Source organism: Grus americana, chromosome 12 (genome assembly GCF_028858705.1).
Source record: "Grus americana isolate bGruAme1 chromosome 12, bGruAme1.mat, whole genome shotgun sequence".
Lineage (NCBI taxonomy): Eukaryota > Metazoa > Chordata > Aves > Gruiformes > Gruidae > Grus > Grus americana.
The window spans coordinates 7,216,655-7,462,965 of NC_072863.1; the positions used below are offsets into that span (position 1 = coordinate 7,216,655).

Sequence of the window (246,311 nt, forward strand, 5' to 3'; positions counted from 1 at the left end):
ATGAGCAATGGCAGGTTCGTCAGGCTGTGGCATCGGCTCCCAGCTTCCCTTCAACAAACCCTAAGGAATCTGAGGCACAAGAAGAGAAAGGAAAAGCTAGTGTCTAATCCTGGCTTTACCCACAGTAGCGAAGGCAGAAGCGCTGGCAGGAGGTACCAGTGGCAGGCTCCAACTTCTCCCCTGTCCAGCCACCAAAGGTGGGGACACATGGCAGTGTGCATCATGGCAGCAGGGAGCGATCCCAAATCTCCTACAGCCCAGTTTCAGGTGTCCTACTGGGTTTTGTACTGCCCTAGAGCAAAAAACCATCCACCCTGTGTAACCCTGTACTCTGCAGCTGCCCAAAGCCATGGATGACGTTAAGTTCCTCACAGGCAACGGCACTGAAGGACCAGGTTGTGAGGGGACCCTCGGAATTAGACTCGCTGAAGTGCAGGCAGGATGCCCAGGGGCTGACCCCTCTGCTGTGGCTTCAGGGGCACGATGGAGCCCGGCTCCCCCCGGGCAGGGCTCGGGCACGGGAGCTAACCGAGACGGCTCCTCTCTGGGAAGAGCGGCGGAAGACGCGGCTCCCACCACCCTCGCTCTCCCTGTTGCAATCCAGATGTGCAATTTAAAGCTCTTCTTTGCAGACTCTCCTCTGCAGACTCTGCCGGGAGTAGCACCTCACAGGGATGCTCTGAAGGCACCCAGATTTTCCCCGTCTCCCTTCCCATGGCCATTCCGTCCAGGGATCACGTTGCTTCTCATCCTGTGCACACAGAAAATGAAAGAGAAAGGAAAGGGAAAAATATATGGCTCACTGTATACTCCAAGTAGAAAAACCTATGTACACAGAGCACACAAATCATCTAATTCAGGGCTTTGTTTGGAGGAGTTTAATATTCATAATGCACCTATTTTTATTTTAGTCCTACCCATGAATATAACTGAATAATTGCAGCTGATTAAAGACAAAAAAGAAAGGAAATGTTAACACTGAGACAAACAAACACTGACTGTGTGGTAAATAGAAACACTCAAGGATTTAATTCCCTGAATAAGAGAAGGGAGGGGGCAGTGAGAGCAGAGAGCTCCTGCCATTGAATTCCTCAGAACCGACCGCAGCTTGTGTTCCTGGTTGTACTTTCCTACAAATAATTTACAGTGCTAATGTAGTTTTTGCCGTACAAATGGTTGTAGCCCCAGTGTAATACTGGAAGTTTTTCTTTTCCTATCACATACAAGACTGAATTCATGTCTTCCCTCCCATGCAGGGTATCACTGCCTCCTCCTCAGCTTCCACTGGCGGCTCATGTCCATGAGCTGGGCAGGCTGGGACCACTTCAGCAGGGCAAGGGGAAAGCAGTGTCCAGGGGATGTGAGAATAGCACTGGGAACAAAAAACTCCTTCTCCCTCCACCTTTCCATGCACTTGGTCCTGGTCCTCGCACCTCGGCATAGGGAGGTGCCACCAGCACCGGGAGATGCGCTGTGCCCTGCTGCATCCCTGGTCCCGTGCAGGGAGCATCCTTGGGGCCTCCTTCTCTCTGGCCTCTTTGTCAGGCAGCAGTCTTGAAAAAATTGCAATTGATTTTCTGACTGCTGGTCAGATTTTTCCACCAAATTTAACACCCTACATGTCGTGCTCAAAATACAGGCTCTAAGAGCATAAGGCATTTATTGTTAAGGTTTATTTTATTATAATATTACAGCCATTCAAGATAGATTGTATCCCCTGGCAGTTTCAGGAAAGTTTTTTTTCCTTGTATTCATTAGAAGCAAAATAAAGTGCTTGCAAAAACTGGGAAATCCCCAATTTCAGCTAAATCGAGATCATTTCAGGGACTTCACCTTCAAGAAAGCAGCAAGATAATTTACATTCTGACCTAGATTTCTAACCCAAATGTATTTTCCTGAATGTAAAATGACATTTCCTTTGCTCAAGGGTTCTATTTATTTATTTAATTATCAGAGAAAAGGGGGCAGGAGAAAGGCCCTCTTTCTCAGATCCTGCCAAGAGTCGGGAAGAAAAGAGACTAATTCTCTGCTCACACATAAGTGGGGGAAGAGTGGTCCCTGAGTGGTCCCTGTGTCCGCACATCTGCTCCATGTGCTATGCAAGTCCAAAAGCTACGCTGAAGCTCAAACCTAGCTTCAGCAAGTGGTTTTGCCCAGTGGGACCTCAGCCCACGGTCACCTTGTGCTCTGGTCCATGTGGCACCAGCAGTTAAGATGACAATGGGAAAGCTCAAAGCTATTTGGGATCATGCAAGACACTTCCCAAATGTTTCCAGAAAGCTGGAGTCCCAAGCAATGTGAAATTGAGGTTTTTGCATGTAGGAAAAATACTATCTCCATCTATGGGAGAGTCCATGAAATAGCTCTGAAAGACCTTCAACCACTGCACAGTTTACCTTCACAGTCTGGAAGCTTCTGGGTCTCTTCCCCAGCTAATTCAGCACTTCAGTACTGAGAAGGGCCCACAGTTGAAGTTTTGCAGGACAGAGGAGAGCAGCAGAGAAGAGGCAGGGAGGGGAGTCCTGGTGACCCCATGCCTGCTACAGACACCTCCACGTCTCCTGAACCCTTGCTTACATACTCCTCTAACTCGGGGCATTCCCGCTGCCCATATACTTGTCAAATCTCACCAAGAACAGCACTGCGCAGTCTGTGGCACCTACTTCCACGTGATAATCTTTCCCTGCACCTCTTCTCCCTCTGCACATTTATGGTGGTCACACTGTACTGGAGGGTTTCCTGCTCCAGGAGGAACAAGGGCAGCAGCAGATCCAACTCAGACATCGGCAGGACCCTCCAGCAGGCCCTTTGAAGCTCCCCACCTAAAAGATGCTGTAAAAGGCACATAAGGAGGAAGAAAGAGCCTTAATATTGCACCACAGAGCTAATCATCATAGAGAAAAGCCTTTGTGCATTGTGAAGTGCAGGTCAAAGCAGCTCAGCTCGAGTGCAGTCAACAACCCCTTGTTCTGACACAAACAGATGCTCATCACAGAGAGACAGATGAATGGAAAAAGCTGGAGAAAATGACATAATCACAGAGTAGCACCTTTGAATATGAGTGTGCTAAGATAAAACTTGCCCCTGCCCTCCATCCGCTTACCGGCAGGTCCCTGGAACCGTTATGCCTGGTACATGACAAGAATGCAGTCATTAGCTCTGTATTTGCTGGCAGCCAATGCCTGACCTGCTGAATTCATCTGGCTAAGAGGTTTATTTTCCTCTCCTTTGTTCCTGACAGTGTCATCTTTCAAAAGGCACACATTTCTCCATCCTAGAAGCAGCTTAGCATGGTCCTTCTGAGGACAGGGGACGCTCAGAAAGATTTCCAAGTAAAATGCCTGAAGTGCACCTTGACTCCTCTCGCTGGGGACCTGTCCCCCAGGCTGCATGCATCCACCAACACCATTTAAGAGCCATTGGGAGCTAGAAACTCCCTTCTGGAAACCACAGGAGCCCCTTCCTTAGCTCTTGGCTTTGCTGCTGAGCTTCTGACCATCAGGGTTAGCCCCATCCTTGCAGCCTGCAGCTTTCTGTGGCTGTCACTGGAGATGGCCCCAGCACTGACGTGGCTGCTGGGCTGAGGCTGTCCCTCTGCATTTGTCTGCAGCCCAGAGGAGCCCTGTCCCTTGGCACCGGATCATAGAATCATTGAATCATTGAATCATTGAATCATAGAATGGTTTGGATTGGAAGGGACCTTAAAGCCCATCTAGCCATGGGCAGGGACACCCTCCACTAGCCCAGGTTGCCCAAAGCCCCATCCAACCTGGCCTTGAACACCTCCAGGGATGGGACATCCACAACTTCTCTGGGCAACCTGTGCCAGTGCCTCACCACCCTCACAGGGAAGAATTTCTTCCTAATATCTAATCTAAATCTCCCCTCCTTCAGTTTGAAGCCATTCCCCCTTGTCCTGCCACTCCATGCCCTTGTAAACAGTCCCTCTCTCCAACTTTCAAAAGGTCACCCTGAGGTTCTGTGCTCCAAGAGCCCAGTTCTTTACCTCCAGCCATTCCTCCCCTGTTCTGACTCTGGAGATGCAGAGTTCAGCCCCTGCGTGTGACTCATCTGGGTGATGGGTGGATAATGAGAGGGGCGAGTGTTTGTGCTCCACGGAGCTCTCATTGTTCCTGGCTCTTTGTCTTCCTGCCCAACGCTCACTGGCCACCTGCTTTCCTCCCCGGCCTTTTGAAGAGAGATTCTTTGCTTCCCTTTGTTGTTCTCCCTGCCCCAAGCTGCCCGCGCGGCGACGAGGCGGGCTCTGACCTCCGAAAGAAGCCAACAAAGAGGCAGGGACACATCCTGCCTGGGACAGGGAGCACTGGGGCACGGGGCGGGGGAAGAGCAAGACTAGGTAGCAGGCAAAGAGTGGATCTCCAGTGATAAAAGAAAATAAAACAAACAGAGCGGAGGAAAAGTGTGAAAGTGAGCTCGCTGCTCATTATGGGAAATATTCATACAGCAGAGGCTCCTTGTAAATTATACAGGAGCTTCTTGATGAGAAAGCGGTGAGCGTGGCCAGCGCCTTTCCCCATCGGTCCCAGCCGCCGTGCCCAGGCACCAGGCAGTGGCAGGACCACGCATGGCAGCCGTGCTCGCCGCCCTCCCCATGCCCTCGCGAGCGGCACAGGGCCCTGCTGCGAGCGGCAGAGGCTGCAGCCGGGAGATGGCTCAGACCTGAGTGGGCAGCGAGACAGGGGTTGCACGTCGGAGCTCAGAGTGGGCTCACAGCATCCCTCAGCAATGGCCAAGCCCAAGCACAACCTGCTATAAGTACAACTGCCATCATGGGTCTGTCGGGGGATGCAGTTTCTATATTACTCTTGCATCATCTGGAGCCATTAGTGTCTGTGCAAAACTCAGTGCTACCTCTTTCTGCCATAACGGTGGCTCCATGAGGCTGCGGGGACTCCAGCCTTGCTGCTGGCAGGGATAATCCTTCGCTCTAAGCAAGTGTCTCGTGCCCACGTGCCCCAGCAGGACCCTGACCAGCTGTGGCCAGCTGTCTGGCATACACCCTGCTCCCCATCAGAGCCCCCTCTGCAGCCCCAGCTCGCATTGCCTTCCTCGATCCACCGCCCACACTGCAGAGCCTCACAGCTCTCCTGCCAAGGGAGGGGAGCAGCCGCTTGGGCATCACTGGGGAGAGGCTCAGCTGGCACCAGCCATGATGAGCAGAGCCACGGGAAGACGAGGTTTTGCAGCACAGGTCTGTTCTCACGCCCAGGAGCCTCCTCCAGCCTGTCCTGGGAGACGGGGTGACTCTGCTCGGCACAAGCCACGTATTCCTGCACTGATCTGTCTTCAGGACAGAAGACAAGTCTCTCCATGGGCATAAAACCAGCACACTAAAATAAATAACTATCCATTCAAGCCTGCAGACTCTGAATGTAGTTAAGGGAATAAATTGCTCCCAGCTACCCTGAGCCCTCCTGGCTCCAGCCCACTAACTTGTTTGTGCGAATGCCTGCAGGTCACAGCCTGGCTCACCATGCCTCACCTGATGTATCCCGAAATACCAATCCCCTCAGGCGAAAATCACAGAGCTGAATTAACTATGGTAATCAGCTCCACACACTTCTCCTACCGAACCCAGGCAGCACAGCTCCTGTCGCCTGCAGAGCCAAGCTCTGTGCCGAGATAGCCCTGTCTGGCAGGCTGCTCCTGCCCAGGCTGAGCTGGCTCTGCAGCGCGACCCTTCCAGCCCCTTCCCACCCCGGGAAAGTCTGTGTAGATGCTGTACTGCTGCAGGAGGTAACTGCTGCTGGGGAGCTGCTTTACACTACCAGGAGCACTTGCATACAAAAAGGCTTACAAAAAGCTGCTATAAGGAAGCTACTTATAGCTATCGCTCCAACCTAGTAGAGACGTAATGTGTACCATAGCACACCTCTGGTAAGACCTGGCAGCGTAAGGTTTATTTTTTACCTAAGTTATTTTTTACCTCCCTCTGGTCCTTGATTTACCCTGCATGGGAGGATCTGTGCACTCCAAGGCGCCTGCAAAATCATTTGCAGAATAGTGCAAAAGAAGGGCAAAACATTTAGCAACGATGAAACACACGTGCATTCACTGCACCCACATTTGCTGCTCCCACATGCTCGAGGGCTGGAGGCGGCTGGCCAGGGGTGCAGGAAAGGCTGCAGGGAGCACCAGAGAAGTGAAGGAGGCTGCTGGGGTGGCCACACGAGCAGCTCCAAGCCCAGTCCCCCTCCCTCCTCTGCAGTGCCTGGGCAGGGGACTGCAGGCAGGACCGGCAAGGGACCACGGGATGGGCAGCAGGAAGCCTGGCCAAAGCATCACCTCATCTTGCTCAGCCTGCCGCTGTGACCTGCCCGGCATGGGGGCATCGCCCTGTTTGCCCCCCGCAGCCCAGGGACCCGGCAGGGAGATGCAGCTCGTCCCTGGCCTTGGCCGTGATGGGAACTGGTGGCCTTGGCCAGTGCAGAGGCTGCCCGCCGGGGAGGGGAGGGACAGCAGGGCCAACCACCCTTGAGGATTTTGGCGCGCGCTTCCCACCATCGCTAGCAGGGACACAGCTGTGGCGGTGGGAATGTGTCTGAACTCCCCCGGTGTCAGCAAGGCTGCATGAAGGGGAGGGCAGGGGAAGCCTCTCCCTCAGCCCAAACCCCGTCCCGTCAGCACATCCTGGTTCCCGTTCCCACACTGTTCACACGTTATCCCCTGCATCACACCCCAGGGCCTCGGGAAGCAGCTCTCACCCTATTCAAACCAGGGAGCTGCCACACACAAAAAAAGGGGAGCAAAACCCAAACCCTCTTTCACCTCCTGCCCAGACACTTGGCTCTGGGTGATCGAGGCCTTGCCGAGGAGCTGCTCTCTGTGAGAGCGTATCCGGGAAGGTCTGACGGGACGGAAAACACGCACGGGGGGTTTAGCCCAGTTTCCTCAGGAAATGAGGCTGGTTGAGTCACAACTATTAGTCACAGTGCCTAATGAATTCTGAGCCCTTTGGCCAATTTCAGGCAAAATTGACCAAAAGGGCAGTCCTCAAGGTATCACGTTCCCAGGAGCTTTGGGCAGACCCTGCTCCGGAGGGGGCTGCAGGAACTAACCCCACCGCTCGCAGGACTCCTGGCTCCAGCCCAGCTGAAGCGACCTGAACTGGGAACCCCAAAGGGGAGGCTCAGCTGAGTGAAACACCCACAGCCTAAATTTCCTCCGCGGCACACCCCCGGGGAGCGGGGACACCAGGATGGGCCACGTCTCACCGGAGGGGCAGTCAGAAGGAGCAGCCTGCCGTGCCCAGCGAGGAGTTTGCTCTGCTGCAGCCCGCAGTTTGCTGATTTATGTTTAAAACACAGACAATTAAATTACATGGGAGCTGATGCTGCTTAATGCGTAAAGGCACAGAAATGCCAGGCCTCATCGGGTTGCCATGTAAATCACCATGGTTAAGTGGGTAACTGAGAGCACAAAGAGAAGGGGCTGAGCGTGCGTCACCCAAAACTCCCTGCCAGCAGCAGAGCCCAGAGGCATTTCGTGAGGATGAGCAGGGCTGAAGGGGAGCAGTCCCAGCGGGGCATAGCCAGCGGCAGGTGGGCCGGCACGGGGAGGATTTTGTTTGGGGGATTATGCCCCAAATCAGACAGAGCCACACGCGACGGAGAACCAGGCTCCAGTGATTTACACACCAAGCAGTTCAGGTTCCAGTGAACTAAAATCAATACAAATAAAGGAATAATAAGAAGAGACGCTGAGAGGATGGATGGGAAAGAAATAGCTAAGCATCCTGCTAGGAAAACAGCACAAATCCTGCTCAGCTTCAGGCAGTTCCCTTTGGAGCAGGGTTAGGGTGCTGTCCTGCTTCCCCCCTCGCCCCAGCCAAGTAGTCCTGCCCTGGTCCCAACACTGGTGCTTGGCTGGTAGGGTGCTGAGCCAGACTGAGCAGTTGAACCAGCAGAAAAACTAAACCTGCATAATACAGCCCGGTGCAGGTGATGGAGCACAGGAGGAGAGGTGATGGAGGGCAGGAGGAGAGGTGACGGCTGGCTGGGCTGCTCTGGAGGCAGCAAGCCCCGGTCCCCACACTGAGCGGTGCAGCTGGATCAGCCGCAAGGCTGAGAAGCAATGGAGCAGAGCGCTGTCCCGGCTGCCAGTCACATCAGGATCCTTTGCAAATCACCATCCAAGCCATGCCAGGATTTTCTCCTGCAGGGAAGTGTTTGCTCCTCTCCAGGATGCAGCCCAGCCCAGGAAGCATCTGCAGATGTGCCAGTGCCCTGAATGCTGCCTCAGAAACAGGCCAGAAGCCACCAAAAGAGCTGATGCTTTGCTTCACTTGCCCTTTCTTAACAACTCTGAGCACCAGACTTTTGCTGCTCATTAATTAACCCGTTGTGATGAAGCAGCTTTCCTGTCACGTGTCCTGGAAGAGGACCCGAGTACAGGGTGGGGGAAGGCACGGAGGCCAGGGGAGCAGCTCCTCTCAGCAGGAGCAAAGGAACGTATGGAGCTTTGGGGATTTCATGGGAAACATTAGCACTGCCAAAGGTCACCCATTTCTGTGAGAGCTCCACAATTCAAACAAGCAGCCCTTGCAAGCTAATTAGCAGCAAGTGTGACAGATCTGGATTTTATTTATGTAGCATCTAGCAAACAAAACCAGATTTCAGCCCCATCTAACAGGGACACAGAGGCTGGCAGAGCCATGCACCGGGTTACCTCGGCCCGCTCGGCGCATTCAGCATGTCCTCATGGGCATCGGGTCTTTTACAGCACCGCAGGCTGTGGCAAGAGGAACACCCTGCAAATTACCGCCAGTGCCACAATGACATTCCCAGCCCATCCTTGGGCATATGAAATTATTAGGTAGTAAATTTAAGCCGGAAAAAAAAAGGAAACCCTATTCCACGCAGAACGTAATTACATGGTACAGTTTATTACCACCAGATGTTGTGGTAGCCAAGAGCACAAGCTGCTTCAAAAGAGAGCAGACATATAAATGGGGGAGCAGATTGGCTGGCTACTGAGCCCGGCAGCCTGGCTGCCATCCCTGGCTTGGGGCATCCCTGTGCCCCCTTGCTGCTGGAAGCCAGCAGGCTCTGCCACGGGAAAGCTCAGCCCTCGTTTCTGAGACCTTCTCCCCAGCATCTGCTGCTGGCCGGTGTGGGGGGCTGACCATGGAGCTCAGTCCTGAGCTGGACTGGGCTGCAGCAGCCACCCTCGTGCTCTGCTCGCGGGTGGGAAGGTGCTAAAGACAAACCTGGAGTCAATGGCTCCCTGGCAGGAGCCTGCAAGTAATCCAGCTGTGCACTGCAAGGCAGGCATTTGAATGATGGTTTAGATCCAGGCATCAACCAAGCCCTCCTGGCTGGGCGGAACTACCTGCAGAGGATGTCAAGCTTTTTTTTTTTTTAGATCAGTATCACGTGCAACAAGTCAGCCCATCCTCACGGCTCAGATCGTAGGCTCATGTGGGGCGCTGCGGCAGACCCTGAGGATAAATTTTCCATGCCTTGGCCAGACTGGCACCGCTGGGCACCAAGGGCTGGAAGCTGGAAGCCCCCCTGGCAGAACAGAGCAGAGGCCCATCCCCAACAGCCCCGGGCAGGGCACCCCTCCTTGCACTGCAGGCAAAAAAGCCTGGTCGGGCATGGGATTCACACCAGTGCCCCCCCACAAACTCTTCCACACCTGAGGACAAGAAAAACTACTCCATCCCCTTTGTCACTACTTTAAATCCAACGTGCTGCTGCTTTGCCCACACTGCAAGCCGTTCAGCAGCAAAAGCACATGGTGCCGTTGGATTAATCGCTGCCACTCACTGGCATGGTTCACATACACATCAGCCCAGCAGGAGTAGTACCAAGCTTTGTCATCGCAGAAGTACTTTTCAAATATACATATAACAAACCTAACATCAAAGATCCTGAAAGAGAAACTTCTTTCAGATGATATCCCAGGCTCAGCCTCTACAGAGCACAAACAGAAGGGATGAATGATGCTGGAAACAACAAAGAGAAGTAAATTGTCTCCTCTGGATGAACTCAAGCTTAAAATCTAAAAAAGGAACTTGTCTTGCCTTTGTCTCTGCTGAAAATACACCTCCTGCCTGGACAATACGCGGCTCTTGGGGAGGGAAGAGGCAGCCGGAGAGCTGGGCTGGAGCCTGGTCAAGCTCTATTTACAACCCCCCAGATCACCAGGGAAACAACAGAACCTGACCATTTGCTTTGATCAGTCTATTCAGATCTCCATCATATTAATGTAATATGTTAATTAATAGCAAGAGGTCACACTTCTGAGGTGCCTTTTATTCAACGATCAAGACAACTCTCCCAACGCTCATCTGCACCCCCCAGCAGCGAGGTACGCAAGGGTCTTGTCTCTCCCTTCTAGATGATTAAACAGAGGAAGAGGAAATCTGGGCTGCAAACGCACCTGGGATGCCGGGCTGAAACAGGCTTTGCAGGGCAGCCCCGGGACACCTGCGGATGGTTCACACAGAGAAACGCCCAGCGCGCCTGGCATCCTGCTGGAGCCAGCCAGAGCAGCTCGGACATCAAACCCTCGCTGCAAACCACTCATGCTAGGGTGCCCTAGGGTGGCAAATGTGGCACGGCATGGTCAGGGAGCACGTCCCCAGGGAAGCAGGAGAACAGGCAACACCCCTCTCTGAAAGGCAGCGGTGAGCCAAGGCTGGGAAACGCGGAGCAACACCCAACCACTGTGTGTCACTTAAGAAGAGGCATCCCCAGCCATTATATAAATTGCTGATTCGCCATTTAACAAGTTAGCATTAATATTTATTGCAGCATGTTCACAATTGTAAAGATCTTCATTTAAAATGTTTTGTGCCTCACACCCTGTCAGCAGGGAAAGCACTATAAGGCAGAAAGCAGGCTTGCGGGCTCTAATGCAAAGTGATGGCTCCAACTTCAGAAGGAAAGCCTATTTCCAGCAGGAACATCTGCTCTCCGCATGGAAAGTGAGTACCTAGTCAAGAAAGCTGGGAGCAGATGGAGCGGGAAAGTTTCTCCTCCTCTTGTCGCAGAGCCGCAGCGAGCGAGGTTCACCACCTCACCAGATTGCCTGCTGGGTGGTGCCGCCGTCCCGGGCTGCATCCCCGCGCTTCCTTCTCCTCTTGCTCCAATGCGGGCAGGGAGAGGGAGGGGGGAGCACTGTGATTGTTGGGTGCAGCAAGAGCAAACCCGATTTAGATCTGGTGCCAGAAGCCACGCCGCTGGTGGTGACGCAGTTCCCCATCTCTCGCGTGCCTGCGGAGTCGCAGTTGGTCTGGTGAGGAGAGGTTTGCGTGGTCTGCATCGCCGACGTCAGGGAAGGCGAGAACTGTCTGCGCGTCAGGAGGAAGAAGGAGGAGAAGTTGAGCTGAACCAGGAAAAGGAAAGGTGAGAGGACTGTGAAGCAAAATAAAGATTAAGGTGGAAAAGTGAGAAGAACTTAACGCTAAGATCTGTTAAACCTCCCTCTTGCAAAGCCTTATGCAGGTGCTTAACTTTGCAGGCTGTGAGTAATCCAATTAAAGTTGTTAAATCCCGCAGAGACTTAAATTCAGGGGAATTAATGATAGCGCGCAAAGTTAAGCGCATGCTTACTGGGTGGAATAGTGAGAAAAAGCCTTAGGAGAGAAAGCTTCATGACTTAGAACTTTTAGAAGTGGAAAAAAACCACCACCAAATATATCAAGAAATAATCTTGCACTGGGTTGGAAGAAACATTCGATGTGACCTAAAAGTCTCTTCCATCTCCGACTTCTATTAGTCTGTGACAGGACTTAAAAGGTCATCTAGTCCACCCCTTTGCTAATGCAGGCTTATTCCCTACAGCACAGTGCCTGTTACTTTGTCCAGTCCAGTTTTAAATGAAAAGCCTTGCAAAATTTCCTCTTCCCAAGGACCATTATCCTCCCAATTCTAATGTGTTTCTTTTTGTCAATAGTTCTGTCAGTATAATGAAATCCTCACTGTGCTAAATTGCTAAAAAAGATCTAAAAGTCGAATCTTCTTCTAATATGACATGAAAGTGCTAGTATAAAAATAGGATTGTATTAGCGATTCTCCACTGTATTGTATTAACATCCTATTTCACTTAAGAGAGGCAGGACTGAATTATCTGCCGATTCTTCCAGCCACTACTCTTACAAAGCTGTGTGTTTGGGGTTCAGAGCCGCATGACTTCCCATTAAAGCAATACAATAAAATCCTATGGAGCATGCAAAATGCTGAGGCAGGAGTTTAGGGTGTGTGCCAAGCACAGAGCCCGACCCTGGTCTTCCTTGCACCCAAGCAAAGTCCACAGGCTCTGTGAAGCTGCTGGGGATGTGGGAAGAGGTGTGGGAAGGCAAGACTTGAGGCCTCAGGGGTAGAAAAAAGGACAGGCAAGAGTCTAAGAAAAAGCAAGACTTAAAACGTCCATTGTGGAAGCGCGGTGTGGAGGTGGGATGGGAGCCCTGTTTCTCCTGTTCTCAGGTCGGGGCTCTGGGCCAGCCCAGGTGAAAAGAGGAAAAAGCTGGTGGCAGAGCCTGTGCAACCTCAATACAATCAAAACGGGCATTTGCAGCCAATTTTGAGGGCACGCCAAGGAATTCAGCTGCCAGGAGGAAGACTGCTGCTCACAGCACACTTTGAGGAACAAAGCTCCTGGCACCCTTCCGAAGGGATGGGGAGAAGCAGCAGAGGGGTCTGGGACCGTCATCGAGCCAGGGCCTCGGCTGGGAGTTGGGACAGGTAGTGCTCGAGCCAGCCGAAAACAGAGGCGATGCTCTGAGCAATCCGAGCCCAGCTCACGGGCAGTCTGTTCAAAACCTTTGCTGCTGCATGACGGCAGGCACAGGTACGTTCCGACGGCCCCGTGGCTTCAAACAAGCATTTGAATGAGCGACTTTGCACAAACCATCCCTACCAGAAAGAATTCAAGTTTAATACATTTTTGCCAACACTAATATAGCCCCATTTTCTTCCTAAAAACAAGTCTGGACTCTTTGAAGGCCCCTGAACTGTGCAGCTGTCCGTAGCATACCATTTACCAGGAATCTGGAAAAAAACAGTTTCATCTTGTTTTGGCCCCATTCTAGTCGCCATTCCCAGCATGTTCTGCAGCCATGCCCTCCCTGGGATTTACAGGGACTTGTTTTCCCAACACATGCTCCCTCGTTGCTATTCTTTTTCTACTTTTTTTCTTTTTTTTTTTTTATTGCATAGCAGAAAGCTATTGAGTAGAAAGCCAGTGGGAAGCCACAGCTATTGTATCTCTGGTTTAGTTCCTTATCTGCTGAGGGGTCCTTTTGTGATTGTGTTGAGGAAGGACATGCAGACAGCGCCTTTTATCACCAGCACGGCATCTCCGGAATGAAAGGAGAGGCAGCGGGGATGCAGATGTGACGTTAAAGTATAAAAATCCACCATATGGTACAGATTGCTTCAGCTACAGTCTGGTCAAGATGTTGACACTTTGGTTATGAAAAGCAATATGTATCTCTCTCTTGGTGGTTTCTGTTCAAATTAAATGTTTTGTATCAGGCAGAGAACTAATAACGAGCCAGGTTTTCCCTCGACAGAGGAGTAGTAACAAATATGGAGTAATGTGAAAGCTGACTTGAAAATTACTATTCCCAAAGATGCAATAAATGCAGAGGTAAGATTTGCTTAGAGGACTTGAATGAGATAAATACTAAAGGTGCTGCTGGTGGGAAGAGAGTCCAAGGGGAACTGGCAAAAGCAAAAAAGTAGCATTTAAAAAACACAGTCTGACCTGTCAACATTTCTGTTAACACCAAATACCTCCTCAACACCAGGCACCGCTTCAGCCTCCTGCAAAACCCCCTCCTTCCCACAGCTAAGCGTAAACAACGAACCAGAAAAAAAGGGTATCCGGGTGCAAACCGCCGTGCGTTCCAGCCGAAACAGCAAGGCATGCCTTTCTCAGTGCCTCTGAAGGGGATGAGATGCCCCGACGTGTATGCATAGAGATGCGTACGGAGGCAGGGCGCGCTGCCGGGGAGCAGCTCTGTGGGCAGCGGGCAGGGCTCAGGCACAGACCCCGCGGCCGTGGGTGTGCTGGGGGACACGTGGAACCGAAATTCCAGCAGCACCAAGAGAAATCAAGGTGCAAAACCACCGCAAAACCAGCTGAGGTTGTTTCGCCGACCAGCAGCTTTCTGGAGGCGCAGCGATTCCGGTCTGGCTTAGGCTAAAATAAACTTTGCACATCAAATATTTAATACCCCAAAGTCTTTTCCCAAGGCTACGCCCCGCAGCTGCATACCCCGTGCAGGCAGGCTCCTGTCCCGGCGTGCCGAGCTGTGCACGCCTCTCCCCGCACACCCGGCATCTTCCAGCGCTTAATGCAAGTTAACAGCAGTGGCGATGACTTATTTAAGAGCAGATCAAGAAATATCCCAGCTCTCTTTGGAGACTTCAAAAGCAGCTGAATGCTACCGGTATCCTCCGATAAAGATATAGCCTTGCCGTACCGTCTGCCTCAGGGGAACCTCGTGCCGCTGGCAGTGAGAAGGGGAGACGTGGCTGCCACAGGGACGTCGCGGCAGAGGGGGGACCCTGCTGCCATCCAGCCCCAGCACTGCGGCCACCGGACACACCGCAGGCGGAGGGGAGCCAGCATGACCCTTCTTCTGCCAGGGGCCGCATCCTGCCCGTGGCCCCAACAGGCACTCAGGCTGCCCAGCCAGCCCCAGCCACCTGCTGAGAAGGTGGGATGTGGTTGCTATGACAACAGGAAGCACACAGGAAAAAAAAAGAAAAAAAAGAAGGGTTTTCCCCCAGGGAGCACATCACCAGAGTCCCCAGCATAGCTATGGGTGTCCAGTGCTGGGCACCCTCCCTGTGCCACAGGCCAGGGACAGGCACTGGGGGATGCAGAGCCACGTCGGGGTTTGGAGACTGGGACAAACGATGGAAGAGGGACGGTGCCTCTCCTCACTGAGCACATCTCCTGCCTCACCCAGCCAGCCCTCGCCACGCTACGCCTTCGTGCCTACGAGCACCTTCCCAACAGAGCGGCGAGCAAGCCAGAGGAGGGCTGGGGAGGTGACTGGCAGGTGGGTTGGAGGTTTCCACCAAGATTTAGAGCAGGGGACTTCAGCCCTTGCCTTAATCAACAAGCACAGGCAGGTGGGGCTGGAGCAAAAGGACAGCAGAAGCGATGCACTTTAATAGAGACCTTGGGAACGGCTTGCTGGCCGAGGATGAAAATGTCCTCCATCAACAGATGACATTTCCCACTGGGAACCAAAGCCCCATGGCCAAAATCTCCACCCCAAGCCGAGGTTGATAGGAGATTTGATATTGATTCACTGGGGCCAGGATTTCATCCTGTGATTTAAACCTAACTCCTCCAAAGAGAATAAGATCAATTTTACAGAGAATCAAATAGATAAAGAACAGCCTTTGAGTCGGTGTGCAGCAGCAGCAGAGAGGGGAGTTAGAGGAAAAAAAAAAAAAAAAGGTTCTTTCCTTATCAGGAAAGTTAAAAAAAAAAAAAGATAGAAAGGAACCTGGAGAATGTTGTTTGCTCATTTTTCCTTTTCCAGTCAAAACAACCCCGCCTCTGTCTGCTCTCTGCACGGGCACCGAGGGAGCAGAGCAGCAGAGGTTTCTCATAGCAGGGCCAGTGTGGAGCTGCTATGGTCCCCATCCCTGGAGCCCCCCCACCACGCACCCAGCCTTTCCCAGGTGGCCCCTGCCCCGCGAAGCTGCCTCAGCACTGCGGTGGCCAGGTGGGGCTGCAAAGCCTGCCACAAGTGATGCGGCATGACGAAACGCAGCGGTGATACAGCATCCATCTGCGCGGGCAGGAGAGCCGCCTGCAAAAGGGGCTGGGGAGCAAGGGTGAGGTGGGGAAGGCACAGATTTGGGGCTGGAAAGGGGAAATCAGCTCTGCCACAGCAGGGGAGCGGGGCCGCGTTGCAGCCCCCTGCCCCAAGGGTGCAGGGACCCTCTGCCCCAGCTACCTCCACACTGGGGGGGGATACGGGCTCCCACCAGGCAACCCGCACCCCCCCACCTGGGAAGCTGGAAACGCCAGCGCTGAGCTTCTCTCCATTGAAGGTTTTATTATCGTAATTCCTTTTTATTTTGGCCTTGGAAGACAATTCATCACCCTCAGGCAGCACAGACTGGCTCCCGCCAAGGCTGCTGCTCTGCTCCTGTGCCACCCCTCAAAGCACCGGGCCAGCTTTGAGTTTCTTCTGTTGCTTCTAAAGCTTTGCAAGGGATCAGCCTCAGGTTTGACTTTGACCCTCTGCTGCCATCCCAGCCACCTTCGCTCCCTGCAAGCAGCACAGGACCCGTGGCAGAGGCTTCTGCAGGCAGCGATCCCCCTGCCCATTATTTAACTGCAACCCAGAGACAATTTTTCTTGGGAAAAGCTTTTAAGCTTGATCAGTGATGGGGTTAATACTGTTTGCCATGTGTCTCAATTTTTTATCTGTATTAATGGAAAGTGCCACGGCAGGGTTTTCTACAGCAGTACTACAGTGGTGGGGTATTTTTTTAATTTTTTTTTTTTTAAACACTGGGTTGCAATGACTGATCACACTGCAGCAGCACAGCAGCTACCAAACACGTCCCCACAGAAGCTGCCCAGACACCCCCACCAGCGGCATGATGTTTGCCCTAAAGCCCAGAGTTTGTCAAAGAGCCATCCTTCCTGCCGCAGCCCGTTCCCTGCACGGAGGAAGGAGCTGTGCAGGGCTGAGCGCGGCAGCAGAGGTGAGCTCTATAATTGTACACCTGCCTGTGTTTGTCCTCTGATGGCTCTTTGGGGACACCCGGTTACATCACGTTCAAAAGAAAAGGACAACACCACAAAACAAAAACCAGATGCAAGTTAAACAAGTGGAAGGCCCGCTGGGGCTGCCGGGGAAGTTGGACCCTGGTTTCTGCCCAAGGCGAGCGGCGGCAGGCAGCCGGTCCCGCGCCTTTCCCCACCAGCACCACGACGTGGGAGCAGAGCCCGGATCTGGGAGCGACAGAAATGCAGGGCAGGGACCTTCACTCCTCCCTGCCCTGCCCACAATGCTCTGTTTGCAGAGCCCTGCTTCAAACAGAAATACGTTATATATATTTTTGCTCTGTGTTTTCAGGCCTTTGATCCCTCCAATTTATTTGTTCTTGTCTTTGTGGGCTTAACAGTCAAAGTGTATGATAATTCATTGCTTGTTAATCCAATTTGGCTCTACTTAGATATTCCAGTTTAACATCAAATATAAAATAACGTCCAGAAGAAACAGAAATGAGATCTGTGTCTATGAACCAGCTCTGAACCTTGCCCAGTGAGGGCTAGCTGCTTTCTTTGCTAATTTATTCTCTCTCCGGCTTCACCGAAGCCGGTCTTTGTGGCTGAGCCCCTCACCACAGCCGGGGACACAGCAAGGAGCGGGGGGGGCTCTGCACTTTGGGCTGCAGCACAGAGCCCCTAGAAGCTTTCTCCCACGGGAGAGCAGGAACACTGGCACAGCCCCAGGGAGCCTCTCCTAGGGATGCTGGGGAGCTCCGGGGAGCACAGGCTGGGTCCCCTCAGATCTGGGGCAATCTGGGGGGGGGGGCAGCAGCTCCCTGGGGACCCCAGCCCACCCGCAGCACCCAGCTCTCCAGACCAACTGCTCCTGTTTATCAGCCACGCATGGCACAGACCAAAGCCTGCAGCCCAGCTGTGCCAGGGGCAGACCTGCCTGGCCAAAGCCAGCCCAGCCCCAGGGACCCCGCCAGGGCTTGCGCCAGCTCAGGATCCGGCCCTCTGCGCAAGGAAGCCTGCTGAGCAGGAAGATTTAGCACACCCCTGCGGGCCAGCAGCATTTCCACACAGGCACGCTTGATAGAAGAATCCCTTTTTTATCTGCAGCGGACCCTCAATCACGCTCCCTCCTGCCGCTCACCTCGGCCCTTCCTGGCGCTGTTATTTATGCAAACTTCAATGCCGCTGTTACTGCTGCTGCCTCAGCAGAGGAGACGCTGCAGCTCTTTGGGGTGCGCCGGCGGGGACAGAGGACGGCGACAGCTGGCCGGGGAGCACAGCGGGGACACGTCACCGACCTGACATCTCCGAGCCCCCAGCTCGCTGTGAGCAGGAGCTCGCAGCCAGCACGGCGAGCTGACTGGCATTAGAGGAGGTTTATTAAATCAGGAGAGAGCCCAGCGCCCGTGGCATCCTGGCAGGTTCTGCCAGAGAGCCAGGCGAGAGCTGGTCTGGGGTGCCGTGAGGGGAGTCCTCCCTCTGGGGGGGTTTCAGCCCCGTTTTGACTCTCAGCCTGCAGTCAGCCCATGCCTGGCCCCCAGGCTGGGGCTCTGCATTGCCCCGCTGCCAGCCCCCCGGTGAGCCCCGCTGCAGCCCCACAGCCGCTGCCCTCCTTCCTCTGCCTCCCCCCACTGCTGTTCTAGGGCAGCTCACCAGGGCCATTCCCCCCCAAACAGGGTCAGTTCCTACCCGGGAGGTGAGCCCACGGTGCTGGCACAGCTCTGGCACTGGGTGCCCGGTGCAGGCAGGAGACATCACCTGGGGATGCTGCCACACAGCCCACCGCTGCCTCAGGCACGGGCATCGGTCTGCAGCAGCAGTACCACTGGTCCCCAAACAGGCTACAGACCAGCCCAGACAGAGCAAGGACTGGAAACCCCCGATCAACCTCCCCTCCACAGCTTGCCTTTATTACCTTAACCCCTCCTTTCACCCACCTGCCAAACAACTCACTAACGAGGGTGCAACCAGGCCCCGGGTCCCGCTGCTGGGCTGGCTGCTGACCACGGGGTCCCCGTGCCCACACATGTCTGCGCCGGAGCTGACCCCGAGGCAATCAGCCAGACCCCGCTGCATCACTGGATCCTTTATCAGGGGGTTACAGCAGTGGGGGGCTCATCCTGGCATGGTTAACCCTGGCTGCCCCCTGCTCCCTGTGTATCCCAGCCACGCAGGGTGATGCTCGGGTGCGCAGCTCGAGCATCTTCCCACCCCAGGGAAGGGGCTTCCCATGTCACTGCTTCTCATTCCAGTTCCACCTTGGTGTCACCTGGGCTGCGACACTGAACAAGCAGAGGCCATTAGGGAAGGGCATTTACCCCTGCTAGCCACAAAGCGCTTGGATGCTCCGTGCATAAGAGCGGTCCATGAACAGACCGGTAATTCAGAGGCAGTGGATGCTCCTCACCATCTCCTCACAAAGTGCCCTCCTGAAAACCTAGGGAAAGTAAAAGTGCCTCAGTGGAAAAGAAGCCTGTGTTGGAGGTGTTCCCTGCCCCTCTCGGAGCTGTGTTTCCCCCAAAGGTGAGGGGGGTGCAAAGGACCAGCACCATGCCCGGTTTCGTGAGGGCGACGAGAGGGACTGAGCCATGATGGGGCTCAGAGCCTGCCCACCCCAGTGGGTCACCCACGGGGACAGTGACAAGGACCCCCCCCCTTGGGGCTGGGAAAGCTCTGCCTGAGGTTTGCAGCCTCTCGGTTGCCGAGGTGGAGCGGTCGTGGGAGAAGCGGACGGGGAAAGGGCCGGGGTGGCCCCTGGGAGAGCACACGAGTGCCCAGCCATGCGCTGGCTTCTGCAGGACCAGCACCTGGAGCCCACCAAAGCAAACCCACTCAGGCATATTTAACCAAACACTTACTTTCCATTTTATTCAATAATTGCTTTAATACTAAAATGCATTAGATGCTCAAAGCAGAGAAAAGAAAAAAAATCACATTTAGGTGGAAAACAAAGTTCTCATCAGATGAAAAAAAAACCCATGTGGCAGATACACCATTTTGAAACAGAATCGTAATAATTTAATAAAGCTGCTTTATCATCTTCATAAAATAGACAGAATGGTGATTCTTTTTTTTTCCTTTTTCCATTTTGTTGTTTACAATGATTCAATCACTGTGAAAATGTACATAACATACATATCAGCATATACAACAATTTATTCTTCATATACTCGGCAACGGAGACACCATAACGAGACGTACCGCGCTCAGTCCCGCGGCAGCCCTGCCTGCTGCCGAGCAGCGACGGTGCCGCCGCCGGCTCTTCCCGCGTCAGGAAGGCACTGGTGTTACGGTGCGAGACCCGCGGCTCGTACCTGCCGCCCTGCAAGGCTGCAAGGAGGCGCGTGCTGCTGAGATCCAGTTCGCGTTAGGCGCGTTTGAAGGTTATATCCCGGCTTAGATCAGCTGAACATCAGCTGGTCCCATAAAGGATCCGTCTCAGCAGTGCTCGCAGCGGGGTCGGCTGGGCTTCTCCCCGACGGGAACCGCAACTCACAGGTTGGATCAGAGATTACCCAAAGCTGCGAAAGCAGCTGTAGCAACAAGATCATCAATTTTCCCCAATGACAGACAAATGTGTTTCCATTCATAATTAGATTATTTTTTTTCCCCCCAAGAATAATTTCAACATATTCATCAGACAGTGTGTTCTTTACAAAAGCAACTTGTTTCCTATTTGAAAAAAAAAAAAAAAAAAAGAAAAGGAATTCACTTCTGCACAACGTGTGATCCACAGGCCACCTCCAGCTTCACAACAAACAGGGAACGGCAACAACCTCAGCAGGACGGTGCTCGGGGGGTATTTTTCCAGCTGTCAGTCATCGTCCCCAGCCCTCCATCATCCCTCCCGGCGCAGCCCGGCAGCCTCCCGGGTGGGAAAGGCCAGGGGCTCCCCAGGGAGCGGGGAAGGGTCCCTGGGCCGGCACAGGGTGGGTTCACACGCCCCCCCGGTCCCCAGCCCCGGGGCTGCTCCAGATGGGGTCCTCATCATGCTCGGGGGAGAGTCGTAGGTGGTTGCTGCTCCCTGGATAAACAGGGGAGCAGAGCAAGCTTGCCTGGAGGAAACCAACAGATCCCAGCGATTTTTCCCAAATCAAATCTGAGGTCAGGTTTAAGTTATTAAAGAATGCAATAATTACATCTGGAACCTCCCCCAAAAAAACCCCACCTGCCCTGCAGCCTTGAACGTTTTTGCACGGCCAGTTTTGATGCAACTAGGAAAAAAACAAGACAGACTGTGATTTGCCCAGGAGCCCTGAACTCATCTTAAATGACACAGAGGGACAGTGACAGGAGGAGCAAAACATTCAGGAAAGGGACGAGGCGGTGGAGCTGAGGCCGCTCTCCGGGTCCCCCCTCGGCCCCACGCAGCGAGGACGTGCCAGGCAAGGGCCCTTCGCTCAGCATCCCTGGCTGCAGCCCGGGTCAGCCCAGAAAACTGGTGTTTAAATGATTTTCTTGGAGGCATAAGGGTTTACTGACCTCTTTAATGCCCCCTTTTAATATAGAATTATTTCACATTCCTTCTCGGCTGCGCTTTTATTCAGAGTGGCAAGGAACGTTTCCTCTGGGTAAATTAGAGAAATGTTTCTTTTTTTTTTTTTTCTTCCTTTTCAGTTAGCATCTATTTTTCATCCAAAACGCTGGGCTGGTGGTGGCGGCTCCGCAGGCAGAGGGCAACACGCTGCAGAAATTAACAGCCGGCGCTTTGCGGGCAGCTGGGGATGATGATGGGGTGCCCGGGGCTGGGGGGGGGGGTGACCCACGCTCCCCATCCCCACGATCGGCAACGGGGGGGAGCCGGGTCCCATCCTGCCGGAGATGGGGGCGGACGATGGAGCAACGTGGGGCTTTTGCCCTATGAAGCCAAGAGGATCTGACAGACGGGGCAGCTCAGCAAACGCATATGAGAAGCTTCCCCCGAAAAAAACCCACCCAGAGCTGACAAAAACAGGTAACATCAGAATAAACCCAGACTAACAGTTACAGAAAATCCAGTTACTCCAACAGCCCCAAGCCAGCCCCTTTCTTCTTTGCTTGTGTTATCATAATACACACATTTGGGGAAAAAAACCCAGAAGTAAATGACAGCAGTAACAGTACGCAGGCAGGAAACACTGCAGGAACAGAAATATCCCTGAAGAATGGGCTCAAACTCCAGAAAAGAGGGGGAACATCCCCGGGTTGCTCTCCGGAGGGATGCAGGACATCACGGTAACATGTGGGATGGGACCTGAATGAGGTAGTCATCAACACCAGCGAGGGAAGCGTCACAAATTTCATTAGATGACCGTTTTTTGTCGGTTCTTTCTCATTCCTGGCCCTAGCAAGCGGCAGGGGGAACAGACTGACTGCGGACCTGGCTCAGACCAGCTACGACTTCAGGCAGGATCAGTTTGCCCTGAATAAACAAATGGCTGGAGCTTAATTTTATTTTGAGGATAATAATGACTGGAGCTTGTTTTCTTGTTGACAATTTTAATTTAAATAAATCAATGTAACAAATATTTTATCATGATATGTAGACCTAGAAAGACTATTTCTCTAGAAAACACTAATTTCAACTTGCTGGTACAGCAAACATTGGCAAGAGCTCTATATTTTCCCTTCCATAATCCATTTTAAATTCTAGGGAACATTATTTAGGGTAGGAAAATCTGTCTGATGAAGGGTTAATAATAATAATAATAATAATAATACACTAACTGAAATCCTCCTACCTTACTCATACCTCACTGAGGAATTATCACTGCAAGAGAGCAGAGAGCTGTGAAACCCCTTCCCTCTCTCCCTTCTACAAAATGGCTATTAAAGTAGCTCAATTTTTTAATCAATTTTATATGAGTAAATTTGTACCCACACAAAAAAGTCCTTAATTATGAGAAAAAATAATGAATTGCTTTAATTTTTTCTCCATTAAGAAGGCACATTAATTGAATTAGTAGCGTTGTTACATATCACCTGTCTGCCCCTAAATTAACATCACTATTGCTCGTTCCATACTTATTTATGATGCAGGGATAGAAAGAAATCAGAACAGTCTAAAATCCATGCCATGATGACATACAAACACACACATACTTGGCATAATCACGATTGGGAAATGGTGACGGGGAAGTGTGTGTCTAATTGAGAAGGTAATTTAGATCTCTTAAATAATTCCATCGCTTTGACTTGGAAATGATTGGAGATGGGGGATATCTAAATCTGGGAACTGGAAAAAAAAAAAAAAAAAACAACCCAAACCCACCAACTTCTGGAAAAACTTTCCATGCATTGCCTTGAAATTATGCAAAAGAAATGGAGAAGGGAAAAAATTCAGCACAGTGCATCCAACAATTGCAATCCAGGCAGAATTTTCCCCAAAACGTCTTCCCGTAACGCCCTGTCGCTGCCCTGCAAGAGCCAGGGGAGGCTGCAGGCGATGGTGGGGGCCGGAAGAAGCGCTTGCTCCACCGGGTCTGAAAACTGCAGGTTCCCCAAGTTTTAATTAAGATGATTGTGATTTTTTTGTTTTTGTTTTTTAAGCTTGAAAGCCTTTTGCCATCACGAGACATACAGTAATTTGCAATATCAAATACAATAATAGTACAGATAAGCATGTGACAGCAAAAGGATTCATAAATGCAGGGGTGTCCATAGCAAAATAGCAACATCTTAAAATACAACCAACCTCGCGTCGGGTGAATATTAAAACTCACCGGACTGTCATTTTGAACAATTTGAAGAAATGGCCGCTATTTTGTCTAGACTACAAAACCGCCGGGGGGATTACTGAAGATGTCCAAATAAGGAATTTGCCATTCGATTCTTTCCAGGAATGGAAATTTATCTTCATTTTGAGCTATAAAAATATATAAATTCCAAGGAGGGGATACTGAGCACTCCTGAGGACCAGGGGAGGTCTCACATCTGTCCCCCGCCACCCACCGCCTCCCGGCAAAAGCAAAACACCAGCTACTTTGCTCCGGCTGCACACCCCTGCCGCCTGTTGAGACAAGTGGGATTGTCACATTAACGATAGCTTCATTTATAAACAATACATTTAGGGAAAGCTTTTAAATACAGCAATCTGTGAACCATTGGTAAGCGATAAAAACAATCTGCGCTGGGAGTCGTGCGGTCCCTCATCCTCCTCCTCCTCCTCCTCTCGTCGGTGCCGCTCAGAGGACGATGTCTTTTAGTCTCCGGGCGCCGGGTGAGTCCTTTTCCCGGCGTTCCTGCAGGAGCGGGTTGCCCTCCTGCCCGCCGCTCTCGCTGTCCGCCCCCCGGGGCTCTGCCTCCGTCGGCCGGGAAGGGCCACTGTTCCCAAAGGGCTCCCGTTCCCGGTTGCCGGCGCAGTGCCCGGCGCCATACGGTGCCGCTGGCTTGCCGGACAAAGGGCTCTTCAGGTGGAGGGGCGAGGTGACAGGGCTGACGGCCTCGCAGCCATTGCCCGCCTCGCGGACGGCGCCGCTCACCTTGGGGCTGCAGGCGGCCGGGTCCACCGTTCTTTTGCCTTTGGGGTTGGCGAGCCGCTCGTCGGCGAGGGGCTCGCCGCCCTCCTTGCCGAAGGTGGCGAAGGTCCTTTTTGTGCTGCAGTCTGCATAAGGCTCCGCGTCCACCGCCGTCGCCTCGATGGAGAGGGCGATGACGTTCCTCCCATGCTCGGGGGACTTGGCACGGCTGGGGACGGCACCGCGGGGCATCCAGCACCTGTCCGAGTGGCCCAGGATGCGGCACTCCTCCCTGCAATGAAATCCTTCGCTCTGATCTGCGTGAAGAAAACACAAGGGCCGGTGAAGCGGGGAGCCCCGCCGGGGATGCCCACCCTTCCCCAGCCTGCCCGGGGTGGGGGAGCCCCCGCCAAGCCAGGCGCTGCCCATCGCTCCCACCCAAGCAGCGGTCATCCTACCCCAAACAGCAATCATTTTTAAGGCAAGGCTGGGAAGAGGGATTTATTTTTTTTTTTTTTTTACTGTTATTTCTCAGCTGCTCTAAAGCCTGGAGTTCAATTTCCAACAGGTTGTGTGTCATCTGCCACCGCCAGACCTGCAACCTGGGGACAGGAGTTACGACTGCGAATCCATCACAGCGGGTCCGTCCCACGTGGCGAGCCGCTCGGAGTCAGCACGTTGTGGGTTTAGTAACCAGCGCTAAAAGCCACCACGTTTTAAGCTTGCTTTGACGCGACTTTTAAGCTTGACTTTTTGCAGAGGGGCAAAGGGAACGGAGGGAGGAGGGGGGTTTCTTTGGTTTTTTGGTGTATATTTGTGTTTTAACTTTTTGTTTAATCCCCACTGACCCACACAACAGAAGCTTTATAAATCTCCAAGACTGCCCACTCCACTGAAGATTAAATGTGTCATTCCCAGCACTGGGGCTTTATTCATACAAGAGCAATAAAGATCCCTTCCCTCATCTTAGGGCTGTCCCGACACCACTTTACAGGGCTGAAATACGGAGCGGTGGTTTAACCCTTTCCAAGGACCGTCCATGCCCAGGTCTGAGCGCTCCCCGGCGGGCGCAAACCCTCGTGCCCAGTGCTCGCACGCATCCCCGTGCTGCTGGCCGATCCCAAGGGACTGCAGGGCTTCACCCCCCCATCGCAGACGGACAGACTGGGGCCCAGGGAAGCAGCCGGGCTCAGCCAAGCGCAAAGCTGGAAAGCAAATCCAGGAGTCTCAGCTTCCCCGGCCTTTGCTGAGCATCCGACCGTGGCTCCCGCCGAACACCACAGGCTCCCGGCTGCTTTTCAGTCTCAGCTTATGACTTTTCCTTCACTTGATAAGAACACGTAATTGCAGCTAGCCCTCATAAAGCACCACCTTTCCCTACACAAAGACATAGCTCCTTCCTGTCCTAACCTATACGCACGCAAAGCAGCGTTAAGCATTAATGCCATTACCCATACAAGACCGTGCTGGGTTGGTGCCGGTTTGATGGATTGAAGCCTGCGAAGGTGCAGACTCAGCCTGGGTTTGGTTCTCGTCTGTCTGCAAACCGTTCATTTTGATGCTTCGTACATCTCTGTGCATAACCTCCGCTCCTCAGACACATTGGTATTTCCACCACATTCAAGCACTAGGGCGGCTGATAAAAATTCTCAGCACATAACACAATGCACCAAAATATGAGCAGCTTAACACTTACAGAGAATAAACGAGTAAAAAGCAGACCTGGAAAAAGAAAAAAAAGGGATTTTTTTTTAAAGGAGAAGCAGCCAATTAATTGAAAAATCTATGGGTAAAACAGCTTTTTCTCTACATCAGAGCAGCTACCTGGTGGTGCGGAGCGCGGCGCCGGGTGGCTGTGTAGGAGGTCTGGGTTTCGGCAGCCACCTTTACAGCGGTTTGAGAGAAGGATGTTCTGAGCCTTACATGCAGAACAACCTGCACCGAGATCTAAAAGCCCATGCTCTTATACTTTGATTCTGTTACTTTCAAGTACTTGAGCAAAATAAAAAAAAAAAAAGAAAAATTGCCCAGAAAGTGTTGCTGTCTGCCTATTTATCCACAGCTTAACTTCAAAAGGGTGCTACAGGCATACAAAGTTGTGGAGTCTGGCTGTGATAGCAGGGACTTGGTAATGGCTGGAGGGGCTACAGAAATATCCTGGGTTCTCATCCCCGATGAGACACTGATTTATTGTGCTGCGTGACCTTGGGCGCGTTGCTGGAGCACACATCACTTCAGTCTCTCCGCAAACATGAAAGGCCGGATCTGGGAGCGCAGCGCTGGCTGGTCCAGCACAGGAAGGCACGGGGGGAGCTGCTGCTCCTCACCTTCCCCGCCCAGCATCACGGCTCAGCCCCGAATCCACGGGACCACTGCAGCCGAGACAAACCGCACTCCGGATGGAGCACAGGCGGGTTTGTTTTGCCATAGCTCATTTAATTCCAAGCAGGCATGTTTTACAGTTCAGAACAAATCGAGGACTTCACCAATTACTGCACTGCAAGGGGATATTCCTCAAACCCAAGAAAGGGACCTGTGCTTTAAGAGCAGTTTTATTAAAGACAGTGCCGTGGTCCCCATCTGCTGGGGATGTGATCCGCTTTGGGCACCAAGATGCTTGTCTGCAAGTCATGCCAGCGGCAGCTGAAATGCAGACAGGAGAAGAGGTGAAAAGCTTTACATTAAATTATACCGTTTCAATCTTTTATTTTATGAATGGAATGTAACAAGTAAAAAGATGCCGGGCCGACAGGCAGAGGGACAGGAGTCACCATCCATCTGCAGACCTGAAGACAACAGGTAGCTCCACGGCACATTCTGCCTCCCTGCTCCTGTACCCGTAACAGATCTCAGCTTTGGTCTGCACAGACCACGTCTGGCAGCCAGAAACCGTCCTGCTCTGGGGAACAACACGTGTCCGGGCTGCCCAGACCAGCCCTGAGCTGGCAGCAGACCAGGGACCAGCACAGAGCCCTGAGCAGAAGTCACTTCTCCATGGCAGAATGGGGACCTTCAGCTACCCACCCATCACTGTCTTAACCCTGTAGTTGACATAAGGTACTATTTTTACACCACGAGCATGCCCTGTGGATGCACACGAACACCGCACCACTCCTCTGCTATCCCAGGCCCAAAGGCAAGCTCAGAGGGATCTGGGCTCCTCCGGCGGGCTGATCCCAGGGCTGCCACCTCGCGTCCTCCTCCTGCGTGCCGGGGAAGGGCAGCAGGTGCTGCCCCAAAGCAGAGGCAGGCACGGAGCCGCCGGGCACGTTCCTGGTGCTGCCCTTTGCTGCGAGGTCTGACTCACCCAGACGTAACAGCACCCAGGACGGTCATTCACATTCACAGGCTCTTTATTGTACTGTTCTGTCTTGCTTTTTACCACTTTAACAATCGGAAATAGGACAACAGGAAATTCCTTTACAGCCCTAGACCTGCCCTAGTCAATACGACTGTTACTGTCTGCACTAAAACGCAAGAGCAAAGCCCAGGTAATAACTGCCGCACCGCGCACGACACGATGAGTGGCTGGCAGCCAAAACACACGGCTTCCCACCTCCACGCCCAGCGCACGGATGACAGAGGTTTGAGCAAGCTGGCATGAAACTACTGCCCGCCGGGGCCTGGCATGAGGAAACAACGGAGGGGCAGTGCTGGGTGAGCAACACCACAGCTTCGGTGCTGCTCTGCTGGAGCCATGGAGCAGAGACCTGATCCTGAAAAGGAGTCCCCAAGGAGCCCAACACACCGGCTAGCACAGGCTGGGAAGGGGAACACCATGGATGGGGGAAGGGGAACACCATGGATGGGGGAAGGGGAACACCATGACCATGGGAAGGGGAACACCATGGATGGGGGAAGGGAAACACCATGGCCATGGGAAGGGGAACACCATGGCTGGGGGAAGGGGAGCACCATGGCCATGGGAAGGCGAACACCATGGCTGGGGGAAGGGGAACACCATGGCAGGGGGATGGGGAACACCATGGCCATGGGAAGGGAAGCACCATGGCTGGGGGAAAGGGAACACCGTGGCCATGGGAAGGGGAACACCATGGCAGGGGGACGGGGAGCACCACGGCCCTGGACTGTGCAAGCTGCCCCGAGCTGGGCTGGGCTTTCTAACGAGCCGAGCACATGGCACGCACGCCAGGCTGAGAGTCCTACTGCCACTCTGGCTGTAGGGATACCTGTGTTGCACGCAGGCAGTCTGGAGAGATGCTGAACAGCACGAATGATGGCCACGCAGTCTGGCACACGAGGCGTGCGGGTCTCACAGCGGCGATGTCCATATTTCAGCCAGTCTGCCTTCACCCAGCGCAAATGCAGAAAGTCAGGTCAGAGCACTTTGGGGCAGGGTCGCTTTTAAAACTGTCCCCTGCAACCCCCCCCAGGTGCAAAACTTCCAGGCAGAAGCCTCGCCATGAAGAGATGAGCAGTTGGCCTGAAGTCAGGCTTGGCAGAAAATGTGTGTCATTGCTAAACGTAAGCTCTTGTATAGCAAATAGGAAATAAAACCAACAGCCACCTCTGGAATAAATACGCTCCTCCACAAGTATGGCAAAACCCATGCTGAGCTCCAGATTTGAAACCTGCTCTCCTTGCACCTTGGGGGACCAGCACAAAGGCAACTAATAACGAGCCCTAGCCAGCCCTGCGTGCTGCCTGCTCTGCCTGCGCTGCCTGCGGGGTCTGAGCCAGGCAGTGGGCTGCCAAGAACCAGCGGCTGCAGGAAGACCTGGTGGGAGAGACAACATCGCCCACGGCTTGTCCAGGAGCAGACGCACAGCCCATGTCACCGGTGGGGAACGGCAGCTGGGGACAATGGCACAGTGACACAAGCAGCAGGGAGGTGACACGGAACACTGGGGCTGCCCTAACTCCTGCAGCCGAGTGCCCTGATCCTGCCCAGCCGCGACCCTCAGCACCTCCCAGTCCCACCATGACAGCTCTTGGCCAGGAGTCAGGATGGATGCCGGAGGGCCGGAAGACAAGAGGAGCCCAGGAGAAGCTGGACAGCAGAAGACATGAGGTGGGAGCTAAAGCAACAGAGCCTTCAGCTCCGCCCTGCACAGGGCCTTCTCTCATTAGAAGGAAGGATTAACGAACGTCCAGGGTGTACAAGTGGTTCCAGTCTCCCGTTCAAAGCCTGCGTGCCTGCGGCAGAGCGACACGAGGCTGGTGTGCAAGGCGCCCATTCAGCTCTCAGAGCAATTGAATTATCTCCAGTGGAATCGCAGCGCTGGCCAAAGAGACAAAGTTAAATCGTAGCAAGGTGCAAGTGCCTGGGAATGTAATATTCCTGATAAATGGCCAGATGACATGTGCTGTTATACAATCTAAGGTGCAATTTGGGCGATGACAATAGTCCCTGGAGTTTCCATTTTCAAACAGCCGCTCAGTTCAATCCAATCCGTGTCAGAGCAGCTTTGCCGAGGTGAGTAAGTAGCGCTCGTTTGTGCTATTACACGGGGAGCAAGGAATAGGAGCGGAGTCGCCGCTTGAAAATGAAAAAATAAGAAAAAAAAAAAAGGGGGGGGACTGGAAGAATCGCAGCCTGGTCGGGACAGGTACCCATGGGTGAGCACCGTGCTGACCGGCCCCAGCCCAAAGCCCCCAGCGCCGTGCCGGTGCAGGGCACACGTGCCTGTACCTGGGCCAGTACCACAGGCACCCTCGTGCGGGAGCCTGGCTTTATCTCCACATTTCGGTGTTTCTTCAGCAACCGTATGATTATACTGTAATCACGATGACACTGCTCCTGGGTACAGCAAACAGCACGATCATTAAAAAATTCATTTCAAAATCTTCCTGGAAGCTAATAAATTTTACAGCAGTTTCAATCCTTTCTCATTGCAACAAAGAAAAGCTTAGTTCCAGACAAATTAAAAGTAAATTGATTGCCTTAGGGGAATCTATTCAAATATCACTTTTCCATGTTAGAAATCTCTTCCTGAAACAAGAAGAGGAAAGCCAGGGAGAGCCAGCACAGGAATGATGTGGAAAAGCAAATCATTAAATCTCAGTTCACAAAACTAAGGCGGGGGGGTGTCAAACTTAAAATAAAATGCAAATGTCTCACTGGGGTGCGGGCCTAACATTTGTGATGGAATTTATGAATAATAAATATGAATAAATAGTAAACATGAAGGGATCAAACATTGCTGTTGATGTTTACTCATGGTTAGCCATCTTTCATGGACAATGCGCAACTGCATTATTTAAAACTCCTCTTCCAGCTACTTTGGGGTTTCTTTTCAACTCCGGCACCTTATTTTTGTCGGGAACGTATGCCCCGAGGTGCGAGGCATGTCCTCGAGCCACCGCGCAGCACCCAGCACCCTCGGCACGCCGGCGGAGCCCACCTCCCCTCCACGCCAGCAGGAGCGGCTGTTCCCGGCTCGGGAGCAGCGATCCACCGCATTACGCTCCAGATAAAATAATAAGCTCAAGCAAAATACAAACAGTCCCCAGCCATGGTTCATCATTTGCTTGTAAATTAAGACTCTGCACCTCTCCCTTATCTCCCGTAATAGCATAATATCAGGCAACAAGAGGTGGGGAATAGTGTATTATATTTTTGACCTATGGGCTTTTACAGAGCCTTCTTCGCCTTTCCTAATAAGAAATCTCCAGTGAATGCAGAAATGTAATCCTGGCGTGGCTTCCCTTGTACAATGCTCGGAGGATACTAATAACCAGGGACAGTGACAAATGCTCTTTACCACAACGAGGAACCTTTCTTTTCCTCTCTTCTGCCATTGTTCAGGATTTATGCAAGCTAAAAAATGCTGTATTTTTAATCCTGGATTGTCTGTCCCGACAGAGGAGGTCAGCGGCGCTTGGACAAAGCAAACGCCTGCGAGGAATTATTTTAATGCAACAAGGGATGTGAATTAGATTAATTTATCAGGCAATTGCTGATAAGGACCCATGGCTGAACGCAGTTCATGGGCAGCGCTTCTGTGATGGTCAACAGAGAGATGCGACGGTGCTGGCTCCCGGCTGCTGCAGATACATACAGCTGCCCAGAAGCGCCGAGGACCCACACTGATTTACACCAGCTGGGGGTTGGCCCATTCCGCTCTTCCCCTGCTATGTGTTACCATTAATGACGCCCTTTCTTCTGCAGAACGGTCCCTGTATCGTGCCTGCAGACCGACACACCAATACACCCGGGGTGCCTGGCCAGCCACGCGCCGGGGGGGCTACGGGCAGATTTGATGAGTTGATGCAAAAGGTTTTCTCTGGAAAAACGCCCTCCCGGGCACACCGCAGCCTTGGGACGAGAAGAAGGCTGCGGGAAGGAGGGCGAACACCTGAAGCCAGAGGAGCTGGTGTTTGGGCACACCGTGCTCTGCAGTGGAGTCAGGCCCAGAAGGTATTATGGGCTGGAATGCAATTTAATGCTGGCTGCCCCCCTTTATTCAGGACGGCGGGCCAATCCCCACCTCATTCACAAGGCAAAATTAATTCCCTTGCAGAGGACCAGTGGAACACACCATTTAAACTCCAATTAATCCTTTTCTTAAGTGGTCCATAGAGCTCGTGCTGGCCCCTGAGCGGCGGGGATTTCACCTCCGAAACTCCGCTACTCATGCCTCGATACAGGGCTCATTAACATCCTAACTGATGTTAGGATGCCGGATCCGGTCCTCGGAGAGGACAGCACTCCGGGATCCGACAGACCTTTTCCATCTCAAACCATCACGGCTCCGTAATTCATAGGCACAGCTCCCATTAATGCTAATGGCAGTTACTGTGCTGCCTGCACGAGTGCAGAATACAACCCTTTGACTTCATTACTGGAATTCAATTTCATTAACACTGGATACAGAGGGATTGTCCTAAATACACTCTTTCTTATTTTTTTTTTCATGTTAATGTAACCATTTGAGTATATTATACCCTGCAGAGATGGAAACATTTCTAGTCTGTTTAAACACATTTCCCACAATTGGGAGCAAAACTTTGTCTCCGTTTATGCCTTTGACACCAGCTGCCTTCCATTTAATGGGACTTTAGTTGCTAAAGCAAATTAATCCAAAGGTTACTTTTCTCTGCTATTGTCAAATTCAAAACAGACAAATTCACGTATTCTGTCAGGGTAACGTGGGACCAGCCAGGCAGCCACATTCCAACGGCAGCAATAAATCGAATTATTACCCCGTCCCATTCAAAATTAGGCGTTGCTCAGCAAATAGCTACTCGACGATTCTGATAAAAATCCAGCGAAACAGAAATTACAACTGGGGGAGATAAAGTGCAATTCCCAGCCGCTTGTACCGGGCCAGCTCCTGGCCCAGCGCCTGTCAGCGCAGCATCCCTGCCCTGGCCGCAGCCGTACCGACGTACACCCCTTGGGGGGCTCATGGCGAACGTGTTACCGTAACCAGCACCTCCCTGGGCCAGGACGAAGCCGAACAACCCATCCTCATCCTCTCCCCGTGGGGATGCAGATGGCCAGGGTGCCAGCAGGAGCGGGGATGCAGGCGAGACCCCCGCTTGCCCCCTCCTCCTGCGCCCCCGCCAACGCAGCTCGCCCGTCTCTGCGAGGTTTCTGGTGCTTCCGCACAACAAGTGAGAAATAAAGGAGCCGAGGTTATAAACGCTGATACATAATTTACTCCTATTATCAAGATTAAACACATCTTTGCATGCTTAGCATAAAACAACTGCCTTTCCCCAGATTTCTCAAGGACATGCATAAACTTCATTATTATCTAAATAATCAAAAGAGTATTTCAATAGAATATTTAACTGTCTGCCTACTGGAAACTCACAGCCTTAATCTAACACTGATCCTCTGTTGTCCTTCATGTAAATATTGTTGGGACGTCAGCCAAAGCCTAGGGAAGTGAGCTTCATCTTGGTGGATGGGAATCTCTCGTGTCAGATACAGTCAGCCTGACTAATGAGACCTACAGCTTGCCAAAACCTACAGCCTCGCTGTCTGTTCCAGCCATTGAACACGCTCAGAAACCCAGTGGCACCAGCCCAGCAGTCTACAGATCCCAATCAACTATCAATAGCTTAAGTGTAAGTGATTGTGTATGAAGTACAAGCCAAATGTGTTTCCTTTTTCAGTTTTAGGACCTCCAGTATTGTTATTGCACCAGTAATGCTTGCACGGAATTAATCATAGACGTACCCACAAGGCAAAACATTATGAGAAGCTCTTTGTACTTTTGAAAAGTGCGCAGCTCTGAAGAGCGGAGGGAGCTGGAAGGCTTCCCAGCACGATGGGGCGTTCCCCACCATCGAGAGATAGCTAGGGAATTTTTCCCGGTTTGTTTTTGTTTTAAACCAAAAGCATTGGTTGCTGGCCATCTCTCATCATGACATTGACCTCTCGCTCCTCCACCCTGGAGCCCAGCATTATCCCCTCCTTGGTGTTCTGCTTTAACTCTTTTTCGGATGAACACGGGGCTGTTCCACGCTGGTGGATCCTCTCCTCTGAAGCCCAGGGATGTCTCACGAGGAGATGCTGGCCAAGGGCAGCGGGTGCATCAAAACATCCCCCAGGGAACTGGGATGGCCAGGTCTGCAAAAGCTGCTCTGCACCGTCCAGCACCCAGCAGCGCCCACGGCCTGATCCGGCACCATGACTCACTGCGACACAAGGACACTCCTGTTCCGCTCTGCCCAGCCATGGGTGTACACGGAGGGCTCAAACGGGGCTCTGGCCCCAGCGAGGGATAACGGCGATGCCAGGGGAACACCAGCTGCGGGTCAGACTGGCCCCATGGCCATCAGAAGAGATCACGGCATTGCCAAAGCCTAGGAATCTGGCCCATTTAATTAGGTCGAAACTGTGTTCTGGCAATTAAGTTTACCTTCATTAATGAAGAGAGAGATCACAGTGTATAAATACACATATAAAATTACTATAAGGTGAAGAGTCAAATGTAAAACCTCATTATAAGCCTAGGGAAACTACATTACCTGTGAGTCATGGACACGCTCAATTTCCAGCAATGCAGGTGGGATCCCATCCCATCCCATCCCGTTGGCCCCACAGCCGTGGGGGCGAAATGGAAAATGAGCCCTCGAGTTTGTCTGGGGCTGTAAACTGAAGAGCCGCAGGGAGACGGCTGAGCAATGGGAATGGAAACGTATTGCAAGGAAAGCAGTGGGCTGCACGGCTCCAGCCAAGCTGATGCCAACCCACGGGTGCCCAGCACTGATGCCGAGCCCGATGCGGGGGGGCTGCATGCCGCCCCAGGGTCCTGCCACACGCTCCCGTGCTGTGGCTCCGAGGCAGGAGGCTCCTGCTCCCCGAGGCGGGCTGCTCTAGTGCCGCTGGAGCATGATGGACTTCTGGCCCGAGCTCTGCCTGCACAGCCTCCGATGATTTCCGATCTCTCCAAGGCGCGTTTCTGCAGCGCTGCCCCGAGGTCAGGCTGGATTGTGTTGGCTCCTGGCCCCGGTTCACAGGGCTGTCAGCTAAATTGCACCACGGCATCGTTACTCCCGGTGATGGTGTGACAGACAGACAGAGCCCAGCTGGATTTTCAAAACCTAAGCACTTTGCAACACTGACAGGCAAGGGAAAAAAAAAAAACCACCAACCCACAACCCTCTTAGTCTGAGCAGGTTTTATCTGGAAATAACCAAAGCTAGCAGGTATAAGACCCCACAAAGTCATTCCTCCTGAACCACTTCTCTGACCGAACCTTTTAACTGTCACTGGGAAATAAAGAGCGACAGGTACCAGCCCCAGCCAGCGTTACCTGATTAGTCTAGTCCCCACCGCATCCTTAACACAGCCTTTCTGCAAAGGGATAAAGCAACGCCGAAATGACTCATGTAATTTGGTGCTTTCAGACAAAGTTAGCACAAGGAGAAGAGTCAAGTTCATTACATTGGAGTTCACCACAGGGCTGCAGCAGCCGCGAAGATGCGGCCGGTGCCAGGGCTGAGCCGCCGGCCAAGCGCCCGCTTCTGCGGCAGGAGCACGAGATGCACCATAAGCAGGTAAGTTTAACCCAAACGTGTCCCTGTGCGGTGGGAATCTGCCTGATTTTTTTTCCCCCAGGCACAAGAAGGGGGATGCAACAGGAAGGCAGGCAAGGCGGTCCTGCAGTAATTCTGCTGGAGCCTCTCTACAGGGATCCGCCCGCGCTGTCTGCGGCACACAGATGTAACGCTGCCTCTTTGCCACTGCATGCTCGCCTCATTTCTAAAACACTTACACATGCAGCATGCATTAGAATTAAAAAACCATTAAACCTCGGAAAGGAAAAACTTTGACAGGATGCGTAATATACTAAGTATAATTAATTAAATTGGATGAGGCACTGGGGGATGAGAGAAGAGTGGATGGAGACTGTTCTTGGAAAAGGGATGGTAATGCACTAATGTTCAGTGTGTACCATTAAGTAAGAAACAGCCTTGGAAGAGGCGAGGATGAGTGACGGGAGCTTCGAGAGATGGCACCAGCCAGTTGGGCACCTCGGATGCATAGCAAAGAAGGTGATAGCACGAAACGCGGCCAGTTAGAGCTCGAAAAAAAATTATAACACAGGTGGAAAAGTCACCCGAGAGACAGAAGAACAAAAATGGCATGCAGGTTGCTAACCAGCAATGCCCTACCAGTGACAGCATCCTCCAGAGAGCTCCTCTCGCCCACCCCTCCAGGGCTCGGGGCGACAGACCACCTTCACCGCCCAGCACCAGGTCCTCAGGGCCGGCCCGGGCATCGGGGCAGGAGAGAGGAGATTCATCCTGGAAAGCATCTGGCTCTCCGGGGGGTTATTCTTCAGTTACGTGTACAGCCAGGCGGAGTTCCCTAGCGGGGGTAGCTCCCTGCTGCGTCCGTCCCTCCCGGGGGGCACCGGCAGCAGCTGGGGTGGGGTGGGAAGCAGCGACCAAAGCCGGGGCCGGGGAGGGAGCATCAAAGGCGGCCCCAGCCGACACAGCAGGCACAACTTGATGAGACAGCCACAGTCTGGCTGTTCAGCAGGACAAAGTTTTAACAGGCTTAACAACAGCATCAGCACTGATCATTAGGCAATTACAACTGCTGAAAGTTGACAAAGCACCAGGACCAAATGAATTATCTCCCCAAATCCTGCAGGCAGGAGCACGGAAAAGAGAAAAGTCGTCATCAACAGCCTCTGATAGCTCACCGGGTGCAGAAGCAGTAACTAAAAACTAAAGGGCTGCTCGTTTACTTGCTGTTTGGAGAGATAAAAGGGAAAGGCCAGGAAATGAGATCTTCAAAAACACTCTCATCATTTAGGGAGCGGTGGGAGAGAAGGTCCTGGAAACACTGATACAGCCAGGATTGCTCAGCCCCTGGGGACGTCTGATTCAGCGAGGAAGGGACTGCATTTGTTCGGAAAGGGAAGGCACATTTTGGCTGGGGGAGGCCACTCCTGAATCATCCCCAGCATGGTTACTTGCTCAATTCGGCACATTCCTGCACAGCAGCCAGCGCTGGCCAAGGGGACGGTCATGAGCTCTTCTCCTCGAGGACGTGCCAAAACCCGCTCCTCCAGGGATCCACAGAGCTTAATCCAAGCGGGACCACGGTGACTCCCTGCTCTGCTCCCTTGCAAACCATGGGATGCTCAGCTTTGTCATGCTGTGCTTCTCAAGCACAGCCCTTCGCTTTGAGTGACTAGGCACGCTTTTAGGAAAAACATGCAAATGTGATTTAAAGACTCTAAGTGATACAGAATATATCACGTCCCTTGGGAATCTGTTCCAGGGGGTAATTATTCTAATTCCTAAAATCATGTGTCTCATTTGCAGCTAGAATTTTCTGAGGCAAACCTCCATCCTCCAGCAGCGGCTCTGCCTTGTTCGCTGAATGAGAGAGATGCTCAGTAGCAGGTATCTTCTCCCTGAGTTCACTTCTGAACACAGGCTTAGATGACCGATGTCTCAAGCAAAGTTCAGAGCACGTCCCCTGAGGATGCCATCTCTCTTGGGTCCTATTTCAAGCCCAATGATCTCAGCTGAAAGTGTCCTGCTGGATTCAACGGGCTCTGAGTCAGGTCCTAAACCTCCAGACAAAGTAGGAACCAAATACACGTGTTTGGAGAGCGAAAACCAATGCCTTCGGCCGTACCCAGAAGCTCCTGATGCAGAACAGTCTCCGGAAAGCAAGGGGACATTTTTGCACTGACAAAGCATCTCCTCTCCACCTGACGTGCCAGAGCTCGGTGGTCCCTGCAAGGCTCGTCTCCCCAGTAAAGGGCTTGCGTGGATTTTACAGGGAATTAATTGGACATATCTACCCAATAACAATGGAGGAAGACTGACAAAGCAGAGGTCAGGCAATGAGGGAATTGCAGGTAGAATTGTTCATTTTAATTACTTGTCTTCATTAATGTGAGGTTCCTGGATCGTACAGTGATGACTAATGGGTTGAAATATTTGCATGAGTGAATATACTTCCACAGAAGCACACGTGGCTAAAGGGTGGAACAGATACACAGTTTTCTTTGGATTTTACAAGGCTGTTTCCAGCACAAGATGAAGTGACTGCCCAGAGCCCAGCAGCGTAGCAGAGGGGAGCAACCCTAGATGCCAGTTAAAAACTTTTATGAGGCCCAGAAGTGCCCAGAAAAAGCATGGCTGAGGGTGGAAATAAGTGATGAACAAGGTAAAACATGGGTTATACTTGAGCTGTTTGTGTCTCCCTGGCACTGGAACGAGTTGGATACAAGCATCACGGCTACCTGTTTTCCTGACAGCACTGAAAGGAAACAAAAGTTTGGAACAAGCCAAACGCATTCAATTTGCCTGAATAATTTAGGCTGCTGAGTTATCATGTGCTTCATGGGCTGTCATCGAGAAAAGCTGTATTGCAGAGGAAAGGTCTGTAAATCAATGCATCTGAGGGACCAAAACTAATCAGAGAGCGGCTGCAAAAGCACCGCCTGTCAAAACAGATGCAGGACATGGAAGTCAACCGGCGAGCGCCGCGAGGCAGACGGCAGCCCTGCGCTCCCGGGCACGGCTTCTCGGGAGCCTGCTGAAGGAGACGCAGCGAGGCCGGGCAGAGCGCAGCGTGGAGAACACACGGCTCCCGTTGAAACGGGCTGGTGAGCAGCAACGTCAGCAGCACGGAGAACTTGGCTGGTAAACGCAGAGAGTGAAAACCAAATGAAAGTCCAGTATATACATAGTGCCCACCCAGGGACCCACCTGGGTGTGCCAGACCCTCCCCAAAGGTATTTATACCTTCCGTGAACGCACCTGCCGCTCCCAGTAATGCTTCTGGCTCTCTGACCTTTCCCAAATTACTACTGTGCATGGGTTTGACTTCAGGTTTCTAGCCAAATTCCTGTTCCCGAACCAGAGATGCCCCTTTGTAACTTCTCACTGAGCTGTAGCAAATCCAGGGGAACAGTTAGCTGAATTGAGACAGCCGTTCCTCTCGCAGGGCAAATCCGGCGGCTCCTCGCCTGGATCGGGAGCGGTTCGCCTATTAAACTGCAGAACGTGCCCGAGCAGACGAGGCAGCACCGTCTGCTGCACTCGCACCAGCTACTCTCCTGCCTTCTATCTTTAATGAAGTCGACACTTCCAAAGCAGTCAGAGGAAATCAAGTGCCCGACCTATTTTGGTTTGTAAGTGATGCGGACACCTACCTTCCTCGGGCTTCCTGCAACAATTTCCAACCAACGCTCTTCGATCTTTCATTTTCCACATAAAACGGTGCAAGAACAACCACAAAACCTACCCTCTTCAGCACGCGCCCAGCGGAGCAAAGTCTTCTCCCTAGAAAGGCCCAGAAGCTCTTTGCCTTTAACCCCCACCAGCTGCAGGTGCTCAGCACCCCGCAGGATGTGGCACCCCCCTGCCCTGCAGCCAGCCCCCCCCTCCCTGGGGCCGTCCCCACAACCTCCACCCGTGTGCCAGGGAGGCTTTGTGGGGTACGGCTCTCGAGCGCTTCCGTACGACACGAGGTAGCATCTGTGGTGAAATCTCACCAAATGATCCAAGATAGTTTTCTCCAGCTGGGACTGATTGAATATAGCCTGGGCACCGGATGATGTGGGAAATCAGTCGTAGCCGAGCACAAATTGCATGCATAGAGGTAATTACTGCAGCACAAGGTTGGTAGCACCACTACCCACATGACAGTATATCTCAGCAATTTTCATTTCCTATTGCTTCAATTCAGAGAGGGGTTTTTTCATCTTTTTTTTTTTTTTGTGGTTTAATTTTCTCCTTTTCCTACAGGGACTGACGTTAACCCAGGATTTCTTCAGGATAAAGCTCCGCTTTCCCCACAGCTAGTCATTCCACATATCCGGACATCCTCCAGACCTCGAGCCCAACCCATCTCGACTCGACTCCACTGCCCTGCCCCAAGTGTGACTGTCACTGCCCGGAGGTGAAGTGACACCGTGGCGACTGCCGGTCACCCGCTGCCATGTGCTGTCACCCGCAGCCGCCTGTGGGTATCGGTAATGAAACACAACGTGCGAGTAGCTAATGAAGCTGGTTATAAAGCGAGTTGTTCTCCACACTTGAAAAAGGGTGGAAATACGATAAGGAAAATGGAACAAAAAAGGGATTCTGATGAAAAATAAAAACACTAAGAGAGCTAATGCTGGCGGTGAGGAAACTGATCATTACTATTACAGACACTCAGCAAAAACAGGGCCACAGTATGCTTACTGTGATTATACACATTGTGGCCAGCATATATCTATAATACCCTTGCTATAAAGAATTTATTTTCCAAACAGACGCAGGGGTTAAATGCAGGATGGAAAGGGAAATCACTGAGCAAAGGCAACACAAACCCGGCCGGAGCCCGGCACAGCCCCGTGCTCCCGCTTCCCAGCCCGCTCCACTCCATACCTGCGTGTCTACCATGCAGAAAGGCTGCCAAACTTCTTAATAATTCTGTGACCCATTTAAAAATATCTACTCTCTTATATTCATATATGCTGTATGAGAAATAAAATATAGCACTCGCAAGTTTTGAGTGGCAGCGCTTCCCTTAAGACAGATAAAAGCTGCAAGTTCTCTTTGCTGTTTGGTGCCAATTATTAGAGTTTTGACTTATATATTATTACATAGATCATTTAGTAAAACAACCTACATACAAACCCAAAGGTATGTCTCCCTTCGGGAGGTACCCGCTGGAACTGGAGCAGTTAGACACTCACCCGTGTGCACCTTATTACAGAGATGGGTGGGCTCCTTCCGCTGCACCCCGGGGATCCGCAGTCCCCTGCCCCACAGCTCTCTGCAGCGTGCAAACGTAATTAAAAGTGGTCCAAATTATTTATCTTTATTGCACTTACAAAGTCATTTGCACCACTTTTTGAGGGAAAAAACCCCAGGCATCCAACTTGTACCATCCCCTGCGGACATGCCGGTCCAGCGCCGTGCCCGCACCACCCCGAGCTGCCGGGTGCATGTTTCGATGCAGCAGGACAGGATTTAACCTGATGGCAACCGCCCGCGCCCAGAAGGCTGCTCTGAAACCCGCCGTGCCGCGCACCCCGCGCCTGCAGAGCCCAGGGTCAGTGCGCTGTTTGCGGTGATTATTCCTTTAATAAAGGGCCCTGTATTTTCCAGCGGCTGCAAAACTGATGCAGGTTGCCATGGTAAGCACACACTTTCCCATTTAGTAGAATAATAGACAGCTTTGTATAATTCACTGATTTCAGATGATTTCTCACCCCAAGAGCAAGTCGCTCAAGTTACATAAGTCACCTGTTGTTTAGTCAATCTGGCAATTTTAATTAGAATAAATTTTTATGATTCCTCTTTGCAACACTTAGAGCTGCTCTGCCACCAGAATGCCGAGATGTCTGTAAATTATACGGGCTCCAATCACGTCTTTTTTTGCTGTTTTAATTACAGTAACATTGCAGCATTAATCATGTAAGCCTCTGTTAAACAAGTAACAGCCATCCTCCATCATAATTAAAAAGAAAGGCCAAGCAAACAGGAGCTCTGGAGTTTACCATATTTCCTCTGAAAATTGTATTTTAACTTAAGAGTTTCACAAACAGTAGTTTTATTTGGCTCTAATTAGTGTTGTGAAGGAAACACGGAAAGGTTAATAAGAGATGGTTAGTTTGTAATGCAAGTTTCCCGGTGCCAGCCCCAGCAGTTCAGTCTGTTTTCAGAGTCATTAACGATGTAGATTGATTACAGGAGGAGATCGGGAAGTGCTGGCTTGCTGCGTTAGCAGAAGGTTCGGTTTTATTCATATACCTTCCCTACTGTTAAATATGATGGCCATTACCTTGACCATTTTGCTAGTCTTAACTGCTGTGAGACAGAAAGTGTTAATGGTTTCCTTAGAGGTTACTGGCAAAGGAAAAAAAAAAGTCTACATGAGCCTTTTTTTGGCTTATTTATAAGGGAAAAGGAAGCTGCAAGCTTGACTGAACTGTTTATTTATCTTAGAAATATTTGAAAATCCAAGTATTGTGTGGTGGTTTTGGAAAAGGATGCTTTGGGACAGCCAGGGTTAGCACCGCCCCATCCTTCGGCTGAACCCTGACAAAGATCTTCTCTGCGAACCTTCTGCTTGGGCTGGAGTTTGGGAGCAGTTAACAAAACCAAGCACAAATAGAAGCTGAAACTCTCTAATCGGAAATATCACTTCTTCATATCTCCTATAAATTGCTCTCCAGTCACCCAGCAAAAATATGGGTAAGCAATAAGTAAATTTGACAAAATCTCATTAAAAAGTACAATAAAACACTAGAAACTCTCCAACTTTCTGGGTTGATCATTCATCCATCACAAACCTACACAACAGGGCACAGATCCAAGTTTTAATTTTCCCCTCAAAGTTGCCAAAATGTTCACATCTGGCGAGTGTTTTCTGTGCTTAGATGGAAAGGACTTGAGGATCTAGAGGTTAAAACTCGTGTGACCCTGGACTGAGTAACTTCAGCGATGGAGACATCGCAAGAATTATCTTTGATGGAAGGAACCTGAAAGAAAGAGTGCCAGGAATGTGGGATATACGATAATGCTTCTTATGCAAACAAAGGAGGTTACACATCTGTTAGTTATTTAGTTCTGCTGTTGCAGAAAGGGATTGGTGTTCATTTATTGCTATGGATATGACTTCAGTGTTACCCCTGCCCTACCATCAGTTTCCAGCAAGGACTTCTCCAAGCTGTGCTCAATGCTACAGAGCTACGAACCTAAGGAAAAAGCAACACAAAGGACCTGTCCGTGCCAGCCAAACTGCCCGTGCATGGGTTAAACCTCCTCGAGTGACCGCTGCCCTGCTCTGCTGTGACGCAACGCGGCGGCAAAGGAAGCTGAGCCCATCGGTGGGGCAGCCTGACCCACCGCCTGTCCAGATCACCCACTGAAGATGGAGCTGAGCACCACGTACCTGGCAATGATAAGGATCATCCTGGAGAGAGACTAGTTAGTCTGACTGCTTGACAGCTTTTTTTCTGGTTACATTCACTGGTCTAATAAAAGATATAATGTCCCCCTGCGAACCCATCTGGGCAACATTAGCGGGAGCGGGCGCCTGGGGAGGACGGAGAGAGGATGTACAGAAGCATCAGTAACCACCACACAGCCATCCACGAGCTGACTTAGATGCTCAGTAACTAATCATTTAAAAGTGTCGGAATTATAAGACAATCAACTCCTCTTCCCAAAGCCCAGCTTACCCACTCGGCATCAAAATCCTTCTCTGGGGTTTCAAAGTACTCTGAGAAGCTGCCTGGTCCCTCCAGGCTGGCCACTGCAGGAGCACCGCTGCGCTCACTGAGCCTGCTTTACTGAGAGATCCACGCAATAATACAGAAATCAGAAGAGCTGTAATAATTGACATTGCCCTGTAAAGAAAGCTTACAGCGTTTATCCATCTTAAGGGATGTGCTGTCACTCATGTATGAATGTTATACTTTATGTCTTGTGATGCATATATGAATACAAGAAAGTAGGTATTTTTATTAATTTGTAGAAACTTCCAGAGAAATGCAGCTGTATTTCCAGCCTCCAAAGCCCTGGAATATGTCACGTAGGTCTTAATGTACATATAGCTCTACAGAAAGGCTTTTCTGCAGAGTAAAAGGGAGTTGCAGGTGGAACGACTGCTGGAAATCAGCTTAAAAATCAACAGTTTCTAATACCTGCGTTTGCCTCCAGTTAATACCATTAGTCATGTTCTCAATTCACGACTGAAATGCACCCAGATACTATGGAGATGAGCATAAGAACCAATTGGAATATTCTAGATAAAACCTGATCCCCTAAATGATGGTGTATCTGAATAATTTGGGACGCAACCAGCAAGAAAAGTTTCGGTGAATATCATGTGCCCGGCTCTCCTTTACATTCAAGCCTATTTCTACACCGTGCGATGCTATAAAGAAGACTTAATGTAAGCATTTAAATATAACTCATTTCTATTCAAAGAACCCTTCGTCTTGCTGGAGTTTATGAGACTCAGACACAATTAAACCACCTATGTGAGCAAAGTTACTCAAATGTGGAAATGTATGCAGGATCAGGTCTTTCCTGATGACATTTCACGCCAACCTTTACTGCTGATCTGGCACCAGAAGAATGGAAGTGATGCTTTTAGAAGCAATTCTCTGAAGAGACACATTACTGACATTGCTTAAAAACCCTCTCACTTTGATTTTAAAGCTTTTTCACTACTTTATGGCTGTGGTGACTATCTCTAACACTGGCTTTTTTATGATTAGCATGTGTTTATTATTTTCGTATTTTCTTTTGGATTCTCTTTTTATCTTAAAGGGCAAATCACTGCTTCATTGGGTCAACAATTCTCCTTCTACAACTGATGGCAGAAATACTGGCCAGCGCTGAGAATTAACATAAGTTTGAAATCTCTTGCTTCTAACATTAAAAACACTTATTTGAAATAGTTCCTTTCTGATTTCTATGCTGGCAAGAGCTCCTACGACTTATAGAGTACAAGTATGGCTCTGGCTCAAGGCAAGGTGAAAAAGGTAACAGAAAAGATTTAAGCAGATCTAGGTGCCCGTATACATCCACACAAAGAAAACAAGCCGAACCTGCCCAAACACCATGCATGGAAGAGGGCAAAGGGATTTAAAATAAAAAAAAGTCCCAGTATGAGCGAAACCAAGGGAGGAATAACTACCTGAATCACAAAACAGAGTATCTAGCCTCAAAGATGCTAATTCAGGTCCTGAGGGATCTAATCAACCTCTTTGTTGAAGTAAAGATAAAACTTTTTGACAGCAAATGCTTTCTGATAAAATGGAATTTTCAATTACCCTGCAAAACATCTGGTCCGCGCTGCCATTTCCCGGGAAAAGCACCACCACGTTCTGCAGTGTTGGAAAACATTTCACGCTGAGATTTCCCCACGTTGCTGAGAGGAACAGGCGTCAGGAGCTTCAAACTCGACAGCAAAGCTCCCGCGGCCGCCAGCATCACCCACCGCTGTCTCACGAAGGCGATGCCGGTGGTGGGTCTGCTGCCCGGCACCACCACGCACTTCACCTCCCTGATGGAAACCAGGGTTTCCTCCAGTGCTGGACTCTGAGTCAAGGTTACACCAGGACGTGGAGAAAATCCACCCCATATTGTGCTGAAAAAGGTCAAGATACAAAGGGGGACCCAAAGATTTACCCCCATCCTCCAACAGACTTCTCCAGCCAACCCAAAACGTCGCTGAGATCCAACAGCTGCTTCAAAACCTCCCCTTCTCAAACAAATCCGTTTGGAAGCTCAGCTGAGGATGCCGTTAGGAAAGGAGTGCATATACACTTCTAGCAGCACTTAACACCTCCACAAATAAACAAACAATTAAACAGCAGCGAGGCAATCAAGAAAGGTGGAGCAGCGCCGGGTGCCCGCCTTCCTCAGCGTTCCATTTGGTATCAATTAGCTGGGGAAGGAAAACAATTCTGGGCGATAATGAACTCCAAATTGGGTACATATTAGAGCAATTAAAGCCATCTTTTCAACTGATGAATTTATAATCAATAATTAAGATCCTGAGGTAAAGAGGGACTGGGCAGAAGTCCTACTCCCAAAATAAGCGACGTGGCTGAGCTCCAGGCAGTATTTCTGATGACCTGCCGCTGCCCACGAAAATTCGACACCCTTCATGCTACAGTTTGCCATTTTTCTGGAAATCTAGGTCATTTCCAAAGGAAGAGCAAGGGCTCCTGCCAGCAGGACTGGCAGCTGGTGTCACTCCCACCCAAGAGTGGCACCAGGGCAGTGAAGCCCCCTCCAGCCCAGGGAGGGCGGAGGGCCCCAGGGCCACCTGAGCATCCGCAGCAGGTCCTTGGGGATTCCATGGCCACGTACTCACCACCAGTGCTGGGCTCACACACTGGTTTAAGAACACTAAAGGACTCATCCATGCCTACCCCATGCCTGTCTCTCTCTGCAGGACACCCAGCATCCCACTAGGTGAAGGCTGGCCGACAGGTCCACGCTAACCCCCAGTGCCACCACAGAGGGATCGTCCTCTACCCCCGAGCTGCAAGGATTTCTGCCAACCAGCGTCTTGCCTCGGCAGATCCAGGATTACCCACCAAGCAGATAAAGACTCCCCAATTATCCGGATGAAGTCTGAGAGTTGATCGCTCACGAAGGACTCGTGGTGTTACAAGCCCAGGTCCAAGCCCAGCAGAGCCTGGCCATGGGGGCACCTCGCTGGGCTGCCAGGCAGGATCATTAACATCGATGATCAAACCCCGGCGACTCTCTGGACACACCTCTCTGGGATTATGCGAGATGTCGTTCAGGCAGGGACGGCAAGCGAAGGCGAAGCATGGGGACACGAGCTGCCAGGCCGCCCTATGGCCACGGACCACATGCTCAGGGCAGTGGTCAGCCCACTGGTCCTGCACGTCCTTGGCACTGAACTTGTTGTGTTTCCTCCCACACCACCACTCCGACCCAAAATCGGTTAAAAATTACCATGCCAAAATGATCACTTTAATCATGCAGGAACCGCTGTTACCACCATCATCTCAGCATCTTGATTTTCCTGATTATTTTGTGCAGTCCCTGCTCGACAAATCAGCTCAGAAAATACTCTCTTTAACCTTTTTTCAGCTTCTGTGACAGTAACTGCTAACCTCCCCACCTGCGCCGCTCCTCTCATTGCTCCACGAACACCCCAATAACCTCGCAGGCGAGTCCCCCCGCTCCTGGGCACAAGGCAGCGAGGGTCCCGCAGGATGGGAGAGCTGCCCCCCCCAGCACACCCGCCTGCCTGCAGGTCCAGCCGGATGGCAACGCAGCGCTGGCATGCCAGCTTCCTCCCAAAAAAACCCCAAAGCCAAGAGCACCAACCCCCTGGCCATCACGGGACCAGGAGCCAGAGTCCCAGGTTGCCTTCGGAAGTCGCCTTCTAGAAATACTGACTTTTGGGGGGTATTTTACGTGCAATGAGGAGTTCATGTTACAGTGGATTGGACCATATTTATTTCCACCTGATCCTCCAACGAGCTCTGCCTCCAACTCATCCTCTTTAACTTATTTGCATTGTTATCTGGTGCACAACAGAGCCAGCACGCAGACTTATCAGAAATGTAATCTCTGTAAAACCCTATCTGCAGTCCACTGAGATTGTTTTTTTTTGCCGAAGAAATGTGACAAAAAATTAACAGATGTTGCTCAGACCATTCAACAGGACGGGAATCAATTATGAACATTTTTGCCTCTACAGTCATCCCTTACTGCAGACGCATCTCAGGAAACCCTCTCCTGATCAAAATGAAAAAGCATTTCTTTGTAATAGAAGAATAATAAATGATGGCTATCAGCCTGCATTCTCTGACACGGTGCTGGTCCGCGGAGAATTAAACTGCCACTGTACAGTTATATAAATGTTTAATTTTTTTCATCTTTGGCCACAGTAGGGTTGTCTGGAAATACATTATCGCTGCGGATGCCATCCCTCTCCAATTAGCGTGGCTGGCAGCGTGGAATGGGTAGGTGACCTCCACGTTCCCCCTCCTCGCGGAGTCTTACAGGGTTAACTACGGCCATTTAACAGACTCTATCGAGAATTAATACAGTGATCAGCTTCTCTCCAGAAAAAAAAAACCCACATTCGGCAGCGCAGATGGCAAGAACTCTCTCTCCCCCGTTTGACTCTTTTATGACAGCAAAACAAAGGCTTTTAATGATGTTTACCATGAATTGAATTAAACAGCTGAAGACCAGTTCATAATCACAGCATTTTGTTTTCATATCCTTAAGTCTTTTAGCAGTGGGGCTTCCAGTTGAGCCTCAGCTACAGCTTATCTCAAGATATAGCCAAGCGCCCCGAGGCTCCCCGGCGCCCGAGCACCAAGCCGCATTCAGGCTTCTTAATTGAAAAAGACAGGATGTTTGCATAGGATGTTTGCATCCGTCAGACATTAAAAGCGACATTCATGCTCAAGTACAAACGACGGCTTGGGCTCGGCTGAACTCCTCTGACTTCTTTCCTCTAGCTAATACCGGTCTGGTTTCGGAGTAGGACTTCATCCCTACACGTGGGGATGCGAAAGAGCTGAAACCCGCTGCCTGTTCAGGGGAAAAGACACAAAACCCTCGCCCACTGGCCTGAGCTGATCCCTCGTGGGATGCCTGACTAATTGCCTACATGCTCCACTGACCTTTTGGAAAAGGTGCCTGGACGACGCCTGCGCGCAAGCTCTGGCGTCGGCGAGCGGAGCGTGCGGGGAAGGGTGCACCGTCTGCGCTCCGGAGAGGAGCGCTGGCAGGGACCAGCCCCGGGCACGGCGCCGGTAATTCCGGCCCTAATCCTGACCACGCCGCTTGCTCGCTGTCAGGCGGATGCTCAGCACCTTGGGTTTTCTGCTGTGAAACAGAGGATAATCCTAACTGCTTGCTTACCTGACAGGCGTGGCGTGAAGATTAATTTAGATCTACGCAGCACTCTGACGACGTAAAGAGTTTTCCCCAGCAACCGCTAAGCACCTTTACTGCGCACCCACTGAGGCAGCACCGGAGCCACCGGATGGGGCACGTGGGGGGTCAGGGGGGTGCTGGGCAGCCCCCCCAGGGCGCACGGCGGTGGCTCACCTTGCTCAGGGGCCTGGGACCCCATGGAGGGGACGCTGGTGTTCAGCACGTCGTTGACGGCCGTGTCGCAGTAGAGGCCTCGCTGCACGTCGTGCTCGCTGTCCGTCTGGTCGCTCTCCTCGTGGCCGCTGTCCTTCAGACTGTTCCCCTCCAAGTCCTTGAACGTGGAGCTGCTGGGGGAGACACAGCTGTGACTCACTGGGTGGGACAAGGTGGCCCCCCTGGGCGCTGCAGCGAGACCCATGGTGGTGGTATGGCTGCCACGGCACAGCATCACACCCCGCAGGGATGGGGAGGTCCCCTGGCACCCCCAGCACCCAGCGGCAGGGCCGGGACTGCTCCCCCACCACGGAGAGCTGGGGAAGGGGACTCAGGGGGGCACTCCCTGCTCAGCACCTCTGCACCCCAAAACACAGCATGCAGCCCGCACCGCCTCGCAGACTGCTTCTGCCCATGGGTACAGCGCGAGCCCGAATTACGATTGGGATATAAAACTGGAGAATAAAATATATACATTAAATGAGCTGTTTCTATAACTGGCCTCCCTCAAGTTGTATTACATCATATTGAAATTTGACAGGATCTAAACCCTAATTTTTTAGGTTATAGGCCAAATCCTAACTGCTTAAAGTTTGAAAACAAGTCTTCCTAGAAACACATATTCCTTTTCACTGTGATGATGCCATTCTTATTTTTTAAAATAACCCATTGATTCTGGGCCCACGTTCGCACAGCTTTCAGGAGACGCCATACGCAGTGGAGCGCCCTGACATCCCCTGCAAGCGCAGCCACTGCTGGGGGGACCCGAGGGCTGAGCTGCTCCATCACCCCAGGGCACCCCGCTCTGGCCAGCGAGCTCTCCGCCGGGAGCCTCGGAGGCTGGGGGGACGGAAGACTTTCGTTTCTGGCTGCACTGGGGACCCTTCTGCTGCTCCCTGCTGCCCTGCGAGGGGTGATGCCCCATGCCACCCGGCTGCAGCGAGCCCCGGGGACATCTCGAGATGCGCCTGGCCCAGGGTGGCACGGCCATCAGGGCGTCCCTGGGGCACCCACCCTGCGCCTCCTTCCACAGCCAGCCTTGGCACGGGAAATGTGCACCCATCGGGGGGTACTGCCTGCACCCACGGCCCCAAACTTTCTCGCTGGCTGATTTGGTGTGAAACACTGGTGGAAGAAGCGGCCTGTGCTTCAAAGCCCCAAAGAGCTGGAGATTTTCATTACTCTGAAAAGCCCTTTTGCGTCTCCACGGAAACCAAGCAGACCACCTACCATCTGATGCTTTGCAAAAGCACGCAAGGGGGGAGCTTGAAATACATATAAATTGGTAAACCTTCAAACATTACCTTTTAAATAAAGATGTCCCTGTTGAAGCCACTGACTTTGATTCCAGGTGACATCAAAGAATTTTAAGTTAAGAAAGCACTACAAATCTACAATTCATTTGTGTGCGCGCAGATGAGCAAGAGGCAGGCAGACAACACAGGAAAAGTACAAATAGATTAATTAAAGTGCTGGATTTGAGGAGATTCACTCACCAAAAATAGAAGAGCTACAACATCTTCATAAAGGCAAAGGATGAAAATGATGCCACAGCACGTTACAGAAAATATTTTTTGTTCTTAGATGTCTGCACAACGTTCCCAGCACCCGTCGTACTTAAGATACAAGACAAAGGTAGAAAGCGAGGGGAAACGCTGTCCTACACGGAGCTGCTGTTCATAATACGCAGGCAAACCGTGTTACATCGCATTTATCTTCCCCGCAGTGAACCAGACCGTAATGCAGCAGCCACACGACATGTTTCCGCGGCTGACACTTCTCTAAAGGATGGGCAGGTCTCGAGGAATGGCAGCAGCAGCATTTCCCAAACAATACAGCCTGGGAGTAAGCCCTGCTGCCTGCGGCAGGCGGGAGCGCTGCTTGCCTTTATCTTAGGTGTGAACGAGGAAAGATTAATAGATTTGGGGTTTTTTCAGGATGCTTGCGGACTCTCCGGCGAGGACCAGCGTGGCGCCGGCAAGCCATCTCTCTCGCAATCGCATTAGTATCGTTAAACATCATGAACCACGCAGGCAAATATACCTGTCCTTTGCTAGCTGAACCTGAGCTGCTTAAACAATGTGCTTGCAGCTCCCTTACTCCTTTTATTTTTAAGATGTAAACAAATGGGATCTCAGCCAGGCAGATAATTGGATTTTTTTACTGCTCAGATCAGATCTCAACAGTTCAGGGACGGCTCCTGCTCTCCGTTACACCCCTGCTGCCACGATGGCTTCTGCGTAGCCCCCGGGCACAAGCCCACCGGGCACAAGCCCCGGCTCACCGGCCGCACACCTCGGCCCGTCCCTGGGGAGAAGAGGGGAGGTGGGCAAAGAGCTGCCGGCCACCTCCTGCGCCCGCATCCTGCGTGGGGAGACGGCCCTCCAGCCCTACGCGGCGGCCTCCTGATGGGTATCGATTGTGCTGTGTCAGTGCCTTTCCCTGCCTCAGAAACGGCGGGGAGGCAGAGGCAAGCCTGGCCGCCTGCCCCACCGGGGATGCTCACCTCTGGTTTAACACAATCCAGTGGGGTTCAACTGGGTAACCCCGGCGTTAACCTCCCCGAGACATTTCTTGGCCGCTGCTGAGCTCTGAGGATACCAGTACTTTATCCAAAGGGTTAAATTCCCCCAAGGGTAATTGCCAGGTTGCAAGGGAACTGATGATTTCCTTCTTACCCGTGGAAGAAAAAAGCCTAGCAAAGTGCTGTTTTGCCTCGTATTCGAACTAAAACAGTGAGCGTGTATCCAACCCAATTACCTACCCCAAACGAGATTTTTTTTTTCCCTTTCCCCCGCCTCACATGGTAGGGAGATCTCACCATCCAAATCTATCATTTTATTCCTGTGCATTCAAATAGAATAAACTCTATGAATTTGAAAGTTGTCAGGGTAACAGCACTCCACCTAACTCACTGCAACTTCCCAGTGCGAAGGAGCCAAAGAGAAGAAAAAAAGACTTGCCTTTATTGCAAACCAAGAGCAATGGGACTTAATAGGAAGTAAATACTGTTTTTAAAATCAAATGATTACTCTGGAAACGTTTTGCATATTTAAAAAAGCAAGTAGTATATAACACAGTACGGAAGAACATTAAATAATCAGGATTTGGCTGGGCAAACCCAAGTGCTTTCAAGCGAGCCTACGTACCTTTTTATTAAATGAGCTCTGCTGTTCACGTAGTTGGAATCGAAGGAGTAGTTTTCAGTCTGGAAGGAGGAAAAGAAAAGGGAGATGGTTACTAGTCTGATTTCACCAGGACTGGGAACAGCCAGGTTTGCAGAGCCAGGACAACCCCGCGGAGGGAAGGCGCATCCCTGCATGGGACGGACCCCAGTGAGCGGGACGGAGCCAGGTGCAGAAAACTTGGGTCCCTGTCGGTCTTTCCACCAGCTTTCACCAAAAAAAAAAGGCTGGCTGGTGACCACAGAACAATTTGCAGAGAAGAAACAATGTGACTATGCTCTGTTACAAAACTAATTGCTTTTAATTCCCTGATGGACTCAGTTCTGTGTGTGTCAATTTGACTGAAAGTTCAAAAGGTATTTTTCTTATTAGTGTATAATTAACATGTTAAAATATTTATTGCATAGATATGTAAATGCCAGCAAGGTAATCCCCTGCCACAGAATTTAATGTGGGCACTTTTCTTTGTTTTACATCATTTCATTTGCAGAGACGGTGGGCTCTGTTATTAATAAAAAAGCAAACAATGGGTGATATGCTTAAAAGTTGGAGGGGAGTGAAAGCGGAGGGAGTGGAAGTCAATGGATTTGTCATTTGCAAGCAAAACCCACTAACTCGCTCTGCACTTGAAAGACCATCTTTTAACCTCAGATTATAAAACCCCGGGTTTCCGGTGCTCACAGCAGGTAAGGAATGAAAAAAAGCAACCAGAAGGTGGAGAAGAGAGCATGGTGTTACCACCCAGGACACCATGGTGGGAGCCGTGGGGTGGGATGTGGCGTGTCCTGCGTGGTGGGATGCGGTGGGAGATGCACGGTGGTACATGGTGGGAGCCGTGGGGTGGGATGTGGCGTGTCCTGCGTGGTGGGACGTGGTGGGAGATGCACGGTGGTACACGGTGGGAGCCGTGGGGTGGGATGTGGTGGCCGTTGCACAGTGGGATGTGTGGGAGCTGCACGGTAGGATGCAGTGGGAGATGCACCATGGTACGTGGTGGGAACTGCATGGTGAGTCCCACTGGAAACCATGTGGAATCTGCAGGGCCTGGCCAGGATCCTTCCTGGGCTTCAGGGACCCATGAAGATGCAGGTCTCTTTGTATGAGTCAGGCATGCCAGTCCATCCATCTGTCCACCCAAAGCCCCCCCAGATCTGCAGGGATCCCACCCGGGCTCCCCACCAGCATCACCCCCAGCCCGGGGAATGCTCCTTGCCCCCGCCAAGCACCCAGGGCAGCAGAAGAGCCAGACTGTGCTCTGCTCCCCTTCCTCTGGGCTGGCAGCAGTGTCCCCCCAGGAGAGGAGCGGGGACAGCCACCTGCCCCAGCAGCCCTGTCCTGCCTCCCTGCTGCCACGGCTCCTCCTCGCCCCGGCCCCGTGGCCTCTCTCCTTCCCAAAGAGTCGCTCTGGGATAGTATGGCCTGTTTTTATGGCAATTATGAACATGGTAAAAATAAATGCATGCATCTTTAATGTCTCAATAAATAAAGGAAAGCAGAGTCTGCTGCTAACGTAATCACAACGGCAGGATGCAGGGAGCGGGGCTGCTGCAGCAGAGCCGAATGTGAAATCCAATCGTACCCCGGCAGAGGTTACACCGCTCTGCCAAGATAATAAAGCAAAGGCAGCGCTGGTTAAGTGTGACCTTTTCTGAAATACAGCACAATATCTAATTTACCAAACAGGAGCCTCCCAGAGAGAAACATGCAAGGAGCTGCGAGCCGGGGGAGTTGGCCTAGCACTCGGCACAGCTCGGTTATTACTTTCAGATAGTAATTACTGCTGGAGAGTCACGCAGGAGATTTACTGCACAAACTACTGGTCCCTGCAGTTCCTGCATCCTCAGTCCTGCAGGACGACTTTGATGGTTAGAGCTCGGGAGAAAACGGACACAGGTATTTTTAAAATACACGACGTCAAAGACTTTAAATGCTGCAGAAAATGCCCGATCCTGTGTTTATCCATCAATCCTGACACTGCCATCCCAGGGGGAGGGATGCCACCCCACGGCGTGTCCCCCTCCAGCAGCCCCGCGGGGCGGGCGGGAGGTCCCAGCCCTGCACACGGGCTCTGAGGGCAGCCAAGCGATGGAGGGCAGGAGGGATCAGAGCCAGTTTTGGAGCAACCCCTGCCCGGCGGGGAGACCTCTCCATCACCCTGCGCTGGCGGATGCGGGAACGGCTCCAACAAGCCTGGAGCCTCAGCTGGCTCCGTCCCTGTGTCCCCAGCCCTGCCGCCGTGCCCAGCAGCAGCGTGAGACCCCCTGCACCCACCACTATCTCCATCAGCTTCATCCCTACGTGTGCACATCTCAGCTAATGAAGACACAACTCCCAAGTCCACACGCAAGCGAGCAGGTTCCCGCGGGGTCGGTCACAGCATCCGTTCCCAGGCTTCAAATCCCCCCGCGCCACCGAAAGCAGCATGACTAACGCTAATTACTTCCAGATTTTGGACAAGACAAGGAGTGACATGGCCACAAGGATGGGAAATGTGCTTCCCTGGGCTGGGGGTTTGCACCCTCAGCGAGAGATGCCTGCACTGCCCGCACCGGCACGGTCCCACCGGTGCATGAGGCAACCCAGCAGTTTATGAGACCTTTCCTCAGCCGTGGGATTATCCATCAAGGTTATCTCCATGCAGGCTAGGGGATCAAAACAGAAAAATAAAAAAGAAATGAGATTTTTCATGAAGAAGGGCTGCTTTATAGCTTGCATTATTCAATCGAAGTTCACTTGATTTAATTCTAGTTCATCCTGCAAAGTGCAATCACTTACAAACAGAGGCAAAACGACGGGGAAGGAGAACGTCTCCAGCATGTCAACATTTTAATTGGGAAAGGATCTGCTCCCTCTCTTAATGAGGCCCAAAGAACAAAGTCGAAGCACAAAAAAGAGGGAAAAAGGTAAGGCTGACTGGCGCCGATGAAAGCGTGCTCTTCGTAAAGTGCATCGTCGAGAGGCCAGCCCTCATCTTCTTCATTATTTTGGCAGCAGCAAACAAACCCTTACTTTCTCACTGATCAGCATCGCTCCTGTACAAATCAAAGGGGAGCCCAGCCTCGAGCCCAGCCTCTCCTTTCCATGTCCAGAGCCGGGTAGGGCAAGGATCTCCCAAACAGCGCTGCCAATTCTTATCTCCTGCTCATTGTGACGCGAATAGAGGATGCTCACGCTTGTCAGGATCAGACCCTCAGCCTCTGTGCTATGAATAAACAATATGTTCAAGGCATCGGAAAGCACCAAATAACACCTAGCATAAAGTCCGCGATCTCAGCCTGCATTTCTCTTGGAAGAGAGAAACCCTGCTGTCCTCCGGGCTCAGGATTTGCTTTCCAGATGCAGGCATGTTGGTGTCAATGCCATCAAAGAGAGAGCCCTGGCTCGGCACACAGCTTACCAGCGCCTAATTTGAAAAATGCTTTTATTTAACTGCTGCCGTAGCAACACAAATATAAATATAACAACAGAAACACTCGGAATCAAGCAATCAGCAGGGAAATTTTAAGCTTTTTTTTTTTCCCCCAGCAGTTGCTTTTGGTTGAGGACTGCCAATTCCATTAAATTAAAAAAAAAAAAAAGATGTACAAACGTCAGTACAACTCTTCTTGACCTAGACATTGGGGGGGGGGGGGGGCTAGAGGGGGAAGGGTGACTTCCCCGTTAGCAAACGGCCGGTTAGCAACAGGGCGCTGCTCTAACGACTGCTCACTCTCTGCCTTAGAAACAGAAATAAACCCCAGAGGATCCGATGGCAGTTTAAGGGGAATTAATGCCAGCAGAAAGGTCAGTGGGCTGCAGCGACTCCGGGCACGACCACCGCTGTGGACTGATGGAGAAATAGAGGATGCTGGCTGGGGTCGGTCCCCAGGGTGGGGGGGACGTGTCCCGGTTTGTGCCGGGAGGCTGGGATCAGCGCAGCCGTGTCCCTGCCAGCCTGCCCGCCTCGGGGCGGATGCCCAGGATCTGGCTCTTTCTCACTCTTCCCTCTTTTCAGCTATTTCAAATGTGGGGGTTTTTTTCAAACCAAACTCCACGGAGGTGAAAATCCAGCTTTCCCCGCTGTGTCTGGAGCCGGGCTCTTGATGAGGGGTTTAGCTCCTTGGTCCGCACATCAGCCCCCCAGCAAAGTCCACGGTTGTTGGAAGCTGGACCCATCTTTCCTGACCCAAAGTGACAGGTATCTGTCCCTCCGCCAGCCTCCGCCTCGGAAGACGACTCTAAAGCATCTCAACGCGGGTTTTTTTGCCCTTCTTCTCACTTCAGGGTGAAAACATTTCTATCTTTCTACAAATTATTGTAAACCTGCTGCAACCTCCTGCCAAAGCATGTAGGGACCCTTCACAAAATCAGCTTCATAAAAATGACACATTTAGCACCACTTTTTCAGGGTTATCCCTTGAGCCTTTTTTTTTTCCCCTACGTGCCTTGTTAATAAAGCTTGCATGTCACCCTTTATTATTAAAAAACAAAGCGGACCTTTCTCCAAGGCTGCAATGTGCATCTCTCCTTTTGGGTTTCAGAAAATCCTCCCAAAACATGCAACAGCTCCTCATCCTCTGCATCGAGCTGCATGTCTTCACCAGGAGCACCAGTCTCCTGACCTTCCCTCTGTGCTGCAGGCATCGTCGGGGACCACAGAAATGGCAAATTGTTCCCAAAAATCCATAGGGCCTCCCCAGTGGGAAAGGCAGGGCTTCTAAGACCGCTTCTCCCAGTCCTTCTGTCTCCTTGGTCTTGTTCTCCATGGGCCACTCAATCTCAGGCTCCAGCATCTGCAATAAAACTGTTGCTGCCTGTTAGGAGATCTCGCCAGCACTTAATTCTTATGGTTTGAACTATATTGTGGGTGATATAGAATTCATGCAAATTAAATAAAAGCACTCCAGCCGCACTTGGGAAACAGGAAAAATTTCAAAGTAGGGACCAGATCAAATGAAGTACGCATCAGCGATGACGGAAAGTCATTATCATTTCGTAAGCTGCTTATTTACCTCATGGGAAATAAGTAAGTGGTCCGAGGCTCCTTCCCATCGGGAGCAGGTGCAGTACAGAACCCCACCGAACACCGGAATCTATCCCCGTGGCCCCGAGAGGACCAGCCAGGCTCGTCCTGATGCTCTCACGCCCAGCAAGGCGGTCGGTCTCTCTGCGCACACCGGCAGGAGACTCATCACATCCAGCTCCGGGCTGGGAGCGGATCACAAACGACGTCAGGAGAGATTTTTCCCCATTGTGTGTGATGCCACGTAATTAGTCCCTGTGCTACCGGCTGCTGACGAGGACACCGCTGCCTCGGAGCATCGGTCAGAGGCCAGGACCGGTGGCCGGAGACCAGCTTGGATGAGCACCGCGGTGCCTGAACCATTTGAGGAGTTCTGCTCCTCCTTCCCCGCACTCGCCACCGGCTCCGCTCAGGCGCTGACAGCATCTGCAACGTCTACGGCCACGGGTGAGGGTCCTGAGCACCACGGCCACAGCCTGGGAAGATGTAGCAGGAGACAGACCCGTATTTCTCCATTCCTCGCTCTCCAGAATCGGCACCTCCTGGCATGGCGGGCATCAGACATGCGAGAGCAGCATCAGCTCAAAGCGTAGAGTTAAACCCCCGTGCAAACCCTGCCCGAACAGCTGCCGGTGCTCCCACCTTGGGGGAAAGCCAGCAAACGCTGATGGACACGGTGGGGTGAGCGATGCCTGCGCCACCCCAAGCTGCCCACCACCCTCTCCTCTGACAGCCAAGCTGTGCTGTGGCTCGGAGACCCCCGTGGGGCCAGAGCCTTTGGACAGGACCTGGCTGGGCACCGGTCCCCAGCAGCAGCTCCAGCCCCACTCCACGGGCACTGGAGCATAAGGCAGGGGAGGCGGAGGGACGCACCTCTGCTGTGTCAACAGCCCCAGGCAAGGCAGAAGGAAAATGTGAAGTAATTTGGCTCTAATTTGGCTCTTATTAAGGAGCATTTAAGAGCCAGTCACCTGGAGAAGTTCAATAAAGGTTAAAAGGATCTGACCTCTGGCATCTCCCTTTGCACCATCTCCCTCTACCCCAGCTTACTGCTAAAGCCTATAATACAGGAGATTGCAAACTGTAAACTAGCAACATAGTGTCTCTGAAAAAGTAAGTGCATTTAGCATCTGATATTGATGTTTTATAATTAGAAGTAATACAGCAGATCATTTTCCTGCCCTTGATCAATGAAACCAGGGTTGGTTTTGGGGTTGGGCTTTTTTGCAGACGCTCTGATTGCTGCCTAAACCAAATGGAGCGGTGCCTCGCTCAGTTCAGCAGGAACGAGCAGAGACGAGGATGTGCAAACACAGCATCCATTTAGATTTACTATCCCTGAAATATAAACAGAATATTTATTTCTGACCTTTTAAGCACTAATTCCAAATTTAATGAGGCACAATGAACATTCCTCAGAGCCAGACTCCATGGCTGCTTAACACCACCGACCCTCTAATTATTACTGCAGCTTAAATAAAGGGCATTTGGTTCTGATGGACATTATTAAGCACCGAAGGAACTGAGTCCAGCCTCCATTTTCTCCTGATGAAATAAAAAGCATCGCAGAGAAATCACTGGGAGAGTTCATCCTTTAGCATCACCCGCTCATCAGAACGAGCAGAAGTATCAAACCAGATTGTATTGCGGCGCAGGCATGCTCACTAATCCACACTGAACTCCTGTCCCCTCCCCAAATAAATACAGGCTTTCTCATTTTTTGACTGAAAATGGATCAGAGGCAGGAGGAAAGGAGCTGCTGTGATGTGATTTTGAAAAAGGGTGTAGGATTAGAAACCCAGATTGAATCCCGAGAGCGGCAACACACAATGAAGCCATAATTACACTCCTGAAAGCCACAAATAGTGTCACCCAGTTGAATTTGTCAACATATCAGAAATCTACAGTATGGTTATGAAGAGCAAAAATGCAGTAATAAAAAACCTGCCTTACATTCGGATGGCACCTATAACCCAAAAGCCCTTTGGTGGCTGTGGCACAGGGATCCCTCCAGCAGCACAGCTGAGGCAGGCACCCCCTTGGCACCACTCCCCCAAAAATCGATCAAAAAGCAAAATACTGGCCCAAAAGAGGGGGCATGCTCTCTAGGCAAGAGCGTACAGACGCCTTGGCTGGACCGTGAGCGGCCAGGGAGCTGCCGATGCCCCAGCAGCTGCCCAGTGCCCCCCCCCAGGGCTGGGACAGGAGGGATTTTGGGGCAGCGAGGGAAATGCCTCTCTCCCGTGTGCCCACCGATGGCACAGGGCTGAGCCGGCCCCGGGAAGCTGCCTCAATACCCCGAGGAAAAATCGCTGTGGTGATGTAATAGCCAATAAACCTAATAAAAGGTTTTTTTCCCGTCACCTGTGCCTGGGACTTTCAGATGTGTAATGGATCCATGCATGCAGCTTCCAGCGTGGACTACACCCCTCCCTAAGTAGTGCGAGAAACAATCTGGATCTAATCAGCAGCCCCAGGGTAATGGGGCATGACTTACAGATTTGTTAAAAAATCTTTCGGAACTGTCCTTTCCCTGCCTCCTGCCATTAGGAATGAAAACAAATATAACAGAGGAACTTTTTTTCAAATGTTCCCATCACTAGCGCTAAATAAAACTCCTTGTCATTCACCTTCTGGAGCGGCAGGTCAGACTGATGCGTTTCGTAGGGAACAGGAGAAATCACAGATTTGTCACTGCAAAAAAAAAAAAAGAAGAAAAAAAAAAGAAAAACCAAAAATCATTGCAGCTGAGCTAAAAATAGCGAAGGCGTGAGATGCCGCCGCCAGCTTGGCACAGCGGAGTGACGGGATGCCTGGGCGGCCGTCCCACCGCCTGCACCCCTGAGCGTGCACAAGCCCCGGGGCGGGCAGGGGGCACAGGGACACGCCAAAACGGGGCTGAGCACCGCAACCAGCAGCCAGGCTCAGCTGGTGCCGGCCCCCACAGGGGCACCTCGCTCTGCTTCTGCATCCCGGAGGAGACAGGGGCACCCCTCAGGCACCCCAGGGCGGTGGGCGAGGGGGCCCACGGGGGCAGCCACAGGATTTCCCCGCTTCATGGCTTAGCGGGGAGAAATTTGGCAAGGGGGTGCCGAGACCCATGCCGCGGCAGGCGGCCGCCCCGGGAGCAGCCGGAGAGGGCAGGACGGGCGCACAGGGATCCCGTCCCTGCCACGTGTCTCAGCACAAGTCCCATTGCTTCTGATTTTTGGGCACGCAGCAAGCATTCCCACATCACCTACACACCCCACAGACATTTTCATCCTACGGCTTCCCCAGAGGCCCGATCCTGCCCCATGTGTGTCCCCGGCACACGGCCGTGTGCATCCGGCGCTGGCAGTGAAACCTCCGCGCCAGCAGCTCCTGCCTGGCTTCAGCTAAAATTCCCCAGCAATGGCGGGTAATAAAACGGAGGGAACGCTGCCCCGTGTGCTCATCGTGTTATCATTTACATTGTTTATCTGTAATTGCATGGGAAGGCTTGCAATCAGCACAGCCTCAGCAGCTCCTGCTCTGAGCCTCAAGGGGATTTTGCTCACAACAAAATTATTTATCAAAACCACTTTCCCCCGATTTTTTTTTCCCCCTACTTGGGCAGGAAAACACAGCTGTGCGGCCCACAAAATTACCCTACAACCATGAGGCCAAACCCGAGCGGGACTGGCCTTGCTGCCATCGCCGTCCTCGGTGGCCACGGCACCACGTGCGGAGCCGGGGTGGGATGTGAAGCCTGGCTTGGCTCAGCTCAGCTCAGCTCAGCCCAGCCCAGCCCAGCTCAGCCCAGCCCAGCTCAGCTCAGCTCAGCCCAGCCCAGCTCAGCTCAGCTCAGCTCAGCCCAGCTCAGCTCAGCCCAGCTCAGCCCAGCTCAGCCCAACTCAGCTCAGCTCAGCCCAGCCCAGCTCAGCTCAGCTCTGCTCAGCTCAACTCAGCCCAGCTCAGCCCAGCCCAACTCAGCTCAGCCCAGCTCAGCTCTGCCCAGCTCAGCTCAGCTCAGCTCTGCTCAGCTCAGCCCAGCCCAGCCCACCTCAGCTCAGCTCTGCTCAGCTCAGCCCAGCCCAGCCCAGCCCAGCTCAGCCCAGCCCAGCTCAGCTCAGCCCAGCCCAGCCCAGCCCAGCCCAGCCCAGCCCAGCCCAGCCCAGCCCAGCCCAGCCCAACTCAGCTCAGCCCAGCCCAGCTCAGCTCAGCTCGGCTCGGCTCAGCTCGGCTCGGCTCAGCTCAGCTCAGCTCAGCTCAGCTCAGCTCCCCTCAAAGCCTGCTGTCCCCAGAGATGCCACACTGGCCCCAGCATCCTCAGGGACACCCCAGCACCCTCCAAACAGCCCTTCCTCCCCCCGGAGCCCCACTGCCAGCTCGGGGGCACCAGGAAACTGAGGAATTTAGCCCAACAGGAGCCTGTTTTCTCTCAGAATAAACTGTAGGGAAATAAACACCAACAAAGCGCTCGCCAGGTGAGGGGATCTCTGCTCCGGTGCCAACTGGATGCCCCCCTCCATCCCCAGGCTGCTCGCTCCCCTTGCCCGACAGCCACCCCGCGTTATTAACAGCCTGGTAAACACAGCCCCTTGGTTATTACAAAGATGCCAAAACCTTACTACTTCTTGTTCCTTCCAGTTAATGTACCATAGCCGAGGATGAATTGCTATTACAAGGAACTAAAAATAAAAATGTTTCAGAGGCCGTAATTGGCTTGTCTTGTTGGGCTTTTTAAGGAGCCAAAGTACCAGTTCCAGGCTATTAGCCCTAAGGTTGTAGGAGAATGGTGTAAAATATTTCTTCATTAAAACCCTACTTTCTCCATAGAGGTGTTTTTCTTTAGGGTTTTCTTCCCCACCTTTCCTTCTTATTTTTTTTTATTGTTTTCTTTTTAAAAGACGTGTGTTATTTGATAAGCTTTAGTTAAAAGAGGGCTTCAAAAGCCCCGAGGTGATATAAATAGACAGGGCTTGGTGCAGCTGGAGAACCAGCCAGAGCCTTCACTCATCTATTCAGGTCATTTTTCTACAAAACTTACATAATATTCCTCAGTCGCATCTGTAATCTTGGGCCATTTTTAATAATCAGCACCAAATCTTGCAGTCCTTGGGGAGATGGGGCTCTGTGCCGGCAAGCCCCCAGCCCACCGGCGTGGGACGGGGACCACCACCAGCGCAGGCTGCTGGGTGCAGGAACTGTGGGGTTTTTCATTCCTTTTGAGGGTCTGTAGTGCTACTTGGTTATTGACAGCATTTGTAACCACCATTACTCACTATCAGCAACAACCACGACAAAATCAAAACCATTTATTCAGCAAAACCCTTCTTCTGAGAGAAGCAGATGCTCTGCCCAAGCAAGGACTCGTTGGCTTGGCACCAGCCATCCTGATGAGGATGGTGATGATGCACCAGCAAATCAACAATAATTTATGCGCACGATTTTAGCATTGGCTTTGAGTCCTGCCACTTGCAGAGCCTGCTCCAACCGATGGGAGCACCTTGGGGCTGCCCCCGCCACCCACACGGAGCCGGGCACGGCAGAGACCCCTTTACGACTACAGCTCGGAGCAGCACGGCATTAAAATTAATAATAATAATATCAATAATGATAATGACCAATCTCAAGGTAGAGCTGCACAGCAGGGGAAGCTCAGCAGAAAAATGACAACAGACCCTTTGACTCTCTGCTTTTGCGCAAGGAGAAGGATGACACATTGCCTTGTGAAACGACAACCCAACGGGTATTTACTACTTTGATTTTGTGATTTGAAGGTTCCTGCTAGAAGATGACTATTTCTGTTAGGTACAATTGCTATTTTTTTGTAGTGTCTAGGCAATACCTTGTTAAAAAGGGCAAAACAACAGTTATTAATTACCCTAATTAACCCAATTCATAAGACACATTTGTGTGGCTGTCATGACAACTGCTTTGACTAACTTGCCAAGAATAGCTTAGCTGTCCATTCAAATAAATCCCTGATAATTACTAGTCTAGTTTACTGGGCTTCTGTGATAATAATAATTAGTGATACTGTACAAAAGGTCGCGCTAAACAGTTTATGAATGATGCATTTCGCATGGTGATTACATGAGTCACGCAGCATCCAGCAAACGGACGCAGCCACCACGTTTCCAACGTGGCAAGATGTGATTAGATGGGAGCCTGTGGCTGCGGACAGCACGGCGGGCTGAGAGGGAGAAGTCATTAACTTCGGAGGAGAAATAACCAAGAAGCTGGTGACGGCCAATGACATGCCTCCTCGACACCCAGGGTGTCTGTCCATCCGTCCGTCCAGCCACCACAAGCTGGGAGATGGTACTCTACTTCTAATGAAGGCACTGGTAGACACCAAAAAGCTTCCAAGCCTGACCTGCCACGCGTTGGTATCTCACCTCACCACCTCATTTCCCTCCCTGTCAATAACAGATAACTGCGGGTGACCTCTCAGGTTTTGGGGTACTTCCCCATTATTAGGTTTCTGGAACAAAAAGGGGGTCAGGTCACCAAAGACGACACAAGCCAGGGGTGGGCAGCTCCAGCCCTCTCTGTCTCCATCTCTGCAGGAAGACACCCTCCAGCCTGCGGTTTGGGTCTCCCCACGAGCAGCCACGGCAGCAGCAGATCCCACGGGTGCCGGCTGTCCTGCGGGCAGCAGGCTGCACGGGCAGCGTGGAGCTGACCCCCCTGCCAGACTGCAAGTGCAGGCAGCGCTGCGACGCTGCCACAGGGATGCAGCCCCCCTACGAGAAGCACCCGAACCCCGTCCGTCCCGTGTGCGGGCGGCAGCAGGCGTCGCTCAGCCCAGCGTCGCTGCTCCTGAGGCTGCTGCAGGCCTGAGAAGAAAGGGTCACCTCCCGCAGTGCCTTCCTGCGCTCCTGATGTGGCTGTGCTTTCATTCACCTTCACAACATGAAATCCAGGCCCATGGAATACCATTTTTCCTTTGCTGAGGTTTGTAGGCGAAAACTGATCCGTGAGATTCCCTCTGGCTGCACCTACACGGAGGCAAGGGGAGACGGGACCGCAATGCCCCACCGCCAACACCACAAAATCCTGCAAAACCCCAGGGCAGACAGGGCAGCGGGGCACGGACGAAGGCAGCACGCTCACGTTTAATACAGAGGACAGCTGTCAGCTCCACGGAAATCTATGAAATCACCCCATTTAGAATAAATTCTGATTAAATACCACATATGGTCCTTATTGTCCGTCCCTTGTTACCTATCACAAGAGGCATCTGCATGTAAGCAGGGTCTTAATCTACAAATATTTGTCTGCTACAGCACTCTCCTCTCTCGCCCCCACCTGAACTTGCAATTATTCTTATTGATTGACTTTAAGAGAGCACCACGCACATGCCTCGAGCTGCCACGCGCCGAGCAAACAAGGGAGCAACGCCGGGCTCCGCTGTAATCATTACCGGGGCGAGCAATTGCCCTGTCACACATGGCAGGTTATGGCTTCAGACTGGAGGCAGCAAGGCCAGATGAACGCTTAAAACGTCATTACAGTGTGAAAAGCGAGGATGTAGAAATGACACCTTCTTTCTCAACAAATCTGTTCCCCGAGCATCTCCCAGCTCTGCAGAGATTTCATCTCGTTAAGCCTAAAGAGCCAGCAGAGCCCTCGAGGGAGGAACACGGGCTCGCGTCCTCTTCACGTGCCAAAATAAACTCTGATGCGGACGACTTTGATCTGGGGGAAGATGGATCTGAGGTCCCAAAAAGGATTTCGGTGCTGGAGCCTGAGCCCAGGCTCTCCTGCGCATCACCCGCAGCCCTGGCTGAAAGCACGTGCTAGAAGGCAAGGTGCTTTTATCAGACCAACAAGGAGAAACTAGGGAAACCTGATGCCGAGCAGAACCTTCCCCAGTTTTCCCAAAGTGAAGTTTGCAGCTCGGTTCAATATGTTAGTGCCTAATGAAGGTTTCCCCCATATTCTGCAGGGTATAATCATTTTCCTCCTAATGAGCATGTGTTAATGGCATATTAATGCTGACAACAACTAAGTGCAGAGAACAAGAGATGAACATATTCCAAAATTTGTCTTTTTTTTTTTTTTTGAACAAAGGAATTCATCGCGCGGCTGAGCGAGCCCCAGCCCGGCAGGAGCCCGTGGCTCCCACAGCGATGCTGCCGGCTCTGGTCCATGGGCTCACCACGGGATGCGGAGCCCGTATGGGACCACGGCTTTGGTCTCTCGCTAACCCAGCCCCTGCAATTAATTGACGTAGAGGGAAGGATCTCAGCCCAAGCGCGGTATTTCCCTCCAGACAGGGGACGCAGCCGCACAGGAGGGCTGAACGAGAAAGCAGAAGAACCTCTCACAAACGTCTGGAAAAGCATTTCACCAGGCAGACAGGTTTGGATGCTGTTTCTAAGCCAACAGCCGTGTGGATTTGATTACTAAATGTCACCGAAGCTGGGTCCCTGCCAGAGCATCCAGATGTGAATCTGAATATGAAAAGTCCAGGAGGGAGCAGGTGATGGGAGTCGCAGGCACCGAGCCCCCATCCCGCTGCCGGCGCCCCAGACCATCTGGGTTTGCGCAACCAAGTTTACATAAGCTCGCGGGCATGGAAAAGAACACACATAAAATGGGTGTTTTCCTGTTTTTTCATCTTTCTTTGTGAAGACAAGCTCCCCAAAACCCCGACGGCTCCCCCAAAGTAGCATCGATGTGCCCTGCGGGTGTGCTGCCCACCGCCAGGCGCTGCAGGGAGGTGTGGAAGCCTAATTCCCTAATTGTCCCACTCCCATGTGCTCCCACCAGCACATGCATTTAGATTTCCAGATCGATAATCAATGCTAGAATCAATAACAGGGAATTTAGCTACATTATAAAAACAGTAAAATCAGCCAATACTGAGAAATGACTATTGAGTCCTGTGTTTTCTGTACTCACTTAGTCTAATAATGGTGAATGATATTTTCCAAGTACATTATTCAGCAATAAAACCGCCGAATTATTTGATCTCTTTCTAACCTTTATGATTCTAAGCACTCTTTTTGACCCAGATTGAATGAGGCAACATCTGCAGAGCCTTTCACAAAATTGTACTCAGCGTGCACTATTGTAGGTCCGCTGCCAAAGATAAATGTTATTATTTTAAAACCATCATCCTCCTAATAGATGAGCAAACGCACTGCATTAGCATAGCCTGCAGAGCTCGAGCATGGGTGAGAAAATGCCAGAGGGTTTTCGCTTAATGGAATTTTACATACCTGACTTAGGATGGGTTAATGCAATCCACCAACACGGGAATTTTAAAACCTGCCCTGTGGCATACACCTGCCGTTACAAAAGATGGTATAATCCGACAAGCTCCAGATCCCCGTGAGAACCACGAAGGATTCACGTCCAGATCTCCGGTGGCCGACAGGGCATCGAGACGAGGACCTCATCCACACGGCTCCGACGCGCACAGACCTACGCTATTTATCACAGACCTACACGATGTGTCGGGTGTAAGGAGGAGGGGCGGCACGGGCTACCTGCAGTGGCTGCGGGTTTCCATCAGAGGGGTATGAAGTGCAATACCCGCCATGCACATCTGCCCGCTGCGGCATTAGCAGTCGCCGCGCTCAAGCCTTCGCCAGCCTAACGAGAACTCACCGTAATTCCGTGTTAAACAGGGAGTCACTTCGAGCCTAAGTGCTAATCACTTGTCCGGCTGACATAAGCCATTACTTCACTCCAAATTTAGACTAGAAGCTACAGGCAGACACTGAAGCAACACTGCTGCGGTCTCTTCTCCAGCAAAGCCTCCAACGGGCGCCACGGGCAAGCCCTGCCCCAACAGAACAGCGAAACTGGGAGTCGTCAACAGCCTCGACGTCCCTTTGCTGAGCCCTGGGCAATGCTCTCCTGGGGACAGTGGGGAGCAGGACCGCGGGGGACCCCCGGAGACAACCCGTACCGCAGCCCTGCGAGGGTAGCACTGCCTGCGGAGCATCCCATCCATCGGCAATTCAGAGCACGCTCTAATTTAAATTATAATTACACTTATAAGTACACAGATTACAACTATTTATGCTACAAATAAGACCATCCTGTATTTTAATTAACAGAAAATGATTGGAACTCAACTGTAGCCTCTACTGGGAACAATATCTAATCATTTATTGAAGCGAGACTGTGCCCAGTGCCGTAGGCAGCCTGGCAGGGAAGGGGGAGCGGGCAGGGCTGGGGGTCCCCCCATCCAAGCCCTCGCACAGAGCAGGAGCCGCCATCAGAGGGGCGAGAGGAGAGGTCTCCCAGCAGAGATGGAGGGCTCGTGGGTGGAGAGCCCGCAGGCAGAGCCTGCGGATGGAGGTGGGCAGGGGACGAAGGGCGGGCAGGGCTCTGCCCTTGCCGGGTGATGGGAATTTAGGAAAGACCCTCAGTGAGGGCAGGAGCCCGAGGACCTGGGAGGCACCTGGCTGAGGAGCTTCTCTGGCTCAAAGCCCTCAGGAGGGACTTTGGGAGATGGCAGCTGGAAAATACGGCTCTTCCATGGAGCCGGGCAGATGCACATGATGTTGGCTACTTGCACTTGGCCTTAACGATGCCTTTGCATGCAGCTTGTGCTTATGCAAAGTAAACAACAGGGAGAAACCACAGAGTTCATATCGCTCAGTACAACAGGAGTTCATTTGGAAACTACTACAAGAAAGGCCATAAGCAGCATGCAAGACCACCCTTTTGATGTAATTAAAAAAAAACTTACTATAAATCCTTCCTAATTTAAGGGAAAATTCTTATCTGCCATGTAAATATAGTTGCAGGAGCTTTTTTTTATAGACTCAACAAGTAAGAGTTATGCATCAGAAATACGCATCAGAAATTCAAATTTACTGAAGGGAAAACAAGATGAGCCTCTCAACTTTCAATAAAAGTGAACCATAAAACCCAAACCAGTAGCATAAAAACAAGTGATATATATGGTTATATGACATATTATATACTTATTTACATAATTAGGTTCAATATGTAATAATTTTATACACACTTTTTATATGCTTATAAATATATCCTGTATATCATATAGTATATAAAAGATAATATATACAATATAATATACAGTATGTAATATATAATAATATAATCATATCCACGTTGAGCACTCTTGGTCTTGCCGTCAGAGGAGGGGGTTTTTACTGTTAAATACAGGTTGGCTACCGCCACCGCAGCACGCACCAGCCCTAATTCCTCCACGGACCCTTGCAGCAAACCCCCTCGGTCCCACGCAGCCAGGATGGGCTGGAAACCTCCAGAGGTGCCGGGATGGGGTCACAGCCCCACGTCATCCATACAAAACACACGTGGTTTAGTGGTGGGCTTGGCAGTGTTGGGTTTACAGTTGGACTCGATGATCTTAAATGCCTTTTCCGACCTAAACGATTCTAGGAAAAGCCAAAGCGTGTTGGACTAAAGGCTTGTTTAAAACACAGGGCAGCGAGTGTGGACACCAGTGACAGCCGTGGTGAAACGTGAACGGGAGCTGGCGTATTTATCTCTGTTGCAAAGTATTCAAATTAATTTTTCCAAACGGGGAGCTTGAAGCGATTACATTAGGAGATGTGTATAATTTGGTTAGGCTGACCTCGGAATGGAATAAAAAGCTGCTGATTTCCATAATGTTGGCCTCCAACGCTCGGAGAGGTCAGGGAACGTGCAGCGATACACAAAACACTTTGAGAGTAGTTAAGCTGAGGGATTTGCTGGGACTTGGGATTTCGGGGCACATTTGGAGCGAGCACGGAAAGCACCCAGGGAAGTTTGGGGTTCCCACCCTGCAGGCTCGGGTGCCCCGGGAGGCACAGCGTGCCCGCGGGCTGCCTGGCAGGGACCAGTGAGCCTTCCCCTGGGAGGAGATAACCAGTCGCTATCTAAAGCTGAAAGCATCACCACTCTTCGGCGGGCTCTGGGAGAATACAGGCTGCCGCTGGGTCCCAGACAGGGATGCAGAGGCACGGAAAGGCAGAGGCACTAACGAGAGCCGTGACCTGTGCTTACCCATCGCGGTGCGCATCGCAGGCACAAAAAAGTGCTGAGTTACAGTGACCTCCCAAGGAGAAAACAAGACTGGCAACGCACGCTCGCTGCGAAGTCAGCCTTCCGACTCGTCGAACATCATCGCTGATAATGCTTTAATTATTATCTCTGCTGAAAATAAACCTTATTTCCACAGCCTGGCATGTCTCAGCACTGCAAACTTTCTCCGGGTTGGAAATTATCTCCTTTTTCTCTTTTTTTTCCCCCCCTGCTCTATACACAGTATTACTCAGAAGCAAGCCAAATCCCTTCCAATTATGTATCATGACGTTTCCCCAGCGTTACACTAAAGCAAGGCCCTTCACTTCTAAATGGCACGGTTTATAACAAATTGTCTGTTATACCAGACAGAAACTGATTTCCTCAACCCCAGCATATTAAAGTGAGTACATTCATTCTGGTTGTAACACACAAAATGTGATTATAACAGACACTTTGGGGGCTTTTTAAGGCTAGCGGAGAAGAGGAGGATAAGCTGGAGGGGAAGAAAGAATTGACAAGTAGAGAAATGACAGAGAAAGAGGAACAGCCACGCTGATTTAATTTCTTACAAAACAAAAATCTTTGTGTGTTGTAGAAATGGGCTTTAGTTAACACCGCCAGATAGCCAGAGCAAAAACTGCCGGTGCCGCCTGAAACGAAAATTGCTCTATTGTGCTTAGAAAACCATTTCCTACAGCGAGGAGAACGCTTTCCAGGTAGTAAAAAGCATATCTGAAACCACCGGGGCCTTATCCTGCAACTGTTGCTCGCTCAAATAATCCCCGCTGCCACGAGGAGCCCAAACGAAATCAGTGTGAGTGAGGATTATGCGGGAGTGTATCAAGGTTGGGGGATTAGACCAGGATTATCACTAAAACCAGTAATTCCCCATCTTACTGATGGTGGCCAGCAGCTCAGGAGGTGGCGGATCGCCACGGCCAACACCCCCCCGGTGCCGGGGCCGTGTCTGGGAGCTGTGGGGCAGGCGGGTGCCCGAGTCCTGGTGGATCACCTTGACCTTCTCCATGGGGACCTACCAAAGCAGCACCAGGGCAAGGCCGTGCCTGGTCCACACCCCGCCTGCGGCGTGAGAGCAGCGCTGCTGCTTCCCTTCCTGCCGCTGCCACGACGGGGCTGTCCCACACCCCCAGAGCCCATCCCGAACCTCCATGCTAATTGCCACCTATGGACGTGCAACCTCAAACGAGGCTCGCCCGCTCCCATTTCACACCTCCTTGCCTCGCTGGCGCTCAGTCCTGCTGGGGACCAACCACCGCTGCGGCCCCGGGTGGGACGGAGGGGCAGAGCAAGCTGCTGTGCCCCAGGGGATGCTCCCTCCCGGTCCCAGGGCAGCACGCCATGCTTCTGCACCCTTTCCCAAAGCGGCGCAGATTCCGGATGTAGAACGGCCTCCGAAGCACAGATGCAGCCATTGCACACGTATTGCTTTCTTTTAAAACCATGAAGTCAAAATCCAGGCATGTAAGTGTTACCCAAGGGTGGCTGCTCTACATGCAAGTCGTGTCCCAGGGATCCTAAACGGCTTGGCATTCAGACTGGTTTCCACACCACCCCAATGCAACGTGCATTTTTATCAAGGAAGCTGCCTAATGGCTCCTATTAATTTTGATTTTTAATCTCCTGGTACAATTTCCAGTAATATACATGCAAAAACTGAAAACAAGCTCTTTTGGTTTCAAAGCTGACTTCTCCTTCAGCTCAGCAGGGAGAAAAAAAAAAAAAGCCCTCGGCAGCAGCAAAGCCTCTGCCCGGCAATGCCCTTGCAGCTCCAACATGTCCCGCTCTCCCTCCTGCAAAACAAGCCGAAACACAAACGGGGGCCAAGCCTCCCGCTGTCAGCCACGCTCACCAGAGCCGCTTGCAAACGCTTTTTGCCTCCGCTGCCTACAGCCATGAGGATGCTAAAAGGCCGCGGGCAGGGGTCCCCGAGTGGTACCCCAGCACCCAAGGGACCACCAAACTCCAGTGGGGTCACAACTCCCCCCAGGATGTCCCCCACCACCTCCCGATGCTCTCTTGGCAGCCGTGCCCTGGCACAGGCAGAGCCAGCCGCCGAGCCTGGCCCCCACCTGAGGGGAAGAGCTTTTCAAGGGTTGTCTCAAACTTTTGTTGCATCCTCAGAGCAGGGCTGCAGTCCCCACAGACGCCGCTGTTTAATGCTTTCCGGATCAGCGGGGAAAGTTGGGGAGCACCGAGGAACCCAAGTACCGCCGGCACAGCACCGCCAGCCCTGAGACCCGCCACCACGTGTACCGCTGCCGCGGCGCGGAGGAAACAGCTCCTGAAGCTCCACAAACAACCCATCCTTGGGGACTTTTATTTCAAGGTTCCTGACTGTTAAAGTAAATGAGCCTCACGTTAAAGACCAGCTACACATCAGGCCGAAGCAAACCCACCGCTGCTAGGACAGCACACATCTGCAGAGGGAATCGCTTACTCCCAGCCACAGCCATCATATGCTAAGCGACACCGCCAGCGACACGTTTACCTCCGTATTTTATCTTTTATCAAGCAATGTTTTGCCTTCCCATCAGGAAAAGTCACTCCCAGGTGGAGCAGCAGCCATATCTCCCTGATGCTGACACCTCGTAAAGGCTCCCGGGGGAAACACCGGCGGCCTCGTCGCTGGAGGCGATTCAAACCAGCCCAGACAAAGTCCCGCTGGATGCACCGCAGGGAACGGGTGGGCTCTGCAAACTCCAGGCTTGGGCAGGAATTTAATTTATTAAATCATCTTCCCCTGGAGGTGTTCCTATAGCACACTTTATAAGCATATCATCACACCCGCTAAGGCAGCAACAGGCTATGATGGGTACAAGGCTGTGATGCTCCTCCGTGGAATCATCTTTTACGGAGTTTCCGTGTCACCCCGCGTGCCGGGACAGGGCTGTCACTCTGGTCACAGCTGAGCCTCCTGACCCTCAGGATCTTTAGGAGCCAGCTGAACCCACACCGCCAGCGGGATAACTTCCCTTCCAACAGCTGGAAGCATTACACAGAGGCTCTCTGCCAAAAAAAAGTTCCCACCCTAAACCAAACTTCCAAGCAGCTTCCAGTTGGGATTTCTCCTCCCTGTGCCCTGGCTCTGCCCTTTTGTCCAAAAGCATCCCTGGGGAGTGAGGAGACCCCTGCCAGGACATGCCGCTCTCTCCAAGAGCGCCCACCTGAGAGCTGCTGGTCCCCGAGCAGAACTGGAGAGCCATCAGCTGCCCTCCTGCGTGCTCGAGGGGCTGCTGGCGGCCACGTTGTACGCTGACACTCGATGACACTTGTTACAAGAGACAAATTTATTTCTCCAGGAGAGGTACCAGCTCTTCGCAGTGCATCCCACCCGCACGAGTGATGGGGAAATGGGGTGAGCTGGAGGCGTGGGGAGAAGCAACAAGTGACCCGGCTCCCTCTCACTCGTGGGGGCCTTTGGAGAGCCCATCCTGCTGGACCCCAAGCTAACTGCTGTGTCACGGAGGAACATGGGCAGCGCTGCCTTCTGCCTGCAGCTGCCTGTTAACTTTATCAGCTGAGCTACGATGTTCCCGATGGTCCTTCCCTCCTCCCCAGCACCGCAGACCTCCTGCTGCCGGCGCACACTTCTGGCTAATGCCGACGTGTGATTGATTTTATGACTGAATTTTGTCTGTGACGGTGAATCACAGGCTGACAGGGTGCTCCACTGCTCGGTGCCCTTAGCAAGACACCAGCCAGAGATGTGCTCGAGACCCCTCTCCAAAGGACACCGCTCAAGGAAGGCAGCAATCCCTCAGGGACCACCACCCTCAGCGTCCCAACAGCGACGGTCACCCACAACCTTGGCGTGCATCCCCCACGCAGCTGGGCACCTGAGCCCCAGCTGGCACTCAGCAATGCGCACAGGCAAATCTGAGCGTCGATGGGAATCCCCGAACACAAGAAGGGTGGTGTGTCCCACCCCCGGCCTGCCCGGGCACAGCGCAAGGAGCAGGCGGCTTCGGTAGCAGCTCTTCTGCCATATTTGACCAGAGACAGGCTTGTCCCAAACTGCTCCCATCCAGACTCGGGTGCAAAGTCCCTGCCTCTCCCCATCGGGGCATTTGGGACCAGCAGAGCCTGCTCAGCTCTACGGCTGGACACTTGCAAGTAGAATAAATGAGCGCTTATATCCAGGTCATTCCCATTCAGTTATTGCTAAGAAACTCTATTACAGCTTTTATACCAACACCAGAAGTTAAATCGAGCTTTAATTGTTGGGACCAGCGCTGTGCTGCTCCCGCCATACCCTCCCACACGCAGGTGGGCTCCCAGCTCCGCAGCAACCAGTGGCTGTGCTGGGCTGTGCTGGGCTGGTGCACTCATGCAGTAGTTGCATCCTCGCTGCATCTCACCGGGTAACCTCAAAAAGGCAATGCCGTACGGTGAGGAGCCTGCACACGCGAGGGCAGGAGAGGCTCGAAACGCAGGCTGGGCAGAAGGTGGCTAAGTGCCCACGATCTGTCACAGAGATCCCGACAACCCCCTCCCAACCGTACGGCCATTACAGCTCTGCCTCTGCTTTGAGCTCCTGGCATTTGGGCTGGGAGCACCCCAGAACTGGGCTGACACCAGTACACGACCTCTCGGGAGCTGGTTCTGTAGCCTTAGTGGAGGTTAAACACCAGGGTTCAAGGAGCGTTTTGCCAGTACGAATGCTGCAGCATCAGGCCCGCCGGCACCAGCCCTCTCCATCACAGAGGGCCGGGCTCTGCTCTCCATAGCGCAAGTATAAATCTGAAGTAGATCCACTGTCTTCAGCAGCATCGTTTTGCATTTACACCAGTACGCTGAACGTAAAACAGAGCAAGCCATAAATATTTTAGCTGCTTTTTCAGCTTTGTTATTCTGTTCAAAGCAGGAAACATGACAAACCTTTGATTGTTTTGCTTAATACCAAACAATAATTCAAAGAGAGACAAACAAGCAACATTAAATGATGCCTGTGATGTACAGGAAAGCCGACGAATTAGAAGAACCTGATGAGGATGGCATGGATCGGAGCAGCCCCCTTCCCTGCCTTTGGTACCGCACGTCCCTGCCACGCCAGCCAGCGCGTGCCCATCCTGCACGGTGAGGGGACAGCACCGAGCCAGGCATGCAAGCGGTCACACTGCGGCATCCTGCACTGTTTGCATCTTCAGCAAAACTCGCTGCCTCCAGAGCAACAGCCAACACCACTTTCAACAACCTTTTGCAAAACTCCTGCGAAGGCAACAAGCGTCTCTTCCCTCGAGCATCACCACACTCAAAATCCACTTGCAAAGCAGCCACCTCCAGCCTCCCGGCAGCACGGAAGCAGCCTGGCCCACGCCAGCATCCCCGCCTGGGCATTTCTGGGGGTCTCTGCAGTGTCTGGCGGTGAAACATCCACCCATGACAACGTGTCAGGGCTGCCCCAGAACCCACAAGGTGGGTGACAGCCGCTCCCCCCTGCCATCCTCCATCACTCCCTTGTCCCGGGGCGTTGGACACACGGAAACCACACTGCCTGTTTGCTCAACACTCATTTCGTCAGCGCTTACACCAACAGACCCGCACGCCGTGGTCCACATGCAAACCCGTTACTGATGCCCCAGGGGCGCAGGCTGCCTGCCCGCACTCACCTCTGGCAGCGGCATCCCGTTGATGATGAGGTCAGGCTGCTGGGGGCTCTGCCCCGTGAAGGTGTGATGGTAGATGTGGTTGGAGCCAGCGTTCCTGTTGTTCTGGCTTTCCACGTTGAGGAAGGTGCTTTCGGAACGGCGGCAGCCCAGCGGCAAGGTCTGCTGGTGGTAGTCGAAGTAGTTGAGGGATGAAGTTAGAGAGGAGCAGCTCACAACGTTCATTTTATCCGTCTCTTCCACGTCCCGCGGTACCAGGCGGATATCATTCTTGCTGATTTTCTTTTTCTTGCTTGATTTCTTTTGATGCCCGTAGGAGTATTCTGCGATTCTGGGGGACAGAAGGAAAATGAATAGCTGAGAGCATCCCGAACCCTGCCCCACTAAATACACAGGCAAAAACCCAGAGGGCTTGGCCCCCATCTCCGTGCAGGCTTCTTAGTCATGCACATTACGTCATGGTTTGGGTCTGGTGGCACAACACGGTCTTTAGCTTATTTTCATATGTATAATGCTTTCAGGTCAAAAATGAAAAATAATGGGAAGGGAGAACGCCTCTGTTCTTTTTCTAGTGTTTATAATTGCTGATATTTAGTTACTAGGAGTAAAGTCCAGCCTGCAGAAGAGAAAAATGGAGATGTTAAAATCCATGAACTGAAAAGGGTACCTGCATTCATTTCCATGTGTAATAAGGATTTTAAAAGTGATTTAATTTGGTCCCCGTAATGAAAATTCAAAATGAATAGTGGATTTTTTCCCAGTTAATTTTCCATAGCAGTAAATAAGGCAGACCAGAAGCAGTCCTAGCTGGCAAGCTCTATTCTCTCACACTCCAAAGGCTGTTTGTTTATTAATGCTTTATCCAAATTGCTGGTGTTTTGACTATCTCCTGATAATACCTGATAACTCGAAATCTTTTCTCCAACCGCATCCTATTCTTCCCTCACCCCCTGACACACACCCCCCCTTCTGCTGGGAAATGCTTTCGCCTTCTAGAAATCGGAGAACAACAACTGTGTTTTGCAAAGAGAAATGATCCTTTTTGACTTTTTTTTTTTCTACTGCAAGCTTGGGGTTTTTTTTTTCTGCCTTTCCTTCCCTTTCTGCTTCCCACCTGCCAAAAGAATCAACTGACAAAGTGCCTTGAATGCCTTCTGCGAAACAGCGGAGGAAAAAAGTTATCGTAAAACACCACCCGAGCAAATAATGACAAATATGACTGCACCTCGCATTCACTGGGTATGCTCAGCTGACAGTGACTGTGGGTTCTCTTTCCATAGGGAGCAACACAGCCCCATCCAATGCCCCACAGATGAATTTGTGCACGCACGGCGCTGGGCAGCTCGGTATTTCCCAGGGAAGCACATCAGATGCTACCCACTGTCAGAAATACACATTTGAAAGTCGGGATTTTGCTCTTCCTCTTGTTATGATAACAGCATTAAAGAAAAAAAAATATCCAATAGCTGCAACAGAAATAATGGGATGAATAAATAATACAGTTTATCTAGAAAGGCAAATATTGGACAAATATTCTTGTTCCAGAAAGCTAATTGCCTGAGTATGAAAATGCCACCAAGTCAAACAGCTCTCATATAACCTTATGTGCCTCATAAATTAACACATTTTTATGAAGACTCTCCAGCAGCTGTTGTGAAGAACCTCTAAAATAAGGCACTGGCAAAGCTTAAAGGCACGCACCCAGTGCGGGGAGACGGTGCCCCATGGTCACAGCCGCTGCTGAGCCTACCTGGTGCTTCTCCACCTCTGCAGCTGACTTCTCCTGCTCAGATGCACACAGATAACAGCCCATGCATCCCCTGAGCGCGCAAATAAATCAGGGGAAGGCAGGGATTTCTGTTGTGCCAACAATCTATATGCTGCTGACTCGTCTAACAATGCTTGATGAAGCTTTAATTGTTTTGTTTACCTAAATGTTTAAGTTTGGCAATGCGAGAGCCCAATTATTTCCTGCAGGCATTCATTTTGCTGTCCTTTCTCTATTGACCAATTATTTAATTAAACTGCACTTCATTAATCCCTAAGCCGTCACAGTAAACCCAGGGCTTATACATATGTGTGAAGCTGTTAGGAGCACCACCACGACGTGATTTTTATCCATTAAGGTCCTATTCTCATTTAATGGGCCGAGCTGGCAAGAAATCTGGTATATTAGCTTTCACTTGAAGCTAGACATCCCATAATACAGCACAGACCAACCTTTATTTGCAGATGATTTTTCCCCCATCGAGCAAAAAGGCTTATAAACGCACTTTACGCTGTGAAAACGGGGTATAAAAACCGAACTCTCCGGCATTATTTCTGCGTAAATAAAACTTTAAAGACTGCACATCCCCCTGCGCTGCAGAATTGCCGGGGGCCAGCGTGCGTTTCCAAGGTAGAGCAAAATTAATTTCCATCCCTCCCCTCTGAAACGACTCGGTGCCGAAGGAATGGAGAAGTCATGGCTATTTCACTAGTAACAGGATTAAACCATTTATGAGGCATTGCAGCTGCTCTTTTATGGCATCTGATTGATATTCATGTGTGGTTAGCATTTGTCTCCTAACTTGTGTAACACAGAGAATAGTAAAAGAGAGACAATAATCGCCAGGCTGTTACATATTCAGGGGACTGGATTTCCCCTATCAGCCTTTCAGTGGCTCCGGGCGCAGGGCTGACCTCCCCTCCGGCATTTCGGACCCGGGAGCACGCATCCAGCCAGGGCAAAATAACGCAGCGCTGCAAAAATCCTCCCTCGCCCCACGGCTCCCAGCCCAACCGGCCGTGCCGGGGGCTGGAGCGGCGCATCGGGGGGAACCGGCTGATTTTCACCACTATTTTATCCAGTTGGCCCCATCACCAGCCGTGGCGAGAAGCCGCATCGGGCGCACAATAGCTCTTTTGAACGGCCAGTGAGGGCTTACGGATGCCACCGTGGACGCTCGCCCCGTCTGCTGCAGGGATGCTGCGGTGGGATGGGGGGGGCTTTCCCCCCCTCGCGAGCCCAGGGAGCTGGGCTGGGGACAGGGGGCTGCCCACGGGAACCAGCCACGCAGCTATAAAACTGTTCTCCCCCCTTCCTGCGACGGAGCGCGTAAAATCAAGGATGCTGCAACAGATTGTCAAGCCGCACAATTAAGTCGATTCGTTACTCGGCACAGATTTCTGTGCTTCTCCTAGAGAAAAAATTTTTAAAGCTTCACAGGAAATTTCCTTAGAGGGACGCCAACCTCACTTTTGTTCCTAGAGCAAATTTACCACCACCACCACCCCCAAGCATACAGCAGCAAAGGGACAGTAACTGCGATGGCAAAAATCAAAGCAGACCCGGCAGGTGCACAGAAACAAAGATGTCTTTACCTGCAGTTGTAGGTCCTGATTTCCTTGTTATCCCTTTTGCACTTGACTGCCACAAAGATCATGGTGACAAAAAGAATGGCTGCAATAGACCCCAGGGCAATAATGAAAATCAGGGAGAGGTTAACAGATCCTATGGACTCCTGGGCATCCAGGGCTGGAGACAGGTATATCAAAATCAAGGCAGAAGCCGAGAGAGATGTTTTTCCATGGTCGTGAGCCACCACAATCAGCTCGTAGGCTGTCTTTGCGTTCTCCCCAAAGGCTCTGGTGGTCCTTATCTCTCCATTGACCTGGTCTATCTCAAAAAATCCTCTGTCTCCTTCCACCATTTCGTAGGAAAGTCTGCCATTTTCACCCTCGTCATAGTCGTCTGCCTTGACCACCGTCACCAAGTAGCCGACCCCCGCGTTCCTGGGGATGTACACCTCCGCGGTCCCATTGACCAGTGGCGGGGCCGTGATCACAGGGGTGTTGTCATTGACGTCCAGGACGATCACCCTGACGGTGGCATTGCTCTGCAGAGAGGGATTACCCCCATCTTTTGCCAAGACCTTGAATTCAAAGGCCTTCGTCTGTTCATGATTGAAGGACCTCAAAGCATAGATATCTCCAGAGTTGGGGTTGATGGAGACATAGGTGAAGACAGGCATGTCCCTGACTTGGGAGGGCACGATCTGGTAGGAGACACTGCCATTGAGGCCCAGGTCAGGGTCCCTGGCCGAGACTGAGAGGAGGTAGGCCCCCGGGGTGTTGTTCTCCTGCACGATGACCTGGTAATAGGGCTTGGAGAAGTGGGGGTGGTTGTCATTCTCATCGGTGATCTTGACAGTGAAGGACTTGGTGGCCTGCAGGGAGGGAATGCCATTGTCCTTGGCCTGGATGGTGAGGTTATATTGGTCCCTCTGCTCCCGGTCCAGCCGCCCATCCACCAGGATGGTGGAGAAGCTCTCGTACTCCTGGAGCCGAAAAGGCACGTTGCCCAGGAGCTTGCACTGCACCCGCCCGTTGGCCCCGGAGTCACGGTCTGAGACCCGCACCAGGGCAATGACGTAACCCGGCGGGGCGTTCTCACTCACCTCCACCAGCTCGCTGTTGACGGAGAGCAGGTTGATGAGGGGTGGGTTGTCATTGGCATCCTGAACACTGATGGTCACTTTGCAATGGGCAGGGATGGAGTTAGGCCCCAAGTCCTTGGCCTGCACGTCCAGCTCATAGACGTGACCCTCCTCGTAGTCGATGGCACCGCTCACCGTGATGAGGCCACTCTGGGGGTCGATTTGGAAGAGCTCCCGGGCCCGCTCAGAGACGTAGCTGTGGAAAGAGTAGAGGACCTGGCCGTTGGTGCCCTCGTCCGGGTCGGAGGCGTTGAGGCGGATGACCGGTGTACCCGGCGGGGCATTTTCAGGCACACTGACGGTGTAGGCCGGCTCCTCGAAGAGCGGGTTGTTGTCATTGGAGTCGATGACGCGGATGCTGAGCTCCACCGTGCCAAAGTTGGGCGGGTCACCACCGTCCAGCGCCGTGATCACGTAGCTGTAGTGGGACTGGGTCTCGCGGTCCAGGCTCTTCTCCACCACCAGCTCGGCAAAGCGGGACCCATCGCCCCGCGTCTTGGTCTCCAGCCCGAAGAGGTCATTGGGGGTGATCTCATAGCTCTGCACACCAAAGCTGCCCGAGTCCGGGTCATAGGCACTCTCCAGCGGCACCCGGGTGCCGGGGCTGGCCGTCTCCGAGATTTCCAGCTCGATCTGATCGGTGGGGAAGCTGGGCGCATTGTCATTGAGGTCCTTGATCTCCAGCTTGATCACGCAGATCTCCATGGAGCTGGACATCACTTCCAGCGAGATGACACACTTGGGGCTCTGCCGGCACAGGAGGTCCCGGTCGATCTTCTGCTTGGTCACCAGCAGCCCGGACCCAGGGCTGATGTCCACCAGGTGGGGGGCCGAGTTGGAGACCACCCGGAAGGCCGTGGGCTGCCGGGGGTCCAGCACGAAACCGGCGTCCCGGGCGTCCTTGGCGACGTTGGCGATCACCGTGCCTGCCCGCTGCTCCTCCTCCACCGAGTACTTGAGGTTGACGAGGGCCCCGGCGCCGGCCCACAGCAAGGCGGCCCCCAGCAGCGCCGGGAGAGCCCCCATCGCCGCCACCGCCCCCTCCGGCCGCCGCGCCGCGCCCCGACGGCCGCTGGCCGCCCGCCTCAGGGGCCCGCCGCCCTCATGCGGGCAGCGCTCGCCGGGCTGCCCCGGCGGCGGCGGCGGGCGGGCTGGTGGGGGCACCGGAGCCGCGGTCCCCCGCGCTCACGCCAACGCCGCCCGCTCAGGCGCTCCGAACCGGCGGCGCCGTGGATGGGCCGGGCATGGCGCGCGGGAGCGGGAGCTGGAGCGGAGTGCCGAGCAGAGCTGCGCCGAGCCGAGCTGTGCCGTGCCGCGCCGAGCCGAGCCGAGCCGAGCCGAGCCGAGCCGTGCCGAGCCGTGCCGAGCCCGCTCCCGCCGGCGCTCGCTGCGGCGGCCGCACGCCACTGTCCGCAGTCCGGAGCGCCGGCGGGCGGCGCGGGGGCGGGCGGCGCGGGGGCGGGCGACGGTGAGTTGTGGCCAATGGGCGCTCGGGGGCGGGGCCGGCGCGCCGCGCCGCCGCCAATGGGGCCGCGCCGAGCCGCGCTGCCGGCCGGCGGGGCGGGGCCGGGGCGGGGCCCGCGGAGCGGCGCGGCCGGGAGCGGGAGCGTGGCGCGGAGCCGCGCGGGATGGCTCCTCCGCGCCGGCTGCCGGTTGCCCCGTCGCGCCGAGCCCGTCGCGGTGCCCAGGAGCTGCGGGTGTGCCGGCGCGGCAGCCGCTGCGTGGCCGCGGTCACCGGCGGTTCCTTCTTCGGCACCGCGAGCACGCAGAGGGCGGCGGCGGGTCGCTGCGGGCACCGGGGTGGGCTTCGCGAGGGCCGGACAGGGGGCATCCGCGGGTCCGCGCTGAGGCCCCCCAGACCCCTTCCATCGCTCTCCCTCTGAGGCAGGAGTAAGCCCGCCCCGCTCCGGCCGCACCGCACCCCGCCCCGCCGGGCAGGGTCCCCCAGGAGCCGGTGTACGACCCGGGACGGCCAGGCTCTCCCGGGAGGCTCCAGCCCCGGCAGCCCTCGCTGCTCACTGCTAATTATTGGGGAAAGCACCACGGTACCGTCTTCTCTTAACAATGCAATAAAACTTCCATTGTCCGTGTGCCGGTGCCTTACCTCGGGTCTCCGCGCGTGGCACGCAAGTTCCCGGGGTCTAATTAAAGGGGGCGCTGGCGGCGCTCAGCTTGGCGCCTTTCCGCTGCAAACTTTCACACACGCCGTTGCCCCCCCCACCCCCGCCCTGAGGTTAAAAGAGGGGCCGGGTGCCGGCGCGTCCCTGCGGCAGACCGCCCCGGGAGCCCGGCGATCGATAGCGGCGAGCCGGCGCCGCGGCGGGGATGGCAGCGGGACGGGGTGCCCGGCCGGAGCTGCCGCGGTACAGGCCCCGTCGGGACTGTGGGCAGCGGGAGGCGACGCTTCGCTGGTGCAGCCGCCCGACGGGCAGAGCCCCGGCCCCCCCCGCGGCCCCGGCCCCGGCCCCTCCCCGACCGGCCGCGCCGTCGGGCCCCGCCGCGCCTTCCCAGGCACAAGGGCGCCATCTAGCGGCCGCCGCGGGCGGCGCGGGGAGGCGGAGCGGCGGGGACCGGCCCGGACCGCGCACGGCGGAGCCGGGAACCCGCCCGGCCCTGGGCGGGCCCCCAGGGTGCGTTGCCTCGGCGGCTCCGGGGCGGCACGGCACGGCCACGAGACACCGCCTGGCTGCCGGGCCCGCGGAGGGTGGCCGGGACATCACCCCCTCCAAGGACACCATCACCCGGGAGAACGTCCATCCACGGAGCCCATCCCTCGGCACACTATCCCTCCAGGGACACTCTCCCCCGTGACACCATCCCCCGTGACAACATCCGTCCAGGGACACCACCCCCTCCAGGGACACCATGCCCCGGGACACCCGAGGGGATCCCCCTCCTCCCCGGCGGACACGGGGGGGATGCAGCGTCCCTCTGCTCCTGGCTGCCGCGTCCCGGAGGAGTGGGAGCACAAGCCAGAGGAGAGGAGAGCTTTCGCCAGGTGTTTCTTCCCCTCTCCGGGAAGCAGCAGCGTGGGTCACCGTGACCCACGGGGGAGTGGGGGTGGGACGCGAGGAGGCGGCAGGTGAGGACGATGCAAGTGGGCAAACCCTCTGCTCCCGCGTTTGCAAAGGCTTCCTTGGAAAAATTAATTCTGATGACTTGAACTGTGCCATGTGGATTGAAAACCTGGCTGAAGGATCATAAACAAAGGGTAATTAGAAACAGGGGGAGGTGTTTATGGGGTACTGCAGGGATCTAGGTTAGGTCTGCTCTCATTTAATACCCTCATTAATGACCTGGAAAGAGGGAGTAAACTACACATTAATGAATTTGGCAGATGATGCTATATTGGGAGGTGCTGTGAGCTCCAGCAAGCATAGAAAATTAACACAAAAAGGGCCTAGTGAGATTAGAAACATGGGCAGGAAACTGCAAAAGGAGCTGTGCCTTGGACAAATATAAGTGAGTGCAGCTGGGAGGCAAATGCAAGTAAGAGCTGACAGCAGAAGGGACAACAACGGCTGAACCAAGCTGGCAGCACCGTGCCGGAGCAACACCCCAGTGAAGGGCCTGGAGTGAGGGGGACAACTGGGGGGGACCCTGGAGGCTGCTATGCATAAGGACAGCAGGAAGGGATCAGCCACTGGAGTCCGAGGATGGCGTGGAGGTGCTGGGAGGCTCAGGTGTGGCCGAAGCTGGAGCGCGGGGCTCCCTCGGCACAGACGCGTTGGCGGCAGTTCAGAGGGAAGCCACACAAATGATCAAAGGCACGGAGAGACTGATTTCTGAAGGAAGATTAAAAGGCTTAAATATATATATTGCTTGGCTAAGAGCTGTCCATGGGGAGACAAACTAAGAGCCTTACAGATCTGGTTGGTGTAAATAGAGAGGGAGGGAAGGAATTATTTAATGGAGTACAAGGGGCATCACCAGAAGGGATGACAGGAAATGAAGAAATGGAGCATTTAGGGTGAATGTCACAGGGGAAAAAATCCCCTCTGCTGACAGCAAAAATTATGAGGCTGCGACGTGGTTCCCTGGAGGGAGAAAGTTCTGTGGCTCAAGATATTTAAAACCAGACAGGATCAGTCTGAATATAAAGGCGCCTGGGATGAGCCACTGGCAGAGGATGCACAGAGGAGTGAAAGCTGGGCAGGGAGGCACCTCATTTTCCAGCTCTTTTTCCACTGAAATGTTTCTTTATATATTACATATATATAAGACCTGCATTTTTTATTTATTGCATATATATTTCTGCTGCTGTAAAGGAAATCACTGACATGATGGATGCTGTGCCAGGCACCGTGTAGCTGGGCAGGGCTGAAAAGGCCCTGAAGTCAGACAAACTTCACCTCCGTATACGTATGGAGGGGGATTAGAGGAGGGTTAAGTGACTGGTACAAGGTTGCTGAGGGGGTTCGTGGTGTATAACCCTGGTGTCCGTGTCCCTGTGCAGTGTGACATGCACGAGGTCTCTTGCAGGTTTGGCATCTGTAGAGCATCTCGTATCTCAATGGCTTTCTGCAGGATGCTCTCCAGGTGACCAAGGAGAAGCCAGGCCACAGCTGGCCAGCTGCACAGTACCCATAACCTTGGTTAGTGCTCCATCCTTTCACCCCCAGCTAATGCTTGGTTTGCCAGAGGCTGTGATGGGATCCCATCGGAGCAAAACGGGTATCGATTGCAGCCCCACCCCTCCCCATCTCCTGCCTCACTGGAGGTCTGTGAGTGCTGTCAACAAAATGGATTAATAGTCCTATTATCAGTTCAGATGGATGGCCAGGGTGAGGAGAAAACATCGCGTCCCAGGGAACTCAAGTAGGCACATTAATAAAGATGCCACACGTTGGCTCTGGAATCTAAAAGCTTCGCTCCACTCCTTGCAACACAATTAGTTTATCCAAAGCCAGACACTCCGGTCACAATGCGCCTGCTGATGCCGCTAGCACCAGTGATGTGGTGGCCTGGCTGGGAGGGAGGGAGCTGGGGGCATGGTGGTCCCCATGTCCCACCTTGGCCAAACCCCCTGCAAGAGCTCTCCATGCAAGACAGCAGCCCATTTTGTAGCACCCTCCTGTGGTCATGCTGCCATTGGGGAGCTGCATCATCCTTCTTGGTGCCAGCTTGCTGCCCCTCGGCATCAGGCTGGGGGTCCAGGGGGGCCACAGGGCCAGCCCGGTCCCGGCCCCTCCCAGCTGAGGAGTTGGTGACAGGGCAGCACCGTGGCCTGTCGCTCAGCCGGCTCATTGATGGGTACGGGCAGCATGTAACAAAGATATTGGTTCTGGTTCTGCCCACGCTGTAAAATAAGGAAAGCTTTTAATTAAAAGCAAGTGGTGCAGCTTGCAGCCCTTTGTTTGAACGTTAATGCGAATGACTTTCCAGCCCAGCATTTATAGCTGTCTCTCTTGTACCTGTCAAAAAGTAAATCTCAGGATCTAAAACATGTATATTTAAAACTATGGTATCAGCAGGCTGTCAAGCCTGGGTTTTTTTATTAAACATTCCTTGTGCAGGGGGTGAGGGGAAAGGACGAGCAAGGGACGAGGCCAGCAAAGCAGCGAGGCAGCCACCAGCCTCCCGGCACCTGGCCGGACCACAGAGGCAGAGCTGTCCTGCTTCACGGGCAAACTGGCCCCCAACGTCGCCCGCAGACGGGGCAGCAGGATGGAGTCACCTCCTTTGGGTAGCTCCCGCTCGCTCCCCTGCCTCTCCTCCCTGCCTCTCTGGGGCACGCTGCTGCAGAGCCCAGCGGGCTTCGGGGGGTCAACGCACGCCCTGCTCCCTCTACGGCAAAGGCTTCCCGCTGGTCCCCAGCCCCGATGCTGGTCCCTAAGCCACCACCCGCTACAGCAAGGGGGGAGCAAAGCCCGTTTGGACCCAGCTCCCCCAGCACCCTGTTTCTCCAGGTGCGCTGCAGAACTGGAGAAAACATGCACACAATAGTTTGAAATTTTGAAATTTGTTTTAAACATCAGAGAGGACCTTTTATCCTTTTAATTTTTCAGAACCTTTCTTTTAATTTCACATTTCTGAAGTGTTGTTTTTCCCCTTTCCGGCACCTTTTCCTTTTAGCTACTAGGTGAAGTAAAATAAATGATGTAGGTTTATTTTTTCCTTTCTTTGCTTATCCAGTTCTGCAAACTTGAAAGCTTTTCAAAGCATCTGGGTGTCGGGAGTTACAGTTTTGTTTGTGCTTTTTTTTTTCCCCTAGCAATGTTTCTAATATCACAGCAAAGTAAAAAAAAAACCTGTAGCATAGAAAAAGGAAATGAAGAAATAGGAAAACTCAGAGCAAAATCCCTAGACCATTCAGCCAACAGACATCTGCTGTGTGTGGAGAAAGGGAAGACCTAAAAAGGAGAAAAACATAATATTTTATATTGAGGGATGTTTGAAAAATAAGACAAAATATTCAGCTTAGAATTAAACACACTTTTTTTTCCCCCATCAGTGCATGTCCACTCTGAAGAGGTTATGGAGCGAGGACAGCCTGGCCAGCTCTGCCTGTCAGCCCTCTAAGAGCCAAACTTTATCGAGCATCCGCGGAACTTGCAGACATCTGTCCGTGTAACTCTGTTAGCAGTTTGCACATAATGCAGATAAGGGACCGCGGCTGTAAAATATTGAGTCTTTAGACTATAAAAAACTGTCTTTCTAAGCTGAAATCTAACTTTATTTGTACTCCTGCAATTCCACCCAAGTCAGCAGGGTTTCCTGGCTGTTAGCAAGGGCAGCGCCTGGCACACTCCTTCCACAGGAGAGGTTAAAGTGCCAAAGAGAGGACAGCATCACTCCGAGGAATTCGATAAACTCCTATCACTCAATAGTTTAATTCTCTTTTACTGATGCAGCATCTTTTATCAAAGATTACATAATGCTGAATAATCATGAAGCACATAATGCAGAGCCAGACAGGCAGTTGTAATCAGATTTAAAGCCTATATTAAAAAAGTGGCAGGTGCAGGGCTAATTCTCCGCTCCCGCACTGGTGTCGGTCCAGAGGAAGCCCACTGGAGCCACTCTTGATTTACACAGCCTGCCTGACAGCAAAACGTGGAGAGGGGGGAGAAATAACAGGATGGTACCTAAGAAGCCAGGCAGGGACATCGTGTGTGAACGAAGGCAGCGCAGGGCACAGCAAGGAGCGGGCAGAGGCTGGCTCTCGGCAGCCTGCACGGGGCAATATGAAGGCAAAAGGCAGCCAGCATCACCAACCGCTCTCTTTCCAGTGTGGTCCATTAAGATGCGAAGCAAGAAATGCTGCGTGATTCAGGGGGCCGTAATAGGTGATGCAGCCTTTCCCCCCACCTCGCTGGCCCACGCCCCGCCAGCTGCTGCCGGCATTTATTAGCCGGTGGCTACTCGATGGCCTGTGGCAAATGAGTGCACTGGTTCTTAGGCCGCTTCCCAGAGGGCACGTTATGAAAAGCTACTGCCATAATCGGCATCTCTGCTGGCTGTGTCAGCTGAGAGGCCGGGACGGAGCGGGGTGACGGGGGACCCGCAGTGAGAGCCAGGCACGCTGCTGAGCGAGCTGGTCCCACAGCTGGCGCAGCCCCACCGAGGTCCCACAGCTGGCACAGCCCCGTCAAGCACCAAACAGCTTACTCACAGGTGACTGACAGCCGACCTGCTGTCTGCTGCAGGATCACACAAAAAAAGGCTATGCAGCTTGATGGATTTAATCCCATATTTTACAAGAAAAGCTGACCTGAGGGTCTGAAAAGAGCCTGCACCCCAGGGTTGTTGCAGCACCTGGAGGTGCTGAGAACAGAAGCATTCCCAGGCACACTGCAAGGGGTGATGGCAGTGGCAGGGTCAGATCCTGGCTCCACGCGTGCTTGGCCGCTCACGCCAGTGTGCCCCGCATCACGGAGGACCACGTTCATCAAGATGCCCCACGCTGAATTCCTGCAGCATGCTCAAAGAGCGGTGAAAGGCAGGCAAATTCAGCCTTGCTGATGCTGCAAGCCCATGTGTATGCCTGCTTGGTCCCAAGGCGGGAGCTGAGCAGGACCACCAGCCTCACGTGGACACCAGAGCCACTGGAGACCCTCCGAGACTCTCCCCCAGCCCCTTGGGTGCAGCAGCACACCTGCATCTGGCAGCCTGCAGGGAGACACACGTTCCAGCCGCGCTGGCTAAATATTTCCCATGCAATCAATTCCAGCGTATAAAACCATCAAACAGGATAACCTTGTGATCAAATGGCCAACAGAGAAAAGTGCTTAATATTATCCACTCCAGATAATGAGCTGTATTTCCAGCACAGGCCCCAAACACACATCACCATGCACTAAATGCCATGCAATTGCCTGCACAACAAGTTAAGCAAAGATTAAAAGCGAGGAGGAGAGAAGAGGGAGGGTAGAAAACGAAGCACAAGGAAATCGCAATCTGTGCCATCAGCGTGTGCAGGAGCAGAGCCGGGGGAGCGCTGCAATGCAGTTCAGTGCACAGTTGCGTGGTGGACCTTCAGGACGGCCCGTTGGATGCCTGCCTGGATTTACAAACCGTGCACACTGTTACCCACACAGGTCAAGAACAGACGGCCTTAGGGTTTACAAGACAGCAATGCCATGGATGAATAAAGAGGCAACCAAATTTCTCTCTGCAGGAGATCCGCCTGCTGGCAAAGGTTATCCTAGGTGATGGGAGAATCTCTGCTCTTCCCACCCTGCTTACAAATAGCACGTCTTAATTCAGTCTCCCAGTCCTTGCATGGATAAAGAGATTGCGAAGGTCAGGGGAATAGAGACACCTGGGGAAGAACAGTGATTTAGAGAAATAGAGCAGTGCGGTATCTCCGGTCTGAGTGGCTACACGGCTAACGCAAACTCTGCATAGCCGCTCCAGCAACATCCATTCTGCCTTTCAAATACAACTAAATCACTTATTCTACAATTTTTCTTTCTTCTTTTCTCTTCCCTTTATTCAAGTATGCTAATTAGTCTGCTGCTGACCCTGTGGGATAGGAAAGAGATTCCAACACTTCCTTCTTCCAGCAGAAATTAGATACCTGGCACTGGCAGACAGCTGACAGCTCCCACACATTCGCTTGCTCCTACACCCGAGCCACAAGTCTCCTGCCCAGCACGCCAACAGGCAGGAGAGAGCATTTCTGGGATATACAGCCTCCTGCTGCAGCGCTGAACACCAGCTGGGAGATTTAGGCAGCGTTCCTCAGCTGGCGCGATTTACCCCGGCTCCGGAGCAGCCGATGGAGACACGTAGCACCAGCTGAGGAGCAGCCCCTGTCCGTGGGCCCGGGGCCAGGCTCCGGCTCCATCCCACCAAGGTGCCCACATCAGGGAATCTGGCTCTGGTTGCTCGCTGGTATTGACTGCAGCATCCCGCAGTTTGGCGTTCCGAACGCTGCCTGCCTGTATCCTACACCCGGCAATTAGCAGTCCAGGCACCGGTCCTGGCACGATTCCCTCCCCCCGGCACCCCCTGCCACTTCTGTAACTGCAGATGTAAGGAAATTGCAGAATACACCCGTCAAAAGCCCGGCTCTCCCCCAGCATCACCGCGTGGATCATTTTCACCCACCAAACTGAGATTCGCACGTTATGGCACCCCGTCTGTGCCGTCTGCGGTGAGCCTGACGTTCCCGCACCGCAACACAGCCGGGCTACCGGTGCTGTTTCGGCAGAGCGCTCGGAGATGTGAATGTCAGGGAAAGCGATTTGTCACATAACATTACCTACGAGAGAAGGGAGAAAAGGCTAGAAAAATGCCTAACAATTGCTGTAATTATGGCCTCTTCAAATGGCTACACGATGTCAGACACGGCGCGGGGGAAAGGGCTGGCATAGCTTATCATAACTGAACCCGGGGTGGACGCTGTTGCAAGCCAGTGATTAATAGTCTGCTAGGATTTGTTTTGGCATGGCGAAAAACCGAGCGCGGTGTCTCAGAAAGATGCCAGATGGATGGCACGGAGCAGAGCCCCCCGGCCAAGCGCCGGCACGCCACAGAGCAGGTGCTGGCAACGTTGGTGCCGGCGCAGGTGGTCACCCTGAGCCGCGCGGTGCTTGCTCCTTATTTGTGGGGTAACTGCATCCTGGCAGGGACCGGCTCCTGCCACTGCCCCAGACCCCAGCGCTCCTCGAGCTGTTCCCAGCGCCTTGCAGAACAGGCGGAATGCTGGATGCAAAGGCCAGCGTGCAGGGCAGGATTGCTGGCTCCCGTCCTCCCGCAGCGCTGGCAGAGGCTGCTGAGCAGAATGAGCGCGCAAAGGCAGCCTTGTCGCCATCCTTGCATCAGGTGCATCTCTACAACAAATTCCTGGACCTCATTTCCAGCAGGAATGCCAGGACAAAGCCTTCCTCCTGCAGGCCTGGCTGGTCCTCCTCCCCTTCCCCAGCCGGCAGACTTCATTTGCTTTGGGGCAATAAGACGTCACTCTCCAGACAGCTGAAACAGCAGCCACAGCTCCAGCAGCGTGAAAGCACGAAGTGCAGTTCCTCAAGAAGACACCTCCCCACCACGGAGCAAGTGCACAGGGCACCCAGCCCGCGATGGAGCTGCCTTCCCCCAGGACCCCGGGCCAACGTGCCACTGCAGCCACATCCAACGCGGACCCTGTCCTTCAGAAAAGGACACGGTGGGGAGGTGGCCACCGTGCCTGTGCAGCAGCTCACATCACTCATCCCCTTGGAAAGTAAGAGGCAGATCTTGGCTGTCCATGCAATCAGGTACCAACATCTCAGTGTCTGCTGATGCCAACACATCCTCCAGCGTGAGGCTAAGGATAAAAGTGAGTCCAGCTGGGCCACAAGATATATTGTTTGGATCAGGCTGAGAATCACTTACGTGGTGTTTTATTAACCATAATGGATAGCTGTGCCTGGTAAAATGAGTAATAATCTTGTTTAAGGGATCGCTCCTGCATCACATAGCCTTGCTGCCAGCTCTGCAAACTTTCCTTGCTGGTCTGCTGGCCAAATCTTTTCCTGGAGCAAGCGATGCCCAGAACAAAAGAGCACAAATCGGGAAGAGCTTTCTGCCTTTTTTCTTTTCTTTTTTTTTGAATTGAAGATAATATGACAAGTAGCATCCTCCATCTCACAGTCCCTCTGATTTTCACACTTTGTCTCATCTCAGTCCATCAGGACTGCTATCTTAGCCAGCACTTACCCAGCCTGCTGCTCCACATCCAGCTCGGGTGCTTCCCGGGGACAGAGCTCTGCCTGGGGTAAATGGTCAGTGGCTAATGGAAGGAAATAGAGGAAAAAGTAATTTACATCAGCTAAGCATTTATTCTGTACACTGCTATTTTGTGATCATCTATAATTTTAATCTATTAACAGTAAAAGATGCATCTGTTCTCTGGGTTCATCTTGTTTACAGGTGATATGATCCCAAAGGACTGGTCTGCTATTCGAGGGCATTTTTGGAAATCTCACATTTCCACAATTGTGAGCAACCCCTGAAAGCGAGGGGGGCACGTGGGGAGGGACAGCATCCTACCTGACAGAGGAGCTGCCTTTTAAGCAAGGCACACTCCGGAGCAGCAAAGCGTGCTGCATGGAGACTGCCAGCCAGCTTTTGCAATGACGAGACACACCGTTGCCATCACCCCAGCTCTGGTTGCAGAGCAGCGAGTGGCACGCAGCCTGGGGACAGGCACCCAGACAATGTGCAGAGCTGGGACCAGAGATCCAGGCTTGGGGACTGATGGGGAATGCACCAAGATCCCAGAAAAAGCACGCGTCCTCCTGAACCATCCCCTCCCTGGCTCTCCGCCCGGCGCCCAAGACCTTTGCGCGGCTGACCCAAGCTGTGATTCCGGGCACCGAGCTCTCCTGCAGCCCCGGAACAAATCATTGAAGTCAGGGCAAGCACCACGTTCAAAGGGAAAAGCAGCAATTACAGCCTAGACCACGCGGCAGGATTACGTGATACGCTACGTGAAAAAACACCCTTCCTGGTAGAGCTTTAACATATACCCTAACCCTATCATCATGATTTACTTTAATTAGCGAGCTAATCAGCTGACGGCGCTGTGGAGCTAGTGCTGGCACTGGGTGACAGCCGAGGGTCCTGATGGAGAAAGCCACCGGCAGGACCCGCTGCCCACGCGGCCCCTCTGCACCCTACGCGGGGCATCCCTAAACCTGCGTTAAGCTGGGAGGGGTGCGGGCGGGGGGCTCGACACCACAGAGCCCAGCTCAGCTGTCTGTCCTTCCACCCGTCTGGGGGGAGGCCTGAGCAACCGGCCCGTGCCCGAGATCAGGTTTCCAGCCCCGAGGAACGAAAACGCAGCTTGTTGAAATTCTGCCCACCTCCGCAAACAAAGCCCACGGCTGCCACTGGGCTGGGTGCCACAGCCCTGCCCGCACAGCCCTGCCCGCACAGCCCTGCCTGTACAGCCCTGCCTGCACAGCTGGGATTTCGGGCTCGTCCTGCACCTGGATGGGTGACCCCACGTAGCCAGCAAGGCAGCAGCCTATGTGTTGCAAACAACAAATGCAGGGAAATAAATACTAAATAGGTCTCTCACAACGCACACAAATGCCACAGGAACCGTCCTCTTTAATGCGAGCTTGTTCCCCGCCGGGAGCCTCCTTTGAACTCTGTTTTCTTCCAAGCCAGGACCGTATCTTCCCTTTCCTCTCCGCTATCGAGGCCAGCAGCACAGGCGGGCTGTCCCCTGCTGCTCTCTCCAAGGGGATGTTCCTGCCCGCACACGGAAACGTAACACGCTTGCTCGGATTTTGAATACATCACCTATCTCCAGAAATCACGGGCACCACCAGCAGCTCTGCCCACCAGGGTCTGGCTGCTGCCATCATTCACGTGCTGAGGTTTTCATGGCTTTGGGCACCTGCAGAACCTGAGCTGGAACAGACGGAGCTGGTTTAGGTATTCTGCAAATTTGCAGCAAACAGTTTATTGGAAACATTTAGCCCTCTTTCCGTTCATTAATGAAGTTCAAACATACTTTGATTTTCTTCATATTTGCTCATTATTTGAAATTGCACAGGGATGCTTTAATGGGGATGCTTTGGAGCACGACTGCCTGCCTGCTCTTCAAAGGCAGGCGGCAGTAGCCGCAGCACGTCCCTGCTCCGGCCCCAACATGCTCTGCGGGACGGAAACCTGGCAAGGATTCAGGCTCCTACAACCACCCCCCAGACCTCCTCTTTCTGCAGGCTTTTCTGCAAGCAGACTTTGCTCCAGACGCAGAAGCGCTTGCTGAGAGCAATTTAAAAGGGTTTGCAAACACCAGCATGGTTCTTATTGAAACAAATATCCACCAATCTGCACCATGCTCCAAGAGCACAAGCTCTGGGAAAGATCACGTCTCCCCAGCTGGTTCGGACACGGTGCCACAGCGGCAGTGTCAGAGCCACTTGGCCGCAGGCAGCCTCCTGCCAGCCCTGCCCGCGCTGCGGGGCACGCGTCCCAGCCACCCTCCCAGCCGCGATGGGACCACACTGCCAGCGCTGGGGGTACAGGGAGGAGGTGACTGCAGCTGGACGGTGTGAGAGAACACCCCATCACCAACGCGTCCATTCAGTAGAAGCACCCAAGCCCAGGCAGGCAATGGGGTGGGAGGTCATCGTGGGCACCTAGCACAGCTCTGCCGTGCTCCCATCAACGCCCGCGTGGATAGCAGAGCTCCGTGCACGTGAGACCACCACGCAGGCAAGGAAATGCAGAGCGGTGCTAGGAGATGTCTCCTTTCCCTGCTGCTTCAGCCACCTGCCTGACCTGAGCCAGGGAATCTGAGATGACCCTGGCTGGCGTAATCAGAAGGGAGAACCGTGGGGTAAGACGCAAACCCCTCGTTGATCCTGGCTACACCAAAAAGGAGCATCAGTTACTGTGCCACGTCTGCCAAACTGCAGAAGAAAGGCTCATCCTGGGCACAGCAGCGCTCCCCTGCCCTGGCCGCAGGACGAGCAGCCACCGCGGGGGGTTTCCAAACAAGGAGCAGACACCGACCAGCATAGAGCTTTTGTGTGGATGCTCCCAACTGCTGCCAAAACTTCTGCGGCCTGAATATTTCAGACCTGCTGTAACATTTGGGTATTGCACATATATCGCACAAGCCCAGTTTATTTCGGGAATTATATGGTGATGGATAGCTAGATGCAAGGAAAGGCCATTATACGCTATAAAAAGCTGCACAGTCTTCCTGCCTGCTCCGTGCTCTGTGACAAACCATCTGCTTTGCCTGCACCTCCTTTTGTTTATCCTGCTCAGCTCAGCTGAAATTAAAATTGACAAAAGCAATTTCTCCCGATCAAGTCGGAAAGATAAGGAGAGCGGCTGCTGCACGCACTGCCATAGAAACGTGGACTACTCCAGCGTTTCATCCTCCTCCTCCTCCCTGTGCAGCAGCTAAGTCTGTGAAGTGCCCAGCTGCAGTGGGAAGATCCTCCTGTTCACGCCAAAGGAGAAACACAGATGGATTTAGCCACGGGAGATCCATCTCGCAAACGCAGCGCTGAGAAGGAGTTTTGTTTTATTCGTGCTCCAATCCCCTCCCCTTGGATTCAGAAGTACAAAGTGGCCCCTTTGATTAGAAAAGCACATTTGGATGAATTTGGAATTATTTCCCGTTCGAGGGAAAGGAGGGGAAAAGCAGTGTGTTTTCTCTGAGAACATTTCTGGAGTGTTTGAGAACCTTCTAGGTTATATCTACACCACTAAAGCACTTTTCAGCTCAAAGCACTCTGCAAAATACGGGTCCAGGCTGCAGACGCAGCTGTAGCTCAGCTCTGGCACTAAGCCTCCAGGATTTTGGTCCCCCAGCACTTGAGCCTAGCCTCCAACAATACACCTGCACGGGGCCATAAAAGCTCTAGGATGGGAGAGAGCCCCTCATCACCTCCGCCCGGCTCGGGGACCGTCTCCTTAAGGGGCTGGAGCCCAAGCTCCCCCTTTAAGCCCAGCGGGGTCAGCTCCGCAGCATATTTGCACCCCTCAGTGCCACATCACACGTGCAAAAGCCAGGAGCCAGAGGCACGGAGTGCAGCTTATAAGACAGGGGAACCTTCATATTTCTACATCCAATTTCTTTAGACATGTTAATAGCACAAGGCCTTTCTTCTGCGAGATGCAGGAGCAGCTGCTAGAGTCTCCACTGAATTAAGCTAAGGGTAAGTTTTATGTTTTGAAGAGAGATTTTTGGGGTCTGTTTTTTTTTTTTTAACTCTGAGAGCAAAGAAAGACATCAGAAAAACATCAAGCTGCAAGACATGCTATTTTCCCTGTGCTGTTATAACTCAGGAATAGCTGAATAAAACTGCAGTCCGTGTTCCTGACAAATTCCCCGGTGGGCTGAGTAAAGGCTGGAGAAATTCCACCCCAGAAGGTAATTGCCTTTTTTTTTTTCCCTCCTTCCTGAAGTTATTAGAGTTGCAGGAAGGCCCTGAAGGAGAAGCCCCTTGGCTCAGCCCTGTCGCAGAAGCCATGGACCTGGAGCTCGCTGTCATGCTCTGCACATGGGGCTGGTGGGCTGCAGGGACCAGCAAAGGGGACCGTTGGATGTCACGGCCCTTCTGCTCACTGAAGTCACAGGTGGAGGGTCAGGAGACCTCCAGGGCCTGAGAGGAGACCAAGAGGCACTCTAGGTGGGAGCAGGACCCTCATCTACACAGGCTGCAGGCATCCATGGCCATGACTGCCTATGACTGCAAAGCAAAGCTCTCACAGCTCAGGTGAAACGCAAACAGAGGGTGCCTTGATTGCCAGCCAGCATTTAGCCTCCTCCCTCCATTGTGCCAGTCTTACGTAGGAAGCCCCATTGCTCCGCAGTCCTGCAGCCAGAGACGCACTCACTGCCGCCAATTAATCAAGATGACTGCTTTGATTGCGTTACACGTCAAGGGGCAGATAATGCCGATAAACCCCTCCGCAGCAAGGCAAACCTGGAGTGACGACGCCAGCAAATCGATAGAGCAATTCTGGATTTGCACAGGATGTGTTACCTTAGGATCTGGATCTGCTCCTGGGTTTGTCCAGGATAAGCAAGATTAGATCTGGATCAATCCCAGGCTTACCGGGGCTAAGCAAGATTAGACCACGGATCAGCCTCCGTATTGATCGTATAATTTGTCACTACCATGCTTGGGAAAAAAAAAAATCCCCCATGCAGCTAATGGAGGCTGCACCAGCATGAGGGAGTGGAGATGCCATCCCTGCTCCCCTCGCTATATTCATTAGACATGTCATTCACTCAGCACAGTCATTGTTTTCTGTGATAACATACTTAAAATTCAGCAGCACGCTCTTCCCTACATTTAAATAGAAACAGAGATTTACCCCCAGACATATATTATGCATTAAAACAGTATTTTAGGAATTGGAGTAAAAATTCACCTGACTCCTCATTTATCTGCGGCTAATAAGGCTTCACAAATCAGCACCCTATGAATGCTCCTGCCTGGGCAGGAGCCGCAGGGACCACGACGCTGGGATGGCACAAGCAGAGGGAGCAGCATGTGGTCTGGGCAGTAACTCGGGGCGGAAACAAGCTGAGCATCCAAAGAAGTCGGGTACACAAAGAGAATGGGGAATGATCCACAACGCCACTTCCCTGACAGCATCTGCCGGCATCGGCCGATGCGATGTGACATTTTGGTGTCTGGGACGGGGACGTGACTTCTTCATCTAGACCTTGCTAAGTTGCCCTGGGATTTTGAAGGGTTTGATGATAATAATAACTGGTTGTTTTTTCGCGTGAGCTGCTTTTTATGCATCCCTGACTGTAAGAGTTAGAAGGAATCAAAGACTTTGTAAACCTTCTGGCAGCTTTAGGGATCGTAGCCCACTGTGAGCAGAGAGGAGAGGGAAGAGCTCTCCTGGCCTCTGAAGTCTGCTCCTCCTCAGGGAGCGGTGAAAAGTTATTTCTGCAATATTGCAACTGGATCAGCAGAGGAGGAGATGACATGAGATTAATGAAATAATAGTGCTCTGTGGGCTGAGCGGGGAACAGGGCAGGATATTGCCCTGGCAATGCTCTCGACAGCTAGCTGAGCATCAGGCAGGGGAAGCCACGGACACTGGCCTTCTGCCTCCGACTTTTTGCCTCTGGCAGCAAGGACTTCTTCTGTCTCCATCTCTCCTGTACCCTTGTCCCCTCCCGGGCAGGGGAGGGTCATTTCCAGGTGCAGAGACGATGCATTACTCCATTATGGCTGGTGCAGGAATGCTGAACCATGGCTTGCTTTGTTTGCCACATGATGAATACAGTGCTTGGGACTGATTTACCCAAACAGAAGCCATCCCCAAAATTCCTCTGCAAATTTTCCCGAGGTATCCATGTCCCCTTATCGACTGCACTATTGACAGGGTTCAAGCGTTCTCACATGCGTGGAGGATAACACCAATAAATCACTGAGTCACGCTGCCGCCAGAGAGATCCTGCTGGGGCACCTGGTGACAGGTTTTCAGCCCTTCTCGCCCCCCAGACCCCCCCAATCCTCCCTTTCTGCACCAGCCTCAGAGCAAAGCCAGGGTTTGCCCTACCCCATGTACCAGGAGCCCCTCGAGGGCTCAGCCACCTTCTGCAGACACCAGTTTCTGCAAACAACCTCTGTGCACGGTTTTTTTGCCTGCTTATCCCAGTAAATATGTTTCAGTTAATCCAATTTGCTCTTGCATTGAGTAGCGTCAGACACAGCAGCTGCCAACCAAATATTAAAGGTACAAAAAAAAGCAGCTCCAGCTCCTTGCCGGCGGTTTGGGAGAGAAGGCTCGGCACGGGCATCTGCACATTACAGAGGGCAAGAAATTCCCTCGGCCCACCGAGGCACAGCTGGGATATGCTGGCAACTGGCAGCAAATAACAGGGGCAAAGGACTAAATCACATTTGTACAACCTCCTCCCCCGTGTTTCTCCGCATTATTTAAGAGAAAACGTGTTCTCTTCTAGTCTTTATTCTCTCCCTTTTGCACTCAATTCCTGCTGCTGGCGAGTGAACTAAATCAAACCCTCCAAGCCCAGGCTTCAAAGCAGCGTGAAGCCAGGCTCTGGGTCTGATCCAGGTCTCGAAAGTCGCCCCAGTTTCTGCAGCTGGTTTTCGGATCAGACAGACCCGGAGCAGCGCAGACCTGGGCTCAGCAGAGCCGACGGCTGCCACACATTGACTGAAAGCCCGGAGCCCAACACTTGTAGTTTTGAAATGCAGGTCCAGGTCCAAACTCTGGGAGATAGCTGTGCCCAGGGAGCGGACGCACGAGCAGCTGCCGCTGACTCTGCCTGGGACCATCACAAGCATCGAGAAGGACCGAGACAAAGCAAGAGCCCAGGACCACCACGGTCAGGTGTGTTTGGAGCCAAAGGCAGGCACCACGCACCACCACGAGCCCCAGGGCACCCACCCTCGCTCGAGCATCAGACGGGTCCGCAGCGCTTGCGGTGCCGTGTAACAGCATCACACCAGCCGTCTAGACACCCCACGAGGAGTCCACAAATCCCCCACCCCCTCACCACACCAGGGCCTCACGGGAGCAGCTTTGGTTTCCCCAGCAAAGCGACTCCTCACCTGCACCATCTCAGCAGACACCGCGGACGGGAGGTGAGGGTGGCAGAGGGGCAGCCCCACGCACGACCGAGAACGGGCAGGGGGCTGCTTCCCCCCTGGCAGGCTGAGCTGGAGGCAGGGAGGGGATGCTGCCCCCCCGCCGGGCACACGTAAGGGCGTCAGGTTAGAGCAGGCGCCAGCATCTCTACTGGAAAGCCTACCCCTGCAGAGCTCCATTGATTTTTTAAAATTAATCTATTTACAGCAGTTGGAGTTGAGCTAGCTTTAGGTGCTATTTAAGCTGCTTTCCCTTCAACATTTGCATGGTGGGATTAAGTCAGATGGGGAAGCGGAAGCAGAGGCACAAGCCCCTCTGGGTGCTGCTGTCCGATGTCTGCACACCCAGAGCAGGACCTGAGCCCTCTCCCAGCCCTCCATCCTGCCTGCCCAAAGCATCCCCCCACCAGGGCAAGGCTAGGGAAGCAGTGAAGGAGCCCCAAAAGCTTTGGGGTGCAGCGTTGGAGGGCCAGACCCCACCAGGACACCCAGCAGCCTCCACCAGAGATCCTTCATGCTTTGTAAAAAAGCTTAGTGGGGAGGATTTCTCCTCTGTCATTAACCTGACATAATGTCTTTCCTGCTGGCAGCTTTCAGGCTCAGCAGGTTTGTTATAAAATTCATTATCAGATATTGCAATCACAGTCACCTTTATTGGGCTCTGCATTTACAATAATTAGGCCAATAAACACTGATTTATAAAAATGACAAACAGGAACTCCCAGTAAGCAAGAAAAATGTGCTTTCTTTAGCAAGCAGTTTCTCACAGGACAAAAAAAATGTAAAAAAAGCAGAAACCAATCACCATAGCTGACAGCAAAGTTAAGCGGGTCCTCCTGGGAATTTCCACTTGCCAGCCAAGACCTCACCAGGGACAGCCCTGGGGTGCAGACCCCATGGCCAGGCAGCCCAGTTTGGGGCAGGGGCTGCACTGCTGGGGTGCATCTCCCTTCCCAGGGGCTGCAGCCCCCTCCTGCTGCAGAGCAGGACAGCTGGGGAGCGGAGGAGATGCTGGGAGTGCAACAGGAGGAGAAGATTGTGGCAGGTGGCACGGAGAGGGAAAGAGCAAAGAGGAGGCGGGAGGAACGGGGAGGCAAAGCAGGAACAAAGCAAAGGAAGAGAGAAAAATCCAACAGAAGGGAAGCACCTTAGCAGGGAGGGAGGAAAAAAAAAATCCCTGCTAGGTATAGCAAGGGGAGAGCAGAGCAATAGGAGAGAAAGAGGCTGAGATGGAGCTTCAAGCCTTAATGTTAGGAAAAAAAATAAGAGCCTCAGCAGGAGGGAAGTATAGAGGAGAAAAGAGGTATCACCTGAGAGGAAGCAATGCAGATGCTTTCTGCATGCCTGGACTGCTCCAAAGGCTCACAGGGCTTGGCTCAGCCCAAGCAGATGGGCTTTGGCGGGCACAGGCTGGGCACAGTCCTGCTGCGGCAGCGAGCTGAGCCCCACTGCAGCAGATCATGGTGGGTATATCAGGGGGAAGGAAAGGGCAGACAGGCCAGCAAGACATCACACACAGAGGAGGGGTTGCAATCATGGTCCCAAACGTAAAGACTCACAGAGTTGAGGTGCAGCCAGCCCATCAGTGGAGCAAAGAGGCAATGAGCTCGTAGGGCATGGCATGGGGCCAGCCAGCACCACGTGGGCTGTGAGCCAGCCCTCCTGCAGACCCCAGGATGGGCACTGGGACAGCCCTGTCTAGGGGTCTGGGCACTGGGACCGGGGCACATCCCCACAGGGCAAGGGCTGAGCCACTCAGGTTCTGGCAGGGCCCCCAGTTGCTGTGGGACATCAGCTCTAGGACAACCCACAGCAGCTCCCAGTACCACCAGACACAGCTCTGGAGCACTGTGAACCCTTCAGCTTGCCACCAGTCAGACAGCAGCCTCAGGCCATAGCTGCCCCCAAATGCTGCTCACGCACAGTGCCAGGGCGGGAGGAAGCCCGGCAGCACAGCAGGACCACTGTGCCCGTGGCCCCAGCAGCCAGCCCGCTCTCACAGGCAAGCAGCGCGTGCCATGGTACATCATCACCAATATGCTTATTGTCTCCCCTCCACACCCCCTTTGCAGCCCATCTGCGATCACACATGGCTGAGGCAGAGAGGAAGCTGAGGAGGAGGAGGAGATCCCCCACCACGGTCACAGCCCAGCCTGGCACAGGTGCCATTCCCCTATGGGCACGGGGCTGGTTCGTGCACACAGCGCTGCCGTGACCCCGCAGCTCCCACCTCACCCGCACACACACCAGAGCCTCCTCCCTGCTCTGTTCCCCACCTTTTTTGTCTTTATTCATCCTGATTTCCTCCTGCTGATCCTCAGCCCTTGGCACCCTGTGCTCCCAGAGCCCTGCCAGCCCAGCCCCGTGCCAGCAGCCAGCCCAGCCCCTGTATGCCCTCCCGGGCAGGGGCAGCTGAGCAGCGTTGGCTCCGACCACCTTCGCTCATGGGGAGCACCTGGTGCCCCAGGTGGAAGCGAAGCTGGCTGGAGTGCCCCTGCCCCCAACCTGGGCACCCCCAGGGCCCCCCCAGGTGCCGGTGAGCATCTGGAGAGGAACCAGCCTGCAGCAGCACCAGCTGAGAAACCCCAAAATTCATAGACATGCGGAGCCTTCCACTGCTTCTTTCTGTTTGGAGCAGAGATGGGCAATCATGCTGGCTTTGTTTCATTTTATTTATTTTATTGATTTTTAAAATAGCTGCTTTTTTTCCAAAAGGACCCTGGAGCTGTGCACAGCTTGACTGTATGTAGGAGTGCCGAGGAAGAGGCAGCGGCTGAGCTCGAGGCGCAGGAGAAGCAGCTAGGGCTGCATGGAGACATCGCTGAGAAAGCACCAGGCAAACCCCCATCTCCTGAGCCTCAGGATCTCCCCAGAAACCTCAGCATACCCGAGAGACCAGGGCGATCATCCCCCCATCGCCAGGATGCTGTATGTTGTCTCAGAGGATGAGGGAAAATGATGCTTGCAGCGTCACAGCGCAATTAATTGCAAAAGCCATCAATGGGAGATTTAATGACAATCAAAGAAAAATTAACTGTGTCAAAATTCTTCAGTTTAATGAATTCCTTCTTGATTAGTCACATTCAGCAGTAATCTCAATTCTGTCTTTACTTGCTTTAGTAAGTAAACAACATTAATACTTATATCAGGTGACAGAGTAAAATAACACAAGAGCCTATGTGATTCTGAACTGATTTAGTAGGAAATGTTCAATATGTTAATACTAAATATTTTAGGTTTTCTAAGTAGTGACAATCAACTGGTGATTCTCATCACGCAATCCCAGCACAATGCAGTAATTTTTACCAAAAACTGCCTTCTCCTTGCAGGTTTCCCACTGTCAAGTTCACAAGTGCGGTGAGATCCAGCCCTGCAGTGCCTCCAAGGGGAACCTGCTGCCTCTCCCTGCACCGAGGGGCTTGTCGCTGCTGCTGGAGAAACCCAGAGCATCCCTCCATCCTGCCACGGATCCACACCCCCGCAGCACGATACCTGACTTCCTCGAGAGACCAGGCTGGCCTCGTCCACCTCCTTCCCACCGCGCCTCAGACCAAATGACTCGCTTCTAACTGGGCAGGCTGGCAATTAATGGCTGCCAGCGCCTGTATCACCCCGAGCATCCGTACCACCCCGAGCATCCGTATCACCCCATACAGCACCCATACAGCAGCTTTGGGCGATGGGCACTGGGGTGGTGGTTACTGCGGGGCAGAGGGAGGCACTGACCCCCCCTCCCCCGAGTTATCCTCATCTCGGTTCCCTTCCTCGCACATCCAAGAGGAGCTGTAGACTATTTTTTCAGATCGTAACACCCCTTAAACTATTTTTAATAAAATGCCTTTCGGTATGACACCAATACACACGTAGCTTTCAATTACATTTTAGCACTCCCAGTAGGAAGTAGCTCTTTATTGGGAGAAGTGACTTACGATAGTGCAGGATTATGGGTTTGGTCTTTGCATTACAGATATTCAAAGCCTGGTGAAAATAAAAACCGCTCAGCACATATTCTATAGATGAGCTAAGCCTGGTGCATGGGGAAGCGTTTCTGAAGAAGTTAAGTGTTTGAAATAAAACCATGTAGTCATCTAGTAGAACAGAAACGTGAAATTGTTATTTATCAAGATGAAAACAGCATTTGGATAAAATTCTCCAGCACTGTTAATAACTTCTGTTGACGAGGGAGTCGCAACAGCAGAAATGAGGTAGACGTCCCCCTGAGCTCGGAGGAGCGGGATTTTTCATGGGCTGTGAGCAAGGAGAAGCGTGTGTCTTTGGTAATAACTTTCTGAGCAGCTCCATCAGAACGGCCACCGCAAATTTATCTTTTTTCTATTCTCTCCAAAAGCTTTGTCAGCTTTGAATAATCTGCTGTGGCTACAGGCTGCCGGAGTGCCACATGGCCACGTGCGTCTCCAACATGAAGTCCAACTCCCTGAGCAGTTTTATCATAATGATTAACTTAAATCAAGAATGTCTCTGGAGTTCCCTACAACAAAGTGAACTTAAGATAAACAATGAATGATGAATAGGCCAATTACTGAAACCTCCCTTCAGCTGAGGCCATATGTGGCTAGTTGATAAGAGGAGTTATGTGTCCTCTCATCTGGCAAGTGTTACAGAGAATGGGATGGTTTGAAGCAGAAAGAGTTCTATGTAATCAGCCACTGGCTAATGAGCAATTTCCTTTTATATGTGATTTTTCCTTTTCTCTGTTTGCTGTCTGGGATGTTGGAGGTGGGGAGGGAGCCAGCAGCTGGGCTGACACACATGCAAACGCTTCGCTATGCCATAAATCACCCAGAGGCCACCGGCTCCGAAGGACACCGGTGTTGCTCCAGGTGGGATGGGGATCCAGGGTGAGAGCTGCATCCCCCACCCCTCACTCACGCTTCTCCCTCCTCCTGAAGCCCCCCGGGGCGGCGGCACCTGCAAACACTGCTGCAGAGCCAGCACCACCCTCTGCCTGCGCAGCGGGTCCCAGTCTGAGACACAAAAGCAGCGGGAGATGGCCAAGGGCTGCACGATGGTGCTGTACGTGCCTCCCGAAGGCGAGGAAGCCTTTCCTGAGAGACCCACCCAAACCAGGGGAAGAGACGATTTGTAAGGGGGATGGACAGCTTGGACCAGGGCTGCAGGACCAGGGGACGGACACTTTGGACTCCAGCTGAGGACCAGGGGACAGACACCTTGGATGTGGCTGCAGGACCAGGGGACAGACACCTTGGATCGTGGGCTGAGGACCAAGGGACAGACACGCTGTGGATGAGGCACCCCAGACAAGCTGTAAGCCAGCACTCCAGATGTATTTTGAGGCTGAAGCACCTGAAAGAGCAAAGCAAGAGGCATTTCCCCTACTGAGAGACACCCCCAAAAAGCACCCGAGGAGAAGGGACAAAGGCTGGCAGGACCGGACGCAGTGGTATCCCCTCGGGTGCCGCAGCTCCGTGTCACTCCCCCCGGCACCGGGAGCGGCTGCCACCGCTGCCACCACACCGCCCTGCAGCGAGAGCCACAAGGCGCCGCGTCCCGCGGTAAACGATATGATTTACTTACTACCTATGGAATTGCCCAATTAATTCACTATCCACATTAATATTATGGCTCATTTTTAACTTTACTGTCTCCATCGTTCCAATTTAGTGCTGCTCAGAGATGCTGCCACTGACCTTAATGGGTTTTTCATTATAACAAAGAGCACCGTATTAATCACGATGGGTTTTCAGCTGGAGGTTGCTGTCCGAGCCCCACTGCTTCAGGGAGCTGCTTTTTACTGGTTCGGGGACCTATTTTATTTCTGTCAGGCTTCTCGCCCCCGCTCACACCATGTACGAACCCTCATGCTGTCCGGGAGGAATTTCTTGGTGTAACATTTCCAGGCACAGAGATTTTATGCAGCAGTCAAGCTACGCTGCGGATATGATAGATTTTTCTGGGCAAATTGGAGCAAGAAGTAGAAAACCGAAAGGATGCACCAGTCAGAGCCGATGAGCCTCTTATTGTCCTGCATAAAAATCAAATGCCTTTTAATCATTTCAAATGTTCTTCTGGGTATCAATTAGTCACACATTAATATCAGTATTGCTTCTCTTCCTCAGTTCACATCAGATTAAATTCTCCCCTGTCTTATAGACTCATGCTCATTAGCTTCAAGGAAAATTAGTGATTGTTCCCTCTTCATTGGCACTGGTGGGAGATTTCCATCGGAACTGCTTTTTATACAGAGAACCTGATTGTCATCTTAAAGAGTTTGAGCTTTTTTTTTCCCAAAAAATTGTTGTCTTTTCATGGAAAATTCCTTTTTTTTTTTTCTTTCTTTGAACCCCTGAATGCTGAGCCTCAGCACTGGGGTATGGGGAAAAAATAAAACCATTCCTGAGCAGCATCATCCCGCAGTTTCTGTCCCTCTCTGCATGCCAAGTATCTCTCTCCCCATTGGGTTCCAGTGGGTGTCACACAGCCCGCAGCTGCCAACAGGAAGGACAATCTGTGTCACACAGGGGTTTGCTGCCGTCATCTCCCCCCCAGTCCAAGGCTGGATATTTATAATGTTCTCTATGGAGAGGGGCGGTGTGGAGGGGTCCCATCCTGCTCCCTGCCCTGCACGGGGGCCAGGGCACACAGGGCTGAGCTGGCTCTGGGGCTGCACGTGCACGCGTGTGTGCACGGATGCGTGTGCACGTGTGTGTGCACGCTCGCTCCCACTGCTCCCATCCCTCCTGGCCAGCAGCGCCCAGTGTTGCAGGCTGCGGTGAGACGAGGTCTCAGCCCAGTGGCGGGACCCCCCCGCACCCCCGCCGCTCGCCCCAGCCGCTCCATCCCCGGCACTCGCCGAGCGCTGGAAGGGACCGATGATATTTATTGAGTTTTATTAACTCCCGGCCCTGGGAGGTTCTCACCTCTTCCAGCTAATTCAGACGCCCGACTCCTGCCGGAGTTACAGTGATTGCCATTAAAAAGCTTGACATTTACCTTACAACAGTAATAAAATAATAATGCCTAATTTGGTTTACGAGTGGTATTTGCAGTGTTTCCTGTGCCTGGAGTGGGGGATATTGTGAAGATCGCTGCTCTGCTGATCAATTATGTCTGCTTAACGGCACTGCTGTAATTCTTTCCTGTAATCATAACCGTCTTTCAGTAGAGCTGCTCCAAAGTTTTCCTCTGAAACTGTAATTTTGACAGGAAAAGAAAATGTTTTCAGATACTTGAGTTTCCAGTGAATAACAAAAGCTTCAGAGGTGAAACTTTCCAGTGAAAAGTGGAGAAAGACTGAAAAGTGGAGAAGAGTCTGCACAGATTTGCTGCATTTAGATTTCCAAAATCTTTCAGATGTTTTCAAAGGCTGCCTGTGATTGCTTTCCATTAAAAACTGATTTTTCTCCTCCAAATAAGCTGCTATCTTTCACTCATCGATACAATTCCCTTCTGTTATTGGCCCCTTAAATATTAAAACCTCCCGGTGTGTTTTACATCCCCGAGGAACCGCTTGGGCTGGGCTGCGGGGTGAGGAGCTCCGGGGGCCCAGGAGCCCAAACCCTTTTGCAGGGAGCCGATACACACCCGCTGCACACACACCCACTGCACACACGTGTACAACGCTTTCCCCAAACTATTCGACAACTCCGCTTTGGATTTACCCCCAGGCTGCAGGCAGCGATGCCCCGAGACACTCGCAAAGCCAGTGCTGGACCTGCTAAAAGCAATTTCTTTCTCAATTTCTCACCCTGAGCAAAACTCAACATGGATTTTCTTTTTTTCAGTGCAATTTTAATTAGTGCATGATGCACTCTGGGTTTTTATGAGAGTAAACAGCTTGGAAAAACAGTACATGCCAGCTCATCTACACCAGGGAGCCTCATCCTGTTCAGACTCGAAACTTCACGCTGGATTTCTGAAAGCCTTTCTTAAAATGGGTTCGTTTCCATGAAGAAATAGTACAATTTCAACAAATGGAAATTTTTGAATGTAGAAAAAAAAAAAATTAGTCAGGAAATTCCTGGCTAGGCTGACTTTGGGGTAAGGCTCTGCACAAAGCGGGCGCAGGATGCCGCAGCGCTCCTTGGGGAGAGCTCGGGCTTCGCACCGCGTTGCTGAGGGCTGGCAGTGAGTGCACGCACACGCACGCGGGCGTGCACACACATGTGTGCACACACGGACATGGACATGCACGTCCATGCATGTGCACACGCACGCCCACACATATGCACACCCACGCACATGCCCTCACACGCACACCCGTGCCCACGCACACGTCTGTACCTCCTGCCGTGCCGTGTCCCCCCCAACGGCATCACCCCGCTGACAGTTCCCAGGCTGCTCCCGCTACAGAAGCCCCCCCACAGGCGTGAGCGCAGGCAAGCAGCCCCCCGAGAGCAGCAGTGCCCACGTCCCCAGAGCTCCAGGGGGGAACGGGAGCCCTCGCACAGCCCGGGCACCTCCAGCCGTCGGTGCACGGGCAGAAGTGGGGGGCGGGAGCAGAGCTCAAGTGAAAAACTGGGACCCTGGACGTGGCCAACGGACACCGCGCAGCAGAGCTTCGTGCGGGCTCGTCTCCAAAAGCGTGGGAATGCCTTGCACCCTGCAAACAGCAAGCGCTGTGGGAGCGCCCGGGGCCCAGCAGGCTGCGGGGGGAAAGCTGGCTGCCGCCGTCACGGGGGCGGCAGTGACCCAGCCTTCCCCGCCGCATGTGCAGCCCAGAACCTCTGTAACTCCACCTCGGAGCGGGCTCGCATCCTCGCATACGGAGGAGACCATGGGAGGGACGGCTCGGGAGAGCCCGGAGGACTGCCGCTTTCTGGACGTAAGTTCATGGCTTGCTTTGCCACCGTGCAGCTTGGCAGCATGATAAATGTCTGATAAGCATGTGTGCTCATCCCTGCTTGAATCAGCAGCAGACCTCTGGCCATCGCTGTTTTGTCATTAATTAGGCGGAAGCATCCAAGACGCGAAAGAAGACCTGCACCAGATACCAGATCTGCGGGCTGCTCTTCAGCGTGCTGCTCATTTCTCTTATTCTGATATTTTTTGGTGTCAAATATCTCTGGAGCCCAACACCCAGAAAAGTAAGTAAAAACTCCCTGATCCAGCGTTTCTGAGCGCCGCTTCCCCAGACAGAGCTGTCCCCCCCGACTCACTGAAACTTTTAACTACACCCCGAAACCCAGGCAACTTTACAAAATGCATTTTCTTAGACCACAAGTATTCATGGGACTTTTAAAAATCTTTGTATTATTCATAACTAGCTTTTACTTTATACAGGCTGGTTTTTTTCCTCTGTCACCACATTCTTTCCCTAACTGACAATTACAGGGGATGGGAGCTACGCCACGAAGAGTTAAAGTTACTCTTATTTCACCGGCAGCAAATTTTATGACAAGTAAGAAAATATTTTCCATTTCATTTCAATTATCTTGCCAGAAACTGGTGGAAAAGTCATTATGCCACCGCATAAAGAGGAGAGAAAGCCAGGACGCAGTGGTGATTGATTGTCATGGATTATATTTCTTACTTTAATGTGTCTGCAATGTGAGGGGACGGTGAGACGGATTAGCTTTTGGAGGAGCTCCTGCTAACTGGATTGTGCTCGTTTATTCCCAGCTCCCCAGACGGACGCTGCTGTAAGTGCCGAGCGTGGCAGTGGGGCTGTGCATCGCCCATACATCTCTGCCCGCTGCTGCCCAGCGTCTTGGCAATTCTGCCAAAACCCCTTTTTTTTATCCCATACCCAAGCAAATCGCTTAACCTTGAAGCTACCAGCCTGCCCGGTGCTCCTCACCCTCCTCCCCTTTGAGTTCCCCTGCTCATCCAGGAGGCCCGGCTTCGCACCCTGGTGCTGATGGGGTTTGCTGACACTCCAGAACGTCTCCAAAATTCCCGTGCACAACCAAGACGGCCTCTTTCCCACGGTGGCATCTCCTCTCTCCTCCCTGCCCCATGCCAGAGCCGTGCCAGGGCTGCCCTCCCGCCAGGCAGAGGAAGCACCCCGCTCGCCGGAAACTTTGTCTTCTTATCAGCAAATAGAAAGAAATACCCCCCAAAATAAAAGAAAAAGCAATAAAAGCCATATGTGCCTCCAGGGTCCTGCCAAGACGGTTATAAAGTCTCTACTGTTCCTCGAAAAACAGGGTGCATGCCAGCCGCAGGGAGGGGAAGCTGTTAACCCCCGAGGGGAGGTCTTCTCCGAGCCGGTGGCACAGAGCCATCGCCACAGCCTCAGACAGGTTATCCAGAGCATCGGCCCTCGGCACCCTCACTGGTGGGCACTGGTGGAGGATGGAGTCCATGGGTATTTCTGAAAGCCCTTCACAACTCCTGGTGGGTGAGCAAGCGAAGCGCGAGGTCACAGGAAAGCAAAGATGTTCTTGCGGTGGAGCTGCATGCTGATGCTCCCGGCGTCCGGCATCACCGTGTCCTCTGCGGCCGCGCAGCAGCAGCTTCTCTGGGAGTCCTCCAGGAAAAGCAGGACGGGGGAGGCTGGAAGTTCCTAACACTCAGAAACATAAAACCAAGGGGAATTAAACTCTTTAAAGAACAAAAACCCCTTCAAGCTCCTTTCATGCAACTGGAGAGTGGAAAAAATCTTTAAAGAAGCCTTGTTCCTCTGAGGGGTGGCCTTGGACACGGAGCTGCCCTCTGCACAGCAGCATCCGCACCAGCCGGCACAGCCAGTGAGCGAAAGCGATGAGTCAGCTAACGAGGGGCTCGTCGCAGCCTCGCAGGGGGACATATTTCAACAATTCATGAGCAAGTGTCATTTTTAGCCCTATAAAATATCTCACAGCTCTCTGAGCAGCACGGAGCCGGCCAGGCCCAAATGGGTTAGCTGGCCACTGCACTTGCAAAAGTAATTCTTCGTAAATGGAGAGGCACTCGACAATAAGGTGCCACCCGGGATCCTGTCCTCCTAGAAATGATTTATGGCACCGTGCACGTTTTGGCAGTCAAAACCGGCAGCCTTCCAGCCATTTTAGGCTTCAGACTATTTTTACCATACCATAAAATCCATTGACAGCTATTTATCTTTATGGAAGCCTCCTGCTGACTAACAGGAGATACTCGTGACTGCCAAGGTGCACATCGCTCTGCTAACTTTCAAACAGGGGTAAAGGTACCCGGCTGCCACCGCCCGCACGGCCGGTTCTGCGCACAGGCTTCCTCCAGCAATTGCAAACCAGGGGATGCTGATGCTGGAAACATTGCTAAGAGGCTTTGAACTCCCTCATGGGGAGGGATGTGCAAGAACCAGGGGATTGTGAAAGGGGTTCTAGGTTGGGACTGCAGGCAGAGCCCCTGCCCCTCACCGGGGCATTGCTGCAGGACCAGGGTAATCCTTCCTCGGCTCCGTGGCCATGCCAGGGGATGAACGGGGCTTTCCCGTCCCCGTGCCTCCATCACTCCCCTCTGCCCTGTGGACCTGAGCGGTTTTGCACAAACCCTTTGCTTCCGCATAACACCCTTTGATTTGGGAAATGAGACTCCCCAAGGCTTGCCAGCCCTTGCTGCGCCAGCAGCATCATTTTTGCGCTTCAAATAGCATCTGCCACTACTCATCCTTTAAGGGTCAGGCATCCGCAGAGACTGGAGGGCTGCCGGGCTGGCTGAGTGCAGCGAGCACCTGCGAGGAGGAGAGGACGGCTCCCCCACGGCGCTGCTCACCCTGGCTCCCCGCGGGGATGAGTGCCACTGGGAAGCCGGCTGCTACGCCCTGAAGCTCTTCAGCAGCCCTCAAGGAGGTCTTTGATTCACAGGCAATCCCTGATCTCCTCCAGGCAGAGAGAGGCTTTTACCTCTGCCTTTCCAGGAAAAACAGAAGGCACAGAGATGGAGCAAGAGAGCCGGGATGCAGTGATGAAGCAAGCAAGCCAAGGATGCACTGATGGAGCAAGAAAGATGGGGACACAGTGATGGAGCAAGTGATCCAGGGTTGTGGCGATGGAGCAAGCAAGCCAGGGACAGGGGAAACCGAGGTCCCCTGGGCTCAGGACTTCAGTCCAGTCTGGGACGTAAACAAGCTCATGCCGCAGAAAACACCGGCAAAGGCTGAGCCGTGGCAAAGCTCCTGGTGCTAGTGTGGGATGAACATCTTGTCCCAGGCTTGACACACATGTCCCCTCGCAGCCCAGCCCGATCCTGCCCTTCTTCCCAGCCCTGGTGCCTGGAAGCTGCCCCTCCTTGTGCTGTACAGATGATCGTCCTGGCTCAGAGCCGGGGCACGGGGAAGCAGCCAGCCCCGTGGCAGGCTACCCAGCACCAGGGGTCAGGTGCCCAGCACCAGCCCCCTCGCCCACTGGCTGGCATGTGAAATTGGGTGGGGGCTGAGCCCACCACTGTGCGGTTTTGGCCCTTGCAGGTTTACGACATGGAACACACGTTCTTCAGCCACGGCGAGAAGAAAAAGATTGTGATGGAGATTGACCCTCTGGCCAGGACGGAGACCTTCAGGAGCGGGAATGGCAGCGAGGAAATTCTGGAGATCCATGACTTCAAAAATGTGAGTGCAGCAGGGTTTGTCCCCAGGACCATGCCTGCCGTCTTGCAGCAGGAGCGGCGGGATCCCTGAGGACACCGTGGGGTCGCTGGAGCAAGCCCCAGGATGATTTGCTTCTGCATCAGAGCGCGCAATGCCCAGATGCAGACTCTCTGGGGATGCTCTCAACAGAAAGGAGATGTGTATCTACATAAGCTTCCACCAGTATTTAGTAGTGGCGTGGTTCAGTTGCAACGAAATACATCTTAAAAGCAAGACCTAGTTATTGGATTTACCCTTGCAAAGGAATGCAATCATCATAAATCTATCCGAGCCCAGTATATTTGTCTGTCTGGAGAGCTTTAAAACCTCATGACAATGTTGTAGGCTCTCTCTGAAACCTAATTAAAATTTGTAGGGAAATACCCTGTGCAAGTGACATATGGCAAAATTTTCAGCTAATAGCCTAGCAGGAACTGGGGGCTGAATGTTCATATAACCATAACGGTCAGGTGCTATTCTGCATATTTTTATTTATGATAACTAGAGCTCATGATAGTTATAAGGAGAAGGGGAGCAGAGTAAAATTTTATGACTATCTGCCTTAAAATATTTGTAAAAAGCCCAATTCTCCCTAACCATAAAATGCAATATCCCTTAGGAGATACATCTTAGCACCACCGCTGAACAGAGTTTGCACAAAACCATCAGCAGGAAAAATACAACTAAAACCTCATCCAGCTGTACCCTCCATACGATGGGGTTATTTATTCTCCTGCTTTGCCCTGACTGCTTTTTTGGTGTTTGTTTTGATGCTGTAGGGAATAACTGGTATCTTCTTTGTGGGACTTCAAAAATGTTTCATCAAAACTCAGACTAAAGTCCTACCTGAGACGACAGAGGCCAAGATCCCCGAGCTCGAGGTAGGTGACACCCCTCAGCCCCCAATGAAACCCCCTCCTCTCCCTGGTGTTGGGAGCGTGGCCACCCTCCCCACCACCCTCCCATCTGCTCCAGCCTTCCCAGAGATGCTGCAATAAAAAAATAATGAGTTGTGATCGCTTCATAAAGTGATCTTATTTCAGAGGATTGCTTCTAAGAACAACAAGTGGAAAGAGACGGGATTAGACAGCCGACAGACAAAAACCTCTCGGCACAATACCGCAGATCAAGAACAATAATCCTGTTGTAGTCAAAAGGTCGCGAGGCAGCTCAGGATTAGCAGGCACCAAAAAGTCAATCAAATTGTTTTCTCCAAGAATTGAGCCTCATGTTCTCAAGCAGAATGAGGCAGAAGTAATGAATTTAAAAGAGCAGCCACGTTTAAGAAATGCGATTTGAGAAAGCGCTTGGTGTACAGCCCTGGGAGGTGGGAAGCGCCGGGCTGAGGCCACCTCCCTGTCCTGCATGGACCTTCCTCCCATCGATGTCCCTGATTGCTTTTTACACCCATTTAACTTTTGCCCACCACATCCTCCTGCAAGGAGTCGCACACTTAGCATGCTGCGTGGGAAAAAGTGTTTGACTCCGTATTTTAACCCCTCTCTGACGGCATAACCTGGGGTGACGGCTCAGTCCCTTGAAAGCGGTCGTCCCCTCTCCCTTTCCCCATCCCCGAGCCCCCGGTGGGGGCACAGCCTCCCGGCACAGCCCTCCCGCCTCCCCGTTTGCAAGACGAAGGATGCTAGCAGATTGAATCCCCTCCAAGGAAGCCGTTGCAGATAAAGCACCAGCAGGACACATTTGAAACGAAGCGTGGGCAGAAACATTTCCCTGCATCATGACCCAAATTCCCAGACACTGATTCTTTGATTATGCTGTAAGAAACTAATAGAACTTTTCGGCTGCCGTCATAAAAGGGATATGACTTCCCAGGCTTCAGCAGAACACTGCCCCAGGTAGAGAGCTGAAATGTAAAACCCAATGAGATAAATGTAGATTTAAGCTCTAGTCATCTCTTCCCAGAGCCTGCATGCTGCCAGGTCCTTCACATCCCCAACCCAGAGACTACAAAAACAACTCAGACTGGGTCAGGTTGTGTTGGGTCTTTCCTAAGACTTCCCAAAGCCATAAGAAAAAGCTCTATAAAAGAGAAATACAGCTCTAGATGCCTTCTGGAGAGAAAAACATCATTTGCCAGCTTGCTCTATGGGCTACCATCACCAACATACACAACGTTGCCTTGGCAGACCCATCCAATAATCTTTATATATCTCCCTCCCTAAGTGCCTGCCAAAACACACCACGGACTAATGCAACGGCAGAGACATGTGGTATAAATTACAGAATACGGCCGTGCAAAGAATTTCTGTGAGGAATAAATTAAAGTGTTCGATCACAAAATCAGTAGCAGAAGGAAAGAGAAATTAAGTGGTAAGAGCAAAGCAGAGAGGAGATGTTTTAATCTTGGGTTTTAAATGAGCTGGGGCACTCCAGAAGGCTCTTCCAGATGGTGGGGACTGCACAGGAGAAGGCTCTTGAAGCATGATCAATGGAGGGAGGAGAGAGTGGCGTGGTGTTGTCTGAGAGCAGGCAGGAAAGACAAGGCTCATGATGTGTCTCCCTCCGTGAGGACCAGTGGGATATTGCATCTGCACCCGGCGAGCGCCCTGAGCCAAGGCAGATAAGTCCAGCTGCTCTCTGGGAGGGGAGAGGTGCCTCTGGGTAAGCCAAGGGGAGGAGAAGCAGCCAGCGGTGGGGAGAGGGTGTCTCACCACACGGGGGTGAAATCTCGCTCTTCTTCCAGGGAGAAGAAATCACGACCACCTACTTTGAGCAGTCCGTGGTCTGGGTGCCTGGGGAAAAGCCCATTCAGAACAAGGAGTTCCTGAAGAGCTCCAAAATTTTTGACATTTGCAGAAATGTGACCATCTACTGGATCCACCCCACGCCAATAGCAGGTACAAGGAGCCGTCTCCTCCCCGAAGTGCTCGTGAGCCCCCTCGCTGGGACCAGCCCTGACACCCATCCCTGCCCCGCTGCCATTTGTGCCAGCGCAACATAGCGGGAACACATTTCTGCAGCCTCATTGTGCATCTCAGACATAAACACAGTGTTGGCCACGATCGCAAGAGAACATGGCCAATGTAATAGCAGGGGCTGAAGTTTCTCTGGGCAAAGTGCTCATCTCTTCCATCTCCCCACCGCCCTGCACTTTGCAGAGTGGCCACCCACTTCATAAGAAGGCTAAAAAAAAAATAAATCCCCAAACCATTTGTACCTGCAGAGAAGCCAGCGCTGCTGGAAACTGGGACGCCTAAATCCTTGTCACTGCATGAACATCAGAGCATGAGCAGACATCTGCATCTAAATCACACAACGGGGTTGCCACCTCCAGCTGTTCACTACACAGCCCTCGCAGAGGTTGCGGCCTCTGAGATCCGCCAGCGTAATTACTTGCTCTCTCTAACCCACTTCTGCCTGAATGAGATAGTTTAAAAACCCCTACCAAGAAAACTCCCTCTGCTCTGCAGCCGCAGAGGCACACCTCGTCCCCAATGGGTACCAGTCAGCTCACAGCCATCGATGGTCCTGGCAGCAAGTGGGCATCAGAGATCCGCGACGCAGGGGGAGGCTGCTGTCCTCGGCTGCTGTCCCCTTTCTGCTTCCTCAGTCCCTGCTGTTAAATCGTGCTGCAAATAAAATTAATGTCACTGTGGGTCTCACCTAAGCTACCAATGGGTGCTGCAGCTGGGCCTGACCTGCCCCAAATCATGGTGCTTCACTGGGGCTCTACAGCTCCCCCCTGCAGTAGCAGTACCCACCATGAGGACATGCTTCCCCACACCCACAGCCCTGCGCAGGGGATGCCAACACCACCCATGGGCACCTGCCACCATGAGCACAGGGAAGAGATGGGCCATGTTTTCTCTACCCTCTCCTCCTGCCATATTATCTCCTACAGCCCTTTGCCCAGGCTTGGTAAGAGCAGGAGACAATGGAGTAGAGCTGGTTTGCTGGTGGCTCTTCTCAGGTCAGAGCGGTTTCCTCCCCTTCTTGTTCCATGGCATCAAATTTGGTAGAGACATTAATGCCTGCTGCTGCATTTTTCCTCCTGATCCCCGGTTGTTGACAGCAACATTTGGGCTCTTCCTGTAGCTCCTGAGCTGGCTGACCTTGAAGGGGCAGAAGAAGAAGACCCTGAGCTGCTGATGGAGAACCAGAGCTGGTTGGATGGGGGGAGTGAACATGAGGTGGAGAAGGATGCACAGACAGGGCCCAAGCGTCAGGCACGGCAGCTCACCGAGGAGGACCTGCCCATCAACGACTATGTGAGTGCAGGGTATTACACCCTGGGGTGCCCCAACCACACTCCTGGTGTGTCCTGGCCATGCTCCTGGGGCGTCCTGGCTGTGCTCCTTGGGATGTCCCGTCCATGCTTCTGGAGTGCCCTATCCATGCTCCTAGGGTGGTCTGGTCATGCTCCTGGGGTGCCCAGGCTGCCCTCCTGGGATATCCTGTCCATGCTCCTGGGGTGTGCTGGCCATGTTCCTGGGGTGCCCTTGCCACGTGCCCCCCTCACCGCGCTGATGCTGGCTCTTCCCGGCAGTCGGAGAACGGGCTGGAGTTCCACCCCTTGTGGGATGAGCGAGGCTACTGCTGTGCCCAGTGCCGCCGTGCCAACCGCTACTGCCGGCGGGTCTGCGAGCCCCTCCTGGGCTACTACCCCTACCCCTACTGCTACCAGGGCGGGAGGGTCATCTGCCGGATCATCATGCCCTGCAACTGGTGGATCGCACGGATGCTGGGCAGAGTGTAGCACCCGCCATGTAGTGCCCAGCACTTGGGTGCTGCCCCATGCCCGCCTGCCGCATCACCACCCATCCGGATGACACGGCCGACGCGCAGGTCATTAGCTGCTTGATTGCCGGTGAGCGTGCGAGCCCACCGGCCGCGGCACCCTCACCGAGCACACGCTGCCTGTCCCCTCCCCGCACCCTGTGCTCCTCCCGCGGGGCTGGGGGAGGCCGTGCTCCAGTGCATTGTTGCCACGCTGAGCAGCAAGAGGCAAACAATAAACGTCTTGTATGAGCGATTGCAAAGAAAATGGAAAGTCATTTAGTCTCAGTCTGTGATGCTTAATGGGTCTGAGAAGTGATCTAATTGCTTGGCTGCTTCGTCACAAGCATCCATAACTCAGGTACCAGGGCTGTCGGCGCTCGCCTCGCTGGGAACGTGTGGAGGTCCCTAATTTGCTCCCTGATGGCGTTAGTAGTTGTTCAGCACGTCCCGACCTTCTGCTCCAGCACGCTCTGATGTGTTCTGTAGTTACTAGTGATGGCTCAGGGGTGGCACCAGTCCCTTCGGGAGCAATGCGCAGCATGGCAGCATGCAGGCAGGGCGGGGGCAGGATTGGTCTCAAGGAGCCCCTGGGGAACCGGGCAGACAAAGCCAGAGGGAGCAGCAGCACGGAGGACCCCAAGTGCCATCAGCTGTACCCGGACCTGTGACCAACAAACAGGCGAAACCCTCGCTGTAGGAGGCAAAAAAAGTCCTTGACACTGCAGCCGCCCTGAGCCGGACGCTGCCTGCAGCAGCACTGAGGGCTAACGGCCCAAATCCCAGTGCACCCCCCACACAGCCTTCCTCTGCTCGCGGCCGGGGCGCTCGGGCCAGACCCCGGGTTCCAGCTCTCATCCCAGGGAGCGGAGCGCTGCTGAGCAGCTTTGACATCCCACGGGTGTCACCCGGCAAAACCCCCTTGATGTCACCAAGGGTGACGCGCTGCCACAGCCGGGGCTTTCCAGGAAAACACCCGGACAGGGGCGAGTCCGCCCAGCTGTGCATACAGAGGAGGGAGCAGGGGGTCGGGCTCTGCTCACCGCCACTGTGCCGGGTGCCAGCCGGGGTGTCCCCAGGGCTGCCGGACCCTCCCCGGATCCCTGCTGCTCCAGTGGGGACGTGAGCATGTTCTGAGAGCCGTTCCCTCCGTCCCTGTTCACGGCTGCGCTGACAATGTGGTTAAAATGCTGGGAGCCGCTGGGAGCACAGCAGAGCTCCTCGCACAGCATCCTGAGGGACAACAACCAGCCTTTTCTGACAAGTCCCCCGAGACATTTATCCCCCTGAGAGGAGATGTCCCAATATGGTGGGGACATGTGAATGCACCCAGCCACAGCTGCTGCAGAAAGCCGGAGCCCTGGGGCCAGCCAGCAGTGCTGGTGCCCCGGCTCGGTGCGTCCAGCTGGGTCACCAAGGTGCCTCCAACGCCTTTGCCAGGACAGCAATGGCCCAAGTCCACCTGGCAACTCCCCCAGCACACACCTGTACCTCCAGAACATCGCTGATGTCTCTCCAAACGAAAGCAACGTGTCTACTGGAGCACTATCTAACTAGGTAAGATCTGCACCCTCTGATGGGCATTGTGCCTGTCGCTGGCCATGGGGAGGAGCAGGCTGGGCAAGCCTCCTTGCTCCTCAGGATGGGACAGACAAACAGTCAGTGTTGGTTTTCCTGCATCAGCTCGGAAACCTCCAGGCTCCCCGTGCCACCCTCTGCCTGCACCGTCCCTGGCCGGCATCGCCTCTGCCACCCGCCCCGAGAAGGAAGCTGCCTGCATAGGCAGGGGCACAGGCAGTGCAGGGTCACTTCCCTCTGTGCAGGCTTTCTGGTCAGGATGGGTTTTTCCAAACCTGGCCCTGCTTCTCACGTATTCCTGCCCTGTCTCCATCCATCCATTAATTGCAGTCAGTCATTGCTCCACCCCGGTTTCCATGCTCTGACACACTCTGCCTCGCCATCCAGACCCAGGAGGCTTTCAACCAGCCATGCACTGACAACAGCCTCATTTACTCACCCAGGTTAAACGCAGCGTAAGAATTTCAGGTATTCCCCTTTGGGTTCCTCCATCAGCAGCAAGGCTGCCCCATACCTGGCCGTTTGCCGCACCACGGGGCAGTTTGGTTGGGACAGCTCACCCGGCACCAGAGCAGCATTTGCCAGAGGGCTGACGCTGACAGAGGGCCACCACTCCTACCTGTGGCTTAACCCCTGCTTTTACACCTGCCTCCTCCCCGGAGCAGGACCGGCAACCGGCTGGCTGCTCCAAGCCACAGCCCGTGCTACTTCGGTGCTCGAGACCCAAAAATCCCCCAAGCTTGGCAGGATCTGCAGCATCACACTCAGTAAGGCAAAGGTTTGCTGACGAAACAGCCCAAAGATGAGCAGTACCAAACTAACACAAAAGCTTAAATCCACATTTCTCACCCCGGGGAGAGGCTGGGGACGCAGGCAGCTCCAGCAGCGCTGCCCTGCCCTTTGCTCCAAACAAGCAGCTGGCCGGCAGGATGCACATGTTTGCACGGGGCAAACTCATCTGCCCGGCTCCTGGGCTGGGATGCTCCAGGCCTTCTGCTTCAGCGCTGTTACACAATCGCTGTTATGAAGAAAATTCAATTACAGAAGGTATTTGTAAGCACAAGCACACCGGTGAGCATTGGAGAAACATGAGCTGTGATGGTCCAGAGCTTACCAGCTGGCCCGGGGCGAGCAGATTACGTCCCAGGGGGGTGGCTGATGCTCGTTGCAGTGACTCAAGCAGAGGAATTTCCAGGAGATGAAAAGAAAAGCCAAGGATATTTCATAGAGTAAAATATCTTAATATTTATTGTGTGTCAGGACAAAAAGAGTTCTACTCGATACACAAAACGAGTTAAAGCAGCATATAATACTGACAATCAAGTCACAGCTGACTCGGTGCAAGGACACCTACCAAGGTAAAGGCACCAGGAGCTACATCACCAAACCTTGCTACAGCTTACAAAGAATCACTACAGTCTGTACTTCAAAAAGTACAACTATAAAAAAGTATATAAAACCCAGAGCAGGGATGAGAAAGAGCTTGGCAACAAGCCGAGACCTTGCTGAGCCAAGGGCTTCAGGCACGCAGGGCGGTGTTTTAACGGGGCAACAGCCCCATCTCAAGAGCAACCACGTCCAGAGAACAAGGGGACGTTGAGGGGCTGCTGGAGATCAGGGGAAGCATTGCTTTCCCAATGGAGGCACCGAAGACGGGCACTGAGAGTCCCGCGAGGCCACCAGCATGGTCGGCTTTGGCACAGCACTCGAGCGTGCTGCTGAGGAAAGAGCCGGGAGCTGCGGCACCCAGAGGAGCGTGCTTGCTGTAACCACCTCAGCTACATTAATTATCCCACGTGGTGGCACAGCAGAGAAGTGTTAGGACAAGTCCCTGAGCACACCAGGACAGCTGCTGCACTCGTTTCTATGAGCTAGTTGAGAAGATCAGTCAGTTCAAAGCAAGATTTCAAAAGGCGCATCCAGAGGAAAACTGGAGGTGGTGGCATCCTCCCCAGCCGCAGAGAGCATGCCCTGCAACGCACGAGACAAAGTGTTAACAGACAAGGCTGGATTTACACACAGCTTAAAACGATGCAGCAGACACAGCGTTGCAGTTGCCCTCTATCCCCACACACCCCCAGAAGCAGTACCCGCTGCTGTGCTGAAGGTCCCCAGGGGCGACCAGGCAGCAGCCAGGGACACAGAGGCAGCCCACCGAGCTTACATCACTGGGCAGACGTACCCGGCCACGGTCACAGCGTGCTGGGGGCCAGCTACACCATCTCGTACTGATTGTTTGTGATGTACTGGGACAGGCAGCAGGCGAGAATGATGCCAACCAGCTGAAAAAGAAAAAACAAAACCCCACACATCAGAGGCAGCCAAAAACCAGGACACAGTGTTTTAGGGGAAAAGCCTGACAAATTGCTCCAGAACATCAGTTTTAGAAAATCCAAAGATGAACAGTGGGATTTACAAACCACAACACAGCCCTGTTCGGAGTAACTGAGAGAGGCTGAAGCGCAGGATCCTGGCAGGCATCAGCCAAACAAGCTCCTCGCAAGAGATGCTCCACGTCCTGTTCTGTTACATTTTGCTTCATGAAGCATCTACTGTTTTACGGTAATTTCAGAGCCTACACAGATATCACGAGCGTCACAGCCAGTTACACAGCCACTAGAGAACAGCAGCCACCTCTCCCTGTTGCAAGGACAGCGGGGAAGCAAGGTAGATGTTTTCGCATCAGCATCCAAAGGACACGCTACTGTTATCACAATGTGGCCTCCCAGCCCCTGCACAGACATTTAGGGCCAGATCCTGCAGGAGTTTGATCTACACAAGCAAAGTAAGAGGCACATTTGCATGATGGGTCCCTGCTGGCCGCACGACACAGTCAGGCTTGCTGAAAGAGCGATAAAAGCCAGGAAACGGTTACAATTCCCAAGCCGGGCATCAGCTGAGGTAACTGCGTGGCTGGGAGCGTGCAGGTCACCATTCGTGTGTCGGTCACATCTTGGTGACCCCACGGAGAGCACAGCCCAACTGAGGAGGAGACTGGGGCGAGCAGCTGGGCACAGCAGAGCAGCTCCGGCTCTCAGGCTCTCCCGGCCACAGCCGAAAACACTTGGTAGCACTAACTGCAGCCAGGGGCTGTTGGCTCCCACCTCTCCCCCAGTTCAGTGCATCCGTTACGGGAAACACACTGCGACGTGCTCATTACGGAAGAAATATCTTGGCGGGGTTCCTCCTCGTCCTCCCTGTGCTGGCACAGTCAGCCAGCAGTCCCGGGGGGCAGCCCCTCGCACCACGGCCTTGCGTGCTGGATCAAGGGGAGGGTGAATTCCAGTCCCTTCAAAGTCAACACCTTGCCGAGCTCACTCTGCAGCTGCTCAGCACCGAAAGCCCAGCGAGCTTCCAGAAACCAGCTAAACAAGGGCCGGCTGCGCATCCTTCAGCTCCTGCTGCGGTGCATCCGAAAACCCTCAGCACCTCGGGAAAGCCCACCGCAGCGTCAGCATGCCCAACGCCCCACGTAGCAGAGCTGGGGGCAGGGGCCTCTCGTTTCCTGCCGGAATAAAGCCTGCAGGAGCATGGGCTGGCGAGCACGCCGCGGCTGCGGCTCCTGCAGGAAGTGCCCTACAGGATAAAGCAAAGGAGAGTTTGGGGAGTGGGAGGCAGAGGAAGCAATTGCAGGGTAAGGCAGCATGCGGGGCGTGAGCCGCGAGCACAAGTGGTGCCCCACGGGTGCTCACAGGGACCAAGCCATGCTAAAGTGATGCCAAAACACCTCCCTGATAAAAAGGAAGGTCGGTGGGTAGGAAAAGGAATGCATGATTTGATCCCTGCCAACAGCAAACGCAGGGAGTTCACCCAGCACAGCATGGGCTCTGTCTGGGTTTCTTAAAGTCGGTTGTTTCAGGCAAGAGCTATTCTCAAATAACCTGAGCTCAGGGAAACAGAGCTGGTGCTTCAGCCCAGGGTTTAAGAGACTGAAGACTGTACAGTGCTGAGATTAAACCCAAGGGGAATCTGCAGAATAGCTGCTCCTCCCTGGCTGAAACAGGCCGTGCCTTTTGTACACACACCAGACTTTGCACAGAAATTAAATACCCCTGGAGACACTCCTCCTGTACCAGCCAGCAAGGGAGAGTTACCTGGAAGCAGGCAATGCCAAAGGAGATTCCAGCCACAACGCTCATTTTTGACTCCATTGTTGACGTTACCAGGAAAAAACAACCCTGCAGAGGAGGAAAAGCAAGCACACGTGGGTCCAGTGTTTTTCACACACCCCCTGGAGCACAAACCGGTACCAGCAGCTCCACGGGAAGATGCTCCCATGCAGGCAGCAGGCTTCTGGCTGCCACCGTCCTGCCTGAGCTCAGCAAAATCATTTTCCTATCAGCACTGCACCTACGTGCCTCCCAGCCCAGCTGCGTTATCAAGGGGAGTGCTGCCCTTGGGCTGTTCCCAACAGCAGCAGGGGCGTTGGGTTGAGCAAGGTGACTCATCAGAGGAACTTCCCTTGCTCAGCCGGGCTGTCCCTGCCGGATGAGGTCACCTGCACTCACCACCAGGTCAGGACTTTGCACAGCTGTCAGGAGACATCAGCACTGCTCCTTACTCACCTGCTCTCCAAAACACACAGCCCCCAGCACAAATGCTTGGGTCTGGCTGGTCCCTGTCCTCCAAGGAAGGAGTGGAGGGGACCTCAGATGAGGGAGGGCACGTTCCTCCATACCTTTCCCTTACCTCCACCCCAGGGGAGTCCCTGGGCCACAGGGCATCTGCATCAAAACAGCAGTCCTCCTTTCAAGCCTCCCAGGGAAGGGCAAGCCCTTCTCAATCCACCCAGATCTGCCCTCCCCACCTCCAGGACTGGCAGGGGGATTTTTCTGAGCTTAACTTACATCCACAAACACTTTCAGCTTGGCTTTGCTTGGGTCTTTCAGATCCTCCTCCGAGCAGTCATCCTGGCTCTTGCAGCAGCTCCGGGGGATGCCCCTCTGGGTAAAGTACTCGGTCCTCTCCCAATCCGAGTAGTTCTGCACCCCACAGCAGTGCAGCTGGAGAGGGAAGCACATTTGGAGAGCACAGTCACACCAGGGTAGACCCCCCCAGTCCTACCCCACACCCACGGCTCCCCTGCCCTTGCCTCTCCAGGAACCACCCCCATATTGGGCTCCCATCCACCATTTCCTCCCAAACTCAAAAGCCCATGGTGCAAAAGGACCCCAGCATTGCGACAGGGATGCTGATACCGCAGGGGGTCCCAGGGGACGCCCCAGGGCAAGGCAAGCATCCCCACCCACCGCCAGCCTGGGGCACTCACGGTTCTCTGGATGGTGTCAACAGCCTCGCTGTGCCGATCCGCGGTCACGTTGTAGTCCCTCAAGGCCAGGTTGAGATTGCTCTCAAAGTTTGTCTTAATCTGCAAGACAGAGGTGTCTGCGGTGGTGCCATCCCCTCCCGCGCTTTGGGACCCACGGCCCCACAACGCTGTGGCCACGCAACAGTCACCTCCCGATGACGGCAGGAATGACTCCGGCCGCTGCCAGCAGGCATTCCCCCAGCCACCCAGGCAATTAAACGCTGTATTAAAGGGCAGGCTGGGATGCGCTGTGGTGGCAGGGATGCCGCATGTAATAACAAGGAGCTACACGGTGCCAACTCCCCCCCATAAGCAGGCTGCTCCGCAGCACAGCAACCCTCAGAGGAGCTTTAATTACAGAAATTATTGCAGAAGATAGACCAAAGCCTGAAACTAAAGTCCAGGGCTACTTCACCTGTTCTGGCAGAGGGGCAGCATGCCATGCTGGGCGAACTCTGCACCCAGCCTCATCCTTATGGGGACCTTATGGGTAGTTATGGGGACCAAGCAGCTCTTTGGGCTCTTTTAACCCCATTTTAGCTAAAGTAAGCACTGCTCCCAGCAGCGCCCCTGTCCCTCCAGCAACATCTGAAACTGTATTTGGGTTAAAACCAGCCACAAACTCACTCTGCAGCATCAGGAGACAGCAGCGGCCACCCAGACTCACCTCATGCCTGAAGACGAACCCCACGATGGCGGCCACCAGGACGATAAGGAAGATGAGGGACAGGAGCATGGCATACTGCGGGCAGAAAGGGCGGGATGGGGTAGGATGGGATGGATGGGCCGGGATGGGGTAGGGATAGGAGACGTCAGGATGGGTCAGGAGGGGACGGGACCCCGTCCCACCCCGCCCAGGGCCACCCACCAGCTTGAGCATCCAGGTGCTGCCGCGGCAGGTGGCGAAGCAGCCGAAGGTGCCCAGGAGGACGACGACGGTGCCGGCGCCCACCAGGACGAAGGGGACGTTGGTGGCCTTCTCGTCCAGCAGGGAGAAGTAGACTGCCAGGCTCACCCTGCCCCAGACGCCCACGGCCAGCAGCACGATGCCCGACACCTGGGGAGAGGGAAAAGACGCCGTGGCTCATGACTGTCCCGATAGCGCGGGGCAGCCGCGACATGTCGCGGGCTGGGGCGGGAGGGCCGCGGCTCGGCGCTCACCCAGAAGACGAAGGTGTAGGTGAGCAGGACGCTCTTGAGGCAGGTGATCACCGGCTTCGTCTGCAGCCGCCGTGACGGGGACGCCATGGCCGACGCGGGCCGTGTCTTGCCGGGACGGGCCCCGCCGCACCGAGCACCCACTCCCCGCCCCGCCGGGCAGGCCCCGCCCCGCTCTCCCGGAGGCGCCCGAGCGGCGGCGGAAGTTGCCGAGAGCTCGCGGAAATGGCCGAGCGCGTCCGAAAGCGCCTCGCTCCTCCCCAGCGGGGGCGCCCCCTGCCTGCCCCGTTCAGCCCGGCCTGGGCCCCGGCCCAGCCGTGGGCGGTGCAGCCCCAGCGACCCCCCCCGGGCCTGCCCGGGTGTCTCCCAGCAGAGCAGGGACCGGCCAGGGCAGCCACCCTGCACCCCAGCACACGGCACGACCGCCACGGCAGCAAGCAGCAGGCATCCCGCCCGCAATGGGGCAAGCGCCCATCCCCTCCTTGAGGACGGCCCCGGGCTGCGGGGGGCTGTGGGGAGCTGTGGGGTGCTGCGGGCTCCCCGCCCCCTGCAGCAAGCTGCCCCGCACAGCGGCCTTCCGCCAGCCCTCTCCCGCTCAGGACAGCTGTGTTATTAATTAGCGCGCTTACCGGCCTGGCCGCCACATAATTAGCGCATTCAGGCAGCACGTTCCACCCCGCCCAGCTCTCTACCTGTCCGTGCCAGGCTCATCCCCCACCTCCCCTCCGCCATGCAGTCCTGTGCTCCAGAGCCCAGCTCCCGGGTGGCCCCGGCCTCGCCTCCCCCCTGACCCTGTGGGATGTGGGGTGGCGGGTCCTAACGAATGCGGTTCGTTACCTCTGCCTCGCGGGGGCTGAACTTCAGCTGGAAAACAGACCCCAGCTGGAACCACTTGCCTCCGGACTGGTTTCGGAGCCTGCCGTCTGCAGTGAAGTCTCTCCCTCCCTCCTGGCAGGAGGGGGAAAAAGGGTCTTGGCTCCCGTGGTTTTGTCCTCAGCCCCCCAGGTCCCCTGTTCCCAGAGCCTCACAGGGCTGGCACAGGCTCTGCTACGCTCTCTCCTGTTTCAAAACATGCTCCTGGCTCTTCTGCTTGCAAAGAAAAAAATCTGACAACTTTTAAAGCCTCGGAGAAGCAGGAGGTGCATTGGAAAACAGGCGATCCTGGGATTTATTATTTTTGACAATCTCATCATTTTGGGCCTGACTCACGGCTGTTGAATGTTCGGGACGGTCAGCAGAAGGGAAAAGTAGGTTTGCTCAGCACAGGCAGCAAGGACAGGCAGGAGGGTCAGGCGTCTGTGCAGTGACAAGGCGACGGAGGGGGCCGTCATCCTCCTTCCAGCCCCGCTCCGTCCTCGCCGGGGCTCGCGGCTGCCCCTGGACCCGACACGGCAGGCGGTCTGGCCGGCCCCCGGGCCCCCGGCATGGCGCAGGAGGTGGCCCCTGTCCTACTGGTTGTCCTCGCCAGGCTGGCGTCATCCACGTGGCACGAAGGTGAGCGAGTTCTGGGGTGTGCGGGCACAGCGGGGCTCCCCAGGCACGGCAGCCTGCAGCGTCCCTCTCCCCTCGGGGGGCTCGTGGTGGGGAGGGAGGGGTGCCCTGGTACAGCAAAGCTGGGGAGAGAGAGCATCGGTGCCTGTGTAGTATGGGGTGCCTGCAGGGGTGCACTGCGGGGTACAGGGAGGAGCAGACGGGTGCTGGAAGGCATCCAGAGACAAGCGGAAAACTGGCCTCTCCATCGCGTCCCTGCCTGTGGGAGCACAGCTTTCCCGCTGACTCCCTGCTCCCGTGGGGGCCATCGGCCAGCAGATGTTTGCCTGGACGGAGCGCTCAGCCCTAAAGTTCCTGTAGCCAGGCAGCCAGGTCAAGGATGAAAAGCTCTTGCCCAGTATGGGGGGGTTCCCCCTTCCCTGCTCCTGTCCCCAGGCCCTCTTGCTGCAGTGCCAGCACAGCTGGCTGGGGATGCTCCTGCCCGGTGCAGCCGGGGCTGCGAGCTGGCCCCAGGTGAGATGGAAAAGGCAGCGCCTGCGTGAAAAGGAAACACTGCAATTAAATGGCGCATCAACCTACAGGGACACAGTGCACCCCGTCCCCGGGGCCTCAGTGGGGGGCTCGGCAGCCCCCCAGGAAGCAGCCCTGCTCGCCGGATCACTGGCAAATCCCCACCGCTGGCCCCACAGATGCCAGCCCTGCCCTCGCCCCAGGTCCCTCCGCTCCCTGTGGCAGCCGTGGCAGTGTGGGAAGGGCGTCAGGATAAAAGGCTTTGTGGAAACGAGTGGGCAACTGAACAGAGCTTGTGGAAAGTGGTGGGGAGTTGCTCTGCAGTAAAGTTTGTGTCAGAAAGATTTGTAATGGAGTTTCCTCCCAGTGACGGCAGGGCTGCTGCTTGGATTGGCCTTGGTGGATATCCCCTTCCCAAAACCCGGAGCAGGGGGAAGGGGAGACGGGCGCAGCTGTGGCAGGACTGCCACTTCGCGTGGGGTCCCTTCCCAGGCTGAGCATCCCCGCCATGCCGGAGCGGGGAGTGTGGTGGGCTTGGCTGGCGGCGAGGAGGGGGCAGCGCTGGCAGGGGCCAGCGGAAACGCAGCGGAAACGTGAGCTCAGTGCTGGGGAATGCCGCGGCTGGCCGAGGCGCCGAGGGGCCGCAGGGAAGGACGCCAGCCCTCTCCCCCTGCACAGTTCCCTCCCTCCTGCTAGTCCCTTGCCCACGGGGACACAGTGCGGGCCAGAGGGTGGCCCGCAAGGATGGCGCCAGGGTGTCCTCCCCACATCTATGGGGCCAGGGGTCCCTCTCCGCAGCACATATGGCGTGGGGCCAGCAGCTCCCGCCAAGCCCCTCCAGCAGCTTCATCCTTCCATGGCACACAAGCGAGGGGCTGCATCCCTGGCAGCCCCCCGGCCGGGTGTCATGCCTCTCCTCCCTTGCCTTGGCCAGCAGCTCCGCTGAGATGGGCAGAAGAGGGGAGCTTGCTTCCTTCCCTTGGGACATCTGGTGCAGGGACGATGCCATGGGAGCGGGTAGAAGACAACTTCCCGGCAGTGCAAAGACAGCAGTCAGTGCCAGCCCACTCTGCGCCAGCACCCGTTTCCTGCGTAACCGCGGCTGCTCCTGCCACTGTTTAGTCTGCGGGCTGGTGCCAGCACACACCACGTCGGGACAGGGCTCACCATCTGCCCAGCTTAACCCTTGACAGCAGCCCCAAGGATGGCAAGACAGAGCCTGCCCGGGGATGGGATCACTTGCTGGGAGCTGCCACAGACTGTCAGCAGCCCCCTCATGTCTCTCCTTCTCCCCAGGGTCTGGCTACTACGCAGCTGAGAGCCACACCAATGAAGTGTACGTGGAAGAAGCCCCCCCCGAGCCTGCCCTAGACTACCGCCGAGGTAATAGCACCCAAACCTGTTCCTCGGGTCCCCGTGGGGAAACTGAGGCACGGCAGGGCCAGGCACCCTCCTCATCTCTCTTCTCTCCCCCAGTGCCCCAGTGGTGTGCCACGCTGAACATCCACCGTGGAGAGGCCACCTGCTACTCTCCCCGGGGGGGCTCCTACCGCAGCAGCCTGGGGACACGCTGCGAGCTGAGCTGCGCCCGCGGGTACCGGCTGGTGGGGCCCAGTGCCGTCCAGTGCCTGCCCAGCCGCCACTGGTCCGGGATGGCATACTGCCGACGTGAGTGTGCCCCAGCCATCGGCTTGCTGGCATCCCCATGGGCACCTGTGGCGGCCAGTCCTGGGCGCTCTGCCTGCCAGCACGACTAGGCAGCCGCTTCCCTCCCCTCTTCACTCTCTCTATCCCAGAAATCCGGTGCCACGTGCTGCCAGCAGTGCTGCGGGGCTCCTACGTGTGCTCAGCTGGTGTGCAGATGGATTCCCGCTGTGACTATACCTGCCTGCCTGGCTACCAGCTGGAGGGGGACCGGAGCCGCATCTGCATGGAGGACGGGCGCTGGAGTGGGAGCGAGCCAATCTGTGTAGGTAAATTCTCACCCTACCATCCTCCCACCCCCACGCTGCTGGGGCACGCAAGGACAGGCCACCGTCCCTCCGTGGGGTGCCTGCAGGTATCCACCCCCACATCTGACCCAGCATTGCCAGGTGCCGGCTCCTGCACCTCCTGGCCCTGGGACCCCTGTCCCTACTGCTCCTTGAGGCACAGGCTGGTGCAGGGCACGTTGGTCCGGGATCGGGGCACTCAGTGCTGCCGTACAGCAGGTCTTGCTGGCTCCAGGGCGCCTGGGCCATGTGCAGCATCCCTGGGGTGGCTGAGTGCCAGGGTCCCATTCTCGTAGCCCAGCCCTGGCAGGTTCCCCGACTCCCTCTCCTCCCTGCCGGCAGATATGGAGCCTCCCAAGATCCGCTGCCCGGACTCCCGGGAGCGGATAGCGGAGCCAGGCAAGCTGACCGCTACCGTCTACTGGGACCCCCCCCGTGTGAAGGACTCTGCTGACGGCATCATCAAGAGGTGAGAGCGGAGGTGCTGCAGGCACTGCCGGCAAGGTTTGGGGGCCACGCTGGGTGCCCCCTCCCAGGGCCCTGACAGAGAAACCCGTCTGCTGGGTGCAGGGTGATGCTGCGGGGGCCAGAGCCCGGCTCCGAATTCCCCGAAGGAGAGCATGTGATCCGCTACACCGCCCAGGACCAGGCGTACAACCGAGCCAGCTGCAAGTTCAGCATCCGTGTCCAAGGTGAAGCGGGCTCCCCTGGGGGCTGCTGGCAGTCCCCCCCCGCAGCTCCGGCCCCATGGCTGGGCTGTGGCCCATCACCCCCAGCCCTCACCCAGCCTCCCTGTTCGCAGTGAGGCGCTGCCCTGTCCTGAAGCCTCCACAGAACGGCTACATCTCCTGCACCTCCGACGGCAACAACTACGGTGCCACCTGCGAGTACCTGTGCGACGGGGGCTACGAGCGCCAGGGCACGTCCCTGCGGGTCTGCCAGTCCACCCAGCAGTGGACGGGCTCCCAGCCCCTTTGTGCAGGTGAGTGGTGTGGGGCAGGGGAGGACCTGCCCGCAGCAGTGCCCGGTGATGGGGGAGGATGCTGCCTGGCAGGGCGAAGAGGTGGGGAAGGGGCGATGGGGGCAAAATGGCACCTCCCCACACACTCGCCTCTCACCCCAGCCATGCAGATCAACACGGCTGTGAACTCGGCTGCCAGCCTGCTGGATCAGTTCCACGAGAAACGCCGCCTCCTCGTCATCTCAGCCCCCGACCCCGCTAACCGCTACTACAAGATGCAGATCTCCATGCTGCAGGTGAGGAGACCCTCCCGCTGTCCCCCTTCCCACCACTAGCACCCTCTCACCACCCCACCTCTCCACAGCAAGCTGCCTGCGGACTGGACCTTCGTCATGTCACCACTGTGGAGCTGGTGGGGCAGCCCCCTCATGAGGTGGGACGCATCCGGGAGCACCAGCTGTCCCTTGGCATCATTGAGGAGCTCAGGTAGGGGGGACGTGGGCTGTCCTGCAGAGCCAGGCACCTGTGTGAGGGGACTGGGGATGGGGATACCTCTGGGGATGGCAAAGCATGAGGTTGCAGCTGGGTTCATGGACAGCCCCTTCCCGCTGCAACAGAGGGGCTTGTGCAATGTGGGGACACCCCCACCAAATCTGAATACAGCATCCCCAGACCCTCCTGGAGCTCATTGCCCTGAGGAAGAGGTGGGAGCCACCCCCCAGGAGGACCTTAACACGGTTGCATGGGGCAGGCAGGCTCAGCCCTCAACAGCAACCCCACCAGCCCTGACTGGAGGCTCCCACCTGCACCCCCAGGCAGTTCTTGCACCTCACCCGCTCCCACTTCAACGCGGTGCTGCTGGACAAGGCGGGCGCCGACCGCGAGCGCTACATCTCCCCCATCAGCCCCGACGAGCTCTTCGTCTTCATCGACACCTACCTGCTGAGCGAGCAGGAGGCAGCACGGCGGGCGCAGAGTGGGGACCCCTGCGAGTGAGGCAGCACCGGGGAGACCTGCCCTCCGCCACCGCCGGCCTCAGGGAATGGACACCTTCCTTTCTGCTTTTCTAGTCGCCTACCGTAGAGGACCAGAGTGCCACGGACCTCCAGGGGAAGGGGAGCCTCTCTCCGGCTGCTCTGGCACAGAGAGGCGAGCAGGGATGGGGGCCACGTGCCAGCAGCATCCCCACTGCCCAGCAACCAGGAGCAGCCTCCAGCTGTGGCATGGGATGGCTCAGCCTGGCCAGGACCACGGCAGGAGATGCTGGAGCGCCTCTGCTTGAACCCCAGGGCAGGGGGGAGAAAGGCAGCATGACACTGGGCTGCCAGAGCAGAGGAGAGCAGGCAGGGCAACAGCACAAAAACCTTTAACGCAGCAGCTTCACCTTCCCCATGCCCATCATCACCCTGTGCACAACCTGAACCCACTCCCTCCCCACCCGGGGTCAGCCCTGCCGGGCAGGTGCTGCTGCCAGGGTCCTGCCAGCGCAGCCAGGATCCTGCCAGAGCCACCAGAAAGCCTTTGGCAAACAGCCCTGCACTCAGCAAAGCCAGTAGCAGCCAGCCAGCACACAGCCCACCCCACGGGCTCGCCATCCCCACCCTACCCCTCGCTTCCCCTTCCACCAGCCATGGTGCACCCTTCCTGGGAACTGTTTTGGCAGTAGAATATTAACTCCAAATAAATAAATTTGTATAAAAGTCAGTACTGGCAGAAGGTGTGTCGCAGAGAGGCCTGGGAAAGGAATCCCTCCTGGGAGGCACTGCCCCCAGCCCCGCCAAGCTGACCCTGCACAGCTCCATGCTGGCCCCGCAGCCAGGGCTGGGCTGTGTGCAGCTGCCCCGGTCCTGGAGCCAGCAGCATCCTGCGGAAGGAGGAGACAGGGAGGGAGCAGACTGTGAAACAGAGAGGGTGGGAAGAAGAAAAATGGAAGGAGGAAAAAAAAAAAAAAACCCCAAACACATTTCAAAGCATTTTGCCTGGGGATGGGGGGGGGGGGGGGGAAGATGGGAGGGTCCACAAGGACAGCAGTTCAGCCTGAAATGTGGTGCAAAGCCTATGATGAAAGGAAAACCCTTTAAACGAAGGTAGGGTGAGAAGACTTTCTGCCCAAGCCGGTTTAGAGAAGTGTTTATGAAAGTCATGTTTATGAAAGTATAAGCAAAAAAACCAACGGCGTTTGGCAGCCCTGCTGGGCCATGCACTGAGCACGGCTCCCGAGCAGCAGTGCCAGCCCTCGGCCGAGTCCCGGTGCCGCAGCCTACGGCCTCAGCTTGGCCATGGTGGAGCGGAGCTGGAGCGTCCCCTCTGCCCACGAGCCTGGGTACTGGCACATCTTCTGCCACAGGTTCAGCTCCTCGCCCGTGGAGTCCATCCAGTCCACAGCCTGCCCGTTGCTCATGCCTGGGAGAAAGGATGGACATGGGCAGAAGTCACTGCCAGAGCAGCCTCCTGCCTGCAGCGAGGCAGCTCCAAGCAAGGCTGCTTGTCCCTAGGGCTTGATAGGACCCCAGGGCTCCTCACCGTTGCCCACCCCTAGACGGACACCCCCGAGGAAGTCATTGCTGGACAGTGGCTCCCGGTCCCAGACTGTCAGCTCCAGGCAGATGTGCTGCAGGTCCTCGGGGTTGATGCCGTTGTAGACAAAGGTGTGGTTGTAATGAGGGTTCAGGGTCTTCTTCACCACAGGAGTCTTCCTCTTGGAGGCTTTGTTTTTGTGTGGCAGGAGGTAGCTGGGGGAAGCAGCCCCTTGGGTTAGCAGCACGTGTGCAACTGCCTTCTGCCCCAGGGGCTGGGGCACCGCAGCACCTCAGGACCTGGTCTGAAGCCCACCTTCCCTGATATGGCTTGGGATGAAGGACTATGACAGTGCGCAAGGGGCTGGGTCTCTGCCCTGCCTCCTGAGGAGTCTCTCAGCAGACTGCAAGGAGTCTAAGGAAGGGAGAGGGCAAGAACCAGAGCCTGCTCGCCCCCAGCCATGCTGCCTGGTGGCTTGGTGACCTCTGTGAAGATGATTTGATGATAGCTGGAGCCCTGCGCTGCTCACAGCCTCACACCACGACCTCTCAACCAGCCAAAACCAGGAGAGTGTTGGTACGAGGAACACCTTGTCTCTGGGCAGATGGTGACTTTCAGGGTACCAATGCAGGCAGTGTGGAGCGGCTAGTGGAGAGACCCCTCCCTCGCTCAGGTCCCCACGGCGGCTCTGGGTAGTGCCCTGGGATGCAGCCAGGGCCTTCACCACCCCCCCCCCACCAGAACCCACACTCACCCCTTGACAAAGCTGTCTGATGTCCCCCCAGATTTGGCAGCCGTAAGGTTCTTGGCTTCTTTGATCCAGACCTGGAGCTCACCACCTTCCCCTGCTTTGCCTGGGAAAACCCCAACACAGCAAGATTCAGTCAACCTTAATTTCCACCACCACTAACTTCTGGACAGGTCCTGCTGAACAGCCTTCATTGCAGAGGCAGGTACAGATCCCCAGCTGGTATCTCCTCCTGCCTCCTCCCTTACTGGCCCTGCTTGCTGAGGCAAAGGCAGACAATTGCTTCACGTGGGGCCCGATGGTCCAGCCCCAGGAAAGCATTGGGACCAGTTGGCCAGCCTGAGGATAACCAGGTCTGCCCCAACCCAAAGCAGCCTTGCAGGTGCTGCAGAAGAGAAGGCTGCAGTGGCACCACCCAAGAAACCCACCCAGACCCAGCTCACCTGGCCATAAGCAGGTCCCCCAGGCTACACAGAGATCCTGGAGCCCCAGCACTTACCCTTCCTGCCATTCCCAGCCCCAGGGTGCTTGGAAGATGGGATGTACTTCATGGAGACGACCAGCTCCCCCTTGTACTGGTGGAGACCAGCAGCATCCACCCCAATCTGCAAAGAGGCAAGATTTATCAGACTGCCAGAGAGGCGAGAGCAGACATGGTGATGGCCTGGTCTGCACGCAGCACGTCCCATGCCGAGCCAAAGGGCTTGGCCTCTCCTAGAGGTAGTTTAGCTGGCACACATCCCTGCAGACGCTCACCAGCATCACCAGGTCAGACTCAGACCAGCTCCTTCAGGATGCCAAAGGGATCCTACTTTGGCTCAATCTCCTCCTCACCTCCCTTAAGAAACCCTGTTTCGGGGTTTCCACAAGCTGCTTGAGCCCCAGCAAAGGGCTGAGCCTGCAGCACAAGTTAGTCTAGAGAACCATCTGCTGCTGCCGTTGAGCTGCACAAAGGCCCTCGCTGCCTGGCTCGGCAGCCCGCAGCAGGATGTCCCAGCCAACTTCCCCCATTTGTTTCCCTGAAGTTGGCTCCAATTCCTCCCAGCCAGGGCAGGGAGCTGGGAAGAGCTGTGCTCTTGGAGCAATCAAGCAAGCAGAATGAAAATACCTGACAGGGCAGAGACGCGTCCCACAGCATCACAGAGGGGACCTACTGAGGAGGAGGAGGAGGGACGCTAGGCTCAAGGCAGAAGATCTGCCCTTTTTTACTAGGGCAGTACTGCTGTCTGCTTCTGGGGCCTCCATCTCTCCCAGGATTTGATTTAGCACAAGTCTTTTGGCAGGTCTCGGCCAAGGTCCTTGCACCCCTCTGCCCATGGAGGGCCACCCCCCTGGACGGGGCCCAGCAAGGGAGGCTGCTGCAGGCAGCAGGGCTGGGGTGGCAGGGCCAGCACCTTGCCATGCAGGGGCAGAAACTCCTCCAGGTGACTCTCGAAGTTCCAGGCGTCCAGCGGGACCTCCACCTCCCCCAGGAAGGTGTTTCGGCCAAAGCGATCGTGGTGCCAGACCGAGAACTGCAGCGTCCTCGCAAGCAGGAGGGACTTGTTAATCTCGTACTAGGAAGAGAGACAGGAAAACCACGGGTGAGCAGGCAGCGCCAGGCACACCACGGGCTTGGCATACACTGTCAGCCACAGCTCTCGAGCAGGAGAGGAGGCAGGTTTGAGGAGCAATGGATGCACGCAGGAGGCTCTCCATCTTCCTTCCCAAGCCCGCTGAAACCTCAAAGCAGTGGGGCAGGAGCCCATGCTCTCCAGGCAAGTGGCCCTTGGAGCCCGTGCAGAGCCAGGACCAGGACTCATGGCATCCAGCCACCCCACCCCATCCCACCACAAGCAAAGCTCTGCCAGCCCACTGAGCCTCAGGTGGTCAGAGCGTGAGACCTCAGCAAACCAGGGGCTGGAAACCAAACCACAGTTCCCACTTCCCTCCTGTCCGGAGAGTGCCTGGCCTCAGCAATGCACTGCCAGGCTCAGGGACAGAGCCAGCCCTTCCTACCACCTGTGGTGGCCACAGCAGGGACCGTGAAGGGCAGTGCCAAGTGCTTCTGCCCCGGGGTGCAGAACTGCCTTATCTCTACCTCTGCAGCCGCGCTGCCCTCCCTCCCAACGCTGTAACCCACTTGCAATAGCCCAGGAGCCTTTTCCATGGAAAGCAATGTCCAGGGTAAGCGGAAGGCCCCTGCTCTGGGGGATGCCACAGGAGCCACGGATGTAGGCTGAGACACGTTCACACCTGCAGCTGTGCCTCCACCCCATCATGGCACCCATGGCTTGACTCCACAGCCACATCAGAGTAGCAACCCAGCCTGGGAGTGGGTTTTTCCAGCTTTCAGGGTGCAGCGTCTGGACACGGGGCCTCTGCAGAGCCCCCACCTCAGGGCTTGGAGCCCACCCATCCATCCTCTGGTTTGTTCCAGCAGCATCCCGAGGGCCAAGTGCCTGCCCAGCCCCGCAGCAGGCTGCACCCCAGCACATCCCCACTCACCTTCAGCAGCTCATTGTACAGGGGGTTGATGGTGTTGCGTTTGATAGTGGTCTTGCGTTTCCCTTGCCGGGATTTGTCAGGCAGAAGGTAGGTCTTCACGTACCTGAAGGGAGGAGCAGGCAGCATCTCTCCAGAGTCTCCCCACAACTACCCCCCGAGCGCCCCAGCGCAACCCCCGACCTCCTGCCTTGCCAAGACCCCGCACTTACAGCTCCCATCTCTGGTGGGCACCCCACAACCCTGCTGAGCACCACCAGCTGTGCCACTGGCCATTGCCCCCCCCCCAGTTCTCACGGGTTGGAGCGCTTCTTGCCCTCATCCCCGTAGGCCAGCTGGCGACACTCCTTCACGTGAATGAACAAGGTCTGCGTCTTCTGCTCATAGCTCAGGGAGAAGGATATTCCCCCGGTGACCGCAACATTGCCAAAATCGCCAGCCTCGCTGTAAATGCTGACCATGCTCCCCAGCGTGCTCTGGAAGACACAGCAGGACTAAGCTGGGGCAGCATCACTTGACGGTCCCTCTTCATCCTCAACAAGGCTGCTCCCCGTACCTCCTCTGCACAGCCCCTCTCACCCCTCCGTGGCTGGGGAAGGCCGCCGAGAGCCTCCCACCCACACATAGGCTCCCCTGGAAGAGAGCTGGGTCTCCACGTTTTGATTCCCTTCAAGGGGAGGAAGCCCCCTCACCCCAAACTCTTGCCCCCATGCTCCAGGAGCTGCCCACCCTGCCTCCCTCCCACCCAACCCGTCAGTGCTGCCCTTCTCCATCGTTTCTTGCTGCAGCAGAGCAGAGCACGGCCGCCTTGCAGGGACTCACTGAGGAGGTGCCACTGCGCATGCTGCCCCGGGCCACCCTCTGGCGATGGATCTCCACCAGGTTATCGATGTCCTCCTCCTCCTCCTCCTGCAAGGAGAGAGAAGAGCCGCCTGTGTGAGGATCGGCAGGGATGGCCGGCCAGGCATCCGGCTCCTCCACCTGGCAGCCAGCTCCATGGCATGCCGAGGGTCTCACCAGCTCCGTGTTGAGGCCGGGGACTGACTTGCTCCTGTCCCCCAAACAGCTGCCTTCCCCCACAAAGTCCTCTGGGCGCAGGTCGATCACCGACTTGGTGTAGTCTGCACAAGAGATGGTGAGGCAGGAGGTGGTGGCATGGTGCAGGATTAACAGAGCCCTGCTGCTCCCTCACTGAAAGGGGCTGCCTCAACCTCTCCCATCTGCAGTGAAAGCCCACCACAGCCCAGGGAGAAGCAGTCACCCACTCCCTGCCATGTCAGCACCCAAACACCCCTGCACCCATGCAGCTCTCACCCGCAGGCCTCACCACCCGCCGGGGGTTCTTCTTGAATATCGTTTCATGCTCGTCCACCAAGGCACTGCTGCGGCTCTCCATGACAGCATCCTGGGGAGGAAGGGTCCCTTCAGAGCAGGACAGGGCTGGGCACCCCACAGCGCTCCCAGCCCCACACCCCAGGACAGGGCTGAGCCCACCGGAGCAGCGGCACGCACCCGTCCGTCAGGGAGCGGGTTTTTGGAGCGGAGAGGGAGGGTCAGGCTGGAGGCAGGAGGTCCTGCTGGTGCAGCAACCGGTTTTCTGTCTCTGAGAGGAGCAGCTTTTTCCAGGGTGTTACTCCTGTGGAGGACACAGAAAGGTCTGTCGCAGACCAAGAGCATGGCTGGGAAAGCAAGCGCTGCCTGGGAAGCACCATCTCCCCACAAGCTCCCTGGAGCACCCCAGTCCAGGGAGCAGAGGACCTGCCTGCCCAGGGACAGGTTTCAGCCCAGCCAGAGGAGCCAGCTCCCCCTCACCAGACCAAGTTGAAGCATGGGGTTTTTCTGCTCAAAGGTCCTCATCCCCTGCCAGGCCAGCCTTGCCACGCACAACCTGCCCAGCCCCCCCAAGGGAGCCCCTCACCTGCTCCCCACACCACCAGGACTAGGTCTGTAGCCATCCAGGCTCATGTTTTCCATGGACTCTGTGTCGCTTTTGCCATCCCGAGGGTCTGAGGTATCCGGAAACAAACTGCAGACAAACAAAACCACAGGTATGTCCTGTTTGGCGAGGAGGTCGGTCTGAGAGAGAGCTTCTGTGCCACCGACGATCCGAGCAGGGCGGCAGCGTCCCTCCCGTCCCCGCAGCGCATGAGGGCTGACGCCTGGAGCAGGGGACACAGCAGCGATCCTCACCTGGGCCCCTCCCGGGGTGCTGGGGGGCTCTGCTGCTGGGCTGAGGAGGTGCTTTTGGGCTCGCCGAGCTGGGCTTTCTGGAGGAGAGTTTGTCCCACGGTCTCTCTTTTGCTGGCTGGAAGGAGAGAGGCATCAGGAGGACCACTACTCCCAGCCCATTGCCTGGAGCAGTTGCTGCTCCCAGCCAACTCTGCAGTGGGCAGAGGAGTTCCAGGCAAAGCTGGAGCATCCCAGAGGCCTGGGCTGCAGGAGAAGGCATTGCTGCCGCACTCCTACCTGCCGACCTGTGCCGCAGGGACAGCCGCACCATGTCACTGCCCAGCCGGTTGGCGAAGCGGTTGACCCTCTGGTCATAGAACCAGTCACCCGTCGTCTTCTTCAGCTCACTGCAGGGCAGGGGGGCAGTGGGGGGCAGTCAGTGGCAGTGCCCCTCTGCCACCCTTGGTGCTGCCATGGCCCCAGCAAACACAGGAGCAAGATGGGGTTTGTAGGGCAGGGGAGGCCAAAAGGGAGGACACCTGGGATGCTTGAAACACAGGCTGTGCTAGGGGCACAGGGGTATGCCAGAGTCAAGTAAAGGAGGAAAAGGAGATGAGGATGAAGGACACCCAAGAGTAGGGCACGACCCTGTTCTCCATCACCCAACCGCGGGTGCCCACCCCAGAAAGTGACAGCAGAGACAGCTAGCTGCCCTGTGCTGGAGAAGACCAGCTAGGCTAGGAAAGGTTGGCCATGGGGCATTGAGCTGGGGTGCCTGGAAGGAGGAAGGGGACAGGAGGAATGTGCAGAAGGTCCCTGCCACTTGTCCCCAGGTACTCACGCCTCCTTGGTGCAGACTTTGCAGCGCCAGGAGCTGTTGGGGCTGTAGGAACGGCAGTCCCGACACACCAAGTGGTTGCAGCCCCGGCAAGTATTGGCCTTGGGGCTGACACGGCCCAGGCTCTGCTGGCAGCGGGCACACGTCCGCTCGCTGTAGCGCTGGCTGCCCCGCTTGGCTCCCTTGCGCCGGATCTCCAGCAGCTCGTTCTTCAGGCGCCTGCTTGGACCCCAACACCGGGAGCTGTCAGAGCCGCGCCGGGCCCCACCACCCACACCCGCACCCCTCCAGCCGCTTCTAGAGCGAGGCAGGGAAACTCGCACCCTGCCTGGCCTGGCCGTGTCCTCACCTGATTCTCCTCTCCTCTGCTTTGCGGAGCTCCTCGTCGCGCTGCAGGACCTGCAGGATCAAATCCCTCTCCACATCCGACAAGAAGGACAGATCCACCGCCTCCGACATCGCCACACCCGGGACAGCTCGCCCTCACCAGAAGTAGCCGGACCCGTCGGTGCTAGGAGCAAGCCAGCCGCTTAGCACAGCCACATCACGGGCCTGCAGCCCCGCATCAGCCCAGCTCTGCTGGGTGCCCCATGCCTGCACCCCAGTACAGGACTGGCTGCCTCCCCCCGGCCCGGATCACAGCACCCAAACACCGTCTCGGCGCGGCCGGCGCCCCGAGCGCCCGCGCCCAACCCGCCCAGCCACCTCCGCGGCCCTGCCCAGGGCTCGACGCTGCTGCGGGCTGGGCTGTCGGCCGCCTGCCAGCCCCGCCGCCCGGTGACCTCAGCCGGCTCCGTGGGACCGGCGCTGACGCCCAGCACCCCCGGGGTGGAAGGAGCTGCCCCAGGCTGCTGCACCCACGACGCACCCCGGGCTCGGAAAGCTGCTCTTCCCCCCTTCCCCGGAGAGCAGCCGGGCTGCGGACGAGCAGCCGGAGCGGCGGCGGCAGCAGGATCCGGCCCGGAGCCGCCGCGACCGCTGACAGCCGGAGCCCGGGCGGCCGCGGCAGCTCCAGCCCCGACGGAGCAGGGCAGAGCGGCGCTCCCGGAGCAGCCGGTCGGGGGTCAGCTGCCCTCCGGCGGGGCGCTCCTCGTTCCCCGCCCGGGGGACGGACGACGGCTGGAAGTGGCCGCTGCCGAGCCCGGCGGGAGTGACCTTCCTGTCCCTGCAGCTGCACCGCGCCCCGGCGTCGCCCGGGGGCGAGGGGGGACGGCTGGCGGGACCGCGGCCTCCTCTCTGCCGGGGGCGGAGGGGGTCCAGTGCCGCCGGCACGACGCTCGGAGCGCGGCCCCCGGGGCAGCTCCGCGCCTGACCGGCTCCGCGGCCCCATCCCCCCGTCCGCAGAGGGACCCCCCCACCGCACCGCAACCCGCCCCGCGCGGGGCCGCCCGGTACCTGCAGCGGCTCCGGCCGGCGCCTCCCGGCAGCAGCGGGGGGGGGGGTGGGGGTGAACGGGAGGGGGCGGTGGCGGTGCCGCCTCCTTAAAGGGGCCGAGCCCGCCGCACCTGCGGCACCGACGGGGCGGCCCGGGCGGGAGGCGGTGCCCGCCCCGTCCAGCCCCGCGTTGCGTGGGACAGCAGCAGCCCCCTTCCCCAGGCGCAGCCGTGCCCGGGGCTCCCTCCCCCTCTAGAGCTGTGGCCTCAGCCCTGCGGGCTGCTCTCCCACCGCACGGCTGGGCAGAGTCCGGCTCGGTGCCTGGAGCTGGGCGCTCTGCCCCGGCTGCTCCCCCGGCGTGTTTCCCCGCAGCCCTACCTGAGAAGGCAGCTCCTCCCAAAGAGCACGCACACGCCGGCACAAAGTCTACAGCCACCCACACTGCTGGGGTCCCCTCCCGGGGTCCCTGGGGTGCCCAGCACAGCGGCGGGTGAGGGACTGGGACCCGAGCAGCACGGCCGTGGTGTCCTCCCAGCTCTGCCTGCAGCAGAGGATGGCCCTGCCTCTGCCCTTGTCCTTCGTGGGCAGAGATATGATCCCGGCAGGGCTCCCCGAGCTCTGCCCACAGTAGCACAGGCAAACTGTGGGCACACGTGGCAGGACAAGGCGTGGGGCTCACATCCACGAGGAGGCAGCTCCTCTCCACACCGGATGGCGGGGCTGTGTGGGAGGCCAGTTGGGAGCAGCCCCAAAGCAAACGCAAGGACGGGGCTCTGCCCACACTTTCGGCTGTGCCCCGGGGCTCCAGAGGGTCCCAGCCTTGCAGGAGGAGATGGGACACCTACACGGGGGAAACTCACAGGGACCCAAGGACAGCAAAGCTCCAGTGGAAGGTCCCTCCCTGGGCAAGGTGTCTCTGCAACAGGTACACATACGATGCTCAGGCAAGAGGGCTTTGGGCTCACAGGGAGAACCGAGGGCAGAGGATGCAAGGAGAGACTTCGCTACCCGAGCCCCTCCACACAGCACCCTGGGACCCGGCCTCCCCAGACCAGACCCCCATACTTGCATCGGTGTTTGTGTTTTAACTGGACACCAACCAGAGAGGTGAGAAACATCCTTATTTTTGCAAAATGTGAGAAGAAACCGAGATGAACAGACCTGCTTCCAGTACAATAAAAAAGCACGCTGGTAAATACAAGCACAAAGCCTGCCCCTGACTCACTGAAGTGAAGCCCGGCAGGAATGTGACATTTATTCAGCCCCATTCTCCTGTGTGAAAATGGGGCGGAAAGTGCCACCATGTGTCCCAGATCTGGGCAGCAACAGGCAGAGCTGGGGCAGGACTCAGGGCACTCTCAGCCCCAGCTCACTCCATCCTTGGCTGGGATACGACTCCTGGAGAGAGGGTCCCGTGGGAGCACATCCCTCAGTGCCCTGGGCCCGGTGAGGCACTGCTGGGCTGTGCCGCCACCTGGGAACGAGGGGACATAAAGCACGTCCAGGGTGGCAGCTTGCAATGGTAGCATCTCCCTGCCACTGGTGCTCCAATACCACCATTTTGTGGAGCTGGAGCCACACTGGGGCCCAGGGCCAGCTAGGCAGGCAGCGCTGGCCGGCACTCGAGGTCCAGCACGAGGTGATGCACGTGGGGCGCGTAGGACTTCACTGCCTCGATGTGCAGGATGCTGGCGCGCCACGGCTGCCCGTGCAGCTCTGCCAGCAGTCCCCGGATCCGTGCTGCCGTGGCTTCAGCCCACCTCTGCCACTCAGGTCTGATCCTGTTCCCCAGCGTCCCCTTCCCACCATCCTCCATTGGGTGCTGTGCCTCTCCATCAGAGCCAGCTCCCTCCAGAGACCCCCGCTCAGCCCACAGGACCAGGGTCTCTGCCGGGGGCGATGCGGGGAGAGTCTCCACGTTGTGGTGGATGTGGAGAACCCCACCTGTGCCCTTCTTCAGGACACGGCAGGCCACCGGCCAGCCTTCCTCCGAGCTGGGAATCAGCCCCAGATTCACCCGGTCTGCTACATCCCGTAGCTCCAGCTGGAAGGAGAGGGGAGGTGATGGGGATGCCACGTGGGGACAGGGCTCTGTGGCCGCACAGCACTGCTCACCTGCCGGCTGTCCCCGTGGTGGATGCGGCAGCGGTCCTGCACACCGTTCAGCACCAGGTTCCTCCGCAGGGCTTCCACGGCGTGGCTGTTCCACTCACAGGCGTGAGCGAAGGCGGCCTCTGCATGAACCAGGTATGGCAGCGTGAAATAGCCAATGCCTGGGGACAGGAGAGGTGGCAGCAGCTGAGGGCAGGGTCCGGGCACCACCGGGGTCTGTGCTCCTCCCTGGAGGCAGGGCGGGATACAGATTACCGCCCCGGCTCTCTGTGTCCACTTTGCTCCAGGTTGGAACAAGCCCAGACGCTGGGGAAAGGGAAATCCACTTGCCTCCGCAAAAGCAAAATCTATCTTGAAAAACGTTTACAGAGGAGCTTATTTTACCTTTAGTCTTTGGCCACTAGCTCGAGACCTGCCCTGCCCTGCTTCCACTCTGTACAGAAGTGCCCAGACTACTATTTATTTTAATTAATCCAGAGCAGTTTCATGAGTGTCACATCCTTTCTGTGTGGCACAAACTGGAAGCGCTAACTTTCCTAAGCACAAAACAGCAGCTCTCTCGACACACAAACACCTGATGTGATCTCCCCACTCATGTCACAGCACAGGACACTTCAGTTAGCACCAGCTTTTCATGAAGGAGCATCAGTACAGGCTCAGGACATCTATGGGAGCTTTTCAGAAACAATATCAAGCACAAATCTTTCCCCTGGATCCAAATGATTCCCATGACCAGCACTAGGTACGGAGCAGCGCTCTGCAGAGCCCGAGTGCAAGGTCATCCTGATTGTCCAAAGGCAACAAGGACACACGAGGGACGGCAGTGCCAGGCTAGCTGAGGGCTCACAGATGGGCAGGAGCTCTAAGCCCAGGTATTTTCCAGTCCAGATTCAAAATGACGTTTCACATCCACCTGGATGCCATCGATACCTGCATCACTGCTTGCTGCCCACGTGCCTCCACAAGCCTGCCCCGCCAAACCCCTCTGCCATCCCAGTTACCTGCGTAGAGATCCACAAGGACCTCCCCGGAGCAGGGCAGCGAGGCCACCCGCAGCTTCTCTGTGATGTTGCCCGGTGAGAACATGCACTTGGTCACGTCGAACGTGTACCTGGGAGACACCACCGGCCCAGTGAGGGCAGCCCCTTCCCTGTACCAGCTGCATCCTGCGCCGCGGCTCCTGCCTACCTGATCCGGTTGTCCACATGCTCCACCCAACCATCCTGGCCCAGCAGTAAGGTGACACTGGGGGACCGCATCCCATCCGGCAATACCCTTCCTTGCCTGGCCAGCCGCCGGGCACCCAGAGCCAAGGCAACTGTCTCCCAGAGCACCGGACCTGCAACACACCCACCCAGGGAGCTTTGGGAAAGGCCACAGCAGCTCTGCGGGCAGGATCTGGGCAGGCAGACCCTGCTCCCCCTTACCCAGCTTCTCCCACAGTGCACTCCTGAAGCTGTCCTCACTCAGCAGGACCAGGTCCCCGTGCCGCTGCCAGGCACGGGGCACGTCGCACTCCAGCTCCTCTGACCAGCTCTCGCCCAGCAGCCGCTGCAGCTTGTCCCGCAGCTTCTGGGCGGGTGTCCGTCGGCATGCTGCCCTGGAGGGCACGGGGTCCTGCGGGAGGGATGTGGCATGTGGGGCTGAGACCCCACCGCCCCATGGTGGAACTCAGGGTGAGGGTTCTCTCCCAACCTGGATCTGGACCAGCCCACAAGGCATCTCCCGGGGCAGCCGCAGCTGGGAGAGCTTCTCCTCCAGCACAGGCAGAGCCACGCGGCCCCCCGGCACCTTCTGCAGCCGGTAGCGCCCGTCCAGGAGCTGCCTCTCTTCCAAATGCTCCCTGCAAGGCCAAGGCACAGTCAGGCCCTCCCCAGCCCCACAGCGCACCCCACCGCAGGGAAGAGACCCCCTGGGTGCGAGGCTGGCCCTCTGAGCTCTCCTCCCCGCCAGCCCTGCCTGCACCCTGCCTGCGCCCTGCCGGAGCAGCTGCAGGGCTCCCGTTCCCCCTTGCAGGCTCACCTGAGGCGTTGGGCGAACCGCGGCTCCGTGGCCAGCGCAGGGACAGGGCCGTCCCTGGCCTCCATCCTGCCAAGCACCAGGACAGAGGGACACCACCCGGCTGGCAGGGACGCGGCCGCCTGCCAGGCGGACGCAGGGTGTCAGGCCCGCGAGGGACCGGAGGGAGCCAGGGCCGGTGGGGGTCTCTGGCACCGCCATGCTGGGGTCATCGGCGCCCCGGCTGCACCCCGGGGCGGGGGGCTGGCTGCCCTCGCAGTGCCGTGGGGTGACCGGGGATGGGGTGCCTGCGGGAGTGGGGTGTCCCAGGGGGATGGGAGGATGCGGTGCTCTGGGGCATGGGGTGCCCTGGGGGTGCTGTCCCACGGGATGGGGTACTCTGGGGTGGGCGATGGGGTGCTCCACGGAATGGGGTGCCTGGCGATGGGGTACCCCAGGGGATGGGGTGCCTGAGTGCGGGGGTGCCTCGGGGGTGGGGTACTCTGGAGGCGGGGTACACGGGGGTGGGGCGTCCCAGGGGATGGGGTGCCCCGGGGGATTAGGAGAACGGGGTGCCCTAGGAGTGGCGTACCCGGCGGACTGTGCCTCAGGCCCGGTGCCCAGGACTGCCCCGGCAGCCGGCCCCCTATGGCTGGCTGTCCCGGGAAGGGCTCCCCAAGGCCCCAGCAGCCCCCGCCCGGGCGTCCCGGCCGCCCCCGCCCCACTCCTACCGAGCGCGACGCGCAGGCTGCAGCGGTGCGGATCTGTTTCCCGTCGGAGTGTCTTCCCCGACCGCCCGTAAGTTACGGGCGCGATCGGAAGCGGAAGCGAGGGGACGGCGTGGGGCGAGGGACCGGAAGCGGCGGCGAGGCCCGGGCGGCGGGATGGCGGGGCTGTCGGTGCGGGACCCCGCCGTGGACCGCTCCTTGCGCTCCGTCTTCGGTGAGCGCCGCGGGGCCGGGGGTGGGGGCGAGTAGAGGGGTGGGCCCTTCCCGCCGATCGGGGCCGGTATCCGCGCAGCCCTCGGCCTCCGCGCTGACCGGCGGCTGCTGTCTCTCTTCCACAGTGGGGAATATCCCGTACGAAGCCACAGAGGAGCAGCTGAAGGACATTTTCTCAGAAGTTGGGCCTGTGGTCAGCTTTAGGTGAGAATGGCTGCCGGCTTCCCCCTCCTCGGTTCCCCGGGGCAGCGCGGGCAAATCTCCCCCCGAGCCCCGCGGGGCCGTGCAGGGCCTGCTGTGCAGGGCCAGCCGTCCCACGGGCAGGAGCAAAGCAGCGCGGAGCAGAGCGGCTTCTGCGGGGTTTGTGAGGCTGTGGCAGCTGTGCTCGGGGTGCAGGCACTAGGGGGGGTCCTGTGCCGGGGTCACCTGGAGATGGCGGCCCAAACACAACAGCGTGAACGTGGGCGTACTGCTCCAGGCTGGAGGCAGCTGCCTGGCTGTGGCGTGGAGCTGGGGCAGATAAGTCCTCAGGTCCTGGTTAGGCTCTGTGCAGAGAGCCAGGAGTGAAGAGCGCTCCCGTCCCAGTGGCTCTGTAGGGATGTTTTCCCAGCTTGGCACCAGGCCTCAGAGAGCTCTCAGTTAAGGGCTTGGGAGCTCCAGGAGCAGCCAGTCCAGTCCTGTGCCCCCAGGAGCTGCCTTTGTGAGGGCACGGGAAGCACAGCACTCGTGCTGGTGGCCTTCCTGGACACCAGAGTTCTGGGAACACCCATCAGCGTGGATCCAGGAGGGCTTTTGGCTCTGGCTTAGGGCTGGCTGTTGCACGCCTTGACCTGACCCCGGTGCCTTCGCTCTGCTCCCCGGCACTCCAGTGTGGCCTACCCCAGCAGCCCCCTCATGAGTGATGAGGACCTGTGGGCACTGCTCCGTGCCTGCACTGCCCTCAGCTGCGGTGGTTCTCTCCTCCTCGCTGTGCAGGCTGGTGTATGACAGGGAGACGGGAAAGCCGAAGGGCTATGGCTTCTGTGAGTACCAAGACCAGGAGACGGCCCTCAGTGCCATGCGGAACTTGAATGGGCGAGAGTTCAGCGGGAGGGCCCTGCGCGTCGACAATGCAGCCAGCGAGAAGAACAAGGAGGAGCTGAAGAGTGAGTCTGAATTTTATAGTGGAGAGCGCATTGATGTCACGCTGGGCCCGGCCTTTTCAGCGTTACAAAGTGTGCCTCTTCTGCGAGGCTGCCGAGAAGGAGACCTGGCAGAGCTGACCTGTTTCAAGTCATGTAGGAAGTAGTTTTGCAGAGGGATACCTGGGCTCAGCCTGTGTTTCGTCCCCCAGATGATCTTGTTTTCGCTGCCTCCCCTTCCCCATAATGGCACAGTGCTTCCCTTCTGATGAGCCCATTAAAAACAGCCAGTAACGTTGCCATACGGGGTCACAAACTCTGTTGCAGGCTTGGGCACAGGCGCACCCATCATAGAGTCACCCTACGGGGACCCCGTCAATCCTGAAGATGCCCCCGAGTCCATCAGCCGGGCAGTAGCCAGCCTGCCGCCCGAGCAGATGTTTGAGCTGATGAAGCAGATGAAGGTGAGTGAAGTGGAGGGCACAGCTTCTACCACCGGTGCCCATGCCCTTGCAGTCCCTGTCGCACCTTGCCAGAGCTCTGATCTGTGTGTGTCTTCTCAGTTGTGTGTCCAGAACAGCCCCCAGGAAGCCAGGAATATGCTGCTCCAGAACCCCCAGCTGGCGTATGCCCTGCTGCAGGCCCAGGTGGTCATGAGGATCGTCGACCCAGAGATCGCACTGGTTTGTCACTCGCTGCCTCGTTCGGGGTCGGTAGGGTAACGGTGGCAGCCTGTTGTGGAAAGCGGGTGGAAGAGAACTTTCTCCTCCTTCTGCCCCCAGAAAATCCTGCATCGCCAGACCAGTGTTCCTCCTCTGATCCCAGGCAACCAGCAGCCAGTGCCAGGGCCGGGGCCGGGACCGGGGCCAGGGCCTGGGCCAGGGCCAAACGCCCAGCTGAACCCACAGAATACCCCCTCATCCCAGCCACAGCCCATAGTAAGAGCCTAAGCGACGCAGGCGCCGTGCGGGGGAGAGATGGGCATTGCCAGCTCCAGCTCTCCCAGCTGGGGCGCGCGTGCCCAGGTGACAGGACTTCCCTGAGGTCCGGTTTCTCTCCTGGGCAGGGTGGGATGCACGTAAACGGCGCTCCTCCTCTGATGCAGCCGCCCATGCAGGGAGGAGTGCCAGCCCCAGGACAGATGGCAGCCCCTGTGCAGGGCCCAGGCCCTGGCCCTATGGCTCCAGGAGGTGAGTGTGTGGGTTTTGGCCAGACAGTGCCCTGGGCACACGGGTCCTGCAGACAGCCCCCTATCTTCCCCTAAACCACAGGGCTTAGCCCTGTGAGAGCCCACGTAGTCCCATGCTGTGTGCCGTGGTTGTGGCTGCTGCCAGCGGCGGTTCAGAAAGTTGCCTAATCTCCATGGGGAACCAACACCAAAAAAATAAACCTTCAGATGCTCCCCCAGGAGCTGGGGCGGGGGGGAGGTATTTGGGGCCAGAGGAATCCGTTAGTGATGCAGGGACGGCTGGGGAGGGATCTGATCTCTGCCTGTTCCATCTCAGGTGGGATGCAGCCACAGGTTGGGATGCCGGGCGGAGGCCCTGTCCCCTTGGAGCGCGGACAAGGTAAAACAGATGTGGGTTAGTGCTGTGCATTACGTGAGCCTTGCTCCAGCAGGGGCCCAGGCCATGGGTGTTGAGCAGCTCCCTGCCAGCTCCCTGCAGCCTCACCATCCCTGGATCTGGGGCAGCTCCCGCAGCACTGGCCTGCACCACCCGGGTTTGTTCGCTTAGGCGCAAGGCTGTGGTAGCAGCTCTCCTGCTTCCAGGGCCCCAGCCCACGTACCAGTTTGGTCCCAGCTTGTCCTGCAGTGTTGTGCAGATGCGTCCTGGAAGCCAGGAGAGCCGTCAGTCCCCGCAGAGCCCCACTGAGCGGGATGTGCCTGTGTTTTCCATCTCTCTGTGAGCCTGTGTCTGTCCCTGTGCTTGAGCAGGCGGGCAGAGCTTGCTCTTCTCTGGTCCCTGTCCTGCTCCTTTGCTGCCTGGGTGCTGGGAAGCAGCTTGTGCTGCCACCGCATCTGCCCACGTCTCCCGGCGCTCTCTGCACCGTGCCCGGCAGAGGGAGCTGCCCCTTCGCTTTTGCTTGCGATAGGGAGTGCGAGGCTTGGCAGGGAATTTCCCGGTGAGTGACGGCTTGGCTCTCCCTCCGCAGGCACGGTCTGTATGGCCCAGCCCCGGAGCCGGATTCCTTATGGTTCACATGTTGCGTGGCCGCCCCGTCCAATCACACACCAGGGTTAGCACAACCAAGGTGTTCCCATTCTCCCAGTAAGAAGGCACATGGCTGACACCCCTATTGCCTTGACTTGTATTGTAGGCCTTGTTTGAGGAATGTGGCAAACTTGTTCTGAGATCCGCCGACCTTAGGTATCTTAGAAGCTGACTCATTTTCTCTGGGGTGGGCACCATCTTCCTGAGAGCAACCTGGCTGTTCTTGGCACTTTCACTGGTACCCAGAAGGTTTTGGAGAGCGGACAGAAAGCTGGCACTGGGGAGTGCCGTGGGAAGCTGCGAGCAGGGGCAGAAGTGGAAACTGACTGGCTGTGCGTTGTGGGGTGCGTCATGGCCCTGCAGAATGCCGATTCTCTCGGCAGGACATCCTCCTGCCCCGAACGTTCACGTGGTGAGTGAGGGAAGGGCTGTGCCAAGCTGGCTGTCACGCCTGTGGTGGCAGCGGTGGCGTTAATAGAAGAGGTTGATAAAGCCAGACCTGCAGTGTACAGCGTCTTCTCCCTAGGTTTTCTGGGGGACTTCAGGGAGTGGAGGTGATCCTGCAGGCAGCACTGTCCCCAAGGCTGAGTGCATGTGTGCATACACTATTTACGTGTCTGCTCTTCTCCCTCTTTTCCTGCTGCTTGTCCAGGGAACCTGCAGCTCTCGCCCGTGGGACCTGCCAGGCCTGCGTCTATCGAACGCGTTCAAGGTATCCCGGCACCTGCCAGCTCCCTCCTCCCACGGAGCTCATTGTGGAGTGTGCAGAGAGCAGCTTTCACCCTGTTATGCTCAGGGCCAGGGACTGGCATGTTACTCCGTGTAGCCTGGCAGGGTTAAGAGGAGGAGGAGGCAGGATTTCCTCTGGGGCCGGAGGAAAGAACGGGCTAGCACTGTGCACAGTGAGCCACCAGTGGAAAGGAGAGCCTGCTTGGAGAGGGCCTCTGCCTAGGATCCAGCCCCCTTTGACACCTCGCTAGCAGGAGCCTTTCAGGTCTAGCTTTGCTCCTGGTCCCATGTCAGCAGGGTGTCGATGCCCACGCTTGTAGGGATTGCCACGGGGGCACCCACGCTTGGTTTGGCCATCCGGTGCCGTAAGGAGCCTGAGGTAGAGCCAGAGAGGGAAAGAGAGGGATGAAAGCAGCAGCCAGGGAAGGGGCTTTGGTGCACTCCGGCCTCATGTGAGGGGCTGCCCACACCCGGCGGTCAGCACGGCTCACCCGCCTGCACGCCAGGGAGCAGCGAGGCCGCCCCGCACCCCAGCCCCGAAAGCGCTGGGGGACAGTCTCAGCACGGCACTGGTCATGCAGATCCTCACGAGCTCTTGTGTGTCTCCCTGGCAGTGCCCATGCCAGACCCGAGGGCCCCTATGCAGCGTGGACCTCTACCTGCTAGTGGCCCGCCGCCCCGAGGCCTTTTGGGAGATGCCCCGAATGACCCTCGCGGAGGGACCCTGCTCTCAGTCACTGGAGAAGTGGAGCCCAGGTGAGGGGAGAGGGAAGGAGAGGAGCCCTTGGCACTGTCCCCTGCCCAAGGGTGACCTCTCGCTGAGGACAGGGATGGCACCAGCCTTCCGGGAGTCACTGCTGCCTGGTCGGAGGCCTGTGTGCTGCCGACTGCGGGGGCCGGCCCGTTTCCCCGGGGACGGGGCATCCCCGGGGTGATGGCAGCAGCCCTGTGGCATGGGGCCAACAGCACCCGTCCCTGTGCCAGCCTCGCCCTCCTCCCCTGCGGCCGGCTTCGGGGCAATCCCAGCACTCTGCCCAGACCGTGCCAAGCCAGCGTCTGATTCACACTCTCTCGCTTTTTCTCCTCCTCCTGCTTTGCTCTCCTCGTCTCTCTGCGTCAGAGGTTACCTTGGGCCGCCCCACCAGGGAGCCCCTATGCACCATATGCCTGGTCATGACAGCCGTGGCCCCCCCCATGAGATGAGGGGGGGACCCATGGGAGAACCCCGACCACTGATGGGAGAGCCGCGGGGGCCCTTGATGGATGCTCGAGGTGAGAGAGGGGGCATGAAATAGTGGGTGGCTTAAAGCATACGGACAAGAAGTCAGAGTGGAGCCCGCTGCCCCGACGCGAGGCGTAGGAAGGGGGTTTGGGCAGAGAAACGACTGACTCCAGGCCAAGGAGGGACAGTCCCACGGGACAGTGGACTTCCTCCAGGCGTGTCCGCTCTGGCCCCAGCCCTGCACCTTCCAGGCATTTGCTAGCCCCCAGGCAAAGGAGGCAGCGGGCTCACTCCCATGCTCCCTGCGGCACCTCTCCCTTCAACAGCATGCCTTGTCTTTCCTCTGCAGTTGGAAGAGATCCCCGAGGGCTGGAGCCACGAGGACTGGAGCCACGAGGGCTGGAACCCCGTGTGATGGAAGCGCGAGCCCTGGAGGCACGAAGCCTGGAGCCACGGGTGCTGGAACCACGAGTGCTGGAAGCCAGGGCCATGGAGGCCAGGGTCATGGAGCCCCGGGGCCTGGAACCTCGAGGGCCTGGTCCCAACCCACGTGGCCCCATGCCTGGTGGGATACAGGGTCCCGGGCCACTTAACATGGGAGCCAGTGGCCCACAGGGGCCCCGCCAGGTACACACAGTGCCTCTGCTCAGCTGTTTGGGCTCCAATGTAGATTGGGGCTGGGTGGGGGTGTGATCGTGTCCTGCAGCAGCTAGCGAGGGGAGGGCGTCCCACAGAGCAGCACCTCCAGAAAGCACAAGGCCTGAGTCGGTGGCTCTCTGAGGGGTTTGGGGCATCCGTCCCACCTCCCCAGGCACTGCTCGTCTGCTGGGGACAAGACAAGGTTCGGGCCTCTCTCCACCTCTTCCTGATGTGCAGGAAGGAGTGCAGGAGGTGGAGGGAGAGAGCACGTAATATGCACAATAGCGTGTCTGTCTTCATGCTTGAGCATCTTCAGGCTGTGAGGGCATCCACCTGATCACCTGCTTTACGTTCCTGTGTTTGTATGGCTGAGTCCAGAGACCCCGTGGTCCTTACCCCCTCTCTCATGCCCGCAGGTACCTAACATGGTAGGGGCAGGCATGCAGGGAGGAGGCATTCCTGGGGCAGGGGTCCAAGGAGCTGGTCAGCCTGGAGGCTTCAGCCCTGGACAGAGCCAGGTCACCCCCCAGGATCACGAGAAGGTAAGCAGATGAAAGGAAGAGGGTGAGACACTGGGAGCAGCGCTTCCTACGTGCCTTACTGTGGCAGGGATGGCCTCATCCTGGCTCTGGTAACCCGTGGCTGCCCTGGCAGGGCTTGTCTCTGATTTTCCCCTCTCCCCACAGGCAGCCCTGATCATGCAGGTTCTGCAGCTGACAGCGGACCAGATTGCCATGCTGCCCCCAGAGCAGCGGCAGAGCATCCTTATTCTAAAGGAGCAAATCCAGAAGTCCACGGGGGCACCCTGACAGGTGACGTCCTTAACCCAGCCTCAGCCTGTGCCTGCTCCCCTTCAGTAAATCAGAGAGCTGCTCAGGATGGGCTCTACTCTGTGTTTCTCTCCTTAGTGGGGCTCACTCTCCTCCTTTTCCTTCTCACAGGCCTGGCAGGTGCAGGGTGGAGATGCCGTCCGCCTGGGCAGAGGAGGTGCTCCATGGCAGCTGCTTCCCCTTGCTGTCTGAGCTGATGCTATGTTTGGAGAGAGGTTTCTCCTCCCTCACTAACATTTTCCCCTCTCATTCATCCTTTTTTCTGCGTGTATATTTTATGATGTTTGAAATAAAGTGGGAGGAGGGTTTGAGTAAAGCCGTCTTTCCGGCTGCCTTGTTTGGTCTCTGGCGGAGGCCGGGGTGGGACCGTTGGGTTCTGGGAGCAGTCTGGCCTGGCTCCAGGCTAGTCCAAACCACTCGCCTTCTTCCCATCTCCCCAGCACCAGGGCGAGAACTACTTGTGGGATTTCTTATGTGCTGTTCGCAGCTGTTCACTGGGGTGTCAGGGAAGGGCAGGATGGGGAGCTCAGCTTTCTGTCCCCGCTGACCGGGCGGGAAGGGCTCCGTATCCAATTGCCGTATCGCTTACTGTGCCAGCCTGCTGGGGGAGGGTGGATTTCCCTTCTCTGCATAGGCTTGAACAGAATTTCTTGCCTTTGCATGGGCTGTGTGGTCAGCCTGTGCGCTGGTGTGTGCCTGGCAGGCAGAGCAGGCTAGCTGTGAGCCCCCATGGAGGAGGAGCGCCCTACCCTGCACCCCTGGGGGCTTGCTATGAACCAGCTTTTCTACTGCAGCTCCGCGAGGGGGCAAAGAGAGGGCTCTGTTCGTACCTGCCCGGACCGAGTCACCACGGTGGCTTTTATTGCAAAGGAAAGCAAGTTTAATTTACCCTTTTATGCAAAGGACTGTTTAAACCCGGAGGGGCACGTTTGGCCCCCCGTGCCTGCTCAGTATGCTTGTGTCCTGTCCCCATCCCCATCCCATGGTTCTGCCCAGCCTGCTGGGCGCTCGCACAGCTTCCCACTGCTCCAGCAGCAGCACAGCATGTGCCTCTGGTTTCTCGATGGGGAAGCTGCATGGAGCCACAGGCCCGCGCTCCCCCCGTGGGGACCCTTTGTGGACTGGGTCAAGAAGGCAGCAGTCTTTGAATGTGGAGTTTCTCGGATAAGGAGTACCTTGCCGTGTCTTGCATAGCTTTGGTGCACGCACTCTTCAGCAGATACTTATCCCTGGTCATGCTCTGGCATGAGGGGTGAGGCGAGACTGGCAGGGTCCCCTGTCTGCTGGGGTCCCAGCCTGGCTTCCGCTTAAAAGTTCTCCTTGTTGAAGTAGAATTTGACCTTTCTGGGGTCCAGGCTGGAGTGCTGGTGGCAAGACTTCTGCAGGCTCTTCGCCAAGGCCCCTGGCCCGCAGAGGAACACGCCGACCACTGACCTGCGCACAGCATGGGGCCATCAGCACCAGGCAGGTGGCTCCGGAAAAAGTGATTTAAGAGCTTCTTTGAGTCCCTGCAACCTGCAGAGGACACGCACACCCCTCCCAAAGCCAGCGCTGTCCGGCTGGGTGCTGGGGAGGAGGGGGTGTCTTCTGGCTCCAGCACCCTGAGTCCCCTGCCCAGCTCTCACCTGGGGTGGGCTGCAGCCACTGCCGCAAACTCCGTGTTCCACATGGGCCGCCCAAAGATGGTTTTGTGCCTGAGGCCTGTCACTGTGTCCGTAGTGGTGTCGAAGCGGAGTGCCACGTTGTTGGCCTGGGCAGAGCGGGGATGGTGAGGACCCTGGCCACCACCCATGAGCCCACCTTCATTCAGTCCGTCACCTCAGAGGAACATCCATTGCTGATGCCCATCAAACACCACTCCCAGACTTGCTGCCTGCAAGCTGTTGACATGCTTGCCCTGCCTCTCCTGCCTGCCTTGACTGCACCATGTCCCCCCTTGCAGTCATGCCCGCCTGTGGCCAACTCACGATGCTGGTGTCCCAGCCGGTGAGGAAGAGCCGGTACGTGAGAAAGTCCACCTTGCCCGACTCAGCCATCTTCTGCTCCAGTGAGGCAAGCAGGTCGTTGAACCAGGCAAAGGCTCCCGTGTCCCGGCACACCCAGTAGAAGTAGATCTGAGATACAGAGGAAGAGGGGTTGCTCAAGGTGGAGCAGAGCAGGAGGGGTGGAAGGATGCAATGTTGAGGAACAGGAAGCCCAGCATGGAGAAACCCATGGCTGTCCCATGGGGCACCCCATACCTTCTTGGTCTTGAGGGTCTGGTCAGCCTGCTGGAACTTGTACCAGATGGACTTCAGGATGGAGGCAAAGGGAGTGACGCCAATGCCTGCTCCCACCAGCATGGCCACCTCATACTGGAACACATCTTCGCTGGCTGTGCCAAAGGGGCCGTCCACCTCAATCCTGACCGAGGGAGGGCCTGGGTAAGAGGTATGGCCTCCCCAAATCCCCAAGAGGGTCTGTTTGGGTGCTCCCCCAGCCTACCTGGGCATCTCTGTCTTCTGCTGCTGGAAGGTGTCGATGAGACTCTCTGTCCAGTCCCCAGCTGCCCGGATGTGGATGGAGAAGAAGTCCTCCTCAGGCGCTGAGGTGAGGGTGAAGGGGTGCCACTCCAGCAGGGAGATGGCGGGGCAGTTGACAAAGATGTACTGCCCCACCTCCATGCTGAAACCCTTCTTCTGCATCTGCAGCTCCAGCACGCGGGCAGGGTGCATGACCACCTGCGGTGCAGGGATGGGACTCAGCGCCCAGCCTGGCCCCGTTCCCCGGGCAAGGGGCTTTAGCAGTGGCCCCTGCCCACCTCCCTATGGCCACCCTGGCAAGGAGCTGCAGCACTGGAGGCTGCAAGAGAAGGAGCCAGTGGTAGGCATGGGCTCACACACCACCCACCTTGGTGACAACCACCTTCTGCTGTGCACGCCAGACCCGCAGGATCCGCTCAAAGATGTAGAGGAGGACGGGGGCCAGAACCCACTTCCAGGACTGCAGAGATGGAGAAGAGCAAAGAGTTGGGGAGGGCCAGGGTTGGAGCATCCCAAAAGCACGGGAAGGGCTTCTCCCCGCTCTGTTGCTGTCCTGCCACTGCCCTACCTCGGCAGGGATGCTCCCGAACTCGGGGTCTTTGCAGCAGTCATGGCTGCAGTCCTCGTCCTTGTGTGTGAGATAGTGGGCGCAGCGATGGGGGTGCACCTCCTCCATGCTCTCCTCCGTCTGCCCACGCACCAGCCCACTGTGGGGACACGAGGGGTGAGCCTGGGGGCTGGCTCCTGCCCCCTCCAGCTGGGGCTGAGCTGCACCGTGTGAGGCCAGCTTGGCTATCCAGCCCTGGGAATGGGGAGTCCACAGCCCCGCTGGACCCTCTCCAAGTCTCCACCGCTACCCCGGGGCAGGCAGGGCGGGTCTGTGGCCATTGCCCCTTGCTGTCCCATGTTTGGGAAGCGGTGAGGAGCCTTACGCAATGCCATGGATGACGAGGCCAACGAAGTAGATGAGGAAGAGGTGGTGCGTGTACCAGAAGACCTCAAAGTAGTTCCTGCGGATGAACTCGGTGGAAGACGTGACCATGAGGATGAGCGCCAGCGTGATGATGACCCCCGTCAGCCCAGGAATGGTGGTGAAGGCCACGTACTCGACCGTCTGCAGGAGTGGTGGGATGGATTAGCAGGGCAAGGGACAGGCGGTGACAGGGGGCTGGATACCGGGGCCAGTGCTCACCGTCTGGTTGGAGTGGATGGGGTTCAGCCACTTGTTGCTGCCCTTCAGGTGCAGCTTGGAGAGTACAGCAGGGAGGCTGCCATCGGTGGCTTGTTGGCTGTGGTTGTAGCGCTCCAGGTTGAAGAGGTGGGCAATGGTGTGCACGGCTGAGCAGGGGACAGGCAGTCACCCACCTGCCTGCCTTCCTGTCCCCTCCATGCCCCAGCCCAGCGCGGGCAGTACCTGTGAGCAGGGCCAGCGCGTAGGCCACCAGCTTGTGGAAGGTGAGGTTGTGGTCCAGCTGCTTCCGCAGCGTCCGCCTGCAGCACTGCGGGGACGGGCAGCAGCATCAGGGTGGGGATGGAGATGGGGACAGGGATGGGGACGGGGATGGCCACGCTGGCTGTGCCACCACAGGGCACTCACCGAGCAGGTCCCGCGGAGGAAGGAGAGGAGGTTGCGGCAGACGGGCAGCAGGATCAGCATGCTGTTGAAGTTGAGGCACTTGGCCGATGCTCGTGCCCATGCCAAGGCGGACTGGGGAGAGGGGAGAGGGTGAGCGCTGCTGTCCCGTGCTGCAGACGGGATACATCTGCCTGCAGCCGTGCTTCCCCCCACGGCTCTGCCTGGCACGGTGCTGTGCCAGGACTGGGACGTGATGGGGCCAAGTGATGTGGAGCTGGGACGGAGTGATGCTGGGCTGGGCTGGACTGGGAACTGGGAGGGGATGGTACTGAGCCAGGAGAGGAGGGGGACTGGGAGGGAGTGATGCTGGGCTGGGGTGATGCTGGGCTGGGATAGGACAGGGACCAAGACGGGGATCAGCATGGAGAAATGTCAAGCTGGGCACTGGGACAGAGCGATGGCAGGCTGGAAGAGGAGAGGACAAAGAAGGGGCATGGGATGCTGCAGCCCCCACCCCATTGCAGGAGGGGTCTGAGGGGCACACGTGCCCAGGCAGTAAGGGTGCCTCAGGGGAGCACCTTACCCCGAGGATGGCCCTGGTGTAGAAGTATCGCTCATCTCGGTCGAAGAACAGAAAATAGTACGTGAAGAGGAAAATGTTGATGCCCAGCCAGGCTGCCTGCAGGAGAAAGCCATGGCCTTGTGAGGGACTCCAGCCCAGGACCCCCCTCACCCCGCAGCACTTGGGTGTGGGTGCAGCTGGAGGGCATCAGGCCAACACGTCCCCTCCTGCTTCCTTATGAGCTGTGGCGGCACGCACAGGGCTGGGACACGAGGCCAAAGGTGGCGAGAGGCGTGGGAGTCTTGCAAAATTACTGTCTTGTCATTCACGTCTCTGCGCATCACCCACACATGAGGAAGGAGGAAAGGCAGCTGCAGGCAATGCCTGCACGGCGGGAGGGCAGACCCAGAGGGTGGTCGGGACTGCGTGGGGAAAACTGTGGGAGGAGGAAATCTCGCAGGGAGCTGGCTCACCCTGCCCCACCGCGCCACCGTCCCCTGCCTAACCCTGCTGCACCCCACGCTGGCCCCTCTCACAGCCATCATTTTTCTCCAGAGCTCCCAAACCTGCTCTACCTTGCAATTGTTTGCTTTTCAGAAGTAATTTCAAAAATGAGAATAACCCAGCTTTCAGCAAATCCCCATTTTCCCATGCATTTGCAGCCCCTCACGCAGCGCTGAGCAGCTGGTGCGGTGCCAGCCGGGCAAGCCCCGTTACACCAGTGATGCTGGAGCACGACACTGGCAGATCATCCCCATGGTGCAGGCTCCTCGCCCCGGCACGGGCTCCTGCGGGAGCCTCCTGCTCCCACGTGGGGAGAAGAGACGCATGGGAGGCTCCTGGCCACAGCGGCTGGGCAAAGCGGCGGCATTTTTAAATATCACAGCGGGACCTCCTTTTCCTTTGAGTCGTATTTTCCTTAAGAATTAAGTTTTCCGAACCCCATCCCTCCCCTGGCCGCCGGGGCTTTGCAGGTTGGCTGAGCAGAGGGGACACTTGTCCGTCCCTGCAGCCCAGCCCCAGGACAGCCCGTCAGCCCCCCCAGGGCCGTGCCCAGACCGTGCCCCCCGTAACCCCTGGCATTGTCCCAGCCCCTCCCGGCAGATGAGCCCCCCCAGCCCCACACACTCACAAGGACGGCGGCCGAGAACCAGTGGTTGACCAGCCAGTTGCCCATGGTGCGACGTCCCCGTGGCCGCCTGCCCGCACCTGCTGCTGCCAGCCGCTGCCTGCTGCTGCCTACCGCTGCCTGCCCGCAGTTTTATGGAGATGGCAGGCGGTGTGGCAGCCCCAGCCGCGGCAAAGGCACCGCAGGGACTTTCCCCCGAGAAGCCTTTGAGGAAATGCCGGCTGGTTTCAAAGGCCACCTTCCAGGAAGGCAGGGCTGACCCCATCGGCTGGGCTAGAAACCAGCCCCCCCTCACTGGCTGGGCATGGCCTCCCACAGAGGGGTCCCCCGCAGCCCCATGGCTGGGCGCTGCAGGGCATCGGGCTGTTCCTCTTCTCTTTTTTTTGCCGTATTTGGGGACAAAAATGAGCTTTTTTTTTAACGTAGAAACTTCCTGGTGGGAGGAGGTGGTGGAGGGTCCGTCCTGTGCCTGGCTCGGCAGACGTGACCCTCCCCGGCCGCCCTCGGCAGCCCCCGCTGCTCCTGTTTTACAAGGAAACCACCAAGGGAGGAGAAGCGTCCTGGGGACGCAGCACTGCGCCGGTGCCAGGATCCGGCCGGGGGATCCACCCCAGGGCAGGTGAATAAAGACTGTGCCAGCAGTGCTGCACCTCCGTGGACTCCCCAGGGGTGCTGAGCACCCTCAGCCTGGCACCCAGCACCCTCCAAACTGAGCTCTGGGGGTGGTCACTCTCCTGGTTTGGGGTGAGGACCCCTGTGTCCCATCAGCATCACCATCGCTGCGCCAGCCACCCTTGCTCTCCTGCCTGCCCTCCGTTGCAGGCTCCAGAGCTCGGCGGTGCCCTGCGCTGCAGCACCCACCGTTCCTGCTGAGAACAGCAGCCGGCGCTGGGGCCTCCTGCCTGGAGGAACAGGTTGGGCAGGATTGCTCCTTGCTGGCGTGCAGGGTTGCTTCTGGCCCGCAGCCAGGGCCATGCTGGCGGAGGCACAGGATGAGTCCGGCCCCCGTTCCGCCATGCTCCTGCATCTTATCACGGGCCCCCCCCACATCCCCACTTCCCGCTGGTGCAGCCCACGAGTGTGAGGGCTACATGGGCAGCGGGTGTGCGCACCCCTGCCAGCCCCGGCGGGATGGTCCCCACCCTCCGCATGAGTCACCGGCTGCCTGCCAGTACCCGGACATGCAGCCACAGCAAAGTTTCTTTACTGCTTAAAACAGTCCCGCCGGTACCCGTGGCCCCGAGGTCACCGTATGTACCGCAGTGGGCAGGTGACCCCAGGGGCTGCACACCACATGGCAGCCGGCTTGCGGCGGCAGGTGATTCGGGCACCCCATAAGTCCTTCGTGTCCATGCGCGCGGTCCTGGGCAGGCGGGCATGCTCCTGTCCCCCTGGCACCGCAGGGATGCACTGGGACCCGGTGCCGCTTGCAGGGCCCGGCAGCGCCTGCCTCTGTCACAGCTTGTGCCATGAGCCTCCTCTGGCTGCCGGCACAGCCTGGCAATGCCCGTCCCCATGTCCATAGCTGGCTGGAGAAGCCAGGTGCTGGCTGTGCCTCAAACAATGCTGTGCCTCACACCGGGCTCGTGGGGTACCTCGAGATGCAGAGGGGTCCCCGGCGGGTGCCGGCGGCAGCAGACGCAGTGCAGGAAGTCAGCGACGTTGTGCCGGAAGAGCTGGCGGCAGGGATGCAGGTACTGGAAGAAGAGGAGCATGAAGTAGATGCCCAGGCAGTAGCCAAGGAGCAGCTGCACCACCAGCAGCAGGGTGCAGATGTTCTCGTAGACATCTGTCTTGAAGAAGTACCAGAGGATGACCAGGGCCATGTTCTCTGCCAGCCGGGCCACGTAGTACACGGCCAGGCGGCCCCAGTTCTGCGACTTGTCAATGAGGTCCCGGTCGGCCAGATTGAGCTGCACGGCTGACCAGCAGAACATGTTGATGCTGGCGTAGAGGAGGGTGAAGGCGCAGAGCACCACCACCGTGCCCACCCGACTGAAGTTCTTCTCGATGTTGTCGGGCAGGCTGGTGCCGCTCCGCCAGAACTGCACCCAGGGCAAGAAGAAGACCACCAGCAGGTTGGCCAGGGCGATGGGGATGATCCAGTGCTTGAAGACGGTGCTGAAGAGCACAAGGACGGCCACGCGGGTGGAGATCTCCAGGCTGCGCCACAGCACAATGCAGAGGAAGGCCAGGGGCCGCAGCTGGACCTTGTAGTCATCGTACTTGACCTGGATGGCCAGGACGTTGCAGACGAGTGCCCCGTAGGTGACCGACACCAGGCAGATGCCCATGAGGACAGCTGCAGAGGGAGAGGGCAGGAGAGTCAGGCAGTGCTGGGCACCGGGCTGCGTGCCCAGCCTCTCTGCTGCCCTATGTGCAAAGCATGGGGTGCCAACCATGGGTGCAAAGCGTGGGGTGCCAACCCTGGGTGCGAAGTGCAGGATGCCAAGCACCAGGGCTTGCAGCAGGAGGCTCGGTGTGAGCACTGCTGGGACAGCCTGTGGCTGGTGGTGACAGACCCCATGATGGGGTGGCTGTGGGGGAGCACTGCATGCAGCAGGAGGTTCTGCTCCCTCATTTTCTCCCTACATCAAGCCAGAAGCCTTTGCCAAACTGGGGCTGTTCCTGTGCTTGCACCAGGCACCAACGCCCCTGCTCTGCGCAAGAAATGCTGCTCAAGGGCAAGTGGGGCACGGTCTGTGCAAGCGTCCCTCTGCCCTCACCTGGGCCAAGAGCCACACCACCATAGCCCACCATTCACCCCGGGAGCATCTCAAGAGCCACCCTCATCTGGGGGCTGCAAAGCCAAGGTCTTTCGTAGGGACCACCGGCGGCTGCTCACTTTCAGCGCAGCCAGGAAAACTGTGATGGAGAAAAAGGGAAGTGTGCGGCTGGTCCCAGTTGCACCCTATCGGTGGTGGTGGCTGCAAGCTATGGGGCTGGGCTCAGACACCCAAGCTGCGAGGGAATCACTCAAAATTTGTCAGCCAGGATTTGCTTCCCACATCTGCTGCCGGAGTAGCGCCGGGCTCATCCTCCTGCCTCTGCTGTTCCTGCTCCCCAAAACACCCTCGCAGGGGCCACGGTCACGCAGGGAGTTTCTGTGGGGCATCTCCCGTGTTCCCTTTTCCATGCACCTGCCCTGAGCACAGAGGGCAAGGCCTGGGCTCCCAGCACAGCTGGGAGAGGGTTGGTGAGGGCAGCTCCTTCACCCAGTGCTACTGTCGGAAAGGTGCAAGAGCACTCCTGCACAGCCGGCTCAGTAGCACGCCAAAGCAAGAGTTAACATCTTAATCCAGCCTCTGAGCACATAAACACCCCAGGAGCAGGCAAGGGAGCCTGGGAGTGGGGAGCACTGGGCTGGGCACTCCGGCTGTCGGGGAAGGCACAGAAATAGATCTGACGGAGGGAGCGTGGGGAAGCCAGAGCCCATAGCTAGCCTAAAAAAACCAATAACTGATGCAGACCGGAGCAGCCCAGGGCAGGGGCACGGCATCTTTATGGGACGGGGCACTGGGTGTTTGGCACATGCAAGTCCCATGGCTGGGAGCAGAGCCTGGTGCCTCGGTCACAGCCAGCTCTTCCCACTCTCCCCAGCCTCACTCCAAGCTGGAAAGCAGAGCACTGGGCGTGGGAAAAGCAAACCAGGGGACAGACAACTACCCAACCTCTGTGAGTTGCGCTCCACATTTGGGGGAGTCTGGTGGCAGCCGTGCCCCCAGGCAACCCCTCAGACCTTCGTTCAGATGCTACAGGGGCACGCACAGCTAAGGAGCTGCCACCGTGCGCTGGTGGGGTCCTGCCTGCACGGCCCCGGGGGAGCCCATGTGCCAGGGACCCTTACCTCGGGCGGCAGGGACGTACTTCTCCAGGATGCTGATGTAGAGCTGGAGGGTGAGCTGCGGTGTGGAGCCCAGGAAGGCCTGGATGACCGCCATGCGCTTGAAGGCGTTGCGGTGCGTGGCCAGCCGGCGCACCGAGTGGCCCACCTCCTGCTCCATCTCCACCTCATAGCCTTTCCGCAGCCGCCGCTTGCGGGTTATGGTGACGTAGGGCTCCTCCTCCTTCCCTGACCAGCAGTACACCACCAGGGCCTCCATGCACCTGCGGGGACATGGCAGCCATCACCCCACCAGCTCCCCCCTGCCCCCCAAGGCTCTGCTCCCAGCACCTCCAGCCCCCCCTCACCCAGTGCCAGCCGGACCCTTCTGCTGGGCACAGCCCAACTGATTTGGGCAACTGTTCAGCAGCGCTGCAGGTCTCTGGCCCTGGGATGTCAGGATTAGGGCAGGGTCTCACCAGGACCATGGGGATGCCTGGTGGCTGCTACTCTGCTCCGGCACTCAGGGTGAAGTGTGTGGGGCCGGGGAACAACAACTGCCCCAGTGAGGGGTGCAACGACTGCTGCAAGAGGTGCAGCATCCAGGGTACGGAAACTGTAGCTCTGCTGGGAGCTAGAGCTACAGGAAGGGGTTAATTGCCTTCGGGCCCTGCTTTCCCCACTGGCACAAAACAGCATCTCTTCCTCTGAATGGAGGCAAAGAGAAACTTTCTGATACTGCCTTTGATCTCTCCTCTTGAGCAGAAGGCTTCTACGCTTCCTTCTTGGTGGGGACGGCAGGAAGGGGAGCGCAGGGTGAAGCCGGGTGTGACACGGGCAGATAAGACAGCGCTTCCGCAGCCCCTTCCCCGCAGGGCACCCTCACATGCGAGCAGCGGAGGCCAGTTTCTCCCACGCTGCTCCCCGCTGCAAGGCCAGTGGCCAGCGGGACCCCCAGCCCCTCTGCACACAGCCATGAGGTGGGTACGTGTGGGCCAGAGGCGATCAGCAGCGGAGGACCCATCTGACAGGCTTGGCTCCCGCCCGGGGACAAACTGGCTCTGAGACCAACAGGACGTAATTATTTATGACTGTTCATTAGAACAGCAGAAGTTGCTCTGTTTCAGACTCAAATGGAATGAGTTTTTTAGATAAATTCTCTTGCCAGATCAGGCCAGTGCTCATGGCTCGTTGCAAACTAACAGGAAAACGGTTTTATCCAAAAGGCCTGGCTTCAACGGCAGTCCCAGCTGGCTCCCGGTGCCCTGCCAGACCTTCTCAGCAGGCTGGGCTCCATCTCCAGCCCAAGGAGCCAACTGAAGCAGCCCCTCCAAGCGGCTCTGGCTGGCTCTTGCAGGTGGCCAAGCACCATCGTAACCATCTCGGATGGCTGTGGTTGGTGCAGTGAGAGCTGTGACTCCACCATGAGCCAGCATGGGGTGAGGCGGGCCCGCAGCCCTGCCAATGGCTGGCTCCCCGGCTGCCTCTAAAGATGAGCCGTGGTGACAAGGACACCCCCAGCACCCTGCTTGTTTCCGGTGATGGAGGAAGTGTGGTGCAGGCCGCAGTGTTTTGGCAGCTCTGCGGGTACGGCATGCCCCAAAGTGTGGCTCCCAGTGTGCCCTCAGGGAAGGAGCTCCACGGGGATGGCAGCTCTGCCACGCCACTGGCTGCAAGCCCTGTGCACTCTTGCCGAGCGGGACTGGCCAGGGATGATGGCAGCCTGGGGAGGCACTGCAGCATTCCCAAGGAGTGAGAGATCAGCACCTCTCTGGCTTGTGCAACATCCACCCCCTCGCCCTCCTCTCCCCAGTGGGGTCCGGTGGCCCCCCAGCTCCCATGCCAGCCCCGCTCCTGCACCCAGATCCTCTCCTCCGTGTCCCATAACCCCCACCTGTCCCAGGCCCAGACACCTCTTTGGGAGGACAGAACTATTCCTATTCACCCTCAAGTTCCTATTCACCCTCAAGCACCCCAGCCGGGACTTGCATCTGTGCTCCCAGCCTAAGCAAGATGACAGCAAACCCCAAAGGCAGAGGGCAACGCCAACTGCAGAAAGTAACCCTGTGAAGAACCTTTCTAGCAGCTGAGATACAACAGGCTGGGAGAGCAGAGTCCTGCCCGGAGCAGGGCTCCAGCAGGCAGGAGAGCAGGCAGCCATCCCCCCGGCAGGACCTCCGCTGGGGAGGGGGTGGCCGAGCAGCAGACCCCCACGGGCCGGGAGCAGCAGTGCCCCCGGGGAGGAAGGGGACGGGGAGCCGGCAGGAGCAGCTCCGGGCGCACGGGAGCGTGCTGCACGGACAGATGGCTGCTGACAGCCGGTGCCCGGAGCGCCCCGCCCGGCCCCCGCTGCCCGCGGGACCTGCCGGCGGTCTCCGCGTCCCCCGCCGCGCTCACCTGATGATGGGCCCGAGCTGCAGCAGGTGCATGAGCAGGACGAGGGGGCGGTCGCGGCTGAGGTCGCGGTGCACGAAGATGAGGGTGAGCTGCACCAGGACGGAGGGACAGAGCACGAAGAAGACGGTGAGCGCCAGCCAGAACCGGTCGTCGGAGTGGCCGTAGGAGAGGCAGAGGACGGCGGCCGCCGCCCCCTCCCCGCAGAAGAGCGCCGTCGAGAAGACGATGCCGAGCGGCAGCTTCGCCCGCGACGGGGCGGCGGTGGCGGCGGGCGGGCAGCCCCCGCTCGGGCCGTCCATCCCGGCCCCGGCCCGGCCCGGCCCGGCCGCTCAGCCCCGCCGCGGCGCCATCCCGGGCTGCAGCGGAGAGAAGAGCCGCGCTGCGGGGCGGGGCGGGGCGGGGCGCCCCCGCCTCACGGCGCCCCGACGGGCAGCCCTGGCCCGGCCCCGCCGAGCCGCGCCGAGCCGTGCAGTGCCGAGCCGAGCCGTGCCCCGGCGGGGCGGGGCCGCACCGCACCGGCAGCGCTCCGGGCCCGTACCGACAGGTACAGGGGGCGGGACACCTCGCCGGGCCCCGACCCTCCATCCCGGTGTCTCCCGGCCAGGCATCCCCGCCGTGCCCACCACCCCCGTGCCCCGGGACTCCCTCGCGGCTGTGCCCAGGTCGCCACCAGGCATGGAGCCCCCTGCCCCGGGACACCCCCACCTGCACCCCTGCCCCAACACCCCCATCTTTGCCCAGGATCCTCCACCCCAGGACTCCCATCTCTGCCAGGAACCCATGCCTCAAGACACTCCCGACATGGGCAGGACCCACACTCCAGGACCCCCCTGGCAGCCCAGGAACCCCCTGCAGCACCCACCCAGGGACCGCCCCCCCCAGTCCCCCAGCCATAGCCCTGCCAGCCCCCACGCTACACCCTGTGTGCCTTCGAGCCTCTGGGGTCCTCCCTAGGTCCCGCCTGCCAAGTCCTGGCCCAACTGTGCCCTGGCAGCTACAAGTGTCCCAAGATGCAGCAACATGGGGAGCTTCCCCCGCCAGGGTGTCAGTCCTCCCCAGGGTCAGTGGGGTCCTGCCGTGGGGCAGGAGGGGATGCCAGTGTGGGTGCCACCCCTGCCCGCAGCCAGGCCAGTGGCTTTTACCAGCCATCTGCCAGACCGCTGCCTGCACCCGCTACCGCCCCAGCTCCGGGGGCTGACCTTGAGCTCCAGCCCCGGGGAAGGATGCACGGGGCTGGGCCAGGGCACCCACCAGCCCACAGCCCTGTGCTTTGTGGGACAGCATGTGGGAGGAAGGGTGTTGCCAAGGCAGGGAGCATTTTGGTACCTCGCAAGCCCAGCTGTGGCAGGGACACTCGTTGAGGCCCAGCAGGCAGCTGGTGTGTGTGTGTGCAGGGCTGGCCTCAAGATTTGGGTAGGATGTTAATGGAGGAGATGTGGCTCCTGCATCCTGGATGCTCCTACCTCCAGGTAGGAGGTAGTGAAGACCACCTTGGCCTACAGCTGAGCAACAAGGTGCTTTCCCCATGGCCTTCAAGGACCCACCTTCAAGGTGATGGGATATATGGACTCACTGACGGAGCCAAACCTCCCACCACTGAGCCCGCTGCTCAGCCCCACATCCCCTCCTGTCTGTCCCACCTGTGGTCCAGGCCCAGGGAGGCAGCTGAGCTCCACACCTCGGTCACCAGTACAGCAGTGGGAACACAAGGCTGGCTGGGCTGTTCCCCTCATCGATGGCCATGGGGCTCCCTGCCCAACACCAGCCCTGCCTGCCTGTCCCCCACAAGCAGTGGTGTGAGCGCAGGCAGCTGCTGGCACGGCCATGCACAAGAGCTGACTCGCACGAGTGTGTGCTGCCTGCCAGATTACTCAGTCCAGCCTGGGCACACACTGGCTGGCTCGGAGAGATGGGACAAGGCAAAGAGTGTTTGAGGTCAGCCAATTTTCCCTGGTTTAGGCAGACCGGGAAGTCTTAGGTAACTTTTAAAAGGCACTCAGTGTTCATCCCTTGGCAGCCAGGCCAGCTCACAAGGAGGTGCCCACATTAACAGCAAGGACATTGTGTCCATCACTTGCCTGGCCCCACACAAGCCAAAAGCATGAAACCCCCCAAACCCCACTTTTCCCCATTTTATCGGGCTGGAGGCCTTACCGGGACTATCGAGCTTAGCAGCAGCAGAGCTGGGAATAAAACTACAGGAGACCTTGGAGGCCACGTCTCCCCTGACGGCAGCTCCCACAGAAGCAATCCCAGTCTGCAGCTGCTCAGTGCTTTTCCTTCCAACACTGAGCAGTTGCTTGGGGAAACCACAAACACCATGAGCTCATAGGGACTAGCCTGACCAGCGGGGACGGGAGACCTACGTGTGACCACTCAGCTCTGGTATGATAGTTACATATTTTTCAAGCTGTTTTTGGAAAACAGCCTCTCAAAAAAAAAAAAAAAACCAGCAGGGCAGAGGGTGAAGGGAACAGCATCCAAGCAAAGAAGCCAGGTGCCTCCTGCGCATACTCGGGGTGGGAGCTGTGCACGGGCAACAGCTGCGCCGGCCCCAGCACGCAGCCTGGCTGAGCGCTCAGCCGGCGATCTTGCATCTTGCAGCACTGCCAACTGCGCCCACACCTCCGTATTAGCAGCAAGAGCAACGTGCAATTTATACCATTTATGCAACTTCCACTTATCCAAATTAAAAGCATCCCCCAGGAGTCTGGCAGGTCACCAAGCCCTCGGCTGAGCAATGCCTGGGCTCCGACTCATTGTATTTTTAATTTCATCTTCCCCTGCTTCATGATGAAATACTTAAGAGCAATTGTTTAAGCAGTCAAGAATTCCATTCCTGCGTCCAGCAGCCCCAGCAGCCATCAGGTGAATGGAGGGATGAAGCCTCACAGCACTTCCCACACCAGTTATTATCCCATTTTCTGACCCTAGCACAGAGAGGCAGCGGGTTGTTTTTCTGTTTCATGCTGTGAGTCACCCCTCAAGCCTAACCCTACCTGTCCACATCTCAGCGCTGTAAACAGCAGACCATAAAAGCGATCTGTGTCACAGATAGCATCAGTGAGCGATCCTGCCCCTGATGCCTCCACCACTCCCTGTACCAGCCAGCTCAACGCCCGCGCCTCTGCCTGCAAACTCAGCATGGCTTGGGCTGCACAGACACCCTGTGACACTGCGTCACAGAGCTGTGACAAACTGGGAGGGACTGTGTGAGCACTGGGGACATCCCACCCAGGTGTTCCCGTGTGCAGTGGCTGGATCCTGGGCCAGCAGAGAGGGGAGCTGCTGGCCAGCCCTTGCTCTGAGCCCCTGGGCTGTGGAGCTGCAGTCCAGATGGGTGAAGCAACCTCCAATGCAATGCAAAGCTGCCATGGAGATGCCTAACAGAAGGGGACTGTGCTGGTCTCTCTAGGGCCACATAAGAAAGTGAAGGTTTTTAGATGGGTGGCAGGTTATTTATGTAACAGCAGCACCTAGAAGCTCAGGAGTTTTGCAGATCTCACTGCCAGGAGCAGAAGAGAAAAGCAGAGGGAAGGACAAAACACTGTTTTCCCTGCACAAGGATGGCATGGTGCTGCCTGAGTCCCTGTCCCGTGCCTTACTGCAGGCACCAGCATTCAGGAGTCTCCCCCCCACCCGGGGATGCCCAAGGCACCAGCTCGGGTCCTGCCACCATGTGTGGATGTCAGTTCTGTTCCCACAACCGCCTGCCCTGTCCTGGAGAGCATCCTAGCTTTATTATTTTCTTCATCCCAGCCTTCATTATTTTCTTAATCCCAGTGTTCACACAACACGCTTTGAACACAGGGCCATGGCAGTGGTGGCTGCCCGCCGTGTGAAATGCGGGATTTGCTGTGCAGTTTTTCCAGCCCGTTGCACGCCTGCGGATGAGTGAGGGCATTTGTGTGCGAGCCTGGGCTGTACGTGGGGTGGAAGCAGGCTCCCTCACCGGCTCTCACTCCGAAAATAGCCATGTCTGCTTTATACATGCCTGCCTGGCGGCTCGGCTCCTGTAAAAGGAGAAGAGAAAAGCTGTTTGCACATGGCAAGGAGCTCCTTGCCAGACCCCTTAAAGAGCCCAGGTGGGGTGAGCTGCCAGCACGCTCCCACAAGCCCTCTCCTCTCCTCTCCTCTCCTCTCCTCTCCTCTCCTCTCCTCTCCTCTCCTCTCCTCTCCTCTCCTCTCCTCTCCTCTCCTCTCCTCTCCTCTCCTCTCCCTGGGCACTGCCACTGCACTAGGACCCGGAGCAGACATCGCTCCCAGAGCAGTGGCTGGGACATGCCAAGCGCATGCTGCCGGCTTCCCAAATATAGCCCTGCACAGAGGTGGAGGCAGCTGCCTGGGGTGCGGGGCCGGCCGTGCTCCCCCGCCTCCAATGTCCTTTCAGATCAACACCCCCCCCCCCCGGGAACACGCTCTGTGCTGAGCATTAAACATTCAGCTGGTGCTGCACGGGGCGATAGCGGGGACGTGTTGATCCCCAGAAGACCCCATGCGCTGGATGAAGTGGAAATCACAAAGTGTTCCCCAGCTCGACATGCAGGGAACGGGGGACACGGTTGCGTCCCCTCAGCACAGCCACGCTGCTCCGACCGGCAGGGCTGGCAGCTGGGGTGTTCCCAGGAATCTGCGAGCCGGGGACTTTTTACTTAGTTTGGAAATAGCTTTGCAAATCACTGGTTTTCACAGCCTAAGCTGTTTGGATTTTGCATTGCATTCTCAGTACCTCAGCTGCATTTTCTCCTGCCCCAGCAGCCTGTGGAATAGTTTCTGACTGGGGAAATATTTTTTCCATTTGCTTTGTTATGTGACTCTGCTTTTGCCGCTCTGTTTCCTCATCCAGCTTCGCTCCCTTATCCTGCTGGGATCAAAACCCGTCTCTGCCCTGAGGACATTGTCCCTCTAAACCCGGCTGCAGGCTGGAGCCTGTGCTGAGCCCACCGCCGGGCTCGGTGCTGCCAGAGCCGGGGTGCCTGCGGGCAGAGCAGGCACGGCCATGCTCCTCCGGCACGGGCCGTGCCACTGCTGCCTCACGGCTTAAATTCTTTAACAAGAAAATGGAGTTAACTTCTTCAGGTGCATTTATAGGTCTTGGCAATAATTACACATTTTGAAGTCATGCCTCTTTGGCTACACTCCCAGCTCAGGCAGCGGGTGATGCTGTAACATTAAACTGAGCAGGAAGGGTTAAAATTACTTCTCATTAACTGATTCCCCTGGTCCCACCTGCTGTAAGAGTATACAGCCCTGGCAGCATGCTAACCCAGCCAGGCTCCAGCCAGGCTGCGACTGACTGCAGGTGGCCGGGCATCCCGCAGGCAGGAGGGATGGTTTACACTCTCCTTTCCACTATGCTTTGCTGCAGGAAAGCAGCAGGAGCACTGTAATGCTCTCAGCAAACCGCCATAGGAGCCTGGGGAAGGCTTGTAGCCATCACAAGGGCATCACCGAGCTCCGTGCACAGTGCAGGAGAAAGCCAGCAGCTTCCCTGCGTAGCAGGGAGCAGAGCAAAGCCCGGCAGAGGAGCTTGCACTGACATCCAAGCTTCTCCCAGGAATTCATGTGTGCTCTGGTTGGGAATCACCCAGCCAGAAATTGGGTGAAAAGCAAGCAGCTCCTGATACTAGTGGTGGGGGAGTAAAGAGTGCTCCAGAAAAACAACCTCCCTCGCCCAAAATAGCTTGCAAAATGGTTGCTGGCATGTTGGCGGGAAGCACAGCCGGTTTGCACCATGGCCTCCACGCCCGCACAAAGTGTAAACCGGCTGCGGTCCCTGCCGTCCCACCAGCCTGCCAGCAAACATCCCCGGTGCCCCAATTCATCACCAACAGGTCTCCGTGGCACAGGCTGTAATTATCTTGCATTTCCAGCCTGACCGCGGGGCGTTCGCCTGTAATTAGCTCTTGGGATTTAGGAGCTCGTATGATCCAGGGTTATCATTAGCCACCAGAGCTGTGCTGGGATTTAAAGGGACGATGTGGCTATTTGCATATCTACCGCCTCGGTGTGCTACTGCCGTCGTCCGATGCATTAAATAGAAAGATGAGTACCTTCCCAAAGCCCGTGCATGTCCTCACCCTGCTGCGGATGCTTTTTTGGGCAGGAACGATGCAGTCCCAAGCAAAACAGGGCAGCTTGCTTGTAAATATTTCCACCGGGACTTTTTGATCCTTGCCATCACCTCGGTTTCAGTGCCACCCCAGCTCAAGGCACTCAGTAAATGCTATGGGCAGCCCCTATAGCTCTGCGCTGCCCACTGCTTTCCCTTGCAAGCTGTCATTGCCCATGAGCAAGCTCCCCCAGCCCTGCCACTGCTGTCCCCCCAGCTCTGCCCCTCACCCCAGGGTTCCCAGGAGGGGGGTCCCGGTGTGCCCGATGCTGGCTCGGGCATGTACTCACAGGGTCTAGGGAAGCCAAGGCAGGGCAGCCTGCCAGCCCACGTCCATCTGTGCTTCTCTGCGGTCGCTGTGGTTTCGCCTCCTTCTCTCACCTGCAGCACTCCAGTGGGCAGAAATAGCCCCAAAACATGTGCCACCTTCCGGGAAGCGATGCCAGGGGCTGAGCAGCCCTGGCGACCCAGGCACAGCCCTCCCTCGGGGGCTCCCACTGGCACTGGCAGCACTAGGGGGTCCAGCCCAGCACGGTGCCGGGGCACAGTCCAGTAACGGCTCCGGCAAGGAACATCTCTGGTTATCCACCAAGATAATAAATTCTGCCTTCGAGTTTCTCACCTGGCAACAGTCACCAAGGAAACCCGGACGGCTGCTGCGGGTCCCCGCTGGCACTGCCCGGGGGGCTCCCCACGGCGCTGGCAGAGGGGCTCCGGCTGCACCCCGGCCGGCCGGCTGTGTGGGCGAAGGACCAGCTGCCCACGCTGTAACCTGAGCCCAGGCCCGGCAAAATGCCCGTTGATCCAGGCTTGGCCCTCACACCGCCTCGCCGGAGCCGAGTGTGGGTTTCACCAGATTTGGGGTGGGTTTTGAGGTTTTCCCAGCTGTTGAGCCCTGTGTGTATGCATCTGGAGGGGGAACCTGGAGCTGCCTCAGGCTCCTGGGGGGTTTCCTGGTCCCCGGTGACGATTTGGCCATGGATTTTGGACACTTGTGTTAAGAGCAGCTCAGAGACCTCTAGAAATTCATCGGTGCCGGAGGGAGACCAGCTCTCACTGCCCCTCGGGGATGCCATGCCGCTGCCTCTGGGGCTGCCTGCCACATGACACTTCCCTATGTATAACACTCATGGTCGTGCCTCTTCCTGTGCCATCGGCTGGCAGTGCCACCCCTAGGCACAGAGTCAGGTGCTGATGCTTCCAGCCGTGGTACAGCTAATTCTGCAAAAGGCTTCCCAGCCCCGTGCTGCCTGCAAACCTGGTCCCAGCAGGCTGCTGGCATGGGCATGGGAGCAACGGGGAAAGGCCATCGGGCTGGGGACAGGGGTCTGTCCCTGGGCCAGGCTAAGGCAGCTGGGGGTGCAGCCAGTGCCCTGCCGTCAGAGGTGTGGGGGTGAACAGTCAACCCAAATATTGTTGCATGTGGCCGCGATATTGATATGGAAACTTCCTCCATCAATCATTAACCACACATAGTTCCCTATCTGCAGCTTGGCTCCGGAGCAGCTTCCTCGCTCAGGGACGGGCACCGAGCTTCCCCATAGCATGTGGGGCTGGAGGGAGGGGCTGTGCCCAGCCTGGGCTTGCACATCAGGGGTCACCCAGGTGCTGTGGGATGCCTGGCAGCATCTCAGCATCCTTGGCTCATGGCTGGGGCTCAGCTGGTTGAGGTAGTGCTGCTGGCTCTGGGTGGTTTAGCATGGACCGATGCGATCCAGCAGGATCCCTGCTTGCTCCTCAGCGTGGCTTTTGGAGAGTCTCATGTCCTCATCCGTCTGGACCCCGCTCCTCCCTCCCAAAGCTCCTATGGCTCAGACATCCCCGCGGCCTCTTCTCATCACACAACAGTGGCAGCGTGCCAGGGAGGGCAGCCCCAGCTGGGTAAAGCAGCAGGAAACCTGAGAAGCAAGATCTTATCAGCGTTGCAGATAAAGGAGTTAGGGTTTTGGCTCTGCTCCCTGTCCTTCTGTCCGAGGGTCCCCACTGCCTCCCTGCTCCCAGCCAGGCACCTGCTTAGGCTGGTTGGTATTTCCATTTGGAGCAGCACAGGACCTGCTGCTCAGGGGGTGCCTCGCTAGGGCATGAAATACAAGCAGTGAGCAGAGATGTCCCCCAGACCGGCACAGAGGGAACCCCTGGGTGGGCAGCAGAGCCTCAGAGAAACATCCACACAGGGATTAGGCAGCGAGGAGCCAGGGACACCATTCATTAGAGGAGACACTAATTCGGCTGGAAACCCCACGTGGGCTGTCAGGCGATGTCCCCACCACAAGCCATTTAAGCCAGCGATGGAGGCGCGAGGCTGCCCAGCACTGTGCGGGCACAGCCGGGTGGGTAATGCAGTGCTGTGCCGTGCCACCCAGTGTGGCGGGCAGCCCCGCTGCACTCCATGTCCCAGCGGCCACCGGCCTGGGCCGACCTGCCAGGATTAAGGAGGCTGCGAGGAGTAAGTAATTTAAAGCCAGATTAGATTTAAGCAGCTGCAACGCAAAGGGGATGTGAGCAGGGGCCGCACGGCGAGGACGAGCGGGTGAGACGCTGATGCTGCTCCTGCAACGCAAGAAGGGGCTGCTGGGGCAGGGTCTGGCCAGGGGTCCGTGCCTGTGGAGTATTGCCCGGGGGGCTGGGGTTTGTCCCCAGGCTTGGCTTGTGCACACCAGGCTGGTGGAGGCAGCAGTGCTGGGCCATGGGACGGGGCACCCCAGGGTGAGATGCCCCCCACCATGGGGAGCAGGCACAGGCAGGAGGATGAAGCACAGGGAGACACCAGGCTGCTCGCTTTGTAGGTGCTGAAGAGAGGCCATCCCTCGGCGTGGGGCTGCTGAGCATGTTCCACCTCTTCTCCCACTGCTGGTCATGGCTGCAGGCCATACAGGAGCCCATCAGGTAGGACACCACACCCGCTCCTCAGGGCTCCGGGGGGGCACAACGTCTACCCGCGTGTTTATCAGTGAGGGCACCGGTGCGGTAACACTGCGAGAGTGGTGCCCGTTGCAGGAACCGTCCCCAAACTGTGGAGCAAGGCACACGTGTGTCCTTGCAGGCAGGAGCTGGACAGGGAGGGGAGTGGGGCAGGCAGGGGTGTGCATGTGGGAACACTCCCAGAGGGGTTCCCCCTGTGCAGAGTCAGCAGCTCCCCGAGAAAGCTGAGAAGGACGAACTGAAACACCAGCCATGTTTGTGCGTGTCAGGAGACCTGGGTTACTTCCCTGGGGCTGGCACTGCACCAGCCCGGGCAGACACAGCAGGTGATGGGGGCGGTTTATGGTCCTCTCCCGCGAGCAAGGACACATTGCTGTAATGCTGGACGTGGGGGCCGTGCCACCCACACAGCCTGGTCTGTATGTTTAAGGAAGAAACAACACTGTGGATGACTACTGTGGCTTGTCAACCACAGGGAAAACATTCTGCGCATGGCTCTGGTGGAGCACATCGCTGGAGACCAAATAGGACTGTTTAGCAACAGGAAAAACCTCCTGGGTCCAGGCAGAAGCCTGAAAAATGCCCTTGCTACCTCTCCTTATCTGTATACCCATAACTCACTGACAAGGAAGCACACCAAGAGCAATCATTAACTGTTTGCATATAAGGAACAACTTTTTTGGCCTGTGCGTATCATTGCTTAATCCTATATGGTGTGAAAAGAAGTCTTTGCTGCATGGGAAGCACATTGAAGGCCCCGCAGTGTGGCTGTCCCGAGGTGCCGGGATGGCTCCAGGTCCCTGTGCCTGCTCTCAGGGAACCAGGGACCACCCCTGCCCTCGCCCCGCTCAGCCAGAGCCTGTGTCACCATCCTGCCCCTCTCCTGCCGAAGCATGGCCACGGTGTGCAGGGTCCCTTGCCCTCCCAGGGCCAGAAGTGGTCTCTGCTCCCCAGGGATCACAGCCTTTCTCTGGGACACTCACTCACTGTTGTCGCTCCCCAGGAAGGTCACCCTCCTCGTTGTGGGGCTGGACAATGCAGGGAAAACCTCCATCATCATGGACATAGAGAGAGGTGAGCCCCAGAGCCGGCCTCAGCTGGGAGCAGCAGCTTTACAGTACTTTGCAACCAAGTGCCCAAGCCTTGAAGGACTGAGGTCCTTGAAATAGAGCTGCTGGGCTGGGGGAACTGTGCAGGGCACTGGCTGTGCCCTGGGCAGCCCTGGGAGCAGGAGCGGGGATGTGGCTGGGGGAGGAGGAGGCACATGTCGCAGGGATGCTCCTGGGCTCGCTGCGCCAGCTCTCTGCCCTCTCCCTGCGCGCAGCGCTGGCCGGCGAGGTGCTGCCCGCGGCGCAGCCCGGCCAGACCCGCCTGCAGGTGGACAGGTTCGAGGTGACGCTGGTGGACGTGCCCGGGGGCCAGCGCTCCCGCGGTGCCTGGCGCAGCCACTACAGTGCGGCCCACGGGCTCCTCTTCGTCCTGGACTCCAGTGACCTGGCGCGGATGGAGGAGGCCCGCAAGGTCCTGAGCCGCGTCCTGAGCCATCCCGACGTCTCCGGGAAGCCCATCTTACTGTAAGGGCGAGTCCCCAGGATGTGACCTGTAGGGTTTGGGGTGGGGAGGGAGAGGGAACCTGGTGCTGGGGTTGTGAGGAGCGTGGCTGGGCTGCTGCGGGGACGTGGTGCCCAGGGGTCTGTCGGGGGGTGCTGGGACACGGGGACCCCAGCAGTGCTCGGGAGCTGGGAGCATCTCTGGAGAGGGGCTGGGGAGTGGGCTCCAGCCGGGGCAATGCTTCGGCAATCGCAGCCAAACCGGGAGAAAGCATCCAGCTTCCCCCGCCGCCGTGCGGGCAGGTGCCCGGAGGCCGGGCTGACGGCCGCGCTCCGCTCTCCCCGCGCCCCAGGCTGGCCAACAAGCAAGACGCGGCGGCCGCGCTGCTGCCCTGCGAGCTGATCGAGCGCCTCTCCCTGGAGCGGCTGGTCAACGAGAACCGCTCGCCTTGCCGCATCGTGAGTGCGCGCCTTCCCCGCCCGGCCCCGGGCCCCGCTCCCCGGGCCCCGCCGGGGCTGACCCTGCCCCCCCACCCGCAGGAGCCCTGTGCCGCCAAGCGGGGCCCCCCCGCCGGCCCGGGCCGCGCCACCCTGCAGGGGCTGCGCTGGCTCCTCCGCGCTGCCACGGCCGCCCCGGGACCGCCGCCCGCCGCCGCCCCGCCGCCCGGCCCCGGCCCCAGGGCAGCCCGCGGTCGCCCGCCCGCCCGCAGGTGGGTGCGGGGCTCCGTGGGTGCGTGTCCCCGTCCCCGTTCTCCCCCCTCCCCGCCGCGGGGCTCGCCCGTATCCCCCGCCGTGCTCTCGCCCCGCCAGGGACCCGCCGCCCCCCGGGGAGGATGCCCCAAACGGCGCGGGGAAGATGGGGGAGTACCGGCCGCTGCGGCCCATCCGCCGCCTCCTCCCCCTGGTGAGTGACACCCCCCGGGATGGGACGGGATGGAAGGGGCGGTTCTGCCACCTTCCCCTCATCCCCCTTACCCTGCCCAGGAGGAGAGCGCAAAGGGCCCCGGGAGGAGGAAGAGGAAAGTGAAGGTGAGGCAGAAGGACTCTGGGAAGCCAAACCCAGCCGAGGAGCTGGAGGGACCAGGAGGAGGGGGTGACAGCCGAGCGGGGGCTGCCGGGGGGCTGCTGCCCCCGAACAGGGTCGGACAGGAGGAGCTGGCACCCACTGGGATGGACACCCCCCACCCAGGTGAGAGGGGTTGCGGGGGGCTGCCAGCACTGCTGGCACCGGCACATCAGGACCCCCAGAGCCACCTTACGGGGCGGGTTTGGGTCCTGGCAACATGGCAGTGTGCTGAACCACCGGTCCCTGCCACCTCCGTTAGCTTTGCTTGCAAACCAGCTGAGCGCAGAGTGGGGTCACAGGAGTCCAACTGGGGAAGAGGAGAGACATCTCTGAGCATCTCTGCAGGGGCTGATGCACGGAGGACTGTGGGTCCCCCAGCAGCAGTCCTCTCGGCTGGTTTGGTGACAAATGCATCCTTGCTCAGATGTGGTGCCTGAAATTTTGTATTTCTCCATCCAGTGCAGGGCATGAAAAAGAGAAAGAAGAAGAAAATCAAGAATAAAATCAAGTCGCAGGAACCTGCTGTGGAGCAGCAGCGTGAGGAGGTCTCAAGCACTTTTGGTTGGTATTTCCCAGGACAGATTTTGTTGAAAAGCATCGTGGGGTCTGGCCTGCTGGCAGCGGGGCATGAGCTGCACAGGAGCCCTTGGCACGGGGCAGTTGGTGTGGGGACATGGGCACAAGCAAGTGCTGCTGCAGGGCAAGGTGGGGGCTGTCAGGGGGGCAAATTCTGCTGCCGCTGCCTTTGAGTGGGATGCAGGGAGGCTGCGCGAGTGCGCTGTGCTGGAGCCTGGAGCGTAGCCCCTGTGTTAGTGCCTGACCGCTTCCCTTCCTCCCCAGATTTGTACCGCCGGGCAATGCTGGCTCTGAAGATGAGGCAGGAGCAGAGGAAGCAGCAGTCTGCCATTGTCCCCTGAGTCGGAAGGCACGTCCCAGGGGATTCCAGAATGCAGTGGTAGTGGGACCCATGCTCATTCAGGGCTTCTGGGGTGCTTGGCCAGGGCTGGCCATCCTGGACAATGGGTCCTGGGGCATGAACAGCATCGTTGTCCTCTGCATGGCTTGAAAACCAGGGATCTGCAGGAGCGAGCCAAAAGTCCCTTTGTAAAACGCCTCTCTGGCAGCAAACTCGTCTGAAAAGGGAACAGCCGGCCACTCGCTGAGCCCATGTTAGTATTCTGTGGAAGACTCACTCTGAACCCAGCCGAGCCTGTGGAAGAGAGGAAGATCAGAGCAAATATCCCAGAGGAAAAGCTCGTCTCTTGAATTGTCTTATGCCCAGGCAAAGCTCTCTTCACAGGTCAGGGGCTGGCTTGGCCCCTCAGTCAGTGCCTGTCTGATGCCTGACACATCTAATTTCATGCTGGTGAAGTTGGGAGGGCAGTTACAGATGGTCCGCAGGAGAGCTTCATCCAGTCCCCAGCCACATCTGGCAGGGCTGACAGGAGCCCCCTCACACGGTGGAGGAGGGTGATGCCCGTGTTGTCTGCACATCTTTGCAGCTTGTCAGTGAAGGCTTGCGTAGTTCAATGGCAGACAGCTTGTGGTGGAGCCACTGGAGGCTCCTTCCCAGGAGGAGAACGTTCCTCCTGATCTGGCCATACTCCCCGGAGGACACTGGTGACCCGCAGGTAATGCAAAATGCTCCCGTGTCACTGACAGCCTGGCACCTGCAGTCCAGGGCAGTCCCTGATCTGTGCTCAGCTCAGCTTTGAGACGGGAGAGCAAGCAGCATCCGCATCCCAACACAATCCATCCGTGACACACACTGTGTCCGGCAGAGCCAGGCTGTCGTGGGGACGGGGCTGTGCCAGAGGGCTCGTCCTGCCCAGCTCCGTCTGGGTGCATGTGCTGGGAAACCAACCGTCATCCCTGGAAACACTTTACATGAAGTCAGGAGTGCAGCAGTTTTCCCTCCGTGGCTGCAACAGCGTTGGGACTTGAGCTGCGCTCAGCAGTGGAGCGTGAGTCACCTCTGCTCCTGTGATCACTGATTAACAGGCAATGCCTTCGCAGTCCGGGGGAAGAAAAATTGGTAAAGCCTTTCCCTGAGCAGGGCTGAAAAGGGAAAAGAAAATAAACTCCTGCTACTCTGCCTTGCAGTCTGCTGTAAAGTTTTGTCTAACTCTGCCGGATTCAATTGTCAGTGACTATAGGGATTAATTGTAAATAAACTGTAAATAACAAGAACAACAAACACTGGCCTGTAAATACAGCACTTGTTGTAAACCCTTGTCTCTGGTGGAGATCCCTGTGGTGCCAGGGCTGTGGGCGGTGCAGAGGGTGGGGGGGCAAAGCAGGGGGTCCCTGCCTGCGATGGAGCCCCTTCTCCCGGGCTGGGATGGGGCTGTGTGTGCCCCAGTGGGGGCCGGTCCGGGCTGCCAGCCAGGGTCCCTCTGCCAGGGTCACGGATGTCCGCGGGGCCACAGGGAGAGAAACATTAGAAGTTTATCCCCTCTAACGACCGCTTCTCGCACACCCACTGGGTCTGGAAGGAGGCCAAGCCCTCCCAAGCAGCCGGCACCCCAAAACCAGCCCATGGCTGTGCTGGGGCTGAGCCTCGCTTGCCATGGCTCCAAAATTGTGTGGGGAGCGGGAGCTGTGCAGGTTTGGGAGCGCCCGGCAGGCAGCTCGCTCCAGTACCAGCAGCCACGCGGGGGATACAGCGTGCCCGATGTGACACCCACAGCCAGCGCGGACACGGCGTGCCCCGTGTGACACCCACAGCCAACGCGGACACGGCGTGCCCCGTGTGACACCCACAGCCAGCGGGGTCAGCCAGCGAGATGAGTCCGACGGCAGAGCTGGCCCGGCTGGCACTGGTGAATGAAACTTTCCCCCGGGAGCCAGCCGTAAGAAACCAGTTAGGTCAATCTAATGCACTTTCCCCTGACAAAATGAACTCAAGAGAGTGGTGCAGACAGGCAGTTCAAATGTATTTCAAAATCAAACCCCTTTATCCTGGTGTTCCTGTGGCTGTAGTGGCTAATCCCTCCTAACAGCCAGGAGACAACCCTGATCTGCACCAACTGGGGATACAACTTTTATCTTCTTTAAAAGGTGAGCAGCAATAACTCCGTGTTAAAAATGGTCTATCTCAAAGCTAGAAACATCTCAGAAATGAGATCTTGAGATCTATGTGATCAAAGATAAACCCAAAGATATTAATTAATGGCTACTCCGTGTCAGGGGTAATGGGCTGGGCTGCTCTGGCCACGCATGAAAAGTGGCGGCTGTAGCAAGGGGGTGCAGGCCTGGGGCAGGCAGGACAGGCAGGGCTCCTTTTTCCATCGTAATCCTCCTGCTATTTATCTTACAGTCCTATAGCTGAATAACCAGCAAGGGAAGGAGGTCTCTGGGAGGTACAGTCCTCAGTGGCACTGCCTGCTGACAGCGGGGCAAGGTGGTCCCAGTGTGTCCGATCTACTGGCGGGTGCACCGAGGCCAGGCATGGTGACCAGCAGCGGTCCTTGCCTTGAGGAGATGTCCCCAAAAATGAGGTAGTGGTGAGTGGCACCTTCCCATGAGTCTTGGGTTCGTTGGAAAGCAAATGTGCCAAGAAACACAAAGCAATGCAAGAGCAACTGCCCTGGGAGACCCACCTGTCTATTGATGCAGAGTAAATGGTATCAATAGCATCTTCTGCGGGGAGGACTGGAGCCAGCTGTGTGATACAACCATGCTTTGCATTTAAGCATTTCTATATTATCTAGCACATCCTTCTTTTCAAGTTTCCAGAAGGGCTGTCTCAGGAGGATCAGGTTAGGCAAAACCTGGTTCCTGCTTCCACAAATGTTTTTGTGGTGCCTCAGCCTGGGCTGTGGCTGCATTTGTTGCAAACTGCTGACACAGAAGCGTGTGAGTTTTGCATGCCTGCAGCCCACTTCCCCTCAATGGTGCTTCTTCAGGGAACCCACAGCCGCCGGCATGGCCACCAGCAGCTCTCCCCATGGCATGCGTCCTTCTAAGCCTGAAGGATGGAGGGAGGGAGGCTGCGCCTGTCTGAGCTTTGCAAAAGTTGGTGATGGTTTGTACAGTGCTAGGAGGAGATGAAGACATGTTTCAGTGAGTGCCTGTGGGCATACACCTACACCGGGGCACGGCTGGTCCCACCTCCTCATACCAACATTGCTTTGCACAATCAGATTTTTTTCCTGATGCCTGTTATCGCTATCAAAATTTAACTGCGTAGGCTGGAATGTGGAGGGTAGGGCTACTGCTCTGTTGAGAAGAGAGGTGGCAAGAGGATTGCTTGGTCAGTGCTGAAAACACTGCTTAGCTCTTCTGCGTCCAGCACATCACCAGGCTTGCTGGACAGCGGGAAGACATGGAGGAGAGCCAGGGAGATGAGACCACATGAGCGAGGCTGCTGGCCCCTCTGCCTGCACCCACTGCCCTGCTGTGGTTTCTCCCACTTCTGCCTGCTGGCTGGGCTTAGCCAGCAATTACACTTTAATTTGGAACTCCTCCTTGCTCCTCTCAACCCCAGGATGAGGACAGGGAAGGTGGCATTGACTCTGTGATCTCCTCTGAGAGCCCTGGACTTGTCCCACAGATGTGGACAGGGCAGGAGGTCCCCGCATGGCAATCTGCTGTTAAGATGCACAGGTATCTCTCCTGCTGTAAATCCACTGTTGTATTTTATGAATAAAAACTCAATAGTGTATTTTTTTTCCCCCTACATGAGCCTTTCCGGGGCAGTGTGAACCATTGTGGGTCTCACCATTGTTTCCAGCTTTCGGATGCAGAGATCCTTTGGGAGTCAACCTTCCTGGCACCTGCAGCGAGGATGCCGCATGCTCCGAGGGGCAGGATGGGGAAGGTGAGCCTGGTCCTGGGGTGCTCAACATATTGGGGAGCCATGGGGTGGCACGACCCAGCAGTTTCCAGGCCTGATGAGGGAAAACAACAAAGAGATTTGTGATTGCGTGTAGAACGTGATGGTTCTTTGTCCACTCTTCCACTAACCCCAAATTACAGAAGAAGGAACCAGGAATCAGTTTTTGAGAGAGCATCCCTGACACTGGAGTTTGGACATTAGTTTAGGGTTGTAAAGGCGATTAAGCACGGGTGATCCTTGCTAACGGGTGCTTTGCAAGGCAAATACAACGGGTCACATCCTGCGGGGTGCCTGCAGGTGCTCCTCATTCCCCACCAGCCTCCCTGTAACACTCAGCAGGTGTAGTAGGGTGTATATATGTATATATATATACACACATATTCAACCAGGGCAAGGCTGTGGATTTCCTGGGGGTGGGGGCTTGTACTCAGGGGGATGGGCTTTTGCATGCAGCTCTCCTCTCTCTGTTCTGGACAAAATGTAAAAAAATGAATATAAAATTCTTGCCCTAGAGTGGCTGTGGCTGGTGGGGAGGTGAGCAGCCTCTGCTGCCTGGTGTGCCATCCCTTGGGGCAGGGCTGGGGGTGTCACAGATGTGCTGATAGGGCAGCACTAAGGTGTGCGGGGCTCTCTCAGGTTACACCATTCCTGAAATCTGGTTACAGTATGTATATACTTAAATAAATATATATGAGTGAGGTTAGTGGATTTTAAACCTCAGAGTGGGCATTTGTGTTGGTAAAAGCCTGGATGTTCTTTGTGCTTGAGAAGCTGATTGTTACGTATGCTTTCTCATGCTTGCAGCTCCTGCCCTCTGGCTCAGGTGGGCTGGGTGCCAGCGTGTTCTTGTTGCAGTTTACTAGCTCAGTCAGAAGAAGGAAGTGTTGGGAAATACTTTCATTTTTTTTCTAGGTAAGCATACTAGGACACAACTGATTTCCATGAGATCATTCAAAATATTGAGCTGAAAAATGCTGGCATGTGATATTGGGTGGTTTTTACCCTCTGTGGCTCTCAGAGGCTGTATATATTGAATAATGAATAATCATGCACAGGGTTTCTTTCAGGTTTTTGTTATTAGTTGTAGATCCTCTGTTGTATTACATTAAAAATGAGAGCTGGAGTCATCTATTCTGCAGAATTGTTAGAAAAAAAACAAGACTTAATTAGGTGAGAGTAACTCCCCAAGCTTCTCTTGATTGTTATGAAAGAGGCTATTAAGACTTTGCAAGGAAAGAGAAGATAATGAGAACTGGAAATTAAGAAAATATGAACATTTTTCCTTTCTAGGTTAAATGAGCCTTGTTGCAGACATTATTGCTGGCAGGAGGAGGAAGGATATAATCAAATTTATTTAATGGATATATTTGTCTGAGGGCACAAGGGAATGTGCTGGAGTCTGAGGTATATAAATTTGTCACATCATGTACCAAATATACTTGCTGGTTTTTTGCTCTTAAAAAAGCTTGTTTTTAAAAAGGGAAATTCTGTTAACTAAAATTGGTAGTCTTTCTCTTTCATAAATTATCACTGTAAGTTGCTGCATATTTGAATAGGTTATTTCAGACTTTCAGGAGAAAGTGCCTCTTGAGAAAGACTATCAGTGTATTAATTAGAAGGGCTTTTGCTACAGAACATCATTGGATATGGGATCAAGAGCCAATTTATTAACCAAACTTTTAATTTTAAAGTCTTCTGCAGTGATCAGAGCTCAGGCCTTGTCTGTGAGAGAACTTTCACCTTATTAAAGTGCATTTATATTTCAGTGCAGCTGGGCTTAGCAAGACTCTAGCCCAAATCCCTGGCCTGCGGTGTAGATCTTTTTCTTGCTACCCCAGCCGTGCTCTGCATTAGACTTTAGGACCCATCTTCCATGCGTAGCGCAGCTGTAGGAAGAGGTTTGGGGGTGCTTGTCGTGCTGTGCTGATCCGGGGGATGGGATGCGCAGGCTCCAAGGGAAGTACTGATGCATGCCTTCATGCAAACCCCTCTGCAGGCAGAATGATCTGCTTCCTTCCCTCGTGGGTGTTTTGCAGGTATGATGCAATCTCTCCTTGTAAACTCTTGATGTCATGCTGAGTGTTAGCTGACCCATCTGGGCCAAGACCTGCTCTTTCCGGGCAGATGGGCACGAGAGGAGGATGAAGCCTACACCCCATCCTGGTGAGGGGCAACAAGAAATACCCAGAGAGGCCAGCAGTTAAAGGCCATACGTAGGACTCCAGCAGATAGTCTTTGGGTGGCTTTGGCTGCTTTCAGAGAGCCTGTGGTCCTGTGCCCGTTGGTCAGGGTAAGCAAAGGCCACTGCAGGGTGGGTTTGAAAGTCTCGGGCGCGAACAGAGAGGGATTCTGCCTTGGGATCTGCTGGCAAAAATGTTCTCATTTCTTATGAAACAACTTTTGTCACCAAATCAGTGAAAGATCTGCCCCATTCAGAAAGGGAGGAAAAAATGGCGTTGTCAGCTCCTCCTTGGCTCCCCCCATGGAAGGCAGAGAAGGTCTCCTGGCACATACCTGTGCCTGTGGGCAGGGACAGAGCCCTGCTAGTCTCCACAGAACTCGGTCTTTCCCAGGCAAAGATGACCCTGGGGTGGTTCTCAAGGGAAAGAAAATTACTTCTGCAGCTACCCACTTTTGTGGTGGTCACCAGCGAGTGCCATTTCGCTGATCCTCTTGCCTAATGCGAGGAGGAGCTCCACAAGCAGCAAGTCAACAGGGAGGTCATGCCCTTAGAGTAAAGAGCTGTTGCTCTAAACAGTCGGATTAGTAATATCTACTTCAAGCCATCACAACATTAAAGATAAATCTGTAGTACTCGTCAGGAGGTGGGATGGACCTTGAAGAGGAGTAATACATCTCCATTGGCTTCATACTCTACTGGATATTATTTAAAAAAATCTGTAAACCAGTCTTCAGACAGGGCAAGCCAGTTAATTGCATGTTTTTCCGGTGACAACTCTCGTTCTCTAACTGGCCACACGATGGCAGAAGAAGCAAAGAACATTGCAAAAGTAAATATTAAAAGAAAAAACCCAACAGCGAGGACTTGTGTCCCCAGGTTAGTGGGGAGGCTGGCTCCCCTCTCCTGCTAAGCTACCTGCCAGAGACTGAGGTTCATCACTCTGAACATTAAAAACAAAGGTTACAGGACATGAAAACTATTTTGTGAAAGAATGTGATGGACTCTCCCAAGTTGTGAGCAGTTCACAGCAATCCCTGGGGTCACTCTGTTCATGCCTTCGCTGGTGGTCTGCTGAGAGCTTGGCTGATGTACTGGATAACTAGTTTTTGATGGTAGTTGAAGTGGTGGTGGGTCCCGGCTGAGCTGTGTTGTGCAGAATTCTCCCTGGGGAGGGTACACTGGGATGCAGGATGGAGTCCCTGCTGGCTTTGTGCAGGAGGGCCCTTTGGTACTGACTGCTCTTTGGCACACCACGGGCATTATCTGCACTGGGGGTGGGTGTTCGTAGCATTAAAAAGTGCACTAAACCCAGGTTCCCTTGTAAAAGACCTATGAGCTGATGCAACTGCTACCACATCAGCAGCTGAACTGCACAGGCTGTGAAAAAGCCCAGTACAGGGTTTTTTTGCTTCCTGTCTGTGGGGATGGCTTCTGCTGAGACAGTGATTTTGCTGCCCCGAGGCCACTGTGTCAGCAGCAAAAGGGGGCATGACTGTTGGCTTGATTTTTCTGGTGAAATCATGCCTTTGGCTGTGCAGGTTAAGTAGGGGGAGGGATGGATTTAAGCGGTCTGGTCCATAGCAGGAGACTGGTTCTGCTCTGACTATGGGGACCCAAACACCTGCCTGTGCTGCTTCCCAGCTGTGGTGACTTGCTTCATCTGGGAGCTCCCTGGAAGAAGATCTCTTCTGATATCTTAGCCACAGCCACTGTTTGCAATACATTCAAGGTAATTACCTAACACTTAATTCCATATCACAGTTAATTCTTCTTGTGGCTATTGAGATTGGCACAACATCCAGTGGCTATGCCTGCAGCTTCAATGAACCACAAGGTATTCATGTAATGAGCAAATAATTAATGAAAATTCTTAAAGAAGTTGGTTGAAGTGAGGGAAGACAACTCTGAAGCTGTACCTGAGCAAGCCTAAATCCTATATACTGTGTTGTTCCTATAATCTCTGGGGAGATTTTACTGTGGGAAATCCCTACTGGTTTTAAGGATGTCCTTTAAGTTCTTTGGACTCAAAATTTTACCTTAGGACCTGATTTTGCCATTGGGTTCCCACTATACTGCAGTGCTTAGTTCTAACTCAACAAACCCTTAATAAGGACAGCAGCATTTCAAACTAAACTGGATACAGGCTGCAATTTGTACAGCATGGGAATCCTAAAGACAAGCGTAGCTGCTTTGATCCTCTCTTCTGCTGGTGAGACCAAGTTCCCTTCTTACCAGTTGATGCAGGTGAAATGAAGAGTAACCATACCTGTAGGAGTATATTGTAGAAGAGAAGAATATAGGGGTTTTTTTCTACTGGGCCAGGCTAGCCAAGCTGCCTTAGCCTTTGGAAACATGCAGGTGCCTGGCCCTGAAGGCTGGTGGTTCATCAGGCATCACTGATCTGTTTAGCACCCGCTGCGTGGTACTGCAGCAGGAAAAACGTCTGAGAACAGCAGCTCCCTCTTCCAGCCAACACTAACAGCTAGAAAAAAATCAGAAAAGTATCAAAAGCAGTGCAAAAGCTGCAATACAGTGTTGATCTGAGTTTAGTTCTGTTTTGTGGGGGAGGGAAGTCTAGAGCTAAACTGGTTAGGCATTATATTAAGATGTTTAACAATTTCCATTCAGTATGTTTAAGTGTGTTTAAAACTGCCTAGCATTGTTTTCTGGTTTCCTCTGTTGTGGTTAGGCTTTTGTGTGAAAAGGTAAGTAACAGCACAGCTGCACAGAGAATAGTGGAAAGGTTGCACTTGGGATTCAGATGAGCGCTGGCTGTCCCCTTGGGAACGCTGCCTTGCTTAGCAGGGATGTGGGAGCCTTCACTGACCCACCTACTGCTGCCCTGGGATAACTAGGGTTAAAAAAACAAACCAAAAATAAGAGTAGGCTCCTGCCTGTCCAACACCTGACTGCTATTTTGGTGCTGCCCAGGGCAGGCTTTCTGTGTGAGTTTAGATATATCGTACTGTGTAAAACTGCCAGACCGGTGGTGCTTAAGTAGAGCAAATGTGACTGGTTTTAGCCTTAGTAAAATCAATATGGTACTACTCTTGCTTTAAAAATAATGCCAAGTGAAAAATCTCTGTGTTGTCCAGGTCTCTGGAAGCCCACAGCTGTTCTCTGGGCCCAGTCATGGTGCAACAAGGTGAGTTGTGCTGAGTTTCAGGGAGAAGCTTGCTTTAAAATAGGAGTAATGCGAACTGCTGAAGTGATAGCAGCTCCAGGCTGGCAGGGTCGAGCAGCCTGCCTGCTCCCGGAGGTCCTCAGGGCTGTTAGCAAGGGATGGCACCAGGAAAACTCCCTGCCCTGTGCTGTTACAGAGGATATTGCTCCAGAAAAGGCTGGTTTATTATCAGGCAATAACAATGTCAAAAGCATAATAGAAAATGCAGATGTTCAGTTACATCTCTCTCAATTTTGGTGATTTATGTGGAAACAAATACTCTCCTGCTCTGTGCCCTCCGGACCTGGGAGATGCTCCCTTGAAGCTCTTTCAGATGAGTGGTGTTTCCATTCATGTGTTATCCCAGCCTAGAGGGAAGAAGATACGGGTTGGCCTGTGTGCTGCCAGAAGGCTGGAGGTACCAGGGAAAGCCGGGCAGTTCTGGGCTCAGGGGCTGTGAAACTGCCCCATGGATTAGGCTGGGCTTAGCTGGCAGGCTTGGCTAGCCAAGGCAGTGCTTGGGGAGTGATCTCCTGCGGATGTGCACGGGGCCTCCTGGGAAGAGCGTGCAGTAGGTGAAACACCAAGGGACCCTGAACACCTTCCGTGGTCAGTTGTGACTCGGGGGAAAGTGCTCCAAGGGGTGTTTAGGATATTTGCTTGAGCCATCAGGGCAGCGACTGGAGCTTTTCACCAGAGGATTATTAGGAGGGCTGTCACACAGGAGAGGAGACCTGCACTAAGGATGAGATTGTACCCAGTGTCTGGCCATAGCCGTGGCTCCAGTGAGGGCTTGGGAAGGTGGACAGAAGGGGTCTAACCCAAAGGCTCTGGGCTGTGCAGGGATGAGGCTTCTCTCCAGCCATTCCCCTCCAGCAGTTCATTCACTTCTGGACCGTGCACCGGGCCAGCCCCTGGGCTGCTCCCGGCCCCGCAGGATTTGTCCCTGGGGCCGCTTTTCCTCGGACGACGGCCGGCAGAATCCGCCGCTCCGGGACCCGTGCGGCTCCCGGAAGCCGCTGTCCCCGCAGTGTCGCCCGGAGGGTGCCGGTGGGCCCCCACCTCCCGTCCCGGCACTACAGCTCCCAGCCTGCTCCGGGGCAGAAGGCTCCCGCCTCCCGGGCGGTGGCGGGAGGGGGACGGGGGGAAGTGCTGCCAGCCGAGCGCGGCCGAGCCGTGCCGAGCCGTGCCGGGCGGCGGGGCCCCGCGGCGGGCATGGTGCGCGGCCGGCGGCGGGGCCCGCGGGTAGCCTAGGAGCCGAGCCGAGCCGGGCGATGCGGCGGTGAGGGCGGCGGGGCCGGGCGCCGCCGCGATGCTCCGCCGCAGCCTGAGCCGCCTGGGGAGTGCGGGGCCGGGGCGGCGGGCTGGGTACGGGGGGTGCCGGGCGGGGAAAAGTTCATTGTTGATGGTTTTGGGTTTTTTTTTTTTCTTTTATGGGATTTGTTTTTCGCGGGGGGGGGGGGGGGGGGAAGGGCATCGCACGCGTGGGGACGGGGCGCATCCCCGGGCGCGGCGGGGGTCGCGGCAGCAGGGCTCCCGGCCCGCTCCTGCCAGGGAGCCGCAACGGCAGCTCCCTCCCTTGCGAAACCTCTGGATCAGGGCCCTGCCCGCGCTGCGGCTCTTCACGAGAAGTTGCCTCTGCTGTGAGAGCCCAAACCTTTTTTTTTTTTAATTTTTTTTGGTAATTTTTTATTTCTCCCAAAGAAAACCCCAAAAGCCGGAGGAAGGGACTTTGCAGTCCCTGGAAGCATGCACCCGAAATCGCATGTTATAGGCGGGGCGAGATGCACGGTGGTTGTCATCAGGGTGCTGCCCGCCAACGGCTTCATGTCCCCAAATACGTTAAAACCCCTCCCGGTGCCACATAAGCTACTTAGAGATTTCACTGTGACCTCATTGCTTGGCCTGAACTCTGTAATTACTCATTTTTTCCTCTTTCACAGCAAGCGTGGTAAAACCAGTGTTTTAACATCATTTCGGGAGCTTCTGTTTATTTAGCAGTGTCATTTATTGCGCAGTGCGTAGTTAACGAAGTTCCTCGAGTTTAAACAGCAGGCATCTGTTATTAGCACGGCGTATACACCCCGGGAGTTCCAGGATCTGTTTCCTGAGGCACACGTTGCCTCTTGGCACCTGGTTACCTGCCACAATAATGGGCTCTGCCTGCGGCTGCCCGCGAGGCCAGCACTACTGAGCTGTATTTTCATATTCACTTTTGGTTTTGAGCGTGCTCTTTGTGCTGGATTTCCAGGCTTTCAGCACAAGGGACTCTCATCTTCTTTTTAAGTCTGGAAGTCGCTCTGCAGCAGTTCTGAGGGGGGAAGAAAATGGTTAATTTTCCTGTCTGTGCATCTGTAGGTTGGATTGCTGTTGAAGACCTGCACGGAACACACCTACTGCAACTATTGTTTTGCAGCCGCAGGGACAAATGTATCAGAGCTAATCTCAGTGCCCTGAGTTTCTGACTTTGAATTTAGCTCTGCCTGGTGTTACATGCTTCCTAACCCTCCCTTGCAGGAGGCTTTTTCTAAGGTGTATCAGGAAGCACTTGGGGTACGAAGTGTCTCTTCTGGAGTCTCCGAGTTTGGCTAAAAGCATTTTTAGGTGGCAGCCTCCTGTGAGCAGGTACTGGCAGCTGCAGGATCCCACGGAGGTGCCTGGCTGGGCTCCAGCCTCAGCATCCTTCCCACGCATGAAGCACGATCCCTGTGCTGGGCGGTGGTCCCAGTGGTTCCACACCACCTCTCACAGTCTCTCGGCCTGAGCTGGGGACGTGCACCACTCTGGGGCATGATGTCCACAGGAGTGAAAAAGAAACAGTCCTGAACACTGAACCCAGGTATTTCGAACCACTTTGTTCGGGGCTGAGCTGTTGCAGCATGTATTCAGAGGGTTACAGATAGTAGTTTTCTGGTGAGAGGAACAAGTCGTGACTGTGGGGGACACCAGGATGACTGTGGTGTTGCTAAGAATTGTTGGACACTTTTTCCATCTTTGCCAGTGGCATTGGAGTGGCAACGAGCTGCGTTTATCAGGCTGGTGCAGGTCCATGTGTCCCCCCCAGCCTTGGGCAGATAGCAGCTCCTGCCGTGCTGCTGCAGCTCTGCCCCATCCCCAGCCCTGCGGGTCTCCCAGGAGCTGGCAGGGTTTGGGTTGGTCCCCTCTCTTGTCCTGTGGGAGGAGGCAGCCCACAGCCATCTCCACAGAGGTATCCCCAAGCTGCTGTCTTGCCCTCGGTCCCGTATGGGTGGCATGGGGCTTCAAGCGATGCTCGTCTTGTGGCAGCGGCGTTGCAGGAAATTCACTGCAGTTATTAAAGGCTGCAGATCATCTGACACTTAAGATCCCATAGGGCTACTCAGACAAATGTTGTCACCTCTCCACTGCGTGGTCTCTGCCAGAGGCTCATAAATACTGACGGATATTAAAAATCCTGTTTTCAGATGTATTTCACAACTTAGGCACGATGAACGTGCCTTGCCCTATCAATGTGACTATTATGTGGCTCTGTTTTTCCCTCCCATAAACTTTTTTATCCTGCATAAGGTAGGAAATAGGATGGCAAAAGAGCAAGAGGGACAGAGCGCTGTATGTGGGTCAGCTTTGCTACCCCAGGGTACAGACTGATGCTCTCTGCAGAAACAAATTTGATTCTGAACTTCAGTTTACACCACTGAAATCATCCCTTGCTGAAAGGGGAGTTGGGCCAGGATTGCTGTGGGGCTGCAGGATTGAATTGCCACGGTTAATCCACTTTCAGGAGATACTGTCAACTTGAAATATAACTTTAATTCTCTTTTGGAAATGGATTCTGGCATTGGAGTCTTATTTTTAGTCTCATGCTGTTTGTATGGCTGTTGTGGGGAGGATGCAGGAGCAGAGTGGGGAAGTGTGTTGGTGACGAGGGAAGGGCTTGGGTCCGTCTCCTTGTGCTGGGCTCCTTGCAGGACCGGGGCGAACACTGCCCGCTTCCAAACTCACTTGGCAGATGCCTGGGAAGTGCTGGTCCCTGTGTTGTGCATCAAAGACGATGTGCTTTTTTCCTTAATTACTTTTCCTGGATTCTTCTGAAGCGTGCAGACAGCTGTACGTCCAGGCCACAGCTACCCGCCACAGCTCTGCAGATGCCACAGGGCCGATGCTGATTTGGGCTGTTTAAGAACTAGGAAAGAAATGCAGAAAGAAAAGTTACTGATGCCCCCCCTTGTTTTCAGTTTTTCCCCCCATTTGCTTTTATTTAAGGTCGATCTGGAAGCGAGCCCCAGGAGCTGTCACCCTGCTCATGGTGCAAGAAGGCTGGTGGGGAGGAAGCACCCCGGGGTGCTCTCTGTCCTCTCAGGGTGCCTGGTGCTGGCTGAGCCCGCTGGCTGGTGCTTGCCCATCACAGCGTTCCTGCCTGGGTCTCTTGCCTCTGCAGTTAGTGCAGGTCCTCGCTCTGGTATTTTCCTATTCTTGTTTAAAACCCAGGATAAGTAGGAAAGTAACAAACAGTCCGTAAACGGGAGCAAAATTCTTCATTTTGTGTGTTTTGCAGTGTCTAACAACAGGACCTTAGTTGTGTTATTCCCTTTAATTAAATACTTTGGGGTCTGATCCTCTTTGCAGCCCGTGCCCTGGTAAATCCCTAGCGTTCAGCAAGTGCTGGGCTGTTCCTGAGCTGCTGGCTCTCGCGAACATTTGCTTGATGTTGTGGGAAAGAAGATGCCTCTTACACAGGCGTGCAGTGCTTGTCCCTGAGCTGGACGTGTGGTGTTCCTCGGTGCCTTTGCCTTGCTGTAGGCTGGTAATGATGTTCCTTTGCTGGTCTTCTCCTGGGGTCTCCATATATCTCTGTTGCGTGGCTGCCAGCCATGGGGGTTACCGCCAGGTTGGTTTTGGGGCTCCCACTCTCTGCAGTCTTCCTCTCCATGGGGGTTGTCAGCTCTTCTGGGTCTGGACCTGTCCCTTGGTGTCCCCGCTGGAATGCCTCAGGCTCTCCTGCTTGACAGCAGAGGAGTGGGAAGGGAAGTGAAGGGGGGTTGCTTTGTGCAGCCCTAAAACTGAGGAGCTGCCTTTGTAACCCACCGTTACTCTTCATTTGCATGCTTGGTGCCGCTTTCATGTGGAGCTTTTCCATCTGGGGCTCATTTTATCTAATTAAAAAAAAAGCATGCAAACTACCACGTGGCAGGATTGCAGGGGACAGACACTCGAGGACGACCTTTAATATCACCTGTGGCTTGTCACCTCTGGGGGGGCTGCCCCAGCCGGGCTCCCCCGGCACTGCTTTGCCACTTGCTTTGCATCCCCCGGCTGCACCCGTGTGCTGCTGGTGTTCTGCCAACAGCAGGAACTGTTTCTCTCATTAAAGTGCTTGTGAGTGTCACAAATTTGTTTTCCAAATCCTTACCCTTCTGGAAGTGGCAGGGGGGGACTGATCCTGTCCCTGCGAGTGGGCGCTCACACGCACACAAGTGGAACCTGGTGTGAAGTTTGGGGCTCCGTTTTTTGGGCTCTGCTGTAGTTTTGCAAAGCCCCTTTGGATTTTTTTGAAGGTTGTCTTACCCTGAGTGCCCCCCAACCCCACACACCTTGGGGGGGCAAGACTGGTGCTGCTGAGGAGGGGGGTCTGGATTGGGATGCTCCACTGCGCCCAGAGCCATCGGCAGGACCGAAGCGTGGCAGTTTGTCCCCTCGTGTCCCCGTCCCTTTGGGGAGGAGCAGAGGCAGGAGGAAGGCCTTGGAAAAGGCACGTGTTGACTCAGAAGGCATCTGCTGGAGGCTGGGGAGATGATTCGAGCCTGGGAAGGAGCTGGGCAGGTCCCACCAGGTGCTCTGCAGGAAAATATCCCCACTGAGACCTTTTCAAATGGCAGAAAATGAGCAATGGCTCAAAGTCGCTTTTTAGAAGGGAAATAAGTTCCCCGTGCCTGTGGCTGGTAACAGGGTGTAGGTGAGGAGGGACGGGATGGGTGTGGAGAGCCCTTGGGGCGCAGCGGGCACTGTGGGTGCTGACCACTGCTGCCCATCCGGACCCTGCCCATCTTGGGGGGGATGCGGGAGAACGTGTAGTGGGAGATGTCTGAGTCTGGGGTGGAGGATGCTGATTTACACTCCCATCTTTAGTTTTTGCAGCAAATGTGTAATAAAGTCTATTTTGGGACACGGAGCACATCTGCGATTTTCTTTCACACTTGCATTTTTTTTAGAGAGTGTGAACCAAACATTACAGTGTGATTGCAGTTCCTATTCTAATAAGAAAGAAGAGCATAGGTAGGAGGAGGAAGCCTTGAGAATTGCTTTTTTATTTCCCTGCTGCAGCCACGCAAACACCTTAAGAGTGAGGCTGGATGTCAAATACCTTGTACCCAACTGCCAGCTCCTGCAAGAAGTGTTTTGCTTTCATTAAAGTGACAAAATCGCACAGCAAAAGTTGGGGCTGGGGTGTTCTCTGTGACACTGGGTGGCAGTTCTGCTTGGAGAAATCCCACGCTTCAAAAGAGCGTGGATTTTAATGAAGCGACTTGAATTTTTCATGAATGTTGCTGGAATTTATTTTGTAACGTGTAGTTAATGTGATAACGGTGTTTCATGTGCTCAGGGCCAGTTCCCCTGTAGCAGCCACAGGCCAGCCCATGCTTGACCGCAGGGAAGACGGTGGAGGCTCAAATTGGGCATCTGGAGCTGCAAAAGGCTCTTCCCCAGGGCTGAAATCCCTTTTTGATGCCCCTACTCTGGAAAACGGGGACACAGGAGAGTTTCTCAAATTCCTGTAACTGTTTCTGTTTAACGTTGCACAGCAGTCTCCCAACTGTAGCCTTATTCCCAGAAATAGCTCAACCATTTGACTAAAAATAAATAAAAATCAAACAAAAACCCCAGCCTCGGACAAGCAGCTGCATGGGAAGTATTCATGCGTGCAGTTAAAGTTTGGAGAGGTTAGAAATCACTGTGAGGAGGGACTGGAAAGCACCGCTCAAACGTTAATCGTAAATGGTGCTGCCAATTAAACCTGTGGTGTGCAAAAACTTTTTTGTGGAATTACGTGTGTCTTGAGGCTGTGTTTTATTCTTCACTCAAAACCGTTTTTTGTCTCCAGTTGCTGTTTTGCTAAGAATAATAATGATTGTCTGGGCTGTGCAGGGAAGGTTTGGAGCTGAACTGACTCAAGTTGCAGCTGAAGGCATGGCAATTTGCTTTTAACAATAAAAATTGTAAAAGCAAACAGGCCATCTATTAATAGCAAGCTTTTTCAGCCTTGCCTTTAATTTCATCCTGTTGCCTTTGGTTTATGCACTTCCTTTCTGACTGAAACTGCTGCTTTCTGGCTGTAACCATTGATGCCCTCTCTACTGGAGAGATTCTTTTTTTTTTTAAATGTTAGTTAAAAGCAAAGCTGATGGAGAGTATTAACGGGGTCTGTGAGCCAGAGGAAACCTTCACACCAAAATTCATTGATCTTCTGCCAGTGACCGTGTTTTTAGCAGTGCAGGTTGGGTCCCTGTGAGCATCTTCCTCCCACGGTATCCACACTCGTGTCTCTTATCCGCAGCGGTGTGCAACAGAAAAACAGCTTTTGGCTGCTAATTCCTCGGGGTGCGGGACTCTGTATCCCCTTGGGGGACTTTAACCTGCTGTCCTTGCTGAGAAAACGCGGGGTGGCCGAGTGGGGGGACATCCCTTGTGATACCCGCAGCCGAGATCTGCCCGCTGCAGGAGCTGGCATCACAGGGGTGAGGGAGTCACCGAGCTGTTCAGCCTGGCTGGGCTGTCTGGGAAGGGTGAATTTTCCAAAAAAACTTGGACACAGGGTGACTGAGTGTGCTATTAGCCCATTTGCCTTTCCCCGAAAACATTTGCTCGGGGGATTTTTTTCAAGGGAGTTTCCTGTATTTAGTTGTGTGTGGGAAGTGGGTGCTGAGGCCAGAGGCCAGCGTGGAGGTTTTCCAGTGCGGCTTGGCCGGTCGCTTCGGTGGTCTTCTGCCCAAAAGTGTCCCCCGGGTCCCCCGCCGAGCCCTGCCTGGGGGAGCGGGCGGCAGCTCTCGTCCTGCTATCCTGAGGTGATTGTAGAAAATACCTCACCTATGGGTTTAGACTGAAACCTGCTTATTGTTGCTCATCTCAGAAATATTTATGTGCTTGCTGAGGTCTGGTGTTGGGAAGGATGGGCTGGTTTTTGCTGAGCAGGTTTTGCGGGTGCTGTGCGCGGGGTGTTGTGGACTTCACCTGCCTGTGCTCTTCCCAGCCAGCAGATCTGTGTCCAGACCCGGGCTTTGAGCTCTGCAGATGACGTGCACCACTGCATGGGAGCCAGGAGAACCCTGCCGCTCATCTCCTGCAGCCGCTGCCCCCTCCCCAGCTCCCTCATCTCTTGCAAGTAGACAATATCTATTTTTTTCCCCCTATTTTAATTGCCAAGCAATATTGAGGAAAGTGTGCCCTACTGATTGGAAATGGGCAATAAGGACACTGCTGCTCATGTTGCTGATGATTTTAAGCCATTTTTACTATTATGATCATTAAATTACTAGATAATAATCTCTCTCCTGTAGTTTTGCTCACTCTGACTCCCTGCACCGCAGGCTGGCTCTATGACCACAAGGCAGCCCCGGCTGCTTTTGGTGTAACCGTTGCGCTGCAGTTTGCTGAATTGCATCCGACCAGTGAGTTATCTACTAGTATTTGCCTGGATTGGTCAACATTTGATTTGGGCGGTCAGTATTTTGCTTTCTGCAATAAACTTGGCTCCAAGACTTGTGCATGGAGCTGTTAGGTTGATTGCCATCACCCTTTTGTGGTAGGAGAGCAATGCTGGCGCTGCCTGTGCGCCGCAGGGGATGAGCAGTTACTGACAAGCTGTTTTAAAGCTTAGTTTACTAACTTGTAGCCTGGGGAAACGGTGAAACTTTCCTGTATTCAAAGGTCTCCTCCAGCCCCTGCCCTCGCCCGGCTCCTGCCTGGCAGCGGCGTGGCTGCTGGGTCAGGAAAAGCTTGTTCTGCCCGGAGGCTGCAGTGACTTCAGTGTGTATATATGCATTAAATATGCATATATGCAGTATATATAGATGCATTAATTATATATATTTTTGCTTATGGGCTCTTTCGTGGGCTTAGCCAAAATCCAGGGAGCTGCCAGCCGGTGGTTGGCACAAGGCACCACTTCAGTGGCCATAAAGTGCATTTGGGTATCGAGCTGCCTGCCCGCAGGTCGGGCAGCGGGGCTGGTCATTACGCTAACGAGGGGCTCGCTGGTGGAAGGGAAGCAGTCCTGGGTTGTGCTTTTCCTCCCCTCCATCCTTTTTCATGCTCTCATAGGGATGCTCGCTGCCAGGGATGCTGCTCAGAACCAATACTGTGTAAAAAACTTTTTCAGCTCCTTCCACACGTGATTTGCAGTATGCCTGTCTCTCTTTTGGGCACCTGTTACATCTTGCTGACTCCAGTAATTTTTTCCCAAAAGCTTCAGTCGTTTTGTTTGAGATGGAATTCCAACTGAGGCCAATTTAGTCTAAAAGCATGCCCGCTCTCGACATCCAGCTGTAATTGATAGCGTTTGTACTTCAGACACATTTGTCCTGTTCTCCTTAATGAAAGCTTAATGCACTTATTTTTGATCCGTCTGTTTGCAAAGGGCTTTTTGTTTTCCTTCAGCAGAAAGGAGCCGTAAGCACCTGTGAGGCTCTCGTAGCCAGGGATTTTGGGAGCAAATCGGGCCCGTTACTTTTGTTCGCAACTTGAACAAGACTCCTGTTAACCTCTTTTGTGGCCTTGGACGAGCAGTGCTCTGCTGTGGGCTTTTTGCTCTGAGTTCAGCTGAATTTTGCAGGATCTATAGGTGCAAGGGCCCTTGGGCTGGCCCCAGCCTTGCTTTTATAGGGTGGTATGCAGAGGGCTTGGTAATTTCTAGCTGTGTACGTTGAAAGCGTCAGCAAGCAATATTTAGGTCTGGTCTGTCTTAAAGTATGCCGTATACCCTTAATAAGATTTTATAAGACTATTAAAGTAGAAAACAGAGGCAGCGCTCACTTGATAGATGTAATTTGTTTGCAGTATTGTGGCAAATGCACTGATTTGCAAACCAGGGATCCTATTTTTCTTGTACAGTCAAGGATGTAGAAGAGCTGAGTAAGATGTGCAACGGGCAAGACTAGACAATCTGAAGCGTTTCTTTGGTATTGCAATCCAAGATCTTTTCAGCAGTAATAAGAATTAAGTACTGCTAGACTACAGCGACACTGCTCCATCGCCTGAGTCTCAATTGGCTTAAGAGGGGAAAAAAAAAAATCTCATTGCTGGGAAATTAAATGTAGGAAAAAAAAAATCCACTTTGTGAGCAGCCCTGCCATTTTTTATTATAATTTCTGTGTAATTCCTCCCCAGCGTTCAAAGTCAAGCGGCTGCTGCCTGTAGGGAGCAGGGGTGATGTGAGGTCCTGAGCGCTGCTTGGGGCTGGGGGGCTCAGGCTGCACTGGGGGCACCTGCTCAGCAGCAGCCCCGCTCTTATGAGGGCTGCAAAGCCAAGCCTAAAATGCAATTTTTTTTTTTTTTTGGCTCACAAGGTGGTGTTTTGCATGCCAGTTTTGTTTACTGTGAATTGTGGAAGTTTTTTATTCTTTTGTGTTTTTCTCCCCCTTCCTTCCAGCTCACCTTTTCTTACAAATGTTTGCTCAGGGAGGGAGCACAGTAAAATTAGCTGTGATGCCCAGAGGGCTGTCATCCTTGTACCAGCCAAATTAAAATTCTGGAGTAAATCATTTCCGTGAGGCGGTTTCTTCCAGTGCGGTTGAATGGATGGAAGTGGGACTTTCCACTTGACAAGTACCGTTTCGGTAACTGCAGGGTGGGAAGATGAGATGCACAGCGAGAGGAAGCCTTGGGTGAAGGAGCTTGTCTTGATAACTGTCAGAGTAGGAACGCCCTTATCCCAGCGCCTGTCTAGAGAAAGCAACTGGCGGGATGGGGATGGCTGTGAGTCATCTCCCGGGATGCTGTCCTGTTCTCCTGCACAGGATGGGCTCGCTTCTGCGGCTGGCGGTGCCAGGATGGACCTCACCAAAACCCCTTGAGCACCAGGCTCGGCATCCTGGGGCCACCTCAGACCTCATCTCCGCGTCCCTGTGGATAAGCAGATTTCCCTCTCGGTGCAAAACCTGGGTGCTGTGCCGCTGGCTTTGCTCAGCGCGGGTGCTCGGTCAGCCCCGGGCAGCGTGTGCTTTGCTGGAGCAGCTCTGCAGCTACTTCACCCAGCCCGGCAGGAACATGAGCCAAAAGGATTTCCTGAAGATAAACAATTCTAGGCCACATGTTGAGGATTTCTCTCCTAACTGGGTGGATTGCACTGATCCACTATCCTAGTGTAATTATGCTGCAGCCCCAAGGATAAATCTGTTGGTTACTATAATATCGGAGACGAAAATACTCCAGATGGGGTCTGGGGCGTGTGGAGCTGATTTTGGCTGTGGAGCAAGGGGGTGAAGTAGGCGATTTCTCCCTCTCTTCCCCCTTTTATCCTTGCTGCTTCTGTGGAAACATTTCCCTGCAGTACAGCGAGGGGAGGGTTAGAAAACCACAGCTTTTACTTCTTTGGAGTAGAAAAACTTAATCCAAACCGGTACAAGCAAGCAGCACGGTGGGGCTGGGACCTTGGACCTCGGGTACCCATTGCAGGGGTGAGGGTACCCCATGATGCTGGTGTGGGGCTCAGTCACCCCCTGCACCCCCTCCCATCCGTCCCGGTGGCTGTTGCGTGGGAGATATGACAGCCTCGCTGGGGGAGAGCTTGACCTGGAGGGATGCAGGCTGGGCACACCTGGGTGCCAGCCCTTGCTGCTGGGTTGCTGCGGTGATGTACGCCCTGGCAGGGGGGTCTGCAGCCTCTGCCCCCGGCGGGTGGGTGGCTGGGTGCGCTCGCTTCACGGGGGAAAAGGAAGGAAATTGCTCTGGGAAATGGGCTCCTTGCCCGGCTGCTGGCAGCCTGGCTCTGAAATGCTGGGAAAACTTAAAAAGGGGCAAAATGTTTGTAGGTGGCAGAGGTCAGAGTAAGGTCTGGCCAAGCTGGGAGGGATAACATAGTATTTAGGGGTTTGGTTTTTTTTTGTTTCCATAACTGAAGAGCTCAGGATTTCAGAGAACCAGAAGGCAATGGGAAAACCAACAAATTATAGCTCTGCTGGCTGATGCAAGCATCGACAATTGCAAACTTGGAGATTTTTTTCCAGTTTGCTTTTACTTTAATTTTTGCCAGGGCAAATCACCGCTCTGAAGAGCTTGCTGCCCTGCTAAAATAACTGCCGATGAACAGACCTGAGCACAGCTTGAGCCGGGGAAAGGAGGGAGGAAGAGGTTTAAAGACGGGAAGACGTCATTGTATTTGCTTTGTGACCTCTGCAAAACATTTGGGTTCTTATTCAAAGTCATTTTTCTGTTCTTGAGTCTGAAGTGTTCCTATGAGCCTGAATTTGATATGCCGGCAGCATGCTGGTCGAACTTTTCTTTTGGACTGCCAAAAATAAAAATATGCTGACTGCATTTCAAGATGAGCAATGGTTTCATAACCCCGGCTGCCAGCAGGGCAGGGGGGAAAAAAAGAGATCCCGAAAACTTCCAAAGGTTGGTGTTTATCTTTGAACAGGAGCAACAGATTTTCCACGAACCAGCAGCAGTGAAGTAATGCTATCCCGATCGATATCGGCTGGTTTTGGTCTGGGTTTGGCTTTCTGCATCACGTGTGATCCTGACTTTCTGCAAAGCGCTGCTGAGCTGAAGCTGTGATTAGGGACAATGTGGCATGTTTGCTGGGAGGATGCAATACTGCGTGATTTGGGGGTACGCTGCCTTCACGTGGGAAAAGAAAAACACAAACCAAACCTCACACCAAAAAAGCTCTTTTTGGGTGTCACCCCTGTGCGTGGCACTCCCCGGCTCCAGGATAGGGCTGGGCCCTCCTGTAAATTTATTACCTAGGGAAAAAAGCGCTTGTGTTTCTTCTCTCCACCCTTCTTAAATCTTTCAAATAGCCCTTTCCCCTGTTCTCCCCGCCCCGCCGTGTCTCTCTGCTTTTATCAGTGGCTTTATTGGCTAAGCCATCTTTTCCAGGAAACACAGCCTTGTTGGGCTCTGCTGTTCTCCAGCCCGTCGTCCTTGGTGAAGGTGACCTTCCTGCAAGCCCGTACGGTGAGGCAGCCCGCCCTTGGGACACAGGGCACACGGGGACGGGCTCTGGCCGGGGCCCCTCGTGTCGCTGGACGCACCTTGTCTTACGTTAAGGATGTTGCGATCTGGGTTGATGATGCTCTGCTAGAACGCATCATCTGCCGCTTTGTCATCCCCAACAGGGGACCAGGGACGAGGTCTGGGTGTTGAGCCCCATCATGTGATGACTGTGGTTTAAAAAACAGTGTTGATCCTTTTCCCACGGCCTCTCTTTTGCTCTTGCTGCTTGATCTGGGGGCTTGCACGGTTAACCGCCTGCTGCCCCCCTCACTATGGCTGGAGCCAGCTTGCCCCCGGCAGTCAGTCCTTGGTGGTCCCGTTTTCTCTCTGGTTGAAATATCAGTGGGAGCTTCAGCCGCAACGGAGGAGAAGGGAGACTGGTTTAAATTTCAACTTTTTTGCTTTCCCAAGGTACTGCCCTTCCCTCTTCCGCTTGGGGATGAGCAGCAAAAGTCCCCTCCGGTGGGAGAGGACCTCAGAGCTGTGCTCACCTTCAGCCCTTTCTCTTGGACCTGTGTGCTCTCAGTATTTTAAATGCTATGGTTTGGGTTTTTTTCTGAGGACTGTACGTGTTATCGAGCCTTTCCTGCAGACGTAGGGGAGAGCAGTGGGGTTGATCCGGATCGATGGAGTTCTCTCTATAAATCAAGAGATCTGCCTAAAAATGTGGTCGGTGTGGGTAAGCATAGTCCGAGCTGCTAAATTATTAAGGTTTTTCTCAAAGCATTGCTTGTACTTGCATAGAAATGACTAAGGACAAAGAGTAATATAAAAATTGGCAAGAAAAAATTCAATTAAAAATATATCAGTTGGGCAACGAGGACAGCGTGCTGAGCAACTTTCCGAGACTGCCGGACAGTTTGGGGAGGTTATGGTAAATTTGTGGAGGCTTTTTAAAATTGTGGATGTATTTTTCTTGGTTCTTCTGGGGATAAATGAAATGGGAGCTAGAACAGGCTGTTTTGGGAGGTGTTGTTACTTTTGCAGGCTTTTTTTGTAAATCAGGTCGTCTTCTCTACTACTTTTATGATAAATGGAACAATACAGGAGTGATTAGACTTTAAACTATTCATGAGATCTAAGCCAAGTAATGTGATTTAATCTTTCTTCTGCATATATTTAATATAAACTGTGATTTCATTCAAATGTTTGAGCTTTGCACTTGTGCTGTATAATTATCTCTGGTTTCAGCAGATGACTTTTTTTTTAAAATGCCTGTGGTTTTTATTAGATGTTTTTTCTATGAGTTATTTGTATTTGCTTTGTGGCTTGAAGATATCTTCAGCAAACATGAAAGGAGTTTCTTTTGATTAGTTCTGGTTTAGGTGCTTTCTGCAACTATAGTAAATCAAATGGTAGTTGTTTTTTTTTTTTTTCCTGCCACTATTTTTTTCTGGAAACGGGGCCAGCAGGTAGCACAGACACTTGTTTTCTATATGGGGGATATAATTAAACCCTGTGTTTTGCAGCTGCCCTAGAAATAGCCCACTCGGAGTGGCTCCTTGTCAGTGGTGGCTGCAGAGCAGAGGTTCACCTCTCCTGTTGAACTCAGTCTAACTCCATTAATTTTTTACCCAGGCTTGCTAATATTTACCCAGGTTTGCAACTTTTATCAAGCCAGCCGGGTCCTGTGCATGGTGCTGTGATGGATTCCCAGAAATTTGGGAGGGCGAGGGAAGAGGAGCCTCTCCGGGAGGCAGGCGGGAGCTGGGGCAGGACACTTTGTGGGAGAAGGACGCAGATGGAGAGGGAGAGATGCACGAAGGGAGGCTTGCCCAAACTCAGGCGAAGAATTTGGGGAGTGCTGTGGACTGCAAATGTAATTCTGCCATCTCTACGTAATGCTCCAACAGTTTCAAGTCGTAAATGATGTTGGGTCATTAGTTGCATCCATGGACTTCTTTAGCCCTGGTCTGATGCCTTCAAATCGTACCTGTTCTAACTCCTCAGAGAAGAGTTTGTAGCAAAATGGCAAACCTCGGCTGACCTTCCATGGACATATTGATGTGTGTGGATGGGCTTTTTATATTTGGACAACATAACAAAATAGCTATTATCCCTAATGCCTTCTTTTCAAAACTGCTGCTTCTGGCAATAAGTGGGCTTTATACAAAGTTGAAAGTACAGGAAGTGCATCAAAATGTTTAATAGAAATATGTTCCGTATCTGAATTTCTCCGTGGCACAAGGAAGGCTGTACCGCAGCAGCAGCACTTTGCCCTGCCGTGCCTGCCCGCCCGCGTCGGTGGCGACGATGCCGTTATTTATTACTGCAGCCTGGGCGCCTGGTCCTGCCCGTGGTGGGAAGCGAAGATAGATAGCAGGCTGCCAGCTCTGAAAGATGTTCCTGGCAGAACAGCTTCGCTAGCCTCATCTTTATCTCCTATGATTTGTGTTTGACTCTCTGGCTGCTGTCTTCCAGCTGAGCTCCTCCAGAATAAATCTGGTTTGGATGCCCTGCTGAGAGGCTGGCTCGCTGATGGGCTTGGTTAGACGCGGCGAGGGGAGCAGGAGCCCTGAGCTGAAGCTTGAAACGTTGCAGGAGACACCCGCGTCTTTGGGGCTGCACTTAAGTGATGCAAACAGGATGGTGGCTCTTCTCAAAAATATCTCCTCCTCTCGATTGCCGGGGTGTGCGGTGTCCCGCCGGGGTGCTGCTTTGTGTCTGCCAGCTGCTGGGAGCTCTTCTGGGCTGCCGGGGCACAGTACGGCAGGGAGCGGGCTGGGGTCGCCTACCAGCATCCCCAAATCCTCGTGGCTTGGTGGGAGGACGCAGCGCGGCTTTCCCACTGCGTGGTCCTGAGGCCGTGGGCAGTCTGGCACTGCTAATCCCTACGGATAGCTCTGGTTCTGCCAGCATTTCTGCAAATACCACGTCTAAGAGGGAGGTGATAAAGTGCAATATGCAATTGTTTTTCTTAAATAATCCTGTTGGCATGCTCGGCTCTAAACAGCAGAAGAAACTCTGGCTGCTGCTCGCACCGTCTGACTCCTGCGCCCCGTTGATAAAACCCCACCAGGCTACAAGGGAGCCGTTTGAATTGTATCCAAGTAATATTTTCTTTTTATTTTGCTATCAGAATTAAAATTTTTGATGAAAGGCGGTCGGGAAAAGTCATCTAAATCCTTTCCCCGCTAATCTGCATATTTTATAATTTTCCCAAAAGCCCGGCAGTTACTCCCTAAATCTCCTCTGAGAGCCGTTATTAAGTCTTAGCAATCTATTAGCAACCCGGCGAGCCGTTTGAGGTGGGCTTGTCAAAATAAGAGCTTTTAATTGCCGAGCTGAGCCAACGCCTCCTGCCGCGGGCGTCATCGTGGGGTGCGCTCGATTTCTGGGAGGTGGAGAAAAAAAAGAAATGGAGAGATGAGGCGTGAAGCCTTCCAGCTGCTCGCGTGGCTGCGTGACGGTGCAGCACCATGGGGTGGGCGAGGGAATGGGAAATGAAACGCCAGGAGAGGTGGGAGTCTGGTTAGACCACGTAGCGAGGACTTCTGCCTCTGATGCACCACGGAGGGGGTTGCCGTCATCTTTGTAGGAGACGCTTCAAATAAATAACTGAAGGGGAGTTGAGGGGTGGAAGCCCACCTAGGAGTTGGTGGTGATAACTTGGTGGAAGGGCAGAGTAGTGGGCTTGGTTAGCTAACACCACACCTGGGATTTGGCTTCTCTGCTTAGCATCCTCCACGCTCCAGGTTTTCCATGGCTAACTATGGATAGACTTCCAGAGTAAATACTTGTGTATGTTTTTCCAGGAGTGTTTGAACCGGAGCTTTGTTGCTTCCGTGCCAACGCGTGTGTTTGGCAAACCCTCACCTCCGCTCCTTCCCCCCGCTCTGCCGGCAGCGCGCGGGTGGGGAAGCTCTCCTTTCCTGCCCAGGCTGGAGGGATGCTCGCCAGGGACGCCTGGCTCCAGCTCCTGCCTGGGGACACAACGGGGACTTCAGGCTTGGGGACAGCCTGTCTCTGCTCCCCAGCACCGCTGTGGATGAATGGCTCTGCCTCTCGCTCCTGGGGTGCAGGTTGGTGAGACCCGTGGCTGCCACCTCCAGCAGGTACATCAGGGCACCATTTTTTGGGTCTAGTTTCTAGCTCAGATTTGCTGCTCGCTGCTGCAGGTAGTGGTGATGAGGCTGGGAGGGTGGTCAGCCCGTGCCCATGCCAGCGTGGTAGCATTCCCTAGGTGGGAGCACGTGCATGCCTGGTCTGTGTTTGGGGAGCCAGCGGTGCGCGGTGGAGGTGGGAGCAGCTGCCAGGGGTGCTGGTGACTGCCACTGGCTCTGCAGCTTGCAGCGATGCGAGAAACTTTATTCTGCTCTATGCGACTGCCGCTGGAGGTTTGAGGACAGCTATAGCGAGAGCGTGGTCAGCACACCAAACTGGGTTTAGTCGTGGTGTAAAAATACTTGTTTCTATCAAAGATGCTGTGGACGTGGGTGGGGAGAAGAAGGAAGATGTGCTGCTTTCTTTGGGCAGCCCCTGCTCCTGGTGCAGCAGGATCCATTCAATTGCTGCTGCTCCAGGTACACGAATAGGGCTGGCTTAGATTTTTATTTTTAATTTTTTTTTTAACACTTTCCCCAAGTAGCAGTTAATCCTGGGCCTTGCTGGGTTTTGCTTGCAGCTTGACAAGCTGCCTGCGACGGGCTCTTCACACAACCGGGATGCTGAGCCAGACCCCGGGCACACCAGGAGCGTCCACCCGCGGCGGGCTGAGCCGGGCAGCTGAAACATTATAGGGATTTGGCATTTTTGGCACCTGCCCTGGTGGGGTTTCAAAGCAAACAAGCTCCAGGGTTGAGGATTAATAAGACTAAGCGGAGTATGAACAGTATCCGCTGGTGTTTTAGCAGTCCAGCCGCCTGCTAATGCCCTTGAACCATAAACAGTGACAAATGTCTTCCCCGCTCGTGTTTTAAAATCCAAAACCTTAACTCTAAGAAAACTTTAGCCTGGCTTAAGACAACCCTTTTTTCTTCCACTCCATCTCCTCTTAGTGAGCATTTTAAATTCACTTCATAATTTTAAGTTTAACCTTGTAAAACGCTTCCTGGTGCCAGCCCGGTCTCCTCCCTTGGCTGCGAGCATCTGTGGCAGGGACACTTTGTTGTATGCGAGGTGGAACTTGGGCAGAATGAAAAGCCAATTTTTAAACTATTGCAAAATTTTGGGGATTTTTTTTTTTACTTTTCTGATCCACCAAGGACCTTGCGTGTGCTGAGCAGCCTGGAGCTGGAAGTTGATGGAAATGGAGCCCACAGTGCTGACCCATCCTGTTCCCAGGGCTGCAGGCGCTGGCAGCTGCCTTGCCCCTGCCTTGCCCCTGCCTTGCCCCTGCCTTGCCCTTGCCTTGCCCCTGCCTTGCCCCAAGTTTGCCAGTGCTTTTAAATGAAGTTATAGGAAGTTGGAAATTCAATGTTTAAGAGTTGCATTTAAGTAGAAGAGCACTGTTACTTTCAGTATATTCAGATACCTTGTTTACTAGATGTTATTTCAGCACGCTCCCCATGAGATTGGGAGGATCGATCTTTAATTTGCCGGGTCTGTGACCTCCCCAGGAAGCCTGCAAGGGCCGTGGGGGCGGCTGGGGCTCTGCTAGAGCCCCGTGTTGCCGGGCACAAGCGTGTCTCGTGGCTTCGTGCGAGGGATGCTCTTTTCCCGCAGAGCCGCTCTGCTTCCCCTCTGTGTGAGTTTATTCTGCTGTAATTCCCCTCATCCTTCCCCGGCCGCTGCGGAGCGGAGGGGCTGTCATCAAGCCCCTGTGACACCAGGTTATCATTCACTTGTGACATCTCATTCTGCTTTAGAATAAGACCCCAGCAAGACAAGCCGGCATCCCCAGTACCCCGTGTGTTTTTTTGAGGAGCGTGTGATGTGAAACTGCTTTGTTATTTCTAGTTTTATCTGAGATATTTTAAAATAGCAGAAGTATAGCTGCTTTTTTAAAGTTAAATCCCAAGTCGGTGTGCACCAGTGTGGTGGTGAGACATTTTGAGTGGACTTGAGGGTTTGACAGGACAGCAGGTGTAAAGGAGGGTGCAGTTTCCGTGGGGTCCTGGGGTAAAGCCTGGAGGTGCTATAGGAACCCGAGGCTGAAGCTGTCGCTGTGGGGTACGTGTTGGGTGCAGGAAAAGGTTTGCTGGGTGCAGGTAGGACTCTCCAGGTTGGGACTAGGAAGAGATGTATAGAAGGTAAATTATATTCCTAATGCCTTGAAGTGCTTGATGAAGATATATTCTCCATCAAGAGGGCAAAATTGCCTGGCAGGTGGGCACAGGCTGCAAACACGGGCAGCAGCTGTCCTGCATAGGGCAGGAACGCGGTGGACATGAGCAATGACCTGCCCCGGGCAGGATGTGGTCCTGGGAACGGTGGCTGGGCAGCAGTGGGGACCCCAGGTTGCGCACTCAACGTCGCCTTGGTTTTGCTAAATGACCTTACGTGCGCCTCTTCCTTCTCTGTGCTGGGGTAGAGAAGTGAATTTTTGAGGTTCCAGCTGCTTTATTTCCAATGAACAGCATGGTGCATTCAGAAGCTGGAAGCTATTAACACAAATATTGGACTTTTTTTGAGATAGAAGCTAATTTTTCCCTTTCCTGATTGCCCTGACAGTGTGCTGGGGAAGAGAAGCGGGTCGGTACGCGCACCGTGGTGGTCGGGCACCGTCCGGTTTCGGAAACAGATGCATACGTGGCACAGAAGTTCTGCGACAACAGGATCGTCTCCTCCAAGGTGAGCTTGCTCCGCTTGTCTGGGCGCATCGTGCGTGTTTCCTGCTCGTGTGGTTACCCTGATTTTATTTGATGGTTGTTTCTGAAATTGAGAAACTCTGAATTCCTTAAGGATGGATGTAAAGGTCGCTTTACAAGTGGAGCAGCCTGGTACATACCTTGTGCCACAGCTCCAGTCTCTGTTTTAGTCTTTTCTTTTTTTTTTTTTCCTTCCTATCAATCCCAGTGGGGGTGCATGCAAGTTCCTTTCTTCTAGGCTGGGTGAGAGCAAAGCACGTGGACACAGTGGTTTTGTGGGATTTTTTTTTTGTTTGGTGTTTTTGTTTTTTTAATGTTTTCTGGCATTCCCTTTGGGAAGAAAGAACAGGTTAATTGTAATACAGCATGAGACAACAGCAACTCGGATTTGCAAAAGGGAGTGGGGATTATTTATAAATGGACAGAAAAATACCATTCCCTTTTTTTTTTTTTTTTTTTTGTTCCATGGGTTTTTTCTCTCTCGAGATAGGACAAAAATAGCCATGCTCTGTTTATCCCTTTGGATGAAAGGGGAAACATTCATATGGTATTAATGCAGCTTTTGTTTATGGTGGAAAACTGTGATGACACCCATCTGCCTTCTGCTTAGCTTTTTTCCATGACATTCATGAAGCTATTTCAAAAGATTTGAAGCCAATTCGAGTAAAATATCAAACAAGTGGCATCCAATATTGTCAACACAGCTGGATACATATTACATTGCTTAGGATTTGTGATGCTCGGCATACAGTTAGGCTCCAGTTTTACTGTACTTGAGCCGTAAGGGGGTTTTTCCTCTCTCTTCTTTTTTATACAGCTTGGATCTTACTTGTTTTTATGTTTCTGTGCTGTCTGAGTTTGTTGGGGAAAAGTTTTAAGTCTAGCCATGTTTAACTCGTGTAGCATTCCTGTTGATGTTTCCCTGGCATGCAAGAGGCATAGAGTCTTCCTACCTGACTAGTCTCTTTTTATAATGAAGTGGACATTGGTCCTGAGACTTGGCTGCTTATTATTCTTTGCTTATTCCAGGCAGACCGAAAGATCAGATATTAGACTCAGTATTTTCCATGTTGTTCTTAAATTCCACGTTTTCCAAAGTGAATGCTTCAGCAGCCTTCTTAAAATGATAAGCACAACCTAGTAACAAATTTGTATTGGCAACATGGCTTTTTCTTTTAACAGAAGAGCAACTCTAAGGTGTTTTTCGGAATTTGTTTGGGGAAAAAAAATCTCTGCGCTGTGCATTACCTCTTCGTGAAATCACGTCTCTCCAAACACCTATCTAGAAGTTGTTTGCGGAAACGGATCCTGTTGTTTTTGTCATCTTTTACCCTTCGCCATCTCCAACTGTGTGGTTTGAGTTATTTTGACAAAAAGGAAATAGTTGCTTACTTTAAAGCAAAGAAACAAGAACCCCTACGTAACTGTGAGACACTTCCAACGGTTCAGTGAACCAGCAGAGAGAGCTGGAGCTGGAAGCTGAAGCAGGAGCTCGGTGGCATCTCAGCATCCAGCTGCGTCACGCTCCTGATTTCAAAGCAGGGACCGGGACCTTTGCCTGGAGCACGCCAGGGCTGCTCAGACAGCTCGCGGCGGTGCGCCTTGCTGGGTTAAAGGGAAAACTCCTTTCCTATTTTGTGCTGATGCTTCCCATTTTGTAGCCAAAGTGCCCGGTAAGCCCCACATCTTGGTCTGTTTGTGACCACCCCCTCTCTCCCCTCAGTACACCCTCTGGAACTTCCTCCCGAAGAACCTTTTTGAGCAGTTTAGAAGAATTGCCAACTTCTACTTCCTCATCATCTTCCTCGTGCAGGTAAGAGGCTTGATGCCAAGGTGGGTTTTATTTATGTACTGATGGTAAGAACAACTTGAGCAAGAATTGAGGTTCAAAACTGACTCTGGTGCTTGTAAGTGGTGTGTTGGTTTGTTTTGTTTTTGTTTTTGTTTTTTTATTGGAAGCTGTGTTATAATTCTGACACACTGTCCAAGGCATAATAACAATTAAAATATTTGGGCCTGTCTGAGATGATGTTTGAATGATGCTGAAACAATTAAAAAACCATCTTAACTCCTTAACCGTTAAGATCAGTCAAGCAGTGAAAATAATTTGATGCTACAGAATTGAGATCTAGTTTTTTGTCATCTTTATTACTTCTGCTGCATAACTATATATTTTTCCCAAGTTATATGATATTTGTATATCGTAGTTATGTTGAGTTTCAAGGCAAGCAGGAGAGATAAGCTGTACTCAGTAAAATTCAGAAAATTGCGTAGCATGAGCTTTGGGAACGTGAAGCTTCAGGAAGCTGCTCTGCATAGAGAAAATAGCAAATTTTATACACAAACTTTTTCTGCTCTGCTTTGTAGCTTTGGTTAAAGGGCAAATCCTGAGCAAACCTGAATACTCATTTTCTGTCACTGAAAAAAGCAGGCTGTCAAAATGTCCTGGGGCAAAGGGAGTTTGGGAGAATCACCGCAATGCACTTACCTTTTAAATCCGGTACTCAGGCCTGGGGCTCAGCAGAAAACCTGCTCCAGGGCTGAAACTAGTCATCAAAACCTCTACCCCAGCACATTAAATGGCACCACGCAGCTACTGGCAGACAGCCTGCTGGTAGGTGACTTCTGGGGGGTTTTGGTGTTTCAGGTCTGGGGTATCCCTCTCTTCTGGGCTGCATGTTTAAATGAGTATCTAAAATGTTTTATCCTTACAGTGAACAGTTACGGCTTGTAGTCATTTCGGTGGCTGCTGCAGAAACAGGGGATCCGAAGGTAACGGCCGTGGCCGGCTCCTCCCGGCAGTGGTACACGAAAGGCCGATTTACCCCGGCATCAGCTGGCTCTGCTCCGCCACTTGATTTCGCTGGCATTGCTCCATTTTGTCAGAGCAAATTTGTAATTTGCCTTGAACTGCAGCGATGCCCTGGAGCCGAGATGTCCTTTTTGTGTAGCTAGCCATTTAGTGACGCGGTATTACATTTTATCCATTGACCTTCTGGCCGTGAAGAACATGGGATATACTTGATTATACTTCTAAAACTGGTCGCCGTTTAGCTATTTAGCCATTTTAGGCACAGGTGTATGCAGGTGAGAGAACAGCCTGGCTCTTCCTCCTTGTTTGTATTCTGTGAGCACCTCTAAAATCAGGAAGCGACCCTCATGCTCTATTAGAGAAAAAACGTCCCCAACCGAACAAAACCCAACCTGACAGCACTAATACACTTGCTGCCCTATAGAGTCACCGACTGCCCCCGGGCGCTTGTTGTTCTGAGACGTCACTTGCCTTGAAAAAGCACTCAGGGCCACTCCGTTCATTTAAAATACCAAGGCTTATACCTTGATAAATGGCATCTATAGCTTAAATGTTGTCGCTTATCTTTAAATTACTTTAAATTAATAGAATTGCCTTGCACACTGCATTAGGAGTGAAGTATCACGGCGCTTGGGGAATTGCCTGATGCATCTGCTCTACCTGCTGCTGAAACTCTTTATCAAAATGTCTGTTGCTCTGAGACTCCAAATTCAGCTCTTTTTTTTTAGAGAGAGGAAGAGAAATTACATGCATTAAACATAAAACACCTATTAGTGTACTAACAGGGATACAAATAGCTGTTTCTTTGGTTCATCTCTTGCAACACGGAAAGAAAACTGAGTAAACTCCTGGTGGAAATGGCTGACCTGGAGTAAGTGCAGTCCAAGTGTGTTTGTAGACAGACCAAGCTGACAGCAGTAAGCTAATTTAGGAGGTACAAGGGATGAAAAATGTTCCTTTTGGTTGATGGTGATGACTTCTGGACTGTGGTCTTCAGTCTCCTAAACAATGAGTCAGGAAGAAACTACTAAGTAACAGGAGCATTTTGTCACTTTTAAGTGGATCCAAATTAAGCTGTCGAAGTCCTAAAACAGCTCAAAAATAGCTTCAAAGGAGTGTGCCTTTGATGTTCTGGTACGTTGCTTGTGCGTCCCTCGGTTTTCCACCAGCTGCGAAGGGGAAGAGCAGTATCCAGCCACAGGATGCGCAGGGAATGCAATCTCCAAATACACAAATGAGTTATTCTGGGGAGAATTCATCTAATATTTGTGTTCATACCTCTATAATACAGCATTTGTGTGGATGGAAATCGTATCATTTGCTTAAACAAATACAACTGCATCTTGTCCAGTGCAGAGAACTCTCCCAGTGGGCAGCAGGAGGTCCTCTCCCTTGCCCTTCTCAGCTAAAAGCCAACGTTCCTCTTGTATGTCCAAGGTCTGTCCAGTTTTTGCAAGATAACTTCTGGCTGACTGGCCTAAACTTCAACGATGCCGCTCTAGTGAGTGTCCATCACACATGCTGTGTCCGCGTGACACTGGGCACCATCCTCGCTCAAGGTTGTTCCTCCGAAATCTGGTTTCTACCAGACTTTCTGTTTGTAAACATTTTACACCCAGGGCTTTGTATTCCTGGAAATATTTGTTGTGTTTATCTTGGTTTACCCTCACGCTACTCAACTTGTACACCACTTACCGGGCTGCTGCTTGTGGTGTATCTCTTCCACTTCGGTATCTTCTGGCTCTTCTCTTTTTGGGCCCAATCACGCAGGGTAAAATTGCAGTGCATGGCATGTCATAGAGTTAAAAATTTCCACGTAGCTTCTTCCCAGCCGATAAGAGCAGTCCTGTCCTTAACACAGCATTTTACGAGCAGCCTAAAACAATAAATATACAGATGCCGCTGTTTGTGAGCATGCCGGGGAAGCACAAACAAACGAAGGGAGACAAAGTCCCTTTGTGGGGACACAAAGCCTTTCTGCTGAGCTTCCCTGTCCCTTTCATCGCAGCCCTCACCATCTGCCTCTCATGCTCCCGTTCTGTCCGGGAACAGCAGGAAAAACGGCCAATTCTGTGTGTCTGGGTTGGGAAGGTGGGGCAGGGGCGCAGCTTGTCCTCCTCTTACATTATACCCTCCCGGTTATGAACGTGTTCTGCTGTTCTTACCCTTCGGGCCAAGTCATGATACAGGCAGAAGAAAGAGCGATTGCCCACAGCCCGAAAGTTTAATTAACGATGAAGGGGCTCGGTCTTTGCCGTGGTGCCGGCTGGAGCGCCGCACCGAGCTCGGGAAGGATCCAGCTGTCCCCACCAAGGTCCTCGTGCGGTTGCTGTGCTTAAATCGTGTTCTGAACTCCACGTTTGACAGCTTAAGGACAAAGTGTGGATTTCTGTTTTGCTTAAATACTCATGTTTTATTCTGCAATGTATTTCATAGGTAGTTTGGACTGGTGTGTGTTATTTTTAACCTCTGAGTGTCAGTGGTTCCACACACCTCTTACTGTCCTCCCTCTCATAACCAGCCGTGTTTTAGGGTTCAGATGTGCCCAGTCTTGGCTGCCAGAGAGGAGAAACAGCTTTCCTGTGGCTCAGTGAGAAATGAGGGTGTTTTTCACTTCATGCGTTGCTGCTGTCTCTGCCCCGTCCTCTTTCCCTCCTTGGGTCCTCTGCAGCAGACCCTGTGGTGGGAGCAGGCTTGTTGGCATCTGCGCTTCGAGCGGTTGTGTTTATGTAGCCCATCCTCAGCGGCCCATTCATCCAGGCTTTAGTTTCCCACTAGAGCAAGGTCAAATTTAGGTTTTAAGCTATTTCTGATAGGGTTTTTCCCACCTGAGGACATCCCATGGTCTTCAGGAGGAGGTGATGTAGTCTCCTCAAGATGGAGGAGAGCGCTCCTGGGGATGCCTGTGCTGGTCTTTCTCCTGTGCCTCTTCCTTCCCTTCCTCTTCTGTTGGGCTGTGAATTACCCCCAGTGGGATGAGCACCCTTTTTTTTTTCCCTGTTACCAGAGTTTTTGTTTCTTCTGCTATCGGAAAACCAATTGTCAGCAGTACGTTTTTCCTCTCTGCAGGTGATAGTGGACACCCCAACCAGTCCGGTGACCAGTGGCCTCCCGCTCTTCTTTGTCATCACTGTCACAGCTATCAAACAGGTACAAGTGTCAGTGTGGGGAGAGGAGGATGCTCTCTGGGACATGTGGTAGAGAAAATGATGAGCATGTGTTTGAACGTACTCAGAAGTCGCCAAAGCGGGCTGGTAGGTTTGGTGAACGCTTCTCAGAAGGTCAGGCATGCACACTGGTGCTTTTGAAGAGAGGCTTCCCGTTGAGTGTGGTTATTGTCTCTCTCTCGTTTTGGCAGCGTGAAATGTCTCTATATGTACTGTTGTAAGCAAGCCGTGAGGGTCAGTAAAGGTTATCGCTGTAGTTCTGGCTTTACTTGAATTTTTCTTCTCTTTTTAGAAATGCTCTCTGAGTCTTTGCAGAGACGTGCTCCAAATATAGCCTTCACTTTGCTCCTGTGTTGGTAAATGGAAAGGACAGGTTCTGTTCAACTGCTCGGCTAATCCTGAAAATATGTAGTCCTCATCTTCTTGTGGTGTTAAAAGCCCTCTTTTCCTCCTGTCGTACACACATGTGCCATTTAAAATTTCCTCTACAGAAGAACTGAATAATAAAAGAAGTTTCTTCTGCAGGGGCCAGAAAGGGAGAGCTACAGTGAAATCCATCTGCTTCAAATCTGCATGTTTTATTCTTTCAGCGAGGACTGAAGAGGAAGAGTCTCGTACTGCGTTACCATAGGAAAGAGTCGCAGGGTGCTAAGCGTATTATTCATATTATCAGCCTGCTCTTGCCAGCACAGAATAATAGAAACGTGTTACAGTAATTTAGGTGCTTGTTGCACGCGCTGCATATAGATTATTTTTATGTGTTATTTTAATCTGTTCTGAATCTGTCAAATATGCATATGAAGTTTTTAAAATAAATTGATTCAGTCTGAGCTACTCTGGTTGATGTTTTGTCAGGCATGAAGGAGGTCTGAGGACTGCTGAAGTTATTCTTTTTTTTTTTTTTTTTTTAGTCTCTCCCTCTCCATCCCCACTCATCCTCTTTCGTTAGTTTACTTGCTTCGTGACGAGTTTGCGTTGCCTGTATTTGTGTGCCTAGGGATACGAGGACTGGCTGCGGCACAGAGCTGACAACGAAGTGAACAAAAGCAATGTCTTCATTGTCGAAAATGCAAAGCAAGTGCAGAAAGAGAGTGAAAAAATCAAGGTAACTGTTAACAGACAACTCGCAGGTAGTTATCCTTGAAGCCCACGGGAACACGAGGGAGCGTGCTAAGGAGGCGAGGGCAGAGGAGGAGGGATGTGCTGCGGTCAGAGCTGCCCCGGCGTGCTCGCTTTCAGACAAAATGCTCAGAGAGCTGTTCCCGGTTAAGGAGTGAAGCTGCCTTTGTTTGATTGCTTTTGAAAAGCTGTCTCGCAAAAGCTGTACCGGCGCTGACAAGTGACAGATCTGTCAGCGCTTTGCACTTCTCTGGGACAGGCAGTCCTCTTCTATTTCCAACTCTCCCAAGGACACCAGGAAAGTACACTAGCTTTGACGTTAATTTATCATACCGCACTTCAGACGAGCACAGAGTCTTTTGCTCCATCGAGATTTAGCAGAGAAATAAATACTAACTGTGCCACGTGGGCACTCTGAGTTGGTGCTGGGCTGGATCTGCCCATGGGGCTGCGGAGTGATGCTCGAGGACCTGTGCACCTCTTCAGCCCTGATTTCCCTTTTAGCCAAGGTGATTTCTCGTAGGCTTTGAGAGAAGCTGAATCTGTAACCGTCCAATAACAACCAAGACGGCTTTTCATGTAAACATTTCCTTTCTTCCAGGTTGGAGACATAGTAGAAGTGAAAGCGGATGAGACCTTCCCCTGTGACTTGATATTTTTGGCCTCAAGCAGCGTCGACGGGACCTGTTACGTCACTACAGCGAGTCTCGATGGCGAGTCCAATTTCAAGGTGACGGGGATGGATGGGGCGGCGTTCGGGAGCCGGTGCTCTGGGGTACTCGGGTGCCTGGAGCTGCCGCTGAAGCTTGTGCCGGGGAGGGGGGGGGCGGTGATTAACTGGAGGATGCTCCCGTGGAGCCCGTCCCCGTGGCCACGTGGCTGTATTTGCAGCTTTTCCCTCTCTCTGCTCCCAGTGTGTCAGCACCAAAGTGCCCTGGGGATTGTTTGTTTTCTGTTTCCAACAGCCATTTCTGCTGGCGCTGCCCCAAATTGAATCGATCTTTATCGATACACCTTCGCTGCCTTATTGCCCATCATGGGAAGCGTGTTAGTGCTTCCCTGTCAGCTGCTTCAGCTCCCTTCCCGCTACCTGCCCATGCCTCTGTTATTTAACTGAGCTTTTCCAGTGAGATCTGGGACTTTTTGACGCGGTATGTCTAGATTCATTTGGGGAATATTTCACCAGCCTGAGAAAAACATCTTTTCTGTGGGTTTTTTTTTCTTTTCTCTCCCTTTCCCTGAATCAAGCAGTGAAATTTAATATTATTCTTGCTTAGGATGAATCTCTTCTTCAGTTTTTCTTTATTCATCCCCCTTTCTCTAAAGTAAGGAAAGAAGCAACAGCAAAAAAAAAAACAACTTACATCGGAAGACATGAAAATTTGATTGCACTTGTTTGATAAATATTTGTACAGATGCTAGTAACTGCGGTGGTAAGAGTGGAAGATACTTTAAAAGACCTGATTCATTCCGGCACACTCTGAAGTCAGTGGGAATACCACTGTCGATCTGATGTGTGTCGTATGGGGTCTGTGGCTCGTCTCTTTATGGATGGCTGTTCATTGGTACTTGAAATCTTGTGTAGGAGCTGATGCAGTGCTGGTGCACCGTACTGGTTCCACTAGGGAAGAGGCACGGGGCTTTGAAGTGGCTTGAGGCTAAAAATAGATAACCGTGTTAAATAAGCAATTGCTTATTTGTGTCAGGTGTGTTACATGCATGAGTTCACATAACTTTTGCAGAGTTTTGGCTCTTACTGACTTTTGAGTCTGTAAGTGCAATGCTGAATTTCTATATCGAGCACTGCGGTGGGTTTTTCTTTCTTGGTTTGTGGATTCCTGTAGGTGACTGGGAGCCGTCTTCTCTTTCTTGACGAGATGAAGATGAGTTCGAAGGGGAAGGGGGAACAGAAAAGCAAGTGCTGTTTGGGGAAATAGGTCTAACATTAGGAACAAGGGTTTAGTGCAGAAGGAGGGTGAGGGAAGCACACTCAGGTACTCGCAGAACCTCATCTGCGCTGATATCTGCTGCCTACCTGTGGGGATTTTTCGGGTATTTGGGGCATGTCAGGTCGAGGTATGGGAAAGATGCCTGGTTAAGTGAAACTGGAGCAGAACTATAAAAAGGATTTTGTCAGGGCTCTTTGAAGTGTGAATCCTCGGTCATAAGTTATCTAAAAGAACGTGTGTTTTCTAAATACGCTAAGGGACCGAGGATGTAAAAGATCATGGAATTGATTAGGAGGTGGCTTTGAAGTATCACCCAGTAATTGCACAGTGTCCATGGTGACAGGAGCAGCGGATGCAATATGCCACACAAGGGTTGGGTTTGGTACAGGTCACTGCAGGAACAGTTTTGAGTTGTTTCACAAACGCTGTGATTTATACCAGAAATGCATGTGCGTGTTTGTCTGCTTTTAATACGAAAAGCCAGGCAGGTTACCAAAATGTCACGAAGGTGGGTATTTATAATGCCATGACTACAGCGTGTGTAACGTAACAGTTCCTCCTGGGATGCAAAAGGAGGAGAACGCAAACGTAAGGAGTGGAGGAAGCTTTTTAATGAATTTGTTTATGAAGATGGATTGAGGCAGCCTGCCGTGCAGCCTGCCGTGACTCGGAGCTCTGAGCAGCTCCTATAAATAGAGGCTGGAAGGCAGCGAGCGGATCCTTCGTGGGCTTTCCAGTTAATTGTGAGAGATGAACCTTCACAGCAGCAGCTGCTAAAAATAGCTTGGAGCCTGCCAGTGCTCTGCCTGATCCCTGGGCACTGGAGCTGGCATCTAATTACCTTCAGGAACGGGTGGGCGGGTGGTCCCTGGGCGCCCCTTTGCCCTGGGGGTGCCTGCAGCCTCACCCCCCCCCACCCCAACCGTGGCGGCAGCAAGTCCCTGGGGAAAACCCAAAGACGCTCTGCTTTTGGTGCACGCCTTGCCGAACAGATACTCAGCAGCTCCTTCCCGCTACAGTTTCTCTTAAGCTTATTGACTTCAGTCTTTCATTGAGAGATGCTTCAGTTGTTTTGTGGGAGCGGGGCGAGGGCTGGGGTGAGCTGCTGGAGCTGACAAGCCTTTGCGTGGTGGTATTGTAATTAACAGGGTAAAACATGGGCTGTGTTGCTGGGGGCTCGTGGTGACGCTGCTTCTGCTTCTCTGCCCAGACTCACTACGCGGTGCGGGATACCACCGTGCTCTGTACAGATGAAGCCATCGATGCCCTCACTGCCACGATCGAGTGTGAACAGCCACAGCCTGACCTCTACAAGTGAGTCTGCTCCTCCTGCCCATCCTGCTCCTCCTGCCCTGTTGCTGTCTGGTGTCACCTCCCTGCAGGCACCTGAGCACCATCGGTTGAGGGATCTAATAAGTTACAGTTCAGCAAAGCGAAGGGCGTTTTCAGCAGAGACCAAAAGGTTTCTCGAGGCAGCGATAAGCTGCAGGGCTTCTTCCATACGAGGATGGCAAAGTTGACACCACGCTTCTTCAGGGCTTGGTCTCTTTGCAGCAAAACCTCCCTGGTGTGACACTTGTCATGGTGGAATGAGTTATTTTTTGTCAGCTCAGCTGTAGTAATGGTCTGTGTGCCTATTCTTAGGCCACTTGACCTCCCAAGTTAAATGCATTGGGCTGAATGACTTCCAGGAGTAACGGTCTTTGTGGTTAAATCCCTTGAAGGAGGTGTGCTGGGGTGTGTTGCGGTCTGTAATGGGGATGTGCTGGGGAGTGTAGGCACGTCAGGTTCTGCTGCCCCACTGATGGGTGGCAGCTGGGGGCCCCCCCAGCCCTGGGGATGCGTGGCTTCCCCCTGTCCCCCATGCAGCCGCCCCTCTGAAGCGTTCAACTCCCAAAAACGTTCATTTACGTGTCTGCTTCCATCTCCTGCCAAGGGCTTTTTTTACTATGTCTCTAGTAGCTCTGTATAACGTTAATGAGTTTGTAATACGAGTTTCTCGTATTTTTATTGCAGATTTGTTGGAAGAATTATCATCTACAGAAGCAACCAAGAGCCCGTAGCCAGGTTGGTCTTGCAGCCGTCTCACTGGCCCTTCTCAAAGAGGTCGGGCATCTACATCAGACTTCACGGTTCTGAACTGGTGCTGCCATCGTTAGGGAATGGTTGTTTTTCTTTAACCATTCCAAATATTTCATTTTTCAGGGAGGCCTGTAGTTAACCTCTCCACTTACGCTCTTCTGCCATCCCATGATTTGTTTGAGCCCCTCTTGGGGAAGCAATGCAGGACCACCTGGTAACGTCCTTCCCTGCTGATGGGGAACACATTTACCAGACAATTGCAAAATACTGGGTTTTGAGGGAAAGCAGAAACTTAAGCGTCAGTCAGGGTGTTTCAGAAAAAATAAGCAAATACCGTCCAGACTGTGCTGTCACCAGAGCGGTGCCGGCCGTGTTTCATGCTGTGGTGGATCTACCTGGACCCTAGAAGCAACGGAGAGTCACGGGTGGGGTTTTCAAAGAGAAACAAAAACATAAATGGGAGCAAAATAAGCCATTGATTTTAATGGTGCCATTAATGGACTGTGCTGTGATGGACAGATTTTCAGTGCTTTTAAAATCAGGTTTTTATATAAGTACTAGAACATATTAGATCGGAACAGTTTGCACTTATTCCTCAACAGCCTTACTGATAGTCCCCATTAAATTTGGAACTTTGAGCACCAAAAATAATCTGCGTTAAGATGAAATGGAAATACAAGTATGTAAAGAGAAAAACAAAGCTTAATGCCAAATTTAACATACAAATCAAGTAATCGGATCTAAAGAACATCTGTTTAGCTTTATAATCTATCTCTGCGTCTAAATTATAAAGCAGTTTGAATGTTTTCTGAGTGATGTAATGTTATAATTTCTTTTACATTTAGGTCTTTGGGTCCTGAAAACCTGTTGCTGAAAGGTGCTACCCTCAAAAATACCAAGAAGATTTATGGTGAACATTTTTTGTTGGTGTTATTTTATTTACTTACGTAGTTCTGATAAATAATGGCAAGTGTAGATGTTCATCACTAAATCTGGAGAGGGAAAATACTTCTCTGCTCCCTGTCTGCCTGCACCCTACAGTTGCATTTGCAGTCAGCTGATTGCAAAGCTGACAGAGTGAAATTTGGAGATACTGCTTATATCCACCGTGCTCCCAAGCTGTGCAGGTTGTGTTAGTACACCTCAGCAAGCTTTTCTTTTTGCTTGAGGTGCAAAGAGCAGGGAGTTGTTCCCAAATCCTTTGCTGAAAATGTGTGCTAGGATCGCAGTCCCAGACACTCGTGATTGAAGGTGACGGCTGCTGTGGAAGACTGATGTTTTTTCTGACTATATGTGATCCATAGGCTCCTTCTCCGTGCTCTGGGATATAAGTAATTACATTACTTAGCAGCCTCGGAGGTTTCTGTAGTTGAACAGTCCTTGGGTAAGGACTTTTTCAACTGGGATTTGATTTTCTTGTAAACACCGATGCCCCTTATGGCTAAGGGCAACCTGGGTCCCTCCTGGGCTGAGTCCCTGATGAGCCCTGCTTTAATGCTCTGTAGGAGTTGCAGTCTATACTGGAATGGAAACGAAAATGGCTTTGAACTACCAAGGGAAATCTCAGAAACGATCTGCTGTAGAAAAGTGAGTATTTATAGTTGGTAAAAAATCGGTAAAAGCTGTTGGGTTTTTTTATGGGTGACTTGTACAGACATAATCCCTGAATCTGCTGCCTTTTGTTTCAGATGCCCTCTCGTTGTATAGAAAATCTGTATATTTGATTAAGCATATCTTTCAAGAAGCTGCATCATTTAGTAACTTTTTTTATTTAAAAACAAAATTAAAAAATGTTAAAATATGTGAACTGACCCTGAAAATCAGCACTGTCGAAAGCACTCGTTCTGTAATTCCCTCACATATTAGGAAGAAATTCTTCCCTGTGAGGGTGGTGAGGCACTGGCACAGGTTGCCCAGAGAAGCTGTGGATGCCCCATCCCTGGAGGTGTTCAAGGCCAGGTTGGATGGGGCTTTGGGCAACCTGGTCTAGCGGAGGGTGTCCCTGCCTGTGGCAGTGGGTTGGAACTGGATGGGCTTTGAGGTCCCTTTCAACCCAAACCATTCTGTGATTCTATGAAAAGTAAAGAAGTCTTGTTCCTGCTTATTTGCATGATTTTTCTGTATGAAAAATAGCTGCAAGAATTTAAAAAAGAAACCTATTTTTCAGATCTATCAACGCTTTCTTGATAGTGTATTTGTGCATCCTATTGAGCAAGGCTACTGTGTGCACGACTCTGAAATATGTTTGGCAGAGTAACCCATTTAATGATGAGCCTTGGTACAACGAAAAGACTAAAAAAGAGAGAGAGACGTTCAAGGTAAGTGGATTTGTATTTCAGCACCTCCTCCAGCTTTATTTATTCTGACAGTTTTATTCAATCTGATGGTGTCTGCTGCCAGCCCTGCGAGTCTTGTTTGCTCGCTGGAAGCGCTGCCGTTTCCTTCGGTCTCTCCTGCTGTTTGCATTTCTTTCCTGCCTCGCTCGTGCACGGCGATGCTCGCATGGAGTGGGGCAAAGCATAAATAAATACTATATATTACATAAACGCAGCAGCCGATTTAACCTGGATCTTTACCTGAACTTGAGCAATCTTTCAGCTTTGAGTAGATAAATCAAGGCCACATCAACCAGCTTCTTAAACTTGCTGAAACGCAGGCCGTTAAGCCTGAAAGAGTGAGTGTGTAGAAATCGGTTATTTGATGGATTATCGAGTGGGATGTCCCTGCATCAGCTGTACCCTCGCCATAGCTTGACTGGTCTCAAGCCACTTGCTCCTTGTTTCTAGTTACTTGAGATCAGAATGAGCCTGTAGCACTATATTCTTAAGAGGAATATACTTAAATAAACATCGTTTTGGTCTCTACGAAGCAGTGAGATGTTCTCCTGTATTATACCCTTGTAGATCTGCAGAGGATAGTGAGATTTTCTGCATCAAAGGAAAATGGAATTTGGCCCTGAATCTTGGCTGTATTCATTTTCAGGTTTTTTTTTTTCTACTTCACCTGAGAAGAAAAGCTGTCTAAAACCCCAGAGGTATTCTGAGTTATGCCTGACGGGCACAGACTGCATCTTCTCCTCTTTGCATTGCAGGTCTTGCGGATGTTCACAGACTTCTTGTCCTTTATGGTCCTCTTCAATTTTATTATCCCGGTCTCCATGTATGTTACAGTAGAGATGCAGAAGTTCTTGGGCTCCTTCTTCATCTCTTGGGACAAGGAATTGTATGACGAAGAAATAAAAGAAGGAGCGTTGGTGAACACCTCGGACCTGAACGAAGAGCTCGGGCAGGTCAGAACATGCTCTGTTTGGATCTGCTTGGATGAAAATGTGGACAGAAGTGTCCTCCCTGATAGGAACCCTTGTTGTGACAGTCCCTCGTGATCCCCTCAGGGCAGAGCTTCAGCCGGTTTAGTGGCACTTTCCATTTAATGTGATTCTACTCGCTCTGCGAAATGGATAAGATTATAAATAGTGCATGAAAGAGCAGGAATTGGGTCATGCCAATTGTTTCCATATTGGGGAATATCAGGCGCAACGCTTTGCATGTCAGGGTGGTTTGCTTTCACTGCTTCAATTAAAAATTAAAAATCCTTTGTCTCTTTGAGGATTAACGAAAATGCCTGCCCAGTCATCCCTCTTGGCACGCAGCGCACGTGCAGCCACGCTGCTTCTGCTTTGCTGGGGCAATTAGATAGCTCAGGCTTCCCTTTCTTATCTACGTCAGGAGAGACTGAGTGTGATGTATGAGTAGTGCCTCCTGCTTTTTAGTTTGCTTAAAATAAAATAAAAAAATCAATTTGGACTAGCGATTAATCTAATTTAAATACAGCACCAAAATGAAGATCCCCCAAAGGAGGCAGCAGAACTGCCGCAGCAGCTACATAAGCGCTAGGAGCTATAGCAAAGGACACAATAAAGAGGATGAGGGGAAAATGAAGAGCCTGGAAACAGATTTTAAGTCTCCAGGAGCTGCCTCCTGCCACCCGTGCAATGGGCTGAAAAACAGAGGAGCTGCTCTGAGGAGCAAAGTAGTAAAACTACACAGTGGTGTAACTCCCCTGGGGCACCTGCATCTTTTTGGGGGGTCAGGTTAGGATAGCAGATGTACTAAAATGCCCCAGCCTTTCTGGTTTTTGGGGGCTCCTTCCTCAGCGCGTGGGGCTGGGGGTGCAGCAAGGCAGCCTGCCTGCTTCTAGGTGGAGTACGTCTTCACGGACAAAACTGGGACCCTGACGGAGAACAGCATGGAGTTCATCGAGTGCTGCATAGACGGGCACAAGTACAAAGACTGCATTTCAGAGGTGGATGGCTTCTCTCAGACTGATGGACCCCTAAAATATTATGGCAAAGCAGAAAAGGTAAGAGATCTGCATGTTTATGACTGTTGGGGTTTTGTGTTCAGCTCCTGCCTGGGTAAATGCAGCAGAATCTGGATGGGGAGGGGTGGTTTGGTTTTTTTAATATACATCCACAAAAATCACAAGCAAGCGCTGCAAGGTGGGCTGGGTGCACGGCATTGGGCTGGTAACGAGCCCTCCCTCGCTCCTGCCTAGAGCCGCGAGGAGCTGTTCCTGCGAGCCCTCTGCCTGTGCCACACCGTTCAGATCAAGGAAGCAGACCAGGTGGATGGGCTGATAGGACATCCAGAACGCAAATACACCTACATCTCCTCTTCCCCGGATGAAATTGCTTTGGTGAAAGGCGCAGAAAAGTAAGAATATGAAGATGTTGGGGTTTTTTCCTTCCCTGTCTCCCAGTGGGAGGGCGGTGAGGGTTATCTGAAGGCGGTAGACCCCTTTCCTCAGTCAAGACTGCATCTGTCCTTGGGAACCACGTTGTGATACCAGCACTGGGCCTGACCCACAGCCCTGTGAAGCCGCGCAAGCCCGTGGGTTTAAATGAGCTCTCTGTAAAAGGGATGCTCTGCAAAAGGCCTCCTCTGAGCAGCTTCGCGGGAGGTCGTGGCTTGCGTGCGCTGCTGAGGGCAGTGCCCGTCGGGCAGAGGCTCCTTTGTGGGAGCCCCCGTGACCACGTGTTTTAATCCCCAAGAAACGGAGACCAGTTACCACATGCGCACTGCAGCCAGTTTGCTTCCTTGGCATGCAGTGGCAAAATAATAGGATGGGTTACTTTTATCAAACCCACGTTTGGATCCTGCCAAAGATGCTGAAGGCCAGGTTGGATGGGGCTTTGAGCAACCTGACCTAGTGGCAGGTACCCCTGGTCATGGCAGAGGGGTTGACCTAGATGATCTTTAAGACCCCCTCCAATCCAAACCGTTCTGTGCTATTGCCAGCCCCTAGGTCTTAGACACAGGCTTTTGCAGCTGTATGTTAGCTGCTCATGGCTTGTAAATCTGCCGGAGACCCAGGGGACCGCGTCCAGAGTCCCTCGGTGTCTGTGTGCTGCGGTGCCCAGCTCTCCAGGTCACGAGAGTGGTGCCAGAACATCACAGCAGGCTCTGCATGGAGCAAGCGAACGTCTAGTCAAGTCTTTTAGCTCAGGCTTGTTAACTTCTTTGCTCTCTTCTGCAGTACAGAAGGTGAAACGAGAACGTTGTTAATGTATAATATGTGCCAATGGGTGTTTTCAATGTTGTTCTGTCCTTTTGTTTATTGACAGGTATGGTTTCACTTTTCTAGGACTTGAAAACGATTTCATGAAAATACGAAACCAAAAGAATGAAACTGAAATGTAAGTGCCGCAGGGGCTGCCGAGGAACGGGGCTGCTAGTGCTGCACCGCCTCCCACCCGGCTTCACCGCGTTTGGTCAGCCTGGCCAAGCTGGCCAGGTCGGAGCTGTTCCGCGAGGGCTGGCATCAGACCGTGCTGACCTGCCCGAAAACTCCTGTCCTTTTTGCACAGCACAGCAAGGTGCAGGCTGAAAGGCTTGCTTGCAAAAATGACGTCTAAACTCAGGTCCCTTTAGTGCCTGCGGTTCCTTTCACGTATCCTTCATCTGTGCGTGGCTGTGCAGATCATGCCTAGGATTCACAGGGTGGTTGCTGACCTTACGGACCGTGGCTGGGCCTCGCAGCGGGATGCTCTAAGCCTAAACTGCGTGAATGGCTCCCTTCCCTGCAACTCTCTTCCCCTCCCAGCTGAAAATAGTTAGATTTTACCCCATGCCCCCAGCTCGTGGGACAGCTGAAATCGCTGACCTAACCCCAGTGCTTCCCCAGAACTTGCCTTCACAAGCAAGTTTCACTTCTTACTCCCCTTATGGGGAAACTTCTTATTTGGCTGCCAGAGCCGACGTTGCTGCCTGCGGCACGTGGTGCCCCGCTGCGCTGCTGCCCAGCCTGGGGGCTCGGTGCACCCACGCCCTCAGCCCCATGCTCAAAGCAGTGCTGGAGGGGTGTTTTATTTCGTTTTCTTGTGCTGAAAACAGTACATTACCCAGTGGGTGCTGCCACTTGTAGGGTGTATTGATTTCTGCAGCTTGTTGTTAGTGATTTTCTGTCTTAAATAGTTATTTTTCTTTTACCGAGTCTAAGCTCGATTTTTTTTTTTTTTAAAAGGTACCAACTTCTCCATGTGTTGAACTTCGATCCTGTCCGTCGCCGTATGAGCGTCATTGTGAGAACCACCACGGGTACAGTTAAAATGCATTTCTGGACTCCTGTACAGTGTGCACAAATATAAAACGTGTCCTCTTTATTCCTGTACTGCGTGTGCGCAGTGCCACGTGTTGTAACCCAGAGAGGCTAAACTGTTTAGGTTTTCTTAGCTGGTGTGATTAAGTTCTGTACTGGGTCTGGCTGGGATAGAGTTAATGTTCTGCATAGCAGCGGTTGGGGCCCAGCAGCAGAGAAGGGGAGAGGGACAGCAGTGACCTCTGGAGAGCTCCCTGCTTGCTTTGCTCCAGCCTGGAGGTACAACTACAGGGGCAGGGGAGATCTGGGACCTTCCCCTGAGCGGGATGAGTTTTCATGGGGATAGCAGACAAAAATTCAGAGGTCACCATCGTTCTCAAATTTCAGTCCCGTAAGGTATGGGATGCTGGTTTTACCCTGCCTGAAAAGATTGCGAAGGCTTGTAAATAGGAAAAAAAAAAAACCTGCTTTGTCCAGGCTGTTGCAGAAAGCTTGCTCAGAGGCAGGTAGGGACACCTGATGTTCCAGCCCGAGGTCAAACAAGGTTTTGCACAGGTTAGTGCAGGCCACTTTTGGCAAGCAACACGGCTTATAGCAGTTCTTTCTTTAGTCCTGCCAGATTTCCTCCCTCTGCATCGTTTGCTGGCTATTGAATCAGTTAAGTCTTTCTACAGCTTGTGAATGCTATAAACTATTTATAATTTGCTTTTAGGAAAGTTGCTTCTCTTCTGTAAAGGAGCAGACTCCTCTATTTTTCCAAGGGTGCAGCAAGAAGAAATCCAACAAACGAAAGTCCACGTGGACCGCAACGCTATGGTGAGCACTCAGATGGAATTTGGCTGGCTCCTGGGGTCAGGAAAGCCTTATTCCAAAAATAGGGATGTGACCTTGCTTTGGAGGGAAGTGTTGAAAATCCGAGTGTCACTTCACATTGTTTTGAAGCCAGGCTTCTTTCCTTTTCTGTTTTTTTGGCTTCCACCTTTATATGACTCTTGATATACTTATATGGTTTCCATCACAGTTGTGTCCCTGCATCTCCCAATCAAGTTAAAAACAGAAATAACAATAGCAGGCTGTTTTCTCCGGTGGGTGAAGTGCCTGGTCCCAGTTGTGGGGACACCCGGTCCCTGCTCTCCTGGCTGGATGTACGCTCCCCGCTCTGCTCCTTCTCTTAGTTTCTCTCTGCCATATTATATGCACATAATAAGCAAAGCCACAGTTACTTGGTGGGAAGAAGTCACTGTATAAACACAGAGAAATTAGTCTTTTGACTCAAGCCAACAAATTGTCAGTACTGTCAGGGTCAGTACTGATAGAAAGCACTGATGGGGAAGAAAACCACTAACGCTAAAGTGAGGAGCTGTAGAAAATCTGGTTTTAGGGCACTTGTCCACTTTATTTTCTTTCTCTCTCCCTACCAGGATGGCTACCGAACGCTCTGCGTGGCATTCAAAGAACTCACTCAAAAGGAGTACGACAAAATTGACAGACAACTTAATGAAGCTAAGATGGCTCTGCAGGACAGGGAGGAAAAGATGGCAAAGGTTTTTGAAGACACAGAAGCAGACATGCACTTGATTGGGGCTACAGCTGTAGAAGACAGGTAAAGAGGGGACCACCACTGACACTGTGGTACCTGGGTTTCTTCCTGACGTTGTATCATGAGTCGCTGTGGTGGAGCTGAGCAGCCAGGCAGATGCTGAAAGTGTCCAGGGCAATTAATTACTCCGTGGCACAACCCATTACACAGTGCCCTAGTTGCTAAAATTGGCCGGTGTAGTAGGAATTAGGATTTATTAATGAAACTACTGAAGTACTCGCACTTCTAGAGAGTGAACTAAGCACATGGTGTTAACTTGCACATCAAAACAAATTCAATTTTGCGTGCAGTTACAGTAACTGTACGTGCAAATTAAACTCTTACTCTTGACTTTTAGGTCTCACAGTATAAAGCAGTGATTTTTTTTTTTTTTTTTCGTTTGGCTGCAAATAAAAAATTTGGGATTGCTGACTTCTAATCCTTATACCTATGGCAGCAGTCTCCCCAGCACGGAGAAAATCAATTAACTTCTCTTGAGCTGGTATTTCCTACCTGCAAAATACGGATTATATGGATTAAGTGTGGGCCAACCTGAGGAGTGATGTTTTGCTTCTGCTCGCAGGCTGCAGGAGCAGTCGGCAGAGACGATCGAAGCTCTGCACGCAGCTGGCATGAAGGTTTGGGTGCTGACGGGAGACAAGACGGAAACTGCCAAATCCACCTGCTACGCCTGCAGGCTCTTCCAGACCAGCACCGAGCTGCTGGAGCTGACGGCGAAAACGGTGGGCGAGAGCGAAAGGAAGGAAGATCGGCTCCATGAGCTGCTGATGGAGTACCATAAAAGGCTGATTCAGGACGTTCCCAAAACCAGGGGAGGCCTGAAGAGGTAAGCGAGCGAGGACCCAGCCCGTGCGCATTTCGGATGCAGATGCAAAGTTTGTAGAGAAGTAGGACTGGCTACTTGCAGATTGCGGCTGGCTCCTTCACTTTGCTCATCATCTCTAGTATTAGTTGGATTTGAACTTAATTACCTTGTTAAATCCAAGCTTTTAAGATTGCTAAGCCCCCCAAAAGGGATGGGAAGAAGATTAATACAAAAGCAATTTCTTTTCCGCTAAGATGATACAAGCGGCTAGATTGGCTTCTTAAAGTCTGATTTTACTTCAAACATGTTCCTTGTTGTGTCCCAGAAGCTGGACATTGAGTCAAGAGTACGGTCTGATTATAGATGGCTCCACACTGTCGCTGATACTCAACCCTTCTCAGGACTCCGGTTCTAGTAATTACAAAAACATATTTCTACAAATCTGCATGAAGTGTACTGCAGTCCTCTGCTGCCGGATGGCTCCTTTGCAGAAAGCACAGGTATTTACCCTACTTCTAACCATCTGAAGCACATCATTAGGTGATGTGATGCACTTTCAGTCCATCATCTGGGACTTGACCTGATCGTCTTAATCAGCTAGGACTTCTCCAGGCTATGTGTAAACCTTGTTTGAGCTTCAGAGAGTGATGGAAACACACCAGTCTTTCAAATCTGAATGTAAAACCTTTGTTTAATATGCTTGCAGGAAGCCACAAACCCAAACGAATTAGAAATAAACAAAAAACCCCTGTTTCTTCTTTTTCCCTTTCCAAATTTGTCAAGTGGAGTCCGTGACTTCCTCACGCCAGCTGATGGTGTGCAAGCCTGATAAGTGGCGTGTCTCTGCCTCTCTTCCAAGGGAGGGTTTCCTGAGATGCGTGACAGGTCCCATCTTTGGGAGAGCAGAAGGGAAGGACGGGATGCTGCTGCCTGGGATTTGTTTTTAAATTGTGTCCTTCAGCCCTGTGCTGAGAATCTTGGCTTTTGCTCTGGTTGGTGACTGTGAAGGAAATAACGTGGGGTTTTATTAATCTGAACTCTCCAGGTGTTATTTTGCTGCTGTAAAAACCTAGATACTTGTCCGGGGGTGGGGGGGGGGGCTCTTGCAAGTGGGGCAGATTTTTACTGAATTCTTGGTTTCTGCTGCTGTCCTTTTTAAAATCTTTTAGATTGTGCGAATGGTGAAGAACACAAAAGGGAGCCCCATAACACTCTCCATAGGGGATGGTGCGAACGATGTTAGTATGATTTTGGAAGCACACGTTGGAATAGGTAAGACCCCTGATAACACCCATCTGACCTTGTCTGCTGTTGCTGGGGTTCGCTGTTCAGGCGCAGTCAGTATTTCTGATTGCACGTGGCTAAATTGATCCCACCAAAAAATGCTGAAAGTCTGCTGTTGCTTTCTTTGGAGCCAGGGTTTGACTCCAGATAAATGCTTGGGTTCATCGTATACTGATCACCTTTAAGAGTACAACTCTATCCGTGATAAACTGCAGATTGTGTTCAGAAACTCTATGGCCACATTCAAGGTGGTCAAAGTTGCTTGCTGGCCAGAGGAACAAAAGGCACAAGTAGCAAACTGATGGGTGATTACTGGCCGTTGTTGCAAAGGCAGTGCAATGAAAATATCGGGCTTTATTCGGGCTAACTGGTTGCAGCTGCTAGTAACTCAACACTGGGAACCCATACGTGTGTCCTGAGGGGTGATGCTCAGTTTTGTTGTGCCTGCCCTGTCCATACGACTGACATCAGGCTGGGAACAATCCTGCTTTCTGCAGACTGGTGTCAGAGATACAGGAAATACCGGAGATTTTTTTTTTTTTAATACTGCTAAAGAAGGGTCGATGGAAGAGAAGGGACAGCCTCTTTATTTGGGGCTGTTGGAAATGCTGCGGAGCCCTCTAATGAATGGGGTCCCAGTGCAGTTCATTTGGATGTGGCTTTTAAGTGAACAAAACTGTCTTTCTTGAGCTCAGCTCTGCAGGGATGTCTTGGGAGGCTGAGTGTCTGCAGTGAAATAACTAGGCTGCGTGAGCTGTGGGCAAGCCCATGGGGAAACCGATTCCTTATCTTTTATCAGGTTTGCTTAGATACTTTTCACCACACACTCTTACGTAGAAACTCAGACAGCAACCTAAATATAGCTTAAAAACTCCAGAGGCAGAGCTGACTGTTGTGGAGCCAAAACCACGCCGAGTCTTGCAGCACGTTAGCGTTTTGCTCTCCCGGGGCACTTGAGAGGGAAATACAACCTTTGTCGTGCCTTGAGACACTGAGTGATGTGAGCAAACCTAGAGGGTAGCATCCGTCCAAATTCCAGTCTCTCAGGGATTAACCTCTTGCTATAGCATCCGTCCAAATTCCAGTCTCTCAGGGATTAACCCCTTGCCATGCTTCTGTCTGCAGGTATAAAAGGCAAAGAAGGACGGCAGGCTTCCAGAAACAGCGACTACGCTGTGCCAAAGTTTAAACATTTAAGAAAATTGCTACTAGCACACGGGCATTTATATTACGTGAGAATAGCACACCTTGTACAGTATTTCTTCTATAAGGTAAGGATGCGTGCAGAGCTTGTTTCTTTGTTTATTCTATGGGTTTCTTTGACAATAGAAAAAAATAGTAAACAGGAAAAAAAATGTATAGGTTATTCTGTAGCTCTGATTTCCTTCCCTGGAACAGGCTGTGTCTCTGCCACGTGCCTGTCAATTGAAAACAGTGCTCACTGGGCAATGTGAGCATGGCTTTCTTCCAGTGTCTTCTGCAGATACTAACTGCTCATTGGATTAGTTTTGTGCTTGGTAGAGAGCAGCGCCCTAACTTGTCTGATATTGTAATATCAGACATTAGTGTCTGATAACAGGAAAAATTATATGGATTTAGATTGAGAAGTCAAGCACTTCCCTGCTAACTGTTTGTCTTTTGTTTCCCTAGAACCTTTGCTTCATTTTACCGCAGTTTTTATACCAGTTCTTCTGTGGATTCTCACAGCAGGTAACTTCCAGTAACGTGTCTATAAACCAGGATCAAAAGCAAGAGGCACAGTGAGGCTTCCTAGCAGAGACTTGGCTTTTGGCATCCTGTCCCTTCCTCACCTCGCTTTAGAGGACAGTAGGAACCGACCTCGTTGCTCAGCACCGTATCTGGAGCATAATGTTTTTGAGACCTATAACTGAAAAGAAAGAAATCTGCTTTCTTTCTTTTTCCCATCCACCACCCATAAACACAGACGGACACCTTCCTGAAATAACGAGAGGGGTTTCGCTGGTTTGTCAGCATCTGACGTTACTACTTCTCTTAAGAGAAAAAGTTTCAAAGACTTCCTGATCTTTTCCCCTCTGCTGCGTTTCCCTGCATTAAAGGGGTGTCTTGAAAGGAAGAACAGTTTGTTCTTTTATGACAGCCTTTAAAAAAAGACACACAACGTGTGTCATCAGAGACTCGCTTAGTCCAACTGAGTGTCAGAAGGACAGGTCCATGTGATGGGTGGGCTCACCTGCTTGGAGACAAGAGCTTTGGGCTTTTGTGTCTATTTTGCCTCAAAAGTAATGGTAAGGAAGAGTGAATGACAGGAGATAATTCTCTGCTTGTCTCTGCAGAACCACTTGTTTGGTTGTTGTTTGGGGTTTTTTGGTTTTTTGTTATTTTTTTTAAAAAAAGAAGCCATCATTCCTCTAAAACAGTCTAGTCCTTAGAGTCACAGGAGACTTCAAGTGTATTAATAGAAACAGCAGCACAATAGCTACAGAAAAGCTCTGATAAGGGCTGTTTAATCATGTTTTGCTGGAGAATGAGCTGGAGATGAGACCAGCCAGTTACAAAACTTCCCTGCGGTGGGAGCGGGGTCCCGGCCACGAGCCTGCAGGTGCCTTGGCCCCCCGGCGTTGCACGGAGCGTGACCCCTGTCAAGTGAAACTGTCCTGTGTGGCTGTGACAAAGGGATCGGTCTGTAGGGTATGTGCGGAGGCAAAGGAACTTTGAATCTCTTTGGCGGGGAGACTTTTAAAGCGGAATTTCTGTCTCATTTCACCCTTTCTTCTTCTTTTAAGCCACTGTACGATGCCGCTTACCTTACCATGTACAACATCTGCTTCACATCGCTACCTATCCTGGCTTACAGCCTCCTGGAGCAGCATATCAACATCGACACGCTGACCTCAGATCCTCAGCTGTATATGTAAGTAGCACAGGACTAGGTAAGCCTCTGCACAACTTGGTTAACTATGGTTTAAGTGTTGTTGGCGGAGGAGCGTAAGCAGGTGGCCCTGTCCCGTGTCGGTGATGGGGTCACCATGAACTGCAGAAAAGGCTGTTTCTGTCCCTGCTGGCGCTGCTGCTGCTGCGTTAGAGCTGAGCAATGTCCTGTTTGCTGCCTCTTTCTACTTATTTGTGCTAACAGTATCCAGTCTAGCAGATTGCACTACTGTGTCTCTATAAAAAAAAAAAAATTGTATGTGGAATTCTTCATCCCTAAGAAAAATCAAGCTGCAAGCATGGCCAGACCTTTCATTCACGTTAGCTATGAGCCCGGCAGCATGAGCCAAGCACGTGATACAGTGTGTAATGGATGGAGGGGAGATCTAGCTTTCAGGAGAGAAAAACATCCATTCGTTTACAGAAAGACGAATGTTTCTGAAGCCCAGCTCAGGCAGGTAGTTTCTCAGCTCATTTAAAGGGATATTCTCCCCAGGCTTCCCCTCCACAGGCCAAATCCCCGTATCAGGGACTATTACCGGGGAGCTCTGCTCCACATGCTTGGAGTTTTCTGCCGTGTTGCCCATGGAAAGCCCCGTTTGAGGAGACTGCCTTTCTCTGCTTTGCTGGTTTCTTTCTCTCCTCCTTTGGTTGCAACTGAGGGGGGCTCCAACCTGCCATGGAAACAGAGATGCTTCCCATCTTCCTCCCACCCCTGCCCACACACGCACGCTTGGGTGCAGCCCTTCAGCAAAGACTAAGGAAGATGCTTTTTTGGGAAAGCTCCTGTCCACGCACCCCCGTGGCAAGAGACCAGGTCGGGGCTGCTCCGGTCAGTGCCCTGTGCAAGCCCTGTCACCGTTGTATGATGCTCCTCAGCCACGGAGGAACTGTGTGCGGCAAAGCCGTGCTGGAGCCAAGAGCGATGCCTTTGCAGGGAAGGGAATTAGCAGGTGCCTAAAGATACTGTGTGAAAGTTGCTTTAGGTATAGAAAATTCAGCAAATGCAGCAAAGCTGTGAGGCTAGGAAGGGGGCATGGGTGTTTTTGAAATAAGTACTCAGATCAATGATCGATTAGACCTCTGTGTTTCTCCTCTCATATGGCAAAATGCCACCGCGTGTATTTTTAAATAAATTGGTAATTGAATGTCGTGCGGCATAGATCAATAACAGCAGGCCCCTGCGCGTTCGCCTGGTGGGCTGTCTGATCTCTGGGGTCAGCCCATTGAGGGAAGACAGATTAATTGTGCAGGCAGATAGCTTTAGTTTGAATATTCATGACTGTGCATGTGCTGCTGAATGCAGAACGACTGCTGTGCCTCTGCTGCATGAAGTGCTGAGTTGCTGCAGTGCAGATCTCTAGTCGGAGGCGCTGTAAAAAGCCTGTTTACGATGAGCACTGCAGGACGTAAATGTGAATGCAAAACAGAGCTCGCAGTGAGGAAGTTGGTTGTATTTTCTCTCCTTGCAATAAAACCCACCTACAGGCTGGTTTATCCGTGCTCCCTGCTCCCAGACTGCAGTATGTTAGAGCATTGTCACTGCATCATCATGCGTAGGATTCGGTAGGTTTTGGGGTTTTTTGGAAAATGCAGTTAGAGGAGCCCAGCGCCACACCGGTTTGCAGGGCGCATCTTGCTGAGAATGGATGTATTGCCTTAACAGTTAGGAAGAAAAGTGAGAGAGGAATGGAGGTCTGTGGGTTTGCCATAAACATGCCTTTATCCCCATCAATCTTCAAATTTTAAAGTAATCTGAAAAGATAATGATGCAGGAAAATTTTTTTTTAAGTCCCCCCTGCCCTGCGAGCTGCTCTCCACTCCCCGGGCTTTGCGTGCGGTCCGTGCAGAGCTCTGCCCATAGCGCATGCATTTGCTGCTGCTGCCTCCGTGCCAGATCTCATCCTATATTCAGCCAAGAGCCTCCAGCTACAACCCCCGTGTTAAAAACACCCACCATACGATTCAGGAGGTTATTTTCAGCCTATGCAGAAAAACACCGCTTCCAGAAACGGGACTTGCAGAGCTTTGTACATCCAACGAAAAGGGGGGAACATGCCATAGATTCGCTGCACCCTGTACGGCTCTTCGTTAGCATTGCCCTGGTTTTAAAATTCATCAGTTAATGTCAGATAGCGTGCGCAGTGCGGGGACTGCGGGAGAGGCTCAGGACAGCATTACAGCTGTTTGCTTTGGGCTGGCTTGGATTTTAATCCAAGTTACCTAGAGGAGAAGGACAAAACAAATTAATGTGCTGAACCTCTTATGGTTTCTCATGACCATCAGCTGCATGTGGCAAATGTTGTTTACGTCCTGCACGCTGGCAGGTATTTGTGTTTTACCTCCTGGTCCCCTACGGCAAGGGCTTGCTCCAAAGCCCCGCTGATCACCTGGCTGCAAGGGGCTTTGCGCTGCACCCTAAACACGGCGGTGATGTTCTCGTTACTCCGTCTCTTGGCAGGAAGGTTTCGGATAACGCAATGCTGCAGTGGAGGCCGTTCCTGTACTGGACCTTTCTGGGCGCCTTTGAAGGACTTGTGTTTTTCTTTGGGGTTTATTTTCTTTTTCAAAATTCATCGTTGGAAGATAACGGAAAGGTAACACCACTAAAAACAGAAAGAGAAAGATGAGTGTTGTTTTTGTGCGCGCTGCCTCTTTTATACGCTTGGCAGGGAATATCTACACGCTTAATCTGTGCGGTGTGTCTCAAGTCTTGTCCGACGGCGTAGCCTTGCTTATGGTGTGATTCTGCAGCAAATGCTTGAAATAAAACATTTTCCAAATCGCCATGGAAACAAGGCAGAGCTGGTTATACTCGCTAGGTAAAATAACTAGTCTTACACACAGCTTTATTCCAACCTGGTGAGCTGTGCACAGCGCTCTTCCACTCTTCTGCGTGGTGCCAGCGCAGGAGCAGTGCCTGCCCTTCCCGCCAGCGTGCCGTGTGAAATCCGGCACGTCTTCAGCGGGTTGCAAGCAACTCAATTAGCCCGCCTTGATAAGATGCTGCTTGTTCGCTCAGACGTGGCGCGGGGCTGCTTGCCTGCCGCACCTGCTGCGGGGCGTGCGTTCAGCCTCCCCCCTCCCTTTGCAGTGGGGGAAGGCTGGTGCTGGGGTTTTGCTTCCGTTCCGAAGCCGGCGTAAGTTCGCACCGCTGTCAGAACGAAGCAGGCTGTTCTTGTCCCTGCTGCCTGCTTGCTCGTGCCGCTTGTGTCCGGACAAGCGCTTGCATTGCCGCGTGAGCGAGGTGTGGGAGCCGCTTTGGGTTATCTTGCACAGAAAAGGGGGGAAAAAAAGATTGATTTTTTTCTCTTTTTTTTTCTTTTTTTTTTTTTTCTTCTTTTTGCTGGTTAACTGAGTACAGAGCAAAGCCTTAGTGCAGTGCGGCTGCCTCACGTGGTGGCCTGGGCTGTCTCGGGACCCTTTCCCCAAGGGACCACCCAGCGTGTTATCAGGTCTCGGCTGATGGAAAACTTCTTTACACCATCGCTTGTGACCCTTGAAAATACCTTAGCTTTTTTTAGCGGCTAACGCTTGGAGAAAAGCTGATGAAATTTATGTATGTATATGCATACGTTGCATCAGTGCCAACATTTATGGCCCCAGCTGTAAGTAGTCAAGCCCCTGTATTGTAGATTCAGTGCTTTTCTGTCTTTATAGCCATTCTGGTTGTATTTGAATAAAACATGAAGCACTGATATTTTCTGCAAATGCCTCGAGAGGTCAAGTCTATGTGGCCGTAAAATAAAATCTGTGGTTACGTCCTGTTTTGTAAACACTTATGCCTGTAAGAACTGCTACCAGCAATTGTTCACGATATCCATGTATGTTTGATTGACTCCTTTTTCGCTCCTATTGACTTTAATTTTTTTGCATTTTTTGAAAACTTTTACATTTCACTTTCTGTTTTAATGTATGCATTCAGATCTTGACAGCCTTTGGTAAGCATCCCTCCCATTCATTGCCATCGTTTGGATTTATATACAGTATCTGCTTTTCTTTGTCGTGCGTAGTCACTAGTATCTGCAAACCAAACCAGATGGAAAAATACCCATTGGTGCGTTCTGCAAATGGGACTAAAACGAGACGATGAGCAGAGGTGTTGCGAGAAAGCAGAAACTGAGTAAATTACCAAGAAATCATGAAATACAGATGGTCCAGTGACTTGTATCCTCAGTCGACATTGCTGTTAGTAGGAGGTTGTACCTGTCACAGTCCCAGCTCTGGGTCACCCGTCTGTGTGGCACTGCATGGCACAGGGTAGCGTAGCGGGCGGCGAGTTGTGCGGGGCGCCGGCACCTCTCCGAGCATCAGTCCCTGTAGCAATCACTCCATCCTGTCCTTCCTCTCCGGTTCCTGCTTGCACCCCTGTCCTCATCGTCGTATCTGTGCCTCTCCAAGGGGATGCCACAGGCGTCTCCGTCCAATGTAACGGTGTTTTTCAGGTTTTTGGGAACTGGACCTTTGGGACTATTGTTTTCACCGTGCTGGTGTTCACCGTCACTCTGAAGGTTAGGTTCTTCCTTTCTTTTTCAGTCACTTATTTCTGCAGTCACTTTCCAAGACATGTGTATGTGCTGTGGTGTAAGGTCACACAGTCTGTGCAGTGAATATGTTGAAGATGAAGTTCCTATGAATATGTGCCCCCTACATTTAAATCTTCTCTTCTTCCATACAGGCAGAACTTGCTGAGTAGCTTCTTGACCACTGTCCTGTGTGTAGTCTATGGTCTATATACATGAAGTGTGGTGGTCTATAAGTGTTTATGTTTTGGTTAAATTATTTTCCTATTTTTTTTGCCCTCACTTGAGAACTGTTGTTGATTAGTTCACTTTTTCCCACGCTTTCACCCCTTGGCATTCAGTTCCAGCCAGAGGAGAGGAACAATAGAGAACTTGGATTTGTCCACCTTGTTTCAGACACTGCTAAGCACTGGAGGGATCACAAAAGCACATCTGTCAAATAACAATAGCAAATCTGCTTTGTTTCACGGAGCTTTCCAGAACAAACAGTTTGCATAAGACCTTACAAAAGGTCTTTTATGTTTGGTTCAGGACAGCAGGTGGTGGCAGGAGGCAATTACAGCCCCTGTAACCTTTAGACATTTCTTTCCTTGTAGCATCAAGGTTGCATCGAATTTATTCTATTAGAGAGTGTCAGTTACAATTAGAAACTGGCTGTCTCCCTGTTGACATCATGTCAATCTGTAGATACTGAAAATATTTTCCCTGGTGCATGTAGGCAGAGAGGTAGCTGTTTGGAGAATTTCAACCATAATGTGAAAGCAGTCAGAAATTTCATATAAATACAATCAAATAGACTCTGCATCTAATGCCTGTTCTTTTTTTTTTTATTCACACAGCTAGCGTTAGATACCCGATTCTGGACGTGGATGAACCACTTTGTGATTTGGGGCTCCCTTGCCTTCTATGTGTTTTTCTCGTTCTTTTGGGGAGGAGTCATTTGGCAAGTATCTCTTCTTCTTTCCATGGTGCTTTCTCAGGGGGATGCCCAGCGCTGGCTTTGCGGGGGACATGGCTGCAGCATCCCCTCGGTTGGGCTGTCCAGAGATTTACAGATGGCAGGGTGTGTGCAACCACGCTTCTTTCTCTACCCAAGAGGTAGCCTGAAAGCAGGTGACGCCCGGGTCGCCATCCAGGTGCTCGGCTTCGGCAAGAGTTGGTTTGCTTTTTTGCCCACGGGGTCATTTCTGGTGTTGAGGCACTTGTCTTCATTGGGAGGTTCTGGGGTAAATGTGTCAGGACCTGTTTGTGCATGTGGATGGGAAAGAAAGGAAGAATTGATGGTGGAAAGAAACACAGTGATACAGAAGGAAGGAGGAGATGAGGCAGATGCAGAGCGAGAGGACCCAGTACTGTGGGGCAGCTTAAGAGGGAGAAATAAGCAGGAGAAAGTGCAGATCCTGCTGCTGAAATCCTGGATCTGAGTAGGAGAAGAAATTCTCATTGGTTTGAGTGCGACCAGGATTTTAGGCTTAATGTCTTGCAAAAGCAGGCAAGCAATAGTACCTTACAAATATTACTAGTTTTCTATTTCCCATGTTCATGTTGACGTTCACAGTAGACAGCATCTCCCATTTTACACCTTTGCTTTCCCGTGGGCCAGCGCCATGGGTTATTGGCCAGATCCTTGACCCAGCAGCCTGCTAATAAAGATGTGGAACTGATTTAAATGTTCTAATTGGGGCTCACAGACTTCGCTTAACTCTTCAGCGTTCCTAAACAACAGGTTCAGATCTGTGATCTAGCCAGGTCTCTATGTTGGAATGTGTGAGTTTTCTACTGGTGTGTTTAATTTGCATCGCTCAATATTTTTTGAGTTAATGTTAAGCAACAACTGCTTTGGGATCCTTGGCATCAGTTATTTATGAGGCATTTTTCACAAGCATCTTGTTGGTTCCCCTCCAACATCAAGGGAGGGAGGAAGAGGCAAATAACCTATTGGGATCAAAGGCCTCTGGATTTCCACCATCAAAAGCAAACCAGAAGCTGTAGCAAAGTCCAAAGTTGAAATAAAATGATCTAGTTTTTTGATAAGGTAAATAATTTATCTTTCAGTGATAGTAGTAAAATTCAAACCCCTCCCCACCCTGAAATGAAACAGATGTGGAAGATGCAAAATACATCATGAGAGGTGACAGGACGGTTCTCCAGAACTAGCACAGGAGATGCGTTGGGAGAAGGATGGACGGTGTGTTTCTGTGCAGGCTGTATCCATCTCCATCTGAAAGGGAGGTGTTACAGCTAATAGTTTGATCTGACTCTGCCTTTGATTCTGAGCTTCTTGGGAAATTCACATTAACCAGAATTTATTTGTATCCTTTCTTTTTCAGGCCTTTCTTGAAGCAGCAAAGAATGTATTTTGTATTTGCCCATATGCTGACTTCTGTTTCTACGTGGCTGGCAATAATTCTCCTGATCTTTATCAGCCTTTTCCCAGAAATTCTTCTAATAGTTTTAAAAAATATAAAAGAGAAAAGTCATCAGGTAAGGAACAAGATGATGTATCGTACAGTATTTTTAGGCAGACCTCTCTTACGGGTTCATCTGGTGCTGCAGGGTAACTGTACCGTGTACCACTCGCATCTCGAGGAAGGCTTTCCAGAGTCTTGTCTTGCTCTTTCACATGCCAGAAATGTCAAGAAGCTCGTATATAAATACTGCCTAGATCTGTAGCAAGGAGGGACTCAACCCGTGCCTTTCCTTAGTTGCCTTCACTGGACGGAAACCTGCTGCATCTTAGAAAAGTACAGTAACCCTGCTCCACCCTGAACTGCCCATAAACCCCACCACTTGGTGTCCTGAAAAAAGCTACTTGTTTTTGTGTCAGAGAACAGACCCACGATGTTCCCTGTGGGTACGTCCCCAGGTGTCAGCACAGGGGGGGCAGGGTCAGGTCTTACCACATTTGCCCACCCCCCTTAATAACCACGGGCTCGTGCCGTGGCCTTAGCCTGCAGTGGCTAGTTCTCCTTGAAAGCGCTCTGGTTTCTTGACAGCTTTCCTCTGCCGCTGAGGAAGGCGGCTCGTTTTAGAAGTGTAAACCATCTGCGAAAAGTTTTCTTCGTCACTGCTGCAAACGGTGAATCCAGCACACCGTGCCGAGACACCCCCCGCCCCTTGCGCTCCGCTTGCCTGGAGGTGCCAACCATCCCGGCAGCACCGTCCCCCCGGCAGCCCCTGCTCACCCCAGCCGTGCCTCCGCCGCTCCCTGCGCCTGCCCTCCCTCCCGCAGCCCCTTCTCTTTGCCCCCGCAACAGCAGCCAGCCCTGCCTCGCGTCGGCGCGCGGTGTATTGCCGCCTGGCCCTGGCCTCTTGCCGTCGGGTGTGCGTGTGCTTCGGCAGCGGTAGGCACAGCCCAAGAAACACGGGGTACACCCGCCCGGCACCCAGCAGGTGCTGTCAGCATGGGTTTGGCCAGAGGGGACTTCTGCCCTGCCACCATGCCCCGGACCAGCACCATGGTACCGGCAGACCAGTGCCCAGCTGGTGTGACCGTGTCCCGGGAAGCCATGGGGTGACCTCTCAAGTACTGAGGTTCAAAACAGGCTTCTCTCCTTGAAGCTCTTATATCCCGTGAGGTTTCAGTGCATTTTCCTCAGCTGGGATAACTTATCTTTGGTCCTTACTTAAAAATCATTATTATCTCAATTTAAAAAAAAAAATTAAAAAATATGTATCAGTTGAATTAGTAAAAGTTTTTTTACATTTGAGGTACACGTTTTGTAGTTTTGAAGTAAAAGATGTATCTGCAAACAGAAATAAAACCCCAAATCATTAAAGTTGAAAGCAACAGAGATGGTAAAAGTACAGTTGAATTCTTTGAGGCTCCACGTAATATCTTCTAGTTAAGTGCGATTTAATAGTTTCTAGCTGGACACCCCTATTGAATAGGCTGGGAGCAAGTCACGCTCAGCTGTGGACGTAGGACAGTTCGAGGACAGTGACCTGGAAGGGTGACCTGGGGGTTTCCGAGCCCCAGCTCAACTCACCTGAGAGGTGTGACCCATTTTTGCCTTCAGCTGATAGCCAGAAGATCCGTTCCCTCCTGTAATACTTGCTTTCAAGAGTGCCTTTTACACATTAAAAAAAGGCTCTTGAGAAATCATTTAGCAAAGCAAAGTAAGTGTCAACTAGGAAAGTCTCTTCATGTGTGCATACCAAACTAAACACAGGCTGAGCCGTATTGAAATCTGCATTTTGAGTAAGAGCTTTATAAAACGCCTGAAGCAGATACCAGCCCCAGATGTCTGTGTCAGCAGACAGACCCTGAAGTCAGTCGCCTGATCTTTAAAGGTATCTAAGACCAGGTAGATGACTTCAAAGTAAGACCGTTTTTGAAAATCCTGACCTTAATAGTGGAAAAAAATAAACATCAGTCTCCTAAGGGGAGTGTTAAATGAAAAACAAGGTTAGGGACGTTATTTAGGTGCCTGACCCCCCCAACTGGGCAGCTTCCCAACTGGAAGGGGAGGATGGTCGATGGGCATTTGTCCTCGACCTCCACGGGACCAGGTTTCACCCCGAGTTCCCTCTAATGCAACACTTCTGCTCTGCTCAGTCTTTATTCAGTTTTCTGTGTGGAAATGTTTTGGGCTTGTTTTGGTTTTCAGCTGCAAGACGCATTTGTGTTTTCCTTGGTTTCTGCCTTTCTCTTTCTTGTACTGCAATTTTCTGTCTTTTGTGCTGTTGTGAACTAGGTAACGAAGCGCCTTCCTTCCTCAGGAACATCCACTATCTTCATGCTTTCTCAAACTTCCAGCAATCACAGCTTTTCTTGGAGTGAATAAGGTGATTTCCTTTCTGAGTCACTGTGTGTTGCTTGCTCTACTGCTTTTTCCCTCTGCCTAACGCCTAACTCCTCTAAACCCATGTTTAGATTTGCTCACCCAGCAAAACCCTGCTTTTCCTCCCCTTTTGCTTTAATTTAAATCTTTTGCCTAAATATTTCGTCTGTCTCTTCCCCTTCGGTCTCCTGCTGCACCTCAGGTGGGTGAGCTGGTCGTGCTCGGGGTGTCCAAGTGAGGTGGTTACACTCACACTCCTTCCCCGCTCTAGTTTCGTGTGTTCGTGGACTAGATGCAAACTTCTGTAAAGCGTGGGACAAAGTGGACTCAATTTTGATCATCCTCTGGATGACTTGGCAAACAGCTCAGGCTTGTTTGATCTCGGAGGAGCTCCCCAAGTGCCCGGCTTGCCCAGTCCATCCCACTTGTTAGTGCTCCCATTGCTCTTTGTAGACGCGAATAAGTGCCCTGAATATACGTCCCTAGCCTTTGGAGTTGCTGCAGATCTCTGGTATTATTTACTATTTTAAACATACCAGTTATGAGGAGATCAAGGATGGTTTTTTCCTCCACCTCTAGCGTAAACCTCCAAGCCTTAAGTTAGCCATTTCAGGAAGCAGGGCTGGTTTGTGAATACTCTCCATGTCTCTTGCACTGCAAAACCCAGCCGGTATTACTCACTGTGGTATTTAGGAGCGTGTATTGCCTCATCCCTTACGATTTAGCTGTGAAAAGGGGGGGGTGTGTGTGTGTGTCTTACATTGTTCCACCGTTAGGCAGGGGCAAGCGTCACGTGTGCTCTAAGTCTTTTTGCCTCGCTGTTGCAGAGCAGCAGGAAGGCACCTGATTCATTGTCGGCCAGACCTTCTGTCACACCACTTCTTTTAAGAACGTTCTCAGATGAGTCTAATGTGTTGTAACAGGTACCCTGTCCAAAGGAGTTGGGATGGTTTTAAAAGGCATCGATTAACCAAATGTAACCCTCCCCCTCCAAATCAATTAAACTATGGTTCTTGTAATCCTCTTGACTATCGGTGTGGGGCACCTGTCCTTGTGGAATGGAGATGCAATGCTTGGGACGCATTTTAATTTGAGGGTGTTGTCCTATCCGACCTTTTCAGAATCCCAGGTGTGTACAGATCCTCTCAAACTGAAATATTTTCCAGTATGTAAACAAATCTGTCAGTATAACATATTTTAGTCTAATACTAACAGACAACTTAGTCTGAGCACACAGTCAGTGAATCCTGCTAACAGCGATTATGAAAGCCAACACTGGTGTATTTACAATTAAGTATTCACATCTCGGCTATTAAAATGATTCCAGTATTGCATCTGAATTGTACCAAAATCCCTTTTTCTAGGGTGCATGCTGTTCTGTCAGAAATAAGTACATTTTAATTCATCTGCATAGATTGAAACTAAATGTGTGTCCTTGTCTATGTATGTCAACATATAGTACAGCAGGCATGTCTCCGTGTCTGTGCGTGTATGCACGCGCAGAGAGCATCCTAGTACAAGTTTACCTGATTTTAAACGTAGTAAGCCGATAGCAGAATAAAAAAGCAAAAGTGCCTAATTGAATTCACAATTTTGCTCTTAGATGTTACACAGCGGCGTGGGGTCCGCTGCAAACACAAAACTGTAAATTTTCTGCAAACCTCTCCTCCCTTTGTACCCACACCTGCTTCCAAAGAGATCAGCTCGATCGGAATGGCAGGTCCAACAGCCAGCCTTGCCAGCGCTCCAAACGCATTGGCATAAATCTGGGTTTCTGCTTGCCCAGGCACTGCCGGCGAGCCGAGCGGCCGTTCCTTCCCCGCAGACGTTAGGTGGTGCTCTCCACCGCCGTATACTGGTGCAGACTGGTGCGGGAGGCAGCCAGACTGGGGCGGAACGGGAGCCGCAGGGGACGGCGAGGCAGATGTCGCTTTTAGACTTTACGCAGCATTTTGCAGATTGTGCAAATTGATTTACCATCCTGTTAATTTGGTTGTGAATGAAATTTGGCACTTTTATCGTGGTCTAATCATTCTTCTATAAAATTTTAAGTATTGTTTTTCTAAAAATAACACGGGAAAAGGTTTATGAGTTTGGGAATGTAACAACAGCAATACATGTGCATTTTCCTTCTGATTTTTGCAGACTGGTCCCTTTGATCTGCCTATGTTAGTCTCGTACAAACGTATAGAAAATGGTTATGTGAAGACTGAAGATGCTGTTACTAATTTGGCAGAAAGATGTCCTCTCAGGATATTTTAAAGTGCTCCATAAAAAACTGCATATTGTCATGCTGTAGGAAAAAAACTATGGTTTTAACCTACCAGTTCTCTTTAATATTGCGAAGTACAGTAAGCAGCCATGCTGATAAAGCAGTAGCCAGGGCACTGGCCCCACGGTACCACTTTGTCTTTGGGCTTGTGGCTTCCCTACCCTCCCCACCCCCCCCAAAAAACAAGAATTCTGCCAAATTCTACGTCATTGGAGGCTGAGAAAGCATCTTTAGGAATTCATCCAAAACAGCATGAATTGAAGTGCAAGAGAGCAATGCCAGCCCCGTTTCACACAGGGGCTTCCTCTGCCCGCTGCAGATCTGTCCGAGAGCAGCAGGGAGCTGCTGAAGTCTCTTGCTCTGCCTGACCAAAGAAGTAGCACAGACTTTAAACCCAATAACAGCCCCTCCGGCTCCCCGAAGGCACTGGGGAAAGCCTGCTCTTCTCACGCAGAAGCTGGATGCAGCCCTGCAAGCATCTCGCCTGGTGCTGGGGCTGCGACCTCTCGGCGGGGGCTGCCCCTCCCCAGCGATGGGTTGCCAGATGCACATGGCAGAAATACTTGAAAATTTGGGAGAAATCTTCGCCGACCGGTGCAAAGCATTCAGTTGCGTATCCCTCCTCTGGGTACAGCTGGAAGCGGTCCACGGTCCGCATGCAACAGTGGTACCTGTGCGGAGACCCGTGGTGCCGGGAAGCGCCTGAGCATCCTCCTGCGGCCAGTTTGCTGGTGGGTTTATTGCTGATGGAGGATGATGAGAAGGTCATTTCCCCTCGTGTTGTGGCTGTTGGTGATGGAAGGAAGCTTTCATGGGGAGGAAGGAATCTCAAAAGTTGGGCTGTGCCAGACTTTCAGCCGTTTTGCCCGGGCTCCTGTGGTCGTGCTTACGTTACTGCACTGTGCAGTTGCTTCAACACTTTAAAGGCCTGAGTGACAGTGCGGTCCTTGGATGATCCCAGGGACGCGCGCTGTGCCTGGAAACCTGCAGGCATATAAAACTGCATCTTGAGTTATTTGCACTAAGAAAAAAAAAAGCTAGTTTAAAAATAAAAGGAATACATGAACTTGATTTCATTTTACACTTTATTTGGTTTTTTAAATTGGCATGTTCTTTTTAAATCTACCTGTACCATGGTCATGGGAACTTTGCTCTTTAGGTTGTGCTCAGCAGAGGTGAGATGCCCGATGCTCATTTGGGGGTTTTCTGAGATATATTTTTTTTTTATTCTTTGATACTTCATATGTGGAAAAAGCAGCTTTTTTGTTGCGTTAAGTCGTAAGCAGTGACGGAGCACCCTGTGTGCCACCGCCGTTTGGTGCGAGGGTCCCCCCTGGTGCTGGCTGGCCCTGGCCCTGTTGCTCCGCAGAGCGGTGCGAAGGAACTACTGTGAGAAGCGTTCAAGTCTCATTCCAGAAGTAACGAGCTCTACGCTGCGGCTGGGTTTGGCTCCCGCTCGCTCAGGCTTTGTGTCACTTACATGCAAAGAAACAACAATTTGGGACTAGGTGGAACATTCCCTTAATCAAATTTCACTAGTAGCGGACTATTAATTTTGAGAAGAATCGAGTCTCGCTCTCTGGCTGCCATCCCTGAGGTCTGTCTGCGACTCTGGTGGAAGCAGGATGCGCATCAGCTGCAGGCGAATTCTGGTGTGCACGATAAGGACTTTGCAATGGGCCTTCCCTGAATGAGAAAGGGGTGTGCAAAGTCCCTCCGGCCAGTGGCTGCCCTTAAATCACCCAGCGTGGGAGGGGACCTATGGACAGGACCACTGTATTATACACGCTGCACTGGCCTCAACGCAAGTGGTGTTTGTTAGCACCGTGTTAGCAACCGCGGCTCGACTCCTTGCTGCATGCAAGTAAGGAGCTGCACTTCCAGCATGTCTCCCATGGGCAAAGCTTTTTTTTTTTTTCTTCTTTTTTTCCTTTTCCTAGCTCATTTCGCAGACCTAGAATTCAACGTGCAGACCTTGTCTCTTTCTCAACTTTTCTTGCTAAAGCGTGGTGCCTACAGATCAAGTATGCGATGAATACAATGAAGATACGCTCTATATGCCAAATCTAACCTTTCTCCTTAAATATGCGGTTGCTGACTTGTGTTTACATAACCTTTAAAATGCGGGCGCTGAAATGCCTGATTCCTGTGATTGAAAACCATTCCACGCCCGGATGGTCCCAAGCCTGACACCTTGCTTCTCGGTTTGCTTGGTGCCGTACTCTGTTCCTGGGGTCAAAGTCTGTTCCCGTGTAATTCAGCTGGAGGTTTTGCTGTTGACGTTGGTGGGAACAGAGCGAAGCTTGCCATGTATGTGTGAACTGTCTGAATAAAGCCACTGAAACGGGCTAATTTCTGCAGCCTGTTTTAAGACGGAGCCTTCTGAGAACCAAATCTTTCTCTTCCCGTTCCCGCATCTCCTGTCTCAGGATGGAGCAAGCCATTGCAACAGTTGTATGTTCGAGCCCAAGGCACGTGTGCTGACAGGCGGGTCGGGACTAACGTGAAATGTTTTGAATAGCAGCACTTTTGGGAAAACGCAGGTTTTCTTGGGCTTGGATTTTCAGCCAGTGCACTGGTGTAGTGCCAACCTGGACCAGCGAAGGAGCTGATCCTCCTCATTCAGCAACGGCAGAAGTGAAATTCTTATTACTGTGGATGACTTGTGAAATCAGGGAAAACAGGAAACCCCGTTTGGGGTTAGAGAAGGGAAGAAAAAGTGGTGGTAGCGACTGTAAGGTATAAGCCAGCGGGATGCTGAAGTGGCAGTAATCTGACAGTGATGCTGTGATTGTCGTTCATGTAATACACGCTGCACTGTTACAGCGCTCATTAGTGAGCTAAAAGGTCAGTACAGGCTTAGCGGTGGAAAAACTTGAAGGAAAAAAGGCTGGGGTTTTTTTTGGTAATAATTTGTCAAAGTTTAATCACTGTCTAGTGACACTGAAAGATAAGAAAAGTAATTAAGATTTCCTCTAAAACTGGTATGTGATAACAGAGGAACTTGGTGTAGTCATAGCTACTTTTCAAAAACTAATCCTAATCATTATGAGAATATAATAAATGACTTGGAATTGCATAAAAGCTTAAAATTGAATTTGTATACACACAGTTGAAAAACTTACTGCACCATTTATCCAATATCCCAGCTATGGATTTTTTTTAAAACCCATGTAGTATATAGAAAGTGTAAATTATATACAGGCAATGAGAAGATACATTTTCAGCTTCTTGCAAAAAAAAAAAAAAGGACTGCAACCTTACATTTTTTTCACTTAAATGCAATTTTATACATTTATGTTGCTTTATATAAAGGAAATTGAATGTGAATGTTACCTTTTATGAATGCAACTTGCTCTTTTTTCATTACAGAGACTTTTGTTTGAAGTAATCAATAAACTTTGGTATGTTGTTCTGATTAATATATATTTGTTGTCTGTCTTGTCTCCTTGGATGCTCGTAGGCAACAGTTTATAAAGTGGGCTTTTCCAAGGCAGTACGAGGGGGGCCATCGGCATTTTCACTGGGGGGTGGATGATGCCAGCAAGGCCATACTTGGTTTTCTGATGTGGAGCAGCATTTGCCTAAGGAAATACTGGTTGCTTCTCATATATTTTTATCTTTCCAGCAAGGTATTAGCAATTCTGCTGGTAACAGCTGCTGCACGTAGCTGGCCTATGTGCTCTCAACCCATTTCCCTCAAAAATCATGTCAAATTAAGAAAGTGAGTCCTGTGAATTAAGTGAATAAATCGATTTAACTTTGTAGCAGAGCTGAACTTGGAGCTTTAGCTGACATTTAGGAACTGGATTAATAAAACCCCCAGGTCCATGTGCCTGACTTCCATACATGAATGAAGAGTTTTTCTTAATGCTGTGCGTTGGTTCTGTGTGCCGTGGCTACCTGTAATAAACGAGCATTTTTTGGTTCAAAGATGAGAAGCACACAAATGAGGATTATTTTGTGGTTTGTAAAGTGCCTGGAGCTGGCGAAGTTCAGGCCAGATATTTGCATTGATAAAATTCCAACAATATAACGAAACTGTTAAAGCAAGACTCACAGTGTTTGTATAATACCCAAGAAAAATATATAGACTTCCCCCCCCGCCCCAGGACATGGGTCTGATTCAAACCAAAATGTTTGTAATGAAAAACTGACAGTTTGAAAAATTCTGTTTTGGCTGCTTCGATTTCTTCAGCTCCCATCAGCCATCGGAGGACAGATGGCTGCGCTATTTAAAACAAACTATAACCTTTAAGAAGCAGCTTGTACTATTGGAAACCAGATACACGCATTGAGAATTTTAATAGCCCAAGTGAGTGATAGTGAAAATCATCTGAAGAGCTGGCAAAGGTTTTGCTCTGAGCTGGCTACCTAGGCTGACAGGACACAAGTGGTAAATGTAAGCGATGGGAGACATCCACGGGCCAGGAGGTATTTCGGAAAGCACCAAATTAGCATTTAAAATGCCTGTGTAACCCCTCATGTTAGAAAGGAGAAGCAATGTCACTTTGTAAGGTGGTTTTTAACAAGGACAGCAATTTTTTTAAAAGGTCAAGCTGCTGGCGTGTGAGGGCTCTTGGCACGTGGAGGGGCCGCGGCGTCCCCGTCCCTCCCTGTTCCCCCGCAGCCCTTGCAGGAGGAGATGTGTCCGCAGTGTCCTCGCTGCTGGGATTGGGTTGGCTTCTTAAATCTTCATGTCTGGGGATAACCTGCTAAGCTGGAAAATACGCTGTGGCCTGGAGAAAGGGCGTGTGTGCGCCTGTGTGCGTGTTCCTGGCCAAAACCTGGGGTTATAACAATAAATAAGGTCTGACTGACGCAGAGAAAAAGTGAGAGTGGGAGAGCGGAGCGGAGTCCATTCTCTTTCTCACACTGACACAGTAGGTGAAATAAAATCCTGGTCCTGATGAAATCTGTGCAGGCTTAACTGGCTTCAGTGGGGCCAGGATTTCTGCTGGGCTGTGGAGACTCTGCTCCTCCTGGACCAGCTTGGAAAGAGCCCACCTGGATGGTAGCTCTGGATCGGGGGTGATGCCATCTTGGGCACATGAAATCCTCCTAAAATCCCCATTTATGAAAACCAACCAGAGCTTAATTACTCTCCTGCACAAGTACTTTGATGTCACTGCACTTATTCCAGAGGTGAGCAATTCCCTTCAACATCAGTTTGACTCCAAACTACACTTAGCCAGCTCTGTTTTTCCAGTTCCCAGCACCACCCTAAAAAAAAAAAAAAAATCAAAGCCCTTCTGTCCCGTTTTGCCCATTGGAGTTTGGACATGAAAGACCAAATGGCTGCTCCCCATCGCTGCTGGGGCTCGGGGGCTAAGCAGGGGGCACGGAGCAGATGTGGATGAGGATCAGTGGAGGAACTGCTCGTAAAATCTGATGGGGCTCACATGATGGAGTTTGCAGCAGCCTCCCAGGCAGTGTAGCAGGAAAAGTGGGATTTGGGCAAGCCAGGGAAAAATATTGCAACAATTGAGCCCTGGAGTGATGAGAGCAGGGCTATATCTTTGAGAAACTAGCTGGCAGCCGCAGGACTGCCTGTGACCTGGGACAGAGGGCTGAATTGAGGGTGACAAGTTAAATTCCCCTATTTAACCAGAAACTTTTCCCCAGCAACTGTCAGAAGAGGAGTGTTTCTGATGGAGATGGGATGGACTGAGCTGCTGGTGACAGATGAGCATTTGTCAAGATACTGCTAACCGAGCAATGTCTCCAAGCGATGTGGTGAGGCTGGAGCAGCCGTACCCAGACTCACTGCACAGTCCCACGGTGGAGTATGAAAGCAGCAGCTTTTGGAAGTTTCAGAAATGAAACCTATGTTTTCTCCAAATTATATAAAACTATATGCTGGGGAGAAGTAGCTGATGTGATTATTCAGATCAGTCTCAAAAGATGATCACATCACTGCGAGGCCTCAGGTGTCTGTTGTTGCCTAAAAGGGAGCATTCTTGTTATGACTAAAAGGTATTTTTGCAGAGTGATTTCTAAAATCCAAATAGTGGCACCAGTCCCAACAAAAACTTTTAGCGTTTATCTGAAGAAAAAAAAAAAAAAAAAGAAAAGAAAAAAAGAGGCATTTGAATTTTGTTTGAGGTTTTTTTTTCCCAGCCTCTGATCTGGAATTAATGAAATTAATAGGAATTCTCCTTACACCTTCTCCCTAAAATTTAAGGGTGAGGAATTGCACCAACATGAAATAAGACTGCAAACAGAGGTGCTGCAGGTGCTGGCAACGTTTTCCCCAGCTCTCTGAAAGGACTCTTTACCTTCGCGCACAGACATATATGTGCCACTCTCGGAGCGCTGAACATTGTTATGGGGCCTGGGTGGGAAATCCCAGACAAAGAAATACCCATGTTTCTGGCTGTCATTGTTTCCTTTTTATCCATCTCCTTGTTCCCTCTATCTCAGCTTATCATTCCTTGGGCAGGCAGAGAGTAACACTCGTCTCTGGAGGAGACAGACACGCCGAGTAGTTGCTGCCAGAGCAAAATACGAGCAGCTGGACGGTACCTCTGCTGAATGCATTGCTGGAATAGCTGGGCATTTATCATGAAATGCCCAAAAGGAGGGGCGGTAAGCAGCCAGGTTTCCAAAACAAGAATCTTTGTGGCCATAAAGGCTTGTAAGGGAACAACGGTAAGGAAAAGCTGTGACTATCCTTCAGTTTGAGCAAACACAGCTTCTCCTGCTGAGTGCTGGCTGATATTGTCTTGGGCCAGCTGAATTGGCTGGAGGAGGTGCAGCCTTGGGATGTGCAGGATTCCTGCTGGCATCTGCCACCATGGTCCAGCTTAGCCCACCTGGGGCTCGGGTAGGGTGCGTTGGCTGCACAGATCCAGTCTAAATCATTTTGTCTTCTGTTCAGAGAGCAAGAAATGGATTGATTGTGAAACCTTAGGCATAACAGAGCTGTATCTTCTACTGGCTAGCTTTATTTTTCCAGAAGCCGGTGTTAAAGTGGCTATGTATCACTCAGCAGTGGTGAGTCTCGGTTACAGCAGAGCAAACCCTGTGCAGCAGTGGAACAAAAAAGAGACTTTCAGCACTTGGATGGGCCTCATTTCCGCGTGAGCTGTTGCAGTTTAGGGAAAATAGCGTTCCTGCGATAAGAATACAGAAGGAATGTGACGTGGCTGTCTTTCCATGCTTGTAGCCTTGCATATGGCTATTTTATAACCACGTTTTATTGCTGTGCACCTCAGCTGGATTTTTTGATGAGTAACTGCACATGAACTCTCCCTGTTGCACACGATGTGTTTTATGACCAGGCAGAAAATTGTCTATTCAAACAGTTATGTTAGAGAGGATCTGCTGTGTTATAAACAAGGGGCACTGACTGAACAGGTAGGTTTTCCTTGAAAAATTCT

The 246,311-nt window shown here is 53.7% G+C and overlaps 11 protein-coding genes across 33 annotated transcripts; 5 read left to right on the top strand and 6 right to left on the bottom strand.

Moving 5' to 3' along the window:
* Positions 1 to 19,627: 19,627 nt before the first annotated feature.
* Positions 19,628 to 79,907, bottom strand: PCDH19 (protocadherin 19). Of its 2 annotated transcripts, none has more exons than XM_054839786.1 (5): positions 77,402 to 79,907; positions 74,042 to 74,369; positions 51,383 to 51,441; positions 48,195 to 48,364; positions 19,628 to 24,493 (listed from the first exon to the last, which is right to left on the bottom strand). In XM_054839786.1, the coding sequence occupies exons 1-5, from the start codon at positions 79,540 to 79,542 to the stop codon at positions 23,904 to 23,906; spliced, it is 3,288 nt and encodes a 1,095-aa protein (XP_054695761.1). In that variant the 5' UTR covers positions 79,543 to 79,907; the 3' UTR covers positions 19,628 to 23,903. The 2 variants fall into 2 exon arrangements, with proteins under 2 accessions (XP_054695761.1, XP_054695760.1); XM_054839785.1 differs by having other exon boundaries at positions 48,195 to 48,367.
* Positions 79,908 to 105,748: 25,841 nt separating this feature from the next.
* On the top strand, positions 105,749 to 114,445 carry TNMD (tenomodulin). The gene is given in 8 exon segments (XM_054839587.1): positions 105,749 to 105,767; positions 105,770 to 105,864; positions 105,992 to 106,126; positions 109,414 to 109,554; positions 110,352 to 110,453; positions 112,277 to 112,430; positions 113,629 to 113,801; positions 114,080 to 114,445. Coding segments are annotated over 8 exon segments (1,029 nt in total). The 3' UTR covers positions 114,290 to 114,445.
* Positions 114,446 to 117,114: 2,669 nt separating this feature from the next.
* On the bottom strand, positions 117,115 to 122,534 carry TSPAN6 (tetraspanin 6). 2 transcript variants are annotated; one of them, XM_054839735.1, is made up of 8 exons: positions 122,357 to 122,534; positions 122,064 to 122,252; positions 121,863 to 121,937; positions 121,157 to 121,255; positions 120,735 to 120,890; positions 119,982 to 120,065; positions 118,052 to 118,169; positions 117,115 to 117,858 (listed from the first exon to the last, which is right to left on the bottom strand). In XM_054839735.1, exons 1-7 carry the CDS (start codon positions 122,441 to 122,443, stop codon positions 118,101 to 118,103), a joined length of 759 nt encoding a protein of 252 aa, XP_054695710.1. In that variant the 5' UTR covers positions 122,444 to 122,534; the 3' UTR covers positions 117,115 to 117,858; positions 118,052 to 118,100. The 2 variants fall into 2 exon arrangements, with proteins under 2 accessions (XP_054695710.1, XP_054695709.1); XM_054839734.1 differs by having other exon boundaries at positions 118,070 to 118,169; positions 122,357 to 122,532.
* A 710-nt stretch (positions 122,535 to 123,244) lies between these two features.
* Positions 123,245 to 129,001, top strand: SRPX2 (sushi repeat containing protein X-linked 2). 2 transcript variants are annotated; one of them, XM_054839732.1, is made up of 10 exons: positions 123,245 to 123,847; positions 125,651 to 125,737; positions 125,831 to 126,022; positions 126,151 to 126,327; positions 126,688 to 126,814; positions 126,916 to 127,037; positions 127,148 to 127,327; positions 127,469 to 127,602; positions 127,671 to 127,792; positions 128,122 to 129,001. In XM_054839732.1, the coding sequence occupies exons 1-10, from the start codon at positions 123,778 to 123,780 to the stop codon at positions 128,300 to 128,302; spliced, it is 1,392 nt and encodes a 463-aa protein (XP_054695707.1). In that variant the 5' UTR covers positions 123,245 to 123,777; the 3' UTR covers positions 128,303 to 129,001. The 2 variants fall into 2 exon arrangements, with proteins under 2 accessions (XP_054695707.1, XP_054695708.1); XM_054839733.1 differs by lacking the exon at positions 128,122 to 129,001 and adding an exon at positions 127,970 to 128,018.
* Positions 129,002 to 129,420: 419 nt separating this feature from the next.
* SYTL4 (synaptotagmin like 4) lies at positions 129,421 to 137,502 on the bottom strand. 3 transcript variants are annotated; one of them, XM_054839935.1, is made up of 17 exons: positions 137,458 to 137,502; positions 136,412 to 136,573; positions 136,066 to 136,281; positions 135,522 to 135,631; positions 135,246 to 135,360; positions 134,974 to 135,081; positions 134,568 to 134,691; positions 134,370 to 134,460; positions 134,073 to 134,176; positions 133,878 to 133,964; positions 133,353 to 133,531; positions 133,059 to 133,161; positions 131,966 to 132,127; positions 131,071 to 131,176; positions 130,578 to 130,677; positions 129,830 to 130,038; positions 129,421 to 129,709 (listed from the first exon to the last, which is right to left on the bottom strand). In XM_054839935.1, exons 2-17 carry the CDS (start codon positions 136,519 to 136,521, stop codon positions 129,567 to 129,569), a joined length of 2,067 nt encoding a protein of 688 aa, XP_054695910.1. In that variant the 5' UTR covers positions 136,522 to 136,573; positions 137,458 to 137,502; the 3' UTR covers positions 129,421 to 129,566. The 3 variants fall into 3 exon arrangements, with proteins under 3 accessions (XP_054695910.1, XP_054695911.1, XP_054695909.1); XM_054839936.1 differs by lacking the exon at positions 137,458 to 137,502 and adding an exon at positions 136,931 to 137,070; XM_054839934.1 differs by lacking the exon at positions 137,458 to 137,502 and having other exon boundaries at positions 136,412 to 137,273.
* A 1,043-nt stretch (positions 137,503 to 138,545) lies between these two features.
* Positions 138,546 to 142,372, bottom strand: TRMT12 (tRNA methyltransferase 12 homolog). Of its 2 annotated transcripts, XM_054839594.1 has the most exons (8): positions 142,278 to 142,372; positions 141,571 to 141,689; positions 141,244 to 141,391; positions 140,976 to 141,165; positions 140,737 to 140,887; positions 140,550 to 140,659; positions 139,552 to 139,709; positions 138,546 to 139,480 (listed from the first exon to the last, which is right to left on the bottom strand). In XM_054839594.1, exons 2-8 carry the CDS (start codon positions 141,633 to 141,635, stop codon positions 139,034 to 139,036), a joined length of 1,269 nt encoding a protein of 422 aa, XP_054695569.1. In that variant the 5' UTR covers positions 141,636 to 141,689; positions 142,278 to 142,372; the 3' UTR covers positions 138,546 to 139,033. The 2 variants fall into 2 exon arrangements, with proteins under 2 accessions (XP_054695569.1, XP_054695568.1); XM_054839593.1 differs by having other exon boundaries at positions 140,550 to 141,165; positions 142,278 to 142,358.
* CSTF2 (cleavage stimulation factor subunit 2) lies at positions 142,364 to 149,557 on the top strand. 4 transcript variants are annotated; one of them, XM_054839588.1, is made up of 15 exons: positions 142,364 to 142,488; positions 142,613 to 142,691; positions 143,463 to 143,632; positions 143,936 to 144,072; positions 144,172 to 144,291; positions 144,391 to 144,546; positions 144,675 to 144,798; positions 145,114 to 145,176; positions 146,474 to 146,533; positions 147,165 to 147,306; positions 147,671 to 147,822; positions 148,122 to 148,399; positions 148,828 to 148,953; positions 149,098 to 149,223; positions 149,353 to 149,557. In XM_054839588.1, exons 1-14 carry the CDS (start codon positions 142,431 to 142,433, stop codon positions 149,218 to 149,220), a joined length of 1,788 nt encoding a protein of 595 aa, XP_054695563.1. In that variant the 5' UTR covers positions 142,364 to 142,430; the 3' UTR covers positions 149,221 to 149,223; positions 149,353 to 149,557. The 4 variants fall into 4 exon arrangements, with proteins under 4 accessions (XP_054695563.1, XP_054695565.1, XP_054695566.1 ...); XM_054839590.1 differs by lacking the exon at positions 146,474 to 146,533; XM_054839591.1 differs by lacking the exons at positions 145,114 to 145,176; positions 146,474 to 146,533.
* A 662-nt stretch (positions 149,558 to 150,219) lies between these two features.
* NOX1 (NADPH oxidase 1) lies at positions 150,220 to 156,035 on the bottom strand. Of its 3 annotated transcripts, XM_054839342.1 has the most exons (13): positions 155,034 to 155,225; positions 153,923 to 154,018; positions 153,361 to 153,471; positions 153,178 to 153,262; positions 152,956 to 153,101; positions 152,696 to 152,877; positions 152,332 to 152,470; positions 152,131 to 152,223; positions 151,726 to 151,961; positions 151,482 to 151,644; positions 151,209 to 151,355; positions 150,867 to 150,991; positions 150,220 to 150,675 (listed from the first exon to the last, which is right to left on the bottom strand). In XM_054839342.1, exons 1-13 carry the CDS (start codon positions 155,076 to 155,078, stop codon positions 150,549 to 150,551), a joined length of 1,695 nt encoding a protein of 564 aa, XP_054695317.1. In that variant the 5' UTR covers positions 155,079 to 155,225; the 3' UTR covers positions 150,220 to 150,548. The 3 variants fall into 3 exon arrangements, with proteins under 3 accessions (XP_054695317.1, XP_054695314.1, XP_054695316.1); XM_054839339.1 differs by having other exon boundaries at positions 151,209 to 151,644; positions 153,923 to 154,014; positions 155,034 to 156,035; XM_054839341.1 differs by having other exon boundaries at positions 151,209 to 151,644.
* Positions 156,036 to 156,162: 127 nt separating this feature from the next.
* Positions 156,163 to 168,165, bottom strand: XKRX (XK related X-linked). 3 transcript variants are annotated; one of them, XM_054840023.1, is made up of 6 exons: positions 167,985 to 168,165; positions 167,653 to 167,743; positions 163,405 to 165,263; positions 161,251 to 161,606; positions 158,878 to 159,137; positions 156,163 to 157,332 (listed from the first exon to the last, which is right to left on the bottom strand). In XM_054840023.1, exons 4-6 carry the CDS (start codon positions 161,547 to 161,549, stop codon positions 156,587 to 156,589), a joined length of 1,305 nt encoding a protein of 434 aa, XP_054695998.1. In that variant the 5' UTR covers positions 161,550 to 161,606; positions 163,405 to 165,263; positions 167,653 to 167,743; positions 167,985 to 168,165; the 3' UTR covers positions 156,163 to 156,586. The 3 variants fall into 3 exon arrangements, with proteins under 3 accessions (XP_054695998.1, XP_054696000.1, XP_054696001.1); XM_054840025.1 differs by lacking the exon at positions 163,405 to 165,263; XM_054840026.1 differs by lacking the exons at positions 163,405 to 165,263; positions 167,653 to 167,743.
* A 3,212-nt stretch (positions 168,166 to 171,377) lies between these two features.
* On the top strand, positions 171,378 to 175,068 carry ARL13A (ADP ribosylation factor like GTPase 13A). The gene is made up of 5 exons (XM_054839456.1): positions 171,378 to 171,858; positions 172,188 to 172,293; positions 172,375 to 172,738; positions 173,360 to 173,461; positions 173,741 to 175,068. The coding sequence occupies exons 1-5, from the start codon at positions 171,524 to 171,526 to the stop codon at positions 173,815 to 173,817; spliced, it is 984 nt and encodes a 327-aa protein (XP_054695431.1). The 5' UTR covers positions 171,378 to 171,523; the 3' UTR covers positions 173,818 to 175,068.
* Positions 175,069 to 184,210: 9,142 nt separating this feature from the next.
* Positions 184,211 to 242,353, top strand: ATP11C (ATPase phospholipid transporting 11C). 10 transcript variants are annotated; one of them, XM_054839096.1, is made up of 31 exons: positions 184,211 to 184,428; positions 191,314 to 191,437; positions 202,889 to 203,008; positions 204,749 to 204,838; positions 208,907 to 208,987; positions 210,002 to 210,109; positions 210,725 to 210,853; positions 213,283 to 213,386; positions 214,089 to 214,139; positions 215,000 to 215,064; positions 215,660 to 215,741; positions 216,322 to 216,472; positions 217,246 to 217,443; positions 218,352 to 218,513; positions 218,709 to 218,866; positions 219,778 to 219,849; positions 220,677 to 220,750; positions 221,464 to 221,567; positions 222,173 to 222,354; positions 222,914 to 223,177; positions 223,482 to 223,656; positions 224,326 to 224,428; positions 225,566 to 225,711; positions 226,091 to 226,150; positions 227,206 to 227,333; positions 229,812 to 229,947; positions 231,796 to 231,861; positions 232,713 to 232,816; positions 234,204 to 234,357; positions 236,571 to 236,661; positions 238,803 to 242,353. In XM_054839096.1, the coding sequence occupies exons 2-30, from the start codon at positions 191,351 to 191,353 to the stop codon at positions 236,658 to 236,660; spliced, it is 3,444 nt and encodes a 1,147-aa protein (XP_054695071.1). In that variant the 5' UTR covers positions 184,211 to 184,428; positions 191,314 to 191,350; the 3' UTR covers position 236,661; positions 238,803 to 242,353. The 10 variants fall into 10 exon arrangements, with proteins under 10 accessions (XP_054695071.1, XP_054695068.1, XP_054695072.1 ...); XM_054839093.1 differs by lacking the exon at positions 236,571 to 236,661 and adding an exon at positions 237,485 to 237,580; XM_054839097.1 differs by lacking the exon at positions 238,803 to 242,353 and adding an exon at positions 237,485 to 237,580.
* The last annotated feature ends 3,958 nt before the right edge of the window (positions 242,354 to 246,311 follow it).

Excerpts from the sequence above, each read along its gene's own strand:
- ATP11C (XM_054839092.1), top strand. The coding sequence starts at position 191,351 with ATGACGTGCACCACTGCATGGGAGCCAGGAGAACCCTGCCGCTCATCT. Across the intron at positions 225,712-226,090 it reads TACAGTATTTCTTCTATAAG|AACCTTTGCTTCATTTTACC; the intron begins GTAAGGATGCGT and ends TTGTTTCCCTAG. Across the intron at positions 226,151-227,205 it reads TCTGTGGATTCTCACAGCAG|CCACTGTACGATGCCGCTTA; the intron begins GTAACTTCCAGT and ends TCTTCTTTTAAG.
- PCDH19 (XM_054839785.1), bottom strand. The coding sequence starts at position 79,542 with ATGGGGGCTCTCCCGGCGCTGCTGGGGGCCGCCTTGCTGTGGGCCGGC. Across the intron at positions 51,442-74,041 it reads ACGGGATGCCGCTGCCAGAG|ACTGAAAACTACTCCTTCGA; the intron begins GTGAGTGCGGGC and ends TCCTCCTTCCAG. Across the intron at positions 48,368-51,382 it reads AGAGCTCATTTAATAAAAAG|CAGCTCCACGTTCAAGGACT; the intron begins GTACGTAGGCTC and ends TGTCTCCCCCAG.
- TSPAN6 (XM_054839735.1), bottom strand. The coding sequence starts at position 122,443 with ATGGCGTCCCCGTCACGGCGGCTGCAGACGAAGCCGGTGATCACCTGC. Across the intron at positions 121,938-122,063 it reads GCACCTGGATGCTCAAGCTG|TATGCCATGCTCCTGTCCCT; the intron begins GTGGGTGGCCCT and ends TTCTGCCCGCAG. Across the intron at positions 120,891-121,156 it reads TTGACACCATCCAGAGAACC|CTGCACTGCTGTGGGGTGCA; the intron begins GTGAGTGCCCCA and ends TTCCCTCTCCAG.
- NOX1 (XM_054839339.1), bottom strand. The coding sequence starts at position 155,295 with ATGGGGTCAGCCCTGCCTTCCTGGAAGGTGGCCTTTGAAACCAGCCGG. Across the intron at positions 153,472-153,922 it reads ACACCAGGGCCATCCTCGGG|TCCGCCTTGGCATGGGCACG; the intron begins GTAAGGTGCTCC and ends CCCTCTCCCCAG. Across the intron at positions 150,992-151,208 it reads CCGGCTGGGACACCAGCATC|GCCAACAACGTGGCACTCCG; the intron begins GTGAGTTGGCCA and ends CGCTCTGCCCAG.
- TRMT12 (XM_054839593.1), bottom strand. The coding sequence starts at position 141,635 with ATGGAGGCCAGGGACGGCCCTGTCCCTGCGCTGGCCACGGAGCCGCGG. Across the intron at positions 141,392-141,570 it reads CGGTTCGCCCAACGCCTCAG|GGAGCATTTGGAAGAGAGGC; the intron begins GTGAGCCTGCAA and ends TTGGCCTTGCAG. Across the intron at positions 139,481-139,551 it reads ACCACGGGGACAGCCGGCAG|CTGGAGCTACGGGATGTAGC; the intron begins GTGAGCAGTGCT and ends CTCTCCTTCCAG.
- SRPX2 (XM_054839732.1), top strand. The coding sequence starts at position 123,778 with ATGGCGCAGGAGGTGGCCCCTGTCCTACTGGTTGTCCTCGCCAGGCTG. Across the intron at positions 127,603-127,670 it reads TGCAGATCTCCATGCTGCAG|CAAGCTGCCTGCGGACTGGA; the intron begins GTGAGGAGACCC and ends ACCTCTCCACAG. Across the intron at positions 127,793-128,121 it reads GGCATCATTGAGGAGCTCAG|GCAGTTCTTGCACCTCACCC; the intron begins GTAGGGGGGACG and ends CTGCACCCCCAG.
- XKRX (XM_054840026.1), bottom strand. The coding sequence starts at position 161,549 with ATGGACGGCCCGAGCGGGGGCTGCCCGCCCGCCGCCACCGCCGCCCCG. Across the intron at positions 159,138-161,250 it reads CAGCTCGGGCCCATCATCAG|GTGCATGGAGGCCCTGGTGG; the intron begins GTGAGCGCGGCG and ends ATGTCCCCGCAG. Across the intron at positions 157,333-158,877 it reads GTACGTCCCTGCCGCCCGAG|CTGTCCTCATGGGCATCTGC; the intron begins GTAAGGGTCCCT and ends CTCCCTCTGCAG.
- CSTF2 (XM_054839588.1), top strand. The coding sequence starts at position 142,431 with ATGGCGGGGCTGTCGGTGCGGGACCCCGCCGTGGACCGCTCCTTGCGC. Across the intron at positions 143,633-143,935 it reads GAACAAGGAGGAGCTGAAGA|GCTTGGGCACAGGCGCACCC; the intron begins GTGAGTCTGAAT and ends ACTCTGTTGCAG. Across the intron at positions 144,547-144,674 it reads CATCCCAGCCACAGCCCATA|GGTGGGATGCACGTAAACGG; the intron begins GTAAGAGCCTAA and ends TCTCCTGGGCAG.
- SYTL4 (XM_054839935.1), bottom strand. The coding sequence starts at position 136,521 with ATGTCGGAGGCGGTGGATCTGTCCTTCTTGTCGGATGTGGAGAGGGAT. Across the intron at positions 134,461-134,567 it reads ACCCGCTCCCTGACGGACGG|GATGCTGTCATGGAGAGCCG; the intron begins GTGCGTGCCGCT and ends CTTCCTCCCCAG. Across the intron at positions 133,162-133,352 it reads GGCAAGAAGCGCTCCAACCC|GTACGTGAAGACCTACCTTC; the intron begins GTGAGAACTGGG and ends TCCTCCCTTCAG.
- ARL13A (XM_054839456.1), top strand. The coding sequence starts at position 171,524 with ATGTGGCTGGGGGAGGAGGAGGCACATGTCGCAGGGATGCTCCTGGGC. Across the intron at positions 172,294-172,374 it reads ACCGCTCGCCTTGCCGCATC|GAGCCCTGTGCCGCCAAGCG; the intron begins GTGAGTGCGCGC and ends CCCCACCCGCAG. Across the intron at positions 172,739-173,359 it reads TCCGCCGCCTCCTCCCCCTG|TGCAGGGCATGAAAAAGAGA; the intron begins GTGAGTGACACC and ends TTCTCCATCCAG.